The sequence below is a fragment of the Stenella coeruleoalba genome (genome assembly GCF_951394435.1).
Source record: "Stenella coeruleoalba genome assembly, chromosome: 19".
In the NCBI taxonomy this organism is placed as follows: domain Eukaryota; kingdom Metazoa; phylum Chordata; class Mammalia; order Artiodactyla; family Delphinidae; genus Stenella; species Stenella coeruleoalba.
Genome location: NC_137165.1, coordinates 60,791,093 through 61,079,450, shown reverse-complemented (window position 1 = coordinate 61,079,450; position 288,358 = coordinate 60,791,093). Strand labels below are relative to the sequence as shown.

The window sequence follows — 288,358 nt, the reverse complement described above, 5'->3', positions numbered from 1 at the left end:
TGGCCTGTATTCTTCAAAACTGTCAGTGTCATGAAATACAAAGACTCAGGAATATTCCTTTTTTAAGGAGATATGACAACTGAATGTTGTGATTGGTATTGGTTTTGTTGTTGTTTGCTATAAAGGACATTACTGGGTATTTGGTGAATCTCAGGTGTTGATTAGACTATTGTATTGTACCAATGTTAATTTTCTGATTCAGATAATTGTGCTATGGTTATGTAAGAGAATTCCTTGTTTTAAGGAAATACATTCTGAAGTATTTAGGGCATGTCTGCAGTTAACTAATAAATGGTTCAGGAAAAGAAAATAGAGAAAGAAAGAAGAATAAAGCAAATTTACTAAAATGTAAACACTTGAGGCATCTGGGTAGAGTATCGTGGAATTCTTTATATATCCTCACAACTTTTCTATACATCTAAAATTCTATACATCTAAAATTATGGCAAAATAAAACATTAAAACTATAGGGTTATAACAGGCTAACCATAAAAAATGCTTTTGATGGGCCAATGGTAGAGAAATGTTTTCTCCTTATACAGGTACTTTTTCTCATTTTTTAATGTGTTGCAATTTCTGTTTTGTACTGGAGTTAGGTAACAAAGCCAGAGCCTGCTCTGAGGGTCTGCACACAGAGTGTCATAAGCTGTCCTCCATCATTTACAGTTCTAAAAGTCTCAGGTTCATAAACAAGCACATTCCTGACAACTATAAGTTAGTTACTGCAGTTTTTGTGTGTCCTAAAAAAAGGATAGTCTCTGGTTAATTTAAGTAGTTTCATCACCGAGAAACTGAGTTATCTGAATGTGTGAAAGTAATTTTATTAAGAATTTGAAGCTGTGTTATATTAGTATTACGCAGTGCTACATTGTCAAGTTAGTTAAAATGTATCCCCATGCAGAGCTCTGCTCTACCCATATCTGTGAGCTTTTCTCTGGCCCAGGTATTAACATGTAGATCTCCCAGTAAGCACAGGTCTCAAGGAAACTTCCAGCGACCTTAAGTAACATGTTTGTACACATATTACTAAAAACATCTTGGCTGGTGAGGTGGTTTGGGACTCCAAATTTTGAGAGTCAGATGTAATTCTTCTTAGTTGAGGGAGATAACTATGGCTTAACTCCCCGCCCAACCCTGCCCTTCCCCCAGCATACGCGGGCGAGTATTACTGTTTGGGTGGTTATCCTCCCCAGAGAGCACGTTTTCAACCTGTAGGCAGGAAGGATTTCCGGATTGATGAATCATCACAAGACAGTGAGTGGACTCATAACCATAGCCTCACTTGTTTTCTGCTACTTACCTCTAGAATATTACATGTTGGAGTTGGAAGTAGTAAAATGAGGCGACAAATACAAATCATTTAAAAATAAAATCCATGTGCTTTTCTATATTTTAAATCACTAGTATCTCAGTCTGCTAAGCCTTCGGGGTTTTTCCTTCCCCATTATTAGATTTATTTTTATTCTGAATTGAAGAGAGAACTGTGGTTGTCTTGATGACAGAAGCCCATTTCCTACAAGGATCCAAAGATGTGCATTATAATAAGGTGGTTGATGGGACAGAGAGGAACATATCCCCTTCCACTCAGTTTGGGTTGATCCTTAACAACTGTCTGAAAACAATCAGCCCAGTGAGGCCTTTGGCTCTGAAAGTTAGTTGGCCTTGCAGCACTGGTGAATGGTCAAGAACTCGATTATGGTAGCTTGTCCTCTGCTACTTGGTTCCATTCTTAGCTCAAATCGTGCCTTTGTTTACAGGCCGTAGCGTATGAAGGCCAAGACGAGAACCCAGAGATGCGCCGAGTCTTGCCCACACACGAAATCACGTGCAGGTAAGAAATACCTTGTTCTTTCCCTTTAATTAGCAAAGAGAAGATGAATTTGTATCTCAAATCTAGGTGAATCAGGTCTATTTTTGGGTATATGTTTATCTTCTGTTAGACAATCTAAAAACTGTTAGATGTGAGTATTTGGTAGTAAAGTGTCAGGCATCACAGTGGTTCTCAATTATTTATTAGATTTCATCCTAAAAGACGTATGTTTCCATTTTGATATCACATTGTTAATGGGTGCAAAGCAGTGCTGTCCCCTTTTTCCTTTCAACCCTTTCAGTGTTAATATATGTGCTCAACTGCATTGCTAGTAAAATAAGAGTTCTGTTGATGTCCGCAGAAACCTCTGTTTGGGTAAGACGTGCAAGTTATAGTTCCCCTTTTTAATTCTTCCGCTTAAAAATGTGGCCATACATACATAGGCATCACTCCTCCCCACACCAACCCTGCATCTGCTCTCTTAATCTTAGTTACCTTTTATATAACTATGACAGTGTAGCTAACATTTCTTAAATGTATCGAGCTTTTGGAAGGATGGCAAAGATGAGTCACTGAAAGGTATAAACATTCATGTTGTCCACAAATGAGTATCTTTATTTTTGTCTGAAGTTACCTTTGAAACCAGGCAAGCAGACCACATTCACTTCCGTGGCCTCAGCCAACCCTCCACATGGGAGAGAGTAAACCAGAGAACAGCCTTGTAACTTGCAGTTTAGGATTCTAATTCTTCGTAAAATAACACTGGCACTTTGCTTCTGATATATTCTGAGTAATTGGATAAAGCATGACGATGACACTCTGCACCAGGGAAGGGCTACTAATTGCTTTGTTAGCCACGCAGGCTCTCCTGGCACAGAGCGTTCTTGGCTCCTGACTGCTACTGACCAAACCATTTAGGACTTTAAGCTGCCGCTTCAGCATGGGTGGGTTTATTTGCTGCCCACGGACCTGTGGGGAAAGCAATCTGAAAACTCTACAGGTGGAAATAAAATAGAAAAGAGATTAATGTGTTTCCTTAGTGAAGTCCCAAATAGTAACTTCTTCTGTATCTATAATATGTATGTATGTCAAAACTTCTTTTTTCTCCTTTTTAAAAAAACATACTGCTAATATACTATTCTAAAATATACAGGAGTTTCGCAAGTTTCCACTTCAGTGATTTGTAAACCTTGTTAATTGTTCTGAAAACAGGTTGCTTTTCTCTAACTTTAAAGCAGCAACAAAATCCAAAAATATGGTCATGGATTTCTTAGAAGACATTATTAGGCAAAATTAGTGTTATACTTGTATACAACAATTGCACAGCTAAAGCTGAGCTGCACTCTTCAGAATGAGTAAAATCATTCTGCAAAGCATTAAAAAACAATCTCCTTCATATTACTATTTTTCCAACCATATCTCTATTTTATCTTCCCACAATTAGCATGTTGTTAGAATGAATTTTCCATATCCTATTCCATGTGATTCCAGCAAACAGGAGACAGGAAGATGGATCTCAACCAATAGGCCAACTAATATCTATAAATCATAGATTTGCATCTCATATCTGCACTTGTTTGGACTATGCTAGAAATTCTTCTTAAAATACTAAAAGATATATTATGCCTTTCACACACAAGCCTACACTCTATTAATGCAGTTCATATTTTTCTTGTTCTTGAAATTCATTGGTCCAGAGTACTTTGGGTAACCCTATTGCATGAGCTGTCTAAAGGGCTTACTGCCATGGGACTGTTACTATTGTCTCTTTTTGAGACAAAACCCCTTTGACTTGACGGCACAGAACTCTTTCCATGGAATTCTGGGAGAGGTTCTGCATTTTTGGTAAACTGGAATCTATTATACCCATCATCATTATTACATTTTGCTCACACTTGGTGATGAAACTCTTAAAAAGTATGGCCCCATGAAGGATTTTTAAAAGCAGGATGCATTCCACAAAGCATTTGATTATAAATGCATGTCCACATCCTGCGTTTAAAATGTGAATGGAAAATAGGAGCTCTGCTTGGTAGGTGAGTCCAGTTCCCAGCCCCCCAGGCAGGGCGATGCAGCTTTTCTCCCTTTCCAGTGAACAGGACAGTTGCAGGGGATGGGTGCTGTATTTAGGACGGCACGCTTTTCCCACTGTCAGTGCCTAGCACCTTGTGAACCATGAGCTCCCAGGGCTAGCCTGGCCCCTCGATACGGCTTGTCCTTCCTTCCTCTTTGGCTGGTGTATTCTCATTTTTCCCTTCCGATTCCCACTTAAGCATCCTGGTCGCTGGCCTGAGCGAGGTCCCCTTATTATGCATTCCTGTGAGATCCTGCACTTTTCCCTCATAGCATGCAGCACATTGTAGTTGTGTGTCCAAGGCCTGTCTTTCGTTGCTGGACTAAATGCTCCTTGAAGACAAAGAAGTTACCCAGTTTTCCTCTCTGCTTTAGTTGCCCATGTGTGAAATGGGGAGAAACTATTACTTCTCTCACAGGGCGGCTGTTAAGATTAAATGCCGTAATCCCCATAAATGCTTATCACGGTACCTGACACATAGTAAGTGCCGAATGTCTATTGCTATTATTAATAGTAGCAGCAGGAGAATCAGTATTAATAGAAGCAGTGGAAGTAGTGGGGGCAGTAGTAGCAACATCTGCAGTGTCTAGTTAAGTACCTGGCACAGAGTTGCTCAAAGGGAAAGATGGTAAGAGAATATTGAAGGGAAGTGTCTACTAAAATGTTAACATGCTTTGTTCATTCTAGGTGTGCTGTTAAGGATATTTTCATTCATTCTTTTAGCACGTACGTAGGAGAGCTGACAGGTTAGCCTGGGAGAATGAAACCCAGAAAACATAACTAGACAGCACTGCAGAAATGGTGACCTGGGATAAGAGGTGAGGCCAAGGACCACAGCTGCTCAGAGAAAGGAGGACATACTTGCAGGTGGGTTTTAGCTACAGGGATTGGGAGGAAGGTGACACAGGACCCGGATTTTAGAGGGTGCATGAAGGAGCGTTTTGGTCCATTTGTTGGCAGTCCAGGCACGATTTCTATGGGGAGAGGTCTGCAGATGGTGGGCCTTTGGCCTGGAGCTGGGCAGAGAGTCAGGGCGAAGGATAACCAACTTCTGAGGTCTTTTCTCAAAGGTGCAAGGTAAAGCTATGGGCTTACACGGGACTGACAAGGATGGGCAAATAGAAAGAGAAGAGGCCGTGGATACATTCTTGGGCAACAATCTCATTTAGTGTATTCGAGAATTAGGAAAAAGAACCTTGAGGATACAGAGCATGGAAATAAAAGGAGGGTGTTTCAGAGGCAGGGAGCCATCCACGTAATAAGTGTAGGGAGATCCAGATAAACTTGAAGACTGAGAAAAGCACCAGAAAGTCACTGGTGAACTTCAAGAGAGGACATTCAAGCTGGCGCTGAGGTCCAGAAGCCAGCTGTTATGGGGTTCAGGTGGCAAGGAGTGACGGCAGCTCTGGCAAGGGGACAGCTAGACAGTGAAGAAACCAACTCAAGAGAAAAGAAGGAGCGAGTCGTTTTTTCATTTTTTTAAGAATGGAAAAACTTATGTTGGTTAAACAGGGAAAGAATGAACTTATTACTATTAATCGGACTATTCAGATTACTTATATATCTCATTCTCTAGCCACTTTGGCTAAATGGGGTAGATAATCTTGCTTTTTGTTGTAAAGCTTAGAGATGGAGCTGATGCTTTCCTCCTCTTGAGAGAGCCTCAACTTATGGGAAGAAGTTCCATGTCCCTAAGATGAGGATCTGCAGGCCTCATGACCAGGAAACATGTATACGTTTCTTGCCCTGATTTATGAAGCCATGTGTCAGTGCACTAGAGATACGCCACCTGTGTCATGCTGCTAAGGAAGAAACTCACAAGCTTGGTTTTCCCTGGACTAGCTTGTCCGAGGGATGCACAGTCTTGCTGGGGAGAGTCCACAGTGTATGTAGGACACCAGGTGCTGGGTCCCCACCCCTGTGATGGGCCACACTGCTCTCCTGCCACTTGGGTTGCAGGTTGAGAAGGGGTGTGAAGTAGTGGGAATCCTGCTCTGTGACAAAGCGAATGAGGAAGCTGCAAGCCTCCTGACAGATTCCTGCTTTAGGGAGCAAACGCCAGGTCTGCGCCTGGTGCAGTGCCTGACAAACACAGTAGGAGTCTAAAGAACAGCATTTGAAGGGATGAAGATCCGTCAGTCACACAGTGAGGAGGACGTCATTAGCATGTGATTTCTTCTGGTAACCTGGTAACTTTTCCCTTGAAGTGCTTTTGTGTCTGTTGTTCCATGTACTGTATTGTTTCAGCCCAAGACCTCTCCTGCCTTAAACACAAGTGAATCTGTTCTCCCTTCATTCTGTCCTTCTTGCTTAATGCCTGCCTTGTGTATGGTCGTGGTCGGTACCCACCTTTCTCAGTCCTTCTGAGTTCAGTACAGGGACACAGGGAGCAGTTCAGCTTGGAGAAGGGAGGAAAGAGAAGGCAAGAAAGACCGTCACAGGGAAGGAAGACAGGTCCTTGCTCTGCTTGGCTCTGGGTTAGAACTAGGGAGCTTCAGGGGGTTAGATGCCAAGCTCAGCCTAAAGGAAGACCTTCCTTCCCCAATTTGCAGTTGATTTTTAATAGGGAAATATTGCAATACAAAGCAGAAGACTACAGGAGTACAGAAATAAAATATATATCCTCTATACTTCCCCACTTATTCCACTCCCTATAGACTATTTCTTTGAAGTTTCTATTCATTCATTCAAAAAATACTTCCAGAGGGCCTACTGTGTGCTGCACTCTGTTCTAGTTGCTGGGGACTCAGGGATGAACAGAACAGTCTAAGACCCTTGTACTCACAGACAGACAATAAATAAGACAAATATACAATGTGACGAGTACTAGGAAGAAAAGTGAAGCAGGATGAGGGGCTAGAGAGCTCTGGGGGTCATCAGGGAAGGGCTTTCGCAGGCTGTCACTTTGTGCAGAAATTTGAGTGAAGTGAGGGTGTGAACTGGCTTGTGACTCTTTGTCTCTTCCCCTCACTCCCTCTCTCTCAGTCTTTGCTTTTTTTCTCCCAGAAGCAGGACCATACATACTATTCTGCAGCTTGGCTTTCTCAAGTCATACTATGATGTAGACCTATTTCTGTGATGGTGTGTACAAACCCACCTTCGTTCTTTTTAATGCTGCACACAGTTCTGTATTTACATGTGTATATGCACACACACATATATGTATATGTGTGTATGCATATATTTTAAAAGTGGGCTTAAACTGTAGACACTGTTTTGTTGCCAGCCCAGATGCAGAGCAGAGCCCAGGAATCCCATATTGGGGATGACGACTACGTGATGCAGTGACATGACTTGAGAGGCAGGAAACCTGCTGGGCTATTTTTCATACTTCGTATAAAGTTTTATAAATGATAAATGACCTCCAGCCCTTCAGTCTGTTTTCCTTTCTTCATTATCCCTATTTTATTCCTATTCTATTAGTCCTTCTCCACTTCTGTTCTTCGCATCTGCTTTTTTCCCTGAGTCCCTTGGGGCACAGCAGAGAGGGGTGGTTCTCACTTAGGCTGTGCTGCGATTCAGGTGGCTGCACTCCAGGGTGTTTTTATTTTAAGGGGATGAAGACAGTACTTAAGGCACAGGGCAAATCTTGGGCTTAGTGTTGCCCTTGCTTGGGGAGGTTGTCTGGTGTGTGGGGTGGGGTGGGGGTGAACTCAGGCCCTGACTAGTCCTAACTAAGGCCCTGACACTGTCTCTAACTAAGGCCTGGAAGCTGTCCCTAATATAGGCCCTGATGCCGGCAATAACTAAAGTCCTGACACTATCCTGAGCTAATATCCTGACCCATCTCTAAACAAGGTCCTGACACTGTCCCTAAGAAAGCCCTGTTGCTGTCCCTAACAGGCCCTGAAGCTATCCCTGAGGCCCTGATGCTGTGCCTAACTCAGGCCCTGATAATGTCTTTAACTAAGACCCTGATGCTGATCCGAGCTAAGGCCCTGACATTGTCCCTAACTCAGGTCCTGATTCTGTCCCTAAGGCCCTGACATTGTCCCTAACTCAGGTCCTGACTTTGTCCCTAACTAAGACCCTGAAGCTGTCCCTAACACAGGCCCTGAGGCTATCCCTAACTCAGGCTCTGACTCTGTCCCTACCTCAAGCCCTGAGGCTGGTCCTAACTCAGGCCCTGATGCTCTCAATAACTAATCTTGACACTATCCCTAGCTCTTTCCCAGACTCTGTCCCTAGCTAATGTCATGACTCTGATCCTAACAAAAGCCCTGATGCTGTCCCTAACAAAGGCCCTGAAGCTACTCCTAACTCAGACCCTGCCACTGTCCATACCTAAGGCCCTAATGCTAGTCCTAATGCAAACCCTGATGCTAGGCCTAACTCAGGCTCTGATGCTGGTCCTAACTAAGGCCCTGAAGCTGTCCCTAACATAGGCCTTAATGCCGTCAATAACTGAAGTCCTGACACTACCCTTAGGTAATGCCATGAGGCAACTCACCAAAGTCCCAACACTGTCCCTAAGTAAGCCCTGAGGCCATCGCTAACTCAGGCCCTGAGGCTGTCCCTAACTCAAGCACTGACCCTGTCCCTAATGGAGGCCCTGATACTGTGCCTAACTCAGGTCCTGGCAATGTCTTTAACTAAGACCCTGATGCTGATCCTAACTACGGTCCTGATGCTGGTCCTACGTCATGCCCTGACACTCTCCCTAAGGCTCTGACGCTGTGCATAATATCTTGGTCTGTCCCTAATTCCCTGAGACTTTCCATAACTAAAGACCTGACACTGTTTCTAACAGCCTGACTCTGTACCTGATACTGAATAAGCAGCCTCTCTGCACCAGTTTTGAATCGAATCTCAAGAACAGTGTTTTGGAAGAAATAGGAAAGATTAGTTTTATCACTCTGCCAGCCAATAGAGGACATAGCAGGCTCGTACCCTCAACAACTGTGTGTCCCAGTGCGGGGAGGATTGGTGAGGTGTTTTATAGCAATGGTTCAAGGGTGTGGTTGCTGATAAGGATCAGGGTGTATACAGGGCCTGCACTCCTTTAATCTGGCCTCAGACAGTCTCTTGATGAGCTTCTCTGGAATGAAGAATGCTAACATCTTCCATTTGTTGGGGGTTTTAGTTACTTAAGGAGCTCAAAAATATTGTTATGTGTATCCCGCCTCAAGGCTGCACTGTTGTTTCTTGACTGTTCCTCCCTGTCTCTGCATCCCCTCCCTTCCCTGATTAGCAACTGTTCGAATCCACCCTTTGGAACTCAGGGAAGGTCCTGGAGTGTCTAGTCTATTCCCCACAAACAAGTTAGGAGGCACACAGAAAGGCTTCTGTGCCCAGGAGACCCACAGAGTCCCACTCAGTTTAACTCCTCCTCTTCTAGGCACTCCCCAATCTTTAGGACAACAGGTTTTTGACAAAAAAAGGAATAATCATTTCAGATTGAGACATTAATCATAAACTTGGCACAGGAACTCGGTTTTAAGGGGACTCAGTTTTAATCCCCACTTCAGTTTTATATTTCCCCACATCTTTCAGGCAACGGGGCAACGACTGCTCTGGCTGCTTCCTGCTGAAACTGGGGGCGGGGGCGGGCATCATCCTGCCTAAATCTGGGGGAATGGATACCAAATTACAAATATTTGAGTTCCAAGTCCTGGACCTGAGACTCGTATGATTAAGATCTCAATCCCTTGGTCTGCCATTTTGGTGCAACCAACCCAGTTACAATAGGAGGGGTAACAACTGAAACTTTAATAGTAAAAGTACATCCCATTCCCTTAGGAATTCAGGAGAATAAGTCTGAAACCCAGTCTGGAACTGGCACTTCGGAGAGACTTTGTAGCCAGTTGTCTAATTCTACCTAAGTAGGTCTTAACTTCTGATGTAGTATTAACATATCCACAAGAGGAGCTATTGGCCACCACACATATGTCTCAGCTTTCTATTAGTATCTGATCTAACATCATTGTTTAAAATTTAATAGTTAAGAGAGGAGTCCTTGAAAACGTACAGTTGCAGCTACCAGCAGACATTGTTTTGAAAATGGCCAGTGGCATCCCAAGTCTGACATAGCTCAGAAATTCAAGTTCAACAATACAGGAATGTGGGGACTTCCCTGGCAGTCCGGTGGTTAAGACATCATCTTCCAATGCAGGGGGTGCTAGTTTGATCCCTGGGTGGGGAGCTAAGATCCCACATGCCTCGTGGCCTAGAAACCAAAACATGAAACAGAAACAATATTGTAACAAATTCAATAAAGACTTAAAAAATGGTCCACATCAAAAAAAAAATCTTGAAAAAGAAAACAAAAAAACAATACAGGAATGCATCTAAAATCACATCTACAATGGTCACTTAGCTTTACCTTGGATGTCTGAAGCATAGTTACTCCTTTTTGACTGTCAAATGCATTCCCCTCCTCAATGCCAAAGCAGATGTACAATGCATGTCCGAAAGGCTACAAAATGGGCCTCTTTGCTCAGTAAAATTTAAGTTAAACCATGTATAAGCCAAAGTAACTTCCTCACACCTCAATACGTGAAGAGTTTTTTTCCCTTTTGATTACAAGTTTTTCAATAGAGAGCATTCATGATCAAAATATCAATCCCTCAATGCCAGAGTGATTCAGCTGTTTGGTCCAGGTGTAGATCATGTCCCTCAGCGCTAGGCCTCCTTTATATTTGCCTAGTTAATCCACATTGGGGGAATACTGATCAGGTATCATGAACATGCTCAGAGGTATGTTAATGAGAAAATGCTTTATATAGGCCATACATTTTATTATTCATACCCAATTGTCACACAAGCATTGTACATGTGCTTTTAGCAGTAGACCTAAAGCAAACAGTGATACATCATGAGTAATTACATTCTGATAATTTCACTAGGTAGTTTTCCTTTCCTCCTAAACATCAGGGCAAAAGTGAAGCCAACACAGTAACTTTCATAAATACAGACTTCAATACAGAGGTGTCATTTACCCAACTGCTCAAAGTCCTAAGTAGCTCCAGGGGAAGGACTTCCCTGTGTCTGGAAAACACAGATCAAAGCCAGTAACAAAAAAACAAAAACGTTATAACCATATTCACCAGTTCACCCAGTAACCAATCCTTTTGTTAACTTTTTATGAAGCCATCAGATTCTCCATTAAGATTTTTCATTTCTTACCCAGTTTGGCGTTATGATACGAAATTTATCAGAGACCTGTGTTTGCCAAAAGGTCCTCCACATAGATCTTCTTGAAGATGGAGCACTTTTCCAAAGTGTTAGAGCACAACAATAACTATCTATAAATCACATAAAGACTTAAAAGGTCACTGTTAAGCATTTGATCACAATGTAAATGACAAAAGAAACAATTACTGCTGTTACATGAAACATTTAAAAATAACTAGAATTATGACTGATAACATTTTACCAGGACATACTAGAGTTTTAGGAATTCCATGTAATGTAACATACTAATCAAACATTTCTCTCTGAGGTGGCTCAGGGGCCTTCTAAAGCACCTCAAAGTTAGCTGGAGATAAAAAGAACTGTTAGAATCGGCCAAACAACACTTATTCACTGAACCAAAGTAAGGAGATTTCAAACACAAATACAGATCACAGACACAGGCAGAGGAACTCACAAGCTGTTATTAAAAGCAGCGTTCCAAGAAAACTTTGGAGGGAGAAACCAAAGCCAGTCTTGCCCTAACCCACTTCCAACAAAATCCATTTACCCAACTAAATTTAATCCAATAGAAAATCCTGGTCATGCACAACTCTTTCCTCAGTTTTCCCTTTTCACAAATTTTCATCACCTTCTGTATCCATCTTATTTTGCCCCTTATTTTCTTCTGCATTCAGAAACTAACAGCTCTAGTAAAAAGTGACTTTCCTTTCTCTTTGTACCATCAGCCTGGTACCCAGCTGCCCACTTTCTTTATTACGTAGCTTCATAAACGCTTGAACATATGGAACTTCTTTTGTCTTTCTCTTCCTGTGACAAAAGAACTCTAGCTGAAGGATGGTATAGTCATTTAGGCTCCCACTCAAAGACCACCCTTCCTCATTTTCAAGAATGTATCCATACATTGGCCAGACAAAATTACAATAGAATTCCATTATTTTCTTAGTCTTAGGTTTACAACTACAGGTTGAGCAGTCTGCCAGGATTTTGCCCATTGGCTCTCCGATGGAATTGAAGAAGAAGCACTTCCTATGTCTGAACCATAGAACACTCATACGCGGACTAAGAACAAAACAAAATCCTCACCACTAATGGAAGCCTCAAACCAAAGGAACCAGAAACCAAACAGAAACCAAAAACCAAACAGCACAAGACTCAAATCAGCTTCCAAGTCTCAACTTAGCCTGTGACCTCGGTCCAAGGGGTGCACCTTCCAAATGAGATTTCCTGGAATGAAAAGTCACCCAAATGGGAACCAAAGTTCCCCCAAATGTACAGGGCTAAAAGGACCTCAGAGTGCATGCCAGGGGAGTCACCACACGCTGGCTGAGGCATCGCAACATCCTAAATGCTACTTTTCTGGTTCCCCAACATAGTCCCTTGGAGTAGGACATTCAGGGCAGCCCAGGCAGGAGGAAGAGAGGAACATCCTCAAGGCAAAGATGGCCTTGGCAGTTGCTAGGGTGGTCCCTCTTCCACCATCTTCTCCTGCCCCAGAGTTCCAACTGCTGGGATGGCAGATGGGGTATGACTGGGGCTTGGCCTCTCCAGGCAAGGGTCCCAGGCAGTCTGGCCTCTAAAGGAATTCTCCAACCCTACACTCTCTCAAAAGAGGCTGGCATGGAGAAAATCAGAAGTGTCCAATCAAGTCAGGGGACCCACAGGGGCCTTCCCCAAGTCAGCCCCATATTGGGTACTAAACTTGATGCCGAAAACTCGACCTCTGTGCACCAGTGCACCAAATCGAATCTCAGAGACAGAGGTTTGGAAGAAGTAGAAAAGAATAGCTTTACTGCTTTGCCAGCCACAGGGGGACACAGAAAACTCGTGTCCTCAAAAACTGTGTGTCCCAATGCAGGAGGATCTGGTGAGGAGTTTTACAGCAATGGTTTAAGGATGCAGTTCCTCCTAAGGATTAGTGTGTGTACAGGGCCTTAACTCCCTTTAATCTGGCCTCAGATGGTCTCTTGATGAGCTTCTCTGGAATGAAGAATGCTAAAATCTTCTATTTTGTGGGGGTTTTAGTTTGGTAAGGAGCCCAAAGATACTCTTATGTACATCCCTTTAAGGCCCTGAGGCTGTCCTTAACAAAGGCCCTCAACTTATCTTTAACTGAGGCCCTGACACTAACTAAGGACTGAGGCTGTCTCTAACTAAGGCCCTGAGTCTGTCTTTAACTAATGGCCTCACTCTTTCCCTAACTAAGGCCCTGACACAGTCCCTGACACGGCCCCTAATAACATGAGCTGTCCCTCATTAATGCCCTGATGCGGCCCATAACTGATGTACTGAAGATGGCACTAAGGTCCTGACCATGTCACTAATGACCCCAAATGTCTCTTACTAAGGCCCTCAAGTTACCTCTGAGGCCCTAAAGATGTCCATAACTAAGTCCCTGACACTATCTCTAAGACCCTCAAGTTATCTTTAACTGAGGCCATGACAATGTCCCTAACAAAGGACTTGATGCTGTCTCTAACTAAGGCCCTGAGTCTGTCTTTACCTAATGGCCTCACTCTTCCCCTAACTACGCCCTGACGCTGCCCCTAACCAAGGCCCTGACACTCTTCTTAACTAAGGACTTGCCGCTGTCCCTACCTAAAACCCTGACACTGTCTGTAACTAAAGACCTGACTCCTTCCCTAACTAACACCCTAGTTTTGGCCCTAACTAATGCCCTGACACTGATTCTAATTATGGCCATGATGCTGGCTCTAAGGCCCTGAATATATCCCTAAGTAACAGCCTGACTTTTGACTAACTAAGGCTCTCACATTATCTCTAACTTAGGCCCTGACGCTGTCCCTTATAGTTTAAGCTGTCACTAAATAATGCCCTGATCCTGTCCATAACTAAGGCCCTGAATATGTCCCTAAGTACATCTCTGACGATGTTCCTAACAGCCCGAACTGTCTCTTCAAGTTATCACTGAGGCTCTGACACTGGCTCTTACTAAGGCCTCACCCTGGGACTGTCCCAGGCTGCTGAGCAGTTTTCTCTTGTCTGCATCTCTAGACAGCTGCCTGCCATTGGCCACTCTAAGATTCTACGATGCAGTGGTCCCACGTGGGATGTGCCTGTGTAGGCTCACCTGCGGGAGGAGAGTCATGGCCACTCCGCCCTCCAGGGGACTGCGGCTCAGGGTAGGAATCTCTCAGCCAGTGTCTGGACACAGGGTTCTATGTCCTTGTTTGTTGTAAATCCCTTGGAGTTACCTCTAACATTTTTTAAATGGATATCGCCCCCTCAGCATATTTATAATATAAATTATTTACCACATTAAAATTCAGGAATGACATTATTAGAATGAGCAGGAGAACACTGGATGCCCCCCCAATGATCTATTACTTGGAGGATTTAAAATTCTAATGAGAAAACACTCACTCTCCTCACCCTCTTGGGCGTCAGCACAAGGCGGGAATCAGCTGCATCCTTTATTTATCCCTCTGATTTTCCAGAACCTTTCCTTCCAGGAGAAATCTCTGGGCTCTGCGGGAACTGTGAGTGGTGGTCATCAGGTAAATCTGAGACTGAAAAGCAAGAGGAAAAGAGACAGAGGAGGAGATGAGAATCGGTGACGGGGAGAAGCAGTGGCGTCCACGTTCAATCGCAGGCTGAGAGTCTGGGTTAGTCTCCAGCGAATCTAAGGACCACCAGGGTCTGGCCCCACTGGGCTTGTCACCTGGTGTGGGGACTGGGGACAGCCAAACCCCCATGGCCACTCTCAGAGATACCAGGAAGGTGGGAGGGCACCCCTGAGAGCCAGATTGAAAATGGTCACGCTGTGAAATAATAAGATGCCCTTTCAGAAAAGTGAAGACTGTTCTCTTGGTTCTCAAAGACTTGCAAATACTCTGTGTCCTTCTGGAGGCATGCTGAAGCCTTCAGCCTTTGAGGGCAGTAATGGGAGTGCATCTGGGCTCAAAAGCATCCAGCACTCACTCCCTGAGGGTGCTGAGGATGACCCGTGTCCACCCCTCGGGTGCTGTGAGGCCTGAAATCCCCTGATCACCGAGGACGGGAGGGGCCGCACAGACTCCACTGGACCACCGGGGGTCTGGCTGCTGGGCTCCAGTCCTTTATCAGATACATGGTTTGCAAACATCTTGGGCCATTTTGGATGGTGGATTATCTTATTCCTTGCTCCTTTTATACACAACTGTTTTTCATCTTGAGGAAGTCCAATTCATCTATTTTGTCTTTTGTTGCTTGTGCTTTTGGTAGCAAATCTAAGAAATCATGACCAAATTGAAGGTCATGAAGATTTACTATCATGTTTTCTTCTATGAGTTTTATAAATTTGGTTCTTACATCTAGGCCTTTGGTCCATTTTGTGTTGATTTTGTAATCGGGGTGGGGGAGGTAAGGGTCCAACTTTATTCTTCTGCATGTGGGTATCCAGTTGTTCTAGCACCTGTGCTGTTTGGGAGAAAATACCTGCAAATGATGTGACCAAAAAGGGTGTAATTTCTAAAGTATACAAATAGCTGATACAACTCAAAAAAAAATCAAAAAGTGGGCAGAAGGTCTAAATAGACACTTTTCCAAAGAAGACATACAGATGGCCAATAGGCACGTGAAAAGATGCTCCACATCGCTAATTATTAGAGAATGCAAATCAAAACTACAGTGAGTTATCACCTCATAGTGGTCAGAATGGCCATCATTAAAATGCCTACAAATAAATGCTGGAGGGGGTGTGGAGAAAAGGAAACCCTCCTACACTGTTGGTGGGGATGTAAACTGATGCAGCCACTATGGAAACCAGTATGGAGGTTCCTCAAAAAACTAAAAATAGAATTACAATATGAACCAGCAATCCCACTCCTGGGCATATATCCAGACAAAACTATAATTCAAAGAGATACGTGCACCCTAGCGTTCACAGCAGCACTATTCACAATAGCCAAGACATGGAAGCAAGCTCAATGTCCCTCAAAAGATGAATGGCTATAGAAGATGTGGTACATATGTACAATGGAATATTACTCAGCCATAAAACAGAATGAAATAATGCCATTTGCAGCTACATGGATGGACCTAGAGATTATCACACTAAGTGAAGTAAGTCATAGAGAGAACGACAAATACCATATGATATCACTTATATGTGGAATCTAAAGTGAGACCCAAATGAACCTATATACAAAACAAAAACAGACTCACAGATTTAAGAAAACAGACTTGTGGTTGCCAAGGGGAAGACAGGGGGGAGGGATGGATTGGGAATTTGGGATTAGTAGAAGCAAACTATTATATATAGGGTGGATAAACAACAAGGTCTTACTGTACAGCACAGGGAACTATATTCAGTACCCTGTAATAAACCATAATGGAAAAGAATATGAAAAACAGTATGTATATATGTATGTGTGTGTGTGTGTGTGTGTGTGTGTGTATATCTGAATCACTTTGTTGTACAGCAGAAATTAACATGACTTTGTAGGTCAACTATTCTTCAATAAAATACATTTTTTAAAAATTAGGTTGAGATTATACCATCAATTAATTTGAAGGCACTTTTATAAAGCAGGCCTTATTTCCCTTGTCCTTTCATCCTGGGACAAATGTATAACAGATAGAAACTAAGCTGGATTACTCCGGGCTGAACTCATATCACACAGAACTTTAATTGCTGAACAAACCATTAATACCAGTTACACCATGGGATGTCCTGATTCAATATCAAGTTTGTAAACCTTGTATCAAGCCTGCAGAATCCACTAAATTTGGAAATTCAAACTGAAATGAAGCCAACTATCCCATGACTTCTCTAAAACTAGTTATACAACAATCGATTGGAAACCATATGCAATCAAATGAATGTGGACAGAAACAACTCCACCCTTCCTTTGTTTTCGTTTTAGATGAAGACGGTATTTAAGGTGATGTCTTGGGCCATTCCAAGGTGTTACTCAATTCCCTGGGTATCTCCCATGCACACAGGATGTACACGTGTTAGTTAACTTGTTTGTGCAACTACATGAAGGTAGTTAATACCACAAAACTGGATACGTAAAATGAATTAAACGCTAAAGTCATGTTTTGTATTTGTAATGACAATGAAAAAAAAGTGTAGTGCTGATATTTGTTACAAAAACGAACGTTAAAAACATCTTTAGTGAAAAAAGCCATACAGAAAAGGCCACCCAGGGCTTCCCTGGTGGCGCAGCGGTTGAGAGTCCGCCTGCCGATGCAGGGGACACGGGTTCGTGCCCCAGGCCGGGAGGATCCCACATGCCGCGGAGCAGCTGGGCCCGTGAGCCATGGCCGCTGAGCCTGCGCATCCGGGGCCTGTGCTCTGCAACGGGAGAGGCCACAACAGTGAGATGCCCGCGTACCACACACAAAAAAAATGTTTGTTCTACCCAAAGCCATCAACAAAGAGTGCCAGGAAAACTAGACACCAGTCTCCAAAGAATGACACTGGTCACCCACTGCACATAAAACTAACTAAAGTGCACAATATTCCACACTAAACCCTTTCTCTCCTGAGTGCCCTGAAGAGGCACCCCACCCACCCTGCAGTCAGCTGCACAGGAAGATTTTCCACACTTGCTCATTTTTTCCTCTTGTGGAGTCTCCTCACCGGTGGTTCCTGAGAAAACCCAGCTCCTGTTAGTGTGGACAATGCCTCATGGTCCAGAAACCTAAGCCCTGACAGGAGACAAAGCTCCTGTCTGCTCGTCACAGAGCAAAGCCTGTGGGCAGGGTGCACCTGTGCCCCCAAGGTCAGACAGGTGGGTTCGGCGCCCCCTGTGGGACGTCAGAGAAGCGCCGGGAGTGCCGCACTCACAAACCCAGAGGCCTCATCCGGGAGGCAGTTCTGCTGTGTATATACTAAGTTTGGAAATCCAAACTGAAATGGAGCCAAGTATCTCTCTGTATCTTCTCAAAAGAGGGTTAAGGAACAATTAATCAGAAACCATATGTAATGAAATGAATGTAGACACAAACTTCACAACTTAAACCAATTCACTCAAAATTGCCCATAGACAAATTTAAATTACCAAACTATAAAAATCCTAGAAAAAAAAGAAAATCTACATGACTTTGGGTCTGGTGACCTTACTCAGAAAACCAAAAGACAAACCACAAACTGCAAGAAACTATTTCCAAAACACGTATCCGATAAAGGATCTGTACTCAAATTATGCCAACAACACCATTAAAATTTGGTAAAGATTGAAACACACACCTGACCCAAGAAGATAAACAGGCAGTAAATAAGCATACAAGAATAAGCTCAAGATGCTGGTGGATGCACGTGCAACCAGCTTCAGAAGACAGTTTGGCAGTTTTCTCCAAATCTAAACATTCTCACCTTAGGATCCAAGAAGTGTGCCTCTTGTATTTAGACAACTGCTTTGAAAAACTGTGTTCAAACCAAAACTAGCATCAAGTAATGCACAGCAGCTCTATTCATAATGGTTAAAAACTTAAAGATATCAGTGTGTCCTTCTGTAGATGTATTCATAAGCAAATTAGGGCACATACATGTCAAGGGGAGCAGAATACACCACCCCAAAATATGCCCATTTGACAAAAGGATTATTTTGGACTGATTAATTTAAGAAACGGGGGCTTCCCTGGTGGCGCAGTGGTTGAGAGTCCGCCTACCAATGCAGGGGACATGGGTTCGTGCCCCCATCTGGGAAGATCCCACATGCCGCGGAGCGGCTGGGCCCGTGGGCCATGGCCACTGAGCCTGCGCGTCCAGAGCCTGTGCTCTGCGACTGGAGGGGCCACAGCAGTGAGAGGCCCGCGTACCGCATAAAAAAAAAAAAGAAAAGAAAAGAAACAGACCCAGGAGAATCTTTCAAAACCAAGTAGAAAATGCCCTTTTATGAGGTAAATTTACAATTATTAAGGATATCTCCATTTGTAAGGGTATGTCCCTCTCTGGACCAGGAATTGAATGATGACTAAATATCAGGAAAAGCTTGTTGGGACTTCCCTGCTGGTCCAGTGGTTCAGACTCCATGCTCCCAATGCAGGGGACCAGGGTTCAATCCCTGGTCAGGGAACTAGATCCCGCATGCTGCAAATAAGAGCCCGCATGCCGCAACTAAAGATTCCACAGGCCTCAACTAAGACCCAGCGCAGCTAAGTAAATAAATGTTTGGAAAAAAAAAAGCATGTCAATGAAACAGGCCTGGATATAAATCTGTGTAACAACCATACCCTTGTTTACTGTGCTTTGCCTAATAACCTCCCTTAAGTGGCTGCCTCCATTCCCTAACATCTTTTTTTTGTTCTCAGCAGAAGCATTTAAGGTAATGGCTTGGGCCATTTCAGGGAGTGACTCAGTTTTCCTGGGTATCTTTCAAGTATACAGGAGGTATGCATGGTATATATTAAACTTCTGATTGTTTTCTCCAGTTCATCTCCTTTTCATTACAAGGGAGATCTCAATGAAGAACACAGAAGAGTAGAGGGAAAATTATTTTTTCTCTCATATACATGCAATGGAATAGCATTCAGCAATATAATGGAATGGACCATCAACCCGGGCCAAAAAAAAAAAAAATAGATGCATCTAACACTTACATTGCTGAGTGAAAGAGTCCAGTCTGAAGAGCTACACAGTGTATGACCTCCTTCATATGACATTCTAGAAAAGGCAAAACTGACACGGTAAACAGTTTACGGAATATGTGGTTGAAACAGTCCAGATGATACTTCAGTGGTGAATAGCTGTCACTGCCTTTGGCTACACCCACAGATCTTTACAACCCAACAAGTAAATTACAATCTATTCAAATTTAGCTACTTAGGATATGGGAGTGTCAAAGACTGGCATACAGAATGTAACAAAGAATCTAACTGATTGACAAATGTATGAAAAAACTCGCTGTTGGTGGTGGGACAAAATGGGCTGACCTAAGTTAACTTTGGAAATGAGCAGACTCTGTAGGCCAAAGGCAAAATATGCCATACACACACAGCGGACTCTAAGTTCTTTCCCATGAGGGGTAGCAGCTAACAGTACTGAAACTACTATATCAGTAATCGAATGGAACAAGCAGTGAATTTAATAAACGACAAATGGAGGAAGCCAGGTTTCTTAACACTGGAGTTGGATGCTACAGTCAAAGAGAGAAGGTTACAATATCCATGTCATAACAGATCCGGTTGGAGACATCAGTATAAACTCTCTTTAGCCTGCACATAGTTCCACATGGAAATCTTTATGATTATGTGTATATGCACAGGCTGGGATACATGCACATATTTCCATGCACTGTCAGCCGAGCATATTTAGCTCCCACATGTAAGTTTTTAACACCATTCTCTAATAAAAGGAACAAGGGCTCTTTGAAGAAAGGGCTGATGCTAGGACTGAGACAGTAAATAGATGAAGCAGGATAATCTTAAAATATCAGAAAGTAAAGAAGTACCAAAAATTTTAAAAAACCCACAAAAGAAAAATTATGTAAAATGAAAACAAGAGCAAATGGAAAAAGCTCTCAACAGCCAAAGCAAGAATGAACTAAGCAGTCTAATAATGTAGTGCTGGATCATAACCAAAAGTTTACAATAAATATTCACGTGTCCAAACTGGTAAAAATAAATTACACAGTTTTTGGTGAATGGTGTTAAATAGAAATCTCCTATGCAGAAAGCTTCTAAACAATGTATATAGCCACTCAGCTGTCCATCAAGGATGTGAAGCTAACCCCTCTCTCCTCAAGTGTGGCTTCTGCATTATGACTTCCTCCTACATAAGACATACAGGATGGACATGGGAAAAAATTAACCTCACTGTGGGAAAACTTGACAAACATTACCTCAGCTAGGTGACCAAAATTAAGAATATAAGGGAGAAGTTCCCTTAAGAGCCTGTCCTCTTGATATATAGTGAAGAGGAAGCACTTCACCTCTGTGGTCTGCTTTTTCAAAGCCAAGTCTAACCACGACAAAACCACCGAGCAAATCCCAGCACCCGGCAGTCTATACAATACCTGAGCAGCCCTCCATGCTGTCAAGGTCATGGAAGCAAGGAGAGTCTGAGCAACTGTCAGAGCCAAGAGGAGACTAAACAGATGATGACCCCATGTCCTATGCGACCCTGGAACAAGGAAAGGTATAACAAAGGGAACGTGAATAGGGACTTCAGTTAATAATAAAGTATCAGTATTTCTTCATTATTTGTGATGATTCTGTAGAAAATTAGACAGGAAAAAGTAAAAGTCAAATATGAGAAAACTACTGTAACAGGAAATCTAGAGGAAATGGGTGATTTCTTTGTAAAAACACATTACCAAAATGAACCCTAAATTAAGGAAAACACAAAAAGACCAATTAATCACTGAGGAACCTCTTCCCCTACTGGTTATCCTATCACTGTTCCAGGCTTTCCCTCTCCTGGGACAGGGAAGGAGCAGGGACAGAGCTGTTTGGCAGCTCCCCTAGTATATGACCCCACCCAGTGTCTTCACCTCCCCCAGCCACGCCTACCCAGTGAGGACACCTGAGGATGGATCAAGGAGTATTGATTTGGATGTGTCAACTAGGACTTTTTTTTATTCCCAGCAACTGGACACACTTACTGAAGTAAAATAAATTAGTATTTATTGTAAGGGTAGAAATACATTAATACTTGCAAGTGGCAAGTTGAAGAATGGGTTTGGACCTGGCAGGTCCAGGGGCTCACACTGTCTCAGTGTGACCTTGCTTCTCTCCAAATCTTTGTCCCGCTCAGTGCCTTTGGGGGACCCCATTCACAGGCACAGGCTCTCTCACTGCACTTGGGCCAACAGCAGTTCTAGGCTGACAACCACTCACCATCCATTTTCTGAGAAAGAGTTTCTCCTTTTCCTGGATTCCAAGAAAGTCATGGTTTTAAATGCTTTTGGTCTGGCTTGGGTTACAGTCTCATACTTCACCCATCACCAGAAGATGGAAAATGGGACTGGCTAGATGTGGGCTGTAAACCCATCTTCGAGCTGGGTGGAACATGGGGTCATCCTTCTGCAACTGTTTGGACTGGAAGCAGGTGAGATGTAATTCTCAAAGGAAAACTGAGGCACTTGGGCCTGAGAACAGATGCTGGCCGGGAGAAAGCAACAGATTCTATGTCAATGACAGCTCACTGCACAGCACAGAATCTGACACAAAAGGAAGAAAGGGGTTCACTTAGGGTCAGGGGCTACAGCTACTTATCCAGTGCTTTTACTGTCCTCCCAAGACTGCAGGAAGTTCTTTCACTTGCTGAAAAGGTAGGATTATTCTTGATGGTAAACTCAAGTCTCCTGCCTTGGGCACCAGGTCCTCACATCTCAGAGGATGGCCCAGAAGAGCCCATGTGCCCTCAGAAGACACACACACCTCATTCCTGCCCCTGAGAGGTGGGAGCCCTGAGTTATGCCGTCTCCCTGGCCATATTAATTGCCCATCCCTGAAAAACAATACTGCTCCTTTGCCCGTTTCTTCTGTCTCCTTTACTAAGGGAAGAAACCAAATGCTAGGGTGGTAAGGAAAGTCTTGTGCAATGAAGTAACGGGAGGCTCGAGAACTCTTCCATGCCATGGAACCCATAGTTGGCAGGCTTTCCAGAGGCCACATGGATGCATAAGGCTCTCCAAGACAATGGCAGTGGCAGTGTAAACCTCACCTTGGGAGGTCCAGTTGCTCCCATATCTTTGATTCTTAATGAATATGCATGTCAAAAGTTAGTAACGACTGAAAGGACAGAGGATTGCAGGGCCATGGTCTGCTGCATGGGTGTTGTGTCAGGGCCACACTCCAATGTCTAGAGGATTATTACCTCTCTTGGCAGCCTGTGAGGCCGTGAGCGGGAGGCCTTCTTCTCAGCCACATGCATGTTGGTAGTTGAAACTTCTCAAAGGAATGTGTACACTACCCAGGTAGCTCTTGAATTGCCCAGCATCATGGTCAGCTCCGTATCTGTGCATGAGGGCCTGACAATGCCCAGGCTGGACTGAGCTAGAGGACCACAGATGCCTGCCTGGATAGTCAGAGGTCGAGGGCTGTCCTGCCTGAGACTTGATCATCTATTCATGCCCACTCAGATGGGACAAAGGATGCCTCCAGTGCCAGGAGGGCCCCACCAGCCCTCAAGAAGGCAGCATCCGGGGGCTGGCAGGTCACTGCACCCAGTTCTGTATAAATCCACACATGTCCACTGAGTGCCCTCCTGTCTGGGCTGTGCTGGAACCTGGGGCTGCCCAGGCAGAGTAGGGCCAGCATCACCCTTCTCAGGTGGGAGGTCAGAAGGAAACCATGCATGACTTCTGACACCCTCCCCAATCCTTGACAGAGGTTGAGCTGGATAAGAAACAGTCCGAGACAAGAACAGACATTTCATTCTTCTCTCAGAGCCCAGGACTGTGGGTAGGAAGGCCAGAAAACCAGTTATTGACCTCAGCTCCCTGACTCCTGTTTGACCCAGGGCAAGTCCTATCCATTCTGGAGGCTTCAGAGAGAAGAAGAGGGGAGGGCAATGAGGGCCAATTGTGCTTAAACCTAACTCTAACCTTTACCCTAAGAACCCTAACCTCTAACCGTAACCCCCTAACAACCCTAGCCTCAGACTCCTAGACCCTCGCCCCTGACCCCCAAACTCTAATCCCTGACCATGACCTTTAACCACAACCCTCTACAATGACTCTCCAACAATGACCCATAACCCTAAACCGTGACCCCTGAACCCTCACACTGATTCAACCCCAGGCCTAAAGCCTGGCCTAGTGGGTACCGAGAAAGGATCTATGAACTCTCAAATAAACCAAGGAATTAAATCTTCCCGACCACGAATTTAGCAATGGTTTCTTAGATTTGACAGTAAAGCATAAGAAATGAAAGAAAAAAATAGATAAATTGGATGTCCTCAAAATTACAAACCTTTGTGCATTAAAAGAGGCTATCCAGAAAGTAAAAAGGCCACAGAACTGAAAAAAATATTGGCACATGATATATCTGATAAGACTCTTTATCTAGAATATACCCAGGACTCTTACAACTCATCAACAAAAAGACAAACAATACAATTTTTGAAACGGACAAATGACTTGCATGGACTGTCCTCCAGGCAAGACATACAAATGGTCAACAAGGACACGAAAAGATATCAAACATCAGTGGCGCAGTGGTTGAGAGTCCGCCTGCCGATGCAGGGGACACGGGTTCGTGCCCCGGTCTGGGAAGATCCCAAATGCAATGGAGCGGCTGGGCCCGTGAGCCATGGCCGCTGAGCCTGCACGTCCAGAGCCTGTGCTCCGCAACGGGAGAGGCCACAAAAGTGAGAGGCCCGCGTACCGCCAAAATAAAAAGAGTAGTAGCCCCCGCTCGCCGCAAGTAGAGAGCCCGCGCACAGCAATGAAGACCCAACACAGCCAAAAAATTAAAAATAAAATAAATTTTATTTAAAAAATGGTTTAAATGGTAAATGTTATGTGTTTTTAATCCCAATGGAAAAAAGGAATGAAATAATGATCAATGTTACAATGCGGATAAACAATGAAAACATCCCAAGTGAAAGAAGCCATACAGAAAACCACCCAGATCATGGTCATCTTGTACACTTTCAATCCAGCAAGGTTTTTAAAGTGAGGACAAGCCCCAGTGATGGTTCCAAGAAGAGAAAACTGGATTCGAATAGAAAAATACATTTCCACAACGCTGGGGCAGCTGGTGAAAGTTGAAGCAGGTGTGTGGATAGGATTATAATGTGGAAATCATAATTATTCCTCATTTTGGGATTATGTGCTGGTTCTCTGGGAGAGTGGCCCTCACACTCTCACAGGGTAAAACAAACTGGAGTATTCTGTGAATGTGGAAAACTTTATACTGCTATTTAAAGTTTTTTATACACTTAAAATTTACTAGAAAATAAAGTACTTATCAAACCAACCATGTCATACCATGCCAGAAATACAGACATCAAACTCTGTTATAGAGGCCAAGCCCTACCCAGACCCAGTTCGCCCACAGTGGGGATGCTAATCACCCTTGTAGGAGTCCACACACTACAAGAGGCACCATGGGAAGATTATATTCGGAGCCACGATGTCTTGGGTGCTGTGGATGACCTGGATGTAGATGAAACAGTGGGATTTCTGAATTCTAGTTTTCCACATTCAACCACCAAAACACTGTTACGGCTAACAAATGAATTCAGTAAAGCTGCAGGATACAAAAAATAAAAAACAATGCACAAAAATCATTTGTGATTCTATACACTGATAATGAACCATCAGAAAGGGAAATATTTTTTTAATCCCACTTACAATTGCATCCAAAAAGATAACTAGGAGTAAATTTAATCAAGGACGTGAAGGACCTGCACACTGAAAACTGGAAGACACTGATAAAGAAAACTGAACAGACAAAAATAAATGGAAATATACCCCATGTTCATGGGTAAAAAGAATATTGTGAAAATATGCATTCTAAGGTGGGACTTCCCTAGCCATCCAGGGGTTGGGACTCTGCGCTCCCACTGCAGGGGGCGCAGGTTCCATCCCTGGTTGGGGAACTAAGATCCCACATCCTGCATGCCACATGGTGTGGCCCCAAATTTTTTTTAATTAAAAAAATATATGCATTCTAGCCAAATTAATGTACACATTCAACGCAATCCCTACCAAAAGTCCAATGACATTTTCCATAGAAACAGAACCAACACTCTTAAGACGTGTGTGGAGCCACAAAGGACCCAGAAGAGCCAAAGCGACCCTGAGGAAGGAGAACGGGCTGGAGGCATCTCGCTCCCTGACTTCACACTTCATCACGAAGCTACAGTCCCAAAGAAGTGTGGAACTGGCACAAAGACAGGCACGCGGACCAGAGGGACAGAGCAGAGAGCCCAGGAATCAACCTACAGGTATGCGGTCAGTTAATTCACAAGTAAGGAGCCAAGAACATACACCAGGGAAAGGACAGTCCCCTCAATAAACGGTGCTGGGAAAACCAGACGCCACACGCCAAAGGACAACACTGCGCTCTGTCTACACCACACACCAAAGGGGCCAAAAACCCAGTTTCCCACATCAAGCCCTTCCTCTCCTGGGTCCTCTGAAGACAGACACCCGCAGCGGTCAGCCACGCACAGGAACCTTCTGCCCACTTTTCCTCACCTTCTCCCTCAGCGGCATCACCTCCCGGCAGGTCCTGAGGCGACCAGGCTCCTGTCTGCATGAACTGGACCCCACAGTGTCCCAAAGCTGAAGCCCCAGCGGGTCCTGAGGAGACCCGGCTTCTGTTAGTGTGGACTCGACCCTGGCTTGTCCCGAAGCCCGGCCATCAGCGTGGAATCAGCCCCGCGTGTCCCAGAAGCCAAAGCCCCAGAGGGTCCTGCGGTGGCAGGGCTCCCATCATTTGCGCATGGCGCCGAGTCCGCAGGCAGAACGGGCCTTCCCGCGGAGGGCCAGGGAGGCGGGCTCACGTTCCCTGCCAGCCAATGGGAACGTGCAGACCAAGCCACCTCCCAGTTCAGTGGAGGCCCCGCTCCCTGCAGGCACTTCCGCTGCATCCACTAAACTGTGGAAATGCAAACTGAAATACAGTCAAGTATCCCATGACTTCTCCAAAATAGTTAAGAAACAACTGGAAACTGTATGAAATGAAATGACTAGACACAAACTTTAAAACTTACGCCAAACTCACTCAAATTTATTAACAGACATGTAAAATGTGAAACTATCAAAATTACAGAGATAAACACAGAAATACATGACCTTGGGTTTAGTCTCTCGATCATGAGCTTTGAGTTTTAACACACAACACAAAAAGCCAATCCACAAAAGAAAAAAGTAATATTATGGACTTTATCAAATCAAAGATTTCTACTCTCAAAGACGTTATTCAGAAAATCAAAAGACAAGACACAAACTGGGAGAAAAAGATTTGCAAAACTTGTATCTGATAAAGGATCTGGGCTCAGAATAGACAAAGACCTCTAAAACAACCCCATAAAAAAAAATGGGTGAGGATCTGATCTGGACACCCAGCCAAAAAAGATATACAGATAGTAAAAATCATACAAAAACAAGCTCAACATCATATACCATTAGGGAATTACAAATTAAAATCATGAGATATCACAGCACACCTATTAGCACTGCTAAACTCCAAAAATATGACAATACCAATTGCTAGAGGGTGAGGAACTCTCCCTCATTGCTGGTGGGATGCATGTACAGCCACTTTGTAAGACAATTTGGCAGTTTTTTCCAAAGCTAAATAAGTCTTACCTTGGGATCCGACAATTGTGCTTCCAGTATTTAGGCAACTGCTTTGAAAATCTATGTCCAAATGCGAACAAGGATGCAATTAGACACAGCAGCACTATTCATAATGGCTAAAAACTTGAAGAAATCAGGATATCCTTCAAAAGATGAATGCATACATCCATGTCAAGGCAAGCAGAATATGCCACCCCAAAATATCTCCCTCTGGCACGAGGATTATTTCAGTCTGATTTTTTAAAAAAAAGAAAAAAAGGAATCTCAGAAAACTGAGTAGAGATTGCCCTTTTGTGAAGGACATTTACAATACAGAAATCCCCATTTATAAGAGTATGTCCCGCTTTGCACCAGAAATAGAAGGATAATGAAAGCTCAAGTAACACTTATCAATGGAGATGTCCTGACTTAAATGTGCAAACAATCATACCCTTCTTTACTGTGCTTTGCACGATAACCTGCCATAATTGGCCTTCCCCCCGTTCCCCAACATCTTTCTTCTGTTTTTAGCTGAAGATGGTATTTAAGGGGATCATTTCAGGGAGTGACTCAGTTTTCCGTGGTATCCCCCCTGTATTCAGAAGGTATACATGTCATTAAATTTATTTTTCTCCTGGTAATCTTTTATTACAGGGGCAGGGGGGTCTCAACCAAGAACCTAGAAAAATAGAGGGAAAATTGTTTTTCCTCCCATACACGTGCAGTGGAATACTACTCAGCAGAAAGGAATGCACCATCAACCTATGGAAAGACATGGATAAATCCTCAGTATGTGTTGCTAAGTGAAAGAATCCAGTCTGAGGAGGCTGCACACAGTATGACCCCATTTACGACATTCTGGGAAAGGCGAAGCTACATAGATGATAAGCAGATCATGGGGTGGGGGGGTTGAAGTATACCATGTGATACTCTAGGATGGATACCTCCTGTCACTGTGCATTTGTCTAAGCCCATAGATGTGTGTAGCCCAAGGGGTCAATCATAATCTATTCAAATTTAGTTATTTAGAATGTAGGCATGTTGCAGGATGGAATACATAATGTGACAGAGTCTAAATGTATTAGAAATATATGGAAACAACTCACTGTAGGGGATGGGGTAAAAGGTGCTGACCTAAGTCACCTTTGGAAATGAATGGAATCTGTAGACTAAAGGCAAAATGGACCGTATATAAACAGTGGGCTTTATTTTATGAAGTTATTTCCAGGGTGTAGTAGCTAACAATTCTGAAACCTCTGCACATGTAACCTGGAAAGGAGCAATGCACAGATAAATGGCAGATGGTGGGAGCCAGGCTCCTTGCTGTGGGCGTGGGAAGTTACAGGTAAGCAAGGGGAGAGCCTCTGCCCTCGTAATCCTGGATCTGGGCTTCCTGGGAGGATGCTCACTGGCCGGGGGAAACACACAGATCTTCATGCTGGGAAGACCCTGCAGACACAGGAACTTCACACCCCATCTTTCCACCCATATCTGCTGGAAACACCCAGTCTTTTGTAATCAGTCACTTGCAGCTTTTAAGACATTCTCATCCCTAAGCAGATAAAGGAGCATGAGGGTCTTGCTTACCCCTAAGCTGTCCCAGAATCCAGGCCCTGGGGGTGGAGCCAGGTTGGGGGTTCCTGGGCCTCTGACCAGCAGGTGAGAGGAGGGAGGAAGACCGGTCCTGAGGACAGAAGTTCCCTCAAGTCTGTGAGCCCAGGAGCCCCGGTGGGGTTCATTCCCAGTGCGGACATGGGCGGGGCCTGCAGTGGTTCTCTGTTCCCCCTGGGCCCTTTGATGAAGCCGTGGCAGCACTGGGCCCAGACGACTCCTGGCGGTGTCTCAAACTCTGACACAACGGCTTTACAAACGAACAAGAGAATGAAGGTCAGCCCCCGACGGCCACTCCTTTCTGGCTCTGAGTTGCTTCCACCAGGACCGCAGTCACCTGCACAGTCTGCTGTGACCTACCTGTCCCCACTGGCCTTTTCTCTCCCTCCCTGTGATGATTCCAGTGACATTTCCAGCCCGGACTCCTCTCCCAGGCCAGACACCTCTGTCCAGCCGCTGCATCCCCGTCTCCCTTGGGGGCTAACAGGCCCCTCAGAGGACTGGGATCCTGCAGCTCCCCACACCCAGGAGCAGCCCCACCTTCCCAGGTTGCTTAGCCCAGGCACCAGGTGTGACCGAGCAGGACCCTACGGGGCCTTCCTAGGACAGACCCCTCCCCCACATCCTCTGCTGTAGCTCCTCTCTGAAGTACCTGGATAACAGTGTCTGATGCACACTTCCTGAGTTGTTTTACAGATGCTAAAACCACCACCAAGTGGAAGAAATTAACTACTTGATGATCATGAACAGGGAGCCCCAGAGATTCTGTTGCCTAATAATTTATAATGTTAACCGCCTGTTACCTCATCTTCAACTAGAGAACTGTACACCAGCTGATCACATACCCTGCGACCCCCCTCCCTCACCTGGCCTTTAAAATTTCCTTGCTGAAATCACTCAGGGACTTTGGGGTTTTAGAGCACAAGCCACCTGTCCTCCTTGTATTGGCACTTTTACAATTAAAGCTGCACTTTCCTTCACCACACCCGGTGTCAGTAGACTGGCTTTACTGCACTCGGGCAAGCGGACCCAAGTTTGGTTAGGTAACACTGGGGTCTCCCAGGCTCACAGCCTCCTTGTGCCCCACTGACTGTCATCTGCTCCTCCAGAGTCGTGTTGCAGCAAAAATAGAAATGAAGTTTTCCCTGCCCTGGGAACAAGGAAAACAAAGGGAACAGCGAACTGGCTAGAGAAGAAACATAACCTGGCCTGAAAGAGTTCATCACTCGTTGTTTTACTTTGTCACTCATTTGTAGTCACTAGATTTGTACTTTACAAGACTAACCTCACTCCATGACACTATGTAATTTACCTTTGGCACCCATCACCCCTGACTCTGTGTGAGTTACATCCCCTGCCTCTCACTCCCTAACCTTATCATGTCCAGCACTAACATTCTACACGCCCCTCCTAACAAATCACCCCCTATGGTTTTTGCATTTCAGAAACGAGGTCACCGCCGATAAGCCAGAGGCAAACGGACGCACTTACCAGACTGCTGGACCCCAATTACCGGGCGGCCTGATGCCAACTGTGACTGTTTTGAAATAATGCAAAGGAAAGGAAGAATGCAAGACCTTCACTACTTTGATTCTTATCCTATACCCCGGACTGCGAGAGCCCCACATATAAAATCTTCTCTGATTCTCAAGGAGGGGGTGCCCAGTTCTTGAGGCACTAGCCGGCTGTGTCTTCCCTTCTGCCTGACAGAAAAATAAAGCCATCTCTCTCTTCCTCCAAAACCCGTCTCCGTATTTCTGTTCAGCCTTGGTGCACAGGGAAGCCGAGATTTCGACAACAGTCTGTGGCCAGTCCCCACACTAATTCCCCTCTACGCCCACAGCCCTGGCCCAAGCCCGATCTGGTGCCTGGTTCCTCCATCAGGCCTGACAAATCTCCCTGCCCCATGGTGCGTCTCACATCCCACCCCAACCTGGTCTTTCTGAAGCATAAACGAGACTGACTCTCTCCCACCTGTAATCCCCCAAATGTTTCCCCACTTTCGCTAGGGTATCTGCCGGGAGAGATATCTGCCAAGGCCCTGAGAGTCTCCGGCATCCCCACTAGGCTGCTGGCTCCTGAGCTCCCTGACAATGGGCACCTCAGCAGGCCGGGAGACACGGCAGGAAACCCCAGAACTGCTCACCTCAGGACGGGGCAGCAACTGCCATGGCCTCATCAAAGAGAGAAGAGGAGGGGTCCCCAGCTGGGACACAAACTCTGCACGAGTGGCCTCTCCTTGAGCCATTACATCACCTCGTGTGACTTGAGGGAAGGAAGGACTGAAGCACACCTGGTTCCTAAGGAGGATGGTATAGGCTCAGTCACGTCCCTCCAAATTCACATGCTGAATCCCTAACCCCCAGGACCCCAGGATGTGGCTGTATTTGGAGATGGGATTTTTAAAGAGGTGATCAAGGTAAAAATGAGGTCACTGGGGTGGATCTTAATCCAATAGGATTGATGTCCTACAAGAAGAGATTAGGACACAGATAGGCACAGGGGGAGACCATGTGCGGACCTGGGGAGAAGATGGCTGTCTGAGCACCAAGGAGAGAGGCCTCAGGAGAAGCCAGCGTACACACACCTTGATCTCAGCATCCAGGACTGGGAGATAGGTCTGTTACCCAAGCTGCCCTGTCTGTGCTACTTGTTACGGTGGTCCTGAGCAGACTCACACGCAGGGTAACTCAGGGTTCAGACTGGACAGAGCCCACTCTCCATCCCCCTGTACGTGGGTTACAGGAACCCCAGGAACTGAGGAGGGGGTCCCTGAGGGGAGGCACAAGATAGAAGCTTTTCGGCATAACACGACTGCATTCACGTTAAACGTGCCTGAAGTCCAATCCCACGAGACGGTTTTGTCCTGTATGTACATCGGCACCTTCAGTCTCAACTGCAGATCTTTGGCTTCACCAGCTCCACTGAGAGCATTAGCTTCCCTGCTGTGGACCGTCTCCTATAGGATTTCCAGAACCACAAAGCACTGAAGCTTCACAGGACCCAGAGTCTGTGCGCTACCGTCCAGGTGACCCTCACAGGAGAGCCGTGCAGCTGCCCGTGAGAAACCATTTCCCTTTTTCCTGTTCACAGCTACCCTGCACCTCCCAGCCTTCCCAGCTGGGGCGTAGTGCCTCGTGTTACCAAGGGGAAGGGGTGGAGGTGGTGAGGGCCTTGGCCAGCCTGCATCCTAGGACGGAGGGCATGATGCCCACCTGGTCACCCCACCCTGCTTGTTGGAGCCCTCACCTGGAAGCAGGAAGGAGAAACCAGGGGGACAGAGCCTGGGCCCCCACACCCACCTGCCCTGGACTCTCACAAGAAGGGGACAGAGACATCTTGAGCTTCAGCCCAGTTTTGGGAGACACTTTGTTTCAGCAACAAACTTTGCCTTAAAAGCCAAGGTGCTTTACAAACCCCTCCCCAGCTGTCACAGAAAGTCAGGCTTCATCTCATCACACTTTTCTCAAACCCCAGCTCATGCTGACACCACCTCTCGGGTGATGGTGCTTCAGAGCAGCCCCTTTAAAAGATCCCTGGAGTTCAGCTCTCCCAGCCCTGCCTTCAGTTTAAGGGAGAAGTTTCCTTGACAAACCTTCTCAGTTTCCTTGACAACCAAGCTTCGCAATCTCCCAAACTCTTCTCCTTCAAACATTCCTATTCTAGGCTGGATGAGCCTAAAGAGACAGTGCTGTCATCATGTGCCAGAGAGTGACTCCTCCAAGCCCGTAGTTATTGGTTACATGATGCTATTGATGATGAAATCCCAGGAGAGCCAGCTTTGCAATATAACCATTTCTGGACTCGGCACTTTCCACGGACAGAGTGGAGTGGCTGTTTCCACGTGCCCCGTGGTGCAAGAGTTCACCTAATGCAGCCAGGACTCATCCTTTCCAGGTGATTCCAGGGTCCTCACTCTGCCCAGACCCCACCCACATGGCTGCTGTCTGTGCCAGTCTATATGGGACTCTGGTAATCTCCTAAAATGAGGGTTATTTTATACACAGGCAATGGGTTGAATGCTGGCCCCAAAAGATGTGTCCCTCCAGAACACGTGAACAGGACCATATCTGGGAAAAGGGTCTTCGTATATATAGTTAAGGATCTCGAGGTGAGGTCATCTTGGGTTAGGGTGGCCCTCAATCCAATTGAGAGAGTCCTTATGAGAGACAAAACAGGAGAGACTCAGACACAGAGGAGAAGCCACGTGAAGACAGAGGCAGAGACGGGAGGGATGGAGCCGCAAGCCTGGGGACGCCTGGAGACCCCAGAAGCTGGAAAAGGCAGGAAGAACCCTATCCTGGAGCCTTTGGAGAGACTTCCGTCCTGCAACACCTTAATCTTAGATGTCTGGTCTCCAGGACTGGGGGAGGATGAATTCCTGTTGTTTTAAACCACCCACCTTGTGGTCATTTGTTACAGAAGCCACAGAACGGTCACACAGACCCTGCTCTGTAGGATCCCGGAAGTGCGGGTCTCACTAAAAGCAGATTAGGGGCTGGATTACAGAACCCTTAAGAGTCAGCACTGAGCCCCAGAAGTCCTAAAGCAGTGGCTGGACACCAGAATGTTGAGGGGTCAATTCGGAAGCCCATTCCCAAGGGTACTGACTGCACATGGCCTCCCCAGGTTTTTACACCTGTACCTGTTGGGGATAAGTATTTCCACCCTAATTCAGGACTTCTGATGTCACCGTTCACATTGCTAATTAAGAACCCACTAGTTACACAGATGAAAACCCTATCAGGACACCTGCTCCAGTGGTAAAGAATTCTGAAGTTGGTCAGAGGTGGGGAATCGTCTCCCATGCAGCCAGCAGCCCCCCCCGCAAGGAGCGTCCTCATTGCAAGGCTGGGGGACGGTGCTGAGGCGTCTGTGAGTAAACGTGAGCTGAGCCCCAGGCCAGCTGCTGCTGAACTGTTCCCACCCTTCCCAGGTATAACTTGTGCAAGGACTGGAAAGCCTAGAGGACAGCGCTTGGAGTCACACCAGCCACAGCACGCAGGCCAAGTTTGTGCCTGCAGGCCAGCCAGGATGGTCCTGGCCCTGGGTGCTCTTCTGGAAGCTTTCCATTTCCCTGCCTGAGGCACCCCTCCTGTCCCGGCCCCCACTGCTTTTTTCCTTCCTCACATCTGCCCGGGGAGAAATTCCAGTGGCCGGTATGGGTGACACATCCTCTTCTTTAGCAGGTGGCAGCCTGGCAACTCCTGCAGAAAGTCCAGCAGAGCCCCACTCACACTGGGCCACCCACAAAGCCATGGCCTCTCACTCCCCCCCACCAGCCCAGCCCCGAGACTGCTGACGGGGCAGAGAATATGGCGTCAGGAACAGCTGCAGGGGCTCTTGCTGCCTGGAGCGGTGTTTATATTGACCTCAACCCAGGCACACCTGGGGAGGGCTGGCCGGCCCGGTCAGGCTGCCCAGGTCAGCCAATCCTCGCCCCTCAGGGGCTCATAGCTACAGAAAATGGGCCTTGCTGCACCGGCCAGGTCCAAGGAACAGGTGTGGGGTCCTGAGGGTCAGGATAGACAAGGGGCTGCAGCTCTGGCTTGTTTTCTAATCATTTTATCTGGCCCGTGAGTGGGAGACAACTTCAAGAAGTGCAAACCCAGCTTTGCACGCCAAGCCCTTCCGGCTCCCTACCCAGGAGGGAGGCTGTAGGGAAACCCTGTATGACCTCTGAGGCCCTAAGAACACTGGACTGATGTTGAGTTCAATTTGAAACAGTGAGGGACCAGAGCAGACACTTCATTCATCTTCTATCAGGGCTCAGGGCTGGAGGAGCAGAAAACAACGGCCGAGCTCAGCCTTGACGCTAACCCCGACACGGATCCTCACCCTAAACTCTGATCCTGACCCTAAGCCCTGAGCTAACCTTAGCCCTAACCCGTACCCTAAACCTGTACCTTACCCTAACCCATACTCTACCCGTATCCTACCTGTACCCTAATTCTAGCCCATGTCCTAACACCCACTCTAACGCAGGACCCTAACACCCTGAGACCAAAACCATAAACCTTAAGGAATAAACAAAACCACAACCATAACCAAAACCATAAACCATAAAATGTATTCATTAACCATACGCATAAATAAGTCATAACTGTGAACATAACCATAAGACGTAAACCATAACGGCAACCATAAACGATACAGAGCCCCAGCCCTAACGCTAACCCTCCACACCACTTACACCAAGCCAAATCTAACCAAATTATACAAATACATCATAAAAAAGAATACCCCAGTATACCTTATAAAGATGAATATAAAAATCCATCACAAAATAATAGCAACAGGAAACGAAAAGAACATTAAATGGATAATGCCATAAGCAAGTATCTCTACACCAGAAATTTCAGGTTGTTCAACATATTAAAATTAAGCAATGTAATAAACCACAATAAAAGTGTGAAGTAAAACACACGATCATATCAATTAATGCAGAAAAAACTACAATAAAAAACCAGTGTTATTTCATGATACAAACACTCAAGAAAGCAGGAATAAAAGGAAATTTGTTGAATATGGAAAAGAGTAGTACAAAAAGCCACAGCAAACATCATGCTCAATGTTAAAGACAAAGATTTACTCCTGAAATCAGGAACGAGGCCAGGAAGCTGGTCTTCATCATTGTTACTCAATAGGATGCCGGAAGTCCTACCCAGAATCTTGAGGAAAGAAATAGGAGGCATCCATGTGTGAATGGAAAAATTCAAACTGTGTCTCTTCACAGAACACAGATCACATCATTTTATATATAAAACTACCTATAATGAACAAAAAATTATTTGACCTAGTCAACTAACTAATGCAGCAAAGTTATAGAGCAAAATATCAATTCACAAAAATCTATCTTATATGTATACACTAGCAATAAATAACCTGAAAAAGCATTTATGATAACAATTTCACTGTAAATAATGTCAACGTCAATATTTAGGAATATATTTAGTGAAGATACAAGACTTGTTTTATGTGGGTAAATCTGTACGTTTGAAATTACTGGAAAGTAAATTACTTTTCAAAACACCATGTATGTCAATAGCACGCCAGAAAAGCAGAGAAAACATCAAGCTTCCATAGAGCAGCCGAGCCCTACCCAGATCCAGTTCACCCGAAGTCCACGCGTCATTTAGAGGCACTGGGGGAAGGTTATATTAGGGGCCACTGTCCTCCGTGTTGTGGACGACCTGGATACGGTAGAAACAGTGGGATTTTGGAAGTCCAATTTTCCACTTCATTCCACAAAAAAACTATTAGAACTAATAAATGAATTCAGTAAAGTTGCAAAATCAATACACAGAAATCAGTTGCATTTCTAAACACTAATAATGAACCATCAGAAAAAGAAAGAAGGCAACCCTATTTACAACTGCACCATAAAGAACAAAATACCTGGGAATAAAGTTAACCAAGGAAGTGAAAGACCTGCACACTGCAAACTTTAAGACATCGATGGAGAAATTGAAAAAGACACACCAAGAAATGGAAAGATTACCCTGTTCTCATGGAACGAAGAATGAACATTGTTAGAGTATGCCTTCTACCCAGAGCGGTGCACACAGTGAGCGCAGGCCCTCCCGAAAGGCCATGGCATTTTCCACAGAAACAGAGCAAATCCTCCCAAGACGCGCGTGGAGCCACAACGGACCCCGAAGAGCCGAGGCGACCCGGAGGAAGGAGAACGGGCCGCAGGCATCTCCCGCCCTGACTTCACACTACGTGGCGAAGCTACAGTCCCCAAAACAGTGCGGAACTGGCTCAAAACAGGCGCACAGCCCAGAGGGACGGGACGGAGAGCCCAGAACCCACCCCGCACGGTGGGGGGGGGGGGGGGCCGCTAAGTTACGACAAGGGGGCCAAGGACACACCGAGCGGAAGGGCAGCCCCGCGGTAAACGGTGCGGGGAAGACGGCATACCCCGTAACCCACGCGGCTCCACCGCGCACCAGCCTGACCAAAAACCCAGCTTTGCACGCCAAGCCCTTCCGGCCCGCATGAAGACGGACCCCCGCAGCCGTCCGTCGCCCCCAGGAAGCTTCTCCCCACTTTTCCTCACTGTCTCCTCACCTTTTCCGCCGGCGTCGCCTGCGTCCTCAGGAAACCCAGCTCCCGTCAGCGTGGACGCAGCCCCACGTTGTCCTGAAGCCGAAACCCCAGCGAGTCCTGAGGAGACCGAGCTCCTGTCAGCACAGACGCTGAGCCCAGCGTCCCAGCCGCGGCCCCGGCAGTGCCTGAGGACACACAACTCCCCTCAGCCGCGCTCAGAGCCGAGTCCGCGGGGAACGCGCATGCGCTGTGGGGTCAGAGAGGCGGGCTCAGCGCCACCCTGTGGTCGGTGCGGGAAGTGGTCGGTTACTGGAGACAGCGCCCCCTGCTGGCGGAACTTCTGAATCTGTTAAACCGTGGAAATTCAAACTGAAATGGAGACAAATATCCCCAAAGTTTTCGGAAAACAGTTAGGGAACAATTAACTGAGAAAGGAGAAGAGGCTGGAGGCGTCTCCCTACTTGACTTCACACACTGTTGAAAAGCTACAGTCGCTGAAACAGCGTGGAATTGGAACAAAAACAGGCGCAGGGACCAGAGGAACCGGACAGAGAGCCCAGAATTCAACACGCACGGCTGGGGTCGGTTAATTTATGACAAAGGGGCCAAGGACACGCCGAGGGGAAGGACAGTCCCCACCGTAAACAGTGCTGGGAAAACTGGACACCCCATAACTCCAACAAATTGGAAACCATTTGGAACGCAATGAATGTAGATGCAAACTTTACAACTTACACCAAATTCATTCAAAGTTATTCACAGACAAAATTTAAATACAAAACTACTCAAAATTATGGAAGCAAACGTAGAAGACAATTGACAATGAGCTTGAGTTTGGTCATGTAGATCATGAGCTTTGGAGTTTTAACACACAACACAAAAAGGCAATCTACAAAGAAAAACAAGGAATACTGTGGACTTTATAAAATTAAAGATATCTACTCCATGAAAGACCTTATTCAGAAAATCAAAAGACAAGTTACAAACTGGGAGAAAAATATTTGCAAATACACATCTGATGAAGAATTTGTCTCAAAACATACAAAGAATGCTAACACAAACAACCCCATGAAAAATAGGGAAAGATCTGACTGGACACCTGGCCAAAGAAGATACACAGACAGTACACAGAACTATGCCCAGGACTAGCGGGCAGAAAAACAATGGTCCAGCTCAACTTTCTGAGCCATTTGTGACCGTGGACTACCCCTGTCCTTCCTGGAGGCCTCAGAGAGATGGAGAAGGAGGAAGGGGAAGAGGGCCAGTTATGCTTAAACCTAACTCTAACCCTGACCATTCTCACCACTTTCATTCAACGTGGTCTAAGAAGTCCTAGCCATAGTAATCAGATTTTAAAAAGAAATAAAAGGAATCTCATGGCAGAGGAAAAAGTAAAACTGTCACTCTTTGTAGATGACATGATACTCTATACAGAAGATCTTGAAGATGACACCCAAAACCAGATAGAACTCATCAGAAAGTTCAGTAAAGTTGCAGCATACAAAATTAATCTACAGAAATCGGTTGCATTTCTGTGCACTCACAACAAACTGTCAGAATGAGTAATTAAGGAAACAACCCCATGAGCAATGACATTAACAAAGATAAAATACCTAGGAATACACCTAACCCAGGAGGTAAAAGACCTATACTCAGAAAACTGGAAGACATTGATGAAAGAAATGAAGATGACACAAACAAATGGAAATATATACCATGCTCATGGATTAAAAGAATCCATATTGTTAAAATGATTCCACACCCCAAGGCAACCTAGAGATTGGATGCCATTTCTATCAAAATACCAATGGAATTTTTTTGGAGAACTAGAACAAAGAATTCTAAAATGTGTATAGAAACACAAAAGAACATGTATAGTCAATACAATCTTAAGAAAGAAGCACAAACCTGGACATATCACGCTCCCTGATTTCAAACGATTTCAAACTAGAATCATTAAGACAGTATGGTATTGGCACAGAGGAAATATGCATAGAGCCATGGAATAGAATTGAGAGCCCAGAAACAAACCCACACTTATACAGTCAATTTATCTATGACAAAGGAGGTGAGAATATACAATGGGGAAAATATAGCCTCTTCGATAAATAGTGTTGAGAAAACTGGACAGCTACATGCACGAGAATGGAACTGGAATCTTTTCTTATACCATCTACAAAATAACCTCAAAATGAATCAAATACTTCAATGTAAGACCTGAAGCCATAAAACTCCTAGAAGAAAACATAGGCAGTACACTCTTTGACATCAGTCTTAGCAATACTTTTTGGATCTGCCTCCTCAAGCAAAATAAACCAAGGGGACTCCATCCAACTGAAAGGCTTTCCAGCAGCAGAGGAAACCATCCACAAAGAAAAGGCAGCCTTCTGAATGTGAGAAATATTTGCAAACAATATATCTGGTAAGTGGTTCATACACAAAATAGACCAAGAACTCATTCACACAAGTCAACCTCCAAAAAAACAAAAACCCAGTTAAAGTATTGGCAGAGGACAGAACATGTTTCCAAAGAATATATACAGATGGCCAAAAGACACATGAAAAGATGGTCAACATCACTCATCATCAGGGAAATGCACGTTCAAACCACAGTGAGAGTATCACCTCACACTTGAAAGAATGGCTATCATCCAAAAGACAACACATAATAAGTATTGCCAAGGACGTGGAGAAAAGGGAACTCTCACTCACTTTTGTTGGGAATGTTCATTGGTGCAGCCACTATGGAAAGCAGTATGGAGGTTCCTCAAGAAATTAAAAATAGACCTACCATATGATGCAGGAATTATACTTGGGGGTATCTTTCTGAAGGAAACAAAAACACAACTTCAAAAATATATACGCACCCTTATGTTCATGAAGCCTTTATTGACAATAGTCAAGATATGGAGGCCACCAAACTATCCATCAATAGACAAATGGATAAAGAAGGTTTCATATATATATGTGAAAACTGGACACACACACACGCACACTGGAACATGACTCAGCCATAAAAGAAGAATGAAATCTTGGGCTTCCCTGGTGGCACAGTGGTTAAGTATCTGCCTGCCAATGCAGGGGACACGGTTCGATCCCTGGCACAGGGAGATACCACATGCCGCAGAGCAACTAAGCCCGTGCGCCACAAGTACTGAGCCTGCGCTCTAGAGCCTGCAAGCCATAACTACTGAGCCCATGTGCCACAACTACTGAAGCCCATGCGCCTAGAGCCTGTGCTCCATAACGGGAGAAGCCACCACAATGAGAAGCCCGCGCACCGCAACGAAGAGTAGGCCCTGCTCGCCACAACTAGAGAAAGCCCGTGTGCAGAAACAAAGACCCACCACAGCCAAAAATAAAAACAAATTAATTAATTAAAAAAAAAAGATGAAATCTTGCAAGAACATGAATGGACCTAGAGGGCATTATGCTAAATGAGATATAGCAGACAGAGAAAGAGAACTACCTTATGATGTCATTTATATGTAGAATCTATAAAACAAAACAAATGAAGAAACACAACAAAACAGAAATGGACTCATGGATGCCAAGAACATGCTGGTGGTTGCTAGGTGGGTGGGTGGAGGGATGAGTGCAATAGGTGAGAAAGATTGAAAGGTTCCAAATTCCAGTTATAAAACAAACGTCATGGGGTGTGATGTACAGTATAGGGAATAGAGTCCATGATACTGTAATAACACAGTATGGTGACAAATGGTAACTAGACTTATCTTGGTGATTATTTTGTAGTGTATAAAAATATCAAGTCACTATGTTGTATACCAGAAAACTAATATATAATAATTGCCCATCAAGTATACACCGATTTTTAAAAAGAAGAAAAGGTACTATCTTAAAAAAAAAAGAGTGTTGGGGAACTCCCCAGTGGTCCAGTAGTTAGGACTCCGCGCTTTCACTGCCGAGGGAGCGGATTCGATCCCTGGTCAGGGAACTAAGATCCTGCAAGTTGTGCAGCTCGGCCAAAAAAAAAAAAAAGAGTGTAGTGAGATAAAGAGCGGATGTCAGATGAAACTATGAAAGGATGCGGGTTGAAAGGCCATCTGTGAAAGTGTCTGCTGAAGTTTGACTCTCAAGTGGCCCAGACAAACAGAACTTGAAGAGAAGCAGCCATGAGATGCTACTGGAATGTTCATTTGTTTCTTTGTTTAAATGGGGTTTATTATTTTTTTAAAGAAGTTTTGAGTTCACAGCAAAATTGGGCAGAGTACAGAGAGGTGCCACGTGCCCCTGCTCTGCTGTTACTGCTCTCCCCATCCACCCCCTCCGCCCACCCACACAGGTGCTCAGAGTTTCCCTCTCCCCAACTAGCCTATCAACATTCTGGGTGTTGGTCACTATCGATGAATCTGCATGGACACATCATGATCACCAGAGTCCAGAGTTTACACTACGGTTCACTCCTGGTGTTGCACAGTCTATGGGTTTTGACAAATGTATCTCGCCATGAATGTATCACACTGAATAGTTTCACTGCCTTAAAAATCCTCTGTGCTCGACCTATTTATCATACCCCACCCCTTAACCCCGCCACAAACCCCTAGCAACCCACCCTTTCCGTGGTTTGCCTTTTCCCGAATGTCATGTGTAGTTGGTACCCTCAGCTGTGCCACCTTTCCAGACTGGCTTCTTTCAGTGACTGACATGCACTTAAGGTGCCCCTCCCGTCTCCCGTGGCTCCTTCTCTCTCTCTCATTTCTTTTCAGTGCTGAAGAACATTCTGCTGCATGGATGGAGCCCCGTCTATCTGTCCAGTCACCTCCCGAAGGACATGTTGGTTGCTTCCAAGTTCTGGCAGTTATGAATAAAGCTGCCGTAAACGTCCGGGCGCAGGTTTCTGTGCAGATGGAAGCATTCGACTCATTTGGGTCCATTGATACCAAGGAGCTTGAGGACTGGATCGTATGTAAGAACGTGTTTCATTTTGAAAGACACAGCCCATGTTCACAGAGCTTCTGAAGATGGTCGCTGAGAGCATGTCAGCATGCTGAGGACTCAAGCCAAGGAAGGAGGTAGAATTCAAAGATGCCGGCAGGGAAGATGTGGCCGAGACCGAACCTGACCTCCACCCACTTAGAGCTGACGGCTGGTCCTGAGAATTGAATGGACATGAAACAGACTCACAGGAGGGAACCATACACATTTATTTCCCACAAGTTTTACCTGACCAGGGCGCCCTCTAAGGCAATGAAGAAAGACCCAGAGAAGTGGCGAAACCTAAATTCTTTTCTGTTGGGTTGAACAGAGAGGTGATTGTGGAAAAGGAGCCACACTATGTGGGGAGGCTAAGGAGGTTGAGAATTACGCCGCACAAAGTCTGTCTGCACGGAATTCTCTCATTCTCCACTGTCTGCCCTTGACGATCACAGTGTCACTCTCCTTCCAGCAGAGGGAAGGCGTCTTCCTGGGGGGAGTGGGGGCGGGGGGTGCAGTGGTGGGGGTGGGGGTGGGGGGACATGTTATCTGCTGCTTCCAGGAAGAAGGGGAAGGCTCAGCTCACCCTTCTTAGACCTCCTTTATTGGGGGGTGGGGGAGGGGGTGTTTATTTGTTTGTTTTGGTTTTGCTTTGTTTTTTGAAGTGTCCGAAGCTCAAGACAATATTCTGGTTTCCTTTACATCTAAGTCCTTTCCCTGGGGTTAGGCTTCTGACAGGAGGAGGGACACATGTTTCTGACATGATGGGCCAGGCAGGCAGAGGAGGATAAGGTGGGTGCGGGCCCGTGCCTGTTCTCTTCTCATGTGTTGGGAAGACGACTCTGCTCTTGCCAGATGGGATCTAATTTCTCCATGAACGATCTAGGAGGATATTAGCTGAAAAGAGGAAGAGCAGAGGTCAGAAGAACGTGGAGAAGACGGATGATAGATGCTGGGGTCTCCTGAGCAGTGATTTCATCAGAGGCACACGCACATCCCTGGTCTCTGGACCACCATGTTTAAGGCCGATTTGGTGTGTAGGTCATGTTCAATGTACGGTGGTACCACCAGGCCACTTTGGGGTACTGTCTCCGGCTCACCTGAGTGGTGCCGTCGTGCCCACGTAAGACGGGGCTCACCTGGGGTTGGCATGGTGCCGGAGAAAGGGAGACGGCGGCATGTCATTGAGCTTAAGGTATTTCCAAGAGAGCGACTCTGAAGCGGTTGAGGCAGAAGGAGAGCAGCTGGGTATCTGTCTGCTTGTTTGTTGGCTGGTGGGGGGGGGGGGGTGTTGTTTATTTTCTGGACAAGGTGAAAGAACTCTTAAAGTGAAGGCATTTGTACAAGGGGTCTGGCAGGATGGGAGGGTGGGGCTCAGTCCGTGTGCCATGAAATCTAGAGAGTCTAGAGTGGCTCAGACTCAGGCCTTTTCTCGTAAACAGGCGGAGAGGGGAGCTGGCTTTGCTCATGGCAAAGCCAACTAGCACCTCAGTAGTCACGACAGAGGTTCCCAGAATGAACTGATCTGCAGGGGCCAACATGCCTGCAGCCCTTCCCCCTCAGCCCCCAGGTGGTGTACCTTTCACAGGAGAGATTTCTTTCCTACTTGCAGGGAGACAGAGAGGAGATCTTTTGCATGGGTCTTTTCTTAAGTAATATTAATTCAAAATAATCAATATGTCATTAAGGCCTATTTAGAAGTGACCTGCCCTGGACCCTAACAATATACACATACATACATGCAAGAAAGAGAGAGAGAAAGAAGAGACAGAGAGAGAAGGGACAGAGAAATAGAGACAGACAGAAACGTAAAGAGGCAGAGAGAAATAGACAGAGAGACGATGAACACAGGAGACAGGGAGTGAGTAGAAGTCACACGATTTCTACCAATCAGCCTGCACGTTGGAACCCAGGCGCCAGGTCCATGCTGCCTGGAGGGGCGGGGATCGCAGGAGGATGTGTGACCAGGAGGCACGAATGCGAATGTGGGGGCCCTGGGGGGGGCCCACCCCAGCGCCAGGATGAGACACGGGACCTGAATGTAAACACAGCATGAGGACCTGGAAGGTTGTTGCCGGAGGGGGCGATGTCTGAATTTTATTTACTTTCAATCCTCCCACTGCGGGCGGACTGAGAAACAGGCAGGAAGGGGAGTGACCCTCCCTAGATCCCAGCGCAGAGCCGGGCCTGTTCAGCTGTGTTCTGTGCTGCGCCGGCCCTTTCTGGAACCCTTCCTGTGCTAAGCCTGTGCATGGGCTCCATGTGATACCAGCCCACGGGTTCTACAGGCACTGTAGGTGTTTCCGGGTCTGTACACCTGATGGCCTCCCTGGGAAGTAGATACCAGCATGACCCCCACTGCGCAGATGGGGGACTGCGGAGGCCCTGAGAGGCACATGGCTTACCTAGGGTCACATTACTGGCAAGGAGGAGCCGGGTCTGAACCCTGCTGTGTCCTCAGAGCTGGGGCCCTGGTGGCACCCAGGCCTCCCCGGGGCTGTGGAGTGGGCCGTGTTGGTGTCACTGCGCAGGGACGTGGCAGGGGTGGGGGTGGGCGGTCAGCAGCCCAGAGGTGCCCTTGGAGAGCTGTGTGTAAGGAGGAAGCCCAGGTAAGGGGACCCCAGGAAGGGACCTCACTTCCCTAGCCATAGAGCCAAGCAGAATTGGAACCTGGGTGACCAGGTGCCTACTTCTCGAGGAGCCCCCTACCCAGCTCAATTGGTTGGAGATGCTCGAATGGACATGTTGTGCTGTGTCCCAGTACCCCGAGGCCGTGGCCTCAGGAAAGGCCCCAGAAAGAGTATTTTTGGACGCTGCAGGCATTGGTCAGGTCTCACCCCAGACGCCTTTGGCCATCTGCCGAGAGGGACCCAAAGGTAACACTGGGAGGCCCAGGCCAAGCCAGGCCAGGCCAGGCCGCCGCTCTGATCCCATCCAAGTAGCCCTATGTCCCCCTCCCCGGACGTGTGGAGGTCGGGGCTTCTGTGGGCTGGGTCTGCCTGCCGCTAGAGCAGGGTGATGAGGGGTCAGAGGCCGGGGGCGCCGGTCACGTCCACACCTCCGGTCAAAGCTGGCTGGGTGGGATGTGGAAAGCCAGGGCAGCACGCTTCTGCCCGAGGTCTATCCCAAGCCCTCTAGGTGGATCTCTTGCCTCCCAGGTAGGAGGAGAGCAGACACAGGTCTTGCCCGATCTGGGAGCAGAAATTCGAGTGGGCAGCAGCAGCGGCGGAGATAACGGCCGGGCAGGGCTCTGATACCTCCGGGCCGGGCCAGCTGCTGGTCACTGTCACTGCAGAGCCTCACACTGGAGATCGGCGACGAGCTCATCCAAGGGACACCCGACCCACCGTCTCCCCGAGTGAGGGCCCGGGGCACCACACTGCCCGTGAGGGCAGGTGCAGGCCTCGGGTGAGTGTGGCCATGGAGGGTTCCGCGGACCCGGGGCCCAGAGGTAAGCGGGGAAGGCCTCCTGCCCGGACGCCACCCAGGCCGCACCCCAGGCTCCAGCCCCGGGCTTCCACAGAGCTCAGCCCACCCGGCTCTGACCTGGAGCACCATGTCCACCTTCCCCCGAGGCAGCTGGAGCCCACCCAGGCAGAGCACAAGGGTGAGCAGGCCGGGGGTGGGTGCACGTGAGGGCGTGGGGAGGGGTGAGTGCTGGGCCACATGGCGGGGAGTCCCCCGAGGCTGGGGTTGGGCCCGGAGCCAAGGCTGGCCTGAGGCCACCCATCCCATGGACTGCCGGCAGAGAGGACATCCTGCTGTGAGTTCCTGGACTGGGAATTCTCTGGGAAGCTCTGGGTAGAGCTCTGTCCTCGGAAGGGCACATGGAAAGGCAGGCGTGTGGGTCATCTTTTCTGCTGTCACAGCTCCAGCACTTCCCCGGACCTTAAACCTGGCTCCAACTCCCAGACCTTTCTATCTGGAGGCGTTAGCCGCAGGTGCAGGACCAGGGACCAACGAAAGGGAAATCCCAGCCTAAGGAATAGCCTGCCAAAGACGCCGCACCAGGCGAGGATTTACCAGCCCAGCAGGGAGAGCCGGCACGTGCGCCTGCAGGAGACCCAGAGCCTCTCTGGAAACGCCACCCCAGGGGCGGAGCTGGCCCTGCAGCCACCATCGCTGTCTGCTCCCGACCTACACCACCACCATGCTCCCCAGCCCGAACTTTACTTCCCTTGCCCTGTTGTTGTTTCTATTTTTTATTGTTTGTAATTTTGTTGTTTTCTTTCACAGGGTCTATGGTATTCTGCACTTCGTTTTTTAAGTTTAAAATAATAAAATTCATGTTCTTTCCATTTTAAATTGTGCAATTCAGGAGCATTAAGCACATTCACAGCGCTGTGCAGCATCACCACTGTCTAGTTTCAGACCCTTTCATTCCCCCTCCCCCCAGTGAAACCCTGTACTGAAACCGTGCTCGCCCCGTTCCTCTCTTCCCCAGCCCCTGACAACCCCTAATCCTCTTTCTTTCTCTGTTTCTTTACCTATTCTGGGTGTTTCCTATCAATGAAATCATACAAAAGGAGGCTTTCTGTTTCTGCCCACATATCTTAAGAGGGGACTGGTGAATTCTTGTATTTCTTTTTTCATCTGAAATAGCATTTTGGTATTTGAAAGGGAAATCCAGGTGGATTAAAGATGTCACGTACAAAACGAAGCCCGTTTAGTAAATATGTGCGTAGTCTCAGGGTACACACTGCTGTTCTGAGTGTGACACCCCAGCCAGAAGACAGAAAGGAAGTGCTGAGCTCTTCCTGTGGCCCCAAAATAACTAACAAAACGAAACCAAGAAAGACAAACCCCAACACAAACTGGAAAAGCATTCCTCATAACCCAGAGCCAGAGAAAGACCTGACATCCCTGTGGCCCCAAAACCGTCTCGAAAATCAAATGTTCTGAAAAGAAACAGAAAAACACATGCAGTTGCAATGAGAGGCTATGCAGATGGTCAGTGTAGCTTAGAGACTGCTTGACCTCTCAGACGAGGACACACGCAAATGCAAACACTGGGGACACTGCATTGGTCATCATCATCGAGGTAGGCATTTAGTCTGGTGACGACCAGCCCTGGGGACCACGTGAGCGAGCAGAGTCCCCAGCAGATCCCCCAAAGGGAAGAGTGAACGGACACTCCTCCCCGGGGGAACTGTGTGCAGGACCCATCATAGTGCCACAGGTGCATCCCTTTACCCTTTACTAGCAGTGCAGATCCTTAGAGGGGATCCCACCCCAATTCTTGCACAATTTTCCCTGTCAGCTTAGACGCCAACCCTCGGCGTCCCAGAGCTGCAGCCCTGGTGGCACCTGAGGAGACAGAACTCTTTCAGGTGTGCACACGGCCAAGTCCACCATGGAGGGCGGACGTGCCAGTGGGTCAGAGGAGGGGGCGAGGGGGGATCAGCGCTCCCTGTGTTCAATGCGGGAAGTGCAGGCCACACCTCATTTCCAGTTCACTGGACACAGCGCCCCTGCTGGCAAAACTGCTGAATCCATTAAACTGTGGAAATTCAGTCTGAAATGGAATCAAATATCCCATACGGTCTCCAAAACAGTTAAGGAACAATGAATTGGAAACCCTACGGGATGAAATGAATGTAGATGCAGACTTTGCAACTTACACCAGATCACTCAAAATTATTCAGAGACACATTTTAAATGCAAACTTCTCAATATTATAGAAGAAAATATAGCAGAAAATTGACATGAGCTTTGAGTCTTAACACACAACACAAATAGGCAATCCACAAAGAAAAACAAGGAATACTGTGGACTTGATAAAATTAAAGATTTCTAATCTGTGAAAGACCTTATTCAGAAAAGCAAAAGACAAATCAAGAACTAGGAGACAAATATTTGCAAACACATGTAATAAAGAATTTGTCTCCAAATAGACAAAGAACACTAACAGAAACAATCTCTTTAAAAATAGGAAAAGATCTGAAGGGACACCTGGCCAAAGTTACCCAGATAGCATGCAAAATTATGCACACGACTGAGGGGCAGAAAAACAATGGTCCAGCTCAACTCCCTGAATAATGTGTGACCCTGGACTAGTCCTGTTCTTCCTGGAGGCATCAGAGAGATGGAGAGGGAGGAAGGGGAAGAGGGCCAGATATGTTGACATATAACTCTAACCCTGACCACACTCCTCACTTTCATTCAACATAATTAAATAAAAAGAAATAAGAGAAATCTGATGGCAGAGGAAAAAGTAAAATTGTCACTCTTTGTAGATGGCATTGACACTCTATGTAGAAAATGCTGAAGGCAACACCCAAAACCAAATAGAACTCATCAGAAAACACAGTTAAGTTGCAGGATACAAAATTAATCTACAGAAATTGGTTGCATTTCTGTGCACTCACAACAAACTATCAGAATGAGAAATTAAGAAAACAATTCCATGGACAATGACATTAACAAAAATAAAATACCTAGGAGTACACCTAACCCAGGAGGTAAAAGACCTGTACTCAGAAAACTGGAAGCCATTGATGAAAGAAAATGAAGATGACGCAAACAAATGGAATGATATGCTGTGCTCGTGGAACGAAAGAATTCGCATTGTTAAAATGCTTCCACACCACCAAGGCAATCGAGAGATATGATGCCATTCCTCTCAAAATATCAGTGGATTTTCTCAGAAAACTACAACAAAAAATTCCAAAATGTGTTATGGAAACACAAAAGAACCTAAAGAGTCAATAAAATCTTAGGAAGAAGCACAAATTTGGACATATCATATTGCCTGATTTCAAGCTATACTGCAAACCTAGAATCATCAAGACAGCATGGTATTGGCACAAATGAAATAAACATAGATACAAGGAACATAACTGAAAACACAGAAATAAACCCACGCTTATATGATCAATTCATCTATGGTGAAAGAGGTGAGAATATACAATGGGGAAAAGACAGCCTCTTCAATAAATGGTGTTGGGAAAAGTGGACAGCTACACGCACAAAAATCACCATTGGATTCCGTTCTCATACCATCTACAAAGACAACCTCAAAATAAATCCAGCACTGCAAATACTTCAATCCTGAAGCCATAAAACTCCTATTAGAAAACATAGGAAGTACACTCTTTGACATCAATCTTAGCAGTATTTTTTTGGATTGGTCTCCTCAAGCAAGGGAAACAGAAGCAAACTAAACCAAAAGGACTCTATCCAACCAAAAATGTTTTCAACAGCAAAGCCAACCATGCACAAAACCAAAAGAAAGCACACTGAATGTGAAAAAATATTTGCAAATAGTGTATCTGATAAGGGGTTCATAATCAAAACCAGACCAAGAACTCACACAACTCAACTTCCCAAAAAACCCCTAACCCTAACCCTAACCCTAACCTGTATAATTCTTCCTTTTAGGGGGAAACATTGTGGAAGGCAGACCATGCTGCTGTTAGCAAAAGGTTCTTGTCCTTTACCCACAGTATTAAGTTTTGGGGGAGATTCAAACTGATCCTTGACTCTGAGTGTACTCATTTTAATCATTCCCTAGACTCACAATAAAATAAGTACATTGATGCAGGAAATCAGCCCTTTCTAACTATTAATAATGAATTTTAGCCTTGCATATGCTTGAATAAACAGTTGAGAAAATGCTTTTCTACAATTTTATTGTCTAAAATTATCTTGTCTCAATTTGTCTTTCTTGCAGAGGCTTTTCTCTCAAATCTAGTAGCTAGCAAGACCATCTTTGCTAAGGTAGACAGGTTAGCAGAAATCATCAATTGCCAGAGACCCAAGGATTTAAATAATGTTTTAAATGACTGGTCTCAACGAACTTATAGTTACCAGGGGGGAATTGAGGAGGGAAGGGATAGCCAGGAGGTTTGGGATTGACATGTACACACTGCTATATTCAAAGCGGATAACCAACAAGGAGCTACTGTATAGCACAGGGAACCCTGCTCAATGTTATGTGGCAGCCTGGATGGGAGGGGAGTCTGGGGAGAATGGATACGTGTACATGTATGGCTGAGTCGCTTTGCTGTGCACCTGACACTATCACAACATTGTTAATAGGCTATACTCCAATATAAAATAAAAAGTTTAAAAAAATAAAATAGGGCCTTCCCTGGTGGCACAGTGGTTGAGAGTCTGCCTGCCGATGCAGGGGACACGGGTTCGTGCCCCGGTCCGGGAAGATCCCACATGCCACGGAGCAGCTGGGCCCGTGAGCCGTGCCCACTGAGCCTGTGCGTCCAGAGCCTGTGCTCCGCAACGGGAGAGGCCACAGCAGTGAGAGGCCCGCGTACTGCAAGAAAAAAAAAAAAAATAAAATAAAATAAAATGATCAAATAAATAAATAAATAAAAATAAACGAATGGTCCCAGAAACTGAACTCACTGATGTCTCTAGTTAACAAAACTACACACCTCATTGCCAAAGAGGAGATGATGCATAATCTATAGTAAGGGTCTCCATGCCCTTGATGCTTTCAGAAAAGATTTAAAATCAGAAGTCATATATTAAAAAAGACTTATATGATGTATATGTTGGGGTTGTTTTTTTTTTCTATTCTCAGCTCTTTTGTCTAAAATTTAAAAGATAGTCAATATATTTGAGGCCCCTTTCGATCTTTCTATTCCTCGATTTCATTATTAACTTTGTATTTGCAGTTGGTGCAAAAATATATAATACAGTTCTATCGTCTGAGTGCTCAAAAAATTGTCAAAACTTACCTAAATATGTTTTTCTATCATTTGAAAACTTTTTTAGCTATTATTTGTTTTCATTCAGCTAACAACCCAAATTAAAATAACAAAAAAGCAGTATGTGGGCATGAGTGCCTTGAGAAGGGGTCACCACGTTGTCATCCCTACAGTACTCTATTTGTTGTGAGTTGTACGAACTTCTCCTTTCAGAGCAGCCATCTTGTTTTTGCCGGGAATATATTACGGGGCATGGTCTTTCTGATGTCTGCTTATTCAGTGAGTGTGAGATGATTTGTATCACTTTCATTGGTTTATTTTGACTGTAATGTATTTTTTTCTGCATTAAAGTTTGAATTACTTAACAGAAAAAAAAAAAACAGTATATGCATGTTTACTTTCTGTGGTTACCTGTGTTTCTAAACATTTTGTGGGATAGTAATTTAAGTGTTTTTTAGGTAAATAAATTTTGTTGTAAAGCTGTTGATTATTTAGTAGAATTTAAAAAGCAACATAGAATCTTTAAGAACATTTGGGATAAAGTTGTGATTTGTGAAGAATCTGTATTTTAGTGTCGTGTCAGAAAGTCTCTAGATGGTGTACAGAGCTATCAAGTAGGCTATAGACACTTTTTTTTTTTGAGTCAAACTAGTTTTAATCACAGTAGCTTATTTTTACCCCCTTCCCTTGACTTGACCAGTCGTTAAACTAAATCAACTGACATTGTGTTGACACAGTTTAATACACCAAGTCATTTTGATAAGACTCCTTTGTGGCTTTAACTTCTATGTCTAATTACATCATTAACGCTCCAAATTCATTTTCTCCCTATAGGAACTTCAGTTCCATTATAATGTGTGCTAGATAACAACTTAAGATGCATTAAAAATGACCAGAAAAAGAGACTTCAGGACACCCTTTCTGTAAATGGTATAGCGCTGACATTTTTTTTCAAGCAGAATTAAACAAAAGTAGTTTCACTGTCAAAAGAAACATCTGAGATCACTTACTGTGAGCAAATTTTAGAAATTTAAAATTTTGATTTCAGAGAAAATAGAAAAGAAACCAATGTTAGCATATTTTAAATATGTTTAAATAAAGAAAGTGTAAGGTCTACTTTTTAAAAAATACAAATAAGGAGAGGCGGGGAAGACATTCTGGAAACAGCAGTTCTCATAATTCATTTTCCATTTAACGGTCACTAAACTGCTATGTTTCATGATCCCAGGGGCTGGAGACAATTGTGGAACCTCTATTTTTTTTCTGAGTCATTGTGAATAATAACATTGTACTGATCTAATTTTATTCTTTGGAAATGTAATATCTTGGCCACATTAATAACAACATCTACTATCACTGTCTTTAAAAACTAACCAAAAATATGGCAAGTTCAGAAACATCAGAAGTTCACACTAGCAGTAAGAATGATTTTAATTTTCTTTTGAATGAAAAGGATAGAAAATAAAATCCTTTGCATTGTTAACTTGTAAATTGAGTTGGAATTAATTTGAATCTAGCTTCTCCTTTACTTCATCTTTCTAGGGACTCACTCACCTTGTAGTTGCCAAACCTGGACTATTTGGCCAAATGTGTTGCTGTAAAGATCTAAAATGCTCCTTTTCTTTGTTTTTTATTTAACATGCTCACCCTCAGACTAAGCTTTTTGTGTGTTCTGATTTGGTGCCATTTGTAACTGTGTCCCAGTGGCCACATCCCACTTGACTTAATTAAGTGCTTATCCATTTTTTTGTTTTTTCTGTTCAAGCAAACTTAAGACTTATTACCAGTTTCTTAGTGTTACGAAGAAGACTCCATTATCGTAAGGCAGTGATGTATGATATGTTCAGAACCTAAAATCCTGGCTCCCATTTCAGACCTAAGGCTGGCATGCATGAAAAGGATAGAGCCACTTTGTTTTAATATGGAGAAGAGAATACTCGACTTATTGTTTTCATTAGGTTACTAACCAGCAGGAGAGGTGATGGGCCACTGTTTTTGTTTTTGCTTTTTTAACGAAACGCCTTTTACCCTTTATTTCTATATAATTTATGTTTTTAGAGTTCAATTGTTATTTCTGTAATTATCTTCAGTTTCCATATGCTTATTATTGAATCACTGAAAAACTCGTCTTTAAAATTCATATCATTCCATTCTATCTCTTATAAGTGTTAAATGTATGATAATTTTAAATTACCTTCAGCTCCTGGATATAACTGCAAGAAAAGTACTAATTTGTGGGTATTTAAGAAAAGCCGGAGAATAAACTCATGCTTTAAAATATCACGTCTCTTTTCAACTCTTCTACTGTTTATAACAAAAAGCCGTAGATAATTTCCATCTTTCTTTCAAAATCATGTTCTCTCTCTAAACCTGTTTTTAAGCAGTGGGAAAACATTTTGTACGTGGCAACCGGTTGGCTTTTTCCCCTGGATTCTTTCTGATTCGGGCGGGGTTGGTGAAAGGTTGTGCCTTGCTGTGTTCGACCAATGGGTCTCTAACTCAGCACACAAGGGAATCACCTTCGGGGCTTGCTCCACCGTGGATCTCTGGGCCCACCCCCAGAGTTCCTGACCCAGTAGGTGAGGCCCAAGAACTTTAATTCCTAACCAGCTCTCAGGTGATGTGGGCGTTGCTGATCCGTGCACTACACTTGGAGAACCACTCCTGATACCTGCAGTAAATGCTAGAAAAGAACCATGTTGAGTTTTTTAAAGATATTTTTGTGAGAAAAAAATACTGAGTGAACATGGACATCAGTAAAGTTAGGATTGTGCTGCAGGGTGATGCTTATCCAGTGTCAGTTGTTTTTGAATCCAGTTTTATCCTGCCCCCTGAGATGCAGAGAAATGTCACTTTTTGAGTGGACATAAAGCAATGTCCCTAACTTGGAGTTTAGTATTTCCTACGTTGAAAGAATTGAATGACATCTCTTTGAAGATTGCAAAGGCTTTATCATCTTGCTATTTCCTCCATATAAGATTGGGAACGATGTTTTTATCTTTGTATCCATCATTCTGTTACATAGTAGAAACCTAGATAATTGTTGAGTTAAATTGTTTTAACCAATTAATCTTTTTCACCCTTCATTAGCATATTTTACTTTTTAAAGTTTATTTATTTATTTATTTATTGTCTGCTTTGGGTCTTTGTTGCTGCACGCAGGCTTTCTCTAGTTGTGGCGAGCGCGGCTACTCTTCGTTGCGGTACGCGGTCTTCCCATTGTTGTGGCTTCTCTTGTTGCGGAGCATGGGCTCTAGGCACGCGAGCTTCAGTAGTTGCAGCACTGAAGTTGTGGTTCGCGGGCTCTAGAGCACAGGCTCAGCAGTTGTGGCGCAAGGGCTTAGTTGCTCCACGGCATGTGGGATCTTCCAGGACCATGGCTCGAACCCGTGTCCCCTGCATTGGCAGGCGGATTCTTAACCACTGCGCCACCAGGAAAGCCCTGCAATTTTGTTTTGATCCTCAACTTCCAGCTTTTATTTACCCTGTAAGCATGCAGTTCAGTGGTATTAGTTATATGCACAGTATTGTACAACCATCACCACTATTTCCAAAATTTCATCATCCCACACGGAGGCTCTGTAACCATTAGCAGCAGTTCCCCACCCGCCTCCTTCCCCAGCCCCTGGTAACTTCTGATCTCCTTTCTGTTTCTGTGAATTTGCCTACTCTAGATATTTCATATAAGTGGAGTCACACAATATTTGTCCATTTTGTGACTGGGTTATTTCCCTGAGCATGTTTTCAAGGTTCATCCATGTTGTAGCATGCGTCAGAACTTCACTCCTTTTACGGCTGAGTAGCATTTCATGGTATGGATAGGCCACATTTTGTGTCTTCATTCATCTGTTGATAGTCACTTGAATTTTTCCTACCTTTCGACTACTGTGATCAGTGCTGCTGTGAACACGGGTATGCAACTGTCTGTTTGAAGTCCTGTTTTCAGTTCTTTTAGGTATATTGGCTTAAAAACAGCAACAACAAAAAGATTCAGAGGAAGTTGTAAAGATTGTGCAGACATGGGGATCAGCTCGGGGCTTTGTGACCACCTAGAGGGGTGGGATAGGGAGGGTGGGAGGGAGGGAGATGCAAGAGGGAAGAGATATGGGAACATAGGTATATGTATAACTGATTCACTTTGTTATAAAGTAGAAACTAACACACCATTGTAAAGCAATTATTCTCCAATTAAGATGTTAAAAAAAAAAAGATTGTGCAGAGAGGTCCTTTGTACCCTTCACTCAATTTGCACACTGGCTTTTAAAACCAAAAGGAAGTTTAGGCACAAAGGAATAATGTGGTAGACCAGAGAGAGATCAATTCCTGATAAAGCTGTTATTATTTAAATCTTATCTCACTAACCATAAAGACAAATTCCAAAAGAACTGTTATCTTGGACCTACTGTCAGGGGGGCCCAGAGTCAATGGAATAGGAACCACTTGTGATCAGAGTGATAAGACCAAATGTCAACCATGTTGAACGTGTGTCAGGTGCATAAGTCCCAGCGGTGCAATCAGCATTAAGTAAAGCACTCCTGTCTTCAGAATAGCTGGTCTTATATCTGAAACCCACTAAGGATGTTTTAGGGTTTTAGAACCCTAAAACATCTAAAGCACATTTGGCATCACTGGGAGAAATAAAAAGAGTATTATTTAGACCTTGGACCTAGTTGGTTCTAACCAGTCTGTGTCATGTCTTCAATGGCTATGCCGTTGTTTAAAGGCTGTGCCGTGCCTCCTTATCTCCTTTCTCACAAGTATTTTTCAAGGTTGAGCGTTGACTCCCTCAGGATTGGCTGTGGAGGGAGAATCTTAATGCACGGTGAAAGCACGGAAGTTAGGCTACATGTAAGGTGAATCTTGGACAAAAAAGAATCTTGGTCAGCTCTACTGAATGTGGGTGGAGACTACCCAAGGCCACGAATACCAGGAGAATCTGAAGAGATGCCTTTCTGCCTACAACGAAAGCTAGTGCCGTTATTTGGCCAAAAGTGGTGCTTCTGGGCCACGGGCCACGGGCATCTTCATTTCAGAAGAGTAGCTCTGCTCTGCATTTGCATGACTAAAAGTCCCCTCAAGGGGCTTGCCTAGAATGAAAATGGATTAACGTCAGCTTTGAAATGACAAGTTTTCATTTCCTATCCGTGGCAAAGAGAGCTCAGCCCCAGGAAGTCGCTGTCTGTTCATTCAACCAGGCTCCCCCTGACATAGTCAGGCCCAGGGCAAGAGTGCAGATGGACACCCATAGACCATATGTCTAATATTTAAAAATTATAAGCCAATACAGGGAACTATACTCAGTATCTTGTAACAACGTACAATGGAAAAGAATCTGAAAAACAGCATATATATATAATATATATATATATGAATGACTTTGCTGTACACTTGAAACTAACACATTGTAAATTATACTTCAATTTTAAAAAGAGCATTAAAAATAAATAAATAAATATTAAAAATAAATAAAAATTAAAAAGCATTATTTTGTACAAATAATAAAAGTCACTAAATAAACATTATTTATACATCACACGCACAAAATAATCTGGGCCACCTTTTCCGAAACTATCGGATGTAGAAATAACGCTCTCGACGTGAGAAGCTTTAGCTACAAGGAATAAAGCCGGTGTCACAGAGACACCTTAGTTTTTCTGTATTGCCATACATACAGCCTTGTTATTTGATACGTGATGAGTACCAAACCTGCAGTAAAAATCCTCTTTGTCTTTAAGTCTAATATTTCTGAATTTAGTGCCCTGATTAATTTCACATCTTAATTTGAACTTTGGACATTTTCCTTGAACTGTGAAAGAAAACTTTCTGGTTCCATAATGCCTTTTTAAAAAATGCTTAAATGCCACTTGAAAGTACAGAAAGTTAAAAGGTTAAAGCAATACGATGTAAAATAATTTTACTTGATCAAGACTTTAGGATTGTATTCATTTAAAATTTTTGAGGATTTGAAGGATTAGATAAGTTTAAAAGAACTAACTAATCTTCAAGAAAGAGCAAAGATAATGCTGGGAAAGAATAACGTTTCTTAAAATGCATATCATGTCTGCCACTGCTGAACGCACAGCGTAATGCCTCGCTACAGAATACCAAACAGCTGGTTTCCTGGTGTGTCCACATCGATTTCCATGGTGTGTAGAATGCAGGGCAGGTATTTTATTCAAAGTGTTCCCACTTAATGAAAACGCTATATAAGACCACATCCCCTTCACTTTTTGAATGCAAATCTTGAAAGAGAAGCTAATGTCATTTTCTTCTGCTGTCAGTACTTAGGGATTACGGTAAGAGTTTGGAAATAAGTTCTTCCTTTAAGATTTAGATTCAAGTAGCAATATATTCTGGACCAAAGCAGATAAGCAGATACATAATGACTCCCTGGCTGACAAAAATCTGACTCTAAGAAGGTAAGCTTCTAGAAGCCCACTTTTCACAACTAGTTGACAACTAAATTCTCAACATCTGGAAGGCAGCTATGCTCACCACTATACCGCCAACGCTAAATTCTCAACATCTGTAACTAGTTTGCTTAATTTTATGTTATGGAAATCTCACCTGAGGTTTTTTTAAGCTAAGATCACAACTCATGTAAATATAAAATACACGTATCAAGGAATTTATTCAACTTACAATTAATAAAGGAGCCAGTAAGATGTTAAGAGATGTTCCAAGGGATCCTTATGTAAGAATAAAACTGCTAGTCAGATACAAAATTGGTTAATGTCCAACAAGGCCATGCATTGTAACGTCCTGAGGTTACCTATTTTGCCAGACAGGAATTATTTGAATCACTAGTGGACAGAAATCTGTATCCATCTCTGCTCCTACAGAATTTTATTTATTTTTTTTATAAATTTTATTTATTTTATCGATTTTATTTTTGGCTGCGTTGGGTCTTCGTTGCTGTGCGCGGGCTTTTCTCTGGTCGCGGCGAGCGGGGGCTACTCTTCATCGTGGTGCGCGGGCTTCTCATTGCGGTGGCTTCTCTTGTTGCGGAGCACAGGCTCTAGGTGCCTGGGCTTCAGTAGTTGTGGCTCGTGGGCTCAGTAGTTGTGGCTCGCGGGCTCTAGAGCACAGGCTCAGTAGTTGTGGCGCATGGGCTTAGTTGCTCCACGGCATGTGGGATCTTCCCGGACCAGGGCTCGAACCCGTGTCCCCTGCATTGGCAGGCAGATTCTTAACCACTGTGTCACCAGGGAAGCCCCAGAATTTTAAAATAGCCCAGAACGTGTCAAGATCAGCACTGCACTGAAAGAAAACCAGCAATCTCTTTTACCTATTTCCAAGTTTTAAATACTTTTTCTATACTTAAAAGTGGTTTAGAGACTGTCATACAAAGTGAAGTAAGTCAGAAAGAGAAAAACAAATATCGTATATTAACGTATATATGTGGAACCTAGAAAAATGGTACAGATGAACCGGTTTGCAGGGCAGAAATTGAGACTCAGATGTAGAGAACAAACGTATGGGCACCAAGGGGGGAAAGCGGCAGGGGGTGGTGGTGGCGTGATGAATTAGGCGATTGGGATTGACATGTACACACTGATGTGTGTAAAATGGATGACTAATAAGGACCTGCAGTATAAAAAAATAAATAAAACAAATTTTTTAAAGTGGTTTAAATGGTACATTTTATGTTATTACATTTTACTATAGTAAGAAATCAAAAGAGGAATACACATACATACGTACACACACGTTTTTTCTGATATTGTGCATGTCTGCCTCCCAGGAGAAGAAGGGGCACCATGTGGATGACAGTTAAATTCTCATTAGTGACGAACAAATGGTCGTTCTGGTGTTACACACCAGTACTGCGATGGGTAGAGAGTGTATATTCATCCCTGAAAGATGGATCTGCTCTTTGAGCTGGAAACACTGGGTTTCTGTGCCTGCAAGGCCAGAGGTCAGACTTGGTAGAAAATTCACCAAGGTAACAAATGTGAACTGGTGAAGTCTTTCTTGATAGACAGCTCTTTGTACTCTCCCTGGTCAAAGAGAGAAGAGAGTCTTTTTCTTATTTTGAACTTTAACAACTTCATGTTGGCCCTGAAGCATTTTATTTTCAGATCTTGAAATCAAATGTTTAACCATTTATCTACTTCTCTGACTTTTGAGATATACCATACTGTTGAAATAAGTTTACTAAACTCCAATTACTGTGGAATGTTTGCTGAGATATTCAGGCAAATTACTCACTACTTGAAGTCATCCGAAGTACACTCAATCGTGAGGTAAAAGCTGGATGGGAAACAAGCGCCTATAGAACACTTGCGCCTTTGTAAGGAAGCTCTGTTCCTTCCCGTGAGATAACTATCACTCATTTCCTTCCTGGTCTTTCAATTCCCATGCTCTTTGTGAACGTTTATGGCAGGGTTTTATGTTGAGGAGAACATTGGCCGATATTACATTCAAGTGCTCTTTCTGTCAAGAGCATTTTCGAGCTCTTTACTGGTTATAATAGTTACACTACAGCTTGGTAGAGTTGCACTAGATGCTGCTTCTTTTGATATGGTATCCTCATGACGTGTATGTTTATGAACTACCTGCTTCTCCGATATATGGTAAACTGACTGTCAAAACAGTTTCCTTGGAATCCCGGGGTTTGGATCAAAATCATCCCGTTCTGCTACTCAAAGTGAATTAAACTAGGAGAATTGCTGAGAGCTGTTTCCATTTCCTTCTTTCAGATGCACCTGGAAGCACTGAGTCACAAGGTTGTTTTCAAAGTTCATGTCCTATAGTATTTCCCATCACTTTGGGCAAGAAAACTATCGGTGTCCTACTCGGGCTAAGTGAAACGAGAGGAGGTGATTGTGCATAGATCTACCCAGGAGAGAACCTGTACAGAGAGCCAGGACTCTGGGAGTCTCACTGCCAGTTACTGATGCGGAGATAATTCATCGAGACTTTTCTGCTGTGTTCCCACTGCCATGGAAGACTCAACAACAAACAAGCAAGATATTTTCTCTCTTTCATTCCAAGAAGCCTTTGTGTTTCATGGCCCATCTCCCTTTCCCAAAGGGCTACGTCGTATGGGCTGAGAAGAGGAGTTATGGGAATGCTCTCCCCTCTACCTCTGGGTTCATTTGAGGAATAAGCAGTTTATTCAGCGAGCCAGATGTTGTCGGGGGATGGGGAGAAAACTGGCATAACTCCCCTGGGGAGGAGAGAGTTGGTTACACCTGGAATAATTACACCTCGAAACCCACTCCACTTTTGGTTTTATAAATTATGAGATATAAGAAAATTTTATTGTTTAAGCCATTTCGAGTCTTAGTTTTCTGTTACTTTGCAGCCCCAAATATTGTAACATACTTACATATATAAAATCTGTCCAAAAATGTACACAAGTGAGACCATTCGGACACACTGCTCGGTACTTTGCTTTGTTCATTAAATATGTCTTGTGGCTGTTTCCATATCTCCTTGTACAGATCTATCCCTCCTCTTTTTAATGGGTGCATGGATTTTCAATGTATTAAATAACATCATTTATCAACCAGCCTCCAGTGATTGAATGGTTGTTTCCGGGATTTTTAATTTTTAATTTAAAAATTATTTTAATTATCTTTTCCATTTTTCCCCAGCTTTAATGAGGTGTGACTGACAAATAAAAACTATATATATTTGGCACTTTCCCGGTGGCGCAGTGGTTAAGAATCCGCCTGCCAATGCAGGGGGAGCGGGTTCGAGCCCTGGTCCGGGAAGATCCCACATGCCGCAGAGCAACTAAGCCCATGCGCCACAACTACTGAGCCTGTGCTCTAGAGCCCGCAAGTCACAACTACTGAGCCCACGTGCCTAGAACCCGCACACCGCAACGAAGAGTAACCCCCACTCGCGGCAACTAGAGAAAGCCCAGGCACAGCAGTGAAGACCCAACGTAAGCAAAAATAAATAAATAAATAAAACTGTATATATTTAAAGTGTACATGATTTTTTTGAGAGTTTTGAAAATATTTTATTATTCCTGACGGTTATATAATTTTAATGATTTTATACACACTAAACATTTAATACAGAGAAATAATAATGTATATGTCTTTTGTTCCCTTTGAATCCACATTATCACGTAACTGTGTAAATAGCAGTTCTAACTGGGCCATGAACTGGGATTGGAAAAGCCAAATGATTCAACAGAACCTTAACCTGTGCCTAGTTGAGCCTAATCTTCTTGTGGTAGGAGGAATCCAAAAACATTTTCAAAGCCTTTGGAGTTAATTCTTGGCGTTACATGTTGTTCCACAGAAATGCAAGAGTAGAGGGATCTACTGATAAAAGCTTGTCAGGAAGAGAATTTTATTTTTATTTTTTTTAATTGAGGTAACATTGGTTTATAACATTATACAAGTTTCATGTGTACAGCATTCTAATTTGACTTCTGTATACACTACAGTGTGCTTACCACCAAAAGTAGAGCTTCCATCTGTCACCATAGAGTTGACTCCCTCCATCTGTCACCATAGAGTTGACTCCCTCCATCTGTCACCATAGAGTTGACTCCCTTTACCCATTTTGCCCTTCCCCCCGCCCCCTTTCCCCTCTGGTAACCACCAACCTGTTCTCTGTATCTATGTGTTAGTCTTTGTTTTGTTTGTTCACTTACTACTTTTAAAAAAAATTTTATTGAAGTATAAGTTGATTTACAATGTTATGTTAATTTCTGCTGTATAACAAAGTGACTCAGTTTTACATATATATTCTTTTTCATATTCTTTTCCATTATGGTTTATCACAGGATATTAGTTTCCTGTGCTATGCAGTAGGACCTTGTTGTTCATCCATTCTCTATATAATAGTTTGCATCTGCTAATCCCAAACTCCCACTCCATCCCTCCCCTCTGGCAACCACAAGTCTGTTCTCTCTGTCTGTAAGTCTGTTTCTATTTCATAGGTAAGTTCATTTGTGTCATATTTTCGATCCCACATATAAGTGACAGCTTATGGTATTTGTCTTTCTCTGTCTGGCTTACTTCACTTAGTATGATAATCTCTAGGTCCACCCATGTTGCTGCAAATGGCATTATTTCATTCTTCTTAATGGCTGAGTAGTATTCCATTATATATATGTATGTACCACATCTTCTTTATCCATTCATCTGTCAATGGACAGTTAGGTTGTTTCCACGTCCTGGCTATTGTGAACAGTGCTGCTATGAACATAGGGATGCATGTGTCTTTTCGAATTATGGTTTTCTCCAGGTATATGCCCAGGAGTGGGATTGCAGGATCATACAGTAACTCTATTTTTAGTTTTTTAGGGAACCTCTACACTGTTCTCCATAGTGGCTGCACCAATTTACATTCCCACCAACAGTCTAAGAGGGTTCCCTTTTTTCCACACCCTCTCCAGCATTTATTATTTGTAGAATTTTTAATGATTATTAGCCCCCAATTTAGAGATGAGAAAGCTAAGGCTTAGTGAGGTTCAGTGTACTGCCCACACCATATGCTGTTGGATGTGTGTGTACATTGTGAAAATGTGACCACAGTGGCGCTGATTAACATATCCATCACCTCATATGGTTACCTTGTGTGTGTGTGTGTGTGTGTGTGTGTGTGGTGAAAACCTCTATCATCTGCTCTCAGGACATTTCAATTATATGACACATCACTGTGTCTTATTACTGTAGTTACCATGCTGTACATTAGAGCTCCAGAACTTATTCCTCTCGTAACTGGAAGTTTGTACCCTTTGACCAACATCTCTGTATTTCCTCCGTAGCACCCTCAATTTTTATTATTTTTACAGCTTTACTGACACACAGTAAACTTCCCATATTTGAAGTGTGCATGCTGATGCGTTTTCAGATCCGTATACATCCCCGCAACTCTCACCAACAGCAAACAGTGAACATATTTGTCACCCTCAAAACTTTCCTGGTGCCCCTTTCTTCCTGTCTCCTGCCACCAGCCGCAATCATCCTTCTTTTAATGAAGTCATAGACTTTCATTGTATTAGATATCGTCATTTATTAACCAGTCTCCATTTCTGGGGGATGATTTTCTCTAGTTTTTGTTCTTAATTTTAATTTTTTTTTTTTACCTATTACAGACACTGCTCCTGTAAACATCCTTGAACAGCTATCTTGGTTTGGTTGTTCTCTTAAAGACATAAAACCTCACTGACATTTCGCTTCTTATGTTCTTTAAAGTCACAGTTCAAATTATTATTCAGATGACCCACCAGGTACCTTTCATGCACCACTTGAAAACTTCTTGGCCTCATCTGTCACTTTTCCAGTCACCAAGGCAGTGACCATTTCTGTGTAGACGTGACGGATTTCAAGCTGGTGTGGCCACACCAGGTTCTGCCCTGGGTCTGCTTCACCGCTTCCCTCCTCCTGCCCTAGGGCTTCCCTGTTGACATAGCAGGACCCCAGCTTGGCACCCACGTGAGTCTGTGCTACAGAAAGGGAGGGGGGTCAACATCCCAGGAGGCGAACGTTTGACCAGTTGGAGAAGGGAGTCAGGTGCTGTTTCTCCTCCCTGCACCCCCAGCCCGCTCCCCGGGGAGACTGTCCTAAGGTGCCAGTTACGTGACTCCTTGGAGGATGGCCCCCCAGGACTGAGCAGCTAAGGGGCAGCAGGTTTAAGGACGCATCTTCCTCCCGGTAGTGCCTCTCGCTCCTTCCAGGCCTCCTTGCCCTGGTCCCTCACTCCTCTGCTGCCTGAAGTTGCACTCCCTAACACAGCAGGAGCACGTAAGCTTTCGCCTGAAGATGTGCTTTCCGGGGAATCCAGGCAAAGACAATTGGACTTCCCACGTGATTATACTGACTTTAAGCCATCTGTAAATCTTCTTAGTTATCAACGTTGTAATTAAATACTGAGTTTTGGGGATTGTAAAGGATGGTATGCAGCAAATGCAGACCTGCTCCCTCCTCTTCTGGATAAGAGAGGTGTAAGAGGATGAGGGGTCCGGGAAGTAGCAGAGACTTTGACAAAAACGCAGCCTATAACCTTGTTCACTGTCCGCCTTCTCCCCCTCTTCTCTCCTCTGTGCCCTGATGTCTGTCCTTCATCTCAAGCATTCTTCTGAGGAGGCCCTTTGGAGGACACCCACACCAGCCATCACAGGTGCCCTGTTGCTGTCTTACCTGGTGTCTCAGCACCATTTGGCTCAGTTAACTGCTGCCTGATTGAAGGCTTCTCTAGGCTCCTATGCCGGAGTTACCATCACACCCTACCTCAGGGACTGTTTCTGGGCCAGCATTGCCAGACCGCTGGCTGTTAACGGAGGGCCGAGGGTCTCCCCGCAGCCGTCTTCAACTTCTCCATCTGTGCTCTCTCCGCAGATACTCTCATCCAGCCCCATGGTTTTAGATGTATCTCTAGGCTGATGACTTTCAAGTCCCTGTCTTCTACCTTTTCTTTCTCTTGAACCTCAGACTCCAATCATCAACTCATTTCTACTTGAATAGCTACTTGGATATTTCCGTCTGTCAACTCATCTGTCCTTGGATATCTCGAGCATGTTGACTTTTCTTGGGTCAGCATCTTTCACACGCTAATGTCTCTTTTCTGAAATACTCTTCCCTAGATCTTGACATGGTTGTGGCTCTCCTTGGGCTCTTTCTTATCACTTGGGTCTCTGCTCGGATATCATTCCTCCGAGAGGACTTCCCTGACATCTCTGGTTCAGGTGGTCCTGGTCCTGAGATCCTCCGTATCCCGTTACCCAGCTTTATTTTAGCCACGTCATTTATCACTGTCTGAAATTATCTCATTATTTGTTTCTTCCTTCTTTCTTCCTTTGTCTAAGTACAGGCTCTCTCTCTCTCCTAGACTGCTTGACCTTTGCCCTGTTTCCCTACTATATCCCTGGACATTAGAATAGTGCCTGGAATACAATAGGAACTCATTCTTTGGCTACAAAATACATATTTGTGGAATTAATGAAGATGTGTGGTAGCATTCTGGGCTGGCTACTTCCCTGCGGCAGGCTGTTTTAAATGACTTGAAACAAAGGAGATCAGAGGGTGGTTTGCAATCTTTGGAAAGAACTGTCTTTTCTGCCCATTAAGAGGAAAATCTCCCTGGCCTTCCTTTCATTACTTTTACAATTATTATGCTTCTGCCCGAAGAATTAGGGTCACAAAGACCTTATTGGATTGTGAGGAATAGAAATCATCCTGTGCCTGCCCTCTGTGTCTGATGCGTGTGGAGAATGTCGGAGCTTGGAGGAGGGACCCGAGACGAAAAGGAGAGAATGTGTGGTGAACCTAGAGGGCATGAGTGTCCTGAGACACTTTAGCCTCTGTGCTGGCTGGCTCAATAGAGGGGTTAATATGTGGTCCTATCCCTGGAGCCTGGACGCGGATCCCAACTTCAGACTTCCCTATTCAATAGCTCTGCACCCCTGAGTAAGTCAATTCACTTCTCTCTCCTCCAGTTTTCCCATCTGTATGGAGATGATGATGATGATAAAAATAAAATACCTCTGTCTAGGGTTTGTATAAGAATTAAATAAAATTATCTATCCCAGTAAAGTACTTGACGGTTACCAAACTGGATTTCTAGCTAGTTTGCTAAAAGGGGCCAGACTTGAAGTGTCACAGAGCAAGTAAACTAATAGTTCTCCTAGGGGAATATTTAACCTTGCCTCACGTTTATTAAACAGGTTAAAAATCCCCTTGGTCCCTCCTGCGCCCCTCCCATTTTGCTCCTTTCTCTCCTTTCCTGTCTCCTTCTTCTATTCCTCAGACGTATAGAGGAAAAGAAGAAGAAAAGGGGGAAATAAGTATTCCCTCCAATATTTATTTTTTTTTAAGCTTTTATTCATTTGTTTCTTTAAGGAACTCTTAATACGTGACTTCGTGGAAAAGCCGCCGGCCCTCAGAAGCCACTAGAGGGCCAGCTCTGCTTGCTGGTCCCAGCCGGTTCTCCCACCACCTTTGCTGCAAGAGAGATCTGAAATCCCCCCCATTCCTGCTGCCGCTCTCCAAAGGAAAAGCAGCAGGAAACGGCTGGTGTCTCCTTTCCGCGGCGGCCAGTGGCCCAGGTGCCGAGTGGCCGAGTCGCCCAGGGCCTGGGTGCCCATCCCGTGAGCTGCGGCACGCCCTCCCCCGCTCCCCCCGCATGAAGCGTGGCTGCAGGATGGGCAGCGGCCGCCCGTGGGAACTTCCCTTTGCCACGTGGAGGGCCAGGAAGGAAAGGACACAGATGCGTGGTCTTCTCCGCCTCCTTCCCACAAGGTTGGGGCCAGCTATAAGGCGAGATCCAGGACCAGGGCTGAGGTGGCTGCCCGCCCCGCCCGTCCCGAGCAGGTCATCAGAGGACCTGCCTCGCTGTCTGGACCTCTCATGGACAGGAAGGGGTGTTCCTTCCGCAGGCCTTTTAACAGCCCCTCACCTCCGCAGACAACCTCTTGCCCGCCAACTAAGGGGAAGGGGCTGCCTCTGTGTGTGTGTGTGTGTGTGTGTGTGTGTGTGTGTGTGTGTGTTGGGGGGGCAGGTTTGCTCCAAGATGAAGTCCAGAGGCCCCGGGGCTTAGTGAGGACTGTGGGACTGTGTATTAGTTCGTTTGCTCAGGGCGCAATAACGAAATACCAGACCCGGTGGCTTAAAGGACAGAAACTAATTTTCTCACAGATCCGGAGGCTGGAAGTGCAAGAGCAAAGGTGTCTGCAGGGCTGGTGTCCCCTGAGGCTTCGTGCTTCCTCTTCACACGGTCATGCCTCTGCCCCAGGAGCCCCTTCCTCTTCTTTTATGGACACCAGGCCTCACTTTAACTGAATCACCCCTTTAAAGACCTGTCTCCAAACAGGTTACGCTCTGAGGTACTGGAGGTTAGGCCTCCATCGCATGAGTCTGGGGGACACGATTCAGCCCATCGTAGACTGTGACTCAGGGGGCTCAGTTCTCTTCAATGTCAAGAACAGCTTAAGAGTCCACCAGTGTTCACATCCTCCAACTGGGATGACAGAGGCAAGGAGGGGAGGTGGGGGTGGGGAACTCCGGTAAGGACAGGGGGGACCACCTTCTGGTGGCCAGTGGGAAGGCCAGGGAGGATTGTGAAGGTGCTGGTGGTGGACAGAGGGGTGGTGTGAATTGTGCCCCACTTCGTGTGGTCAGTGCCCTGCTGTTGGTGGGCAGAGCTGGGGCTGTCCTCCTGCCCTGCAGAAACCCATGACGTGACACAAGAAGACACTGCCTGCTGTGGCCACCTGGTCCCTCAAGTGGGGAATCCAATGCTCTTCTTGGTCTCACCTTCCTAGGATGAAGCCCTTTGTGTGTCACGGGAAGGATGGAGAACGAGGAGGGTACGCGGGGTCCAGTTCAGGCCAAGAAGCCTCATTAGAAAACCCAGGAAGGTTGTTAAAGGGTCCTAACTTGATAGGAGGGTGGGAAAACCAGGACCCTCCTTGATAAGTAAAACCCTCCTCCCGCCCTCTTTCCTTCATTCCCATCTCTGGAGCTACACCTCAAGAGGTCATAGCAAGAGACAGTCTCCAGCATGATGGTCTCAAGATGCCACCTCTTCCCATCTGCTGTGGTGCTGGGATGTGTGTGTGTGTGTGTGTGTGTGAGATGCTGTGATGTGTGTGATGCTGTGATGTGTGTGTGTGATGCTGTGATGTGTGTGTGTGATGCTGTGATGTGTGTGTGTCTGTGTGTGTGTGTCTGTGTGTGTGTGTGTACAGTCAGGCCACCCAAGACGGCTGTGCTCTTGGTCTCTGTACATCCCCTGCTGGACCAGTCCCCCCTCACCTACACTCTACTCACTTGGCTGACCTTCCCTCTTAATCGTAGAGCCTGATCAGTAAATGCCTACATACCTGCCGTGGCCCAGCTAGTGATTGTGCTAATCTTTAGATCAGAACTATCCCCACCATGATAGCTTATCAAAGGGGCAGTGGGAAGCGGGCTCCGCTGCTGGTCTCTCTGGTGACCGCTGAGCCCCCCTGACATCAATTCCCTCTCTGACTGGTAACCTTCCTGCCCCTCAGAAGCGAAGGCTGCTGCCCTGTCCTGCGTGCCGTCTGCACCCACGGCGGGGTGTTGCTCCGGGCCCTTGTGTACGATCCCTCATCCACTAAACCACCGATGTCTCTGTCGCTGACTCCAGGCTCTTTCCTGCGTCTGGGCAAGTACAGGGCTTGCAGGCCTGTGGGAAGCAGCCCAGCGCGGAGGGCGTGTGAGTTGCAGCTGGGGGAGGTTCGGGGCAGCTGTGGCGGTGCGGGGACGCCCTAGCCTTCCGCACCACTCGCTCCTCCAAGACCGGGGCCAGTTCCTAGCACTCGCTCAGCCTCAGCCTTACGTGCATCTCCTCACGCTAGTCTTATCTATTACACCATCCTCCAAAGCAACTGGAACATTCTCAAGGCCACATTCTAAGGCTTCCCCCAGCCCACCCAGCTGTAAGATGAGAGCTCTGAGGGAGCAACTTGAAACTAAGTTATGAAGAGGCCACGATTCTGCTATTCTGAGGTGGCTGTGAAACAGCTTCACCATAGTGTTTATGGGAAGAAAATTCATTCTTTGGGAAGTTAGGGGCTGCAAAACGATGTCAAATGATAGAAAAAAAAACAAGAAATGGATTTCTTGGAATCCAGAGATGACTGTACTATCCCCAACTCTCTCCTGTTTCTTGGGATGAGCTCAGTTTTTCCTTCCAAGGAACACGCCAAATGCTTTCAAAGGACAGACTGTCTGTGTCATTTTCCACAGTGGTGGCTGGTGTGAGCAACACAGTCCCAACATGGCTGAAAAGGCAAGAAAGGTGGTTTAAGTGGGAGCAGAAAACAACCTGCCCTCCCACCGCCACCGCCCGCTGGGGTCCCACGCAGAAGTGTTAGAAGGTGGAGATGCTGGAAAGTTTTCCTGGGATTCCAGGGGAGCGGGTGTGGGCCGGGGGCTCAGGCGAGGCATGAATTCTGCGCTGGGAGTTTGGGCTACATATTTCTGGGGAAAAAAAGTCTGCAACCGTGTTTCTTGCTAAGTAGGCCTGCAATCAGGGAAACCAGAGTAACTCTGAGAGAAACTATGGGGCAACAAAGCCACGGGTGTATGCTGCCTCTGGCCTCCCAGACGTTTCCCCCTTCCCCTCAGCAGCAACCTCATGACAACTGCCAATATTTCCAAGAGCTCCTAAGCCGCCTTCCACAGCCCGCACTTTCCCCCATGCTGAGGGGCTTCTGCGCGTGGAGTTCAAAACGTGCTTATGGCTAGTGAATAACCCTGCTAGTTGTAGGAAGATTTAAACCACAGAAAAAATGTCAATTACCTGCTATTGGACCACCCAGAGAACATCACTGATAATATTGTAGGCTCCTGGTCTTACTTGTCAATGCATGCTTTAAAAAACTTTAAAAACATACATGATGTATACACACACACACACACACACACACACACACACATATAAAATCCTTTTATCTTCACTTTTCCATTTAACATTGTATCACGAGCATTTCTTCCGCGGGTGGCGCCCCCTTGAGAGAATTCCTCAGACGCCAGGGAAACGTTCCAGGCAGAGCCTGCGGGGAGAGGCTGCCTCTCTTTCCCTCACTGACAAAGCACAGGGGTCAGCAGTCCGGACTGAGCAGAAGCCTGGATCTTACCCCAGCTTTGTGCTCTCCCCCAGGTCAGTCAGAGCTGTTCTCCTGCCCATGCCAAGTTCCCTCCCATGGGGGCTGCGCGAGCTTTCCACGGTTTCAGCATCAACGATACTTTTGTCTGCTCCCCTCGGGAAGAGGGCTGGATCCTCTGCTTTTGTGTCCTTGATGGATCCAGCCCAAGTTCGATGGACCCGTGTACTTGCTCAGTTTCCCTTGATGGCCCGGTTCCAAGAACAGCTCAGAAGCCAAGGAAACCAAAATCCATGCCTCTGCAGCCAAAATGGAGAGGCTGTTTCCTGATACTCCGCGTGTGTGTGTGCGTGTGTGTGTGCGTGCGTGTGTGTGCGTGTGTGCGTGTGTGTGTAGTCCCAACCTGTGATTTTATTTGTCATAGTATAAAACAGCTTAGTGCACAGTTTTTTCCCTGCTTTCATGCAAATAGATGATCTATCCTTCCCCAGCTGACTCAGTTGTGAAGAATAAGTGGCTGTGAATGAAAATTTTTGCAAATGAATCCAACTAACAACAGAACCAGAGCTTTGTTGATGATGAAAATCACCAATGTTTTAGTAGATGTATAGCTGCTTCCTCAGGTGTGAGCTATATATATTGTAGGTAATATGTTTTTTTTTTAAAAAAAAATTTATTTGTTTATTACTGTTTATTTTGGGCTGTGTTGGATCTTCATTGCTGTGCGCGGGCTTTCTCTAGTTGTGGTGAGCGGTGGTTACTCTTTGTTGCAGTGCGCGGGCTTCTCATTGTGGTGGCTTCTCTTGTTGTGGAGCATGGGCTCTAGGCGCGTGGGCTTCAGTAGTTGTGGCACGTGTGCTCAGTAGTTGTGGCACATGCGCTCAGTAGTTGTGGCTCGCGGACTCTAGAGTGCAGGCTCAGTAGCTGTGGCACGTGGGCTTAGTTGCTCCACGGCATGTGGGATCTTCCCAGACCAGGGCTCGAACCCGTGTCCCCTGCATTGGCAGATGGATTCTTAACTGCGCCACCAGGGAAGTCCTGGTACCAATGTTTGCAAATAACTTATTTTTAAAATTGTGATAAAAGATTTACCATTTTAGCCATTTTAAAGTATACAGTTCTGTGTCATGAAGTACGTTCACATTGTTGTACAACCATCACCACCTGTCCATCTCCAGAACTTTTTCATTTTTCCCAACTGAAACTCTATACCCATTAAATAATATCTCCCCGTTATCCCTTCCCCAGCTTCTAGCAACCATTCTTCTACTTTTTGGAAAATAACTCATTTTTCACATCAATTAGAGTGTATTCTAGGTTATGCTTATATCATTGCTCACATTCATTCACTCATTTATTCATTTTACAAATATTTATTGAAGGCCCGTACTGGTGAGTAGAACAAAACACCCCCGCATGTGAAGCTTATGTGCTTAAACAATTAACTGATAAAAATAAAATAAGTGTAGGGTAGTAACAAATGCTATGTAGGGAAACAGTTACCAAGTGGTCCAAGATGGTTTCTCGCAGGATGTGAAATTGTTGATGGAGACTTAAGAGAAGTGAAAGAGAGTCATGCAAGAATCTAAGGGAGGAGAATGGGGGGGAGGTCCCGGGAAGGGGGAAAGCCTGGAAGGAATAGATGCACCAGCCCTGAGGAGGTGTATCCATTACAGGATTTTCGCTCCAGGTAGTAGAATATCCAATCAAGAATGGCTTATGGGGGTTTCCCTGGTGGCGCAGTGGATAAGAATCCGCCCGCCAATGCAGGGGACACAGGTTTGAGCCCTGGTCCAGGAAGATCCCACATGCTGCAGAGCAACTAAGCCCGTGCGCCATAACTACTGGGCCTGTGCTCTAGAGCCCGCGAGACACAACTACTGATCCTGCACGCCACAGGTACTGAAGCCCACGTGCCCAGAGTCTGTGCTCCGCGACAAGAGAAGCCACCACAATAAGCCTGTGCACTGCAATGAAGAGTAGCCCCTGCTCACCGCAACTAGAGAAAGCCCGTGCGCAGCAATGAAGACCCAACACGGTCAAATATAAATAAATAAAATTAAACAAAAAAGAATGGCTTATGGGAATTCCCTGGTGGTCCAGTGGTTAAGACTCCACCTCCACACTTCCGCTGCCAGGGTCCTGGTTTTCGATCCCTGGTCGGGGAACGAAGATCCTATAAGCCCGTGGTGTAGCCAAAAAAAAAAAAAAAAAAAAAAAAAGAATGGCTTAGACCACCCTTTCTCAAAGTGAGATGATCTGGGGGGCTTCCCTGGTGGTGCAGTGGCTGAGAGTCCGCCTGCCAATGCAGGGGACACGGGTTCGTGCCCTGGTCCGGGAAGATCCCACATGCTGCAGAGCGGCTGGGCCCGTGAGCCATGGCCGCTGAGCCTGCACGTCCGGAGCCTGTGCTCCGCAACGGAAGAGGCCACAACAGTGAGAGGCCCGCGTACCACAAAAAAAAAAAAAAAAAGTGAGATCTGGGGATCCCCTGGGGATTCCCAAGACCCTTTTAAGACATCCGTGAGGTTAAAGCATTTTCATAAGAAGACCAAGATCACCTTCATTATTTCACAAGTGTAAAGTGGACGTACTTCAGCGGCTATATGATGTGTGATAGCACAGAGATGAAGTGCAGAAGCAATTGTTATCAGAGACCAGCCATCTCCCATTAACTCAGACTTAAAGAGATTTGCAAAAAGGTAGAACAACCACTCTTCTTACTAATTTTTTCTTTTGGAACATATAATTATTTTTTTCATAAATCCACGTTGTTTATGTGAACAACAAATGGGTTTATTATCTTTATTTATAAATATTTAAGCTTTTTCTCTGTCACAGTTTCTAGCAGGTAAATACGGAGCCGTAGCACACATAGACAGAAGCTCTTCGGGATTCTCAGTAAGTTTTTCTTTTTTAAGATCTATTTATTTATTGGGACTTTAGTTGCAGCACACGGGATCTTCGTTGACGCATGCGGGATCTTTCATTGTGGCACGCAGGCTTCTCTCTAGTTGTGGCATGCAGGCTTTCTCTTCTCTAGTTGTGGCACGCAGGCTCCAGGGCGCGTGGGCTCTGTAGTTTGTGGCACACAGGCTCTCTCATTGAGGCGTACGAGCTCAGTAGTTGTGGCGCATGGGCTTAGTTGCCCTGCGGCACGTGGGATCTTAGTTCTCTGACCAGGGATTGAACCTGCGTCCCCTGCACTGGAAGACAGATTCTTTACCACTGGACCACCAGGGAAGTCCCACCTCAATAATTTTTAAGAGCTGAAAGGGGCCCTGATACCAGAAGTCTGAGAACCACTAGCTTAACCAATAAGGATATTTGTTATCTCACATGATCAGAGGTTCAAAGGCAGCGTGGTGGCCCCTGGGGTAGATGCAGCGGTTCAACCATGACGTTGAGAACAAGGGTGCTTTCCAGCTTTCCACCTTTCCATCTGGCTACTCTCAGCTTGTCAGCAGCATCCCTTCTTCACGGTCAAGAGACAGATGTCTGAGCAGTTATAGACGTTGCAGATACGCACACATCTAGCCAGGAAAGGAATCTCCTCCCGTGAGTCTCTACAGTAGGGGAAAATTTTTGCCTAAAAGCTTTCCTACAGAAACAGTGGGCCAGCATCAGGCCACATGCCCATACTCCAGCCCTAAGTCCTAGAGGTGAGTCTTGGCATTTTCACCTTCTATGGAAGGGGTTTCTGCAGCACGAAAGGTGGGGGGAGGGTACTGTAGGGCTGGGGCATGGGAACAGCTTGGCCTGTTGGAGAAGCCACAGGCCATCCACGGTGGGAGCATGGGAACGCTGTTGGTGACACGTGTGGAAGAAAGTGAGGAGAAGGTTAGGATCTGCTACTTTAGCTTAGAAAATGTTATTATAGCTGGGTCCGAGGTTGACCTGGGTCCTGGGTAATTTTTGATAAGGTTCAGTCAACAGCAAGAATGAGATCCAGCTGTTTTGCTGGATGAAAACTTGATATGAATTTAGAATCCATTATCCTAAATTCCTTAAAACTTAAGCCATAAACTCAGCGAGTTAAGGGTTGGACTTTTTGTGATACACTTTAATTTCTTCACCAGACTTTTAATTAAAAGGTAATCTGATAAACAGTAGCCAAGATATGGAAGCAACGTAGGTGTCCATCAACAGATGAATGGATGCAGACGTGGCGCATATATACTACGGAACACTACTCAGCCGTAAAAAAGAATGAAATAACGCCACTTGCAACAGCATGGATGGACTTGGAGGGCATTGTGCTGAGTGAAATAAGTCAGAGCAAGACTTATTTCTGTATGATCTACTGTATGATCTCACTTGTACGTGGGATCTAAGACATACAACAAACTAGTGAATATAACAAAAAAGCAATGGACTCACAGATACAGAGAACAAACTAGTGGTTACCAGTGGGGAGAAGGAAGCGGGGAGTGGGCAAGGTAGGACCAGGGGACTCAGAGGTACAAACCACTATGTATAAGATAAATAGGCTACCAGGATATATTGTACAGCACAGGGAATACAGCCAATATTTTATAGAATAACTAGAAATGAAATATAACACTTAAAATTGTAAATCACTGTGTTGTACACCTGAAACTTATATAACATTGTACTGTACCTCAATTGAAAAAAAAGAAAGGTAATCTGATTAATGCAGGAAAGGACTATGGGAAGGGTGGGTAAGGCATTTCGTAATTATGGCCGGAGTATCAGGCTCTTTACCTGGAAAGCCTGGGCTGGCCAGCAGTTACGTGCATCTTGGACTTGGGCTGCATCTTCCCTAGGCAAAGGGCAGAAGTGCAGGTGACCCCTAAGGACAGTTCTTCCTCTGTGCTCTTTGCTAATTGGGACTGGACTCCGAAAAACTGCCCAAACAAACCCAAGCCAGATGGATCACAATTTTTCTTGTCCTTTGTATTATCATTTCCCATCAATGATTTTTTTTTTCAAATGTCAATCAAACGTTTATTGATACTCTTCTAAATACTGGACACTGGTTAATTGACCCTTGACACAAAAATAGACTTAAGTGTTATAAGCTCAAGAAATACCCAAGTGGAAAATTTTCATGGCCTTAAGAAGTTGGTTTTTAGATATAGTGTCACACGATTTCCTTCAGTCAAAATGGTCCTGTATCTAATGTCTCTGTTAGAATGTACTTTGTCTGATTTTACAAGAGCCCTCAAAGGGCAATCATGGGCTTCCATGATGGGAATTCTGATTTTGAAAATGATGACCCGGACATGGGAACGTCAGTGTGTTGATGGTGGGTAAAGTCCGTCCGGTAAACTTGGTTGTCTGGCCTCGTGCGGATAACAAACTCAAGGCTGAAAAAATACAGGTTTGTTGTCGTTAGTGATGTTGTTTTGTAATTGGAGTTCTATTTATTAGAGATTTACTATTTAGGTCAGACGTTTGCTGATTCAGTTTTTAAAGAATTTGCAAACATTGCTTCCTCGGGCTCCCCCAGCCTGGGCATGAATAATAATTGTAGTTATAATAAGGCTGGGAGCACTGAACTTTTACCCTGCCCCCATCCCCAAGGCACCAAGCCTGGGGGCAGGGAGAAACGTGCTTGCAGTTTGGGCCTGCCAGCCCTGTCAGCTGAGGTAGGATGCTTTGTCATGTAACGGAGGGCAAGGAAAATGTGCATGTTCACGGAGCACAGGGCTTAACGGATTAGTTTATGGGACCCGTCAAAGCTGTGTTAATAGAAGGAATGCAAATTTCCTATGTATTCCAGACAGGAGAGGGTTTTGGATGAAAATTAATCCTGGTCAAGGCAAGCGATGTTTGATTTTAAATACGCTAAGAGAAACCAGCGGCAGTTCCAAATGGAACATCCCCCCATCTTTGAAATCAGAGCTCACTCCTCCCATCTCCCTGCAGCCCACTGGCTGCTCTGCAGAAGCATCAGTAATCTGGTAGAGATGAAAGGGCATCAACAGCCTTTTGACACCAGCCGCTTGTGAAATTTGCAAGACACAGAGAAGGAGAAAGAGGGGAATTGAGGCTTGATCCTTTCTGTAAAGAAGGGTGATGGATGGGGGAGAGGGTAGGGGAAGAGTCTTGGAAGGGGAGGGGGTTTACGGGCAAGGGCTGCCTGAAGAGAGGGAAGGGAGAGATTTGCAAAAATAAATAGGAAATCTCTTTCTACTACAACACAGAACATTCTAAATGTTTCTAAATTCAAAAGAAAAAAGATTGAACTATATTCAGGATTCTAATAGATTTAGTATACCTTACATGTAGCAAATGACAAGGTGTTTGTGGCTAGGGTTTGCAGATGTGTGGAAGGAGTGACGACGTGAATGTTTCTTGGATGTAATGTATTCTCCAGCAGGTATCAGAAATAGTTGGTTCGATATAAATCCAAGAAGTTCCCTAAGAGAAACAAAGGGAACTTTGCAGGATGAGTAGTTGAACCTGCCCACATGGATGATTCAGGCTTCTCCAACAGGCCTGCTCCTCTTGGGTGCAGGTGCTGGACACTGGTCGCTCTTAATTTCTTCTTCAAAGGTGAAAAAGGGACGTAACACATTGGCGGTAAGACAGCCCATCCTTACCTCTGAGAGAAGAGCAGCGGCAACTCTGAGACAGATGAGGTCAGGGAAGTTGGCTCTGGTTTCTACACAGGCAGAGTGGGAGAATCTGTCCAACCTTCTCTCCCTGGCAAATCTGGCCTTGGATTCCAGCCCAGGCCAGGAGCTCCATCAGGGCTGGGCTTGAGGGAGAGCGTGCTTGGTCAGCAGTTATGAGGCAATGGAACAAAAGTGAAATTGGGTCCCAAGCAAGGGTGGGTCAGACCTGGGTTCTGGGTCATAGTGTAAAGTGGAAACTGGTGTGGAGTCCTGGGAAGGGGCAAACAAGAAAACAAGTTTGGACTTGAAACATCAAGTTTAAAACCAGGATTTGAAGGGGCAGGTTGGCAGCCCTGAATTGGCAAGAAGGTGAGGCTGCGAGGATGAGCTCGGATAGATCCCAGAAGAAAACCTACGCAGGCAAGAACATTTACGGAGCGGGACGGGTCGAACTGTTGAGAGCCAGCGTAAGGACTATGGAAATAGGACCTGCTCTGGCCCGTGGAAAACCAGAGCGGCTGCCCCAAAGAAAGGGCAAATCCTCTGGGCTACTCCCCCGGGGAAAGCGGAGGGCGAAGTCCCACAGCATCCGGGGAGCTCTCCTCCCCGCCACTTCCCACCACGCCCTGGCCCCTTCAGCCCATACGGTGTCTCTAGTTGTCTTTGTGGAGCCCGTAACTGGACAGGCTTCCCTGGTGTGTGCTCGCTCTTGGTAGGTGTTCTTTGTGCTAATGACCCATGAGGAGGGGCTGCTGATGCCTGCAGGGGATCCTGGACGGGGTGGGGGGGTGGGGGCTCTGCCTGCTCTGCAGACCTTGAGGCTTCTCATCATCCACAGCTGTGTGAGCCGGTTCTCTGCCGTCTGTCTGTCTGTCTATCTCTCTTTGTACACACACACACACACACACACACACACACACACAGAGGAAACAGGAGATCTGTGTATTCTGCATATCTGTATCTCACTGGTTCTGTTTCTCTGGAGAACCTGACTAACACCTCCTCTCACCCTCCCTGCATTCTCACCACTTGTCCTCTTTGACCCCTTTGCCCTCCAGTGACCCTCCCCTGCTCCTCCTTCTTCCCTATCATTCTTTCCTACAGAAATAACCATGTTTCAGTCTTTTTCATTCTTCCTTTCCACCGCCTCTGCGTCTTCCATGTGTCGAAGAAAAGGCTCCACATGAGAGTAAAGGCACTTGCACTCTAACCCCGGCTCTTTCATTTATTAGCTGTGTTGACCTGGACATGTGTCATTGCCACTGTAGTTAAGCCGAGTGGAAACCTCACTGCCCCAGGGCCTGTGTCAACCCTGGAAATGTTCTAAGCCAGCTGTTTCCGCAGCTTCCTGAGAACAGAGTGTGTCTTACACTATGACAGTAGCCTCGACCTCCAAGTACGCATGAGGCACACAGTAGGTGTTCAATATATGCGTGCCTTGTGTCAGGAGCACAATGTTATAAGCACCAACTTTGGGACCAGCTGTGCCATGAACCCGCCTCTGAGACGCAGAAATGGTGCTTCACGGAGAATGCCTGGAATTTCTAAAAGCGGGAAAATCACCCGATGCGTCTCTAAATCCAACTACAAATGAACCTAGGCTCCCGGTCACAGTGTCATCCTTGGTTTCTTTCCTGGTTGTCACCCTCCCGGTTTTAATGTCTCCCTTGTATCCTGCCTTCCTAGATCCTGGCCTTTGGCTCCTGATATAGCTCTCATTTCACTCCTGGCTTTGGCTTTGGCCCACCTACCTCTTTGGCCTGAAGTCCCAGCTCCAAATTCTGCCTTGGAGTCCGTAGCTGCTTTCCCCCCCTTCCCAGGCCCTTGCTGGATCCTGAAAAACTGCAGCATCAGGAACAGTGCACGGGACCCCACTGTACATCGTACATGTATATTGGTGACTCAGTCTTTACCAGTCTGTGAATACAGGTAGAGCCTCATTTCAATGAATGCCCAAATCTTAGTTGCTCTGAGGTCTCACCTTTTCAATCTTTTATAGTAGCCTCTCCTACTTTTACAAAATCACTTAGGAAACACCAGGGTACCTAGACATATTCACAAACTAGTGCTGGTCACTGGTCGCCACTGTGGCTACCTGAACTTGGGCCTAATGATCCAGCTCCTAACAGCTTACACATGCTGCTCCATGGGCGATACTTAGATTCCGCTGCTACGAGCACCACTAGATGCTGGTGGAACGGGAGACCCACCATGCACGATGCCAATAAAACCGGATCCTCCCTGGCGCTCTGCAAAACCAGGCATCCTTTCTGCTACCTTGGGCAGCAGAAGGCTGCTCCTCTTCTTGCAAGGAGCAAGCTTACTATCTGAGAGGTCTGCAGGACAGGCCCGCGCAGGAGTAGTTCCATCATAGCTGGAAGTAATCACTCTTCCCTAATTCTCAGACCCTCTCACTGGAGCTAGCTTTCAGAGCCATCGTAAACTTCAGGTGCCAAGACAAGTCAATGGGGGAAATACAGTCTTTTCAACAAACGGTGCTGGGACAACTGAATATCCACATGTCAAAGAATTAAGTTGAATGCACATCATATACCATACACAAAAATCAACTCAAAATGGAAAAGAAACATAAATGTGAGACTAAAGTTACAAAACTCTTAGGGACCTCCCTGGTGGTCCGGGGGTAAAGAGTCTGTCTTACAATGCAGGGGACGTGGGTTCGATCCCTGGTCGGGGAACTAAGGTCTTGTATGCCACGGGGCAACCAAGCCTGCGCACCACAACTACTGAGCTCACCTGCCTCAACTAGAGGCCCCATGCCGCAAACTACAGAGCTCACACGCTCTGGAGCCTGCACGCCACAACTAGAGAAGAGAAAACCCGCCACCACAACTAGAGAGAAGCCCGTGCACCACAACGAAGAGCCCACATGCCTCGATGAAGATCCCGCTTGCCACAGCTAAGACCCGACACAGCCAAAAATAAATAAGTAAATGATAAATAAATCTTAAAAAAATAAAATTATAAAACTCTTAGAAGAAAACCTAGGAATAAATCTTTATAATCTAGGGTTAGGCAATGATTTCTTAGCTATGACACCAAATGCACAATGAAAGGAAGAATTCATAAATTGGACTTTATCGAAACTAAAAACTTTTACACTTCAAATGACATCATCAGGAAAGTGAAAAGATAGCTCACAGAACTGGAAAAGCTAGCATATTTATATAACTGATAAGGGACTTGTATCCAGAATATATAAAGAAAGAACTCTTACTCAAGAAGAAGAAAATAAATACTTCCATTTTAAAAATGGGCGAAGGATCTGAAGAAACATTTCTCAAAAGAGATATACACATGGCCAGTAAGCACATGAAAAGATGTTCGACATCATTAGTCATTAGGGAAATGCACATTAAAACCAAAATGAGATACCACTTTATACTTGCTAGGATGGCCAGAATAGAAAAGCCAATAAAAAGTGTTGGTGAGGATATAGGGAAAGCGCTGCTGGAATGTAAAATGGTGCCGTCGCTGTGGAAAAGTCTGGCAGCTTCTCAAAACGTTCCCACATGACCCAACAATTCTCTTAGAGAAACAAAATAAAAGTCCCACAAAGACTTGCACAAAATGTTCATAGCAGCCTTGCTCACAGTAGCCAAAAAGTGGAAACAACCCCCTTGCCCCTCAACTGGTGAATGGATAAATAAAATGTGTTATATCCACGCAGTATAATACGAATAATAATAAAAAGGAATGAAGTACTGATACATGCTACAACGTGGATGAACCTCGAAACCATTAGGCTGAGTTGAAAGAATCCAGTCATAAAAGACCACGCATTACATGTCTCCATTTACATAAAATGTCCATAAAAGGCACATCTATAGAGACAAAAAGTAGTTTCGTGGTTGCCAGAGATTAGGGGAAGGGTAGGGAGTGACTTTAAGTGGGTACGTGGTTTCCTTTTGCTGGGATGAAACGTTCTAAAATTAGATAGCGGCGTTGGTTGCACAATTCTGTAAAGGTACTGAAGACCATTGAATTGTATACTTCACATGGGTGAATTTTATGGTATGTAAATTACATCTCTATAAATTTTTTTTTAAAGAAGTTTGATTAATTCAGGGATATTTGTCTCCGAGACAGATAAAACTTCTTGCAATTTAAAAAAATACATCAGTTACTTCAGGTGCAGTTCCTGGGGCCTATGACCTTTGTGAGAATCTACAAAAAGATTTTTGAGACCTCAAAAAAAATGTATTGGCTTTAAACTGTAAAGACTTATCTGAAATAAATCAAAAGCTGACAAAATATAATAATACGTCAACGAACCAATGAAAGCTAGCGCATATGAAACTAATATGCATACACACACATTGATGTAATATGGGATGTGAGCGTACTTCACACGTGACATGAAGGGATGAGACCCCCAGGAGCAGGGTGCTAGGACTATGAGAGTCTTGGGACAGGGAAGCTGCTTCACACAGACAATTTCTTCTTTCCTTAAAGTGAGGTCTTTCTTAAGGCTTCTGTAGTCCTCCCCTGTACGCTTGCCCCTTTCTGGCCTCCCAAGTTCCTCAGACATAACAATGATAGACAGGGTTCAAGTTTTTCCCTTCCAGAAAGTTTGTTATCCTACATAAAAATCAGTGTATGCAAAGTAGTTTTATAATAGAGCAAATCAAGCGTTCTCATTCCACTCAACAGAGGAACCCAGCTCCGCCGTGCAAGGCACCTGGTTCCAAACCACCCTGGAATGGCCCTTACCGTGTTGCAGAAAATGTATGTCCATGCTTGTGTCCTCCACGTTAAAAATAGTGTGCTCCCTGAGCATTTGGATGCGTCTCATTTACTACTGGACCCCGGGGCCCAGCGCAGTGCCAGGCACATGCTCTGGGCCCAAAAAGAAATTTCTTAATAGGTAAGTTATTTTTATTTATAGTGTTCAGGGTGACAATCACCACGTGCCTGGGTCCTTGCTTTCACATTCTAAACTTCTACCTTCACATACCAATAAAGTGGCTCAAAAAGTAAATAAATTAAAACCTTTAAAAGTAAATAAATTCCAATCGTCTCTGGGAAAGAATATAAAAGAAAAAGTGTTATCATATCACTACTGGGCAACCATTATAGTAATATTTCATTCGTGCAAGAATTATCAATGGATGCTAAAGTTAGCGGGTGAAAGTTGAAGGATTAACAGGATATTTACACAGATTCGAAGTATCTTTCCACAAGATGGTGATATCATGGTTTACAAGAAATAGGTATTCGGTCATTCAGATGACCAAAATATATATTTCTCATACATTTGGTCTTCACCTACAGTTCCTGGCTCACAGCTCCCCAAACCTTTGGAATTTCCTGAGCTATAAGAGCAATGGGATGATTATTTGGTCTCTTGTCTTCAGTTCCTGAAAATGCTTTGGGGAAGGTGACTTTTGGATCCCACCCAAGAGTGGGGGCTGGTTGCCAGGAAAACCAACCATGAAATCAGAGGGTTGGAACTTTCGGTACCATCCCCCATCTCGGTGGAGGGGAGAGGGGCTGGAGGTTGAATGACTCGCCAGTGGCCAATGATTTAATCAATCACGCCCGTGTAATGAAGCCTCCATAAAAACCCCAAAGGAGAGGGTTTGGAGAGCTTCTGGGCTGGTGAACGTGTTTGATGAGAGTGGAGTGCTTGGAGAGACCCTTTCCCCATACCTCACCCTATGTATCTCTTCATCTAGCCATTGATTCATATCCTTTTATGATAAATCAGTCATCTGGTGAGTAAACGGGTTTTCCTGAGTCCTGTGAGCCATTCTAGAAAATTAATCAAACCCGAGGAGGGGGTTGTGAGAGTCTCTGATTTATAGTCAGTCGGTCAGAAGCACAGGTAATAATAACCTGGGCTTGCGACTGGCATCTGAAGTGGAGGTTGGTCTTGTGGGACTGAGCCCCCTACCTGTGGAATCTGATCCTATCTCAGGTAGATAGTGTCAGAAATGAGTTGGATTCTTGGACACCCCACTGGTGTCACAGAATTGCTCATTGGTATGGGGAAGCCTACACACACACACACACACACACACACACACACACACACACACTGGAATTGGGTCCGGGAACCCTTTATCAAGTTACTTATTAATTTTACAAAGAGAAAATAATAACTTTTCAGAGCAGACACTTCAGAAAGACACAACTTTCAGAGCAGCCAAAGGTAACATCACCAGTAATGGGACAAATTACCACCTCTTGAAATGATGCACTGAGAATAACACAGCATCAGTTCTGGAGGATTCTGGCGCAAAATACACAGACTGAATTGAATCATGAGAAAAGCATCAGATGTACCCAAACTGAGGGACATTTTACAAAATAACTGACTCCTCAAAAATGTCAAGGCTAGGAAAAACAGGCCAAAACAGAAATTTTTCCGGGGCGAAGAGGCCTAGGTAGACACTAGAACAGAATGCAGCCTATAATTTGGGGTTTCCTCTTGTCTTTCTTTTGGGGCATTAAGGACATTATTGGGCCAATTGGCAAAACCTGAGAAGAGTCTATAGGTTAGCTAATAGTACCGTATGAGGGTTAATTTTCTGATTTTGATTATCTTCCTGTGGTTACGTTGCACTTAAGCCCTTGTTCAGGAAATACCCACTTAAAGTGTTTACGGGTAAAGGGGCAATGTGTCTGCAACTTACTGTCAAGTGTTTCAGGAAAAAAATTTGATATACAAAGAACGATAAAGTGATGTGATAAAACGTTAACGTTTGGGGAATGTGGGTAAAGGTCGTATGGAACTCCATGTACTATTCTTGCAATCTGCTGGGAAGTCGGCAATTATGCCAAAAAACCCAAGAAAGGTGAGAAATGTTAAAATATCTTTTGTCTCTGGTCATTAAAGCCATTGTTGGATGTCATTTGTGGCACTGAGGGAGCCTGGTAAACATGTGAAAACTCGTCAAAAGGACTCGGCGTCATTAGCATTTCTTACCTTTCTATTTTCTCTCTTGGCAAGGCCCATCCTTTTGCGTGGGTCCAGATAAATTTGATTTCTGTGCAATATGAATTTATAAATTCCATATGCTAGAATGTGCATTTGGATACATACCTTCCAAAATAACAGTGGCTTAAATGGGATAGAAGTTTAGTTTCTCTCTCGAGGAACAGAACTCAGCAGTCTGTCAGCCCAGGGCTGGTCTGGAGGGAGGCTCCTTTATCAACAGAGATCAAGCCTTACTGCTCTGACGTGCTCGGCGTATGGCCTCGTGATCCAAGTTGGTGACTGGGGCTCCAGACAGCACATCTCTACTCTAATAAGTAGGAAACGGGAAGGAACGAAGAAGGGCGTCCCGCAGTCCCCACTGAAGGGCGTGTTCCGGACATTGCACACAACAGTTTTGGTTACATCTCTGTTCCAAGGCAACTTCTAGCTGCAAGAGAGGCTGTGCATTGCATTCTGGAATGCAATGGAATGTATACGTTCCATCCAAAAATTAAGAAGGAAGAGAATGGTTATTGGGATGTGAAATAAGTCCATGTTCCAAAGCGAGATAAAGGTACTCTATAAGGAAACTCTTGCAACTATGACTCAAGTGACAGTATTGGGGCTGCCTGGTGGCATAAAGGATAGTAGATTTGGGGGTGGCCTAGGACATGTAAGTGGAGACAAGAGCTATTTGGAAAGAGGAGAAGAAAATGGGAACAACCCTGTGGATGCTGTGGGAAGTGAGATGAAATAGACCTAACCCTATGGATGCTGTGGGAATGAGACAAGATAGAGCTAAGACCTCTGCGTAAGTGACTAAGACGCCAGCTGAGTGCAGGGAGAAAGGGAAGATAAGGAAAACAGGAAAAGGGAAGAGACTGGGAAGAAAGGACAAGACGGCCTCAGCAAGGGAGACGTCAGGAGTAACAGGGGGTAAGGTCCAGCTGTTCCAGCTGCTGGAGGCTGGCTCTGGGGTCCCTGGGACTGTGGCCTCTTACTCACCTGCAAGGAGAGTCCTGGGAAGCACAGCTTGGTCTGGTATAAGGAACCACCAGTCATTTGTAGTGTTGGAGACGCTCCTGACTTCGTGAAACGCCTTTATACAACTACGCTGGGTGAGCAGACACAGTACCGGGGCCAGAAAAAAAAGTGAGGCTCCACTGAGAAGAAATCCTAATTGTGTGCTAGTAGGAGCTTTAATGACTCCTGATACATCAACCCATGGCTTTGCTGCCGCCTTCGGGGGTATCACGGGGATGGCTGGAGGGCTCAGTGTGGTGGCTAAATACTGGGAAAGCTGCTCACAAGGTTTCTGAGTCAATAGAATTTTTTTTTAGTCCTCTAAAAAAAACTGCCTTTCATCCAATAAATACTTCCCTGTGAGGAGAATCATCAGGGATATTTACCTTTCAGCCAAGCCTATGGGGCAAAAAGATGTATTGAGGGAAAATGATGCACTTGAAGTTTCCTAGGGAATAGGCAAGCTTGCTCATAAAGCACTTCATTTAGCGCAAAATGGTTACATTATAGCGTCCTAGAGCTGGAAGGGACCCTTCTCTTTGGGTATAAAGATTTCTACAGAAGGCTGCAGAGACTGGAGTTTGCTTTGTTTATGGAAATCTGCTCCACCTCGCTCCTGAGAATTTCACGACGGTGGACCTTCCCTTTGCCAATAACTTCAGAGTCGAAGACTGGCGAATGTTTGCAAGTTTTGCGGAATGTTATGCAAATCTGGACTTGAACCCCTTTGAAGAGCTTCCGCCGCGGTTGAGGGCCGGTGCCTGCTCCCAGGACATCACTTCCCTGAGGCCTCAAACTGTTCTTTGAAAGGACGAGGGACACCAAGATACTAATCAGAGCAGTGACGAAGCAGCGGGAAAGTTCTGGCGCCCCAGCCTAGACCCAAGCATCGCAAACTGCTTGGCCTAAAAACACACTGAAGGCAACACATTTTTGTCTCGTAACATATGAGAGGGCAGGTTGCCAAGTACTTGGCTATGAATGTGGAATCCATTAAAAAAAATCCCTGCACTTTGTCACTGTCCTTATACTGGATTAACCCTATAGCATCAGAAATGACACCAGAGATTTACTTAAGTCATTTTAATGTGAAGCTTTCTCTCTTGGCAGTGACTTTCTGCAAAACTGGCAAAGCAGCTTCCAGGGAGTCCTTTCAGGTATGTACACTGGCCTGTAGGTGGAAAGTGTAAGAAACCTTCCCCAAACCTTTCTACTGCAGAGTTATCTGCTGGGGAGAAAGATTAAAGTTAAACTAAACAGAACAAAAAATGCCTAAGTGTTGTTTGTTTTCCTGAAAGTAAAATTTGACTTATAATTAAAACACACTTTTTTTTTTTTTTTTTAAAGGAGAACCTTAGGGGCCTTTTTTTTTTTCCAGCTCATTCTTAGCCCAAAGCCTCATGACTCCTTTTTATCTTTGGGGGTGATATTGAAGAGTGGAATCCTTCATCATTAAACTGAAGGAACTTTACAGACCATTCAGTCCAACACCCCAGTTTGATGGGTAGGGAAGTGAAGTAATTAGCCCAGGGTCTCCTGGCAAACCAAAGCCTGGGTCACCCATCTCCGAGTCCCAGCATCTCCCAGTATCCTAACACTTCTGAAGAGTAGGCTCGCCACAAGAGAATTCATCACTGAACTATGTACTTCTTGCTGTCTCTGCGAATGAAAAGCTCCGCTCCAAAACTTCAACTACTAGAAATAAGGGAGTTAGACTTGTAGGCCCTAAATGCCATTGCCAGTTACAATAAGGTCTAGGAAGAAAATGTCCTCAAACATATTATCCTATTTGAGCGCCATTTTCCTGTGGAAGAAGTCTTGGTTCAATTGTGAATGCCAATAGGTTACCAGGGTGTTTCTGGTTTGTTTCGTTTGTTTGCTCCTGTGATATCAGTTCTTAACTGGAACATGGGAGGTGAAAGGCAGGAAGAAAAGAAATGGGCATTTTTTTAAACCCTCTACTTTAAAACTGAAAGCTTTGAAAGGAGTAAGAGCTAGCCTTGCTGCAGACTTTCTCTATCCAAGCCATGGCTGGAGATGCCTGTAACCCTCAAACAGTCATTCCCATTTTACAGATGGGGAAATGACAGCAGAGAGAGGCAAAGGACTTGCCCAGGGTCATCTGATCGCAGGAAACAGCATTTCAGGTGACTTGTTCCAGAATTTGTGCTTCTAGTCACAGATGATGGGACTCTTCTCCAGACCTATTGAGAGGTATGGGTTCTGCCTTCAAGTTGGCTGCTTCCCCTTCGACAGTTCTGTGGGCTTTAGTTCCTTCCTGCTCTGCTGATTCAGGACCCCAGGAAGCCTGGCTTCCTGTCAAGATCATTTTGAGGGACTGCCAGCAGAAATGCAGACTCAGCAAAGCAGTGCTCACCACGGGAGAGGCTGCAAAAGGTCAGAGAGCCAGAGGCAAAGGCAGACCCACAGAAGTGCTTGTGCGCGCAAACATGCGCTGAAAATTACCTTCTAGGGGAGACAGGCAAAGGGGGTGGGTACAAGAACTGAAAAGCAAAACCACACGGATGAACCTGGGGGAGACTATGCCGAGAGAAATAAGCCAGACACAGACTGACACTGCATGATCCCACTTACACACGGAACCTAAAAAAGTCAAACTCTTAGAACCAGAGGGTAGAATGGTGCTCGTCAGGGGCTGAGTGGGGAAAATGGGGAGATGTTGGGCAAAGGGCACAAACTTTCAGTATTTAATAAGTTGACTAAGTTCTAAAGATCTACTGTATGGCATGGTGACTATAGTTAATAATATGGTACGATATACTTGAAATTGGCTGAGAGAGTAGATCTTAACTGTTCTCACTCCCCATCCCTCCCCAAAAAGGTTAAAGTGATGAAGTATTAATTAACTTGATTATGGTAATCATTTCACAATGTATATGTATGTTAAGTCATCATGTAGTACACCTTAAGGAACTCGCTTTGTACAACCTAAAAGAAAAAAGCAAGAAACAGCAACTAGATAAGTTTGGGGATGCCAGAAATTCTTTAAAAGTCTATTTATTTCCTTGTAGAAAGAAATATTTCTGCCTTTATTAGGAAGGAGAAAAATATAGTCTTTGTTAAATCTATCCACTGAGTTTTAACTTTTTATTTATTTGTTTTTAAACTGGGATGAAATTCACGTAAGATAAAATTAACCAAAGTGCACAATTCAGCGGCATTTAGTACACATTCGTGATGTGCAACCCCCAACTCTAGCTCCAAACATTTTCATCACTCCAAAAGAAAACTCCATACCCATCAAACAATTGCTGCCTCTTCTTTCCTGCCCCCAACCCCTGGCAACAACAGAAACTCTTACATAGCGGCTTAATGAGTTTGGGGACTTTATCCCTCATGGATGGCAGGGAAGAGTGCATGACAGGACCGTAAAACTAGACTAAGGGCCTGCTTCTTCCATTCTGCCTTTGCTGGGGCTGGAAAGGAAAAATCCAGTGGTGGTTTTGGTGCAAAGATGCTGCTGCTTCTCCAGGGCAGACTGGTACCACGTGCCCACTCATACTGTCTCTTGCTGCAACCTGCACTTCTCGTCCCCCAGATTATTTCCCCCGACACCAAACAGTTTGGCCAGGGAACACTCCACAGAGCATCGAGGCTTAAAAAAAATAAGATAACATGATAAAAAAAAGGCCAAACCTCAAATATATAACATACAGGGTTTGCAAACATTCAGCCCAATATTTTGTAACCTTTTCTGTTTTCTTTCGACCTTTTTAATTGTGAAATAGAACACACACACAAACATATGAAACAGAGATGGACAGCTCATTGTTTTATCACAAAGCAAAGATCCACATTCCGAAACATTACGTAAGGCAACTCAGAATGCTCACGTATGCTCCCTAACCTCCCTTTGGAGGTGACCTCAGGCCAGAATTTTATGGCAATCATCTCCTTGCTAAGCATGTATCTTTCAACACTATAGCTGAATTTTGCTTGCATTTTGAGTTTTGTATAAATGGACCACAGGGTATGGACTCTTCTGTTGTTCTGATGTTTCTGGCTCAGCATCCTTTGTGAGATTCATTCATGTTGTTGAATATAACAGTTGTTCATTCTTTTTCATGGCTGCGTAGTATGCCATTGTATGACTGTAGCAGTTTACTTATTTTTTTTATAGGTACACTTTTATATAGTTTCTTTTTACCAGCTTTATTGAGTTATAATTGACATAAAATTGTATATATTTAAGTTGTACAACATGATGATTTGATTGTTTACTTAATCTCCTGCTATGGCTAGCAGGTGTTACCCAACCTCCGGCTATCACAAATGCTGCTGCTATGAGCATCTTGTGCACGTCTTTCGATGTACAAGTTCACATATTGCTGTTGGGCATATTCCTAAAGTGAGATTGCTGGCTTAGAGCATAGGTTCATTTTAGCAGATGCTACCAAACAGTTTTCAAAGTGGTTAGACCGATCCAAACCTTCACCCAACTCTATCTGAGAGATTCCCTTGGTCCACATTCTTACTGCCAGTCTGCTTTGTCAATCTTTTGGATTTTGGCCATTCTGCTTGGCGTGTCATGCTATCTCATTATGATTTTAATTTGTATATCCCTGATTATCGCTGAGGTTGAACACTTTGAACATGTTAATTGTTCATTTGGATTTTTTTTTTATTGGGGGGGGAATTGCCTGTTGAAGTCTTTTACCTACTTTGGGGTTGTTTGTTTTCCTTTTTATCTGTGGGAGTTGTTTATACATTCTGGATATGAGCCCTTTGTTATGTGTCGCAAATGTCTTCCTACTTGTGACTTGCCTTTGTGCTCCTTTTCTTTCTTTCTTTCATCAAAGTATATCATGACACGTTTACATGCACAGAAATTCTTAATTTTCATGCAGTTAAGTTTATTTATTTTCTTTTTGGTTAGTGGTTTTCATAGGCTGTTGAAGTCTTTTCTATCCTCAGGTCAGGAAGACAGTCTTCAATATTGCCTTCTAGTTCTGAACTATCCAATATGGCAGCCACTTGTGGCCATTTAAATGAAAGTTAATTAAAATGAAATAAAATTTTAAAATATTCAGCCCTTCAGTTGCCTGTATTGAACAGCACAGATGAGAGAATATTTCCATTTTCTCTTGGTCTGTACTGATCTAGAAGCTTTATTGTCTTGTCTTTCATAGTTAGATCTACAATCCACCTGGAGTTAATTTTTGTTTATGGGGTGGGGTGGAGGTAAGGTTTCATGTTTTTCTGTAAGGGCATCCAACTGTCCTAGAACCATATAATGACAAAGACTTCCATCACTGGTCTGCAGTTTCACCTTTGATGTAAATCAAACATTCAGATAGGATCTGCTCATCTCTGTGTTCTCTCTTCTTTGTATGTATTTGTACCCAAACCACATTGTCTTCATTTCTGTAGCTTTATAGTAAGTTTTAACATCTGGTAGAGCAAGTCCACCTACTTCCTGTTTCTTCAAGAGCGTCTTGATAATCCCTAGCCCTTTGCATCTCCTAATAAATTCCAGAATTGGTTTATCATTCTATTGTGTTTGTATCTTTTGGTCTATTTTATACTTTTTTATAACATTTGCTTTTGTCCTGACCATATATATATTGTATAGTATATAAAGTGTTTCTCCTCCAAATCTGTCAGTCCTTGAATATAGTCCCACAGAATATTTGTTTACTTTCTATTTTCAAAAACTTACTATGGGCAACACTCTTTGGAAATAAATGTGTTATATGAGCAAAAATATTGCAAGAAGATCAATATTTGGAGATTTTGATATGGTTGTATATAATCTATAGGGCATTTGCAGGTGAACTGACCTCTTGAAACGTTTTTGAGTCTTTAAACCCAGGAGTATGGTATGCAGGTCAGGGTGTCCAGAAACATGTTTAATGGAGTTTGGAGCACAGGAGTTTATGAGGGAAAAGGAAAGCAGCAGAATTGGGCAGAGGAAGAAATCAGATCCAGACCTGACAAAGCTTTGGCTACCCTGGTGTGTTTTGGAGCATTTATTGTTGTGAGAGTGTCCAGTGTTGGGCTGAAATGTCCATGCTGAGTCATGAAACCCAGGCTGCCCGGGAAGGGCCGGAAGAGAGTGACCCTAGGCAAAGCAGCACTCAGCAGCTGAGGCAGGCCCCCAGGAGCTGCACGTCCAGGCTCCGCATTCCCCACAGCTGGGCAGCGTGTCCTTCCCTGAAGGAGGACTGGGTGTGTCCGGCACTTTCAGGTCTACACAGCTCATTCTTAAGCTTCTTAATTTTCTCCTCCACCTTCTTTCCTGGCAATTCTGGGATTTCAACTTTTCTAATGGTGAGTTTGCACCCGAGACCCTTACCAGGATGTTGAATCCTGTATCCCAGGAGAGCACTGCCAAGTCAATAGACTCCTCTGAACCCACATTTATATTCTGGCCCCCTGGATCAAGCGCCCTTAGAATCCAGTCCCCGGCATACTGGCTAGGGCTTGCAGCACTTTTGTGGGATATAATCCCTCAGCATGTCCCTAGCTGCCACAGACTGTGACTTAAGCTAGCGATAGGCATAGTGACCAAGGAGGGGGAATTCCGAGGAACCCAGGCTCTTCTGCATGGTGTTCCAGCAAGAGGGAGTGCTAGCTCTTACTGGGGATTCGGGGATGATGGGCCACTTCTGCAGGCTCAGAAGGTCCACAGGAGTCCAGGAAGCCAAAACCTTCAGTGTCATTGCCCATATGTCTCTATCCCATCCAGGGCCTGACCGGCCTCTGCTGGGCGTTTAATCTTCATTGTCTTTGTCCCTAGCTTTCTCTGCCTTGTCGCTGCAGGAGACGAGAGCTTCCTTTTATGCAATCAAGGAGGCCTCTGGTTTTCACACCTGGCTTTCAACTGCCCATTACCTTCAACTCTTTATCGCCTCTCTGTAGAGCATCGATGATGCATGTCAATAGCCATCCAAACCGACCATCTCTGTAGCCACTATTTCCTCGTAAGTCTCAAGGGCCTGACACGCGACCTCTGCCAATGCTTTCACTTCGACCAGGACACCTTCCTCATGTGCCAACAGGACCAGCACCTTGTGCCAAGGGCTGTCTGAGTCCCACCCACCTACCATCAGTAAGGGAGACCTGCTGGCTGGCTCTGAACCCCATCTTATCACCTGCTTCCTCAGATCTCTCCTGAGCCAGCCGTCATGGGTGAGAGTCTTCAGAAGCAGAGGCAGAGACCGACTTTGAGGTGCAAGATGTTTATGAGGGCTCGACACTTGGGGAAGGGAGGGGAGGCAGCAAGGTCAGGCACAGCAAAGGGTCAAACAGCAATGCTGGCCCCATGACACTCTGTCAGTGCGGCAGGGAGTGGCCAAGAGCTTTGGAATAGCGTGCATTAGCTGAAAATGGCCCTAAGTACGTCCCTGTCCCGTGTGTGTCACTGGATGTATGCTGCTCTCAGGCAAGGCAGCTCTCTGCAGCTGGAGGCTGCGTGCAGGCCGCATCCGCATGGCTGAGCAGAAAGCTCTTTCTTGAAGGGCATCTAGATGACAGCTCCATGTCTGCCACACATGATGCCTCTCATTTATGTCGATTTCCACAATGGTTAGTTCTGTACAGAGTTCTGGTACACATTCCAACAGATACCTTCCTATGTATTCACTATTTTACCACTGTTGTAAGTTTTTTTTTTTTTTGGTGATTCCCCGTTATTTAAAAAAAAATTTTTTAACTATAGTTGATTTACAATATTGTGTTAGTTTTCAGTGTACAGCAAAGTGATTCAGCCATATATACATATATATATATTCTTTTTCAGACTCTTTTCCATTACAGGTTATTACAAGATATAGAATATAGTTCCCTGTGCTCTACAGTGAATCCTTGCTGTTTATCTATTTTACATATAGTAGTGTGTATCTGTTAATCTCATACCCCTAATTTATCCCTCGCCCCCTTCCCCTTTGGTGACCATAAGTTTGTTTTCTATGCCTGCGAGTCTGTTTCTGTTTTGTAAATAAGTTCATTTGTATTATCTTTTTTTAGATTCCATATATAAGTGAGATCATATAATATTTACCTTTCTCTGACTTACTTCACTTAGTATGATAATCTCTAGGTCCATCCATGTTGCTGCAATGGCATTACTTCATTCTTTAATGGCTGAGTAATATTCCATTCATCTGTCGATGGACATTTAGGTTGCTTCCATGTCTTGGCTATCGTAAATAGTGCTGCTATGAACATTGGTGTGCATGTATATCTTTTTAAACTTTTTATATTCTACCTGATTATTGTTTTATATAGTATATACTAGTATGTAGAAATACATTTTAATATTGATATTAGTAACCTTACCTCATTTGTTAATTCTAATTGTATACTTGTGGATTTTTAAACATATGTATCAGGTCATCTTGTAAACAGTGTTTCTTCTTTTTCAAACATATACCTTTTACTTTTTTCTTGTACTGCTTTCTGCACTGGCTTGGTCCTCCATCATGACGGTAAATAGAAGTGGTCAGAGCAGGCATCATTGTTGCCAGTTCAAAGGGAGAGCTTTCAACATTTCACTACTTGGTATGATGCTTGTAGGTTTCTACACTATTTGGTGTGTTTGTTGAAAATTCTGCACACACTTCATCAAGCTCAGAAAATTCCTTTTTATTCCTACTTTGCTAGTACATACATTAAAAAAAATCACAAATAGTGCTGAATTTTATTCAACATTTTTTTCTGACTGATTTTTGAATGTTAAACTAAACTGACATTCATAGAAAAGCCCACCTTGGTTGTGATGTATATTAACGTCTTTACATATTGCTGGATTCATTCTGCTGATCATTTGTGTAGTTTTACATTAAAGTTTATGAGTGAGATTAGCCTGTTAATTTTCTTTTTGGTAATGTCTTTGTTAGGTTTTGGTATCAAGGTTGTGCGGACCTCATGGAATGGTTAGAGATTATTTCCTTTTTCTATTCTTTGAAGGAAAATTAGATTGGTGCTAGTTTTTCCTTAAATATAACTCAGTGAACTCACTGATGAAGCTGTCTGGGCCTGGAGTTTCCTTTGCAGGAAGATTTTAAATTATAGACCTAATTTAAAATAGTAGATATAAGACTAGTCCGGTTTTATATTTCTAATTGTGCCAGTTTGGAAAATTGTATTTTCAAGGAACTTCTCTATTTCAATCAAATTTTCAGACTTATTGGCATACAGCTGTTCATAACGTTATCTCAGTGTCTTTTTAATGATTGAAAAATCTGTAGAAATGTTCCCTTTTTCATTTTTTGGCATTATCTGTGCTTTAATTAGTCCCAGGAGGAGTTTATTAATTTCATTAGCCTTTTCAAAGAATTAACTTTTGACTGTTTCCATTTATTTGCACTTTCTTTGTGCTTAAAGAAATCTCTCAGAAGAATACTTTGCTTATACTTTTTTTTTTAAGCTTCCTTTATATCTTCAGAAAGGAAACTAACATTTTTTTAATTTAATTTTTTTTTTTTGCGGTACACGGGCCTCTCACTGTTGTGGCCTCTCCCGTTGTGGAGCACAGGCTCCAGACGTGCAGGCTCAGCGCCCATGGCTCATGGGCCCAGCTGCTCCGCGACACGTGGGATCCTCCTGGACCGGGGCATGAACCCGTGTCCCCTGCATCGGCAGGCGGACTCTCAACCATGTGCCACCAGGGAAGCCTTAATTATTCTTTTTTTTTAATGTATTTATTTTATTTTATTTTTGGCTGTGCTGGGTCTTCGTTGCTGAGCGTGGGCTTTCTCTACTTCTGGTGAGCGGGGGCTACTCTTTGTTGCGGTGCACAGGCTTCTCACTGAGGTGGCTTCTCTTGTTGTGGAGCACCGGCTCTAGGCGTGCGGGCTCAGTAGTCGTGGCACACGGGCTTAGTTGCTCCGCAGCATGTGGGATCTTCCTGGGCCAGGGCTCGAACCCGTGTCCCCTGCACTGGCAGGCAGATTCTTAACCACTGCTCCACCAGGGAAGCCCCTACTTTGCGTATTCTTATTTCAGGCTCATTTTTTATTACATGCTTTTAAAAACTTTCCATGTTCACATGGCTCTAGCTACATCTTAATTCTGGGATGTAATATTTTCAAAAACTTCCAGTGTAAAATATTTTCTAGTTCCCACTGTGATTTTCTAAATCCATGAGTTATTTAGGAGTATATAGAATTTTCAAATATGCAGATATTTTTTACTTTTTTTCTTGTTTTCTATCTTAACTGCATCACTGTCTGAGAATGTACTCTGTATGATTTAGAGCATTTGAATTTGTTGAGACTTGCTATATGGCCCAGCATTTTCAGAAACATTCCATGTAGACTTGAGAATTTGTGATCTGCAGTTGTGGGTGCAGTATTCTCTATATATCTATTAGGTAAGGTCTGCTTATCCAGTTGTTCAGATCTATTTCTCACTAGCTCTCCCTCTGCTCGTTTTAACAGTTACTGATATATGCATCTTCCACTATATTTGTAGATTTGTCTCTACCTTCTTGCAATTCTGTCCATGGTTTTGCTTTCTACATTTTGAGGCTATGTGTATTAGGCACACACAAGTTCAGAACTGTTATGTCTCCTTGGTGAATGAAGCATACCATCATTATGAAGCAACCCTCTTTACTCCAGTCATGCTTTTTTGCCATAATGCCTACTTTCTTTTTGCATGGTTTGTCGTTTTAAATTTTTGTTCTTCTTTCAAAAATTGTGGTACAATGCACATACAATTTACTGTCTTAACCATTAAAATTTTTAAAAATTGCGGTAAAAATTCTGTTAACATGAAGTTGACCATTTTCGTCACTTTAAAGTGTACAGTAAAGTACATTTACATTGTTCTGCAACTAACCTCCAGAAGTCTTTCCATCTTACCACACTGAAGACGCTATATGTGTATCCAGTTAACAGTTCGCCATCCTTCCTCCCCGCCCGCTGCTTGGCAATCACCCTTCCTACTCTGTAAGAGTAGATGCCCTCATACAAATACAATCAGACGGTAATTTGTTTCTTGCTGCTGGTTTATTTCACATAGCACAATGTTGTCAAGGTTCATCCATGTTGTAGCATGTGTAGCATTTCCTCCCTTTTTAAGGCTGAGTAATATTCCATTGTGTGTATATACCACATTAAAAAAAATCTATTCATCTGTTGATGGACACTTGGGTTGCTCCCACCTTTTTGCGATTGTGAATAATGCTGCTATGAACATGAGTATATAATATTTGTTTGAGTCCTTGCTTTCAATTCTTTTGGGTATATACCCAGAAGTGGAAGTGCTGGGTCATATGGTCACTCTGTTTAATTTTTTGAGAAACTGCCGTAATGTTTTCCATAGTGGTCGCACCATTTTACATTCCTACCAGCAATGCACAAGTAGTTTAATTTCACTACATCTTTGCCAACACTCGTTATTTTCTGTTTTTTGTTTTTGTTTTGATAACAGTTGTCTTAATGTGTGCGAGGTGATACTCTGGACTTAAGTTGCTGTCAAAAGCAAAGGACCTTAGGGCACAAGGACCCCAAATCTCAGAATCACCTCCCTGTTCTGTCTACCCCTGATAGTTTTCACTTTTGTTAACCTGCCAGATGTTTCCAAGCAGATGTTTTGAGGAATACGTTGTCTATTTTGTTTTAGTAGTACTTAGTGGGAGGGTTAGTCTGAATTATCTGGACCACCATCACTTCTTTTCTGTATTTCAAGAAGAAATGAAGTGGGCCTTAAAGGTAGAAGGAGAGTAGGAGTCCACGGATTTAATATTTCTTTATTTTTTAACCCACGTTATTTCCCACGTCTATATTTTAAGTAACCTGGAGTAGATATCCTGGCTGAGTACTCGCAGTAGCTCAAATTAACAGGCAGTGAATTTTTTTTTTTTTTTTAGATTAAGTGGGAATAAAAAGAGAAGAAAATCCATGGAAGAAAAAGGAGTGGAAGAAGAAGGGGAGAGAGAAGGAGGACCTAGAGGGATAGAGATGGAGAAGGCAGAAAAGTGGGAAGAAGAAAAGAGAAAGATGAAGCGGGGAGAACAGAATTAAAGGAAGCTCCATTTAGCTTTACCAAGACCTGTAGCCAGTACTTCTGTAGAAATCCAGAGTTACTACTCGTTTAACAAGCAAACAAACAAAAAATTCCTTTCACATTGTCCTTTCCTTGCCAACCATTCACTTATTTTCATGACTGGTCATGGAAAAGGAAATTAATTCATTCACTCAACAAATATTTATTAGGTACCCACTATATGCCAAGCTCTGTTCTGGGCACTGAGGATAAACAAATGAACAAAACCTACACAAGCCCTTGCCCTTACCGAGCTTCTGTTCTAGTGGGCCACTGTACCCAAGGTACAGTGATTGAGGTGCTAAATGCTATAGCAAACAGATCACAACTTCTCAGCAGGTTAACATAATAAGGTCTGTTGTCTGCTCAGCTGAGAGTCCTTGCATGTATTTTTGGTCATGCAGATCTGCCCTGCTCATTCAGAGTCACACTTCTGCTTCACGTCTATTGGCAAGAACTAGTCACATGGCCCCAAAGGCAAGGGCATGGCTGGGAAATGTAGTTCCCAGTAACAAACACAAGTCTTTGGTGATAGCAAACGGATTCTTCACATGGAAAGATACAGACAAGAAACTGAATAACAAATTATTTATTACTTTAGGAGGTGATAAATGCTATGAGAAAAATGCAGGAAAGAAATAAGAGTGTCTGGGAGGGGGGAGTATTGAAATTTTAAGTAGACTGGCAAGAGATGGACTCACTGGGCTGAGCAAAGCTTGAAGGAAGCAGAGGAGTGAGCCATGTGAATACAGGGGAGACGGTGGTACTGGAAGAGGAAACACTCAAAAAGGAGCCCATTATGGCTGAAACAGAGCCAGCGAAGAGAGGCAGGAGATGAGGTCAAACAAATCAGAGGCAAATCGTGTGGGACTCTAGTTTCATCCTCTGAATGAGATGAGAAGAAATCAGATGGGCGTGAGCAGAGGAGAGCTAGGATTCAATCTGCACTTTATCGAGACCAGTGTGGTGGCTATGTTGGGAATACACTGAATGGGGGCAAAGGGAAGGAGATAGAAGTGCATGGGACCAGAGTGGCAACAATGGAGGTGATGAGAGATGTCAGTTGCTAGATACATTTTGAAGGCAAAGCAGGATTTGTAGATGGATTGAAGATGGAGTTTGAGAGAAAGACAGGAGTGACTGTGGCCTGAGCAATTAAGAGATGGAGCCAGGGAACACCATGGTGGAGCACGTTTGTGAGGCGGGGGAGTCAAGAACTCACCTCTGGACATGTTGAGCTTGCGACGTCCATATGAGTTTCACATGGAGACGCTAAGAAGCTGCTGGATTAGGGTCTGAAGCTCAGGAGAAAGCGCTGGGCTTGAGCTACAGGTTCAGAGTCCTTTCTCAGGGTAAAGACGCTATTCAAAGCCTTGAGACCGAAAGAGAAGGGCAGGCAGTGTAGTTGAAAAAGAGAGACCCAAGGACTGAGCCTTAGGTCTGGGCAGAATAAGATGTAGCCATTGCTGGGGATGGGGAGAAAAAAAGTGAGGGAAGGAAGAGGGCGTGAGTGGGGAATTATTTGGGGCTGTGGTTCATCAGATCAGAATCAGAATGGAGCACCATTAAATGGTGACCAAGGGGTCTGTTTTCCCCCAACTCTGCTCCTACCTGCCTGCCTCTAGCTGTGTACAATCCCAGTGGTCTGATGATGGGCAGGGCCCTCAGCTGCTCACTCCATGCTTCTGCACTCTTTCACCACCACCCCTTGCTCTCATAAAGGTTTGGTCATTCATTCAACAATTCTTTGCTGAATGCTTATATATGTGCCGGGCCCTGAGTGAACAAGCTAGACAAGGCCTGTGCCCTTACGGAGCTTATACTCCAAGGGGGCCGGGGCAGATAATAAACAATCAACAGATAGACAAACAAGAACATTCCTACTCCAGGGTAAAAGAACAGAGAATGCCCTGCTTTGGTGAAGGGGATCATGAAAATTCTCTTCCAGGAGGGGACATCTGAGCTGAGACCTGAGTGCTAAAAGGATGACGGCCATCAGATCTGGGGGTCAAGGATCTGGCTGGAGGGAGGCTTGCAGTGCTGCAGGGGACTGTTGAAGGCCAGTGTGCTGATCATGGCGAGGGGCCCCCTCACACAGGACCTTGTAGGCTATGGTTAAGAATTTGATTTTATTCTAAGTGTGGCGAGGACACCTCCCGTGGGTTTAAGCAGAGGACTCACGTGACATTTCGCAGACCTCACTGGGTTGGTCAGATGGAGAGCAGACAGTAGGGGGCAGAGTGGAGGCAGCGAAAGGAGTTAGGAGGGTTTTCTAGCTGAGGCCACAGGTGGCATCTTGCACTAGGATGGGCCAGGATGCACGTTGTATTGGACGAAAGGGTGGGTCTGGCAATCACATATATCAAGCTCTTCTCTGGGTCCAGGCCTATGCAAGGCCAAGAAAAGCACCTACTAAAGAAACGTCGGCGAGGTACAGTCCTTGCCGTCAGCTTATTGAGTGCTGAATTACAGGAAACTCAGACCACACATATTAAGGTGCCGGGTAAACACAAAGCAACCAATAAGTCAGTGCATAGGAGTGGCTGACTAGGTGCAGAAGGGGGACTGGAAACAGTAACTGGCTACCGCGTAAACAAGAGACTTTGGAGCCTTCACCAGACGGGCGGGGCGGCTCATTTTCCAGCGGGCAGCGGCAGAGGGTCGCGAGCAGCGCTGCCTCCCCGCCCCCAGCCCACGGCCCCGCATGGCGGCGGGGCCTGGATTGTCCAAGAACTTGGCTCCGGGCTCCAGTTTCCCAACTCACTCGGAGCTCAGAGAATTGGTGACTCAGGCGAGGGCCCTCCCGGCACGCTGCGTTCTCAGCAGGCCTGCAGTGACTCACCACCTCGCTCCCTCCCTCACTGCTGACCCCGGGCCAATCCCTTAATGAGTCTACACCCCACTCTTCTCACTTGGCCGGGACAATTGCCTGGTGGAGTTTTTAGCTCCCCGGGGGCAGGGCTTCTGTCAGCAACCGTCCAGGTTCCTCGAGAGAGGCTTCTCGTAGGGTCTGGAGGAGCATAAAACCCTTGGGTGGACCCGAAGGTCCCAGGCCCTCCCCGTGCACCGAAGGAGGGCTTTAATGCCTGTGCATTCTTCTAATTTCAGAGCCTTTCAACAGCATTTTATACCGAATACAATTTCGCAAGTCTTGGTGTCCTGGAGGAATTTTCCCTTGGACACCTCTTGGTCAAAATTTGCTTGGGGGAAACAAAAAAGCAACCAGAGTAGGCCCCCAAAGTCTGCAAAGCAGAGACCAGTGGCAATGGGAGGTGAGAGTGCGGCGGACTGACCAACGGGCCCCGGGGCAAGGGGACCACCGCGCGAGGGCGCGGGCGGATGCTCTGCTCGCCCGCGCAACCGAAAACGGGCGGCGAGTATCGCGAGAGGGCTCAGCTCCCCTGCAGCGAGCCCTCGGGCAGGAGCAGAGGCCCAGGCGACGGGCGTGGGCTGCGGGGTCGCTCGCTTGGTTCCCCGGCTAGCATCTCGGCGCCCCTACTTCCAGCGCGCCCCGTCGCAGCCAGGCGACCTGAGCGTCCCCCAACCAGCCTTGGGCCGGAGTGCTGCCCGCGGTCCTTCGCTCGCCCGGCCGCCAGCGCTCGCCGCCCGGCTGGGACCCGGCAGGTGGACTGCGGCGGGCGCACCCTCCTTCCGGCCCCGGCCCCTCTCCCGGACCCTCCCTCGAACCCTGGCGCGCCTCTGCTCCCCGGCCAGAGCTCGCAATCTGCGCCCCCGAGTTACCTGCCTCGGGAAGTCCCAGTTCGCAAGCAGCCCGGACTGTAAAAGGGTGGATTCGGCAGAGCCCAAAACCACATTCCTAGGGGAGGGGTGGGGTCCCCATCTAGAGGGTCGCGGATCGCATTACCGGCCGAGGGGAGGAGACAGCGGAAGGGAGAGTCAACAGGGGTAAAAGTTGCTTTTCGTTTAGTACTCCCCTCCCCCTCCCTAACGCGCTGCGATGCCGGTTGGCTCGGGGACCCAGTGTCCGCCCAGGTTCCGGAGCCCGACGGCCCCAGAACGGTTTGGCAGGACAGAGGCATCTTTACATCCGCGGATGCGGCAGTCAGAGCGCCGGTTGGTTTGCAGGGCTGCCGGGCTCCGGGGCCCCGAGGGCGACCCCCGGCTGCCCGGGGGCGGGAAGCAGAAGCCCGCCTCCGGGCACCGAAGATCTAGAGCAATAACAGACGCATAAATAAATCAATGAGCAGCTCTTTGCTGCCAGCAGCAGGGAAACCTCGGGCTGATTAAATGCAGACGTGGGGTGTCTGCCAGGACAGGAGGGCGGCGGGGTACAAGGAACCGGCGTGGAGGCGAAGGGTGGGGGGAAGGGAGGCCGGGGCAGGAGCGACGGGGAAGACCCAAAGCCACGTTTTTAAACATGGAGGGGGGGAATTTTAAAGGCAAACAGTACGGGGGAGGGAGGAGGGCCGGGCTGCGGGCCCCTGGGCCTCCCAGCCACCCGGGGCAACTTTCCGGGCGGGAGGTGCGGCCCGAGGGGCGGCGCCGGCGGCGGGAGGCGGGAGTCCGAGGCCGAGGGAGGGGGGGAGTCACTTTAAAGGCTCTTTCTTACCCATAATGCTTTGTGGGGACGTTGACAAGTGGATCCAAGATGGCGTAGAAAGTAATGACAGGTAAGTCCTGACTTCCCCCTTCTCTGCTGCTGGGACCGCTCCGCGAGCTGCCGGAGCCCTCCGGAGAGGGGACCGGACTCCCCTCCGGTCCTCCGAGTCCCGGGAAGGGCGGCCCCGGGGCGGGCCTGGGGCCCAGACGGCCCGCGGCGGGGCCTGGGAAGCGGGGCTCTTCGAGGCGAGGCCCGGACGCTGGGGCTGTTTACAGCTTCTTCCCCTCCCTGGCCCCCTTCCCCTCCGCTGGGGGCCGCGGAGCCCTCGGCCCAGGCCGTGGAGGGGGCCTCGCAGACCCCGGCCGCGAGCCTGAGGGAGGTTTGTCCAGCCCACGGCACTCCGGGAGGGGGAGTCGAGCCGCCTTGCACGCTCGCCTCCTCCGGGTCGCGGCTGGGGGTGGGGAGCGTGCAGGCCTCCCACGCCCCGCTCGATTGCCCCCTCTGGGCTCGGACTTCCACGCGGGGTGGGGCGGGGGCCGGAGGGTGGGCGCGGGGAAAAGTGGGTCAGGGGTGCACCCCTCCCTCCCCCGCCAAGGGCTGTTGCCTGAGCTTTACTTTCTTTACCCCCTTTCTCCGCCCCCTCCTCGGAAATTCTCATTGGCCCACAAGCACATCAACAAAAATAAAAACAGAGGATTCTTTCCTGGAGATTCCTTCAAGACTTCCCTTTTCTTGAGCTAAGGGACCGCAGTTTTATCTAAGGAACTTTGATTGCTCTCCCCCCAAATTATTTGAGGCTTCTGCACCCTCCCCTTTGCTGAGGATCCTCCAGCCAGGGTTGGAAGTCAGGGTCTTAGGATTCTTCTTGGATTGAGACCCTCAGGTTTTGTTTGAAACTCAAAATTGTTCTTCCTTCACCCTCACCACTTACACTTTTCAGGCAAATCGTTAATAGATGTGGAACTCCAGAGACAGTGGATTCCTGGAGTCGGGCGGGGGGAGGGGGAGGAAGGCGTCGTCCTGGCTAGTTGTTAATTTTGCCCTCTCTTAAACTCTTATGAATGGATTTCTTCTCCTTCATCTCTTCTTTTTTCTCCTTTTTTTTCATTTCATGTTTTGAAAGTAAGGTCAGTCAGATATGACATTTTTATGTTTGGATTTTAAGAGCACTTTATAATTATTCTTTCATCACACAGAGAGGAAATGTTTTTGTTTTAAAGTAAAGCAAACAGACTCATTTACAAAGCTGCATACTGTATACCATTTTGGTAACTTTTTCCATTTGAAATTTATATGCCCTTTCACTTCAGGCTGATAGAATGTTTGCTACTGATCATGTCTCTTACTGGTGTTGTATAGACACATTATACTTTTCTGTTTATCTCAGGAATTGGATGAAGTAATTGATCACTAAAGAACTACAGTGCTGGTGAGATGTGTAAGGTGAGACTGCAGTTAAAAATGATTTACCTTTTTTCCTTCTTTATTTTAATCAAGTCATGAGGGTGAGACTGAAACTAAGTAATTTGATGGGGCCATCTTTATTTCCAAATCACTCACTCAGTCAAATGGGAGTAGAGGCAGGGCTAGATTTGGAAAGGACAACTGTGTCAAGTATACCAAACTTTTCAGCTACTGGAGCTTATCCAGAGCCAAGTGTTATTTGCAGCCATCCTTGATTAGTATCTTCACCAGGGGTAATTATAGTTTGCCTATTTAAATTCCCTTGTGTAACTTTAATTGAATGTCTTAATTTTATCTGTGCTTTGGTGTCCATCACTTAGTCTGCATTGAGTGTTAGTGATTGTGTATGTGGATTTTGTATGTCTGCAGTTTGTGGGACTCGTGTAAAGTACACCCTTTCCATTGGAAAGCGTTATTTCAGGCACATCCTGCTTTTATTTTCTGAAAAATGGAACAGTGCTTGTCTCTCTCATAATTATTTGGAAATAAAAATGATAGTGTTGCATTTTGGTTATAGGTTATTAGGGATGAGACTGGCTTGTCATTATCTTCTGGTCACATGTAGTGTGTGAATTCAGAGTGTTGCTTTATTTAATCTAACTTATAAGGCTTTGGATTTATAGAACATTATTAATATAGTGTCAATGAACAGTCAGTATTCTGTACTGGTGAGAAGGAGAGTGGTTTGCTAATTTTACATTCTTCACAAGCAATTTTCTCAACTTTAAAAATATATCTTTTTATTTATTTTTTATTTTAGTCATCGTAGATGTACTACACTACAGTGTGTGTGAGTGTGTTTGTAAAATATTTTACTATGGTTTATTGAGAAAATGTAAGTTGTTATGGTAGATTGGTTACTGCAGCGTTTTTTTTTTTTTCCTTTAACACATCTGGGTAGCCTTTGAATTTTGAAGTCCACTCACAAAGTTTTCATCTCTATCACACATCTGTTTAAGAAGAGTAAGCTGTGCTTTATTTTATTCCAGATTGAGGCATACAATTGACATTTTTGCCTTAAAAAAAAAACTTGGGAGAGGAAGGTGGACATAAACCAAGATCTTTTTGTAAGTGCACACACCACATTTGCTTGTGTTTGAAACTCAGAAGTGCTTGTGTGTATTACATTTATTTTTATTCTTAGCAGAGCAAATATGAATTTTAAAATTTATTTATTTTCAGCTTACAGATGGAGGCATATTCATGCCTTAGACCTCCCAAACTGTACCTTTTATCTTTTTTTTTTTTAATACATATTACTTTGTGGAAAGAACCAATGATCTACTTTTGGGCCTATGGAGATGTTTGTTTATAATCCAAAAGGGAATATTTAGAAATAGGTAATCTTGTGTGGCTAGTGTTGTTTGGCCTGAGCTGTGTCAAGACATTTTCCACAATTTTCACACATGTAGACCATGTGAAGTGTTAGTATTCACTTCGAAGTGAAGTTGGTGGTTGGCCACCGAACAGGTTGTCACACGAAGCATTCTAAAATGGGAAATGCCATAGTATTGAAGTTTGTGGTGAAGCGGGGGTCTGTGTCTTTGAGCTGAATGAAGACACAGCTTTTTTAGTCTGTCCTTTTGGCTGGGAAGCTGGGACACTATTTTTAGGTAAGGCGGGAGTTTTGGGGAGTCAGTAAGTGCCTCTATCAGCTGGTGTGCTTGATTTTTGCAGTTGTTAGCAAGAAGTTTCATTTCTAATACCGTAAGTATTCAATCTACATTGTTTTAAAGTCTGTATACATTTATGGACAGTCCAGTGTTTTACTGGAGAAGGGAGTGATGCCAAAATAACAGGGGAAATCATTCCTACTTGCAAAGGCCTTGTGTAGTTTAAAAATATAGAGCATATTCATGAAAGGCTAAGAATATTGCAGAGGGACCTACAAATAAGTAGACCAGATCTTACACATGCATTTTTGCTCTCTGTTTAAGAAGTAGGCATGGTATTGATATTAAATGCAAATTAGTCTATAATTATCTATAGTCTATAATATAATTATCAAATTATATTTAAGATTCTAAATGCAGGCCCAGCACAAGAAGTAAGGTCCTTTGCCTGTTGTTTTAAATGCATAGTAGATTTGGGGCCAAGTTTATCAACTTGTCGGTAAACAAGAGATGGGGAGGAGCTACTTAAAAAATTATAAACAAATTGTTATGGCTGTTTATTTCCATAAACTTGGATAAGTATACACGCAAATATAATTTGATTTCTAAGTAATAGTTTGAATTGTTTTCTAGGAGAGAAGTATGATATGTGTGGAGAGTGTGGCCACAGCAGCTTGTAGTTCATTTAAATTGCTGGGTGTAGTCGGGATGGCTTCGGTAGCATTGGCTAGGAGCAGCGTAAAACTTAGTGGTCTGTCCCTTCACCGGTGGCTGAGATTATCCTTTTGAGCTACACTGAATTTAATAGAGTTAATATTCCTCTTTCAAAAATAAATAGTAGATATAACATGAAGATTTTTAATTTATATGTATATATATGTGTACATGTATATTTATATATGTATATATCTTTATTTTAAAAGCTACCAATTGTATAAAGCAAATTGAAAGTTTTTCAGCGTACTACTGAAGAGTCATACCAACTTGTTTCCTGGTGTAAATTGTACTGGGTCAGTTTCTCCAGGGGCAGGAAGTTGTATGGTAAAGCCAGAATTTGTGTGTTCAACTTGTTTTGACTCTCCAAAACTCTGATTCATCATTAGGTTCTTCAAAGAATGCACGGCAAATTTTTTTGAGTAAACCATTGTGACGTGTGAATGTTTGTGATTTTTGTTATTTCTGTGCCGTATTTTAGGTGTTCTCGGAACATCTGAATTTGCCTTTTTGCTTTCTTCTGTCGATATTCTCCTTGTGGTGAAAATATTCCTGTGAGGCGAGCTTCCTTTCAGTAGGCAATATGTGTAACTAATATAGTTAAAAAAATTATTATTTTTATGTAAAACTGATGCATGCTATGGTAAACAGATCGGAGCAGTGCTAAGTGTATGTAGGAAAAAAGATAAAAAGCCTCTGCTCTCCTTCCTCCATCTTTAGCCGTGTCCCCCTAATCTGACCGTAGAAAGCAGTTGGTGTTACGTGGTGTTTGGAAGACCTCTCTTGCCTAGGTGCCCGGGCAGTAGTGAAAGCAGAGGGAGAAGTCAGGGAAGGCATGGCCACTGTACCCGTTTAGATGTCAGGCAGGGATTCCGCCCTTATTTCCTGTAATGTTAATTAATATTGATAATCTTAAACTTCCATTAGTTTAAGATAACTGTCATTGAATTGTTAGTGAAACACTCAAACAGTTAATTGCATTGTCAGGTTGGTAAAGTTTTGATTTGTTGATCTTGTAAGGAAATAAATAATTGGAAATTGAATTCACATAACCTTAGGGCTGGGAGTAATGTTGGTAATTATCATCTGTGGAATTTTATGATGAGATGCACAGTATACTTACTATAGGCTTGTTATAACTCATTATCTTTCCTTTAGTTTTCAGAACAACTCCAAGATAGCTGTTATTTCTGCTTTGCAGAGGAAATTTAGGTTAAATGTGAATTAACGAACGTAACGTCGCAAGACTAGTAAGTAGTGGTGCTGGCGTTGTGCCTTGGAAAGGGCGTTCTCTTTCCATTGCAGTATGCTCTGCTGCTTCTATCTAGTCTGTCTTATTTTCCAGATGAGGAAATTGAGGCCTGGAGAAGTCAAGTGACTTGCCCAAGGTCACACAGCTGATTAGTAGCAACATTAAACCAAACTTTTATCTCTGGACCCTTATCTCAGGACTCTTGGTCCTGGCTGGTTATGCTACATTTTATTGAAGTACTGTGGACCAAAGGACCATATGCTGTGACCACTGGATACAAATGCTTCAGAACTGATACATCAGCAGTGGTGTTTTCTAGTATGTATTAAAAGGTTCCTTCTCTCTCTTTCAGAAATTATAAAGAGCTCTGATGGGCTATTTGGGTGATACCCAGTGCAGTGAACTGCAGGTGAGTAAGGTCTGGGAGAGCCTTATTTACAAAGCAAGAACTTGATAATGCCTGAGGAAAAGACAAAAGAGACTTAATCTAGAGGAGGGTGTCTGGTCAGCAAGATGAGGTGGGACAAGGTGGAGGAAGTAGGGCACTGGTGCAGCAGTGGTGACCTGACTGAATTGGCTACTTCTGGAGCAGACTGGATGATGGTGAACCTACTCCAAACAGACTGCCTGACGCTTTGTCAGTTTGTTTGAGGAGAAGTGCGGGTAGGTTAATCTTCCACTTCTGTTTTGAATGAGTAACTGCACAGGGATTCAACCTATCTGCATATGATTGGATCTTCAGAGGTCCTTCAGTTTTTGTGTCAGCATTCTTGAGTGTTGATCACCCAGTGCTCTGATGAACGGGTTAAGTATTAAATTGTTTGTTTTTCCTGTTATCTACTATGTGTGTATTGTCATGAATGACTGTATATATCTGCATTTTTGAGGATCTAGATGCCAAGAACATATCAAAGGAAACAAAAGGTTAAACTTTTTTCCTAATGGTTGTATTAGTCCTTCAAATTATTTGTTTTTTGCTGAAATGCCCTAAGAATAACATTTTAGTCTTGAGTATTTATTATTTCACAGTTAGTAATCTTCTTGGTCCATTATAGTATCTTGGCCATTCAGTATTAAACTAAGAAAACGGTAATACTACAGAAAAACAGAAGACTGTTTTAATATTGTCCTTGTGGGGCATCAGTGCTAAAATTATTTTTTGATACATTTTTAATACTAGTCCCAGAGACTTTAATGAGACAATGCTATATACTTTTAGGGTTTATAATTAAACTTAGGCTTGGCTACTTATTGATTGCTAAAGTAAAACATTGTTGTTTCTTGAGTTAGGGTAGTTTGCACATTCATCCCCCGCAGGTTCATGGGGGTGATCAGAAGACTAGTTGAGCTGGTTTCTTGGTCCTTGGAAAGCTGGGGTCTGGGTTGTCATAGGCATTGTGATAAGAAGTGCATGAGCGTTCTCAGTTAAGGCCAAAGTGAGCAGTAAAAGAGAGGTGTGGTCCTCTTCCTGAGAGTATATCGAGTTTGCATCCTGGGACCCCTAGTTTCCTCAGTATGGTAGAACTTTCTCTCTTAAATTACAAAATAATTTAAGAATTGTTATTAAGTAAATTGTTAAGTATTTGGGTTACTACCCCTAAAACAGTTGATTTTCTTTTTGGCATTCTGTTAAAAAAATATATATGTATAGATATATACATATACACACACACACACATATATATATTATATATATATACACACACACACACACACACATATATTATTGTACTCATTTTTAATTATGATGCATATAATTTGAATTTTTCTTATTTATTAGATTATGAAACATTTCCATGTTATAGTTGTCACAATTTTAATTGACATGATTACACTTTGAGAGACTGCAAAATATTTCATCAAGTCATGCCGTCAGTAATTTACTTCAATCTTTTTATGTTAGATGTTTATGTTGCTGGCTGGTTTTCAGTTAATACTTGAATCTATGTTATTGTAGATATTGTATTTTTTTCTGGCTCATTATATCTCTAGGATAAATTTCTGAATGCATTATTGTGTTAAATGGTATGAATGTTTTTATGGCTTTTGATATATATCGCCATACTGTTTTTTAAGAATGTTATACCAGTTTGTACCACTAACAGATATACAGACGAACCTGTTTCACCACAACTGGATATAAATACATTTTTTCCTTAAAAGTTTTTGCTTATTTAATAGTGTAAAGTGGCATTTGTACTTCTTTGTTCTATAACGTTGAATTTTTCTCTTTGAGTCTCTTCATGGTGAATTGTTTGTTCATATCCTTTGCTATTTTAATCAGTAAACTATCGATGTGGGCTTTGGATGGTAAGGCACGTATAACCAGCTAATAAACAGGTGCTTATTAAAAAGATGATCAGAACATGTTCAGTGAGAATGTTCAGAGAGAGTCTAGTCTAGATGGTAAATTTTCTTGAGAATAGTGGTTGAAGGGGAACAGGTGAGTTATTCCAAGATTCAGTTCGGCAAATGTTTAGTACGCATCCGTGTGTACCACGTGTTGCGTCCTCTTAGTGCTTCTCAAGTCATCATGGCATATACTTGGTTGAAGGAGGAGGCTGCTTGAGGCTGCTAGAGGCTTGACTTGTTGGGACTTTGGCTCTGAAGTCACTTTGTGGAGGGCTGAGGGGATCACTGACTAGAACGTCTTTAGCTCATTCACGGCATACCGCAGTGCCACGGCACTTTGAGAAGCTCTGTTCTGAAGGATACAAAGATGAATAAAACATCATTTCCTCTGACAAGGAACGAATCATCTAGTAGAGAGAGTAGGGGCACCAAAACAAGAAAGGACTAATAGGAATTTGAAGGGTGCTGTAAGAGGGGTTCAGACAAGGTGCTTAGGGGTTCAGTGGAGGGAGTGATACTGCCCCCTTGGGGATATAAGCTAACACTTCAACTGAGGAGGTGGCATTTAAATTGCACCACTGTGAAATTGAGGCGCCATGGCAAGAAGGGGGCATTCTGGAGGGAAGGGTAGCTTGAGCAAAGGCTGAGGGGTGGTGTCGGAAATGAGGTGGCTGTCCGGAAACTGCGTATCCAAATTACCCGGACCCTAGGTTACATGAAGGAACGTAGCGGACAGTGCGGCTGTTGAGAGGTCATGACTGGGTTTTGGAGAATGAATATGATGGATTGTCAGTGAGGAGAAACTAGAGACAGCGTTTTCAGTTGGGTTCCTGGTATTACTCCAGGTGAGGGATGATGAGTGCCTGAGTTGGTGTACTTGGGGATGAAAGGAGGTGGTGGAGTCAAGAGGTATTTTGGAGGTTGAACAGAGAGATGTGGTGACTGATTAGGTAGGAGGGGAAGCGAACAGTCAGTTCTAGGTCTCAAGTCAGAGATGATGGTGAGGTTTTTATGGTTGGATGGCTGGCAGAATGGGGCAGCAGGAATACAGAAGTCAGGAGGAAGAACAGGCCTTAGGGGTTTAGGATAGAGAAAAGACGAGTTTGGTTTTGTGAGTTTAAGGAACTAGTAGAAAGGTGAAATCAGAATCTTAACCCTGGAAGGAACAGATGAGGAAGTTCAGGGCCCAGAGGAACTAGAGGGACCAGTGAGGTCTCACAGTTAGATAAAGCAGAGTGTAGACTGCAGCTGCCTGATTCCCAGTCCAGCACTCTCTTCACTGCCTCAGACTGAGAATCTTCTCTGCGGTGTTTTCCTCGCACCCAGGTGTGCTCAATAGGAAGCTGGAAGTGGCAGAGCTTATGTTGGGAGTGAAGAGTTTATTTCTTAATTACATTTTTTTTATTATGGAAAATTCCAGATGTATAGAAGTGGAAAGGGTATAATCAGTCCCACTGTACCCGTTGTTCAACTTTAATAGTTACTAATGCTGTTTCATCTGTTTCCTCCCTCTCCATCAGTTATATTGAAGTAAATCGGATAGAGTGTTTTGGTGAACCTGAACTCTGGGTATCTGTAGTTAAGGAGAATTGAACAGTTCAGTAGGGTATGTTCTGAGCTTTCTGGGTGGGGGTCTAGAGTGAACAGAAGTAGTATTAATTGCCAGAATTCCTGGGCAAATCACTTACGTCTTCTGAGCCTTCGTTTGTCTGCGAGACGGAGGTAATAATGGCAGCGTCACAGAATCACCTGAGATAAGGTGTAGAAAACCCTCTGTGAACTGTGAGCCTGAAGTGACGCAGGTTTTAGTTGTTGGTAATAACAGAAAGGTGATGCTGTTCCTTTGGGCTTCTGTGTTGCTGGCATTCAGTACATTTTTATTATTCAGCAAAGAATTATGTGAGGTACCTGAGGCTTCAACAGGGAACAAAACAGACAAAATCTCAGCTCTCCTGGAGCTCATGTTCTAGGTCTGGAGTATAATAGGAAGCTAACACCTTAATAGTGATTAGTGTGGGCCAGACACTGTTCTAAGTGCTTTCATATTTTACCCTATTTAATTCTTGCAGCAATGCCTTGAAGTGTAGCACTGTTATTATTCCCATTTTGCAGATTTGGAAATCAAAGCAAATGTTTAAGCAGATTGCCTCAGGTCACAATGCCAGGATTCATACTGAGGCAGAGCTGGCTTCAAGCCTATACTCTTACCCCTGTGCCATTAGAACGCTTCAGCTCATTCATGGCGTACTAGTGTTTGATACAAATAAAAAAGGTAGGCCCTGATTGAAATTATCCCTAAACAAGTAAGTGTTCTCTTCTTGTGGGAGAAAAAAGACAAAAACAAATGAAAAAAATGGCAGTACACAGTTCTCTGTGGATGGGGGTATATTAATATTCTTACATAGACAAGTATTTTTCTTCCTAACTTTTTATAGGCTTCACCAACTTTCTTGGTTTCTTTAGATACAAATGGCCACCTCAGTGGAAGGAAGTCATTTTCCTGCTGGTACTTGGGAAGAATGGCTTCTTGAATGAAGCCCTTCTTGTTTACAATTCTTCTTTTTCTCCTGCTGCTCTCTCCTTACCTTGGGGCAGTTCCCTTCTCTGATTTCCCCTGTTCTCTGCTCCTCCTTTTGCACACAGCTGTGGTGTCCCTTCCCAGTCTCACCAGCTGCCCATGTTCTCAAGGATTTCCTTCCTTCTGCCTTTGCCTTCTCTTCCCTGGCCTGCCTCTGTCAGTCACCTTGGGCCTTACCCTCTGTTTTGGCTTTTCTGAGTTTATTCATTGGGACGAACATCAGGACCAATTTCCCGCCCCTGGCTCTGGCGCTGCCCTGCCAGCTCTTGTTTCTCCTTCATGGGCAGGGAAGATTGGGAAGTGGGCAGTGAGCATTCCTTAAGTTTGCATCGGGATTAGGACATGGGTCTCACTCCTTTTAAGGAGGGTTAGGAGGGTATTACGGCTTGCATACTTGTGGGTTTTTTTTAATATTGTTAAAATATACGTAACATAAAATTTACCATTTTAATCATTTTAGCATACAATTCGGTGTCATTAAGTGCATTCACGTTGTTGTACAGCCAGCACCACCATCCATCTCCGGAACTTTGTCATCTTCCCAAATTGCAGTTTTGTACTCATTAAACACTAACCCTCCATTCCCCTCTCCCTCAAGCACCTGGCAAACATCATTCTACTTTCTGTTTCTAAGAATTTGAATAGGGTCCATTCATACCATAGGTACCTCATGTAAGTGCACTGATACAATATTTGTCTTTTTGCGACTGGCTTATTTCACTTAGCATGTCTTCAAGGTTCATCCATATTGTAGCATGTGGCAGCATTTTCTTCCTTTTTAAGGCTAAATAATATACCATTGTATGTAAATATATTTTTAAAAATTCATCCATTTTTTTGATAGACACTCGGGTTGCTTCCACCTTTTGGCTGTTGTGAATTATGTTGCTGTGAACTTGGGTGTATACATATCTGTTCAGGTCCCTACTTTCAGTTCTTTTGGGAAATGCCCAAAAGTGGAATTGTTAGATCATATGGTAATTCTGTGTTTAAGTTTTTGAGGAATCCCCGTATTTGTATTCCATAGCAGTAGCACCATTTTATGTCCACCAGAAATGTAAAAGGGTTCCAATTTCTCCACACCCTCACCAACAGTTATTTTCTATTTTTTTGATAGTAGCCATCCTAATGGGTGTGAAATGATAATATATACTTGTTTTTAAAGGTGTTTTATGTAGAATAATAGAATTTCAGGACTAGAAATGGTATGAAAGATTTCTAATTCAGTTAGCTGTGGACAGCAACGAATGTTCTCATATGTCTTAGCATTTTCACTTCTTTCTCAGTTGGAAAAAGGCATTTTGGGCAGATGGGTGTCTACTGGATCTTTGGCTCAAGATGAACTATGTCTGACCCAGGCAGGGTACATGGAATGCAGCTTTGTAAGAGATCTGCTCTTCTCTTCTGCCAGTGACTCTATTTCTTATACCTCTTTACAGTTTCCAACTGTGTCTTCTGGGTTATTTAATCTTCTTTCTGGCTTCTTTAAGGGATAAGGTAATTGTATTCAAATAAACATATTGGACTTCCCTGGTGGCGCAGCAGTTGGGGGTCCGCCTGCCGATGCAGGGGGCTCGGGTTCGTGCCCTGGTCCGGGAAGATCCCACATGCCGCGGAGCGGCTGGGCCCGTGAGCCATGGCCGCTGAGCCTGTGCGTCCGGAGCCTGTGCTCCGCAACGGGAGAGGCCACAACAGTGAGAGGCCCGCGTACCGCAAAAAAAAAAAAAAAACCCACACAAATAAACATATTTATTTAAAAAAACTAGGTAAGTTAGCAATTAATGAGCCCAAGATCAGTATAAACTGCTCAGATGATTAAAAAGACTGTATTCAATATCAATTTGAAGGAAACCTAAATATTACTCCTGGATGTTAGCTATAATTCCTTACTATGTAAAATAAGTCACCCCTTTTCAATCTTTTTTTTTTTAATTTGGAGGAGATGAATTAAGCAGCATAAAATAAAATATATTTACGAGAAGATTATAACTTCTGGATTAGTTTGGGTTTTGAATCTTTTTTAAGTTAAAGAAAACTGTTAGTTTAATTTATATTATGAAAATCTTTACGCCTACAGCAAAGTTGTAAGAATAGTATAATTAATACCCAATTGTTAGCGTTATGTCATAATTTGCCTTGCCTCTCTTTCTCTGTCAAATAGCTAGAATTTTTCTTTTTCCTGAGCCAGGTGAAAGTAAGTGGCAGACATCTTAGATGGCATTTCATTCATACTTCACCATGTGTCTCCTAAGAATGAGGACCTATTTCTTCATAAACATAATACCATTATCACACCTAAGAAGATAATTCAGTAATACTAATAGTTATACTATCAGATAGCAAGTCCATGTATAATTTTTCCTATTTCTCCCCAAAATATATTTTATTTCTTTAGTTTCTTTTTTTTTTTAATTTATTTATTTAATTTATTTATTTTTGGCTGCGTTGGGTCTTCGTTGCTGTGTGCGGGCTTTCTCTAGTTGCGGCAAGCAGGGGCTACTCTTCATTGCGGTGCGTGTACTTCTCACTGTGGTGGCTTCTCTTGTTGCGGAGCACAGGCTCTAGGCGTGCGGGCTTCAGCAGTTGTGGCGCACGGGCTTAGTTGCTCTGCAGCATGCGGGATCTTCCCGGACCAGGGCTCAAACCCGTGTCCCCTGCACTGGCAGGCGGATTCTTAACCATTGCCCCACCAGTTATTCTTTTTTTAAAAAATTATTTCCTCATTTGTTTTTATGTGATGATACCTTTATTTATTTATTTTTTATTATTGTTTATTTTTGGCTGTGTTGGGTCTTTGTTGCTGCACGTGGGCCTTCTCTAGTTGTGGCATGTGGGGGCTACTCTTTGTTGTGGTGTGCGGACTTCTCATTGTGGTGGCTTCTCTTGTTGCGGAGCACGGGCTCTAGGTGCGTGGGCTTCAGTAATTGCAGCACCCAGGCTCAGTAGTTGTGGCACACAGGCCCTAGAGTGCGTGGGCTTCAGTAGTTGCAGTGTGTAGCCTCAGTAGTCGTGGCTCGTGGGCTCTAGAGCGCAGGCTCAGTAGTTGTGGCGTACGGGCTTAGTTGCTCCGCGGCATGTGGGATCTTCCTGGACCGGGGCTCGAACCCGTGTCCCCTGCATTGGCAGGTGGACTCTCAACCACTGCGCCACCAGGGAAGCCCGGTACGCTTTTGTGTTAATTATGCAGTTGGCTCTCTTGCGTTGATTTACATTTTATTTATAAAGCTCAACTGCTTTGGATTATGATGTGTTTACAAGGCTACACAGATAATCTGGAAGGGAAAATGAAGAAATACAAATGACAGAAAATGTTTTATAATAATAAAATTTTCTTGGCAAGCAGCAACCTTTTCTCAAAGTCAGTCTTTTAATATAATTTGCTTGCTTCATAAATATGGGTTTTTTGTTTTTTCATATCTTTATTGATTAGTAAGCATGTTAAATGACTTGGGAGGAATCTCTCTTCAAGAAATAATTTGGAATTATTGATCCAGAATGCTGACCATTCTCAAAAATGGGCCAGGAAAATCAAAGTAATAGATGGAAAAAAAAAATCTCAATTTTAGCTCTGGATATAACTTTTCTTAAATTTAGGGTTTTTTTTTTTAATAATTTAAGTTACTAAAACACATGGTGGAAGGTCCATCAAGATATTTATTTTATGTATTTAAAGCATTTTACTTTGCTGTATTGAATTCCATTCATTCTGGAATTTAGGAGAATTTACCTCTTTATGAAAGAGATTATTCAGAGTAGAAAATGATTGATGACCTTCGCTTCCAGTTTTCTTCTCAATAGACTTAGTCTCTCTTCTAATGCTTCTTGCATACTCAGTAATTTTATAAGTTTTAGAGAAAAATGCAGGTCTGGCTGAATATTAAGCACAGTACAATAAATAAAGCTTTTTTACTTTGCAGAATATTTTACATGTGTGTCCCATAGATTCATCAGAGATTCTAGTTTTGCATAAAGGCAAGTGCATTTAAAGACAATACAACATCCCTGTCTATGACATTGGCGTTCGAATGAGAAGTGAATTTGGTTCAGGACAGTTCTTGGAATGCTTGGCATTTAGGTTATTTTAGGTCAACTCTTTCGGAAATTCAATTAGAGTATTTATTGAATGGTTTTAGTGAGCTGAATGGTTGTCATGGGGATATAGATGATATAAAACATGACTCCTATTTATAAAATAGTTGTGTTCGTCAGATAAGGCATCTTACATGATGTATTTAATCCAAGATAATGGATGGGTAAGAGGCAGATCATTCTATAGGAAGTAATTTTGGTTTTGAGAGAGGCATTCTTAGGGAAATAGGCCTTGAAGTGTTCATTTAGAGCTGGGCAGGATTCAGGTCCGGAGAGAGGAGGGAAAGGATATTTGGGTAGAGGGAAGGGCATTGGCAGAGCCTCAGAGGCCTGACGGTCCCTGGGGCCTGTGTGGGAATGGTGGAAAGTTGGGTTGCAGTGAGCCTGTGGGTGGCCTGGACGTTGGGTAATGAGCATGGCCGTCAGTTTATGGGCGCCCTCTCTAGAGTGGTCTGTAACTTGCTTCCTCCCTGAGGAAGTGTGACATGCTTGTGCTAGCTGCAGTGTCTTCCCCACAGCTGTGCTGTCCATTGAGGAGAAGGGGGCCGGCTCTGCCAGGGTATGGCATGTGAGTTATTTTAATAATGTATCAATCTGCTTTTTCTTTCTTTTGTCACAATGCATTTACTTTCTAAAGTGGTCTTGTTTGCAGGATAATAATTGGGTTTCCACAGGGAAAATAATAATGTATGAGGCAAATTACTGACTTAAAAAAATGAATCTCCAATTTTTTTCTAGTAGTTCTTCTTTTGTTTAAATTTTTGTTTTGTTCGTTATGTAAAGAAACTTATGTAATTTCTGCTCAGGTGGTAGTGGTAATGTTTGGCACAGCTCATTGGTCTTCTGCAACCTTTACAAATGCAGCCTGATTCATTCCAGCCAAGTTAATTATGAGGTAGATAATTTTTTTTCCCTAATGGAGACAAATGTAAAAGACAGAGATACAGAAACCATCTTCAGTTTAGATTGAAGAAATTTTAGTTACTACTGTTTGTTCCTGCTATTTGGTCACAGTTTATTTTTATTTTTTGAAGTCTGTCTCTAATCAAATAAGATTTAATTTTTTAGAAGTAAAAGAGGCCCATGACTAAATTAATAAGAAAAGTTAATTTAGGACAATAATTGATTTTTAAAAATATAAAAGTATATTTCATGACTTGATTTCAAGATGATCTGGCGGTTATCCTTACACTGTTGCAGAAGGAAGTCCACAGTGGGACGAGCATGGTGCTTACAAATCACCTCCCTTACTATCTATTACTGAACATGTCTTAGTCCAGGCCAGTCTGCCTGCCACCTCGGTGGTACACTGTTGACTTCATTTTTCTTCCAGTATTTACTTTTGGTCCTGGACCAGTTATCTAGCTGTGATGGGATTCTTCAAAAGTATCCTACATTTTGTACCTAGTGAACTAGTGATTGTTCTGTTTGCAGACATTCTTTCTGAGGCTCTGCTCTTGCCTTGAAAACCTGCATTTGCAGAAAGGGAAATGTATAGATTTCCCTTTTAAATTTATTTATTTTTATTTATTTTTTATTTATTTTTGGCTGTGTTGGGTCTTCGTTTCTGCGCGAGGGCTTTCTCTCGTTGCGGCGAGCGGGGACCACTCTTCATCGCGGTGCGCGGGCCCCTCACTGCCGCGGCCTCTCTTGTTGCGGAGCACGGGCTCCAGACGCGCAGGCTCAGTAGTTGTGGCTCACGGGCCCAGTTGCCCTGTGGTATGTGGGATCCTCCCAGACCAGGTCTCGAACCCGTGTTCCCCCCATCGGCAGGCAGACTCTCAACCACTGCGCCACCAGGGAAGCCCAGGTTTTCCTTTTATTAACAAACTTATCCTTCTTTATCTCTTTCCAGTTTTTTTTTTTTTTTTTTTTTTGCTGTACGCGGGCCTCTCACTGCTGTGGCCTCTCCCGTTGTGGAGCACAGGCTCCGGATGTGCAGGCCCAGTGGCCATGACTCACGGGCCCAGCCACTCCACGGCATGTGGGATCTTCCCGGACCAGGGCACGAACCCGTGTGCCCTGCATCGGCAGGCGGACTCTCAACCGCTGCGCCACCAGGGAAGCCCCTCTTTCCAGTTTTTAAAAACCGTGTCCGTTGTGATATTGGGATTCATATTTTAAAAATAATTTAAAAATTTTATTCTTAAAATTATCATACACTAAAACTAACTTTTTTCTTTTATTCTGTTAATTTCACACTTGTAGTTTGTGCAACCATCACTACAATCAGAATACAGAATAATATTATCACTCTCCAGAATTCCCTAATGCTATCCTTTTATAGTTAACTGTCCCCATCCTATAACCTCTGCAACCACTGATCTTTTCTCCATTCCTATAGTTTTGTCTTTTTGAGAATTTCATATAAATGGAATCATACATGTAAGCTTTTGAGACTGGGTTCTTTTACTCTGTCTTTGAGATTCATCTAAGTTATTGCATGTATTGAAAGTTTATTCCTTTTTATTACTGAGTAGTTTTCCATTGTCACTCATTGAAGGACATTAGGGTTGTTTCCAATTTTTAACAGTTACGTATAGAGGTGCTGTAAACATTTGTGTACAGACTTTTGTGCAAACATAGTTTTCATTTCTCTGTCTCTAGGGTAGCTGTCTCTGGGGAGAGGGGATTGCTGGGTGATATAGTGAGTATATTTTTAACTTTATAAGAAACTGTCAGCCCTTTTTCCAGAGTGTCTGTACCACTTTATATTCTCCCACTAGCAGCAGTGTATGAGAATTCCCCCTATTCCACATCACTGATACTATCAGTGATTTTAATTTAGCCATTCTAATAGGTATGTGGTAATATCTTATCATGGTTTTAATTTGCATTTCTCTGATGACTAATGCCATTGGACATCTTTTCGTGTGCTTATTTGCCATCATTAGATCCTCTTAGTGGAGTGCCCGTTAAAATGTTTTGCCTAGCTTTTTTTTTTTTTTTTTTTTGCGGTACGCGGGCCTCTCACTGTTGTGGCCTCTCCCGTTGCGGAGCACAGGCTCCGGACACGCAGGCCAAGCGGCCATGGCTCACGGGCCCAGCCGCTCCGCAGCATGTGGGATCTTCCCGGACTGGGGCATGAACCCGTGTCCCCTGCATTGGCAGGCGGACTCTCAACCACTGCGCCACCAGGGAAGCCCTGCCTAGCTTTTAATTGGGTTGTTTTCTTACTGTTGAGTTTTGAGAATTCTTTATATATTTGGATACAAATCCTTTTTCAGGTATGTGATTTGCAGTTGTTTTTTTCTCAGTCTTTAGCTTGGCTTCCTATCCTTCTAACATAATAGTGTCTTTCAAAGAGCAAAAAGGTTTAATTTTGAGAAAGTCCAATGCATAAATTTTTTTCTTTTTTATATTATACTAAGATGGGTAGATTTTAAAATAAGTTTCTGTTCTATAAAAGTGGTGAAAAGTAACTTAGTGATGGGAATGTTCTTATAAAGTTGACTTTGTGGAAGGTGCAAATGTTATTTTCTGGCAAGGTAGTACTATATAATATGCTCCTTAGTCTTGGCAACACCTAGGACTTCTGTTTAACCAAAGAATGCAATTGATTGAGGTTTGTGAGGGTTTTCACACTTTTTAAAAAAATGATGATCACTAATGTGGTTAAATATGTATACTTTCATAATGCAGAACTATGTAGGAATTAGTCCTTAAGACTCTTCCAGGGTTAAAATATTACATTCACATTTGATGCTTTTGGGAGTGCCTGAGTTTGAGTTTCTGCTTCACTGGAACAGCATGAGAACTTTGAGTGTAGGTTCAGATTCAGTGTCATGGCTAAAAGCACGAGTTGCATCAGAATGTCTGCATTTGAATCCTGCCTTTTATTAACAGTGTAACTGTGGGTGAGTAACTTAACTTCTCTGTGCTTCAGTTTCCTTATCTGTTAGTGGGAATGATAATAATAACATCCACCTTGTAAGGTCGTTTATGAGGAATCAAGCAGATTACATAATATAGTCATTTCAACAGCCTCTGGCCCACAGTAGGCATTCAGCAAATGGCTCTTGTTATTATTTTTATTATTATTGCTGAAATAGCTTTATGATAAAATTGTTTAAACAAATGTTTTGGAATATTTTCAAGAGTCGGAATAACCACGTATCACAGTAAGTCATTTCTCTCCCATGCCCACTTTTTTCTCTTTGCACTTATTATTAATCAATACCTGTGACCAGTGTTTTTAATAATCATGTGTATATACACTGTTTTACAAGACAACTGTCAGTTCATTCCATTTTTCACATCCTGTGAGGTACTAATCAGATATACACATATACATCAATTCGCTTCAGCTGCCTGAAATACCAACCTAAATTGGCTTAAGCTGGAAAGAAGTTTGAGTTAGGCTCACCTAACTGCGAAGTCAGGCACAGCTGGCTGGATTCAGGGCTCAAGTAAAGTCATCAGGACTCAGGTTCTCCCCACGAGTCAACTCTGCCTTTCCTTGTATGGACTTCAGTTGCAGGAGCTGTATGTTACAAACATGGCTGTAGCATATTCACCCCCTGTAGCCTGTCAGCGTTTAGATTCAGCCGGAAAGAGTGCCTGTCTCTTTCCCAGAAGCCTCAGCAAAAGTCTCATGATGTCTCATTGGCTCTTATGGGGTCACATGTCTGACCTGGAGCCAATCGCTGTTTGAGGCTGTGAGACTGGGATTGGCCAGTTCTGGTCACATGGCACCCCTGGCTCTTTGGCAGAGTCGACCCCACTGGAGCCGTGCCGACTGAGAGTCGGAGAGAGGTACCTACTCTGAGGGAATTTGTGGGCTTTTATCACCAGAAAAAGGGATGGACGCTGGCTGGTCAAACGACTAATATGCTATTAGGCTCTTTTTGTAGATCGGCAACAGATCACAGGGGTTAATGGATTTGAATTAGAATCTTGGTTACTGATTCCAGCTTTTTTGTCTGTGAAGTTACATCCTCCAGGAATGCCGTTCCCCACAGGGCAGGAGTTTGCAGAAAGTTAGTGTTGTGTATTCTTTTGGTGAAAGTTGGATAATTTTTAACACGAAGAGAAAGAGTCGAGGCAAATAGGGGTGGCCCTCGCAATGGGTGGACGTGGTGCTTCTTCCCACACTGGTGGGTTCAAGCGACTCAGCGCCCTTCTCCAGGCCTTTCTGTCCCCGTGGCAGAGGCTGTACAAGACCCAGCTTGGTCAGTGTCTGTCCACCACGTAGCAGGGTCGCGTGCTGTAGACACGGGTGTATCCGTGTATCCTGGCCAAGAGTGTCGGCTACATGGTGAGGTGTGTCTGGGAGCTGGCCTCGTGTAGAGGTAGTTTCTAGATCTGTGTTTTTTGTAGTCCATTCTAGCGTGGCTTGAGACATTGTCTCTCTTTGACCTCGTCTGGCAGTTTTTATTTTATGTTTTTCAAGAAGGCACTTGAACTTCTTCAGGAGTATGTGTAGCCAGGTCACGCTGTTTTCTGAAGAGCCAGGGAAGACAGTTACCAGAGACCTGCCTTGTATGGAGAGCTACACTACAGAAGTACCTGCAGTGAGGGTCAGGGAGACCGCAGTTAGAAATGAACTGTTGGGACCTGATTAATTAACAAACGTAATTGTGGTAGGCATCTTCATATCCAGTGCTGAGGTGGGCACCTGGGCCTCCATATCAGAGACATTAACTCTTGAAATTAAGTCACTTCCCCCCATAGCTCCCAGAGTTAGTAATTCTGTCCCTAATCTCTACTTCTGTGTTACTTTTATTGAGATATCCCTGGCTAATATGTTTGGTGATTAATGTTGACAGTAGTCTTTGTGATCTCCCCTCAGAGCCAGTTTTAGGGGTTAGCTTGTCTTCGTCAGCGACGTACAAGTGCACTTGTTTCTCCAATGGCTATTGGGGAGCATAATCATTATTATGATTGCATAATCATAACCATTATTATTTTATCGAGATGGAGAAAATGGGTGAAAATAATTCCTCTGTCAAGTAGATAAAGTAGTTACATAGCGTGATATTTTATTTTCTATGAATACAGTGTTGTATGTTGAAATCTGTAAAGTGATTTCCATTTTGTATAAGTTGAAAATACGGAATTTTAGTGAAATAACAATAGCTAACTAACACTTACTGAGCACTCACTGTATGCCAGGCATTCTTTTAAGCACTTTACACGTATTATTTCACTTAATTCTTAAGTGAAAATAAATAACCATAGGAGGTAGGTATTAGTTGTCTTCTTGCCATTTTAGAGGTGAGCAAGTTGAGATACTTGAGGCTAAGTCATTTGCTCCAGGTCACACAGCTGGTGAGTGACACAGTTGGTGAGTGACAGCTGGTGAGTTCTGAATGTAAGTCCTCTGGCTCCAAGTCTGTGCTTTGGATCACTGTGCTGTGTTCTCTCCCTAGCAAAGATTTTAGCTCATGTGTTGTTAGTTTTTCGTTTCATTTTCCTTCTTTTTGTAATACTTTCTAGATGTGGGCTAGGAGTTTTATAGAGGAGATTTGCTAATTCTAGGACCTTTGGAATCCATGGATGTATCCATCTTCTGTTGCTGTTATTGGGCAAGCAAACACTGTATGCTTGTTCATATCAGTAGGTCTCAACCAGGAATGATTTTGCCCCCCAGGGGACGTTTGCTGATGTCTGGAGATAGACATCTTTAGTTGTTGTAAGTCAGGAGACGTGCTCCTGGCACCTAGTGGTCAGAGGCCGGGATGCTGCTGAAACATCTTATGAAGCACAGGACAGCCTTCCGCAACAAAGAATTGTTCAGCCCAAAATGTCAATAGCATCAGCTCTGGCCTATAGAATAAGTTACTGATGATCTTGTAATGCCATTCTGATCTCTAATGGGCAAAGTCACGTTAGTAATGTAGAAATGATTACTTTTGATGTTTGTTTGATAATTGATTTCCCCAAATTAATGCATGTTTGTATAAGGGACATAAACACCAACTATAACTTAAATATTTAAGTTCCCCTAAAGTAAACTGGGAATTATAGCCCACTGAGGGAGAGCTGAGGAAGTTTAAAGGGAGGCCATGTAATGCCTGAGGATACAATACTCTAAATATTTGTTGGATTACCTTGTGAATAACACAATTAGATATCATTTTTTGTGTTAACTTGTCAAATGTATAAACATTTTAAATATCCTGTAATTTTAAAAACCGTGTTTTGGTATTTTTTTTAATAAAAATTTCATACTTAGAAAAGTGGAGAATATTACATTGTACCCCGTGTATGTACCACCCATATTTAACAAACGCTGACAAATACTGAAATCCATTTTGAGCTCTTTCTCATCCCATCCCTTAGGTGTTTCTACATTTTTTGTTATACAAAACATCTCAAAAGTTGAAGGGGCCTGGAACTCTTCCGATGTCTGTCATCAGGCCTCACTCACTGCTGCTGCCTTTTGTCTGCCTGTCAGCTTCTCCCCTCGTCTTTCACTGCAGTATATAGGCGGCAGAGGGCGGAGCCAGGTTGTCTTTTCAGAGCTGGAAAGGCCAGGCCGAGAGTGGATATGCAGGCTGGAGGGAGGCGGGAGGACAGTAAGTATGGGTTTCCCCCAATGACTGAAAGCAGAGCATTCCCAGGAAACCTTCCATAAGCCGACATGGCGTAAAGCGAAGAAGCAGTGACCATAGGACACATCTTGCTAACGGATGCACAAAATAAATTGAGCTAAAGCACAGAAGTCCAGTGACAGTTCAGAGCTATGGTGGCTTGATGCTGAGGTGCTGAGTGTGGTTCCCGGGAAGGAGCTGGGCGGTGCCCCTTGCACCCACTTTTGCAGCTCACAGTGCGGATTGCCTCTGTAAGGGCTGCTGCGAAACACACGCTGAACACTGTTTTCACTTTCCCCCCTTTTTTGTAAAAATAGATATCCTCTTTGGATTTCTTTTGGTTAGGAAAACAGGCACTAACGTGGGTCCTTCTTAAAAGCGAAGTGGCATAAATGGAGCTTTGGAAAGATGGAGGAGACCTGTACCTTGGGGCCATTTGGTAAGGTAGAAAGTGGGGAGAGTGAGCGAGGGTGGGAACAGGCAAGAAGAGCAGTCTCCATCCCGACGGAGATGGTGATAAGAGGTCAGCAAGGGTGATCCTCCGAAGCAGTGTTGTGACTCTCAGGTCCAAGGGTTTTAGGTCTTCTTTGCCCAGGTTTTCTGCTCCCTGCATTATGAGTGATAGCGCTCAGGAGAGGCTGCGCTTGAATTCTCAATCTCTATTACTTGGACTGCTTAGTGGTCTGTTATTAATGGCAATGCCTGCTTCTCACCAGTTGTTCACAGGACTTCTACATGATAGGTTCCTTCTTTTTTTTTTTTTTTTTTGACCGCACCATGCTGCCTGCGGGATCTTAGTTCCCCAACCAGGGATCAAACGCTCCCCCCGCCCATTTCTGCCATGGAAGCGCGGAGTCCCAACCACTGGACTGCCCGATAGGTTCCTTCTTTATTTAAACACCTCCCATCATGCTCCATTGCTATGGAATAAAGCCCTCACTTCCTGTGGCATTGGAGGGCATTCTTAGCTCCTCTCCCTCCTTCTCTGACACACGTGGAGTGTATCGTGTGCTTTCTCTGCCGCGGTGGTTTCTCGTGCGTATTCTCTCTGAAGAGCTCCCCTGTGCTCCCCTGTCATCTCTGCACAGTGACCTTGTGTTCTTCTTCTGAGGCCAGCTCATGCCTTTCGGCAGATGGAAGGTATTTCTCGTTATTTTTCACTTGTGCTTTGCCTGTCTTGCTAGAATCTGAGTTTCTCGAAAGGAGTGATGACGTGCTTCCTCATTGAGTTTAGTGCTGCTAACACAGGGCCTGGCCTCAGGAAATGTTTGCTGAACTGAATTAATAGCCAGTTCAAACTTGCCCTTGAGCCAGTGTTTTGTACTGGTGGGAAAAATCCTACATGGTATGGACTTTGATTCTCTGCAGTCTCAGTTACAGAATTATAAGACCGAAAATAGGAGGCTGGGATAGGAAACATTTTTGTACCTTCTGGTTTTAAAAAAAAAGAGACGCCTTCATGGCTTATTACACTTTGTAATATTCAGCATCATGTTTCATTTATAAATTTGATGTATTGTTGGCATGATCCTGACTTACGGTTGATATTTTGCTTGAATTTTAGTGAAGACTTCATAAAATAGAAAGGAGAAGCATAGAGTTTGTAGCGTCAGTAGTTGCTCCTCAGCTCTGACCTTGATCAAAAGGCTGCTTGAGAGTAACTATTCAGATAGCTAGTTGGGCCAGTTGAGTTAGGAATGGGGCTAGAATTGATAATTAGTAACTTTTTAAAACGTTTTCTGATTTGTTCTTTCTCCCTGTCTTTAGGATTTTTGTCCCTGAGTCATGGAAGACAGAAGAGCTGAGAAGTCATGTGAACAAGCGTGTGAATCACTTAAGAGACAGGACTATGAAATGACCCTCAAGCACTGCACAGAGGCCCTCCTTTCTCTTGGCCAGTACTCCATGGCTGACTTCACAGGGCCGTGTCCACTGGAGATAGAAAGCATCAAAATCGAGAGTCTTCTTTACAGAATCGCCTCCTTTTTGCAGCTGGTGAGTAAACACTGTCAATGAGCCAGTGCTGAACCATGTAAAATGGCTATTTTCTGTGAGTGGGACTCTTGCTGATCACTGCTGCTACAAATCACCACATTCTGGGCTGAGGACATGAGTGAAGTGGCTAGTGATTGCTGAATATCTTTGATGGCAAGTAACTGTGTTTTTAAGCCTTGAAAGTATTACTATCGTATAGCATTTTGGATTATTCACTCCATTCAACAAATATTTCAACCAATATTATTCACTCAAGTCAACGAATGTTTACGCTGTTCTAGGTATCTGCTATACGTTGGTGAAAGAGAAAGAGAAAGATCCCTCCTTCATAGTACTTTTTCTAGGGGGGGGGGCAGACAATAAACCGTAGGCATTATAAATAGGTAAACACTTTAGATTGTTGGAAGGTAACAGTCTGCATGGAAAAGAAAGTAGACTAGAGGGTTACTAGGGTTAGGGTTAGGGTTGCGGTTTTAAATTGGGTTACGATGGGCCTCATGATAAGGTGATAGGAAGGAGGTAAGGAAGTGAGCCATGTTGAAATCTGGAAGAAGATCGTTACAGGCAGAGGGAACAGTCAGTGCGGAATTCCCGAGGCGGAAGCATGCCTTCCACGTCTGAGGAACAGTTGGGAGGCCCTTGTGCTGGAGTAACGTGCCCAAGGGGCAGAGTGCAACAGGGCTAGATCCTGTGGGACCCTTCAGGCCACCGTAAGGGCTGGTGTCCGCTCTACCTGAGATGGGACACTGTGCTGGGATTTCGAGCAGAGGAGTGGCATGGTCTGCTTCAATAGGAGTTATTTGGCCTTTGTGTTGAGAATAGACTGTAAAAGAATAAGAGCAGATGCAGGGAGACTAGTTTGGAAGCTGTTAGAATAATCCAGGCCAGCGGTGAAGTGGCTCAGATCAAAATGCTAGCAGTGGAGATGGTGAGAAGTGGTTTGTTCTGGTTACAATCTGAAGATAGAACGAAGCAGATGTCCTAATGTACTGAAGGCAGGGAGTGAGAGATATGGAGCAGGCATAGTTTACTTACTTTGCCCTTTTTTTGTCTGAGCAATTGGAAGCGTGGAGTTTCCTTACACTGAGATGAGAGGGCTGTAGGTGGGGAAATGGGAGATGGGAAAGAGTTCATTTTGGACATACTGATTGAGATGGGAGATGGGAAAGAGTTCATTTTGGACATACTGATTGAGATGACGTTTAGATATCCAGCTGGAGATGTTGAATAAGCAGTTGGAAATGCAGGTCTGGAGTTTGGGAGAGAGGTCTGGGCTAAAGATGTTGATTGGAGAGTCTGTGGCCTGTAGATGATACATAAAGTCTTAGACCTGGGTCAGATCAGCAGGGGAATGAGTACAGGTAGAGAGAAGGGGCGGGCTGAGGACTTAGTCTTGTGGCACTAGTTTAAGAGGTTGGGAGGAGAAGCAAAGACCTGAAAAGCAGCCCGTGAGGTTAAGGAAAACTAAGAGAGTAAGATGTCCTAGGAACCAATCAAAGAAGGCCTGTGTCCAAAGGAGGGAAGGTTCAGTGTCAGTTGCTGTGGGTGGAGTCGTGAGGATTGAGAATTGACTGAGAAATGACAGTGTGTCTAAATGGGTACATGTAAGTGTATCTAACTGGATCCACTGGCAGTCACTGGTGACCTCCATGAGAGCAGCTTCCATGGAGTGGTGGGTGAAAGCCTAATAAAAGAGAGTTTAAGAGAAAGTCAGCGGGAAGGGAATTGAAACACATGATACAGACAATTCTTGAGGAGTTTGCCCCACTGAAGCACAAAAAAATGGAATGGTAGCTGGTGGGAGAAGTGAAGTGAAGAGAAGGATCTTTTCAGTTGAGGGAAATAAGAGCATGTTTGTTTCTAGGACTGAACCGTTGGAAAACAAAAAATTAATGATGTAGGAGAAATAGAAGAAGCTTGCTGGAGCGCTGTTCTTGAGTAGGCCCTGGAACAGATCTGCACAGGCTTTAGGAAGGAACAGCGATGGCTCACCTGGTAACAGGTGGAAGGCACAGTGTGCCAGGAAGCGGGCAGCCATGGTAGTGGCCATCCGTGGAAAGTCTCTTCTCAGGGCTGCAGTTTACTCAGTGAAGTCATTAGCTGAGAGTGAGGATGGGGAAGAGATTTCTGGTGGCTTGAGGTTGGAGAGGGCGAGGGGAGGAGTGTGAATAAATGGCCTAGGGAAGTGTACTGTAATGTCTGTTTGTAGAATGTTGTGTAAACCTTGGCCAGAGGTAGCTTTACTCTGTGCATATTAAATTTGCAACATTAGTGATTAAACTTTGAAACAAAGCTGAGCTTTTTGATAAAATCTGTTTTAAGCAGCCCTTGAACTACTTAACTTTATCTTGTATCTTTTATTTTGCAGAAAAACTATGGGCAAGCTGATGAAGATTGTAGGCATGGTATGTTTAAAAGCAGGATTCTTTTCTGCTGTGAAGATTTTGAATTATTTAATTGAGCAGTGTTTAAGATTTGTTTTTTTTCATATGCTAATTTCAAAAGTGATTATAATATTTAAAAAACCCACCTCATGGTGGTGCTGAGTGACTAATTTGGATGGCGACTTTCCTGCTATGATGGGTGCACACATGAACATTGTTCCCAATCACGAGTGTTGGCATTGCTGTCACTCCCTTGGGAACATTGATAATGCCCTTTTAAAGTTTGTGTGAGTATTTTCAGTCAATAAAGAGCCATATTTTAAGAACTGTAGCACATAACACACATTGATTAAAACGTTAAGCTTGGATAAATTGAAAAGCTGGGCCTCTGCCTCCTAAAATGTTCTTTTCCCCTTCATTAGAAGATTTCCCTTAGAGAGCAGAGACTGGCTAGAATGCTCTTTAGTGCTTTTTCCTGTTTTCTTTTGGGCAGGAAATTGATTAGTAAGATCCGTGCTCTTTGGGTACTCATAGACTAGGGATCCTTTTCTTGCAGATTGCTGCCAGTTCACTAGAATGAGTCTAGAAGTGAGTGGGAGGAGGGTTCCGGGTACATTCTCTCACACTCTTGGTGGGAGTGTGGCACAGCTCAGTGATTTGGATAATATAATGTTTCAATTATCCAGATTGGGGTTGGGGGGCTGAGGTGTCTAACATAAGTTAAAGTTTTTTTTCCTATTTGCTCCTTTGTGTCAAAACTCTTAAAAGTATTAGCTCTTTTTGTTGTTAACCTTACAAAACCATCTTATCTACTCCTGGGGCATATTGGACATAATTTAACCATTCATTAAAGATTCAGTGACCTCTTTGTAAACCTTGCTTCATAGGATTGTATACTTTGGGAGTTAATTGGCATGAGAGATATCTAGTACCATCTTCCACTAAAAAAATCTTTACTATCTGTGGACATTTAAAAGTTACCAACAAGCCAGATAATAAGTCAGATAATATAGAGGAGTATGAAGAAGGGACCCACTTCCCCTTCTCCCCGATCTGAAGGAACCATGTTATCAGTTTGCTGCATCTTCTTCACCTTTCTCTGTAGTGATAAGCACAAATGCTTATAATACATAGGTAGGGTTTTCCTTTAAAAATTAAAAAAGAATTATGTGATCATCACACAGTTTCTTGCTTTCTTCTGTAACAATAGATTATGGACATCTTACTGTGTTAATAATACATCAGCTCCAATTCCTGCTGAATATTCCATGGCATGGATGTGCCGTAATTTATTCAGCTATTCCCATATTGACGGGCATTCAGGTGGTTCTAGGTTTCTAGTTTGTTATAGTTCATCCTGTAATAAACATATATTCTTTCTTACTGTTGCCTTTGTTTCTTTATGGTAGTCTTAAAAGTTAGATATCTGGGTTAAGGATTTTTAAAAGTTGGATGTCTGGGTTAAAATACACTTGAATGCCTGTTTCCTGTGAGCTCACTAACTGGAACCTCTCAGTCTTGACGTTGTGACAGTCTTGTGTGTGAGAAATGGCCCCTCTTTCTTTAATGTTCCCTTCCATGAGTACTAGTGAGGTTGATGCTTTTCATTTGGAGACACACAAAGTCCCAGAAGAGTAACTGACTTGTGAAGAGTTGTCGAAGGGTAAACGCTGTGGGTGAAGGAACATAAGGAAAAACGCTGCGTTTTTTGTTAATTGTTTTATTAGCGTTTTCAAGTTAGATACTATTTTACAGCTGCTGAATTACCACAATAAAAGCTTAACCAGGAAACCTTGGGGATGAAGGATAAGCCTGTTACCTGGATTGTGATCATCGTAACATGAATGTATACGTATGTCCACACTCACCAGACTGTATACATCAATTACGTGCAGTTTTTGGATACTGATTATGTCTCTGTAATGTGGGGAGAAAAGTTTAACCAATGCCCAAGATAAGGTTGCAGTGAAATGAGTGTATGCTTGTGGTGTGGTAGAGTATGAAGCGGAATATGGCTTGGTAACATGTTCGTTCCTTTGACCCACTAATCTTAGTTCTGGGATACTGTCCCAAGTAAATATTCCAAAAGAAGGAAGAAATTGTATGTGGAATGGTTTTCATTGCAATACTGTGTGGAAAGGCAGAAAATCGGTTAGCTTGCAATAAGGGTTCATTGATTACACTCTGTGCATTCCTTGTTACCATTTATGTGATAAGTAAGAAGATGGAAGTGCTTATTTAATGTATATAAACTTTGTCGTTTGAAATAGACATTTGGGAATATTGGCAAAGTTTACATGTGTATATTGCTAATTGTAGAGTTCTGCTTTTATATTATGTACATGTAATTTTTTTTTCTTTTCACCTTTTGGTAACTTGTGTTTTTTTTAATTGAAATACAGTTGATTTACAGTATTAGTTTCAAGTGTACAGCAAGCTTATTTTTATATAAGGTAATAAAATACCACAGTTAAGCAGTCAGTAATAAAAAGCAACACGAGAATCTCAATCTCTGTTAATTATTATATTGGTTTGTAACGCTAGATAGCCCGAATAGCTCCTGCCTTAATGGCCCCAGAGCTTTGTTTGAATTTTATGTACTAGAGTATCATCCTGGTGTCTGCTCCCTCACTGTCAGGCTATCAGTTTGCATTCCTTACAACTCTCAACATGCCTCATTGCAGCTACCCTCCCCCTCTTCTCCACTTGCTGCTTCTGACCCTGATTTCACTTTCTTAGGCAGGGATAGGAAACCAGACAGGCAGTCTTTGTCATGGAGTTAAAAAACATTGAAACATTTTTTATTATGAAAAATTTAAAACATACAGGAAACTAGGAGAAAGAGTATAATAAACATTCATAGTCTCGAAACTTAGGTTGTAACCTTCTGCCATATTTACTTCATTAATTTTTTTCTGAACTATTTAAAAATAATTATAGACATCATGATATTTACTCCTAAATACTTTAGTATGCATCTCTAATAAAAAATAAGGTCATAACTGTATAACCACAATATTATTATTAATCTAATAAAAATGGCCATAATTCCCTAATATCCAAAACCAGTCCATAATCAGATTTACCTGGTTGTTCCCAAAATGTTTTTTTTTAAGGCTGATTTGTTTAAGCCAGGAACTAATCAGAGTCATAAGATTTAATAGTTGGAATTCTACTTAAATAAGAAATAGGTTCTGAGTGAGGACTCAAGGGCATCCTGAAAATAAGCTACACAGACTTTAAGTTCATGGAGTTTAGTTCTGAGTTTGGTGTTGTGTTCTGGATAGTGAGGGTTGTCAAGCCAGTGACCACCGAGTAAGTGAGGCGGTCAAGTCTGTTTTCATTATCTGAACATACGCTGTATTTGGCGTAACAGGAAAACTTTCATAACATAAGGATTCTTTTTCTTCCTCTGAAATATTCATCATATAGGAAACTCACTTTTTTTTTACACTAACAAAAGGGAATGAGGTAAATGGAGAAGGTGAAATCAAAAGATAGTCTTATCAACTAAGAGTTTTGTGCTACATGTACTGTGTAGATCACACTCAGTCATTATAACATCAATGAATACTTTGCATAAGGCTGCAAGATTTTTATTTTATTCTTTTTAGGCTGCAAGATTTTTAAACCCTAGGTGAGAGTGTCATTAATTTAAGAAATTAATGTAAACAAAGGAGTTTGGGCCATCAGTTGATATTTATTATGTTGATGACTTGCCCTGTGAAGTAAGTGATTCAGTAACCAAAAAGCCCTGTTAAATAGATGCTGACTGTATTACAAAAGGCAAATTGATACATGATTGATGGAACCTTCTATACTTTCCTTCTCTGAAGAGTTTTGATTAAATAGATTTCATATTTTATGGTAATTAAAAATGTTTTGGAAAAATAATTAATAGGGGTAACAATACTTATTCAGAATTATTTCTGAGTAAGACCCTCTGAAGTATTTTGTTTAATCACACTGTAATATCATTCCAGCTTTATGGGTGAGGAAACAGATTTTGTGAGATTAAGTAACTTGCTTAAGAGCGTAGAGACAGTCCAGAGTGGAGCTGTGGTTTTGAAGTGAGGTCTTTGTGATCTGAAAGGCCATGCTCCTTCTCTTTATCCTAAGGTACAACCTATTTATTCTTTAGGGTTTTACAGACATTATTCTATTGAGTGTAGTAAACCTGGGGGGAAAAAGGCAAATGGGTATTTTATATTCTAGAAATGAAAAACACTGAGGCTCCGGATCACGTAGACGATAGTGGAGCGGGACAGGAGTTTGGATCTTTAAGCCTCTAGTCCATCCAGTTTTTCCTGTTGACCAGAATGTTAAATAGGGATGCAGTTCAATAATATTTCTTAATTACTTGTTCTTTAGATCCACTTGCGGTAACTATTTAAAAAATTTCATATATATAAGCTTCATTTCTCCAACAGGAATTAAAAAAAAACTTTTTACTTTGAAATAATTATGGATTCACAGGAAGTTGCGAATATAGTACAGTGATCCCATGTACCTTTCCCCCCACTGGTTACATCGTGCATAACTGTAGTACAGTATCAAAACCAGGAGGTTGACATTGGTTCAATGAATATGTGTAATTCTATTTCATTTTATTATGTGTAGATTCAGGTAACCACCAGCACAGTCCTGATGCAGAAGAGTTCCATCACAGTGAAGATCTCTCTCGTGCTACCCTTCACAGTTACACTCACTGTCTTCCCTCCCTGTGTAACCCCTGGCAGCCACTAATCTGTTCTCCACCTCCATAATTTTGTCATTTTGAAAATACCACATAATGGAACCATATTGTACGTGATCTTTTTAAGGATGACTTTTTTTCTCTCACCATGTGTTTGAGACCCATCCAAGTTTTTGTGTGTATCAGTAGTTCATCCATTTTTATGGCTGAGTAGTATTCCACAGCATGGCTGTACCGCAGTTTGTTCTTCAGCAGGAACCTAAGGCTTTCTGGAATAGGACCTTAACTTCCACTCTTCATTTCCCCATAATGCCTATTAACTGTTTTAAGTAAATTTCTTATATGTAAGTTGTTAGGGATAGAATATAAATCAGGAAAGTGTTTTTTTAAAATTTAAGTTAAGTTGGAGACCATCCTCTGAGTGTGCAGACTCCCTTTTTTTGTGTGTTTTGCTGTACGCGGGCCTCTCACTGTTGTGGCCTCTCCCGTTGTGGAGCACAGGCTCCGGATGCGCAGGCTCAGCGGCCATGACTCACAGGCCCAGCCGCTCTGCGGCATGCGGGATCTTCCCAGACCTGGGCACGAACCCGCATCCCCTGCATCGGCAGGCGGACTCTCAACCACTGCGCCACCAGGGGAGCCCCGGACTCTCTTTTGTATGAGTAGATATTTAAGTAAGCAATAGTCTTTGAACTACACCCTTTGAACTCAGTTGCAAGAGCCTCACCATGGTTGTATGACTGTCTGTTCTAGACCTTTTCTTATTTATGCAGGGTGTCAGGTATAGTCATGAGTGACATTATAAATGTATTTCATGTTGTTTTTCACTCATAGAATAAATACTAGCATTAATTTTATATTAGCTCAAATTATATGTATACCATAAAAAGAGAAGATTTAAAATGAGTGGTACCTTGCCTTGTAAAATCTCAATAAAAACTATACCAAAGCGGGGCGGGGGGGTGGGGGGGGGACGGACGGACACTGACGGGCAGGATGACAACGCTGAAATTAAGATTATTGTGAACACCTGAAAACATAGCCCTCTCACATAGTGCAAAGAAAATAGTCAGAAGAGGAGCAAAATGTCAGTTCTTCTCAGTAAGCAAATTATTTTTTTCAAAAGCAAGCAAATCAACCGTGGAAACAGTGAAGTAAGGGAGTGCCTTAGCAGAGGATTTCCTCTGAGTGCTTACAACGGACATAGAAAGACGTTGACTTCTGACGTTGACATAAAGGCACTGAAAGAGTTTTAAGATAAAAAAAATACAGTTAAGTTGATTTTTTAAAATAGAAACAACTTCCAGTTTTTTATAAATTTTATTTACTTATTTATTTATAGCTGCATTGGGTCTTGGTTGCTGCACTCAGGCTTTCTCCAGTTGCATCGAGCAGGGGCTAACTCTTCGTTGTGTGCACGGGCCTCTCACTGTGGAGGCTTCTCCCGTGGGGGAGCACAGGCTCCAGGCACGCGGGCTTCAGCAGTTGTGGCACATGGGCTCAGTTGCTCCGCGGCACGTGGGATCTTCCTGGACCAGGGCTCAAACCCGTGTCCCCTGTGTTGGCAGGTGGATTCTTAACCACCGCACCACCAGGGAAGCCCCCTTCTTCCAGTTTTTGAACAGTTAACAGAGATTAACTTTCCTGTAATGATACAGCAAATGCATCTTGGAAATTAGGGTTCTTTATAACGAGGAGGCTGAAGGCTCGGCAAGCAGCATGCGCGCGCTCTCTCTCTCTCTCTCTCTCTCTCTCTCTCTCTCTCTCTCTCTCTCTCTCTCTCTCTCTCTTTCTAATGCACACACAGTACAACAGGCTACTCAGGAGTCCAAGAGCCTTTACTCTGAGCTGCAGTTGAAGGAAAGAGTACTTCCAAAAATATACAATAAGGTCTCAGCTTCAAAGTTTATGGCACACACAAGAGGGCTGTAAAAGAGATGCAGAGATTTTTGTGACCAGGTTAAGGACTGAATACTGGAAGGAGCAGAGAGCAAGGTAGCAGGGATTTGGGGAAAAAGAAAAGAGAGAGAATGAGAGAGAGAGTATAGTATTTAAATCTGGAGATGAAATATTCAGAAGAGGTCTGTGTGATACCTGAGATTGAATACTGTTAAGGCTTTTCATTTTCCAAAAGCGTCTTATAAAGGAAAGATTATATCTGCAAAAGACCTTGGTAGGAAGGACATAAAATGCCGCAAAAGCTGTGGTCCGCATGTCTTAAAGTATTATGTATTACAATTGGAAGTAAAGAGAGGGCAAGGGGAAAAAGGGTTGAGACAGAGGAGAAGCATGGTGGAAAAAAAAAACTATTTGGAGAAATGGACCCGGGTGAGAGATTTGCCACAGAGTTCTTATTCTGGTTTACCTTATACTTCTTGTTACTTGTTACAAGTGGACATTTTAACCTGACTTAGGCCTTCTGCTGTTTGGAGTCTGTTTATAAACTCCTCCCCTAACCCCACCCCAATAGATGTTTGGCAATAAGTTTATTGCCCAAAAATTAAATGGCTGATATTTAGGAAAGGAATTTATTTATAAATTATAAATTTGTTTTATATATTTATTAAATGAATCTATTTCATTTTTGATTCAGTTCCTGATGTGTTGGTTCTGAGAATGTGATTATTTCCAAGTGGTGAATAACTTCACTTTATTAATGACTCAAGGATTTAGTTTAATGGTAATGTTAAAATTTCTTTCAAAAAATTTGGAAAAATGCTACCTTGATTAGGCTATGCTCTTCAATAAAAGGCTTTAGAAATAACTAAGGACTTGATAAGAAAAATACCCTTTTATGGTCATGTTACTGAAAAAATACAGACTAATATTCAGCATTTACTGAACTTTAAGCTTGTTTTAAATTATCTTTCTCATTGCAGGTAATTCTTTACAGGCAAGGGGAATTACATTTTAATTGTTGATCCTCTCCTTTTGGTAGCCAGGGGCTGTCAAACACTTACAGAAGCTGTTTTTGTTGAAACAGTTGAATGAGTACTCCTTTAAGATTAGTCATATTCTGGTCCAAAACATTCCAAGTAAGACATATTTCAAGTGTTAGAAAATCTTACAAAAACTTAAGGATGAGAAGGGATAGAGACTTGAATTTAGCAACGCAACTAAGGTGTTCAGATTTTTCCTTTGTAACTCCCAGGGGAAGGAAGGAGTTATGTGCTCACTGTAGAATTTCACAGATAGTTGGGGGAAGAGAATTTATTTGTAAGGAATCATAACTTTTTTACAGTTGCCCAAGATTAGGTTATGTTTTAATGTCATCTCTTTTGGCAAGTTCAATTATTATAGCTGAGGCAAGTTTAAGAATACACTAGGCCATACTTTGTTTTCTTTCAAGCTTTTTCAAGATGTTAAAGGTAATACAGGACCAGATTGGCAGCACTGCAATTTGATTTTATCATATGACACCATAGCAGGATAGCTTTTTATCTATAGTAGTTGACTGTTTCTTTGCCATAGTTCTTCATGTGGGATCCTACAAGACATAAACTGAATTGCATTTAAAGACAGCCCTTAGAAGAAAGTACATCAGTAGTGTTTCTTGTCTAAAATGTTTAGAGAGAAGAAAGGGAAACATAATTTTGACAAATCTGGAGACATTTAGACATCAGTGTAATGGAAGAACTTTTGCAAAATAAAATTCAGCATATACCTTGTGCAAAACCAAAGATCTCTGCAAAGTGCTTGTAAAATATCATGTCATTTAATACTCTTTAAACATGACATAGTCATCTGAGACTGAAATATTCTTACGTTTTTTTCATTTCCCTGAGACATTCTTCAGCTCTGGACAACTAGTTTCTCAATATCCCAATTACTGAAAAGGAACTAGGCTAGTTCCTCAACAGTTCTTAATACTATTTTATAATTTTTAGAGGGGAACGTAACATCTAGGGAACTCTTGAGGAGACTGTGCTAGATACTTCATATAATTAACACAGTTAGTCTTTACCACAACCTTATTAGGTAGCTACTGTCACCTCCATTTTACGGGGGAGGAAACAGGCTTAGCGAATGTGAGTGATCCAGACCTTGGTAGGACTGTCATGTTTCTTCAGAGTGTTTTATTAATGCTCGCATTATATTATTTGATCCTTGCAGCACATTGTTTCATCTTGCAGTTCTACAGATGACCACACTGAGGACCAGAGAGATAAAATGACTTTTGCTGAAGGTCATATTTAAGTAGTTTCAGGAATAGTAAGATCTGGGGGAGATGTGGGCTTACTGTGGAATTTTCTGAGTTGCTCAAGACATTCTTAAGGATGCTCCGTTGTTGTTATTCATGTATTGGAATTGTCAGTTGAGGAGATAAGTGATCTGTAACATGGATACTGTGACAGCAGGTTGGTCTAAACTGAAAGTAATTGAATAAAACCTTCTTGGATACAGAGACTGCAACTTTCAATTTAATAATCTGATTCAATAAAGTATATATGTAGAAAGATGTTTAATACAGTGTTCTTTTTTGTGTTTTTTTTTTTTTTGCGGTACGCGGGCCTCTGGCTGCTGTGGCTTCTCCCGTTGCGGAGCACAGGCTCCGGACATGCAGGCCCAGCGGCTATGGCTCACGGGCCCAGCCGCTCCGCGGCATGTGGGATCTTCCCGGACCGGGGCAGGAACCCGTGTCCCCTGCATCGGCAGGCGGACTCTCAACCACTGCGCCACCAGGGAAGCCCCATACAGTGTTCTTTTTAATAGTTAAAAATTGGAACTGTTCTGGATCAAGGGAATAGTTAAGTAAATTGATGTATCTACTTGATGGAACATTATATAGCTAATAAAATGATAAATATAAACACTGTAATATGGAAAATACTGAATATGTCAAGGGGAAGTAAAGTAGGATATAAACTGTTATATCAGTTACAGTCATGTAAAAATTATGTAAATATTGATCAGAATTTGAAGAGAACATGAATAAGTGAAAACAGTTTTTTGGTTGAGTGGTGAGTTTATGGTGAACTTCTGTGTAGAATTTTATTAGTGTTCTTTTGTTATGTTATTTGGGTAATAAAAAAATTGAACCATATAACAGAAGGATATATTCAGTACAACCAAAATAAATATATTAAGAACAGGAATTCCCTGGTGGCACAGTGGTTAAGAATCCGCCTGCCAATGCAGGAGACATGGGTTCGAGCCCTGGTCCGGGAAGATCCCACATGCTGTGGAGCAGCTAAGCCCGTGCGCCACAACTACTGAGCCTGCGCTCTAGAGCCCGCGAGCCACAACTGCTGAGCCAGCTTGCCACAACTACTGAAGCCCGTGCGCCTAGAGCCCGTGCTCTGCAACAAGAGAAGCCACCGCAGTGAGAAGCCCGCGCACCGCAACGAAGAGTAGCCCCTGCTCACCGCAACTAGAGAAAGCCCACAGGCAGCAATGAAGACCCAACGCAGCCAAAAATAAATAAATAAAATAATTACATTTATTAAAAAAATATATATATATGTATTAAGGACGGACCCAATTGACTTTAAATGCAGTATATTATATTGATACTTAAACAAAACATTTCCTTGAAAATAATTAGAAAAAATGCAATTTCCAAAATATTTTCTTTCAGCAAATTATCTTTTTGCAAAGGAAGCTGAAGTGTGTATAAACTAAAAATAGAATCTTGGACTTAGCAGTAAAGAGAAAGGTACAGATTGTTTTACTGGTTGAACCATTAGCAGTTGTGGGAAATCATCTCAAATGACATGGCATAAAAATGAGTATATTCTGTATTGTTAGAAATATGTTCTCCTTGTGATTGTATTAAATTAAGTCAGTAAACCCTTGCAGACAAATTGGGTAGCATTTTCTCTGGCCATTTGACCATTGGGTTCTTAGTTAATCTTGCTGGTTTTGATAAAAGCTAATTCTTAATTACTTAGGAATTTCAAAATATTGAGGTTTGCAGTTTCTAATGCATTTTAATGGCACTGGATCTCTTTGTCAAAAATGCAAGAACTTTATTCAGCGAATATGTATCTCTGCAGTTTAAAAGCCCTCATTTACCCAGACATCATAGGTTGAACAGTATTTTCACTGGAGAGCTGTAAGATTAATTCTCCTCATGATTTTGTGGTGATCCTACCTGACTATAGGCTGTAGTAGGTTAGGTATGTTGATTTTCCCATTTTTTTTCTTGGCTTTATGCATGTCATGGACAGAACTGAAACATCACTGCCTTCCTCTAGTAGTTATAGTTATTCTTTTAGTATGAAAGAAGTCATGCTTGGGATAGTGTGCTAATAATAAAATTGAGAAAAATGTGTATCGAATGTTACGCGGTTAATGATGGCTGTTCTTTCATGACAGTGCTGGGAGAAGGACTGGCCAAGGGAGATGGTACCTTTCAAGCAGTACTTTGCTGCATGCAGCTTAAAGGAAAGCTCCAACTTGTATCCAGCATTCTTGCCAAGTCACTGACAGGAGAGTCCCTGGTATGTTGATGAGTTCTAAATTTGAATGTCTGAAAACGGATTCATCCATTTGACTCCTTAGGTGTATTACCTACGTTCCTCTAGGTTCTGTCAGAAATCAAAGTTTGTAAGTATCTTGAGATGCTTAATTCTCTTCAACAAACTGATGTTTAATCATTGGATTCTTGTAGTTTGTGATAATATATATAAGAATTGGAGATATTTTTTAAGCTTTGAAAGTATAGAATAAATAAATGATTTTCTTTAAAGGTATAATTTAACAGAACCTGGAAATATTTTTGAGTTTTAAAATGCTCCTGTGGACATATGATCTTATAGGGTTCTTAAATTCAGCAATTTATTTTATAAAATGCTTAAGTTTATCTAAACTAAGTAATAATTACTGTTGTTTCTGAAGATGTCATATGTGTAAGTTAATATTCATGACTGCTCTGATGGAGTTATCTAATTCTTTTCAGACTTTGGGATAAATGTTTGTATGTAGTATATAATTTTTGAGAGTTTTTGTCTGTTTTTGGATGAGATAATTGAAAGACTACTTTTTTTGTACTTTAGAGTTGGCAATCTATAGAAATTGGAAGAAAAGAGATATTATAACTTTTTTTTTACCAGTTGGTAACTGTTACAGCATTGGCTGATATTTTTCAGGAATCATAATGAAAAACAGTGAAAGCAAGAAAATATATGTATACTTTGTTATACAGCATGAATTCTCTATACTTTTATTCTGAATTAACATAAATTGTGGAAAGCAGGAGCAAAGTTGTGTTTTCACTGCAAATAAATATATATTTGGTAAAAAAAAAATGGAAATTAGGAAAGTACTTTGTATATTGTTGAGTGTAATGTAATGACCCGTCTCAGAGGGTAATTTAGTTATTTTCTAAGGAATTATTTTGCTGTGAATTGTTTAGTTGGTTTAACAGTATTTTTGGATGTCACCATTTTAACAAATGAATATAAAAGCTAAGATGTGTTATTAATATAGCAAAATTGTATGGGTATTTAGTTCTAAATAGATGATAAAGAATAGCTCTCTTCTTTATTATTTAGATAACTCTATCCTTAAGGAACTTTTCTATATAAGTTAAGCATATTACACAGTTTTACCTGTTGGATTTTTACTTATTTTATTTTATTATTTTTTAATTTATTGAGGTATAATTGCTTCACAGTGTTGTGCTAGTTTCTGCTGTACAGCGAAGTGAAATAGCCACACATATTCCCCCCTGACCCCAACTTCTGGATTTCCCTCCCATCTAGGTCACCACAGAGCATAGTGTAGTAGTCACCACAGAGCTGTACAGCAGGCTCTCAACTAGTTATCTGTTCCATACACAGCAGTGTATACATGTCAGTCCTAATCTCCCAATTCATCCCAGCCCCCCTTTCCCCCCTTGGTGTCCATACGTTTGTTCTCTACGTCTGTGTCTCTATTTCTGCTTTGCAGATAGGTTCATCTGTACCACTTTTCTCGATTCCACATATATGCATTAATATATGGTATTTGTTTTTCTCTTTCTGACTTACTTCACTCTGTATGACAGTCTCTAGGTCCATCCACATCTCTACAAATGACCCAGTTTCATTCCTTTTAATGTCGGAGTAATATTCCATTGTATATATGTACCACATCTTCTTTATCCATTCATCTGTTGATGGACATTTAGGTTGCTTCCATGACCTGGCTATTGTAAACAGTGCTGCAATTAACATTGTGGTACATGACTCTTTCTGAATTATGGTTTTCTCAGGGTATATGCCCAGAAATGGGATTGGTGGGTCATATGGTAGTTCTATTCTTAGTTTTTTAAGGAACCTCCTATCAACTTACATTCCCACCAACAGTGTAGGAGGGTTCCCTTTTCTCCACACCTTCTCCAGCATTTATTGTTTGTAGATTTTTAAATTTAAAATTAAGAAGAAGCAATTTGCTTTCAAATCTCAAGTGAAATTTGAATTTCAGAAGAGTGAATGTTTTATGTATTTTCCTTCAACAGCTTTGTTAATGAACCATCTTTAAGTAGTGTGATCATTGTATGTGAATCTGAGTCATAAGTAACTGAGTTCACCATTTTGTGAATCTAGCCTATTAGTTTTAGGAAAAAGGAGTTTTAAAAAGTTGAGGTTAAAAAAAAAGTTGAGGTTTATTTTTTTCTTTACTTACTCTATCTTGCTCTTCAGTGATACCCTTTGTGAATATTTTATTGAATTAATCTTAAATTCTTAGGCAAGGTGAATACAGTGTTTTAGGGCACACTGTATCTTTTGTCCTGTTAATCTTTTTAACTTTGCGCATAGGTGGTTAGCTTTATCATCACCTCAATGATGGTAATGGTAATGAGGATGGGAGATGAGTTTTCTTTTTACAGATGAACCTTAGAAACAGCTGAAGAGTTAAGTCCCCATAGTAAAGAACTAATACACTACTTGGTTTTTCCATTTTTCATTTGCCGTTTCAGAATGGGATGGTAACAAAAGATTTGACAAGACTAAAAATACTTCTCACAGAAACGGAGGTAAGACTATTTCAGTGGATCTCTTTGGGAAGAGTTTAACGCAGTCTGGCTAGTACGTGTTCTTTATTAAAATTTGGAAAATCACTGGGCATCAGCAAGGCTTTAAAGATGGGGTACTGCAACCTTTAGACTTTCCGTAACCAGGCTTGGTCCCATCCTAGGAACTTTGCTTCCTGTCAACGTGCCTCTGCATCCCAGGTCTTCTGTTTTGTCCCTAATTTTTGTTAGCTGTCTCTGGCCAATAAATGGAAAGATAATGGGGAAATTTTAGTTTTTAACTACATCTGGCTATTAGAAAATTCTGTTTTTAATAGTGAGATACTCCTCAAGCCTTCTGTGTTTTTAAGTAACTAATGGAAGTCTGTGATTTGAGGAGGTTTTTTAGGGAGTGAGTTTAGCTGGTGGAAATAATGTGTATCAGGGTAAATGGTGAACGAAAATGTGCTCTGGTGAAGCAGTTGAAGGCTGGGGACAGCAGTGGCACGTAAAAGGCCCGTGGCTTTGTACGTCTCACATTTCTATTCCTCACACCGGCATATAGAAGTATTTTTATTCAGATGTCTCATTTTACAAATAGCCATTTTTGTCAGTTTTTATCATAAATGGAAGCCCATGTAAAGTGATCGCTTGGTTGGCTTATTTATTTAAAAAGTGGCACCTACTGTGTGCTAGGTATTATGCTTGGTGCTGAGGATACAGCACTGAACAAGACACTCATGGTCCTTGTCGTCTGGGAGGTTAGAGTCTTGGGGAGGAGATAGACGATAAATACATAAATTAATTAAACAAGTATAGATATAATTCGCATTGAGGTAAGTGGTATGAGGGAAAAGAATAAGCTTTCTGTGGTGGGGAAAGAATAAGCTTTCTGTGATGGAAAAATAACTGGCGTGGTGGTGAGGGGATGAGACACTTAAGCTGAGTTGAGAATGGAGAAGGTGCTGGTCTCGTGGAGAGTGCGATAAGGGTGCTCCCATCAGGCCAAGAGGATGAGAAGAGCCCCCAGGTGTAAACCTTGACCTCCTGTAGATTACTTTCCCACTTCAAATCTAATCATACATCGCAGTTCATACCAACAAATAAGTAAGCAAAGAAGATAGTCATCATGAATTATATAAGTTGCATAAAGATACTGTTTGTTTTGCTACAATTAAATATAGCCTTTTAAAAAATGTTATTTTCTTAGTCTTATGTTATCTTATTATGAATTAACTGAGAATCAATAAGCTCTAATTAACTTCAAAGCCATTTCCCTTCTGGTATATATGTAGTCTTTTAATTTCTAAGAAGTAAAATATGACAGTTATAAGTGTTTTAGACTTTTAAAATGAGAACATAAAATAAGATGATTTGGGGCCTTGTTCTCCTCTTTTATTACCTTACTTGAATTAGCAGCTTTACATCTGATAATCATACACAAATATATATAAAATTTTATTTTTAATATTTATAATCCTGTTATGTATAAGGTCACAAATATCACTTGACTCTCATTTTGTGACTGTACTTTCGGAATAAGTGACTTAAATTTTGTTTATAATTTCTTTTCTGTGTAGCCAGAGTAGTAGTATTTTTGGTTAGTGAACTGGTACTATTAAAAAATCCATCTAGAAAAAGTTAACAAACAATGATACCCTTACTTATTATTGCACCTGACGTATTTAAAAATAGCAACAATTTGTTATTTAAAGATTGGGCTGAGCTGATGTTTAACCTGTAAATGCTGGTGGATTAGAATAAAGACATGGAACTAAAGGCTGACTAATGGAAAGAAAAACAACGCATATTCTTTAGAAAAATTTCAAATATCCAATCAATAGATTTGATTGTAAATTTACAGGAATTCTAGCAGTGTGAACTTCGGCTGCCTTCCCTGAAGGTCTCAGTAAAGACTGAAAATCACAAACTAATTGATGTTGCCCTTCTGTCTTAGGGTCTGAGCATATAAAAAGGGTGTTAAAAAAACAAAACTAAACACAGTACCAGGAAACTAAAAGCCACAGTGGCCAAATATTCAGCCCAGGCTTGAGCTTCTCATTTTTACCAGCTCTTCTGATGAGGATGTGCTGTTCACCAGACCCCACCAGACTGAGAACTACAGTGTCAGCACATGCATACTCTGCCCGTTTGCAGATTGTTGTAGATGCTGACTCACTAAATACACCACGTATGTTTCCCTTCTGACGGTTATAAATGCTTTAAGCTTCATTTCATCACCAAAACATTTTTCCCCATTTTTTCTCACATATTTGGTAAATTTATTTTGATAAATTTTTTTAGAGGAGATATTTTCAATTTATACTTGAAGTGAATTTTTAGCTCTTAAAAATTCTGTGCAGTTAGAATCATATTTTAAGGGCTACTGTGGGACTATGCTGCTTAGATCTTGCTTCTAGAATTTTAAAGGATCTTTTAATGTACCTTTTTGGTGCGCATAGAGTCCTTATAATGTTAATAATTACTCCTGATTTATTTGTTAGCTTATGTATTCTTATATTCAGTCCTCATTTTACAAAAAGAATGGGTTGTCTTTAAAAACTTGTTAGTAAGTAGTTTGAGAATCAGAAGGCATTTTCCTGTTGAAACAGTATTATGGTGATTTAGTTCCAGCCCAGCCTAAAAAGGGTCCATTTTAATCAGTGACATGTAAATTATGGTGATATTATTGTTTCAGTTATACCCAATTAGCATTTATGCCATTCTTTCTATGGTACAAGACATTCCAAATATCATCTTGGGATACCGTTTCCTCCTTCTCATTCAGTTCAACATTTACTGAGTGCGTGTGCTCTTCAAGGTTCTTTGCGTTTTGGAAAGCTGAGAAATCCATGAAAAACAATCTGAAGGGCCAGCCCAAGATGTGCATAGCTAATGTACCCACAGGGCAGCCTGTGGTCAGCAGGTTCTGTAATGGAAGTACAAGCAGGGAAAGGAGAGATAAACACCCTGCAGGGAAACCAGGGAGGCTAGTGTCAGAACTGAAGTTAAAGGATAGAGGCAGCTAAGTAAAGACCCAGGAGTGACTTGGTACAATAAGTTGGCAGTCAGTTGGTTCAGGGGTAGATGAGACAAGTAGTAATGATGCTCTTACCTAGGATAGTGGCAGGGGGCGTTGAGTATGAGACAGACATGAGAGGCATTCTAGACCTGGTTGGGCAAAGATTTGGAGAATACTCGGAGCAGGACAGAGTCTGACTTTCAGGGTTTCAGCCTGGCTCTTTTGGGGGAAGATGAATCCATTCACTTGAGATAAGCAGCACTGAAGGAAGATGAGCTTTGGGGTTAAAGTTGATGAATTTTATTTAAACATACTGTGTTTGAAGTGCATGGGCGGTCATCCATCCATCTACCCATCCCCCCATCCATCCAGATTTACTGAGCATTCATTATGTGCCGGATCCTCTGAGGCGCAGGAATGCAGAAAGGCAGTTGCAGGCTATTGACAGTGGGTCTGTGCATGGCTGACAGTGACCCAGCATGTAAAATGCTATAGGATAGTTAAGCGGCACTTAACTATTCTCTAGCTGGCACTCAGTTGAAATTGGGGGTGTGGAGCTTAGAGTAAAGTTATAGCCAAAGGGGCAGATGGAGGTCTTACCTGCATTCGAGGGGTCGAGAAAGCCAGGAAGTCAGGGTGAGTGGGTCCCCAGCCATGGGCTCCACTGTGGGAGAAGGTCTCATCCTAGAGCAGCGAGGGGGACTCGGCCAGGATATGCTCCCCGGTCCTGAAGTGGTGGTGGTGCTGCACTTGATGCAGGAGAAGTGGCTGGTCATACTGTAGGCGTTAGCAGAGGAGAGTGCAGTACATACACGGATGGAAGGTGCTACTCCACGGGGTTCAGGGCTGGGGACTGAGACTTCTCTTGCACCCAGGTAATTTTTATGTAGGGAAGGAATCTCTATCAGTTTCCTTAATGAGGACCATAGAAGTACTTCTTTTCCATACTTACATATGGAAACTAGAGCAAAGAGCAAAAAACACCGTTTGCATATTAATGTTTATTAAAAATTTCTAAATATTCAATCTAAAGCTTTTTAAAAAATATTTAAAATTTCCAAGTTTAATTCAACATCAACTAGTTATTTCTTATTATAAAAATTTCTTTCATTTGAAAAATTGCAGACAGCAACTGGTAATGTCCTCCCTGGATATCACGTGGAAGACTTAGAAGAGGGTAAGTACGAAACTGCATAACTTCTGGTAGCTGTGATTTTGAGCATTGCTTCTTTATTGATTATTGGGAGGAAATTTCTGAGTTAGATTACATGTTAGTGGAGGTACAGGAGAGAATATAAAGATATAACTTAAGAAGTAGTGCGGATGGAAGCAGTTCATTCACTAGCCCCTGTCATGGAGTTATAGAGTACGGAGATGGGAGGTAACCCCAGAAGTGACCTATTTTACCTTCTTTCCTCCATGTGCGCAGTTCTGAACTTGAATGAACCCTGCTCTTAGCAATCTGTAGAGGGAGGTCTTTTCTCCTTTCTCTCTATCACAGGCTAGTACAGTTACTACTTTTTGGAAGTGCTGACCTGTAAGCTGAGTTGTTCCTGCCACAATGAAAGTCTGTGATTCTCCTCTTCTCCTGCCAGGGGAAGGTGAAGAGAGACTGGCATTCACTGAGCGTTTGCTAAATGATGTCTACCACGTAGTGGCTTTCACAGAAACGAGTACTGACTTCTTAGAGTCTTTCTTCATCTTTTTGATAGGTGATAAAACTGATGTTCATTAAGGTTCGGTAATTCTCCCAGTCACGCAGATAGGAAGGGGTGAAACGCAGCTTTAAGCTCAGCCGGGCAGAGTGTGTTTTGGGGGCGGGGGAGCACAGTGACTTGTGAGGGGGTAGAAAATGGCTGCAAGGTCCTGGGACACTTACTGCTGCCCGCTCAGCCTCTAGAGCTCAACCGTTCTCTCTGACGCTTTGTTTTCCTGGCTTATTTGGGACCTTTTATCCACGTGCATTAAAACGCATTGTATTCAGAAGGAAACTAATGTTATTTTTTAGCTCCTATCTCAGAATTCACCTTTTTGAACTTCATTTCAATTATTAAAAAAAGATTACTTTATTCAGTGCCATGTGTCAGACAGCCCTAAGGAACGTGGATGGTAATGTGGAACTTCTTCTCACTCCATATGCAGTACTGGAATTTGTTTTACAAAATTTCCTTCCAGGATACCATAATTTTCTCATTCCTGAAATAGTTCCTAATAGAGACACGACTCATACTTAAGAAATGACAAGCATGCCAAACACATCTCCCCTTTAGATGCCAGGCAGGAGACTGCACTTGGAAGTATGTCTGCCAGTCGCTGGGGTAGAGTAAGGGCCATTGATTTGTCTTAGCTGCTGTGTAACTGCTTCTTCAGTGGTTTCTAAGTTTCATATGCTAAGTGATTTATAATTCATTTGATTGGTAGAGGGCTCTTTTGGTAGAGGCAAGCATGTCATGTTCTTTTTACATCATCTGAGATGATGTGTATGGAGGGTTTATAGTATTTCTTACACATTAAAATATCAGAATTATCAGCAAGCCTCAAATGATAAGACTATATATCCTGATTACTCTCTAGGATCTTGTAATGGTTGGCATTTCCGCCCACCACCTAGGGGAATCACAAGCAGCGAGGAATATACTTTGTGTAAAAGGTAACGTGAATTTTTTTTTTAAACCAATGACATGTCTTTATTCAAAGGATAGTTAATTTTCCTTCACTTTTTGAAAAGTAGTAATTCCAATTTAAAGAAGATAATATGTGAAGGAAGAAGCATAACAATTGAGTAGAATGGTTTATTTTCAATTTGAAACAGAAGCCAAAATGGTCATTATCATTAAATAATAAAAATCAAAACCATATTGATGATCCTTCTTTTAATTATAAACAACAGTGATCTAAATGGAGATTGTTAAGACTTCTGTAATACCAGTTGGATTAATATGACTCAATTTAATTGCTGATCTCGTTTATGTGAAATTTACCTAAATTATGGTGATTGAAGTTGAAGTTACCTTATTTAAACTGAAATGGAGCATAAAATAGATAAAGAAATCTTAAATTATTTTAATAACTTTTCTAAAAAAGAGAAAATCTGTTATCACGTAATCTTATATAGAATTTATGAGTAATTTATATTTGAAGGGCTAACCTTTCAAAATTTAATAATTATATGTTAAGGTAGAAAGAATTTTTAAAGTTACATTAAGAAAGGTTCTTTTTATAAGAACTAGAAACTATTGGTTTTTTAGATATAAGTTCTAATTACTCTGGGTTGCTTTTGATAATGAAGGAAGTTTGATATGCAGCTTTGATGATTGAATAGTCAAGAGGTCAGGTTTGATTTTATTGCAGAAATAAAGAAACTAGGTAGTAAATTTTTAAAATCCTGGTGGCATCAATGTTGTAGGAGAGGTAGAACGTGATCCTATGCAAAGGAAGTATGAGAAAATTCATAGTCCAGATGAGACTATCAAACCTTCAATTTTTAGGGAAATAATTTAAAGCAAAGCAATAGAAAGACAAAGAAATATTTGGCTTATTACGACATACTGAAGAGAAACAAATGCATGATTTTAAATGTGTCTTAAGCATAAGAGAACTTAATAAATAGCATAATTTAAGTTCGAGTACTTTATGTATCATCAAGAAAAGCTTTAAATACACTCGTCTTTTCAAATAGGGTGAAACACTTGATAATGTACACTGTGCTGTGGTTCATTTTGTATTTCTTATTATTCATATTTTTCCAGTTGAAAAATTATCTATAACATAACATCGCTTTTATCCATTTGCTATTTATAGTTTGATTTTCATTTTTTCTCTCAGAAGATCTTTTATTATTTTTTGAATGTTTAAAAACTGGCTGGATCTATTATTTTATAGAGTATTTAAAACTTAAAAAAGTTACTGATCAAAGTCTTGCATTTTTATCTGTTTTGACCATTGAATTATCAGTTGAATTTTCTGAGTCATAAGCATTGAGAAATATTAACCCTATAGCCTCTAAAATGAACGTTTATGAATTTACCCATTGAAGAATTTAATCTGACTATTGAATTAATTGTGATTCTTACATAAAACTTTTATTCTTTATTTATTTAAAACTTCAAGCAAATTAATATAGTCCAATATTTTCAATGAAATATAGGCAATAGTAATGTAGAGAAGAGTGAAGGCATTACGTTTGAAGGTGAAAAGTAGAAGCCTTGAAATGTTAATTCAGTGACATATTACTTTTTTTTTTTTTTTTCCCAGAACAAAATTTCTAGTATGTGGAAAATTTTCTTTAGGTCGTATCATTTTGGGAAGTAGGGCATACCTGTGCTTGACGAACTAATCCACTTGATGTCAGTGTTGCTTTAGAAAAATTCTGCTCTAAGAGGAATTGTCTAACAGAGTTGTTATGTCATGAAGGAAGCTACCTTTGCAATGCCAGTTTTTGTGGGTGGGGGGCGGTTATGAATATGTTCTGCTTTGTCATCCCCTTATTCCAGAGAAAGAGGTCAGTGAACATGGGGGGGTTGCTGTTTTGATTAACTGTTACAAATGTTTCCTAAACGTCTTCTTCCTCTTCGGTGCAAGACATGTGATAAATATGGCCTTTCAGGAGATGAAGTTTTGTTTTTGTTATTGGAGAGTCGGAGGGCAAATGCTGGAAGTTTATCTTTTAAATGGTCCAACAAAGTATATGATAAAACAGTCTTTCCTATTCTACTTAGATTTTTAGAGCAAGGAATCTGTAGGTATGGTGCCCAGTGTACTTCAGCACATTCCCAGGAAGAACTAGCAGAATGGCAGAAAAGATATGCTTCACGGTTGATAAAATTGAAACAGCAAAATGAGAATAAACAGCTCTCAGGCAGTTACATGGAAACCTTGATAGAAAAGTGGATGAATTCATTATCTCCTGAGAAAGTGGTGAGGAAAATAAACTGCATTTTTTTGTTTGTTTGTTTTAAACAGTGCCCTTGTTTGAGTCTTGACTTTGTTTCGTGCTGTATCTTGGTTTATTTCCCTATCCTCTATATGAAACACTTGATTCTTGATAAAGTGTTTTTAGTAGCAAAAGTAGACCCATTTGCTAAAATAAAGAGCAGAACTAAACCATTTGTTTGGAGACTTGCAGGTATTATATTAATTTGTCTTCATTCAGGGAGTTTTTATTGCCATTTTTTTTTGTTGTTGTTGTTAGTTTTCTTATGTCTCTTATTTTAGCTTTATTATATTTTGTGCTTATAAAAATAACTGAAAATTAATGTATAAAATACCTTGCTTTGTAAACAGTTCCATCAGCATCTTTACCGTTAACATTTATTTACCATGCCAAAAGTGTCTGTTTGTGTTTTTAGGAATAAAACGTAACATTAGTTGCTCTCTGTTTTCAGCTTAGTGAATGTATAGAAGGAGTAAAGGTAGAGCATAATCCTGATCTGTCCGTTACTGTCAACACCAAAAAATCTCACCAGACATGGACCTTTGCTCTCACTTGTAAGGTATGAATTTTGTGATAGTTAAAGAATATAAATGTCTTTCAGTTTTCATAAAGGCTTTTTGGACCTTTAAATCTGTGTGTTGAAAGAGCATTGAAAATGTTTTATTCTAAGTGCATTTTTATGTGGGTTCTATATTGTGGTAAAGCATATTTCTGTATTTTGATCATGAAGGGCACAGATTTTTCTTAGATTTTGAGATAAAAGCTTTGTAGATGTTCAGATACTTGCTTATTTATTTATTTGGTGAAGAGGTCTTCGACATGTTGTCTTCCAAACTTAAAACGTAGGATGGGGTTCACGGCTTGTAGTTAACTATTTAAAAATTGAATTGTTTAATCTGGTGGTTCTAAGATATTCAAACAATGAGTTTGTTTTTAATTTTGATTTAATGAAATCACAAATTCTGTAATAACGGGTTTTTAATATGAGACATTTTTCTGCAGTGCTTCCCATCCTGAATTATAATAGTCAAAGTTTAAGAATGAAGCAAAGTAAAATATTTCTGTGAATATATGCAGTGGAAAAGTTTTGTGTACTTTTTTGTGATGTTTCTTCCACTGTACCATCTGCATCTTGGGATGAAAAATCTGGGAACGTTTAGCTTTGGCCTTGAACCCAATTCAGTGTCTTCAGAGGTCACTGCTCTCCTATGAAGACTTCCTCCTTGAGGCTAGATGAAACTTTTTTAGGCCAAGGGTATGGAAAGTTGGAGGTGATGGTGATACAGGGTGAAAGCTTTTGCCACAGTGAAAGATGAATGTATCACAGAAAGAGCAGGGAGGCTAGTAATGTGGCGTAAATATATCGTTTTTGAAACTGTCAGCCTTATTGAGGTATAACTGACATCATAAATATATCATTTTAACAACTGATTTTTTTTTCTTAAATGGCTTATGAGTACAACTTGTATTTTTAACATAGTGTCTTAGAAGCATGGGAAAGTAAAAGTCCCTTATGGCAATATTTTCATTGAAGAGCCCAATTACAACTGGATTTTTCACCCCCTTGTACTCAACAAATTATTCTAACTTCCTTGTAGCCTGCAAGAATGCTGTACCGTGTAGCATTGCTTTACGATGCTCATCGCCCTCATTTTAGTATCGTTGCAATATCTGCCGGAGATAGTGCTACCCAGGTGTCACAAGAAGTCCCAGAAAACTGTCAAGAATGGATAGGAGGAAAGATGGCCCAAAATGGATTAGATCATTACGTGTATAAAGTCGGGATAGCATTTAACACAGAAATATTTGGAACTTTTCGCCAAACCATAGTTTTCGACTTTGGATTGGAACCAGTACTCATGCAAAGAGTAATGATTGATGCAGCTTCTACAGAAGGTAAAATTTAGCCTTTTTTCCCCTGATAACGATGTATTAAAAGGCACTGTAACAGCACCATTAAAAGACAGGTACTGGCCCCTAAATATACCATGGACAGGGAGGGAATAGTAAGAAAAAGATCCCAAGTTTATTGACTCATTTACTGTGTAATGGGATTAGAATGGTTTGCATTATGCCCTGGTCACTTCATACAGTCATCAGGCAAAGCTTGCTTTGAGGTTCCCCAGACTTGTATAAGTAGATGGTCAGGTCTCCTTTGGTCTGCCAACTTCATTTGATGATTTTAGCGCAGTTAAAACCTTTCAGTGTTAGTTTGGGTAGAATGTAATTTCAGTGGTAATTGTGAATACACCTACAGTGTCTATTTCCATGTTCAACTGATGGTCCAATTAACTTTGCTGATATTAGTATGTTATCTCTGAATGGAAAGTCCTAACAATAAGCTTTCATAACTTGATTTTACTAGTATAAAGGAGACCACAGTGCCTTTAATAGGATTTGCTTTCATGTTCTTGGGAAGAGGTCCCTGGTTTTAACATGCAGGCACCTGCAGAAGATGGTGAATTACTTTGTGAATTGTCATGTTACTGCCTAAACCTCAATTTTACGCCAAGATCCAGCTGGATAAGGGAAGGGCATGCTAGCCTCCATTTCCTTGGCTCTTGGTTGGATTTATAGGTGCTTTATTTCCTGAGCACTAAATATTTATTTAACAAGCACTTCGTATAGCAGAGCTGTCTGAAACTTGCTGTTATATTGGCTATAACTAAGCATATTGTGGAGGATGTTTTTCATTCTGTCCACAGTGTCCCATTTATGAGAACCTAGAAGTTTTTTTCATGAGTAAATGCTAGGACTTTATTTTTTGGACATAACGAACAGGTGGAACTGGTTCTGTCCCCTTACCTTTAGCTGTGAGTAGGGTTGAAGCAACATTTGTGCCAAAATTGAACAAGTAGGTGTTACTTCTTGTATCTGTGCTCATATTATTACCCAGACTTCATTTTACCCATATTTCTCATTTACTTTGATCCCTTTTACCTGTTTTTATTCTGTTGTGTTCTGCTTTTGTCATCTTTCTACTACTCTTTGGAATAAAAATATGTTAATTCCCATAGCCAAACAGATACAGTAGTTGATGAAATAAAAATACTTGATTTATATTTACTAATAGAGCAGTTAGTTGGCAGATTTTTTTCTGTAAAGGGCCAGATAGTAAATATTTTAGGTGTTACAGGGCAGATGATCTCTATTCCAATTACTCAGCTCTGCATTATAGTGAGAAAGCTGCCATAGACAATATGTAAATGGATGGGTGTGACTGTGTTCCAGTAAAACTTTATTTTCAAAAACAACGCAGGCTGGATTTCTCTTGAATGCAGTGGTTTGTTTACTCTTACGCCATTACGTTGCTTTTAGAGACTAGAACTTGAGGACTACTGGATTGCACCTTTCTTAAATCATAAGGAGATTTAAAATCATACAGATACTGACATGCATCTCCTACTCTCAAATATAATTCTAAAAGGATGTTCTTGGCTTACATGTGGGTTGTACTTTAAAAGTTTGCTTTTAGATTGTGGCTTTTAACTCATGACTCATTTCCCATAAAAATAAGTTTGTAAGTGTTGTCAAAAATCTGTACTAGTTAATAAAAGCCTATTTAATTAATAATGTAAAATATTAAATATCTGCAATAAAAAGAGGAAATGAGGAGGATTTCAGGGCACCCTCATGGGCTTGAGAGATTGAGGGTGCTTTGGCGGCTTTTGCCCCAGCTATGTGCTACTTTTCTAGTTGGAGAAACAGAGCAGTGGACAGACTTCAGAGTTAAATAGAACTGGATTCAAATCCTGATTTTCTACTTAATTCCTGTATGACCCTGGGCAGAGAACTTAACATCTCTGAGCTTCGTGTGGAAACTTCTGGTAAATGGGGCTAGTAGTATCTGTCATAGAGGATTATCGTGAGAACTGGAACTAAACCTTGCGCAGCATCTGGCACGTAGCAGGCATTCAGTAGATAGTAGCTGCTGATGTTATCATTAGCCATCATTAGGATAATTTCCGGTTTGCAAACAGAAAGAAAAAAGGAAGAGAGAAGGGTTTTTTGTTTGGTTTTGTTTTTGTGTTTTTGTTCTCTAGTGAGGACCCAGACTAGGGTGCAGCCAGGGGACTGAAGAGCAGAGATGAAGACCCAAGTTACTGAGGCAGCAGCACTTAGGGATCTTGGCAAGAGAAGTTGTCCCAAGATGAATGATGTTTTGAGACTGGTAACTGGAAGAAATAAAGAGTCTCATTTCTGATGTTTCTGATATATCAGTTTGAAAATATAGTAAAATTTATATTTGATTCAGATATGGTAGCGGGAATTAATACAGACAGGGATGTTCTCCCATTTGGGACCAATACTATATACCCTCCCCCCTTTCTATACTACTATATCCTTTTTCTTAGTGACCTTTTTGCAGTTTGATATCTTTGCCTATTTTCCTTTAAACAAGGTCTTACTTCTAATTATGTTATGGAAAATAATTGAATAAAATCAAGCATTTTCTTGAACTAATTTGGAAACATTAAAACAATTTCACATAGTGAAATTTGTTTTTCAAGGACATAGGAAAAACAAATATTACAAGAGAACAATATAAAATCTACAAAATGTATTTTCTGATAAGATATTTTGAACATTATAAAGAGAAAAACTTAAATCTAGGTTTAGGCAAGCTAGATGACATTTGATTGGCTTTTTCTGTCATCAATTTAGCTGACCTGTTGTGCTCATTTTTAGTTCTGTCTTTGATATTTTTACTACTCTTACAATTGATGTAGTTTTTTTCATTGTTTTTTCCTTGTTGGTGAGGTTCAGGTACAGAAAAAGGCATTATATGAACTAAAAAAATTTTTTTTGGATTAAAGATGTGCTTCTCACAAATTTGTGGCAAAGGACATTTACAAAAGAAGGAAGTTAGTGAGTTTCCCCCTTGCTTAGAACACAAACTGCATTATACACTTTATACCTCAATTTGAGTCATAGAAGATTTTTGCTTGACAAAACTGATCTGGAATTCTGCTTTGAATGTCTGGAAACTACATGTTGGAAATTAGTTCTTATATGTAAATTTGAAAATGGTATTTATTACACATTACTTTTAGTCTAGCAATGTATGTTAAAATTAACATTAAAAGTACGTCTTAAAAATTATCTCTGGCTGTCAAAGTTGTTGGTAAATTAAGGACATGTTTATATGTATAAATATATAATGTTTACTATTACGGGGTCAGAAAATTAATAGAAAAATTGATATAAAAAATAGGGGCTTCCCTGGCAGTCCAGTGGTTAAGACTCCACGCTTCCAATGCAGGGGGCACGGGTTCAGTCCCTTGTCGGGGGAACTAAGATCCCATATGCTGCATGGCGTGGCCAAAAAGAAAAAAACAGAACAAACAAAAAATAGTAGATTTGTCAATAAAAGATAAATGTAAATGAGTAGAAGCATGTAAAAAGTGTGAGGCGCTCCTGTGTTGGCGCTCCTGTGTTGGCGCTCCTGTGTTGCTACTCCGCTGCTTTCACCTTTTATTAGCCTCATTAAGAGAGCAGACAGCATGGGTAAGCTACGAGGTGTTCATCTTACGTCTGAGTAGCTCTTTTAGTGAAAGGAACAATGTTGAAATGGATAGCTGAAGTCGTAGTTTGGGTTTCCTTTGGGATTTTGTTTTATTGTTGATTTGGGCTGTCAAGATTTGTAAAGCCACAGACCAAAATGTTTCCTAAGGAAGAGTGTTGTATCCAATTTTGGAATTAGGAGTCATTTCGTCTCATTCTCTTTAAGTCCTAGATAAATATACCTGTTTTTAATAAATCCCACATTTGAAAGGCATTTACTGCATGCTTCTTGCGTGTCAGCCTTTGTGCTGGGTATGTAGGACACTGCATGTTTTTCTCCTAACTTCTTATCCACGGTCTAGGGTTTGTTACGGATAATTTTCAAGTCTGCTGTACTACATGCTTCAAGATAAAACAAACCAACCCTTTGGATGCTTTATTAGAATAGTAACTATGTGGCTGAAACGAGAGCAGTTGCTATTCACAGTAATCAGAAGGGTGAGGGAAGTTGGGAAGCGAATCTTGTGTCAGACTAGTTATTCCAACCTTGGATTCTATTTTTGATAGTAACAGTTCTTCCCTACGTTATCTTCAGGAAATTATGTTCTAATTATCAGGTACGTTCTAATTATCTTTAACTTTTTCTTATGAATTTCTCTTAAAATACATGTGTAGCTTCTGCCTATCAAATCTCAGGGTAACACATTCCGCAGGTTTCTAATTTGTCAGCGTTTCAGGTTTACTATTACAGGAATTGGTTAATAAGTCAGTGTTAAACTCGCCCTAAGTGATTTTATGCATATTGATTCTAACCTGTTCACTTTTCATCTTTCCAGAATGTTTTTTTTTTTTTAAATTTTAGCCTAGTTTAGACTGAGGAAGAGTGCTTTCTTACCATGGATGGACTGGCTCAGGCTGCCCTGAGCAGCGTTCACATCTGGGTTGCATGTTAGCTGGTGCATGTGCTGCATGGGGGGCGAGATGAGCCCCAGGACTAGGGTGTCCAGTGTCCCCCTGGGGGAGCCCCAGCTTCCTCCTTTGTTTAAAGAGGAGCTCTTAAGACCTAATGACCTTTAAGCACTGTAAGTAGGTGGGTAATTAAACAGGTTTAATAAGAAGCTTTTTACAACTGAGAGGATTGGAGGCAGAAGTTTGTCTCAAGTTGAACATGAGCAGGGAAAGAGAAGTGGTTTTTGCAGAAGAAACCCTCAGTAGTCACTGGCCCCAGTCCATCTCGGACGCCTGAGTTAATGGCCAAGGTCAGTGGTTTGTAGACTTTTTGATGCCGGCACACACGGATTTTCCCAAGATTCTTCTCCCTGCTCCCCTAGCTCTCCCCTCTCCTATATTGTATTTATAGTTATTAAAAAGATGGAATAAAATTTAACATTGTTTCGGAATTGTTTTGAAATTGTTGTGCTACCAGCTGAAGACATTCATTTTAAGAACTTCATAAAATCAGGGTGGGAATCATGGTAGTAAATAGGTAAAATGAGAAAAACAAATACTATTTCTCATGCCACTTTTCCCAAAAAGCCTGAATACTTTTAGCCCAGAGTAGAATGATTTTCTGCAAAATTTGCTTTGTATATTAAATAGGTGATACAAAAAGCTTTTTTAAAGGAAAGCTGCACCATTTTAAGTTTGTTATTATCCCAGTTACTTAAATGGCAGTTAGGAATAGCTAGTGACTTTTTAAAGAATGTGAATATAATATTGATGTAGGTATAGTCTGAATCAGTTTCTTATTTAAAATAAAATTATGAAATATAATTTCCCTATGCCCAAAGAATAGACATCCTTTTATTACCTATTAACTAAATTCTTCAATACTGCACAGAGTTTAGTGTTTTTTTTTTTTGAAGAGCTGGTTATTTGGTTTCTGTACCATTAGTGTTTCTCCTTTTGACTTTTAAATTAAGGGAAGAAAATTATGTACATCCTTGCTATTTTGTTAATAGTATCTGATCTTTAGTGATGGTATAATCTGTTTTAGGAATGTTGGCGTTTGTATAGTTTAAATATTTTTTATAGCTATGATCTAATGAAAGGATAGGAAGGGCCCAATTTTAGAGTGATTTAGGAACAAAACGTGGTTAGTTTATGAAACTTCTCGTGAGGCTATTGCAAAAACAGACCATCATTATCTCATCCAGAGGATTTTAAAAATGCAAAATTTTAACAAGAAGACCATCTTTATATATTGCTGGTTATAGTTGTGTTTATATTGCCATTTGATGAATAATAAAACTGGCGTCAAAATGCCTTTTCAAGGGACGAAGATTAGAAATTAGGACTTGTACGTTTTGATCTTTATTATGATACTAGGATAAACTATTTTCTAATATTGAGAAATTTCTCTTGGTGGATGACTATACTTATATGTTTATAGTTTATATATAACATTTAAATATAGCAAAATCTGTCACTAAGCAAGACAAGACAATTATACAATCTGCTCTCATTTCAAAGATAGCACAGGATAACTTGTCTTTGCGCTTTGGAGACTGATCTCTGTTTAAACTTTTTATTATTTCTTCCTAAAATTTTAACTTGAGTTGTAAAAACCATCTTTCCAATTAGGTTATATTAAAACTGGATCTTGGCCTAATGAGTTAGTTAAGCAAATTTTTTTTCCCCTTTTGGTCAAGTTTCATATTTATAGGTGTATGTGTGTTCCACCCAATAGAAAACTAAAATGCACTGTGGATAGAGTGAGGCTCCCCAATGCTCAGGATTTCTGTTACGATGTATTTCACCCGGTGCTGGTATTCTGCTGCACTTTTCCCAGAGCTGTGAAACCTTGATCAGTCGTTCATTTTGACATTGTGCTCTACTTACCATGCAATTTAACTGAGGCTAAACTGGATTTTTCTGAAATGGCAGTTGAATAGTACATTTTATCACTTTTAATGTGGAATTTAATGTGGGAAAAAAACACAAAAGGTTTTTGTTTCTCTAGTAGGAAGAGAAAAGTGATTATCACCTGATGAGATTTTGTCTTATGAGAAATTTACCATACTTTCTTCCTGCAGATCAGATTTCTCTTGACTAAAGGATTAAGTTCTAAATGTTAATCTATATTTTTTAAATGTTAATAACTATTTCTGGTATGTCCTAGCCTGAGGTACAAAAAAATATTTTTTACATGAATTCTTATTTATGTTATTTTGTTAACCTAGACAAAAACATATTTCTCACATGGGGAAAACACTCTGTCAACTGGGGTTTTATATTGTTTCATTTTTAAGAACTTTAGCATACAAAATTTTCTTACCAAATGCACAGTGTATTATTTGAGAATTTTAATGTTGTGTTCCTTTATAAATGTGTTTTTTGTTTCCATTTAGATCTTGAGTACCTGATGCATGCAAAACAGCAGCTAGTAACCACGGCTAAGCGTTGGGATTCTTCTTCTAAAACTATTATAGATTTTGAACCTAATGAAACTACTGATTTGGAGAAGAGCCTTCTTATCAGATACCAAATTCCTCTCTCTGCTGACCAGCTATTTACCCAGTCCGTTTTAGACAAATCATTGACCAAGACCAACTATCAGTCACGGTTGCATGACCTCCTTTATATTGAGGAGATAGCCCAGTATAAGGAAGTCAGCAAGTAAGTTACTTTAGAAACACTTCGCTTTTCTTTCTTTCTTTTTTAAAATCTCCCCTTTGGATAGTATTTTTCATGTTTAAAATACGGAGGGGTGCCTAAGCGCAGCCAGGTGGTGAAACGGTTGTTATTCAGTAGCTGTTATCCAGGATTGGTATATGAGCTTAAGGGAAGAGCTGTGCTCACCTTGGCATCCCTAGTGTACAGTGCCTTGCTGCCGCGTGCTGGGAGTATAAACGCATGGTCCCTGCTCTTCAGGAGGTCTCTGTCAGTGGGAGGGCAAACACTCAATGATTATTTGTCGAATAAATGTTCAAAAACTGAAGGAGACCACATATTTTGAAAAATAATCATGAAAGTAGTATTGAGGGAATTCATACTGGTTTCTTACATTTTAATTATAAGGATTGGACTATACAGGAACACTTCAGAGATAGTGTGGGCTTGGTTCCAGACCACCACGATAAAGCAAATATTGCAGTAAAGCAAGTCACATGAATTTGTTGATTTCCCAGTACATATAAGACTTAGGTTTACCCTATTCTGTAGGCCATTAAGTGAAATATCAGGATGTCTAAAAAAAAAGGTACATACCTTAATTAAAAAATACTTTATTGCTAAAAAATGCCCACCATCGTCTGGCCTTCAGCAAGTCATAATCTTTTTGCCGGCGGAGGGTCTTGCGTCAGTGTTGCTGGCTGCTGACTGATCAGGGTGGTTCGTGGTTGCTGCAGGTTGAGGTGGCTGTGTCTTATTTTAATTTCTTAAAATTGCTGCATCGACTGACTCTTCACGAACAGTTTCTCTGTAGCAGCAACACTGTTTGATGGCATTTTACCCACAGTTAGAACTTCTTCCAAACTGGAGTCAATCCTCTCAAACCCTGCCACTGCTCTATCATCTACGTTTATGTCATATTCTAAATCCTCTGTTGTCATCTCAACAGTCTTCACAGCCTCTTCACCAGGAGTAGATTCCATCTCAAGAAACCACTCTCTTTGCTCATCCATAAGAAGGAACTCCTCATCTGTTAGCTTTTTATCACGAGATTGCAGTAATTCAGTGCCATCTTCGGGCTCCACTTCTAATTCTAGTTCTCTTGCTGTTTCTACCACATCTGCAGTTTCTTCCTCCACTGAAGTCTTGAACCCCTCAAAGTCATCCATGAGGGTTGGAATCAGCTTCTTTTATTAAACTATGGTTAATGTTGATATTCTGACCTCTTCCCATGAATTACAAATGTTTTTAATGGCGTCTAGAATGGCAGATCCTTTCTAGAAGGTGTTCAATTGACTTTGCCCAGATCCATCAGAGGAATCACTGTCTATAGCAGCCATAGCCTTATGAAATATATTTCTTAAATAATAAGACTTGTTAGTCGAAATTACTCCTTGATCCATGGGCTTTAGAATGGATGTTGTGTTATCAGGCATGAAAACAACATTAATCTTGTTGTTCCTCTCCATCAGAGCTCTTGGGTAACCAGGTGCATTGATAGGAGTCGTATTTTGAAAGGAATCTTTTTTCTGAGCAGTGGGTCTCAACAGGGGACTTAAAGTATTCAGTTAACCATGCTGTAGACAGCTGTGCTGTCATCCAGGCTTTGTTGTTCCATTTATAGGGCACAGGTGGAGTAGATTTAACATATTTCTCAAGGGCCCTAGGCTTTTTGGAATCGTAAGTGAACATTGGCTTCAACTTAAAGTCACCAGCTGCATTAGCCCATAATGAGAGTCAGCCTGCCCTTTGAAGCTCTGAAGCCAGGCAGTGACTTCCCCTCTCTAAAGTCCTAGGTAGAGTCTTCTTCCAACAGAAGGCTGTTTCATCTATACTGAGAATCTGCCGTTTGGTGTAGCCACCTTCACTAAGTATCTTAGCTAGATCTTCTGGATAACTTGTTACAGCTTTTTGCATCAGCATTTGCTGCTTCACCTTGCACTTCTACTTACATTATGGAGATGGCTTCTTTTTTCAACCTCGTGAACCACCTCTGCTAGCTTCAAGCTTTTCTTCTGCAGCTTCTTCACCTCTCTCAACCTTCATAGAATTAAAGAGAGTTGGGGCTTGTTCTGGATTAGGGTTTGGTTTAAGGGACTGTTGTGGCTGGTTTGATCTATCCAAACCACTAAAACTTTCTCCATATCAGCAGTACAGCTGTTTTTCTTTCTTACTATTTGTGTGTTCATTGAAATACAATTTCTAATTTCCTTCAAGAACTTTTCCTTCACAGTCACAACTTGGCTATAACTGGTACACGAGGCCTAGCTTTTGGCCTGCCTCAGCTTTTGACATGCCTTCCTCACTAAGCTTGATCATTTCTGGCTTTTGATATAAAGTGAGAGACATGTGACTCTTTCTTTCACTTGAACACTTAGAGGTCATTATAGGGTTATTAACTGGCCTAATTTCATTACTCTTGTGTCTCAGGGAATACGGGGTCTGAGGCGAGGGAGAGAGATGGGGGAGCGGCCAGTTGGTGGAGCAATCAGAACACACACAGTTTTCTGTCCTGCACGGTTGCGTTTTGTGGCATCGCGGAACAGTTAAAATGGTAACATAAAAGATCACCATAACACGTATAATAATAATGGAAAAGTTTGAAATATTGTGAGAACTACCAGAATGTGACACAGAGACATGAAGTGGACAAATGTTGTTGGACAAATGGCACCTATAGCCTTGCTTGACTTAGGGTTGCCATAACCCTTCAATTCGTCAAAGACGCAGTATCTGCAAAGGACAATGAAGTGCAGTAAAACAAGGTAGACCTGTCCTTTTACGTGGCCACCTTAGAATTTCTCTTTTTGAAAATGGATTGAATGAAACCTCTCAAGATTAGAAAAGACGTATTTCGGCTTGAGGCTGAATTTGATAATCAGGTTTATCTTTTTATTTTTTAAAGAAAGATGATTTTCTTCAAAGCAGTCCAGATATTAAGAGTTCTTTTTATGTTAAGTTTTAGTATGAGATGTGTGGAGATGGTAAGAATAATACTGCATTTCATTTAAGTTTTAGAATATGCTTCTGAGTTCTTTCAAGATTTATTTTCAACTTCTCTTGTCCTCAGCTACATGGTGTTGTGCATTCAATAATGATTCCACCTTGCAGTGAAATCGATTTCATTCTAAGATATACATTTTCAAAAGAAATTGGCTCTGGCTGAAGCTCTCATGTGCATGTGCATCAGAGTGTGTCGTGGCCTGCAGGACTGGGGCATGGTGGCTGCCCAGCACTAAAGCTGGCAGGACAAGCCCGATACGCGGACGCTCCTTTCATCATTGCAGTGGCTGAGGCCTCTGTTGATTCAACCTTGGTTCTGTGGCTCTGCCTCAACAGACCCAGCTGTTTTTTGGCTTATTGCCATGGTGGACTTTTGTTGTCATTCATTTAGTCAGAAATTGCATGAAGGGAAACTCACTATATATAGCTTTGAAGTGTTTTGAAAGTTACACTCAAGAGGTATAACTATTTCTAACATAGACGGAGCCATATTTCTTTTAGCTGGAGGTGTGGTTTTAAATCGGCCGGAAACTTCCATGGGCTACTATTCTGCCATTTCCAAAAATGTTGGGAATCCTGTAAGTTTTCAAGTTGATTTTAAAATGTGGCATGGAGCCATGGAAGGATGGTTTTCCTTCTTTCTAAGACGTATCTTTGTTAATTATAGGATATATTTTGTATTTTAGGTATTTCTGAGTTACTAAATCTCAAAAATGCATATTATTTTAATACTTAAGAACGCTTACTAATGTCTTTTTAGTTTCAGCCTGTTAATCTTTTAGAAAAATTAAATATTAGTAGCTGTAACTTTGAGAAGGTCTCTAATGTCTGCATCTTGAACATATGGTGACTCTTCTGTAGGAAAAGCTGTATTTCTTAGTTCTAGTGTCTCTGCCTCAAGAGTTTTGTTGCAAGGCACAACTCAATGTCATAAAAGAATTCTCTTATTGCTTTAAAACTGTGAGATTAATTTTTCATGCCTGCTAAATTGTGATCAAGTGTTTTGGGATGGTAGATTCTAAAATAGATGTAACAGTAAAACTTTAATATATTACCCAAGTTAGTTGAGAAAACATTATAGGATTACAAGAATTTGTTAGGGAATAATATGAAGTAGGTGAAATGGGAATATGGTGCCTGGAAAAAAAATCAGATTATTACAAGCATGTAAAATTAATTCAATGAACAGAATTTATTGAGTATTCGAAGTGTTAGGTTCTAGGCTGGTCATTGCTGATTCTGAGGTAAACAAGTTACGTTTCGTTTCCCCAGAGCTTGAATGACATATCAAAGTCAGCTTTCTGGACCAGGTGGCATTTAAGCTGAATTTTGAAAAACAGGTAGAATTGTCAGGTGAAGAAACAGGACAAAGGTATTTAGTTTGAAGAAACAGGATAGGAGAATAAGAGCCTAGAGTTGTGGGGGAAGCTGCAAGTCGGTCATCGTAATTTTAATGGAAGGGAGGTGTGTGGTGGGGTGGTGAGATAGAAAGCTGTTTACACTTCACCCTCGGAGCCGCCTATCATCAGACTCGCATTTTACAGAGACCCTCTAGTGGTGGCTTGGAGAATAGATCTGAAGCAAGACATGGTAGGAGCTTGTTACAGTAATTCAAGTTAGAAATGTTGAGATGCAGATAATTTAGGAAGAAGAGGAACTAACAGGGCTTGGTGATTGTATGATGGGGAATGAAGGTTGGTGAGAGAGACAAGGTCAGGGATAACTTGGTTTCTGTCTGGGACAACTAGGTGGATAGTGCCATTACCTAAGCTGTCTAATACACGGGAGGATTGGTTTGGGGTGGTACGTGGGGAAGTCACATGGTGATTCTCTTTTGCTTGTACTGAATTTGCAGAGCATGTAATCCAATGTGCGTATTTGGCAGTTAGGTTTACAGCCCAGAGCTGAGAGATCTAGGAGAGGGCGTCCTCGTCTTGTGAGAGCCGGCAGGGTAAGGAGAGAGCAGGGTGGATGCTTAGAAGGGGGGTGGTGCTTGGATGGAAGATGGAGGAACAGCCAGAAAAGTAGGAGGAGAACTAGGAGAGGATGACTGTACAGAAGCCAGTGGAAGAGGGAGTTTAAAGGAAACGGAAAGTGGTCGCAAAGTAATAATAACTTTACAAAAGATCAGAAAGCTGGACATCAAGTTTAGCAACAGAGAGGTCACTTGTGAATTGAGAGTGGACTGCAAGGAATCTCTTTGCTCTGAGAAGGTTGTTAATGACCACACATCAGTTATATGGATGATAAAAACAAAGTAGAAATTTAACTTCATTTGAAAAAACGTGAAAAACCTAAGGGTTCCTGTTCTTCTGTAAAGCATATATTTTATTTTTTTAAAAAAAGGAAGGTGAACATAGACTATATGTAAACTGGGGAGGGTGGTATACTTTTGTTTCATTTTATGACTTATTTTTATATGAATCCTTAGTGCACATTCCAGTCTTGAAAGAATCAAACATAAGTAGATAACATACAATCTGTGTTTCTTTAAATTATATTGTACTTTTCTAGTTTGGATCTAGTGAAATATGGATAGAGAATGAGAGAAATATAACATGATTTTTTAAAATTCCATATATATATATATATGATACACAGAGCAAGTACTCCTGGAATTCATTTGATCCTCATAGAAAGCCACGTTATTATATATTAAATTTATATTTATAATAAAGTATATTTTTACATATCTTTTTGGAGCCTTAAGTATTCTAAGTGTTTTTTAACTATTTATTTATTTTGGGCTGCGTTGGGTCTTTGTTGCTGTGCGTGGGCTTTCTCTAGTTGCGGTGAGCAGAGGCCACTCCTCGTTGCGGTACGTGGGCTTCTCACTGCAGTGGCTTCTCACGTTGCAGAGCACGGGCTCTAGGCGCACGGGCTTCAGTAGTTGTGGCGCACGGGCTTAGTTGCTCCATGGCATGTGGGATCTTCCCGGACTAGGGCTGGAACCCATGTCCCCTGCATTGGCAGGCGGATTCTTAACCACTGTGCCACCAGGGAAGCCCTTAAGTGTACTTTAAAATAACTAATGGAGCTTATAAACGCTATGACTTGTTACGTGCATAAACAGCTGTTCAGATGTATTAGTTTCCTTAAGTGTTTTCTTATTTCTGTTAAAATATTTATCTAGTTTTACAGTTTTCTAACTTTAAAGTATATAAATGGAAACTCAAAATTTGAATATAATGTTTTAATTAGAATTGGTTTCCTAATATTGTAAGCAGTACAAATGTTTGTGTTACAGAAGTGCATAATGTTTTAGAAAAGGTTTTTTTTTCTTTTTCCTTAAGAATTTATAAGACATTCTTGACATCACGTCAAGAAAATTCAGAAAATTTCAGAAAATCACAAGAAAATACAGTAGTACCATTAAAAAGTAGCCTTTTCCACAAATGGGTATATAGATTATAAAAGTTTTTTCATTCAAATTTTTTAAACCTTATTAAGAAAAAGGAGACAGGGCTTCCCTGGTGGCGCAGTGGTTGAGAATCCGCCTGCCGATGCAGGGGACACGGATTCGTGCCTCGGTCCAGGAAGATCCCACGTGCCGCGGAGCGGCTGGGCCCGTGAGCCATGGCCACTGAGCCTGCGCGTCTGGAGCCTGTGCTCCGCAACGGGAGAGGCCACAACAGTGAGAGGCCCGCGTACTGCAAAAAAAAAAAAAAGGAAAAGAAAAAGGAGACAGTCTTCCCATTGTTACCACTGTGTCTTCTCTCTCACAGCGCCATTTCAGAGTGGCAAAGGAGAAGAGCTATTAACTAAGTTAAATCTTTCTTTCACTTCATCTTTCTTGACTGTGTGAATTAATCTTGATTCTCTGTGCTTCTTGCACACACATGTTCTCTTTCATGCTCACGTGTGCTCATGGAAGTGGGAGTGAGTGCACCAGCCATTGTCTAATAAGATAGCCTTTAACTTTTCTTTCCATAATTTGGGCATGAGACCTGCCTTGATGTAGCCATGAATAAGAATGTATTCTGGATGTTATTCGCCAGCGGTATTGGAAGAGAAATTTTATGGTTAGAATCTTGGTAAGATCTACTTGGAAAGCAGCAGTTTAATAAAAGTCTGTTGTAGCTTCAGTACAGTACATTTCCTTCTGGCTTTAGGTGATTTTAAAGTCTTGATTGTCCTAATGGTATATTCAAACAGACTTTCATATTAACTAACACATGATATTTCATTTTATTAAAAAATCGTACCTAGTTTCATTTTAAATGCTCAAACTTAAAAATATGTGTATTCTTCAACACAACTAAGCATGCATTTTTATAAACTTGGAGAGTTTATTCACTTAAAGTTTTGTTGTTTCCAGCTTGGATTAAAGACAGTATATAATTTGTAGCTCAGTGGAGTGGAATTGATAATGAACCTTTAATTTTTCTATGTTTATATTTGATTTGTTTTACTCTGTTATTTAGTTTTAATGTTTTTGATGTAAAATATTCAAACTCATTTTCTACTTCTGACTTAGGTTCAACCTTAAAGTGCAATTGCAGATTCTAGCAAGCTTCATGCTCACTGGAGTTTCTGGAGGTGCAAAGTATGCTCAGAATGGACAGCTTTTTGGCCGTTTCAAGCTTACGGAAACACTTTCTGAAGATACTTTGGCTGGACGGCTGGTGATGACCAAAGTCAATGCTGTTTATTTATTACCAGTCCCTAAAGAGAAGTTAGTACAGACCCAGGGAACCAAAGAGAAGGTTTATGAAGCTACTATTGAAGAAAAAACAAAAGAATATATATTTTTAAGGATATCCAGGGAATGCTGTGAAGAACTTAATCTTCGGCCTGATTATGACACACAGGTATGTTTTGAAGTGTGGCAGTTTCACTGTGGTTGTCTGTAGTTTCCCTGTCAGCAGATCCTCTTCTTCTGGTTTGTTTTCCCTCCCTCTGCCACAGCTAGAAGTGCAGTTGACTTTGAAGTATTGATTCTGGTGGGTGGAGAATTGGACCTTTGATAACTTTTAGAGAAAATCGATTCTCTTTAAGTAAAATCTAAAACATTCCAGTTTTATACGAGGTCAAGCTTTCTGATTTCTGTTTTAAATCAGCAACAGAAGAACAGATTAAAATAAACTAAGCTAGATCCTGTGGCAGTTCTTATCTGAAGTTGTATCTGCTCCTGTTCTTTTTTTTTTTTTTTTTTTTTTTTTGCGGTACGCGGGCCTCTCACTGTTGTGGCCTCTCCCGTTGCGGAGCACAGGCTCCGGACGCACAGGCTCAGCGGCCATGACTCACGGGCCCAGCCGCTCCGCGGCATGTGGGATCTTCCTGGACCAGGGCACGAACCCGTGTCCCCTGCATCGGCAGGCGGACTCCCAACCACTGCGCCACCAGGGAAGCCCTGCTCTTGTTCTTTTTGTCTTTATTGATTTTTAGGTGAACTGTGTTCAGTCTGCCATATTTAACTGGAAAGCTACTCTTTTTTTCTTTTTAAATATAGCATTTGGTGAATATTATCCATTCATAGTAAATCAATACGGTGTCATAGGCCTGGTTTTAACCCTTGAGAGATGATATTTCACAGATGTTCTACTAATTTTATCAAATATATTCTTCTTAGGAATGGTGGAATCAGATAATCTTTATTTAAAGATTAAGTAATTTACAAGTGCCTCAGTTTCTTTAGATGAAAAATGAGGTTAATAATAGTATACACGTCATTGGTGCTATTAAATGGGATAATCTATGTAAAGTGCATGTTACAGTGCCTGGCACTGAATAAACAAAGCAAATATTAGGCATAGTATTATTACACTATCTCCACAGAGCATTCTAGGAAGCTGAAAAGCACTGATGTTTGCTTTAATGCTTTTAAAAAACATTTTTTGGTTTTGTCTTTCAGGTTGAACTTCAGTTTCAATTAAATCGATTACCCCTCTGTGAAATGCATTATGCGCTAGACAGGATCAAGGACAATGGGGTTTTGTTTCCAGACATCACTATGACTCCAACCATACCTTGGAGTCCCAACAGGTACAAAAAAGAGATATCTCATTCCAGAAGTTACATAAATTTTAAATTGAATATCTGTATCAAATAACTCATATGTTTATAAGAAGGTTTCCATATATTCTTCAAGAGAGATGTTATTAGTTGAGAAAAGAGAGTACAAGAACTCTTAGAATGAAGCATTTGAAGTTCATCATCGATTTTCTTCACTTTTCCTCAGAGTCTAAATGAGTTCTATTGCTTTTCTCAACTGCCTTAATTTAATAGAATGCCAAGCAATTTAGGAATATTCCTGAGTAGAAGCTGAATAGGGAAACTAGGGCCTTTCTAAAGTGGTTCAAATAGTTAATTTAAAATAATTTTTGAATAGGGAAGACATTTTTGTAATTTAGGAAAATGGAGGAAGTATCATGGAAGATGCTGTAAAGTTAATTGTTAATGTAAATATTTTTCTGCTTAAGTCTCTTTACACATCTTTACATGTAGTTAAATATGATACCTCTGTTTTGTTTCCAGACTAACTGTAGTGACAGCTCTATGACTGCATCTTTTTTATTCTTTTACTGGATTTTATCCTCTTGGCCCCTGCCCATGCCCAGCTCACTCCACCTTTTTTTTTTTTTTAAATCTCAGTGGCTCCACAAACTAGTTTATTTTTTAATCTCTTGTGTCAATCGAGTCATGGTAGCGTGGCCCTGCTCCATCTCTGACGGAGGCTCTGGTATCTTTACTGAGTGGTTTCCAAGGTCACCCTGGGTGCTGACATGAGCTGGCAGAAGGGGAAGCAGGAGCACGGAGGGCCATGTGGGAAATTTTTATGGGCCAGCCCTAGTAGTGACTTATATCATTTCCCCTCACACTTCATTTCTTCTGGTCCTAAAAACAGAACAAAGAAAAATATGCCTTATAATACAAAATCCAAGTCATTTCTCCCTTGTTTTTACTTTCCTCATTCTTGTTTTTACTGCCGAAGTTCTTGAGCAAGGGTGGCCACCCTACCTGCAGTGTATTCTCTCTCCTCGCCCCTGTGATCTTGCTCTCTGCTGCTCTCACCCTCCCGAAAGTGGTGAGTGGCATCTCATAGTGTTAGCTCTTATGTGATTCAGCTTCTCTGCATCCTTCCCTTTCCATCCCTACAGCCAGTGCGTAATTTAGAGCTGGACTATTTCAGTAACCTTCTAGTCGGTCGTCAGTCCTGCTGTCTGTGTCTCTATTCTGTGGTCCAACCCACATACTTCTTCCAGAGTTACTTTGCTAAAATAATCATTTCATTTCACAGCTTATAAACCTCTGAAGGGCTTCTGCTTGATATGCAGATAAAGTCTGAACGTCCTAATACAGAACTCATATTATGTGGTCTCATTGACAGTGCTTCTCAACAGTATCTTTTCAGGTTTCTTTTTACTTTTTTCTTCTTACTCTCCCTTTCTTCCTTTAAATCGTCATGTTCTAGCCATATAGAATTACCTTGATGTTTGTTTAATTTGCCCTGAACTTATTTGCCTCCTTATCTTTTAAAAAATTCTTTAAAATTAAAAAAAATCGTGGTAAAATCTACATAACGTAAAGTTTACCATGTTAACCATTTTTAAAGTGTGCAGTTCAGGAGTGCTGAGTGTACTCACATTGTTGTGTAGTTCATCTCCGGAACCTTTTCATGTTGCAAAACTGAAACTTTATACTCATTAAATGCTGCATTTCCCCCTCCCCCAGCCCTGTGTTCTATCTGTGTTTTTTTCTCCCTGAAATAATGTTTGCCCAATATTGATCTATTGGAGGATCTACCTGTCCTTTAAAATTTAGTCCCGCTCAAGGGCTCTCTCCTTCTAGTAAATGAATCTGCTCTTCCTTTTCATTATTACAACAAATATTTATTGATGCCTAGTATGTGCTAGGTTCAGTCAGTTTTGTACTTTCAAGCATAATTTCTCTAAAATTGATTTTTCTCAGTTGTGTACATTTCTGCTGTTCTCATTAGACTCTGAGCTTTTTAGAAGAGACCACATCTTATTTGTCTTTGAATCTCCAACACAACCTTGCACATTATTAACATATGACACATTTAAGTTAATAAGAATATCATGTTTAAAGAAGAAAATTAGGGTTTCAAATGTGAGGCTATACCAGTAAACTTATAGGCATTGACTTGATATGTTCACTTCTGAAAAATATATTGTGTATAGCAGTATATTCAAATACCACTGATTGCAAGTGTTAACTGCAAAAGTAAGGAAATGTCAAGTAGCAGAAAACTTTCAAGCAGGAAGAGATTTCATACCACTGTAATTTAAATAGTAATTAAAATGTATCTAGGTCTAGGAACGCTGAGAAGCTATTAGCCATTTAAAATCTTTTCTGGAATAAGGTGGAATATAGAAAGATAAATGAAATTGAGAAATTATTCTTGAGCATGTAGTCTATAAATTAATCACAACAATGCGTCAGACCAGGGAAAAAAAAAGAACTTATGGTTCAGGGAATAAAATAACTCTTATTTTATTCAGAGTAAACTTGAAGAGACTTTACATTGTTTTAATTGTGAAATTCAGAGATGACTTTTACCAGCATGTTTATTGTAAATCTTCTTCCCTTTATTAAGCAGGTAGTATAATAAATAGAGACAATTTGTTTTACTTACTGGCTTTCTGTAAATGTTCATCATTCATGACCAGAAACTATAGCGATGACTCACATTGGTAAAGTTTCTGATCTACTCTGAAGCGTTTATTTGCACTGAAACAATTGACAAGTAGAATGGTCTATATAAATAAAACGAAGAGATATCGACATACTTTAGAATTATACCTGTAAATCTGTCACTAATCTCTTAGATTTATACTTATGTATATAACCTAATATCGATCTCATTCATAAGTTCATTAAAGTCCCCAAATTTGAGAGATTAGAGGGTATTCTAAAAACATTTTTTGATTTTCAAAAGTGTGTGCTGGTCAAGTAATATCTTCTTTTTCTGAGATCCTCAGAAAATATTATAGTAATAGAAGTCAAAGTTAATTTTGCACTTATTGCTCAGTTATTTTTCCTAATAGCTTACATGCATGATCTTATTTGATCCTTTAAAATATCTATCTGATGCAAGTATCATTACCTCCATGTACAGATAAAGGAACCATTGGGGCCAGGTATCGTAGAATCATAGTGGTCAGGTACAGATGCAAGCGACAGTTTGTTGGATCGACTGTGGCTTAAACAAATAGAAGTAGAGGCCCAGAGCCGGGTGGTCGAGGGCTGGTACGGGGGCTCAGCAGTACCTTTGCAGACCTAGTCTCCCTTTTCTCTCTACTTAGAGAGCATATTAGTTTTCTTCGTGATGCCTGTTGTTGCCTCATGATTATAAGATGGCTTCTGCAGTTTTATTTATCATGAGCTTTTTCCAGCAAGGTGAAGGAGGAAGGCAAAGGAGCAGGAAGGCTTTCTTCTAGAGAGGCTTTGTTTTGTTTTATTGGGTATAGAAGCCCTTCTGAGGGACTTCTTTTACGTCTCGTTGACCAGAGTTGGGTCTCCAGCCACAGAGGCTGGAAAGGTAGTATTATAGCTGTCTGGGCTCAGTAGTAGAAGGAGGAAGAGACGGGCACCGCAGGTGGTTTGGGGGTAACCATTCCACAGCGTCTGCCACGTGTAGTAGCTCTGGACTTAGTACTTGCCTAAAGGAGTTTCCTTATTTATCGGAGATGGAGCATTGCTAGGTACTGGCAGAATTATGAGTAAAGAAACTGGTTAATGCTGAGGGATTCTTTGGAGTTTTCGTGAATGGCTTCCAGGAAATCTAGTGCCACTGGTCAGAGTCCTTTTGTGTTTTACTTAAAAAAAGTTAAATTTCAGAAAAATAAATAGTAACATGTTTATATGCTTAAAATTGTTTTTAAAATTTGTTTTCTAAGGTTTTAAATTAGGAGAATTTTGTTTGTTTGAAGCTATCTATCATAATATATAGCATTAGTTATAATTTTTTGAAACTGAAAGAGTTAAGAAGACTTTCCATAAATAACTAGCTTCTGTTTGAGTAGAGTGTAGCCTCACGGAGTGGGCATTTTGCTGTCTAAACTGTGTCCTCCTATTTCAGGATTATTTTGTAGGCATTTTGCAAATTTTCTAAGAGTCTCTTTACACGCCCTTCCTATTTTGGTTTACATCTCTATCATTTTTACCATAGTTGTTGCAATATTTAGTATTATAATTGTAGTTATGAGAAAGAATGCTGTTGATTCTCCACTTAGTTTGATCCCTTTCAGCATCTGCCGTCCATTTAAATCTTCAAAACTTAGCCAAGTCATAGAAGGGACACTAATAAGATAGATTTCATTACAACAGCCATTTGTGTTGCCATGACAGGTGTTCTGTACCCAGAAGAATAGGACGTATGTATGTTATTTGTGTGTGTGAAAATAATCAGAAAACATTTCATACTGTTTGACCTTAAAAAAAACCCTGCTATTTTCTGAATTAAGAACTTTGTAAAAGTTTGATATCTCTTAACCAGTGACACAGGTTTTTCTCTTTTTCTTTTGTTTTAAATTTTACTGAGAGGTCTTTCAATGGATTAGAATTTGAAAATCAGTTAGTTTCCCTTTTCCATTTTATTTGCTACGCAAAGAAACTGCTGTTACATAGCAACTAGACTGGAAGTGTGTTGTGATGTCTCTTGGTTAGTTACCAGAATCTTTTTGCACTTGGAAAGGACAGGATAACTAAAGTGAATTTTGATCAGAGTAGTAAAACACCCTACACCGACTTTGTTGGGAATTTTTTAAAAAGTGGTTTTAGAATAAGCATTTGTTTTTATAGATGCTATGTTATGTCAGTATTTTTAATGGTTCAGTGAAATTCAAGATACTTGTGTGCCATGTTCTGCTTATGAATAAGATGCATGTGTTTAAAATAACTTACATATTAATTTTCTTTAGACAATGGGATGAGCAGTTGGATCCTCGGCTAAACGCAAAACAGAAAGAGGCTGTTCTGGCCGTTACGACCCCACTTTCAATACAGCTGCCTCCTGTTCTCATCATCGGCCCCTATGGCACCGGCAAAACATTCACCCTAGCTCAGGCCGTCAAGCACATTCTCCAGCAGCAGGAGACCAGGTGAGATGGCGTTGTGTGTGCCCTGGTCTCATCAGCAGGGCACAGTTTCTGTCCTTGTTGTGAAGACAAAGCAAGGGCTAGAGAGACGATTTTCATCTTGCTTGTAAAAATTTAAAAAAGATACAAATAAAGAAAAAGAGCCACACTCAAACCCCAAAGCACTAAAATTTGAATTCTCTGAAAACGTACTGTTTTTAAAAATTGGCAACATAGAGAATGGTAGCTTTTAAATAGTCCTCAAAACGCCAAGTCTGCTAAGAGAGTGTGATAAATGTTAGTGCCAAAAGGGTTGGGTTTTTAAAAAATAATTTTATATGATAGATTTAAAAATAATTTGGGGGAACTTATCTCCTTTACAGCTTAAAGAGTAATTAAGCTTTAGTAATAATTTCCTAAAAGCATAACTGAATAATATGTTAGAGGTTACTGAGTAGGTTGAGGGAAATGTATTATATTAAAATGGCCACTGCTTTTTTTTGGTATTATACTGCTTGAATGGTTTTGTGTTTCATCATTCTTTTTATTTGCACCATTTATTTCAGCAGGATTCTCATTTGCACCCATTCTAATAGTGCTGCTGATCTCTACATAAAGGATTATTTACATCCATATGTAGAAGCAGGCAATCCCCAGGCAAGACCTCTCAGGTATTCTTTTAAGGCTTATTATGTCTCTGTATCATACTTTATTATTCTTAAGAAAAGGTGTCTATAAAGATTTTAGTAACTTGGAGAAAACCAAAATCTTTGTGCATTGGCATTTGGAGGTTATGCCTTTTGAAGAAACCATTTAAATTAAGGAAAAATTTAAAAATCTTTGACCATTCATTTCTTAAACATTAAGTAAAGAGAAAGACATCCTTTTTTAAGTTTTGTATGTAAAAAATGTGGTGACAATCTGAGCCGATTTTGATGTGTTCCTCTAAAAGCTACTATATATAAATTTATGATTAGATCAGTTTTAATTAAAATTCTAGCATACTTTGCATGGCAGAGTAGTCATGCAGTGATAGTTGTTTATGGAAATGAACTTTTGCCTGTGATCACGCAGGTAATTTCACAGACGCCGCACATTTAGGGAAGCATGAAGTTGAAGTGATTTCTGCAGCACGGTGTAACCGACTGGTACTTACAGCTCTTTGCTGTCATTTAAGAGAGAAAGAAAGTTCTAGGTTAATACAGGTCTACTAAGTGTCTATGGATATGAAATGTTCTTAGGTATAGGGTTGTGGGGGAATAAAATCCTTTTCTTCAGAAAACAATAAAGAACCATTAAATGGTTATTATACCATTTGCTCTCATTGTTATATGAATTAATGTTTAGTTTTGCCATTTTACAAACTAATATATCATGCCCTATGTTGTTCAAATACAATTATTGTTTAAAAATTAATTTCTAACCACACTTTTGAATCATAATTCACTAACTTTTTCTTTCTAGTTGAGCTTAGGCATGGAAAAATGAGGTTACGCTATTTAATTCTTTAATAACCATAAGCAAAGCCATTCGAATGATTTTGCAATTGCATTAAAAAGAACAAAAGAGAAAGAAGTGGCATGGCCTGCTAACACAGGTTTTTATGCCGTACGCTGTTTCTACTCTGAAGACAAATTAGAGAAGAAATAAGTATTTTAAGTAGAACTCAGTTTTATTTGATAAGAAAATATCACATGTGTACAGTCACTATAAATGAAAATGTGATATTTACCAATGGATAAATTCATCGAAAACTAGTTTGCTTCAGATTCTAATCTTTTTTAGCCCCTAAGTGAAATTGAGTTAGCTGCTAGCATTTTTGCTGTGAGTGTTCTTACTTCAGTGTCGATAAGATGTTTTATTGTTGGTAGAGCTTGTGTGTGTGCTTATGTTTGTGTATGTATGTTACGTAGGAACTGTGACAATCTCATTTATCATTGTACTTGGCTTGGAAACAGTGGAGTGAAGACCCCTCAAAGCTTGGTTGACCTAGCATAGGTCATTTGACATTTGGGGCAGGAGAGCTGTGGTTGATAAACACTGAACTCCATTATTTGGCTAGCATTATGTTTAGCTTTTCCCATGTAAAATTATGTTTTGGGCGTTACAATCCAACATGTAGTGCATCTAAACATGTAGGATAAGAAGTTATGTTCCAGTAGGGCCTATGTATAGTTGTAGTGGCCCAAATACAGAAACTTGCCCTCTAGCAGAAAATATTTGAATTTATTTAAATACAAATTTCATGTTATTTCATTTAATAAGTGGAATAAAATAAGAAAAGACTTGGGCCTCTATGTGGCGCTGTATTTTCGCCATAGTTTTTCTGTTCAGGAAAGATGTTCACTTGTGAATGTATTTCCTAGGAGGGTCACTACATTGAAATGTTAGGGTTTATTAGCACCATCTATTATGTTAACTGAGATTAATTTATAATTTTCCTAATGGACAACAAATATGAGTGGTATGGGAGATGCAGTAGAGAAAATTAGAATGGCCGAGCACTCTGGGGAGATCAGCTTTATGTGAATTGTCCCAGAACGCAGGGGAAAGAACACAAGAGGGCCCTAAGTGTCCGCATGTGACCTTGAAGACTTGTCTCTGTGGAATAAGAGTGATGATGACAAGTTTACCTTCCCACACTGTAGCTTAGTGGGCCCTAGTAAACGTGACAAAGTAGGGAAAGAGCCATAAACATTAAATAGTTAAAACAGTAGATATGTTTAAATATGCACACTTGTCATTAAAATGTATAAAAATTCTATTAGTTGCCAGGAGTTGAGCTTAAATTATTTGGGGATGGAGGTTTTAGAATCCATTTTAATTATATTTAGTTTCAGTTTTTACTTCTTACTTTATTAGAATTAGAAGATTTTAAAATGGAATAGAGAGGAAAACAGTTTCTGTGTCTGCTTCTGAAAATCAGTAGCTGATTCTGGCAGAGTTACCACTTATTAGATAAAGGCTATCTATGGAGAAAGTGGACATTTACTGTTTTCTGGACAAATAGCAGGTATATGTTATTTTATAAAGATCTTTAAATAAATAAATAAGGTCTTTCCGATTCTGTAGTATCTTATGTAATAATATTTTGGGGGTGTTCATTGCATATGAATTCAATACATGAATAAAATTTCAGTGAATTGAAATGGTATAGTACCAGACAGTCTTCTGTTTTAAATTTCAGTATAATTCATGTGGGGTATGTGGACAGTTTATTTCTAGAAATATGTAAATTACTTAGTTGGTGTCACCTTTTATACCATGGACTTGAAAGTGTCAATTCTCCAATTTTGAAAAATGTTGTTGGATGTGTTTTAAGTAATCTTATGGACAGTGTCTACCTTAAATGTTGCACAAAATGAAAGTACTGAGAAAATATTTAAGTCTTTTTTAAGTCAGCACTAGACTATTGTATTTTTAACGAAATGGGCCTAATGATCAAACTTTGTATTCTTACTAACTTCATCTTGAGTTAGCTTTCCAAGGTAACTACAAAAAAGTCAGTAATGAGGCTTAGAACTTCAATTTCTATTTTTTCTTTGAGAAAGAAGCAGTGCCTGGAGTTAGATTTGATAAGTAATTTGGAAAATGAATTTTTCAATTTTATAATGAAATGTTCATTTAAGAAAATATGGGAAAGCATGAAGAATAAAAATTACCTATAACCTTACCAGTCAGAGATAACTACTACTCACATTTTACAGTTTAATTTCTAGTCATTTATATGCTTAAATACACACACGTAAGTTAATATTAATGGAATCATAATTTGTAAATACTGTTTCAGATAATCTGTAAAATGAGATTTTTCATATATTTAAAAGTAAATTCTGCTTTGCTGATTTGATTAAATATTTTTTATTAAAACCTAAAATATGTTTAAGATTTTGACGTCTTTTAGGAGTGGTGTTGGCTACTTTCACAGTCCTTCCTATCATAGTAATGCTTTTAAAATACATTACTTTCCTCTATTACAATTTATTTATAAGTTAGGGACATTTATTAAACGCTTTTTTTTTTTTTTTGCTTTGCTTTGCTTAAAAAAAGACAACCAGTTTTAATTGTTTCATGGAGGGTTAGAACACATTGTAGAAGATCATGAGGTTAGTGTTTGTGCATATGACATTTGAGCTGCCTTTGAAACGCTCTAGAGGAGACAGATGTCAAATAAATAGTTGGATATGCATCTTGGAGCTCAGAGGTGAGGTCTTGGCTGGAGAGAGAAGAATGTGTGAGTCATCAGGGTATTGGTGGTAATTGAAGCCATGGGCCTGGGATGAGATTGTCAGGTGAGAGGACAGAGCTTGATGAGAGCACTAAAGGCTAAGCCTTGAGGAGCCAGCTTAGAGAGGTGGAAGGAAAGCAGGGAGCGGTTGAGTTATGGCAGCCGAGGGAGAGAATATTTCAAGGAGGGAGCAACCACAGAGCTGGATGCTGCTAATAAGTAACGTGATGGGCCCGGAAAATGTCCAGACGATTTAGTGACACGGAAGTTTATGTCCCTTGATTGGACCCTCACAGTCTCCTAAGTTCTTTGCTGCTTCACTGATTGCTGCTTCCCAGTCTCCTTTCCTGTGTCCCTCCATTCCCCAGCCTCTACATGTGGAAGTGGTCCATCAGCCATTCTTCCAACTAGTTTCCTTTTTATCTACACTTACTCTCCAGGTGAGCTCTTCTAGTCTCAGGGTTTAAGTATGATCTCAGTTGTATATTTCTTGTCTTAGGCATTCTTCTGAACTCCAAACTTATAAATACCTCTGCTTACTGGATATCTCTACTTGGATGTCTACTACTAAATATGTCCAAAACTGAATTCTCAATTCCCACCCCAAATTTGTTCCTCCCTATCACCACTACTGCCACTCATCCAGTTTCAAAGCCATGGAACATCCTTTCTCTTAAATTCCACATCTAGTATATCAGTAAATTCTGTCAGCATTACTCTCAAAATATGCAGTGATCTGACCATTTTCACATCTCTGCTGTTACCACCCTGGTTCAAGCTATCATTTTTTCTTGTCTGGATCCTTACAGCAGCCTCCTAATGGGTCTCCTTGATATTGCCCCCTCCCCCTGCCTCTCTCCCAGTCCCTGGTCTGATGGAGCAGCTGGTACTGGTTTGTGAGAGCCAATCATGTGCATATCTTCCCAAGTTCATGTGAAATTGGCCATGATAGTAGGTTTTATACCCCAGAAACCAGCTAACACTGCAGATCAGGTCACCCCCACCCCGAAGGCTGATAGTTCAACATTTGCCACCACATCACTGTCCAGCCCTCTTCCTGCCTCCAAAACTGTGTATTCTGTCCAAAGAAACAGAGGGGTCCTTTAACAACCTAAGGCGTGTCTCATGACATGTGCCCTGTTACAACTCTCTGATGGCTTTCCATTGAAATCAGAATAAATCCAAAGTCTTTATGAAAGTTTGCAAGCCATGTGACTTGCCTCTGTGCTGGACCATAGTAGATACCCAGCAGATCTTTGTGATGTGGGTAGGTTAGGGATGGGGGGAGGTGGGTGGGTGGATGGATGAGTTGTTTCTGTACCATCTTAGTAATCTGTTGTATGAGTCCTATTTCTGTTTTTCTTTTGCAATTAATAGACGAGATGCTCTTTCTTAAGATTTTTCTGATGGTCCAGAATTTAAATTTATTTTTAAATTTCCAGAACTTTAGATAGAGGTCTATTTAAATATAGGTATAAGAATATATTCTAAAGTGAAATGCAAGTAACTTTTAAATTTCTCTTGTAAGTATGCAATTCACTATATTTTATTAGCATAGATAATTAAAATATAAGTATATTTTTGTAAGAATATTCTAGGAAAAAAAAATAATTCCCAAATGGGAATGTTCTGAAGTAAAAAAACGAATGCTTATGAAACTCTGTGTGTCATTCTGTTGTAAGATTATTCTGAACACTTAAAAATAATTAGATATTTATCTTATCATAGTGTATATACTTTCTGCTTGATTCATTTTTTGGTGGGGGGAGTTACAGTTGTATGTTAAATTCTAATCCAGTAGAGTGTTAACAGTTACCAGACTTATTTGTTAATTTCCAGGTATTGTAGTCTTAACATCATAATGTCGCTATTTTGATAATCAGGTACTGGTAAGATGTTAATAAGTATAAATAGGAAATGTTATCTTCTTTTATAGGGTATATTTCAGAAATCGCTGGGTAAAGACTGTCCACCCAGTTGTGCATCAGTACTGTTTGATCTCAAGCGCACATTCCACCTTTCAGATGCCACAGAAAGAAGATATTCTTAAGCACCGAGTGGTTGTTGTTACGTTGAATACTTCCCAGTACCTCTGTCAGTTGGACCTTGAACCTGGTATGCTGACTCAAGACACAGAAGGGGTGCCTGAATGCACAGGGCTCTGCATTCAGTTTAGATCAGGGGTTGTGTTGGCCTGTGGGCCGTATCTGGCCTACTGTCTGTTTTTGTAAATCAAGTTTTATTGGATGGAACACAATCATGCCCATTTATTTACCTATATTTTCTGTGGGTTCTTTTGTGCTACAGCAGCTGAGTTGAGTAGTTGCAACAGAGATTGTATGGCCAAAAAAACCTAAAATGTGTACTCTTTGGCCCTTCACATACACAAAATTTATCAACCCCTAGTTTAGACATTTTAGTGACTGCTACTCTGTTTGTTCTCTAATTGGTCAGATGGTATTTACTTACTATTGATCATGTGAACAATTCAAATTTGGACAGTGTTGGTCTTTTTACAATTTTCCCAAGTTTTTAATTTCAAAATAGTTTTCCATTAATACAGGGTAGAGACAACAATCATGATAGGTTTTTTTATGACATGCTATTAAGATTATTTAGGTACAGGAACTATGTAAAAGCAAACTAATACTATACAGAGTACAGACAGATGGTGACAAGAAGTTCTGATAAATACGGCAGAACTCAACCATCAAAATGTGGTGTCACTTGAAGGTAGTTGCTTTGGAAGAATATTCATTTCTTACCGCTTTATTATAATTGTTGACATTGGTCAACGCTTCTTTGCTCTCTCCTTTTGGAATTGCTTTCAGAGCCAGTGACAGATTCTTTTAAGTCTCTGGAAGGTAGAGACAGTTCTCTTCATCTTGTATTCCTGGCACTTGGCCCAGGGTATAGACACCTGGAGGCCCTTGATAAACCTCTGTTTATCTTAAAGAATGAACAGTGGCCAAACTTTCTTTTTTGAGGGTAGAGTTAATTTTAGAAAAGCTTCAAAATCTTTCTGAGGCATATCTGGTAAATAAGGTAGGTTATCAAACTGAGCAATACCATTAGGGGTTGAAAAAAAAAAAGAGAGAGACGTGCCTCTCATGTAATGAGACTTATTTTTCTTGTGCACGCAGCTCATAGCTGGCTGGTGAGGGCAGTTACAAAAGCAGAGTTTCAAAAATGTTTTGAACAGTGGCTGCATCCATTGGAATGAGTTATATTTCCTCTCAGCTGACTTCTTTGATGGAACAACACTTATTTGCAATGTAAATGTTGGTATGTTTATTTAACAATCAGTCTCATTACTTCATGATTATACTCTGCATATTTGCCACGTAAATTAAATACCCAAGCCTCCTAAACAGTATAGTTTTGAGGAAGAGTAAAGAATGGCTTTGAAGAGCAAGAGTGTAGAACATTTATTGCACGTCAACGATCTGCTTTGTTTTAGGCATTGTTTATACTTTATTTAATTCTCATATCAACTCTGTGGAGGGTTATTTTACAGCTAAGACAACCAAGGCTCAGGCTAAATCAGTTTGACTAATTCAGGTTTCTTTTACTAGCTTAAGCAACAGTATAACAATTTCATGATTTATTCAGTTCCTGATTTAAGCCTAGTTCTATTTAATTAAAATGTTATCTAATGAAAACAGATTTTTTTCACTAGTCTCAGTTTTTTCCAATTTGATCCTATAATTATATAGTCATCTTCCTTAATTAGTCTTGTAGAACAAAAAGCACAAATTCTCCTCAACAGGGAGAAAAATGCACGTGTCCAAATCATGCTTGGGCCACTGTCATTAAATAGACAACAGTTATTGATACTTGTACTGTCAACACAGCCATTTGTTTGAATGGACCGTGATGATGGTGGTGATGGTGGTGGCGGTTATTACTGCCAGTCAGTAAGGTTTAGAAAGTTCCCAACCTAGAAACAAGTTGCATTAGGAAGTTGTATAAACAGATTGTTTGGAACTTGTTGCTATCCATAGAAATAGAGGTTAGGTTCTTGGGCCAACTCACAGGAGGCTAATTAATCTAGAGAGTTACAACTGGTCAGAGAAGCTACTTTGTGTTCTTTCCTGTGCTAGTAAAAACGGGGCCCCCCTCTCTCTGCCTCAGTGAGCTGGCCATAGGGGGCAACATTTACTTCTACACATTGAGACGGCAAGATTTGTCTTCTGTCTCCTCTTTTAGGGGCAAAGAGGCTTTTCCTCCTTTCTGTACACAGATTCCTGTGCCTCAGTGTGAGTGGCAGCAGTAACCCAGACGTGGGTGTTTGCATCTGGGGGATATTTGAAAATGTACATTTTTGATACTTGTGTCACTTTTGTTTTTTTCTTTTTCAGACTGGTGATAGTTTTACAGGCAGGATAGGGTCTTAGGCTAAAACATCGTATATCGTCTGTACGCACACATGCACGCGCGCACACACACGCGCGCACACACACACGCACACACACACACACTAAACCTAAATAATCAAAATAGTGAATTTGCTAACAGATAACCTTTGTTTTTGGTCAAAGTTAGATGATCACTTTCTCCTTTATATTAGATTTTGGGTATGATTTTCTTTAATGTCTAATGTATGTGTTTAAGCTAAAGTTACTTATAAACTACCATTGTTTTATTTTTGGTGTTTTAGCAAATAAATAGTGAAAGGATTTTGGGCCTATCACTGTTTTGTTGCCAGCTTTTCTTTGTGGTGAAAAGCTGCTATCTTGTACTTTTAAAGTCTTTTTTATGTGTCCTGATTTAACTGTTAGTCTTGGGGCCATTAGTACCAGATGTCATTTACATATCTATTGTTGAGTAAAATAGTTATTCCTTTCAACTTCTATTTTTAAATAATGATTTAAAGATATGATCTTCTAAATTGAGGACTGGCATTAAAAGTACTCACAGCTCTTAAATCAGGACACTAAACTCTTTCCTTAAAAGAAAAACACTACTCCTCCCTTTATCACTGCTGTAATATGCGGTCCTGTGTTTATACTGTACTTCGCAGGGTTTTTTACACACGTTCTATTAGATGAGGCTGCCCAGGCCATGGAGTGTGAAACCATTATGCCCCTAGCATTAGCAACTAAGGACACACGGGTTGTCCTGGCTGGTGACCACATGCAGGTGAGTGCCCTCTGAGTCACCGTGTTGAAAGAAACTTCTGTTATATTTTGATGTTTAATGTTTTGTTTTCTAAAACAGCCTATGAAATTGTGCCATGCATGTCAGTTTAAGTACTTTAAATATCTCTATACTAATAGTGGAAAATGTTGGTGTTTCTGAAGGAAAATTGCTACCCCACCCCACTTTTTTTCCTTCTTTGGCTAGCGAGTGGAATGAATGAGTCTATCAGTGTTCTAATTGTCATGTTTATTAATTTGAAGTTCCGTTCTCTGTAGTATGAATATTTGATTCTTACTTTTCTTTATCAAATAAATTTAAATTATCCTTCTTACGATTCCCCAGTTCCTGTCCCCAACATCTGTTTTCCTGAAGGGTTAATTTTTCATTATCATGGGAAACGAAGTGCCTAATTAAAAATAATAGCCAAAATCTCAAAGAACTTGTCTGATCTTAATACCGATGCATGAAAGAAAATTACAGTTTTTCTATTAAAATGTCAGTTTTGCAAAGTTTCAGTTTGAGGTTCTTTCTCTTTTGTCACAGTTGGTTGAGATTGAACCTACACAGTGTTGTAGCTATCCATTTAGGAAAGAGTTGAAGGTAGAGGGACAAGTTCTGTTTTTGTTTCTTTGCCAGAAGTTTAATTTTGTTCTTAGCATCAAAGTTATAATCAAGGATGGCTCCTTCCACTTTACAAGATAAAGATGGCTTTTTTGCTAATTATTAAAAATAAGTGTTTTAGTCATAGGCGGTGTATCCTGCTAGCTCACTGTTTAAAATAGTTGCTTAATTTTAGTGAGACAGTTGATTGACTCCCCCAGTGATGCAGTGGGTTGCATCCCTAAAATTACTAAGGTAGTAGCTATTTATTATTAAGTTGGAAGAGTCTTTTTTTTTTTTGCGGTACGCAGGCCTCTCACTGTTGTGGCCTCTCCCGTTGCGGAGCACGGGCTCCAGACGCCAGACGCGCAGGCTCAGCGGCCATGGCTCATGGGCCCAGCCGCTCCGTGGCATGTGGGATCTTCCCGGACAGGGACACGAACCCGTGTCCCCTGCATCGGCAGGCGGACTCAACCACCGCGCCACCAGGGAAGCCCGGAAGAGTCCTTTATTAACCTATGTGTAGAAACTCTAGGTTAGTGTTGGCATGCTGAAACGAAAAGTTAGAAAATTTAGCCTCATTCTATATAGTAGTAAAATTGTTCCTAGAAAAATATGTTTGACTCTGCTTATTCCAGCATTCAGCATGTTGAGGTTTAGTACATCAGAAGTTTCAGCATGGTGGATTTTTTTTAAAGTATGTTAAAAAAAAATACTATTTGTATATTTAGTTAAATTCTCTCCATGTGTCTCTCTGTTACAGCTCAGCCCTTTCGTTTACAGTGAGTTTGCCAGGGAAAGAAACCTTCACGTTTCACTGCTTGACCGGCTCTATGAGCATTACCCTGCCGAGTTTCCCTGCAGGATCCTCCTGTGTGAGAACTACCGCTCCCACGAAGCTATCATCAAGTAGGTGTGAGCTGCCCCTCTGTCACACTTTGTGTGGTCTGGTGGAAGGGGACTCAAAACAGCACTGTTCCTAGGGACAGATTATTCCCAGCAGAGTTACATGGTGTCCCTAGTGTTGCAAATTATGTTTAATTTTATGTCTGTGAAAGTATACTTCAAAAGTCAGTTGTAATTTATTATAGTAGGGCAGTTCTGGAAACAAAAACTTCAGGTTCTACTAGCTATAAACATATTTTTCTGTGACTAAATATATAATGTATATGTAAAACTACATGATGTAGTAAACAAATATGTTGACAAGCCGCATAATGGTTTGCGCATGTGTGTCTGGCTGTGTTATACAAGGAGTCTATTTGAAAAGAAAGGAAGGATGGGAGGGAGGAAGGAAAGAAAACCATGCAACTTAGTAATAAAGTTTTAAAAGGTCTCTATTAAACATAGTATGCATCTATACAAGTAAAAGTATCATAAATGGTAGCCCAGTGAGTAGTCACAAACCAAACGTACCCCTCAACCAGCATCCAGACCAAAAAACAGAATGTTCCCAGCACCCTGGGAAGCCCCTTTGTGCTGCATTCCTGTCACTGTCACCACCAAAATCTTAGGATTTTTTCAAGTTTAGTATAATTTAATAATATTGATTATGGCGGTCATGTGAAACTAATTTTTAGGTTTCTCTGAAAGCAGTAGGAGAGATACAAAAATAAGTTTAGATTTAAATATGGCTTTTATCAATATCTCGAAACGTGATTCCTCTTTTATTGTTGCCAGTCATTTGCTACAGTCAGTGATGAATCGAGTACTACGTAATATCTTCATTAGTAGAGTATTCATTTTACAGTTGACTGGAATACCCTTCAATTGTGTGTATTGTTTCAGTGTCTATAGATCTTTGTGTTTGCATAAGTATATGATCCACATAAATAAAAATATACATTTAAAAAATTTGAGTACAGAAAACCATAACAGCTAGCAAATTTCCTCATGAAACAAGAGTTCCATCTAGTACTGAACTGTCGTCATTTCTTCCTTTTCTTTCTATGTTCTGGCTTCATGCCTTCCCCAGGTCAATTCATTTATCGGTGGTATACCAGGAGCCCACTGTGTTTTCATTGCTGTGGCTAATTTTGGTGAAAATCTTGGCATCATGGGTATTAGATGTTTGGATTAAAATTAATCATGGGCATAAATCAACGTGAAATTTGACTGGTAATTTTTTCTTACGGCTAAAATTAATTTTGATGATAGGTTACTTTTTATTTATATATTTATTTCGGTCTTTTTCTGCAGTTACACCTCTGAGCTCTTCTATGAGGGCAAACTGATGGCCAGTGGAAAGCAGCCAGCACACAAGGATTTCTACCCACTAACCTTCTTTACAGCACGAGGGGAAGATGTACAAGAGAAAAATAGCACAGCTTTTTATAATAATGCAGAGGTACCTTAGTCCTTTTTGCAAATTGTTGACATTTTTGCAGTCATATATATAGTCTGGTCTTATTAAGCGTTTATTTAAAATTTTGGGTTGATATTTTATTGTGTGTTGACTTCATATACATGAAAATAGTATGGAAGTTTATTCTTTCTTGTGTAACATTGATTTGTTAAGATGAATCTGCCATGGGAAACAAAAACTTTGATTTACATTTTGTCTTAATGCCAAAATACAGAACCTCATTTAAAAGAAGCCATCTAAAATGGACTGAGGTCACAATTTATAGTGCACACTCCAATGAGGCATCGTTTTACATGAGTAAAAAGACTTGACTTGTGGAATCCTGCGCTCCGGGGGGTCACACAGACCCACATGACGATGGTGCTAACCCATTATGTGCTGCAACGTGTGTGGTTCTCTCACAGTTTCTGACTTTTTAAGTTCAGAGAAAATGTGGGGAGTATGAGGAGTCAGATCAGGTAGCAGACTAACACCTGTGATGTCTTTAGGGGCCAGCGGGCCAGAGAGCCTGAGGTTTGGTTCTGGCTGTCACAAGGGAGTGGAGTTCTGGACTTCAGGAAACCCAGGGGAGGATGTGTGCATCGTTGGTCATTAGAAGAATGATTCGTGATATGTGATCTCCATCTCCCTTTCTTCCCTTGAGTCCCGTGATTTACTCATTTTATTTACCAAAAAAAATGCCATTTATTAGGTAATAGTAATTCATCTTTCCATTAAAAAATTGGTCAGAGGCCTGTAGTTAGAAGTCAGTACAAGAAAATTGACAGTACCTACTTGATAAACTCCTAGCCAAAAGTAAAGAAACTTGACATTTTAATTAGTCTGTGCCAATTAATTTTAGCAAAAGGTAAACTTTTCTTTACCTGTTTGAAATATTGACAAATAACTCTAGGGTTTCCTTTATTACTTTTGCACTCAGGTTGGAAACTGCTGGCTGGAAAATCAGTTAAGAAGAGAAAGGAAAATAAATATACTATTATACTGTCTTTTATAATTAACCATGTAATTACCTTTAGTAGTATGCTCTGTTTGTGTGAATTCAAATTACTGTCTGGTGTCACTTGCTTTCAGCCTGATGAATTTCTCTTAGTGTTTCTTTTAGGGCAGGTCTGCTAGTAAAGAATTCTTTCAGTTTTTGTTTTTTTCTGGGAATGTCTCTATTTTGCCTTCATTTTTGAAAAGTAGTTTTGCTGGATATTAGATGATTGAGTTACTTCTTTCAGCACACTGAAATATGCTTTCCTACTGCTTTATTGCCCTCATTGTTTCTGATGAGCAGTCATCTGTTAATCTTATTAGAGTTCTTTGTAAGTGATGAGGTGTTTTTTTGTTGCTGTTATCAAGATTTTGTTTTTGTCTGTGACTTCTACCGTGTTGACTATGGTACGAGCGAAGGAGACAGCCTGCTTCACCCACTGTCCCACGCAGGCCCTCCCTGTGCAGCAGGAGGTGGGGAAGGGGAACAGGTGCCACCCAGGCGCTGCCAGCTGCTCATGGCCTCCTGCTGCACCTCGCTGGGGCAAACGAGATCTCTGATGTTCATCCACTGCTGTAACCGCCTGGAGTAGCTCTTTCCCCCCAGGGAGCTGGAGCAGGTGGGAGCTACGCCTCAGCTGCTGAGACAGTCCTGTAGGACAGGGGGCTGCGGGAGAGCGGGGCAGCCCCAGCCTTCCACTCTTCTTCCTGACTTCCTGTAGACTTTGGTGAAACAACGCTTCTCAGTGTCTTGGCAGCTCTTTGATCGTCTCCAGAGACTTCGAACGATTATCTGTTGGCCTTGACCAGCTTCATAGATGTCTATCTGGGAGAGGGCTTTCCCCAAGCTCCTCATACCATTCCAAGCCTGTGTATTTTGACTACAGTTTTATGCTGCCTATTATATAAGGGGTAACAGAGGGACGAAGTGGAGAACTGGTTATGTGTTGCTTGTTCCTTATGGGTGAGAGCGCCATGTTTTCAATCCAGTTGACTCATCGGAATCCTTGGACGGTCTGGGTAGTTGTTTCACTTGCTGTTATTTCATTATAACAACAGGATGACTAGAGTCTGTTCCTCTGTCATTCATTGAATTTATATGTGGAAGTGGGAACTGCATCCTGGCCATTAATCCTCGAGTTCTTAAAAGGAATAAAACTATCAAATTTTTGTGTATTTACTATTATAAATTTAAGTAGATATTAACTAACAAATAGTAAATAAATAATGTATTTAAAAGACATTAAAATTTTCTCCTTCCTCTCTCTGCCCCTGGACTCTTGCCTGACCCTCTATTGAGCTTGCCTTATAATACGTATTTTAAATTAGGAATCTGTTTTCTAACTATACAGTAATCTCTTCACAGGCAAGGAGCGTGTTTTAGTAATCATTTTGTCCCCTACTGTGCCAAGCATCAACACTATTTGTTTGATGAATTCATCGAATCAAAGTAGATTAAACTACACTAAAAGTTCTACTCTAATTCACTAAGTGGGGTCCAGAAAATCCAGATGGTAAAATACGGGCTTACTTCACTGCAAGGTTAATGACAGGGCGTGGGCAGAGTTGTACCATGAGAAGGCAGTGAACTCTGAGAGTCTGTCCTGAGGTCCAGATTTGCCCCAGTCCCAGCTGCGGTTTGCTGCCAGCTGTTGGCTGTTCTGTTTACTTATATCCACGGGGAGAGGAGGAAGGGTAGCCCTCGCACTGCTGAGACGTTGGCGGCGCTGACTCTGGGGCTCTCCTAATGGGTTTCATCGGCCTGAGCTACAGAGTGGACTGAGAAATACTGGGAACGTGGGGTTGCCGGTCCCACGCGCCTCTCTCTAAACAGGAACCCGAACCTGTCCCCATTTGAGAAGGGGGGCCAGGTAAGGGGTGGGGCCAATGGCCAGTTACATCGTCTCCGATTTTCACGTTTTCACTGGGTGCACTATTGTAGAGATTTACTGCTTGAAATGTAAGCAAAAATGTGTTCACATCAGCAAAGCATTATTCCTGGTTTGAGGTGGTTTTAAAACGACATTTGCTAAAATGGAATCCTTTGTACATCAATTTCAGTTACCATATTCTTTTCTCCAAGCACTTGTATAACTTTAATATGTATACATGTACGTTTGTTTAAAGGTCTTTGAAGTGGTGGAACGTGTGGAAGAGTTAAGAAGGAAGTGGCCAGTAGCGTGGGGGAAGTTAGATGACGGCAGTATTGGTGTGGTGACTCCGTATGCCGACCAGGTGTTCAGGATACGCGCTGAACTTCGAAAAAAGAGATTATCTGATGTTAACGTCGAAAGGGTGCTAAATGTTCAAGGTAGCTATTAATGGAAATGAATTAAGTTATTCAAATGGTTAGATCTTAAAGTGTGTGCACATTTGATTTTTAGTTTTCAAGATCTCTTTTCTGGACAAGCAATTATGTATTCGTTTCATACCAAGTTCTTTAATGCCAAATTTGGCAATTCAAGGTCGAGCTCATTTACATGTTCGTTCAATTTCTATATCCAAATAAAAGAAGTATCAACAAATGGATTTCCTCCATGACTGTAACTGCAAATATCTGTATGCTGTAGTTGCAATCGCAGTAGCATACAACACCTATTGTTGTTATAATGTATCTGAGGACTAATTTGTTTATAAAGATTTTTAAAAGCTTGTACCTGTCAAGCAAATTTTTAAAGGCATAGCTTGTTCTTCATCTAGATTTTCCTAAGTGAATAAAGCAACTCTTTTAAATTTTCATGTAATTAGTTGCTATGAAATTTGTGCATTTAAGTAAGTGAAGCAACACTATAATGTGAGTGCCAGAAAAGCCCAGTACAATCTGAAGTTTCATGGTAATATACAATAATAAGAGTAAGACAATTTCTAGATTATGGGGGAAAAAAATAGCTCCAGTATACCATGCATTCAGATCACGCAGAATTTGGGTGTGCATTTTAGAAAGAATGTTACTAATAAACTAGGAAGCGTCCAGAGACGACCTAGCATAGTTAGTGGTCTAGAAACTGCCCTGTGGAGTCAGAAATGGTTGAAGGAACTAGGATTGTTTGGCCTGGAGAGGAGAGAACGAAGAATTGACACTAGAACTGTATTCGCATCTGTGGAGACTTGTCATAGAATGAGGGAAGAGATGTGTCGATGTAAGAAAGAACATGTACAGACTAGTCTCTCTCTAGGCTTCCTTATGGAATCAGTTCTTTTGGGTGTGTTTCCAGAAGTAGAGTTGCTGCATCATATGTTAGTTCTATGTTTAATTTTTTGAGGAACCGCCGTGGTATTTTCTATAGTGTTTTACATACTGTTTTATATTTCCACCTACAGTGAACAAGAGTTCCAGTTTCTCCACATTCTCATCAGCACCTCTTATTTAGCAATAAGATTTAAAAAATGAAATGCTTTTATTATATGGCTCAGAATAACAGTCCTCTTATTTTTAATTATTTTTTTTTTTACAGGAAAGCAATTCAGAGTTTTGTTTCTTAGCACAGTACGTACAAGACATACTTGTAAACATAAACAGACACCAATTAAAAAGAAAGAGCAACTGCTGGAAGATTCCACGGAGGACTTAGATTATGGTTTTTTATCTAACTATAAGCTTCTCAATACTGCCATCACAAGAGCGCAGTCCCTGGTTGCCGTGGTGGGTGATCCCATTGCTCTGTGCTCTGTTGGAAGATGCAGGTAATGACGTGTTAGTGTTTGCGGCATTAGGGGGGAATGTAGAGTAATTTGCATCCCTGTGCACATATTTATATGACCTCCTGGCTAATGAAAATCAAGTTTAGTCTTAACTAATACCCAGTGGGAACACAAAAATATATTGCTTTGAGCCTATTCATTTTGTACATGAAATTGTGTGTTCATTGAATCAATCATCATTCACAAGGTGTTTCCTGAGTGCCTACTGTGCTCTAAGTACTCTTCTAGCCACTGAGGATACATCAGTGAACAAAACACAAATATCTCTGCCTTTGTGGGGCTTAACATTTTATTGGGGAGGAGAGGAACACCGACAGTAAGCAAAATAAAAACACTGTAGTATTTTATGTGGTAAGTTCAGTGGAAGAAATAGAACATCAAGGGGCATTAGAAGTGATGGGGTAGGGTGGGCGGTTTGTGATCTCACATGGTGTGTGGGGTCAGAGAAGGCCTCACTGAGAAGCTGACTCTGGAGTTGAGGGTATGAGCTACGCAGGCTCCTGGGGTAAGAGTGCTCCAGGACAAGGGACTGACCAGTGCGAGGTCCTGAAGGTGGTTTTGTGTGTGTGCGTTGTCTTTGATGGAGACTGAATTTCATACCCATACTCCCCTCTTTTTTCCTTCATTATTGTTTTAGCTTGTTTTTGATGAGTTTCCTTCTCATTTTCTCTCAAGGCTTCTCAGTGCAAATCTTTGTGTCTGGTTAATCCAGAGGATCTTAAAATTAGGGGGTTAAAAAGGGTTGGTACTTGTATTTGGAAAGAACTGTTAGTATTCCTTAGATTGTAGCCATAAGGAATGTTAAAATATCAACATAAATAAAAAACTTCTCCTTGTACACTTACGATTTATACTAGTTAATAGGACTTTTAACTGTATGAAGCCAGTAATATAAGACTTGGCCTACGCAATGTTGAAAAACTATGTTACAAAAAAACAGTTGAACAGAAATTTAGAATATCCTTTATGAAAAAGAAAGAAATACACGAGGGATTACTTAAAATTTTTTAAGTGTTCTAGTACCTGTCAGAGTGAGTTCAGAAAAGTAGAAAGAGGTGCCGATGGTCTCAAATACGCCTTGGGTAGTTATTTCTTCGTGATATGTTAAAGTAGACAAAGTTGTTAGGAAGTGGCCCGTTTAAACCAAGTTTTCTGTTGCAATATAGATATAGCAGCATTTTATTATCTGTTTTCCTGTCTCAGCAGGAAAAAAGTATTCTATGGCAAAGGAAACAATTTGGGACCTTTAAGAATAAGCTGCATACATTAGAGTTTAAGATTCCAAAAGAAGTTAATATACTTTATAGGGGAAAGCCATTAATCACGTAGAGTTTAATTTATGGTTACATTCTGAAGAATAACCTTTTATTTTTAAGGAAGTAAAACTTGAATGGTCCATGATTTGTTTATATATAGCTAAACAGCTCTATTGTAAAATATCTTTAGTTTCTTGTTTTAAAAATAGATTTCCATTAATTTTTAGCCACTAATGACAAAAAGTTGGGGAAGGAACTATATTAATTCCAAGACACCAATGAATAAAACTAAGGCTATTAATTTGGCTTCCTTCCTGAGAAGTTCACTTTAGTTACTTTACTGTTCATTGCAAATATATTTGGTTAGAATATTGCTGTGGTAGTTTACCATTTTTGTTTATATTTATCATTTGATAAATGTGAGAACACATACAGTTTGATTAGAATTTTATTAGATTAACACATGTAAAGTAGGCCGACATGTATTAAAAGCAACTAGAAACTGTTGTGGGAATAAATAGGTATAACAGTAGTCTTGAGTGACATTACTTTTGGACATTCTTTATAAATAACCCCAAACGTTTACCAACATGCATATTTTTTAAAATCATTACCCCTTTCCACAGAGGTATATTATACTGTGAATTACATGAGATCAGCATTTTTCACCCCTTCTCTGACATAAGTCGTTATTTTCTCAGAGCAAATAGGTGAATGATTCTTCCTGAGGCCATGCTATCAGAATGATCCAGGGCTAATTTTTAACTTGAAGCCAGGCCTACAGGTTGCTTATTTCTTACTACTCAGCTGGAGTGTGTCAAGGCCCTCAAATTAATTTATAAGCTAAGTAAAATACTTTCAGAGAGTCCAGTACATTGTGTAGGGAGAGAAAATCATGTGACCCATAGCTGAACGGGAATGCTGATGATCTGTTATTTGGACAGTTTAATCAGCTCTAACCCAGGAGCTGATAGTTGAGGCTATGGATGTTTATGCTTTACTCTTTCCAGTTTCATTAGAAATTAAATTAATCTCATAATACAGGTAAACCTGGAGGACATAATGTGATTCTTAGGTACTATACTAATGAAGGCGTGAATTCTTTGTATCAATAGTTTGAGTTAATCAGGATGTCTCTCTCCCTTGCTCATTTGATATTTATAAAAAACTAATATGGTATTTCCAAATATTGATCAAGTTTTCAAGGAATGATTACTGTGTTTACTATACCAGTTTAGAAGGCAACCAGTTGTATAATCTTTTTTGTTGTAAAGGATTTTTAAACAATTTTTCTGTTAACCCTAAATGAATGGAGGGAACTTTCCCTTCTCCCACTTGCCAAACAAACAAATATTAATGTAGTAGCTGCTGTTTATTGACAGCTTTCTCTGTGCCAGGTGCTAGGTCAAGTGCTTTGTACACTTCGCCTCGCTCAGTCATCCTAATGACCCGGTAATGTGGGTATTTTATTTGCATTTTAAATGGGCAGCCTGATGTAGAGTTTCAGTTACTGCCCAGGACCACATAGCTACTAAGTGTCTCACTCAGACAGATGTCAGATTGACCTCACCGGGTTACCCTGCCTTTCCGAGGAAGCGAGGCGTGTGCGTGGATAAATCTACGCTGAGTGAGGAGAGGTGATGGGGGAGGGGAGGCGGGGCGTGTTCATGCGTTTTTCCAAACCAGAGAGTTTGGAAGAGATCTCTCTTTGAACCGAATTTCTTCATTAGCGAATTCCACCTGCTCAGTGAGATATAAACCTATTTCACACGTGTAGAGGTGTGTGTATGTGCACAGACACCCTCTCTCTCTATGACCTGAGGACACCAAGTGATTTTTCAATGTTTTATCAGCGATCCTAGAAGCAAGGTTAGCATGAAAATGCAAGCAGACTTTGGGTTCATGCAGTGATTGAACGTAAGGTTTTGTCTTCTGAAAGTAACACTTACGTTCACAACGTAGAGACACACTTGGGTTTTCTAACCAACATTACTAGAAAAAAAATTAACATGTTAACATTTTAGGGAGGCGCTGAGAATTGGTGAAGCCTTTAAATAATCATAGTGGTGAATTCTTCAGTCTGAGTGTTGTTGAAATTCTCAAGTGATCTTCCAGTTATGTGTTCTGAAATGCCTCATAATGCCATGTGTAGTATTTCATTAAAGAATTGAGTTCAAGGACAGTGTGAAATGGTCTTTGAAAGAGCCTTCACAAAGAGAGAAGAAAGGAATATTTTTGCCTTTAAGAATTTTTGAAGGAAAGAATACATTTCTCTGAAAGTTTAAAAGTGAGAAATAAAAGTCTTCTTAGTGATAAAAGTATAATAATAATAATAACACTGTTGGTGCCCTGTTTTACACATGAGGAAACTGAGGTATGAAGAGAGGTTAAATAACTTGCCCAACGCTACAGGGCTGCTGAATGACAGAGCCATGACTGAAGCCCAGGCAGCCTAGTTCTAGGATCCACGTGCTTGACCATTTTGCTATTCCCTTAGGCTATCAAAAGACAAGTGAGATTTAAGATGGAAATTCCAGGTTGCTTTTGGAATTAGTTGAACTTGATTAGCTACTAGCAAGTCTTTAGTGTTGCTTCTGAAACGGTTCCTTTAACTCAAAGGCTGTTTCCTTGAGATCCCTGGGATCTTGTAGATGAAAACTGTCACCAAGCTACCAGCTTCTTGTGACGTGTGAGGTTGTTTAAAGGTTCTGCTTAACTCGATGTTACTTCAGTGCAGTTGAGGTAAGTAAGAGCGTATAGGGACAGGGTATGGAGCTTGAAATAGAGCAAGTTCTAGCATTTTAGTTATGTAAGCTGGAAATGAAAATATGTTATAATAAATAAAAATCAAAAACTGGGCTGTAGTAAAGTCAATCCATTCTCTCCTCATTTTGCTGTGTCTTGAAGTTCACACGAATATAAAATGCCACTCTATGAAATTATTACTTTATCAATTAGACCAAAAAAACTTCCTTTTTAATACAGGATGTAGTAAAATTGTATTGATAAATATTAATACAGTTGAATATTTTGGGGTTCTTTATCAAAAGGGTAGGAAAGTTTTTGGATTTTATATCCTGAGTGCTATGTTGAAGATAGTCTTTCCTTAGCTGTCAGACTATGAGAAAAAAAATTTGATTCCTATGGAAAGGTTCTTAAGAATAAAAATAAAGGGCAGCTTTCAGTGTGCATTTCTTAGCAACACACACTTCCTGTAGCTGAATGAGTGTCTTGTTAGCCTTTACGTCTTATTGTTGGAAATACATATTTAATATTTTATAGCATTTTTACCTTTCCTATTGTTGACATGGAGGCCTGAAATTTTTTCTGGACCCATTTCTTAAACTCATCTTTAAAAAATTAGAAAAGATGGTAGAAAGCATATGTAAGAGAAACATAGTTTGAAATGAAAGTCTGCAGAGTTTTATGAATGTATTAATAACTCCATTCCCATTCATATGCTAACTTTTATAATATAAACCTTTTTATTTATGCTTCTTGAAGCCATCTTGATTACCTGCTGTCCACCTGGACACAAGGATACCAACTGGGGAAGAAACCATATCACATATCTTTTATAGCATAATAAAACATTATTTGAACCTCATACCAAAGATGGGTATGCATATTTATAATAGTCATTCAAAATCCTAAAACTTTTTATATGTTATCTTTTGTAATATATAATATTTCTAATATTTGGAGATCAATTTTCAAAACTTCAGGAGCAACAGTGTACAACTGGATTAATTTTGAATGTATTTTTCTCCTTTAGTATTTATTAATTTGATTAGGAGATAAATAATCATCATTAAAATTAGCATTCCAGGGCTTCCCTGGTGGCGCAGTGGTTAAGAATCCACCTGCCAATGCAGGGGACACGGGTTCGAGCCCTGGTCCAGGAAGATCCCACATGCCGTGGAGCAACTAAGCCCGTGTGCCACAACTACTGAGCCTGCGCTCTAGAGCCCGCGAGCCACAACTACTGAAGCCCGCGTGCCTAGAGCCCGTGCTCCACAACAAGAGAAGCCACCGCAGTGAGAAGCCCGCGCACCGCAACGAGAGAAAGCCCACGAGCAGCAACAAAGACCCCGTGCACCCAAAAATAAATAAATTTATTTAAAAAAAAAAATTAGCATTCCAACTTCCTGTGTTTTTCATAATTTAATTCTTTTAACTTAGTCAATTAATGTTATGAGCTTTGCTGTGACAAGCGTCAGTTAATTAAAAGAAAAATACAGGAATAACTGGTTAATTCTTAAGTTCCTTATGAGAATTACTTACTTTGTTGTTCAGATTTATGTCTGAATTGGCTTTTCTTAGTCACCCACCCAGCACCAGGCTACTTTGGCCCCATAATTCAAGTGTGTGTGTGTGTGTGTGTGTGTGTGTGTGTGTGTGTGTGTGTGTGTGTGTGTGTGTGTGTGTGTGTGTGTGTGTGTGTATAATATATATATGTATACATACAAATGTGTATATGATGAGTATGCCTAGAAGTACAAATCTTTGATAAAATGAGTTATCAATTTTGAAATCCTTGCTTACTGTGTGGATAACAAAATCTGTCATTCCAAATTAGTGTGCATAGTCGAGCACTGACCATGTTACTTTCATTGATCAGCCAGAATTAATGGAGAGCAGAATTTGTATGTTCCACAGTACTAGACATGACTGTAGTTTCAGAACCAAACTTCTGAAGTCTTGTGATCTGGTGGGAAGATTATACCTGAATCATAGATGAATACTGGGCCTAAGGATTTGGGGTTGGGGTGGGGGAATTCGAAATTAATCTTTAGTTGCTTTTAGTCATTTCTGTGATCTCGTCCACTGAAATTATAAACTGATCTTCTAAATCTTTTCTGTAGGAAATTTTGGGAGCGGTTTATTGCCCTGTGTCATGAAAATAATAGCCTACATGGAATCACTTTTGAACAGATCAAAGCTCAGCTAGAGGCTTTAGAACTAAAGAAGACATATGTGTTGAATCCACTGGCACCTGAATTTATCCCCCGGGCTCTGAGAGTGCAGCACACGGGAAATACCAACAGATTGCAGCAGTCACCCCCCAAGGTAAAGCCTGTCAGTGAAATTGAGGAGGTTAAAGAGAGAACAGTGCAGAGACGTCAGAGCTTTCTTGGGCTGCAGGTTACTTTACGTGTTGGAATTGAAGGTTACATTTGATGGCAACCAGTTTCTGCAAGGAACTCGTCCAGTGTGGACATTAATTGAAAATACAGTGTGGTGTTTAGCCATGCTGCTTAATGGCATAAGTCATCCTCAAAAAGTTTTCAAGGGGGCTTCCCTGCGGTCCGTGGGTGAGACTTCACCTTCCAGTGCAGGGGGTGCAGGTTTGATCCCTAGTCGGGGAGCTAAGATCCCACATGCCTCGCAGCCAAAAAAACCAAAACATAAAAAAACAGAAGCAATATATTGTAACAAATTCAATAAAGACTTTAAAAATGGTCCACATCAAAAAAATCTTAAAAAAAAAAAAGTTTTCAGGTACCTGGTTAGGTCTGGTGCCCTTTGTATATTACAACCTCCCGGTCCTCTCTACTGATAGACTTATTTTAGCAAGATGTGAATAAAACAAAGCAGTTTAAAGGACCGCCACACATATTAAAAGCATGCTCTCATAGAATATTATATAGCATGCTTTTACAGCATATTTTTATAAGGAACAATATAATAATAGCACTATTTGTATAAAGAAAATAGCTCTAACCTCTTGTTGGTGACCAATTCAAGTGGTGTTTGACACAGAAAATTTGGCTGACTGCTTGAAGGTTACTTTAATCGACTTTGACCAGTGTTTGTTGCATAAGAAGTAGTCCAGTCATTGGGATGGGATGGGATGGGGGGGAATCAAGGCCCCCATGTCTACTTTTGAACTATAGTTATTTTGGTCAGAAACAGCTGGTTTCTTTGCTAGATTGCCTGAAAAAAAAATGCTTGCACTTACCGTCTAGAAAAGAAAGTTATGAGTGTGGCATGTTTAGTATTTGTTCTGGTTTTGGGGTGTATTTATAGTCATCAGCATGATATTAAACTTATTGACATGAATTAAGAGAGTATGCCAGTTTGGGGCTTCATTTTAAAAATGTAAAGCTTAATGTGCAAGAAATAATTATTGGTTTAATATCTTGAAGAACTTTTAGCTGAGTAAGTATTAAACTGAGACGAGAACTGCTTTCTGTTTTAATGTACTGTTGTCTGAGTTTAATAAAAATGGACCTGATATACAATAATGCTTTAGTTTCTTGGGGTTAAGCAGATTAAGCATTTTGCATAACTGAATCCTCTAGATTTCTAAAGTTTAAACTATTGATAAATTAATAATCAACTTATTTATCAAATAGTTAAGTTTCTTCTGTGTGACAGCTGTTACGGTAGGTAGTAGAGAAGCAAATTAGCCCCAGTGTTCTTGCGGCAGATGGGTAACGGTCAGCGGAAGTACCACTCCACCACAGTGGAGATTTCAGGGTAATTGCACCGAGTGGATGGAGTGAGTGGGAGATTGGGGAGACTGTCAGAAACTAGAACAGAAACTCCTTTAGGGCAGAGATTTTTGCCTGTATTATTTGCTGCTCTAGCCTCTGTGCCTAGAACAACATCTGGCTTATCACAGGTGCTTAGAAGTATTTTTAAGATTAATGAGTGAAGCTTAACAAAGAGCTCATACGAAAAGCAAGAGGTGTGAGAGAGCAGGCTCTCCAGGGAACAGCAAGTAGCTTAAAGTGGGTGAAGAGTGGGAACCCAGTTAGAAACGTTTACATTTTACTGTTTTTTATTTAAATGTTTCAGAGACATTATACCTTTTGCACATTCTTAAATACAATAACTACAATAAACTTTTTACTTAATTGATCAATGTTAGCATCAATTAATGTACCATAGATGCAGCTAGATTCAAGCCATTATATCAAATGTGTACTGACCCTAAGCAAGATCCTGTGATTTGCTTTTTGTTTTTATTTTAAAGGTAAAGAAAATATATGTTGAATCCACTTGCTTTTCCAACACTGTAAACTCCCCGAGACAAAAATCCTATTCTGTATACTTCTTATGGCCTCTAGTGCCTAGCCCCACCCTGCACATAGTGGGTGCTCAGTAAGCACCTGATACGTGAATGATGGCTGTGATGCGTCCAGGAGAGTGCATGGGGCTTCCTTCTTTCAGTAGGAAGGCTGTGTAGTTAAGGACCATAGCAGCCATCTCCCCAGTTTTTCCTTTTTAACTTTTTGGGACGTTTTCTTCACTGATCCAGTAGATATCATCTGTTATTTCATTGTCACTAACACAGAGGTTCACTCAATTGTTTATATACCTGGTTATTTAAAGTTCTTTATATCATATATAATAATAATAATTTTAGGTAACTAAGTTATAGTGAGCCAAAGGTTACTTTTGTCATCATCTCTCCCTTTGCGCCCCAGTACTATATTTTACTTCTATTAAATTGTTCTGAGGATTGAATTTGTACTGGAGTCTTTTTTTATCCAACTTTCTATTGTAGAAAATTTCAAATATATACATAAATAGATGAGTATAATGAATTCCCTATCATCCAGCTTCATTAACTATCAGTTTATCCTTGATCTTATTTCAGCTGTCAGCCCACCACTCTACCACCACATATACGCACTGGAGAATTTTGAAACAAATTCCAGATGTTTTATTTCATATGCTAGAGTCTTTTGATGAAGGGGAATTTACTTGCAAGAAAAGCGTGCTGTTTCTTAAAACAGGATACTAAGCCATATAATTTCCCCCCAAGTTTCCTTAATGTTTAACTTTTAATGCAATTCTGTGCATAAGAAATATTAAAAACTAGTAAGGTTAATGTTAGCCTAAGACTTAAAATCCCAGTAAGATTTAATGTAGATAAAATCATCAGAATGCTGGGTGATGGTTACACGTGCTCCAGGACCTGCTCCCTCAGCACTGTGTCTGGCAGCAAAGCCTACCCCTAGCTCTTCACCAATCAAATGGCTTTATCCTCCTCACTAAGATGTAGGTTCTCTGGTAAGGGTTAGCGAAGGTACAGATATTAGGGGATCCAGGAGCAGGTGGTCCTAGATAAGACTCATTGCCCCACTCTCCAGGCATCGTTTATCTGTAGGAAGGCATCTGTTTCACGGTGCCTACAGAATCAGCACGTAGGAGAACAATTTGCTGGTCTTCAGTCTGCTTTCTCCTGGGCACGTGCTGGGAACAGTGTTCAGAAACTTTGCGAAGATGGGACAGATCCATTTGTACATACTATAAAAACTCTTCAGAGGATAGATAATATTCAGAAATGGGTCCTCTGAGAAGACCACGCATTGTTTTATAGATTTTAGATTGTGAGTTGTTCTTCACTGTCTGTAGCTGCTTATGTTGTGTCTCAGGGTCCAGACATCAGAAGCCGTGTCAGACTTACGTGGCTCAGTAGCCTCAGTGCCCAGCCAGGGGTGGACACATCGTGGGCCCTCATAAACATTTGTTGAATGAATAAATGGAAAATGAAAGAATGAGTGAATGAAACAATAAATACTTGAATGAATAAACGGTTGAGTAAAAAAAATGGTCCTCAAAAAACAGATGATGTGAACTACATTTGCTTATAAGCTTTCTACCAAAGGTATACATACTTCCTGAAGGTTTATTAGCAGAAGTTTGGAATTATCATTATGGAATGACTTTTCTACATAGTTAGCTCTAGCTTACTGCTGCATTGTTATTTAGTTATATGCTGCCAAACACTGTATATTTTGTATAGACCAAGCACACTTATTGCTCTACAGTTGCATGGGAAGTCTAAATATGCTAGAGGAGTTTTCCCATATTGAACTGTAACAGGGTGCTGAATTATGCTTGCAGATACGCCACTATCTTTTTGTGAGAGGCCCCAACTTGCTTTTTTCCCCCCATTCGTTCAACAGTATTCATTGAGCCAGGCGATGTTCTAAGCTCAGGGAATCAATAGTGACCTAAACAGATAACGTCCTAGGTATTTAGGTCCTTCCCAAGTTTCTTTTTCACTTGGTTTATCACACAGCACCCAGAGTGCTGATGTATATTGTCTGGCATGCTTCCAGCTTTACAGTGCAGGATCAATCCAGGCTATGGTTATTCTTTGTATTGATTTCCGATTGCTGTTGTAACAAATTAGCACAAGCCTAGTGACTTGAAATGACACCCATTTATTATCTCACATTCCTTTGAGTCAGATGTCCAGGTTTTTGTTGGTTTCTTGGCTCCAGGTCTCACAAGACCAGGATCAAGGTGTTGGTCGAATGGGCTCTTATCTGGAGGCTCTGGGAAGGATCTGCTTCTAAGGTCATGCAGGTTGTTGGCAGAATCCAGTCCTTGTGGTTGTAAGGACTGAGGTCCCTGTTTCCTTGCTGGCTGTCAGCTGGGAGCCATTCTTAGCTCTGGAGGCTTCTTTCCAGTTCTCGCATGTGGCTCTGCCTCTCAGAGCTGTCAACAGTGCATTGAAGCCTTCTCTCTCTTGGCATCTCTGACTTCCCCTTCTACCACTTGTATCTCTTCCTTGCTTTTCTTCCACATCTCTTTGACTCAGCTGGAGAGGTGTCTCTGCTTTTAGGGCTCATGTGATTAGATTGGATCGCCCCAGATAATCCAGGATAATCCTCCTATTTTAAGTCTTTAGTTACATCTGCAGAGCCCCTTTTGCCACATGACATGACAGCTCATGGGTTCCAGGGAGTAGGGTGTGTATGTCTTTGGGGGGCCTGTTGTGCCTTCCACACTGACCCAGTGACAGCGATTTCTCCACCTGACACACAGCCGCCCCTGGTTGACAAGTCCTCAGAGGCTGAGAAATCTGAATGGTTTATTAGCCTCTTGGACCGGTCTTATCTCTGCTGTGTCACTGCTCTCCTTTCTTCTGTCAGCGTGTCTGCCTCTGGCTGCTCTTGTGGTCACTTCTCATTGCTTACGCCTCTCATCTTCCACCTGTTGCTGCCGTCCCTGCTGTGTGCCATTTTCTCCTTTCCTCTGCCTGCTTTTCTTTTCACTTCTCTATTCCTCAGAAGCTTGTTTTTTGTTTTTTTTTTTTTTAATAGCTAACGACAGTCACTGTGAACATTCTCTTCTGGTTAAAGGAGCAACTCTGATTCTTTCTTGACTATTTTTTTTCTGACATTTTAAGAGTTGGAGCTTAGCTGCCCTTGCCTACCCGTCGCTAACCAGCTGACCATAAGCCTTTGATGTTTAGTGCTAACCTGAATATTTAAAGTTGCTGGCGGATAGGGAGATAAGTGAAGCATCACTGTACCTTTGCTTTGGTCAAGAACAAATTCTTCTTCTTGCTATAGGCATTATCCCCCCACTTAAGCTTTCAGATATAATGTACAAATAAAAAATTTACGTGGTGGAAGGGTAAGTTGTATAATGTGCTACTTGTGTTGTGTAATGGCTTTGTGTGTTACATTTAGCCAATGAAAAGAGAAAAAAAATTTTTTTAGTCTAGAAACTCAGAACCATATGTTTCCTCACATATTTCTGCCCCAAAGTCATCATTTTTAATGGTAGACTAGCATGCCATTGTATGAATCTGCCCTTGCTTATTTAATAAATTTTCTACTGATGGACATTTAGGTTCCTGGAAGTGCAATTATTGGGTTAAAGCATATGTACATTTCTGATGCTTTTGACATCCACATTGCTTTCTAGAAAATTCGTACATTCTCTTAAGCAGATTATGACACTGTGCATTTTCCTGTTCCTTCAGTAAATTTTACAGTTTGATGCCATGAATCATACTCAAAATATCATAAACCCCAAAGCATATTTACATTCATATTATTATTTTAAAGGTTCTCATCCTCAAGAGTTGAAGATTGATATTTTTCCCTTGAAAACGGCATTTACACTTCACCATTTAATTCATAGAAAATTTATAGAGAAGCTGCAAAGGAATAGAATTTAGGTTTCAGTCATATTGATGCATATTTCTTTTTATAAAAACATTAATTTAAAAAGAAAAAAGAATTTTAGATATCCTTAATTTGATGTTGAGGAAACTTGAGGCCTAGCACCATGACTTAATGTTTTTATTTTATTTATTTTTGGCTGTGTTGGGTCTTCGTTGCTGCGCACAGGCTTTCTCTAGTTGAGGCAAGCGGGGACTACTCTTCATTGTGGTGTGCGGGCTTCTCATTGCGGTGGCTTCTCGTTGCGGAGGACAGGCTCTAGGCACACAGGCTTCAGTAGTTGCGGTGCGTGGGCTTAGTACTTGTGGTGCATGGGCTTAGTTGCTCTGCGGCAGGTGGGATCTTCCCAGACCAGGGATCGAACCCATGTCCCTTGCATTGGCAGGCAGATTCTAAGCCACTGCACCACCAGGGGAGTCCCTGACTTAATGTTTAAAAAGAAGGTTGGCTCAAAGGCCTCTAACGGTTATTAATTACAGACTCACAGTCTTTACATTTTAATTGTTGCTATATACATTTATTTTGCATGGAATGAGGAAAATGGTTTTTGTTCTTTAATATTAGGTGTGTTTAAATTATTATACATTTGTGTTTTTCTGTAAAGGGGAAAAGCCTCCATCATATCCAGAATGATCATTTCCAGAATGATGGAATTGGTAAGTGGAAAAATTAGCCCTATGAAAGCTTGCTTTTATGATGTAAGACGTTTATTCCAAATTTTGTCATTTAGAAAGAGGAGGATGGAGAGGGACACACACACACACACACACACACACACACACACACACACACACACTGACACTTTGGAGCTCATGTAACTCTTTTATTCAACACATCTGTTCTTGTGAATGCTTTGATATGTCATTTCTGAAAAGAGGTGATTTTGTAGGTACCAAGGTACATATATATAGAAGTTTTGAGGATGAACATTTAAGCCTCCTATGCAACATAAGTTTTTGGAACATATTTATATCCTACAAATGTTGGGTATACAAATTTTCAAGATAAAGTTTATTTAAGTGATTTAAAATGTTGCAGAATTATGCTCTTAAAACAATAACTGCTTAACTGTTTTGTATGTGGCTGTGCTACAGTTGCAACTCAAAACTTTATTCTGAAGAATTGTTTACGTTTTCTAGTCTCAGAAGAATGTTTACTGTATGGTTTTCTCTCTTGAAGGACACATCTCCAGCTCCTTGCAAGACATTTAAAATTATGCTAGTTTTTACAAGGAATACTTTGTATATCTCAAGCTAATTTTAGGGAATATGGTAAAGTGATTGTTTTTTTAATATGCTCTACTCTTTCACACTGATAACTCTTTGAATATAAGATACCTTATGGCAAAGCTGGGGAATGTGTTTTGCTGTTGGATGATTTTAATTATTTTTGTCTACGTGAATATGTACAGCTATTGAGTGCATCCTTTCTCTATTTGTTTTTCAGTTCAGCCCAATCCTTCTGTGCTTATTGGCAACCCTATTAGAGCATATACCCCTCCACCTCCTCTTGGACCTCACCCAAATTTGGGGAAATCTCCAAGCCCTGTTCAAAGAATAGATCCTCACACTGGGACAAGTATTCTTTATGTACCTGCTGTCTATGGAGGGAATGTAGTTATGTCCGTGCCTTTACCTGTAAGTAGATGTTTAAGATACTCTCTGTTGAATGAATAAGATAAAATAGGCTTCAGTAAATTAGTGACTATCCCAAATAGTGTTCTACTAATCTGTCTCTCTCTTTTCTTTTTTTTTTTTTGGTTTTCAATGTCTGTAAGCTTCTTTCATTCAAAGCAGCTCTTATGACCAAAGAAATGTGAATTGTTGCTTAAAATTTGTTACTATTTTGTCAGTGGCTATGAAGAAATCTGTAAATTGGGTGTTTTGATTGAAAAGCCTTTGTATTGTCTTAAGTATTTTTACTGGGGAAAATTGGGCCAAAAGTTAACAGAGCTAGTAAATTGGACTCTTGTTTTGTAAAGTGATGTTTTATTTTATCTTTTGCTTTTTCATTCTTATATAATTCACTAACCCTAAGAAATACAGTTCTTTGGAGGAGGCAAAAAGGTTTGGATTAGCCTAGCTCCCTTGGATCTAAATTTATCTGAGAAATTCCACACCTTATGAAATCCTACTGGCACTTAAAAACATCATTAAATCATTTCTAAGACTATAGATTTTTAGAGGGCTTCCATCTTATGTTAAAACTCATTTTTCTTTTCTTTAAGATTTTTGAGTATTTTGGTAATTAAAAAAATTTGCTGTTTACTAATATTTCCAAATTCAGGAATTTTAGCCTAGAAAATATTTCTTCATTTAAGATAAGTACTGTAGCTTCAGGTGGAGGTGATCATTGTCAAGGATCTTTGGCACCCCTGCCTACACCCCCAAAATGCAAAAACGCCTAGCTGCCAACATTTTCCAGCCATGTTGGTCATGGTGGTTCACAATCCCGGCAGCCAGTGAGAATAACTGTCAATAAGAAATATGTCATTTATGTCGACTCCCCATAGACTTTCCATTTTAGCTGAGTTATTTCTTCCCAGACAGCCTGGCAACATTATACATCATCTGCTTTAAATAGTAAGTCCCTTGGGATTTATATTTCATTTTACTAGGTCAAAGAGACTTTTAAAGATTTCTAAGAGTCTGAATTTAACAGTTGTATTATAATAAAATAATAGGGGTGGTAGCTCAGATGTCATTGTGTTTATTCATTTTATATTAATATGCAGAGATTATATATTTTGACACACCTAAAGAAATTTTCTGTTTCTGTGGTTTAATTAATCAGAAGCATTAATTAAATTAATGACCTGTTTGAATTTTGCCTACAGTAAATGAACATTAAATGATTTGGTTATTCATATAAAATAGTAATACATATTTTTTGAGTTGAGACTCCTTAGACCGAATTTTTTCTTAAATTTTTTCCCTGTTCTCTTATTCAAGTTTATTAAACTGTATATCTATGCAGTTATGACTTTAAAATACAGTTTTCATGGTAATCAGTGACATACGTGCATTCATACTGAGGGAAATTGATTCAAGACTATAAAACGATTTGATGCCTCAAGGAATAATTACCAATTTTAAGTCCTGGATTTCTTCCTAACCTAGTGTGTAAGGGAAGTGGTCAGTTTTCCCTTACATACTAAAGATTCAAGGAGCTTTTTTTTTTTTTTTTTGCCAGTTGAGATATAGCAGTCATTCTACCAGTTGGTACTATTAGCATTCATTTTGTAGTTATTCATTTTGATAAAATTAACATCTCTGTGTGTGTTTGCTCTTTCCTAATTAATAGCACTATAGCAGTTTGCCTTTCAAAATGTACTGAAAGCAATTATTTTATTTCTTATAATAACCTAGGTACCATGGACAGGATACCAGGGTAGGTTTGCAGTTGATCCTCGAATCATTACACACCAGGCAGCCATGGCCTACAATATGAACCTCTTACAGACACATGGGCGGGGGTCTCCTATACCTTATGGCCTTGGGCATCACCCACCTGTCAGCATAGGGCAGACGCAAAGCCAGCATCAGGAGAAGGACCAACATGAGCAGAGTCGAAACGGTGAGTTGCTGCTGTTCTCGTGCCCCTAAACTGACGACGCGCCAGGTTGTGAGTTGCTGTGCTGTTCTCGTGCTCCTAGACTGACGACATGCCAGGTTGTATCAACGCATAAGTTTCCTTTAACAGTGCGAGTGTTAACTCGTTCATAGATTATAAGCCTTTTCGAGGAGGAATCTGATGTAAAAACTGTGGATCCTCTCTCCAGAAGATACAGATATGTGCACAGATACAAAACTTAGATGTAACCTACCACTTACGATTGATGGTGTCAATTTCCTGGAAAAATGTTAATATTTAGATTTTTTTTAAATGGTAGTCATTTAAGATTGAGACAGAAAACCCTCTCCTGTTAAACATTTTTGTTGACCCAAAATATTTTTGTAGCATACTAAACATTAATGGTACTGTGGCAATAGTTTATTTAAAGAAGTTATTTCTTATGCAAATCGTAGTCTCTTGTCTACTAGAATTATAAATAAGGAAAAATTGCCCTGTGTAATTTTTAAAGTCAGGTTTATCGAGGTATAATTTATATAGAGTAAAATCCACCCTTTTAGAATGTAGTTTGATGTGTTTTGACAAATACACAGAGCTGTTCACCACCACCAGTATCAAGATTCAGGGTGTTTACATTTCAGACAACTCCCTCCTGTCCCTTTGCAGTCACTTTCCTCCTCCAGCCCCAGCCCTGGGCAACCACTGATCTGACTTTTGTGCCTATACCTTGGTCTTTTCTCTAGTTTGTCATATAAATGGAATCATAGTGTCTGGCTTCATTCACTTAGCTTAATGCTTTTGAGATTTATTTGTGTTGTCTGTGTCAGTTGTTTGTTCCTTTTTGCTGTTGATTAGTATTCCCTTATATGGATGAACCACAGTGTTTCTTATCTCTCCATCAGTTGTTTTTATCTATCCTTAATTATTTCTGATTTTTGGCTCTTATGAGTAAAGCTGCTGTGAACATACGTATTGAAGATATTTTCATTTCTCTTGGGTAAATACCCAGGACTGAGCTTGTTGAGCACATTCGTTAACTTTATAAGAAACTGCCGTACTGTTTTCCAAAGCGGCCAAACCATTCTTCGTTTCTGGTACGTGTGAGATTTCCAGTTGCTCCACATTCTCGTTAGTACTTGGTATTGTCAGTCTTGTTAATTTTACCCTTGCTTGTGGGTATCTGATAGTATCTGATTGTTGTATTAATTTGCATGTTCCTAATGACTAATGATGTTGAGTATCTTTTCATTGGGCTTATTTGCCACCTGTATATCTTTGATGAAGTGTCTATTTGTATCTTTTGTCCACTTTTTTATTGGTTTGTCTTACGAAGTTATAAGAGTTCTGTATACATTCTGAATACAAATCTTTAATTAGATATATGTTTTGAAAATATTTTCTCCCAGGATATGGCTTGCCTTTTGATTTTCTCAACAGTATCTTTCAAAGAATAAAAGTTTACCTTTTTGATGAAGTCCAGTTTATCCAATTTTTTCTTCTTTGGGTCATGTTTTTGGTGTTACATCAAATTTTTTTTGCCTAATCCAAGATCACAAAGATCTTCCGTGTTTTTTTCTAGACGTTTCATAGTCTTAGCTCTTATATTAGGTCTCCTTTGAGTTAATTTTTATATGTGGTGTGAGGTAAGAATTGAAGGGTTTTTTTGTTCTCATTTTGTTTTGTTTTTACATATATGTATGCTCAGTTGTTCTAACACCGTTTGTTGAAAATACTCTCCTTCCTCCATTAAGATGACTTGGTATCTTTGTTGAAAATCAGTTTACTGCCTATGTGAAGTCTCTGTCATCTTCTATTGATGCATATGTTTGTTCATGCCAAATATACTGTCTTGATTACTGTAGCTTCATAAAAGCCTTCAAATCAGGTAGTATGAGTCCTCCAACTTTGTTTTTCTTTTCCAAAATTGTGTATTCCAGGTCCTTTGCATTTCCACATACATTTTAGAATCAGCTCGTGAGTTTCTACAAAAAAAAGCCTGCTGGGATTTTGTTTGGGATTGTGTGGAATCTGTAGGTCAATTTGGGGGAGAGCTGACATCTTAATATTTAGTCTTCTGTTATATGCACGCGGTGTCTCTCTCTTCTTTAAGGTCTTTACTTTCAGCCTTTTAAAAAAAAGAGTTTTTAGAATACAACTCTTGCACTTATTTTGTTAAGGCAAAAGCTTAGATTAATAGAGGTATCTTAGTGTTAGAATTTTCCTCCTCAGTAGTGTATCCCACAAAATTCCAGTGTTCTATTTTTATTTCATTCAGTTCAGTACACTTTCTAGTTTCTCTTAAAATTAGATCCATGGATTATTTAGAAAGGTGAGTTTGGGTGAGTTATTGGGGATTTTCTAAGAATTTTTCTGTTAACTGATTCCTAGTTTTAATTCCATTGTGGTAAGGGAACATATTTTGCATGACTTGAATCCTTTTGAATTGATTGAGATTTCTTTTATGGCTCAGGATATGGTGTATCTTTATAAATGTTCCATGTACATTTGAGAAGAATGGAGTGCTCTAGTGCTATAGGTCAAGTTGGTTGATACGATTATTCAAGTCTACTTTATCTTTGCTGATTTTCTGTCTACGTTGAAAAAAAAAGAATATTGAATTCTCCAAATATAATTGGTATTTATCTATTTTTCCTTTAAGTTTTAAAATTTAATTTATTTTTTATACAGCAGGTTCTTATTAGTCATCAATTTTATACGCATCAGTGTATACATGTCAATCCCAATCACCCAATTCATCACACCACCATCCCCCACTGCCACTTTCCCCCCTTGGTGTCCATACATTTGTTCTCTGCATCTGTGTCTCTATTTCTGCCCTGCAAACCGGTTCATCTGTACCATTTTGCTACATTCCACATATATGCGTTAATGTACGATATTTGTTTTTCTCTTTCTGACTTATTTCACTCTTTATGACAGTCTCAAGATCCATCCACGTCTCTACCAATGACGCAATTTCATTCCTTTTTATGGTTGAGTAATTCCATTGCATACATGTACTACATCTTCATCCATTCGTCTGTCGATGGGCATTTAGGTTGCTTCCATGACCTGGCTATTGTTAATAGTGCTGCAGTGAAGATTGTGCTGCATGTGTCTTTTTGTATTATGGTTTTCTCTGCGTATATTATGCTCAGTAGTGGGATTGCTGGGTCATATGGTAATTCTATTTTTAGTTGGTTTTGTTTTTTTTTGGCGATACGCGGGCCTCTCACTGCTGTGGCCACTCCCGTTGCGGAGCACAGGCTCCGGATGCGCAGGCTCAGTGGCCATGGCTCATGGGCCCAGCCGCTCCGTGGCATGTGGGATCTTCCCTGACTGGGGCACGAACCCGTGTCCCCTGCATCGGCAGGTGGACTCTCAACCACTGTGCCACCAGGGAAGCCCTATTTTTAGTTTTTTAAGGAACCTCCATACTGTTCTCCATAGTGGCTGTATCAATTTGCATTCCCACCAACAGTGCAAGAGGGTTCCCTTTTCTCCACACCCTCTCCAGCATTTGTGGTTTGTAGATTTTCTGATGAGGCCCATTCTAACCGGTGTGAGGTGATACCTCATTGTAGTTTTGACTTGCATTTCTCTAATAATTAGTGATGTTGAGCAGCTTTTCATGTGCTTCTTGGCCATCTGTATGTCTTCTTTGGAGAAATGTCTATTTAGGTCTTCTGCCCATTTCTTGATTGGATTGTTTGTTTTTTTAATATTGAGCTGCATGAGCTGTTTATATGTTTTGGAGATTAATCCTTTGTCTGTTGATTCCTTTGCAAGTATTTTCTCCCATTCTGAGGGTTGTCTTTTCGTCTTGTTTGTAGTTTCCTTTGCTGTTCAAAAGCTTTTAAGTTTCATTAGGTCCCATTTTTTAATTTTTGTTTTTATTTCCATTACTCTAGGAGGTAGATCTCAAAAAGATCTTGCTGTGATTTATGTCAAAGAGTGTTCTGCCTATATTTTCCTCTAAGAGTTTTATAGTGTCTGGTCTTACATTTAGGTCTCTAATCCATTTTGAGTTAATTTTTGTGTATGGTGTCAGGGAGTGTTCTAATTTCATTCTTTTACATGTAGCTGTCCAGTTTTCCCAGCACCACTTATTGAAGAGACTGTCTTTTCTCCATTGTATATCCTTGCCTCCTTTGTCATAGATTAGTTGACCACAGGTGCATGGGTTTATCTCTGGGCTTCCTATCCTGTTCCATTGATCTATATTTCTGGTTTTGTGCCAGTACCATACTGTCTTGATTACTGTAGCTTTGTAGTATAGTCTGAAGTCAGGGAGTCTGATTCCTCCAGCTCCGTTTTTTTACCTCAAGACTGCTTTGGCTATTCAGGGTCTTTTGTGTCTCCCTACAAATTTTAAGACTTTTTGTTCTAGTTCTGTAAAAAATGCCACTGGTAATTTGATAGGGATTGCATTGAATCTGTAGATTGCTTTGGGTAGTATAGTCATTTTTACAGTATGGATTCTTCCAACCCAAGAACATGGTATACCTCTCCATCTGTTTGTGTCATCTTTGATTTCTTTCATCAGTGTCTTACAGTTTTCTGAGTACAGGTCTTTTACCTCCTTAGGTAGGTTTATTCCTAGGTATTTTGTTCTTTTTATTTCAGTGGTGAATGGGATTGTTCCCTTAATTTCTCTTTCTGATCTTTCGTTGTTAGTGTATAGGAATGCAAGCAATTTCTGTGCATTAATTTTGTATCCTGCAACTTTACCGAATTCATTGATTAGCTCTAGTAGTTTTCTGGTGGCATCTTTAGGATTCTCTGTATAGTATCACGTCATCTGCAAACAGTGACAGTTTTACTTCTTCTTTTGCAATTTGTATTCCTTTTATTTCTTTTTCTTCTCTGATTGCCGTGGCTAGCACTTCCGAAACGATGTTGAATAATACTGGCGAGGATGGACATCCTTGTCATGTTCATTATCTTAGAGGAAATGCTTTCAGTTTTTCACCATTGAGAATGATGTTTGCTGTGGGTTTGTCGTATATGGCCTTTATTATGTTGAGGTAGGTTTCCTCTCTGCCCACTTTCTGGAGAGTTTTTATCATAAATATGTGTTGAATTTTGTCAAAAGCTTTTTCTGCATCTATTGAGATGATCATATGTTTTTTATTCAGTTTGTTAATATGGTGTATCACATTGGTTGATTTGTGTGTACTGAAGAATCCTTGCATCCTTGGGATAAATCCCACTTGATCATGGTGTATGATCCTTTTAATGTGTTGTTGGATTCTGTTTGCTAATATTTTGTTGAGGATTTTTGCATCTGTATTCATCAGTGATATTGGTCTGTAATTTCCTTCTCCTGTAGTATCTCTGTCTGGTTTTGGTATCAGGATGATGGCGGCCTCGTAGAATGAGTTTGGGAGTGTTCCTTCCTCTGCAGTTTTTTGGAAGAGTCTGAGAAGGATGGGTGTTAGCTCTTCTCTAAATGTTTGATAGAATTCACCTGTGAAGCCGTCTGGTCCTGGACTTTTGTTTGTTGGAAGATTTTTAATCACAGTTTCAATTTCATTACTTGCTTGTGATTGGTCTGTTCATATTTTCCATTTCTTCCTGGTTCAGTCTTGGAAGGTTATACCTTGCTAAGAATTTGTCCGTTTCTTCTGGCATAGAGTTGCTTGTAGTAGTCTCTTGTGATGCTTTATATTTCTCCGGTGTCCATTGTAACTTCTCCTTTTTCATTTCTAATTTTACTGATTTGTGTCCTCTCCCTCGTTTTCTTGTTGAGTCTGGCTAAAGGTTTATCAGTTTTGTTTATCTTCTCAGAGAACCAATTTTTAGTTTTATTGATCTGTGCTATAGTTTTCTTTGTTTCTATTTCATTTATTTCTGCTCTGATCTTTATGATTTCTTTCCTTCTGCTAACTTTGGGTTTTGTTTGTTCTTCTTTTTCTAGTTCCTTTAGGTGTAAGGTTAGATTGTTTATTTGAGATTTTTCTTGGTTCTTGAGGTAGGCTTGTATTGCTATAAACTTCCCTCTTAGAACTACTTTTGCTGCATCCCATAGGTTTTGGATCATTGTGTTTTCATTGTCATTTGTCTTTAGGTATTTTTTTAATTTCCTCTTTGATTTCTTCAGTGCTCTCTTGGTTATTTAGTAACGTATTGTTTAGCCTCCATGTGTTTGTGTTTTTTTCATTTTTTTTCCCTGTAATTGATTTCTAATCTCATGGCGTTGTGGTTGGAAAAGATGCTTGATATGATTTCAGTTTGCTTAAATTTACTGAGGCTTGATTTGTGACCCAAGATGTGATCTATCCTGGAGAATGTTCTATATGCACTTGAGAAGAAAGTGTAATCTGCTGGTTTTGGATGGAATGTCCTATAAATATCAATTAAATTTGTCTGGTCTATTGTGTCATTTAAAGCTTGTGTTTCCTTATTAATTTTCTGTCTGGATGATCTGTCCATTGGTGCAAGTGAAGTGTTAACGTCCCTCACTATTAGTGTTTTACTGTCGATTTCCTCTTTTATACCTGTTAGCAGTTCTTATGTATTGAGGTGCTCCCATGTTGGGTGCATATATAATTGTTATATCTTCTTCTTGGATTGATCCCTTGATCATTATGTAGTGTCCTTCCTTGTCTCTTGTAACATTCTTTATTTAAAGTCTATTTTATCTGGTATGAATATTGCTACTCCAGCTTTCTTTTGATTTCCATTTGCATGGAATATTCTTTTCCATCCCCTCCCTTTCAGTCTGTATGTGTCCCTAGGTCTGAAGTGGGTCTCTTGTAGACAGCATATATATGGGTCTTGTTCCTGTATCTATTCAGTGAGCCTGTGTCTTTTGGTTGGAGCATTTAATCCATTCACGTTTAAGGTAATTATCAATATATATGTTCCTATCACCATTTTCTTAATTGTTATGGGTTTGTTTTTGTAGGTCCTTTTCTTCTCTTGTGTTTCCCACTTAGAGAAGTTCCTTTAGCATTTGTTGTAGAGCTGGTTTGTTGGTGCTGAATTCTCTTAGCTTTTGCTTGTCTATAAAGCTTTTGATTTCTCCATCAAATCTGAATGAGATCCTTGCCCTGTAGAGTAACCTTGGTTGTAGGTTCTTCCCTTTGATCACTTTAAATACATCATGCCACTCCTTTCTGGGTTGTAGAGTTTCTGCTGAGAAATCAGGTGTTAACCTCATGGGAGTTCCCTTGTATGTTATTTGTCGTTTTTCCCTTGTTGCTTTCAATAATTTTTCTTTGTCTTTAATTTTTGTCAATTTTATTACTATGTATCTCGTTGTGTTTCTCCTTGGGTTTATCCTGGCTGGGACTCTTTGCGCTTCCTGGACTTGGGTGGCTGTTTCCTTTACCATGTTAGGGAAGTTTTCAACTGTAATCTCTTCAGATATTTTTTCGGGTCCTTTCTCTCTCTCTTCTCCTTCTGGGACCCCTATAATGGGAATGTTGTTGTGTTTAATGTTGTCCCAGAGGTCTCTGGCTGTCTTCATTTCTTTTCATTCTTTTTTTCTTTATTCTCTTGCATGGCAGTGAATTCCACAATTCTGTCTTCCAGGTCACTTATCCGTTCTTCTGCCTCAGTTATTCTGCTATTGATTCCTTGTAGTTTTCATTTCAGTTATTGTATTGTTCATCTCTGTTTGTTTGTTCTTTAATTCTTCCAGGTCTTTGTTAAACATTTCTTACATCTTCTTGATCTTTGCCTCCATTCTTTTTCCGAGGTCCTGGATCATCTTCACTATCATTATTCTGAATTCTTTTTCTGGAAGGTTGCCTATCTCCACTTCATTTAGTTGTTTTTCTGGGGTTTTATCTTGTTTCTTCATCTGGTACATAGTCCTCTGCCTTTTCATTTTGTCTGTCTTTCTGCGAATATGATTTTCCCTCCACAGGTTACAGAGTTGTAGTTCTTCTTGCTTCTGCTGTCTGCCCTCTGGTGGATGAGGCTATCTAAGAGGCTTGTGCAAGCTTCCTGATGGGAGAGACTGGTGGTGGGTAGAGCTGGGTGTTGCTTTGTTGGGCAGAGCTCAGTAAAACTTTAATCCACTTGTCTGCTGATGGGTGGGGTTGGGTTCCCTCCCTGTTGGTTGTTTAGCCTGAGGCGACCCAGCACTGGAGCCTACTGGCTCTTTGGTAGGGCTAATGGTGGACTCTGGGAGGGCTCATGCCAAGGAGTACTTCCCAGAACTTCTGCTGCCAGTGTCCTTGTCCCCACGGTGAGCCATAGCCACCCCCTGCCTCTGCAGGAGACCCTCCAACACTAACAGGTAGGTCTGGTTCAGTCTCCTATGGGGTCACTGCTCCTTCCCCTGGGTCCCGATGCACATACTGCTTTGTGTGTGCCCTCCAAGTGTGGAGTCTCTCTTTCCCCTAGTCCTGTCGAAGTCTTGCAGTCAAATCCCACTAGGCTTCAAAGCCTGATTCTCTAGGAATTCCTCCTCCCATTGCCGGACCCCCAGTTTGGGAAGCCTGACGTGGGGCTCAGAACCTTCACTCCAGTGGATGGACTTCTGTGGTGTAAATGTTCTCCAGTTTGTGAGTCACCCACCCAGTGGTCATGGGATTTGATTTTATTGTGATTGCACCCCTCCAACTGTCTCATTGCGGCGTCTCCTTTGTCTTTGGATGTGGGGTATCTTTTTTTTTTTAAACATCTTTATCGGAGTATAATTGCTTTACAATGGTGTGTTAGTTTCTGCTGTATGACAAAGTGAATCAGCTATACATATACATATATCCCCGTATCCCCTCCCTCTTGCGTCTCCCTCCCACCCTCCCTATCCCACCCCTCTAGGTGGTTACAAAGCACCGAGCTGATCTCCCTGTGCTATGCGGCTGCTTCCCAGTAGCTATCTGTTTTACATTTGGTAGTGTATATATGTCCATGCCACTCTCTCACTTCATCCCAGCTTACCCTTCCCCCTCCCCGTGTCCTCAAGTCCATTCTCTATGCCTGCATCTTTATTCCTGTCCTACCCCTAGGTTCATCAGAACCTTTTTTTTTTCTTTTTTTTTTTTTAGATTCCATATATTTGTGTTAGCATACGGTATTTGTTTTTCTCTTTCTGACTTACTTCACTCTGTATGACACACTCTAGGTCCATCCACCTCAGTACAAATAACTCAGTTTCGTTTCCTTCTATGGCTGAGTAATACTCCATTGTATATATGTGCCACATCTTCTTTATCCATTCATCTGTCGTTGGACACTTAGGTTGCTTCCATGTCCTGGCTATTGTAATTAGTGCTGCAATGAACATTGTGGTACATGACTCTTTTTGAATTATGGTTTTCTCAGGGTATATGCCCAGTAGTGGATTGCTGGGTCCTATGGTAATTCTATTTTAGTTCTTTAAGGAACCTCCATACTGTTCTCCATAGTGGCTGTATCAATTTACATTCCCATCAACAGTGTATGTTTCTCCACACCCTCTCCAGCATTTATTGTTGTAGATTTTTTGATGATGGCCATTCTGACCAGTGTGAGGTGATACCTCATTGTAGTTTTGATTTGCATTTCTCTAATGATTAGTGATGTTGAGCGTCCTTTCATGTGTTTGTTAGCAATCTGTGTGTCTTTTTTGGAGAAATGTCTGTTTAGGTCTTCTGCCCATTTTTGGATTGAGTTGTTTGTTTTTTTGATACTGAGATGCTTGTATATTTTGGAGATTAATCCTTTGTTGGTTGCTTCCTTTGTAAATAGTTTCTCCCGTTCTGAGAGTTCTTTAACTTAACACTGTTTACTTTCCCGTTTATGTTTTACCACTCAGGTACAGAAAAGGAACCCCAGAGTATTTCAGGTTTTCCTCTTCTGGTCTTTATCTGTTGTTATCATGCATTTATTTTACTTTTCCTATGTTATAAGCCTCAACCATTGTTATTTTCATTTAAAGAGGCAAGTATCTTTTTGAAGAGTTTTAAATAATAAGAAAAATAGTCTTTTATATCTATCCATGTAGTTAGTACTTCTGGTAATCTTGATTTCTTTCTGTATATTCATGTTTCTATTTCAGTAATTTTTCTTCTGCCTGAAGGACTTCTTTTAACATTCCTTGTAGTTCAGGTCTGCTGGCAGTGAATTCTTTCAGCATTTGTATGTCTGAAAATGTTTTTATTTACAGCGTATAGAGTCTTGGTTGATAGTTTTTATCTTTCAGTATTTTAATGATGTTACTCTACTGTTTTCTTGCTTACATTATTTTTAGTGAGAAATCTGATGTCATCCTTATCTTTGCTTTTCTGCATATAACATGTCTTTTTTTTCTCTGACTGCTTTTAAGAACTTATTTTTATACTGGTTTTAGTAATTTGTTTATGATGAAATGATATTCCTTGGTGTAGTTTTCTTCATGATTCTTGTGTTTGCGGTTTGTTGAGCTTCTTGTATCTGTGGGTTTACAGTTTTCATCAATTTGGTAATTTTTGACCTTTATTCAGAAGTTGTTTCTGCCTCACCTCTTTTTCTCTTCAGGAATTCCAACTACCCATTTATTATGCTTCTTAAAGTTACCCCACAGTTCACAGATGCTCTTTTCATCTTTTAAAAAATTCTTTTTTCTTTTTGTGTTTCACCTTGCATTGTTTCTATTGCTATGCCTTCAAGTTCACCAAGTTTTTCTTCTGCAGTGTCTAAACATCTGCTAATTGCATCCAGTGTATTTTTCATCTCAGACATTGTAGTTTTCATTTCTTAAAGTTGAGTAGTAAGGCTATTCTGGCACAAGGTTCCAGTGGCATTCTTAAAAGAATGTTTTCAAGGAAGAACCCAAATTAAGGATTCTTTCAAGGGATTTAAAATATCCAGTCGTTAGTTCTTATAGATTAAAAGCCTTTCACATGCGGGAACTAGCATTGTCTATTATAATTGTGATTTTTTTAACCTTAATATTGCTTCCTTTAATGTTTGTCATCCACTTATATTTAGTTTGATACCTATTACTTTTAAAAGTATAACTGCATTCTTTTCAGAATATCTTTATTTAGTTTAGATTCCTTTACTAAATTACATTGACGCATTATTTGGATTTTTGCATTCGTAAATGGCCAAAGTAGTAAACCTTTATAAATAGGCCTTTTCTACGTCTAGTTTAAGAAAATGAGGCTGTAAATTCCTGGAGAATGGGCAGTTATCTTTGGAGTTAGTTGATATTTTAAGCTTATTCCCTTATTAAGTTTTTGCCTTGTCAGAGAGATTTGCTTCATTTATAAATTTTCTTTCTTGCAGAGAAATTGCAGCTCTGAAGATGTAAGAACAAAACCCAAGCAGTAATAATTAATAATTGTTGGAAAATGTTTAAAATATTCTGCTTCTTTGTCTAATATTGGATAGTCATTGGCATTTTGTAACATTTACTGAAGACAATTTATAAGAATTTTGAAATATTTTCTTAGGTAAAAGTGATACAAATAATCCTGGACCTGAAATTAATAAGATTCGGACACCAGAGAAAAAGCCTACAGAATCAAAGCAGGTATGTGGCTTACCTTTAGGGAATGCATTGTTCTGATGGAGTTAGTTTGATCGATCATCTTGGAATCCTGGTATTTTAAAGAAAATTATCTACCTTTTTATGTATATCTTTTATGTGTGTTGTTTCATGAGGATCTGGTGGGTCATGTTGCACTCTCTCCCTCCACCTTTTCTTTGTCTACACTATTTTATTTATCAGAATACTTTTTTCAAATTGTGTTATTTAGCAATAGACTTGAATTCAGAGACTTCCAATGATAAAGTAATAAATGAAGACACAGCTATAGATGTGTTACTAACAATTATCTCAGATTGGGAAGAGCTGTTATAGTGTGAAAGGAAGACTTCCTCAAGTCCCTCACCTTGTCCTCTCGTCACACCTGCTGTGTGCATCCTTAACTCTTAACCTGTTTGTTCATCTGCTTTTTCTGCTTCTGTGCTCGTGAACCAGTGAGGGAAAATCAAATCATTGGTTGAACTAGTGCCACTGGAAACTCATGCTTTCTGATCTCAGGGAACCTGTGGGGTGCCTCCCCATTTCTTTTGTACGTGCCTGGCTCCCTTTGCCCAGTTTTCTCAGCAGCTCTTCTGATGCCTGCTTACCTTCTACCTGTTATTCTTACGATCAGGGGATGACCTTGCCTTAGAGTGAAATTCATCAGGATTTCACGCTCTTAACTCAGAACTTTAGTCCTCACACTTCTCCTGTGTCCTTGAACATCCTTCTATATCACCGATCTCAGAGGAAGAGTTTCCATTAAGACTTATCTCTCCTCTTCTGGTCACCTCACAGAACTTGTCCCTTCTCTTCATTTATCTTCAGATTCTTTCCAGCTACTCGTTCTTCCTCCTCAGCCTGTAAGTAAATTGATTGATAGACTGTTTTTATAAAAGACACTTTATTTGGCCTTTATTTCCTTTATATAGCTACTGCCTAATTTCTCCCTTTTCCCCTCATCTCTTATTTGTCCCTTAACCAACACAGACTAGCATTAGGCCTTAACATTTCACTGAAACTGTTGAGCTCAAAGTGACCAGGGACTTCCCCGGCGGTCCAGTGGTTAGGACTCCGCACTTTCCCTGCCGTGGGCCTGGGTTCGATCCCTGGTTAGGGAACTAAGATCCTGCAAGTGGTGCAGCCAAAGGAAACAAAACAAAACAAAACAGAACTCAAAGTGACCACATCTTACGAACATGCTGCAGTTGTAGCCTTACTTGACTTCTCTTTGGTATTTGGCACTATTTTCTACCTCTTTCTTCTTGACCATCTTGTTTCTTTTGGTTTCTTTGACACACATTTCTACTTATCACAACTCTTTCTACATGATCTTCTGTCTCTTTTATAATTTCCTGTCCACCCCTTCCCATCTGTCCCTAGGCCTTAAGTTGGGGTTTCCCAGGGTTCTGTCATGGTCCCGTATAGCTCTCTCTGCATTCTGTGCTTTCTTACCATAAACTAGTCCAATTCCACAATTTCCATTACTTGCTCCCTGAGGGTGACTTCCGAATCTGTAAAGCCTCAGGCTGGCTTTAAGCAACTGTTCTCTGTATTCAGGTACTTACGCCTCAGAAGCAGCCCTGACCCACAGTTTATACAACTGGAAGGGCTCAGTACCCACTGGAGGAGCTGCAGTGCCAATTAGGCAGCCAGGGGAGCTTGCTGATAGAGTAAGAGGGAAGCAGCAGTGAGAGTAGGCGTCCTGTGTGTTTGGGAACGGGTGCAGAGAGAAAGCAGAGGGCGTGGGGGGCGGTACAGCAGCAGCACCGGTAGTCAGAGGGCCAGGGTTAGGGGTAGGACAGACCCAAGCGGGAGAGTCTTAGGTGCTGTCAGAGCAGCTGAAGCCAAGACAGCCAAACGTCTCTCACGTCCTTCTTTAAAATTTTCTGTTGTGGTCTTTCCCTGTTAGGGGACTAGGCAACCTGATAGACATGTTTCATTTTCTTTTCCACCCAGATGCTTCGTCCTGGGGCCTAGGGGGAAAATGTCCTAGCTCTCCTTGACTCAGGATTAAGAGGAAAGCAATAGAGGAGAATCTAATTCTGATAATATTAGAGTCAGACTCCTTCAGACTTTACAGTCATCTCCCCTGCTTAGCCTGTTGTAGTATCGTAGAGGAGCACAGTCTTGATCTAAATTTCTGCGACACTGGCCCAGCTTCTTGTCCAGCTCAAAGTCAGAAGTGAAGAAGGCAATTGAAACATCAGCTTATCCACAGACACAACCTTGACATCTAATCATGGTCACCCTCATGCAATCAGCGTGTGCCTGTCAACAGTATCTTCTGGAGAAAGGTGTATCTCAGCTGAAATGTCGCTTCAGTCATTACAAAGATGAAGATTTATAGGGGAAAATGTTTGTTGATAAAGAGCCTTAATCAGGTTCTGAGACAGTTGAAGAGCAGGCATTGCAGCTGCCTGGGAGCTGCAGAGTTACCATCCATCTCATTTCATTTCTGAGATAATTTATACATACCCAGTAGTCTTCAGGGTCTTATTGGCCAGATTTAACCTTGGTCCATTTGAGCTAGACATGAGGATGCTCTTGGGGCATGACTGGCACATCACAGCCATCTGTGGCAATAGCTTGGTTGCTGGGTTACCCCAGCTTCAATGCAGGAACAAACTGCTTGTTCTGTCTTCTTGAGAGTGGTCAGTTTCATGTCACTTAAGATCAGACTTGTGTTTCAGAAGGATGACAGCACTCCCTAGCTTAAAAACCTTTGGTAGCTTGCCACAGTTTACAGGATTAAGAACATGTTTATTCTCAGTATTGACTCATTCAGGGTCTCGTGTAATTGGGCTTCTGCAGTTTCATCTGATTTCAAGAAGGGGAAGATTCGCATGTAAGTCCCGTTGTAGCTCTGTGTGCACAGAACTTCTCGTCTCAAATCTGCTTCGGTGTATAAGCTGTTACCTTTATCTAGTATGTGCTTCCCTCATACTAGATTAAAAAACTCCAGCTTTTTATGCAAGATTATCATTATCTCCATGAAGTCACCTTTAATTTTCTCAGGCTCCAGGATGTCATCTCACGTCCTCTTACAACACCTCTAATGTTATGTTTACACGTTGGTATCCTCTACTGGACTCTAAGCCAGAGCTTAGAGCTTAGCAGACTTGTTCTGTGAAAGGCCCGATACTAAATTTTCAGGCCTTGTGGGCCGTGTGGTTTCTGTTGCAGCCGCTCACCTCTGCCATTGTAGTGAGGAAGCAGCCGTAGACAGTGTGTCAACTTGCACAACTGTGGCTGTGTTCCAGTAACACTTTATGCACAGAAATCCGGTGGACTGGAAATGGCCTGGGGGTCGTAGTTTGCCAACCCCCGCTCTGCACTCCTGGGGGTACAGACTGAGTCTGTTTTTTTATCTCCAGCCCCAGGCACAGTGTCCTTGGTAGGCCCTCAGTAAGTGTTTGTTGAAGGAATAATGGCAAAAATTGACAGCCAAGCTTTTAATGCAGAGGTGATATAGTACTTCTTTTGTTGTTCACTTCAAAGTTATTTAGACTGAGACTTTTTTATATTAATATAGATACGTTTGAGGAAGAGATGTATAAAAACAATAAAATCAGAAGGAAAGAACACATTTTAATGATTTATATCAGAAGGAAGTAAATGGTTATCTTTCCAAGGAAGAAAGTGTGAAAATAATGTTTTTAAAGGCATTGAAGTGGATATGCTAATAAAATAGTAGTATCTTTCCTTGTGACTCACATTTAATATGTGGGTTTTTTTCTGTTTCATCGTTCCTAATTTAAAGAATATTCCCTCGTTTGATTGTCAGAAAGTGATTTATTGGGCCCCCAGCGCTCCTGCTATTACAGATAAGAATGGATCATATCTTTTAGATGTGCTAGGGGTGGGAAAAGGTGGTGAACCACAGGACTTAGATCTTCCTCAGCTAAAAAATCCTTCTTCTTTTTTTTAGATGGATTTGGAATCAAATCCACAGAACAGAAGTCCTGAATCACGTCCTGGTGTTGTTTATCCCAAATTTCATCGCAAAGACAATCTCAACCCAAGACACATAAATCTCCCTGTTCCTGCTCCCCATGCGCAGTATGCAGTCCCCAGTCGCCATTTTCATCCACTTCCCCAGCTGCCAAGACCGCCGTTTGCAATTCCACAGCAGCACGCCTTGTCACATCAGCAGCAGAATAATTTGCCTGAACAACCAAATCAAATGCCGCCCCCCCCGAATCAGGGAGTCCCGCAGCAGAATCCGCTGGGCCAGCCGCCGCCTCAGCTCTCTGCTGCCTGTCAGGCAGGCCCCAACAGTGCTTTTTTTAATACTCCGGTTTCTCATCGACCACAGTCCCCTCCTGCAGAGGCTGCACTTCCTGAGCAGCAGCCCCCTCCCATGCTGCAGGGGGGCCACAGTCCTCTGCGAGCCATTGCGCAGCCCGGCCCCATGCTTCCTTCACATCTGAATAACTTCACTGACGAGAACCCCCCAGGACTGCCTGTAGGAGAGGCTTTCGGTGAGTCCTCTGATCGCTGCTGGATGTGACAAACTCAGAGATGATTTACTCAGATGACATTGCTGTACAATATTTCTTGAGTCAGGATTGGTTCATTTCTTCAAATAACGCCAGCAAAAGAATCAATCAGTTAGTGTGGTAATCAGAATCTAGTTCCAAATGCTATATAATACTAAGCATCCAGCTGATGTCAGGTTATGTCGTAATGTAGGTAAGGAAGAATCATCATCATCACCATAACTTGAGTTACTGGCAAGTTAAGAAAACATATGCTTTCTCCAAAACTCAAATTGTAGCCGTTTCTTTCTGGAGAATATCTGGTTGTAAAAACTCTTGAAAGAATTAACTTGAAACCCTAAATGCTGAAAACATAAACTTCGCACCAATGTTTCTACAGATCGTGTGCATGGGAGTGTGGCTCTGGAAGCATTACGGCAGCAGCAGGTGCGGTTACAGCAGTGGAGTGAGCATCACGCCTATCTCAGCCAGGGCAGTGTTCCTTACCCACACCATCACCATCCTCACCCTCACCCTCACCTCCAGCATCTTCCCCAGCCGCCCATTGGATTACATCAGCCACCAGTGAGAGCAGACTGGAAGCTCCCCAGCAGTGCCGAAGATGAAGCAGAAACAGCTGACTCAAGGTATCCCAGCAGACTGACACGAGCCCCTACTGTTGTCCTTCTTGAGTGGTGTCCTTTTAGCCTCAGACTGGAATATTGTCCCAAAGAAATTGGATGCCGGCCTTCTAGGTACATTGCTCCACAGTTCTGTCGATTGACTCTAAAATATAGAGCATCTTTTGAGAAGTAACTCTTCTGAAAATCTAGGCATGGACCACCCGCTGTGGCTCGTAAGTTAATGTGGCCTCTTGCTTTGCAGTCCTTCTGAAAGAAACGTACCATCACTGTGCGTGGTTTTTTCATACTCAGTCATAATGCAAAGAGGACAGGATTAAATTAGAGGTTAAAAGTTAAAAATTATAAATTTATCATCAATATGTTTTTTTCTAGTAGCACGAAATTCTACCGTCTTTTAAGCATAGATGTTTGAGTGTTCAGTCCTCATTCTAAACTTGTTTTTATGGTGTCATGTGAATGCATTGAAGTGTTTCCTAATCCCTTCTGAATAAGAGCCACCATTATGGTGACCTTTTACAGCCGTTAGCTGCCAAAGGCATGGTAAAGACCAGGACAGCTGTTTTTACCACCAAGGGAAAAGAGAGAAATCAGATACTTGGGCATATTTAGCGTCTTCAGCTCAGCACCTATGAGTGTTAATGCTTCCTGCTCTTGAGATGAATTAACGTTAGTTCTGATTAAGTAGTATGCTGTTGTTTGTAAAAATTACACATGTAGTTGATTAAGCTCTCCTTAATGTGATGAAGCTTTGCTTTTGTTTTCTCCTCCTCATATTTCATCGTCCTTATGTAGGTTTCAGGACTTAATCAGAGAACTGTCTAATCGTGATCAAAGTGAAACACGGGAACTAGCTGAGATGCCGCCACCTCAATCAAGACTTCTGCAGTATAGACAGATTCAGACCAGGAGCCCACCAGCAGTCCCCTCGCCCCCGTCCGGTGCAGACCACAGTACCCACTTTTCCAACTTCAGTGACAGCAGCAGAGACCTCGAAGTAGCCAGCAACCCAGCATTTCCACAGCGCCTGCCGCCGCAGCTGTTCAATTCGCCTTTCTCGTTGCCGTCTGAACACCTCGCCCCTCCTCCCTTGAAATGCCTGGCACCTGATGGAGCATGGACTTTTGCCAACTTACAGCAGAATCGCCTGATGGGGCCGGGTTTTCCCTATGGCCTACCTCCACTGCCGCCCAGGCCACCGCAGACCCCTTTTGTGCACATGCAGAGCCATCAGCCTGCTGTCAGCCAAGAGCCCTTCCACCCGCTGTCGGCTCGCACGGTGTCGTCCTCTTCGCTCCCCAGCTTAGAAGAGGTAAAATGTCTTTCTTCTGCGCTTCTCCTTTCAGGATCGTTGATTGTGAAAAAGATCAATATTTGTTGGTTTGATGGTGACGGTGGACAGATCTTAACTATATTTAATAGTCTTGTAAAGATAATATTTTCTTGCAACTTGTTTATTTTTCGGCTTCATTTTAAAGAGTTGTTTATTTTTTTATTGAAGTCTAGTTGGTTTACAGTATTGTGTTAGTTTCAGGTGTACAGCAAAGTGATTCAGTTATATATATATATATTTTCAGGTTATTTTCCATTGTAGGTTATTATGAGATATTGAATACTATTCCCTGTTATACAGCAAATCTTTGTTGTTATCTGTTTTATTTATAGTATTCTGTATCGGTTAATCCCATACTCCCAACTTATCCCTTCCCCCTCTCCCTTTCCCTTTTGGTAAACCATAAGTTTATTTTCTATGTCTATGTGTCTGTTTCTGTTTTGTGTATAGATTCATCTGTATTATTTTGTAGATTCCACATGTAAGTGGTACCATGGGATATTTGCCTTTCTCTGTCTGACTTACTTCACCTAGTATGATATTCTCTAGGTCCATCCATGTTGCTACAAATGGCAATATTTCATTCTTTTTTATGTCTGAGAAATATTTCATTGTGTGTATAGATGTGTGTGTGTGTGTGTGTGTGTGTGCGCGCATGTATGTATGTGTGTGTGTATATATATATATATATACTGCATCTTCTTTATCCATTCATCTGTTGATTGACAGGTGGTTGTTTCCGTGTCTTGGCTATTGTAAACAGTGCTGCTATGAACACTGGGGGTGCATGTATCTTTTCAAATTAGAGTATTTGTCTTTCCTGGATATATGCCCAGGAGTGAAATTGCTCAATCATACGGTAGCTCTATTTTTAGTTTCTTAAAGAACCTCCATACTGTTTTCCACAGTGGCTGCACCAACTTAAACATTCCCACAAACAGTGTGGGAGGGTAACTGTGTCTCCACACCCTCTCCGGCATATTTATTATTTGTAGACTTTTTGATGATGGCCAATCTGACCAGTGTGAGGTGATACCTCACTGTGGGTTTGATTTGCATTTCTCTAATAATTAGCAATGTTGAGCATCTGCTCGTGTGCTTTTTGGCCATCCGTATGTCTTCTTTAGAGAAGTGTCTGTTTAGGTCTTCTGCCCATTTTTTGATTGGGTTGTTTGTTTTCTTGATACTGAGTTGTATGAGCCATTTGTGTATTTTGGAAATTAACCCCTTGTCGGTCAGGTCGTTTGCAAATATTTTTTTTCCATTCCTTAGGTTGTCTTTCCGTCTTGTTGATGGTTTCCTTTGCTGTGCAAAAGCTTTCAAATTTGATTAGGTCCCACTTGTTTATTTTTGCTTTCATTTCTTTCGCCTTGAGAGATTGGTCTGAGAATATACTGCTGTGGTTTATATCCAAAAATGTTTGGCTGTGTTCTCGTCTAGGAGTTGTTTGGTGCCATGTCTTATATTTAGGTCTTTAAACCATTTTGAGTATATTTTTGTGTATGGTGTGATGAGGGAGTGTTCTAATTTCATTGATTTCCCTGAGGCTGTTCTTGGAGCTTATTTGAATTTTCCCCTTTTATTACGCTAATTCAGGCTTTGTAGAATGGTCACTGTCACAACCTGAAGCCTTTTATTGCTGTTTTAGAACACTTAACATCTGACTGACTTGAGGAGGCTATTCATTCAAGAAGCTTCATCCTGTCTGATCTGGGGAAATGGTTTTTAGTGGCTCATCTTTTTACTTACATTATATTTGTTAATTACAAATTTGTTCATTAAGGTTTTCCATAGATGCTGGTTTTCTCAGCCAGTGGTCAGTTGCAAGGGCTGTGCTCTTTCTCCTGTCGTTCATCCTGGTGTTTTCTTAGACTGGGGCAGTTAATACACAATGACACAGATTCCCAAATATCAGAATTTGCAGTCTTCAACGTAGAATTGACTCTGCTAAACTAAGCAATCCAGGGTAAACTGAATTATACTTCGGTATTGCTAAAGAGCATCTTTATGGACCTTCACTGATATAAAAATCTTAGTAATTCTAGGTTATAAAATTTCAAAAATGGTACATTCGGTGTGGACTATAAAAATGTTGTCTAGCTGTTCTTGTTAAGCTTACAGTGATTAAAGGTAAGAATGTGTAAAGCTCGTGTGGTCATTATCAATCACAGATGTCTTCTTAAAGCAGGGTAAACACTTTGAATTTTGAGATATGAAAAATATTTTTTTGACATTAGCTTCATTTTGTCAGTTCCTTAGTGATTTCTAAAGGCTTTAGAAATAATTTATTCATGTTTTGCAAATTTTCTGCTACAGATGCTGATTAAAAAGTCAAGTTTCATAGGGAAGCTTCTATATCTTATTTGTAAGGTTTTGGAGGTAATTTGTTCAAATTGTTCCAGTATTCATTGATTGGCTCATCATTGATTGGCTCATTCTTATCACATATAATTTGCAATATTTTCTCTCATTTTGTGGACTGTCTTTTCCCCCTCTTGAGAGTATCCTTTGATGCACAAAAGTTTTTAATTTAGATAAGGTCCAATTTATCTGTTTTCTCTTTGGTCGTTCTGCTTCTGGTGTCATGTCTAAGAAACTGTTGTCTAATCCAAGATCACAAAGATTTACATCTACCTTTCCTAGTTTTAGTTCTTACATTTAATTCTTTGATCCATTTTGAGTTAATTTTTGTACATTTTATGAGGTATGTGTCTAATTCATTATTTTGCATGTGGTTGTTCAGTTTTCTTTGCACTATTTATTGAAAAGACCATTCTTTCTCCATTTTATGGTCTTGGCAACCTTGTCAAAAAAATCAACTGACCACAGACCTATGGGTTTATTTCTGGACTCTAAATTCTCTTCCTTGATCTATATATGTCCTCATGCAATACCATGCTGGCTTGTATACTGTAGCTTTGTAGTGAGTTCTGTATTTGGAAGTATGAGTCTTTGGTACTTGGTTTTTCTGTTTCAAGATTGTTTTGGCTATTCTGGGTCCCTTGAATTACCATATGGAATTTAGGGTTAGTTTGTCAGTTTTTGCAAAAAAAATCTAGCTGGGATTTTAAAAGGGATTGCATTAAATTTGTAGATTAACTTGGGAAGTATTGCCATCTTAACAATATAAAGTCTTCTGGTTCCTGAACATGGTACCTTTCCACTTATTTAGGTCTTTTAAAATTTCTTTCAACAGTATTTTGTAGTTTTCCAATTATAAGTCTTACACTTCTTTTGTTAAATTTATTCCAAAGTATCATATTATTTTTTGTGCTATGGTACATGGAATTGTTTTCTTAGTTTCATTTTTTGGATTGTTCACTGCTAGTGTTTAGAAGTGCAATTGACTGTATATCTGCAAACTTGCAGAACTCTTTATTAGCTCTAATAGATTTTTTTTGTGTGAATACCTTAGGATTTTTTATGTAGAAGATAATGTCATCTGCAAATATAGTTTTGTTCTTTCCTTCCAATCTAGATGTCTTTTATTTCTTTTTCTTGCCTAATTGCCTGGCCAGAATTTCTAGTATAATGTTTAGGGTACATTGTTGGCAAAATTAGAGGAAGACAAGCATTTCCGGCGTGAGTTTTCCAAATTTCCTTCTGTTACTGATTTCTAATTTCACTCCATGTGGTTGGAGAACTTACTTTGTATAATTCTAATCTTTTAAAATTTATTGAGACTTGCTGTATGGCCTATCCTGGAGAATGTTTCCGGTACACTGGGGAAGAATGTATATCTTGCTCTTGTTGGGTGGCATGTTCTATAGATATGTTAGGTCTATTTGGTTTATATTGTTCAAATTTTCTCTTTCCTTTGGGTCTGCTGTCTAGGTTTTATATCCGTTATCAAAAGTAGGATGTTGAAGTCTCCAAATATTATTGTTAAATTGTGTAGTTCTCCTTTTAATTCTGTCAGTTTATGCTTCATGTATTTTGGGGTTCTGTCCTTAGGTTTATGTATGTTTATAATTGTTAAATCTCCTTGTCTACCTTTTATCATTATATGATATCCTTTCTCTCTCATAACAATTTTTGTCTTCAAGTATGTTTTTTTCTGATATTTGTATAGCCACCCGAGCTCTCTTTTGGTTACCATTTGCATGGAATGTCTTTTCTCATCCTTTTGCCTTTTGATTTTGTTGTCATTTGTTTGTTTAGTGATTTTTCTGAACTAATTTTTCAAATTTAAAGTTAATTTTTAAATTTTGAACTAATTTTTTAAAGTCAGTATTGTTGTGTGTGGCCTCTGAAGTTTTTCTTCCATGGGCTTAATGATCAACTAGCCATTGCCCAGAGGTTTCCTTAACCACCCCGTTCCAAAAACATTGCCCAGTTTTTGCAGAGGCATCTGTGTGTACGTGTGTTTGCGCACACCTTCCGTACTCGGCCAGGCAGTTTACACCTCTGCCTCAGCTTTAACTTCCTGCTTCTCCAGCCTCCAGATCAGCCAGAGGTGAGAACTTTTCTGGCCTTTCCTGAGCACGTGCACAGCATGTGTGTGGTCTTCTAGATTCCCAGGGAGGAACAGGTCGGAGCTATTCGAAGTCTTTATTCCCTAAAGTATCTTATAACCCAGCCTTTCCTCCAAAGCTTTTTGTTAGTCTGTTGTTTGGTCCAACTGCTATCCATTGCTTCAGGCAGCAGCAAGTAAAACATCGGCCTTGTAAGTATTTTCAGTATGGCCCCTTCAGCACTGGTTGAGTTCTGAGTTAGATAAGAGTCAAGTGTTGTTTTGTACCAGACAGGTGAAAACAAATAATTACAGCTCTTTGACAGTGAGGCCCCTTCTGCTCTGATAGTAGTGCTGGAAACGCAGGGTCTTATATTCAAGGCTACCACTCAGCTGGAGAAGCAGGGGCATGGGCCTGTGGGAAATGAAAATACTGCAAATCTTGCTCTTCTTACTGAAATTTTCTGGTTTCTCTTGATTAAGTGCTCCTCTGGTTGCTGCAAGCTTTAGTTTCCTAAATTCCAAGAAAGTTGATTGTGACGGTTTTTGTCAGTTTTTCCATTGCTTTTATGGAGTTCCTCGTTCCACCATTTTTACTGATAACTCTTGTGATATTTTGATCTAACCAGTAGAATGAGTTCATAATGTTTGGGGGAAATAACATGCCACAGTTTTTATAAGGTTTTATAAAGTTTTGTACTTTGCTAAATAATGTTGGATACTGAATAGTGTACTTTTAATCGTTGCTCTATTTAAATGTTTCTTAGTTTTGGAATTTAAGTTCTCTGTACCTTCGCGCTCTTAACATTTGTTATTACTGTTTAGCTGTGAGTACATGAATAAGTACCTTCAATTGTCAGTGGGTTCTTAGAGTGCAATTACTTTTGCAAAAACATTTGGTCACCTTTGTTTTGATGCATGAGATTCACAAATGATGACTGACTTGCAACACTGAAGAAAATACCTTGACAAGGGAAATATTATTTTTACCACATTTACAGGATTTGACGTTTTCAGTACATTAGGATAACTTCTGTCTGTTATGTTGTACAAAACGATTTTGCATGAATCATCTCACAGAATGAATGGTTTATATGTTTGCTGTTTATTTCCAACCTTTTAAAATAATTTCCTTAACATTAACAATACAGAAAAATGTGTTATTTCCCTACCTACTGTTAATTCTTTCATTGCTAGAAACCTTGGTAGATGAAGCTTATGTTGGATGAAAACATCTAGATGTTCGCTTAACAGTTAACTTGAACAGATATGGTTTTTCATGTTGTGTTTCATTAGTTTTCTCTTTTTTTTATAATAATTTTGATTTTCTTTTGACAAATGATATACCTGGTCAGCATGGAAAATGTGGAAGTTAGAGAAATTATTCCTCATTTCACTATACCAGGATAGCTCCTGTAATGTCGGGGAGGAAGAAATTTCCTCTACCCTTCTAGGTTCTTCTGGCTGGTCTGAGAATTAAATTGACATGAGACAGCTTAATAGGAGAAAATCAAACAAAGTTTAATATCATCTATACATGGGAGAGACCCAGGAAAACTGAGTAACTCACCAAAATGGTCAAAGCCCTCACCTTAAATACCATCTTCAGCTAAGACAGAAGGATGTGGGGTGGTGGTTGGAGTTCAGAGTGCAGGAAGGCAGTTGGCTTGGAGACGGAAAGTCAAGTGTGTGGTTTGCTGCCAGTGCCGCCAGTGGGACCCAGAGAGGAATTTTAACAAACAGGCTTTTCTGGGTTCCTCCCCGTCTAGACACTTAGTTCGCACTATAGTGATCTCTGGCGACAGCTCCCTTCCTGGAACAGGTCCTCTATCTGGATTCTTTTAGGCAGTTAGCGGGAAGGTCAGAGGTTCTTCCTGAGTCTTTTGGGCCTTAAAAACGATCAGCCGAAATTAATCCTCAAGCCAGAGAGACATTTTGGGATAGCCAATTTTGCTCACCTACAGCAGCAGATAGCTCTTCATAGCATTCACAGGTGAGAGCATGTGGCTGTCATGGAGGGGTATTACTTGTTGGAGACGTGAAACAATTTTTTTCCCTAATTGCTGTGCTCAGTTATATCGCCCCATCAAACCTTTCTTTCTACCAGGTCAGGATCCCTAAATGTGATCTTGATCCTATTCAGTGGCACTTCTTGCTACTTAAAATGTTTAGCGTCTTCTCATTTAGATGCTTCAGGCATCAACCATGGGTTTTCCGTGCCTCCCTCAGAAGCCCGGGCCCTCAGCTGCTTGCATGAGGCTAGGGCTCTGTGGTTTGGCTGTAGCGCCTGCACCCTCTCCCACTCTGGTTCTTTACTGATGTGGTGAGAGAAGGAGAACAAAGAGCAGAGGTGCCTTCCTTACCTGGACCCGGTTACAGACCATTCCTGATTGGAAATAGATTGATAATTGCTCCAATTTGATTTCACATTTCAGTGTAAGCTTGAGGTTATGATTTAATTTTCTCCAAATATTTAGCCAGTTGTTTTCATGCTCTTTATTAAATGATTGCATACTCACTAGATAGAATAGTAGTTTTCTTGTCAAATACTAAATTCTTTACAATACCACTGTATCACATTTGTGTTTCAACTCACTGCTGTTGGGGGAGGGGGAGATGAAATGCAAGGAGCAGCAATAGCAGTTATCTCTTGGCTTCTGAACGTCCAAGGATTCAGTTTCTAGTAATTTGGGCATGATTTGGGATTTTTTCAAGGGTAATTTTGATCTGAATAAGGTTTTTCATTTTGCATGATAACTTTACAATCTCATCTCTGAGTAAGATGCAGTTCTTCAGTATATACTGCAATCTGTTTCTGGACTTTCTATTTTTCTCCTCATCTATCCATATGTTTCTGTACCAGAATTACACTGTTCTAATTTTTGAGACTTTCTGGTATTCTAATTTGATAGTGTGACGTCTCCCTTATTACTTTGTTTTTTTCTTCCGGTTTCGGTTTGGGGAGCGCCGGGGAGAAGAGGTTATTCTCTGGTTTTTCTACTAGAAGTTTAGAATACCTATGTGAACTCCTCTCCCCGAAACGGAAACAAAAACCTTTCTTAGGTTTTAATTTCACTTATATCAAATGGATAGCTTAAATTGGGGGAAATTTTGTCTTTACAAATATTTTAAACCTCTCATTTAGGAACTGTACAGTCTTCAATATTTTAAATTTTTTTTCCTTCTTCCCTCCTTCTCTTCCTTCTTTCTTTGTTTTCTGAGTGTTCCTCTGTAAAATTCTTACTAGTGTTTTCATTTCTGGTTAAATTTATTCTTAGGTTGAGTTTTCCTTGCTTTTTGTTTATGAACAGGACCTTTTTTTTCCCCCATTATACTTTCCAGTTATTTTATCTTGAGAGATAAATCCTCATTCTTCTTAAGTGGAGATAGTTTTATCACGTTAAAAAACTTTTGTTTAACATAGAGCCAGCAGTGCAGAACACTGGTGCAGAGCAGAGCTTTTGCCATTTAAGAGGTACTTTGCCATGAAATAATAGTTTGATTAAAAGTCCTCACTAGTAATAAATGGAAAGTTCCTTTTAAAAGTGTCGTATTGTAAACGTCTCCAAATAAGCATTTGGAGCTGCACATTTTTGTGCTGCGCTGGTGGTACTGTTGTAGTGGCCTTCTAACAAAAACGGAATTCTTGTAAGTCGCTCATTCTGATCAGCTTCCTATAAATCAGCATTTACTTATGCCGTCTTAGAGATGACGAGTAGGCCTCTGTGAGGTATCTGCTTTGAAATAGTTCTGTCTTATGTGTTGCCTTTGAACAAAGACACTTTTTAACCCATCTGTTTATTTTCATTTTTTTCTTTCAAACAGCTAGTTTTGAGGTTAGTTTTCAAAACGACTTTCAGGAAGTACTTGTCCTTCAATACTCAGTGATTTCAATACTATTGTCTAATCATCCTCCCTCTTCCCCGCCAAGTCTCCTTCTATGGAGCAAGGTATTATGGTACAGATGTAGCTTGAAGATTATATTCTTGGCTGATCAACGTAGTCTGCCTGTTCTGACTTGAAAGGTGGATGCATGATGATAGGTCATGATTTATGTTGCATGACCAGCTAGTACTGCTGTCCTCTCAGAAGTGTCTTCTCAGATCGTCACTATGTGGTATCTAATACACCATCTAATGCATATGACAGAGACAGTGATCAACAAATTAATAGATCAGACCTGTAATTTAAGCATGAATATGCTTAAATTATCAAAGCTAATCATTTAAATGAGATGCTCTATTTTAATTAAAGGTTCCGGCACCATAGTTAATGAGACTTGGAATTTCCACCAGAGCATTTAGCTCTTCCTTAGTGATTAACTTTGATAGTATAATTATAAATAGAGCCCTAATTCATTAAGTTGCTAACCTTTCCCCCAGTTACTTATTTATACATATACATGTGAATGGCTTGCTAACCTTATACATTAGAGGTGTACCTTATAAAACAGTGGTAAGCAGGTTATGAATTTTTCCTTAAACGGACAACAATCTTTAAAAATAGAAATTCATACATGAGTTTAGTCATTTAGCTTTTTCTTCTTAAATGGCTTTTGAAACTTTAGCATTACACTTTGATTTTTAGAAGGAGATATTAGCAGTGGACTTAGAAAATAATGATCATATGTTTAGCAACATAACAAATTCACAGTTTAAGCATGAAGAATGTTTATAAACACGCAAACATATATGGAGTCCATACTGAACCCAGGACTAAGGATCTCCGGCAGAGGAGAATAAGCCTTTAAGGAATAAATAATGAAATTATTTAAGACCTGAGGACTCTAAAATTAAATTCTGCATGCCAGTCATTGATAGGGTTGCCATCTAGAAGTAAAGGAGCAATCTGCTCGGCAGGAGATGTGGGTAGAAAGAATAGTCTTCTCTTCAGGAAAAAAACTGAGAACTGGGCAAAGGCAACAGGAAACAAAAAGTGGTCAGGAAATAAGAAAAGAAGAAAGAAAATAAAAGGTGAAAAGTATATATATTGAACAGCCTAAGGGCCCACAGGACTGAAGTGTAGGTGGAAATAAAAGGACGTTCTCTGTCAGAAATATGTATGTATTTTTATAGGCAAGGGATCTTTTTCTCAAATTTTTGTTTGCGGGCCCTTCTCTTTCAGTGTACTTCATAGGAGTTTCCCTCTGTGGGGAGAAAATCTGAAATTTTAAACTCATTGCCCATAATGCATTCTATTGTAATCAGTTAGCATGCTCTCTATAGTTTTTTTAATTTAAATAACTTAAATAGGCTTGTATATGTCATAACACTTTAATTATTTTAGCAAATACATCAAATTGTTGATGGCTGTTAAGGTCGGTGATGGATGTTTGGACTTTTTAATAATAAAAAGTTAAAATATATTCTCATTGACAAAGACTTTGATTTTTTGAAGGCTTTAAAGTAAAACTTAGAACTTTGGGATTAGTCAAGGCCTTGAAGATCACTTACCCTGACTCCTCCTTTTAAAAAGAAACTGAGGCAGTGAGATGTTGAAGGACTTAGAGCTCAAGCAGTTACTAATCACAGCAGAGCTGAGACTCCTGACCTCCGGTCTCGCGTTGTTTCTGGAGCATCACACTGTTGTTCATATCCTTATGCCACAAATAAGGTTTACTCCGAGAAAGCAGGAAGTGATTGCAGTTACATGAAGTAGACGTGGCAGGTGGGTGGGTGAGGCCAGGGGTGAGACAAATCATGTTCTTGAGACCAAACAATTAAATCTTCAATTATATGAAGTTCTCCTTTGCGGAGAAGGGGGGGATGGTGGTGGAGAGAGAAGGAGATGGTTCATTTTAGAATTCCGTATTCTTAGAGCTATCCAGTTCTACCTACTAAATGTTTGACAGCTCAGATAATTAACTTGGAGATCTCAAATATCAGAAGATTAACTATAAGGAATTTGTTTCTCAATGTTCTTTAAAAATTATAAACAGAATTCTCTGGCATTACCTTCTTTTTTGAAATTAATTATGATAACTGTGATTCTTCATAGTTGTAATTATTCTTCAGAGTTATCATAGCTACGAGTTGAAGGTAAACTTCTGTGTACTATTTTATTTATGTCAAGCTGACGTATTTTCATCATAAGAGGGATTGTGGTCTATAATTGATAACTTGACTGTTTCACATTCAAGAAGAGTTGACAAGAGCCAGAATGAGTCAAGGTAGCTCAAAATGTCACAGCAGTGAACCTGACATTTCTCTCTTAGATGTAATACTGCATTCCTTCTAGTATCTCCTCTATTACCTTGTGTTTGGATGTAGGAAAAGAACATCGCTTGGTGGGAAAATACTGTTTGCAGAGTGTAAGTGCCCTTGCCTGTGAAATGCTTTCAAATGGTATTTATCTTTATTTAGACCTAAATTGATTTTAATGCACTTTGGTACAAAGTCACGTTCATTTTAGTGTACCTTTCTTTCAAGAAAAACAAAACAAAACCCAGAGATAAATGTACTGTGGTTTTGAAAATTAAGATAAATTTTTGCTTCTATTATGATTGAATCTTATCAACCTAATGTGACATTGACATTTTCAAACTTCTGTTAAGATAATGCATTTTATTTTAAAAATAATTATTTTAAAATAATATAAAAGAAATGGTGGAGAGTGGCATAATTATTTAGGTGAGAGATGATGGTGGTTTGGACTATGATGGAGCAGTAGTAATGGCGAGAAGTAAATTCAAGGTCTGTTTGTAGCTAAGATCTACAGGGATTCCTGATGGATCTGATGTGATGTGAAATGCGGTGAAATAGAACCACCTCTTTCTTGTTTCTGCTAACTACATTTCAGTTGCTCAGCGGCCACGTGTGGCTCAGCGCCGTTTTACTGAACAGTGCAGGTCCCCAGCATCTCCCATGCCACGGAAGGGTCTTTTGGACAGAATTGCTCAACTGAAGGATTCACACCCTTCAGCTCTTTGAAACTGTCTTGTATTATTTCTCTGCTAATTGCCTACCATCTTTTTTCCTCTGTTTCTCACTTCCTGAAGCTTCTGTTGATAAGACGTTAGACTTCCTGGATTCTTCAGATTCTTTCTTCCTCTCACATTTTAATGTTTGTATTTTTCCTGCTGTCTGAGATTTCCTTCATCTTACCTACAGACCCTTCTATCACACTTTACATTTGAGCCCTCAGATTCTTTAATTTCCAAGAGTTCTTCCTTCTCAGGTTTTTCCTTTTTCATAGCATCTTATTTTTGTTTTTATAAATGCAGTGCCTTTTCTGAGGAAACCAATTGAGAGTTTGTTGTTGTTGTTTTGTCTTAGATTTTTAGTAAGAACTAAAAAAGCATTTAAAAAATATTTTTAAAACATAATTGCTACTTCTTTTTCCTGGGCCCTCCTTTTTTCCTGTTTATCTGTGACCATCTTTTACGCTGGAGACTCCCTTTAAATGTCTGGTAACCCTTGATTATCTGTGTCCCTGAAAAGCAGTTTGGGAGTTTTACGTTTCCTTAATGACTCACTGCCTGGCAGGCTTTTCCCTGGGGACTTTTTAATGTTTGAATCTTCTGGTTGTTGCAGAGGAGTGCAGGGTGAGACTACTTGTTCTCTGTACAGACTTTCAGTTAATCCCCCCCGTTTTATCCCTTCGTCCTCCCTTCACTTTCCATTGTAGCTTGTGTTTCTGAGGCCCGAGCCTCTCTGGAATCCTGCAGAGTGGACTGATTCTCCTCTCAACTGGTAGCTCTAACTCCATCCTTCTTCCACAGACAGTCTTCCATGTGTTCCAGAAATGTGTCCTATGTTGATGGCCAGTCATCCAGTCTTGATTGTTATAGATCCTTTATGTTCACTTATTATTATTTTAGTGGAGTCTTGGGCCAGTCTCCACCATTAACTGGGGATCATGCCTTTAAAAACAAAATACAGTTTCAGAAGTTATCAAGTCCTTTTCAATAGATTACATGACATGAACCCATAGACATTACTGTTGCCAACTACAGTTTATCCAACACACATTGCCTGGCTTGCTAATACTGTTTTTAATCTTATAGTGATACTCCTCTCCTAGTTTCTTTCTTCCTAGGTAAGTCGACAAAACTATAGCACATTGCTTTAGACGTAAGATCATAACCTTACTGGGAGCTAAATTGAAGTAAGTTAGTAGAGCCCAAGAGTGTTCTATAGTCAGGAATTTCTTCTTCAAAGCTTGGGGAAATTAAATAGAAAATATGGTATGTGTTCAACATTAAACGTTTAAATCCTTTTGTTGAATACTTATTGAGGACTTTTAGGTTCTAGGCATGGTGTTTAGGTGCCGGGAATACACAAGTGAGTAAGGTCTGATTTCTGCCCCAGAGTCTTTGCGTGTCCCTGACATTTTAATTTAGGTCAAGGTTACATTGCCTCTTCTTGGATCACACAAATCCAGGCCAAAAACATACTTTTAGATTAAAAGAAAAACGTGAGCATCTCCAGAGAATCAATTTTGTTAGTGAACCAATAACCTTCATATTGTATGAAAATTTATAGTTGAACAAGATGTAAAGCGATGGAATTTAGTGGTATTTTAGACAAGTAAATTTGTAAAGTCGTGAAAAATTATTAAATATCCTAGAAATGAGATAAAACTCAGAGAGTACAGACTGATAGTCCGGATTTGTTTTTTTTTAACTTGTTCAGTGGTTTTTTAGAAAATTAAATTTGACTAGTTTGAGTGCCAAGCATGTATTCTTTAGTTTATCACAGCATAACTCCGTATTGTTCAACACCTGGTCTGATTTACATTACACATTTAGGTTATAGACCTGGTCCTACGGGCATTAGAATTTTCCAACTTTAAATGAGTGAAGAAATAAAGTGCAGCTATTAAATATGGTGTAATAAATGAGTTTTCATGACATAAAAAGATATCTGTGATATTTTAGTGAGAAATTACCAGGTTGTGTATATCATTTGAAGTGAAGGTGTGTGTTCATATGCATACAGGGGAGGATGCTCATAATACCTGGTTTTCTACCTTTAGTGATGTTAAGTTGATTAACGTTTATCAGTGATCAGATGACAGCAGTCTGATCCACCAGTTTTAAAAGTTCCCAGCGACCTTCAGATTTAGCAGCTATTGATGACTATTGTTTAGAACTGTTGTTTCATTAGAGATGGCAAAATGGTTTTAAAATTCTTTTCATTTCTTTTGTATCTATTTTTCTTCTGTGAAAGGGAACTTCTCCTCACTAAAGGTTTCATTCCTTCAAATCTGGTCTATATAGAAAAAATGAGTAGTTCTTGCCCTTTGTTTTCTTGCCCTAAATTTTCAGAGTAATGGTGCCTTAGCAGGCCCCAGAGATGACCACTCAGGCTCCCCTCACCGTTTTTTCCTTTGGAATATCATCATGAATCAGGTATCATTATATATTTGAGTTTTCAGTTCATTGTAGCCATTCTGCAGTGTGACACACTGTTATGTCTCTGGCCAGTGGGAGCCCCTTCATATTGGTGGCTGTGTTCTTTGACATATTGACAGTGACCTTTGGTAGCTTCCTTGCTTTCAGGCAGGACAAGATGTCTCTAGCTCATCTCGTACATGTTCCGCCCCTGACCAGGAATCAGGTGTTTCTCAGGGCAGCCCTGATGGAGACTGTAGTCTGGTACTGAAGGTGCTCTCTGGTACTGCTTGTCCCTGCTTTTTCACTGGGCAGAGCCGGGAAGTACTTTGTTTTTTGAGAGAAAAATAAATCATGAGTTCATATTGATACTTCCAAGTCAATGAAGGATTAGAGGGTTTTTAATATTTGTGTTTTTCGCTTTACACTAGAGATCATTGTTCCTAATAAATGACTGACAGCTAGTTATTTGCTTTATATGTATATACATACACATAGATAAGATATAGATAGATAGGGGGTGTGTGTAATAGTTTCATAATAACAGTACTGATGTTAAATTAGCAATAAATGCAGTTGAAGACATCTGTGTGGTTCATTTTGTCCTAAGGCTATATCCCATAGATATATTTAGTTAAAATACTGGATTTTAGGGGCTTCCCTGGTGGCGCAGTGGTTGGGAGTCTGCCTGCCGATGTGGGGGACGCGGGTTCGTGCCCCGGTCTGGGAAGATCCCGCATGCCGCGGAGCGGTTGGGCCCGTGGGCCGTGGCCGCTGGGCCTGTGAGTCCGGAGCCTGTGCTCCGTGGCGGGTGAGGCCGCGGCAGTGGGAGGCCCACGTACCGCAAAAAAACAAAAACAAACAAACAAAACTGGATTTTAAAGGTATCTGAAATAATTCTTCTGTGTGTGGTTATAGCACTCATTCGATAAACATTTGAGTTTATTTCTATTTGGTTTTAGTTTTCAAATCTAATTTTGATTTTAGGAAGCACTTATCAGTGCATGGTCCCAAAGTCCAAATAATAAAACAAGTGATATTCACAGGTTAAACTTCCATTCCTGACTCTACTCCTTCCTTATCCCTTCCCCCTATAGAAAACAATTATTTTTTTAAATTAATCCTCTCATTATTTCTTTTTGAAAATAAAAGCAGATCCTTATGTATGTACATGTACCACCCTTTCGTAGATAAAAGGCAGCATGTTATACACGTTGTTGTGTATCATGATAGATCAGAGCTCATCCATAGCAGTATTTAGAAATCTTCCTCGTTCTTCTTACAGCTGCATAGTACTTTCATTATGTAGCTGTACCATGGTTTATTGAACTGGTCTCCTATTGACAGACATTTGGATTGCTTCCAGTCCTTTGCTATTAAAAAATAGTGTTTCAGGGCTTCCCTGGTGGCACAGTGGTTGAGAATCTGCCTGCCAATGCAGGGGACATGGGTTCAAGCCCTGGTCTGGGAGGATCCCACATGCCGCGGAGCAACTAGGCCTGTGAGCCACAATTACTGAACCTGTGCGTCTGGAGCCTGTGCTCCACAACAGGAGAGGCCGCGATAGTGAGAGGCCCGCGCACCACTATGAAGAGTGGCCCCCGCTTGCCACAACTAGAGAAAGCCCTCACACAGAAACAAAGACCCAACACAGCAAAAATAAACAAATAAATGAAATAAAAATAAATAAATAAAATAATAAAATAAAATTAGAGTTTACCAAGCGATCCACCAATTCCATTAAAAAAAAAATAGTGCTTCAGTGAATAGCCTTATGCACACGTCAGAAGGATCTCAAAAACTTTTATTTATGTGATGTTTAAATATCTATCAACAGTTTTTTTAATATAAGCTATCAGTGTTTAAAACTAATAATTTAAAATAAATATCAATTCATTTAAAAATTATAATAATAAACTCATTCCTTGTTAACAAAAATAACTGTATTTTCCAAAACAAAAATGTTTAGTGAAAAGAGTGCCAGTTTTTCAGTTTTGCGAATCTTCTGCAATATGTCATTTTGGTTGACGTATATGAAGAAAACTCTGTCATGCAGATATGTACCTGGAAAAGGGATTTTAAATTTTAATGACCTTTTCAGAAAATTATAGATATTCCCCCTTGATACTACACCAAAACTTGGCAGTTAGTAGTTTCTTAAAGGTTAGTTGCAATATGGAGTCAAAAATTTCACTGTGATGGCCCTGATCACAGCAAAAGCTTATGGGAGCCAGAACTCTGAGGGAGGGGAGCCATCTCTGCTTGGTGGGCCTGTGGTGCCAGGAGGGTGGGGCCAGACCTTGTTGCCTTTTCCTGTCTGTCCTCCTGCCCCTTGGCCCTAGACTCTGCACGTTGTGGGAGTGGGTGGTTTCCGGTCAGAGGACTATCAAGGGGGCTCCCAAGGACCTAGAAATCACCAGGGAGCTCATGGAGAGGAGGAGCTTAAGAAAGTGACTCTGGAATTGTTTATGAATTCGTGGGCCCAGGTCTGATGTACACATGCATGGATCAGATCCTAATTAGCATACCAAAGACATGGAGAACTGAGCTGATGGATAGACCTCTGCCGAGGTCACGGACTGAATCCAGAGTGGCAGACACTCAGTGCAGATCCAGATAGCACCACAAAGGCTTTAAAAACTAAGCTGACTTTGAAACCATAGCCCACAGAAGACAGGTTGGAACTTAACATTACCAGATCAGTTGCCTGCTAAAACAAAAATATCAGTATCAACATTCTCTGTAGGATTTAAACAAACCCAGGGTCTCATGAGTTAATATTTAAAATGTCCATAATGCAATCCAAGCTTACTCAGTATATAAGAAATTATGGAAATCTCAGCTCACACAGGAAGAGCCCATCAACAGGTGCCCGCAGTAAGATGATACAGACCTTGGAATTATCCGAAAACACTTGAAAGCATCTTATTATTAAAATGCTCCAAAGAGCAATCACAGACCTCTTGAAACAAATGTTAAAAAGTCTTAGCAGAGAAAGAGAAGATATTAAAAAACAAAACAAAACCAAGTAGACGTTTTAAAACTGAAAAATGCAATAACCAAAAATTTAAAACTCACTTGATGGTCTCAGTAGCAGAATGGAAATGACAGAGGAGAGAGTCAGTGAACTTGAAGATCAATAGAATTTACCTAATCTGCACTACAGAAAGAACAAGAATTGGATGGGGTGTGGGGGTGGGGAGGAACACAGAGCCTCAGAGGCCTATGGGACAAAAACAGAGGTTGAATATTCAATCTTTTGAATTTCATCAGAGTCCAAGGAGGAGAGGAGAAAAAAATGTGATGCTGAAAAATATCTGACAAAATAATAGCAGAAAACTTCCCAAGTTTGGTGAAAGACATAAGCCTACATATTTAAGGAGCAGAGTGAATCCTAAATAGGATAAACCCAAAGAAATTTGCACCTGGGCATATTATAATCAAATGGCTAAAAGCAAAAAGCAAAGAAAATAATCTTGAGAGAAGCCAGAGAAAACACATCTCATTAGAGAACAATAATTCAAATGACTAACGATTTCTCATCAGAAACCATGGAAGCCAGAAGGAAGTGGCAAACATTTTTAAAGTGCTGAAAGAAAAGAACTTTTAACCCAGAAATGTATATGCTGCAAGACTGTCCTTCAGGAATGATGGTAAAATAAAGACATTTACTGATAAAGGAAAACTAAGAGAATTTTTAGCCAGCAGACCTCCTCTAAAAGAATTGTTAAAGGAAGTTCTTCAGACAGAGGGAAAATGATACCAGAAGGAAACTAGGCACATCAGCAATGGAAGTTGAGCAACAGATACAGTAAATATCTGGATAAATATGATAAACTGTTCTCCTTGAGTTCTATCAAAATTCCCAGTTGAGAGCAAAATATATAACATTGTCTGATTGTTTTTCAGTGTATATAGATATAATATATAAAACAACTATAACTATAGCATAAAGAGGAAAAGTAAAGAACCGAATATGGTAATAAGTTTTCTACATCTCAACTGAAGTGATAAAATATAGATTCTAAGCAGATGATGAAAAGTTAAGTATGTATTCCATTATCCCTAGAACACCTATTTAAAAATCATATAAGGAGACATAGAATCACAAAATTAAAATGAAATTACAAAAACATGTTCAAATAGCCCAAAAGAAGGCAGGAAAAGGAAAACAAAGGAACATAAAACAGGAAATGAACAGGAAACAAAAGACATAAGACAACTGACTTAAATCTAAACATATCAGTAATTACATTATATACATGATCTAAACATACCAATTAAAAGTCAGAGATTGTCAGGCTGGGTTTTTCAAATAGTTCTAATTATATGCTATCTACAAGAAACGTTAAAAATATAACAGTATAGGTAGTTAAAAGCAAAGGATGGAGAAAGGCATACCATGCAAAGACTAATCAAAAGAAAGCTAGAGTGGCTATATTAGCGTCAGACAAAGTGAACTTCAGAGCATAGGAAGTTATCCAGGAGGGACATTAGTACTGATAAGAGGGTCAGTACATTAAAAGGAAATAACAGTCTTAAGTGTGTATGCATCTAACAACAGAACTTCAAAATACGTGAAGCAAAATCTAAAAGGAGTAACAGACAAATCCACAATTACAGTTTGAGACTTTGACTCTCCCGTCTCAGTATTTAATAGATCTAATAGACAGGAAATCAGCCAGGATATAGAAAAAGCGAGCAGCATCGTTAACCAACTGCATTTAGTTGACATGTATAGGACACTCCAACCAACAACAGCAGAATATATGATCTTTCCAAGTGCAGATGTCACATTCACCAACAAAATATGTTATCTGACCATAATGGAATTAAACTAGAAATGCATAACCAAAGGATAACCAGAAAATCTCCAAGACTTGGGAATTAAACTGCATATATCTAAATAATAAATGAGTGAAAGAGGAAGTCTCAAGGGAAATTAGAAAATGTCTCAGATCAATAATCTAAGCTTCTATCCCAAGAAATTAGAAAAGGAAGAATAAAATAAATTAAAATCAAGCAGAGGGAAGGGAATAATAAAGATGCATAATAAGGATGAGAACTGAATTCAATAAAAAATGAAAACAAAAATAATAGAGAAAAATCAGTGAAACCCAAAGCCAGTTCTTTGGAAAGATCAATAAAACTGATAAAGCTTGGGCTTCCCTGGTGGCGCAGTGGTTGAGAGTCCGCCTGCCGATGCAGGGGACACGGGTTCGTGCCCCGGTCCGGGAAGATCCCACATGCTGCGTAGTGGCTGGGTCCGTGAGCCATGGCCGTTGGGCCTGCGCGTCCGGAGCCTGTGCTCCGCAACGGGAGAGGCCACAGCAGTGAGAGGCCCGCGTACCGCAAAAAAAAAAAAAAAAAAAACTGATAAAGCTTTAGCAAGAGTGACAGAGGAAAGGAGAGAAGCACAAACTACCAATATCAGGCACGAAAGAGGAGATACCACTGAATCCAGTAGACATTAAAAAGGATAACAGTAAAGGAATACTGTGAACAACTCTTTGCATAAAATTCAGCAACTTAGATAAAATGGATCACTTCTCTGAATACCACAAACTACAAAAACTCACTGAAGATTAAATAGATAGCATATGAATAGTCTTATAACTGTTAACAAAATTGAATTTGTAGTTTAAAAACCTGCCAAAGAAGAAATCTGCAGGCCCAGATGGTTCGCTGCTGAATTCCTCCAAACATGTAAAGAAATACCACCAATTTACACAATCTCTTCCAGAGAATGGAGGAGAAGGGCACACTTCTTAACTTACTGTATATGGCTAGCATTACTCTGATACCAAAACTAGACAAAGACAGTACGAGAAAGAGAAAACTGCAGACATATCTGTGAACATCACTGCAATATCCTCAACAAAGCATTAACAAATTGAATTCAGCAATATATAAAAAAGAACAGTACCCTACAATCATGTCGGAGCTTATTTCCAGAATGCAAGGCTGGTCCAGTGTTTGAAAATAAATCAATGTAATCCACCATACTAACAGTCTAGGGAGAAAAATCACATGATTATATCAATAGACATCCCCCCCCCCCCCGCAAAAGAAAGCCTATACACATTTGACAGAACAGAACATCCACTCATAAAAACTCTTGGCAAACTAGAAGTAGAAGGATATTCCTCAACCTGTTAAAGGGCACCTATAAAAGTCCTACAGCTACCATCATGATTAAGGTAGAGACTGAATGCTGAACGCTTCTAAGATAAGGAAGGAGTTAAGATGTCCACTCTCAACATTCCTGTTCAACGTTATCCTGGAAGTCTTAGCCAGTGCAGTACATCAATAAAAAGAAAAGACACAGAGTTTGGAAAGGCAGAAATAAAACTCTCCCTATTCACAGATGACATGATTGTCAGTGTAGAAAAACCCAAGGAATCTACCCAGAAAACAAACCAACAAAAATTAATTTTGACTAATGTGAATTTAGCAAGGTTTTGAAGTAAAAGGTCAACACAAGTCAATCCCATTTCCATATATTAGCAACATTCAATTGGAAACCAAAATGTAAGAGCAAGTACCATTACAATAGCTCAGAGGAAAATTAAATGCTAGGTGCAAATTAACAAAACCTGTACAGGGTCTGTATGCTGAAAACTACAAAACTGCTAAAAGGTAATTTATTTGGTGTATAAACCATTTCATTCAGTTGTCAGCAAGATTTCTCTGCTTATCCTCAAATTACCTTTGAGGACAGATTCCAAAGTAGCAAATCATATTTTCATGCATCTACCTACATCTGTGTTGTATGAAGTAGGTATACCAGGGGACCATCTATATATTATATTTATATATGTACGTATGTATATTATGTGTGAGTGTGTGTGTGTGTGTGTGTGTATACATACACACACACACATATAGATAAACCTTCAACATATCTAATTTTAAGAACATTCAAACAATGGCAAGTTTTGGTTCTTTTTCTAACAGAGGATCAATTGCATTCATAATGTCATTTGAAGTTGTATTTTATACTTAATCTACCCATTCATCTTTGTCAGCAGCTGCTTAGGAGCTGTTATAAACATGTTACACAATACTTCCACAAGTACTGTGCGTGTCAACTGTGTGATTTTTTTGGATTTCAGTTTGGAAGGTATAAATGACACACATTTTTTTTAAAGTTTAATTGAATATTTTCTCCTTTTATATCAGCTTTCCACTGCTTTCTGATTTTTAGTTTTCCTCGTTTAAGCGTTGTGGTTCACATATCTATTCATTGCAAAAAGGGGCTTATAAAGTTAATGCCTGGAATTCGTACGAGTATCACCAGGGAATTTGATTATTATAACCTGTTTTCTGAGGCCATAACAGATTTTAGTTTTGTACTTTAGTATTCACACATAAAGCCTTTTTTTTGGCTGTACGCGGGCCTCTCACTGTTGTGGCCTCTCCCGTTGTGGGGCACAGGCTCCAGATGCACAGGCTCAGCGGCCATGGCTCACGGGCCCAGCCACCCCGCGGCTTGTGGGATCTTCCCGGACCGGGGCAAGAACCCGCATCCCCTGCATCGGCAGGTGGACTCTCAACCACTGCGCCACCAGGGAAGCCCACACATAAAGCCTTTAGAATGTGATCCCCTACAGTTTCTGACTGGGCTGAACACTCAGGTCATGGTAATAAAAAGAAGCACTTCACTTTGAGTCTAAGAGCTAATCATCTTCATAACAAACCTTGATAAAAAAAAGGCACCCTGTACAAGCTGCTGTGACCATTCATTCATTGCCTAGCCATACACAACATAAAGCAGTTTAGGAATGTTGGTTATTCTACTCAACACCATAAGTTAATAACCTTGATGAAGAAATTTCAAATGTGCTGATTAAATTCACAGTTGACACTAGTTAGAATGGTTACTATTCTAGAAAATAGGAATCAAATTTGGAATGATCTTAACCATTGGAAAAAAATACCTTTAAAGCAGAGTAAAACTAAAGATGAATTTAGATACTATACATAAAGACAGAAGAACAATAAAAACATATGAGAAAAGGTATTAATGGGATGGAAGTATTAGCTCTCGCCTTTCTCATCCAGTAGCTAAAACTTTGGAAACGTAGAAATGACCTGGACATCCTCATTTAACAGTGAGAGGTCTCTCCTCCCTCCCCTTCCCGCTTTTCTGCTCAAGGCAGCCAGTCCAGACCCATTCCCTTCCCGTTTGTACCCTTGTGGTTCCGTCCGTGACGACTTTACTCTCACATACTTAGGCCCACAAATTCCCGCATTTCATTGGCCTGACAATATCTGCTTGTGATATCTTATATTCCCCCCAAATCCTGCTATTTCTGTGCCTATCTCTCTCTCTCTTCTTTGTAATCTAATCTCTAGTTCCTGATTTCCAGTTATTTGTAACAACGGTGGTAAAAGAAAGTTTCCTCCCAATCATAATGACCACGAACTGAATAGCAAATCTGTTACTTTGGGGGGAGGGAGAGGGGGCAGTAAAAAGCCAATCCTGTTCTGTCATGTAAGCTCTAACACGGACGCTTATCCATTATGTTACATCAACAGCAAACCTTCCTATGTGCCAAATGCTATGCATGCTGAACTTGCTCAGGTCTCACAGCAGCCCTAAGAGGCAGGCATTGTGGACAGGGAAGCCACATTTACAGATGAAGTTCCCAAGAGGCTAGGTCAATTGCCGAGTGATGCTGCCGGGCTGACTGAACACCTGACTGCTACTCCGTATTGCCTTTGCTTTTGAACTGAGCCTGAGCATGGCCACAGCAATCGGGCCCGAGAGCTTGGAGGGCACTTAAGTAGCAGTAAAAAATCATGAAATGCTGGCAAATACATCCTGTCGGAGAGTCAAAGAAATTTTGGTTGTGCAAGTGTAGGGAGGGGAAAAACGTTAATTGGGTTTCAAACATACGAAGGATTTGTTGAAGAATAATGAATGTTCCGTTTCAGTCGAAGACTTTCCGAAGGAAGACGTGCAGAGAGGGCGATCGGGAGTACCTCTGTTGGGTGGGAGGAACCCTGTCTTACCATCAGGTCTAAGGAATGACAAACCAGGAGGTTGTGAAGGGCCCATGAGATGCGTCTCAAACGGACGAATGTGTTCAAGATGTTGTGATTCAGTTGATCATGACTGTAATTTCCCCATTTAATTTTGAGCAGATATGCTTCTTCATTGTTATTCTTAATCTAATGTTACCTAAAATGTGGATAGAACTTTAGAACTGAAGACAGGTAGTTCAGCCCCATACTTTACAGACAGGAAAACAGAGTCAGAAATTAGACGTGTGTTGTCATAGGAATACCTGCTAAGGGCCAGAACTGAGTTTTGACCCCAGGTCTCCTGACACCATGTCCACAGCTCAGGCTGCTTTTTGGGGGTTTTGATAGTCACAGAAGAAAGTGTTTTTGAGAATTTCTACTTAATAGAGTGAGACTGCTGTGTGCATAAGAGAGTGGGGTGTAAGTTTTCACTGATTTATGAACTGTCCTTTTTCTTTGTGTAGTATGAACCCAGAGGACCTGGTCGGCCCTTGTACCAAAGAAGAATCTCATCTAGCTCAGTCCAGCCTTGTTCTGAAGAAGTAAGCACTCCTCAAGACAGCCTTGCCCAGTGTAAAGAGCTTCAGGACCATAATAACCAATCTTCTTTCAACTTTTCCTCCCCGGAGTCCTGGGTAAACACCACCTCATCTACCCCCTATCAGAACATTCCGTGCAATGGATCCAGCAGGACAGCTCAGCCCAGAGAGTTGATAGGTAAGACAGGGTTGGGGGTTGCCACAGCTGCAGTTTTAACTACTCAGCTCCTGCGTATTTATGGAGTTTTTCTTCTCCCATTCCTTCCATTCGCATTATTATCTTGGAACGGTATTTAATGCTCATAGCTCGCAGGTGTGCCTCAGGATACACATTAATTTAGGACTATATTGGTTCCATGTTTATGGTCTGGAAGGTAAGTAGACCTACCCGTATTTGGGAACTGATCATTTTGATCATTTTAACCTGTGAATGCGTGAAAGAAGTAAGGGAACCTAGAATGCATTTCTAAATCAGATCACCTTTGCTTGGGAAAAGCTTGTTTTCTGGATTTTCGTGTTTTCTTCTGGGTTGGGGGTGGCAGTTGGTTAGGTCAATTTCAGTTTTCAAGGATTTATTGTCAATAAAGTTGTTGACAGTTTGCTACACAATAGAGTTTGGCCATAAGAGAAACCAGTAAAGTCTGACATTTTGAGATTTAGAAATCCAGTATTTATTCCTTATATTCTAATGAACTGAGAAATCCAAGTCCAAAGAAGAAAAGAAAGAAGGCATAGGAAGGCCTTGGAATGGATATGGCTGTAAACCTGTGTGCTGGGAAGTCTGAAGTCTTCTTCAGCCTTGAACGCGAGTGCACGTTTATCTTTCCTTTGTTTCCCTCTTTTTTATGTGGAATGTAAAGAATGATACTGTTTGAGTTCTCCGATCTATATAGCCTTCTCTTTGTAGGCTGCAGTCATTTATCTTTGTGAACAAGTCTGTGATCCTCGGTGAATTTCTGCCTTGATAGCATCAACCTTTGTATTTTAAATTAATTTTGTTCATCTTTAGAATGTGAATCCATTGTGCCTGTGACTGACCCATTTTGGAGGATGTTCTTTTTAGAACAGTAGACGTGGTAGGTCAAAAGGCATTAGAAAGGCATTGGTTTCTTTCCTGTCAAGAGACACGGTCATTTTAATCTTTAAACCTTCATTAGTACCTTCTATGGTTAGAGTGTTGTATTTTGCCTGGGACTGCTTTGTCATTTTAAAGGTCTAACAGAAATGCACTCATCATATTTGAATTTCCTGAGAAACATCTAAATTACAAATAAGTGATGAAAATTTGTTACTTCTTAGTTGTTTTGTGTATTATAATTTATTTTAAAGACAACATCATTTCTCCTTTTTTTCTGCCTAAATTTTAAGATAGCTTTTGGCCGAAATCAGTAAAAAGCTGATAGAGTTGAAATTTGCTGAGCAAGTGCCCAGAGCACATGTCATTTATGGTGTCTTCTCCACAAATATAAAATGCTTATTTTCTTCATTGCTAGGAGACAAATAGTATTCTTTCGTTGAAAGAAACACTTAGCTAAGTGTTTAAAAATTAATTCAAAATCACTACTATCCTGAAGCACAGCTTCTTGTTTAACAGTATGTATCTATGTGTGTATTTCTTATTTTATTTTATATTTTATTCTATTTTATATTTTCATTTCATTTTTAGAGGAATGTAGCAATTGCCGGTGGTGAATCAGAAGGAAAATAATCACCACTTGGGGAACTTCTTTCTGAAGTTTGAGACTTATTTCTTGAGTTGAAGGAAACTGTTCATTATTGTATTGGTTTGGAATTTGAAAGAGGTCATGATATGGCCGTATTTTCTCCACGATTACAAGCCTGAGAGCAAAGCTCATGTCTCTGACCTTTTTGAACTTTGGATTTCCCATTTTGGTACTGATCACCTTGGTAAATGCCTGCCTGCTGAGTGAGGAGATCATGAGAATAGACCCTGTGCGATCGAGGGGGTGATCCAGTCTCACTGCGGGACCTCTGTGTCCTCAGCGAGGGTGGGGATCGTCTCTCCAACACATATGTGTTCGGGTTCTATTCACTTCTCTTGGTGACAAGGCATACTTTATCAAGCATTTTCTTTTTATGCACAGATGAAAATTAAAGATTAGGTAGAGATATGTATTTTGAAAAAAGTCATTGGTTGCCAGATTAGTAAAATTCATAGTTTTAAAGAATAGTTTGTCTTACCAGGAGCATATATGGTAAAGCAAATTGACAGAGATCTTACATTCATGATTAGATAAGCGTGTAGGCATTAGGCTAAACTGCCTCTAAAATGTTATTCTGTAAGTATTTATTATTTACTTGAAAACATTCTAAACTCTTATATTGTCATGAAGATGAGAATATGGGTAAATAAGACTTAGTAAAGTAAATAAAAATAGTAAGTTTTTGAACAGCCAGTAAAATGTTTATTTTGTATATTAGGCAGTACAGGCCACTTTTATATTGAAGTGTTTGTTAAACTAATGCTCTTAAAAACAATTGTTTCATTCACAAAATCAGTGACATTTAGACAGAAAGGTGGTAAACGTTCCAGAAAGCTATTAAATGGCTTAAAATAATTTTGAACAATTTTGTGAATTTTTAAAGTTTTAAAATAATAATATGAAATTAGCATAATGAATCAATGAAATACTAAAACTAAAAAATGAAATATTTTCTCCTTAACTTTACACAAATAGGTAATAAACACAAGGAAAAATGTCCATAAATGTCAGTAATCAAAGACATGTAAAGTAGAACCACAAGATAATTATTTATTTATAAAAGAAGCTGAAGTTAAAAAAAATAGTAACACTAGTGTTGTGATGTAGTAGGGAAATGAGCAAGCATTGTTGGTTGAGTCTAAGTGGGCAGTATTTTCCTGCAGGGAAGCTTGGCCACAGTTAATCAAAAACTTTCACTGTGTATGTACTATACGACCCAGCCATTGTACCTCTAGGGCTTTATCCTAAGGGAGCAGTCGTGAATATTTAGGAATATTTATCTATAATAACATTTATCACAGTGTAGAAAAGTGAAAAATTGACTATTATCCATATTTCTAAAAATGAGAGATTACTTTAAAAAGTTATGAAATATCTGCGTTATATGACATCCTTAGGGAAAAATGCACCAGCAAGTTAAATTAGCTCTGGTGTTTGGAAATATGAATGACTTATTTTCTTCTTTGGCCTTTGTGTAATTTCCAAGTTATCCTCAATGAATATGTATTATGATTTTAATCCAGTCTAATGTTAGTTAAACTTTTAAAAGATTGAAAGCAAAAGCAATGTTTAAAACCAGTTATGATTTGGGGGCCATAAAACTAGTTAGGAAGAGTGGAGTCGAATATTAAAGGACCTTGGAATTCGGCAGATGACAGGAAACGTGAAGTAAAGTCTACAGCAGCTTTCCCCACCTTATTCCTTGTTTCCTTACATATTACAAGAAAAGGTAGTATTTTTAAGAAATTGAATCCAGGTGCTGCTGTTTCTTAGGTTAATAATAGAAGCTGTTTTAACCAGAAGTCTGCATATAGAGCTCATTTTTATTTAAGAAAGAACCTGTTTTTTCCCATTTTCAAACTGTGAGCAGTTAATATAATAAATAGCAAAGTGTGCAATGGCACAAGTTAGTTTTTTGAAGCAAAACCTTCAGACTTGACCTTTAGTTTTATATGTTTAGTTATCACAGTTCACGTAGTTAATTCTTCTTCAAGTGTTTATGAGATGGAGAAGTTCAGTCAGATGTGTTGTGATTGCAGAGTGTTGTGGCAGAAGTTGTCTGTCCTTGTGGCTCTCCTGTCGCTGAGTTCCTGGAGATGAGAACCAGCTGTGACACACTGAACTAGTGAGATGCCTGAGGGTCGCTGGGCTCGCCCTTAAATCGGTGCTACTCTTCTCTGCTTCTAGCTCCGCCCAAGACCGGCAAACCCCCTGAGGATCATCTGAAGCCTGAAAACCTCGAGGGGTCCAGTTCCTTCAATTACAGCGTCCTGCAGCATCTCGGCCAGTTCCCCCCACTCATGCCCAACAAGCAGATCGCGGAGTCGGCCAGCAGCAGCAGCCAGCAGAGCTGTGGAGGCAGCAAGCCCGCCATGTCGTACGCCAGCGCTCTGCGGGCCCCGCCCAAGCCCAGGCCCCCGCCAGAGCAGGCCAAGAAGAGCAGCGACCCTCTGTCTCTGTTCCAGGAACTCAGCCTGGGGAGCTCATCGGGCAGCAATGGCTTTTACTCCTATTTTAAATAATCACTTTTTTTTCCTCCAGGGAGAGTGTTTTCATTCTGTTTGTATCAGTAGAATTAAGATAGCTGGACTTCACCTATAGATGCACAGTTCCCTTTGTTTTAATATTAAGTATGTTCTCAATTGCTTTGCTGCTAGACTTGCAACTAATTTTTTTTTACAGTATATTCCATTATTTTGCATTTTTGACATGAGTCGGAATTTTGACAGCTTTTATGTGGAATAAAAAATATTTTTAAATTTGTGTATTGTTACATATGTTTGCATCAAGCTAGCAGCTAAGAGGTTAATTGTGCAACTATTAAAAAAGGAGAAAAAAAGTTTGTCTAAAATGTATTTAAAAAGAAAAAAAAATTGTAAGTAGCATTTACATTTATTCAGTAATATTACCATACGCTGGGTTTCTGTACCAGAAATGGCCAGTTGATGTACAAATGTATGTTATTTTTGCTTAAATTCATTGAAAATTTTTTTAAAAAAAAAAGGGGTCAGCATCTTCTAAATACTTTAAGTTTTATCAGCTTTTTTTGGTGACAAGATGCTGCATTCTAAAACTTTTATAGTTTTAGACTATGTATGATGTGCTGTTGTAATCTCCATCCACTGTAGGATAGAGTTAAAGGCATTCTTTGCAGGTGTATTTCATATGCCACTGTTTTTTGTAACATGAAAAAAACAGTGGCATACTTAATTATTTTTTGGACAAGCTACACTTTAAGCTTGTTTTTAATGTTAATTTGATAGTGTGTGTTTTTTTTTTAAACAAATCATGAAGCTGAAAAATTTTTAGGATTGTTGGTGCTTAGTAGACTTGATAACTATTTTAAAAATGCGTGAATTTAGTAACATCTTCTTTTCCTCACTATGCATGTGTAAATGTTCGTAATCTGGCTTCCCCCTCTCCAGTGGTATAAAGAGTTGTGCCGCTTTAAGGTTTTTTTCCCTCCAGTAAAAATTTTGGTACCTTTATTTGATGTTTACATTAAAATGTGACATTATACATGGCAATTCAAATATTTTGCTAACTGTTTTGTTTGAGGAACATCATTAAAGAAGAAGTATAATGTTTGTCAAAGATGTATCAAAATTCATCAAAATCTGGGGCAAGAAGCTGCCCTTGTTTTCATGTCTTTTGATTCTTCTAAAAGAACCCCACTGAACTTGTACAAAAATATACAATTTAAACAGCTATCTTAAATATCCTACAGTCTAAACATTGTTTTGAATGAACTTTGGTAAAATCCAAAGAACAACGTTTACCCTCTTAAAACTTGTGGTCTTGTAACGCTTTTGCGACGATGCATGTCCATATTGTTTTCCTGATCTAGTAGTACTACTTTTATACTTCAGAGATATCTTGAAACTACAATATAACCTTTTTAAAAAAAACATAAAATAATAAGGTAAGGTTGGGAAACACTGCAAATCCTGAACGGACCCTCATGATCCGTTCAAAACTAGTTTTCTTCCGGAAGACTGCCTTTGAATAGGCCATCGTCTATTCGCGGTCCATTTTTAAAGCAGAGTTGAAAAGTGGAGGGCAAACAAAAGCGTCTGCGACGGGAGTTTAGTTGGTGTCAGCCAGCAGTAGTCCCCTGTAAGCCTCGGACAGTTTGGGAGAAGAGAGTGCCTTTAGTTAAAGGCTGTCAAGCTCTAGGACAAATGAAGAGAACCTCTTTTTTATTCAGTTCTGTCCTTCTGCCCAGAGTGCAGTTCACTTCTCTGTGGCTTCACGTTACAGGCTGCAGGTCTCTGTGTAAGGCGGCAGATGTAGACGTGTAGACTGCAGACGTGCTAATGGTTAGTATAAATCACAGTTGGAAAACGGAGCCAGCAAGTTACAGCACCTCTGTTTTCTCTGTAAGATGTCAGATCGCCACGTTTAGTGATGGCAGATTTTACTCAACATAGTCACAAGAAAAGAAGAAAAAGTTTTGCCATATAGCTGTGTATTTCTAACTCTGTGACAAAACTCAAGATACAGCCCAAATGAAAATGAGATCCCCCTGATGTGAGGATGTCGGTGAAGAATAATGTTCTTGTCAGTGATGATTCTCCTCCCCCGAAAATATACAGGACTGCGACGCAAGCCAGGTAAATGGTCGAAAGCATGCTGATCTGACAAAGACAGAACTATCCCATCAGGGCTGTCAGTTAACCCCTTGTCATAAAGTAATTGCCTAATCATCTGTTTTCCATACTTGAACCTTTAAAAAATACCAGTTTTAAAATTATTTATATTTAAATGTGCCCACCCTACCGCCCTTATATATTGATGGAAACTTTGCGTAAGGAAGCTGTTACGTTGTTGTGACTTTGCTGTTCTAAGCAGTTATTTCTAAGAAACTAGAAGTAGTAGCTGCTTCTTAGTCCACTGCTCTGCTGAGAACGTCTGAGTGTTCCTCACTTCCTTATTGTTTCTACAGCCAGTCAAGGATTCGAATGTTTCCATCTCAGCTTTACTTAATGCCATCTTTCCAACTGTGCTTTAAATGTAATGTATACATAATAATATCTTGTAACAGTTTTGAGAAAGTCTTACTGCAAGAATCATTGCAAGTTTCCATTGAAATGTGTGGCTTCTGAGTACCGTTCATCCTGTTGGATATTACTTGGGTAGTGTTAGCAAGTGCCCACGAATCAGACTTAAAAAACAACTTACAGTCGGCCTTCCGTATCTGCGGGTTCCGTGCCCACCGATTCAGCAAAGCATGGATCAAAGATATTTAAAAAAAAAAAAAAAAATTCCAGAAAGTTCCAAAAAGGAGAGCTTGAATTTGCCATGCGTTCGCAACTATTTGCCTAACATTTATATTGAATTAGGTATCATAAGTGATCTAGAGATGATTTAAAGTACATGGGAGGATGTGTGGAAGTTATGTGCAAGTGCTACGTCAGTTTATGTAAGGGACTTGAGCATCCTCGGGTTTTGGTAGTCCTGGGGGTCCTGGAGCGGATCCCCTGCAGACACTGAGGGGCGACTGTGTTTTATGGTCTAGGTCCAACCTTAGAGTTCAGATGGAACTTTTTTTTTTTAAAGTTTGATGTAAGCTCTGGGATAATACCAAGTATTACCAACTTCCTTTTCTTCCAAAACAGATTTCTTCTAAGTGCAGTTAGTTGTTCACATGTCTTTCTACTTCTTTGTTCTTTATATCACTCTGAAGTTTCCTTTTTCTTGCCAGAACTATTTTTTATTAATTTTACTTTTTAATTTCAGTGCTACTGAGATTTTCTTTTTTTACCTTAAAGAAATTCTTTTGGGTGATAGAGTCTGTAGAGTTTTCATGCTGAATTTTTTTCCCTACCTAAAAATGAATTTCTGTTCAGCTCTGAATGAGCCTCGTTCAGTGCAACATGGATATTTTCTGGTGGGTTTTTCAGAGGGGTTTTGGTTGCCATTTGGCATGTGCTTGGCCAAGTTGTTATAGCAGAGCTTTGTTTTTGATTAATCAGCAGTTAATTATTGACCATTTAAACAACATGACTTTCATTTTCCTTTCCTCAGACAGATATGCTTTCTCTCCAGGTCATTTTGTATGTGTGAAATAATAAACTGCTTTGTGTGGTTTTTTTCATCAGAGATTCTAGAATAAGTTTGAGTTTGGTGTGAACATCAATTGGTCTTTTCAGTTCAAAGAACTGCAGAATAAGTAAAATAATCAGAATTCCCACTGAATAAGCATTACCTAATTAAACATAGCGATCTCCAAGACCTATTTGTGAAAATAGTTTCCTTTTTTATGGTGGCATTGAAATTGCTGAGAAAGTAACTGAATTCCCTAACTTGAGATAATTAAGATACAGTATTATCTTGCTCTGGTATAGCTGATCTTACATGTTTAATATTTTCCACGTATATACATTTCAAGAGCAAAGCTATAAACATATAGGAATGTATCTCTAGCGACCTGCGCTGGAGAGAGTCACCTTGCCTAAGAGCCAGTGTGTGAAAACCAATTTCAAGTTAAATTTCAGATTTCAGCTGTTGTTATTAAGAAAATTAAATTTACTGAAATCGCCATTTTAAGAAGAGACACCTGTTATCCTTAGAATTGTTTCCTACTGGAGCTGTTTTTAAAAAGAGAACCCAGAAAAAGCCTATAAAAATACAAGATTAAAACTTTAAATGTATTGCAAGATACAAATTGCTACCTTAAATGTTACTTAGGCGCTCTGGTTTTTCTTCTAGCTCCACAAAGGTAGTACTTTGTCTTTTATGATTTACCAGACGTTGTTTCTTGCTAACCATCCCTTTAACTATTGAGAAACCCTCAATTTCTACCACCACCCTCATGTGCGCTCCTAAATCTCAAAGGATATGTCTTAATGGATCTGATTGTTCACTCCGCTTTTTGCCACCTGACCCACACAGTATTGAGCAGTTAGAAATAACGGATAATGTTATAACCGTGATTTCTTGTTCAGAGTATCAGCCAGTGATGTCCGCCACATAGTATAAAGGTAACAGGAAAGAGCAGGTGGCACGTTAGTCTTCAGAGCGCTTGTTATATTAGGTTTCTCGAGTTCTCCATCTACCTGGGGTTGGATATTTATTGGCTGAGGTTTCCCTGTAAAGCTGCTGAAGACCATTGTTATAAGGAGTGAATCAATCTTACTGGCATTTAACATTCTCTTAAAGCACATTCAGGAAGTGGCATTGTTATTACTTTAAATTAGAATATGAGATTAAACAGATTACAAAAAATTTTAATGTAACATTTAAATTTTTTGAAATGTTTGAAAATATCTACTTTGGAATAAACTTTAAGGAAACAGTCACAGGAGCTTCTAAATGTTTTCGAAGGGAGGTACCTAACAGAAAAGAATATAGGCTTAGTAATGTGAACTGTGGTTAAATCCTAAACCCAGTTATACAGTATTAGTCTAAAGCTTCTAAAACTGGAGTGTTCAGAAAATCCAGAGACATTCATATACTTACAGTTTCAGTAATGTATTAGACCAGACTTTATTTGCAATTTGTTCAACAGAGAGATTTTATTTTGATACGAATATTAAGCATAAAGCGTAGTAAGTTTTATATAATTCTATAAGTTCATTAAACAATATTACAGAATTTTCATTATATTCTTTGGGAGTCTTTTTAGCTGTTTCTACATCTCATATATGAGGTGTCTTCTGTGTTTTATTTTGCATACTAGCATGTGACTGCCTGCCTTAGAACTATGTATAGGAGGGGAAACCGATATTACTTAAAATTTTTGTTTTGATGTTCTGAAATGAATTTCATCATTAGTTCTTTTTTCTCTTTTGATGTTTGAGCAGTTGAGGGGAAGGGGCAAATTCCATAGGTTTCAACCCAGAATAGAAGGAGTATCTGTTTACAAATATGTCCTAAGATATGGACATTTTAAGCAGGATAGAGCTAGCGGATCTCCACCTGTAGCCAGCGTCAGCGTTAGCTGGAGGCCTTGTTAAAGTACAGGCTGCTGGACCTGCCCCGCGGTTTCTGATGCCGGCCGGAGCCTGATCATCTGCGTTTCCAGCAAGTTCCCAGGCAGCACTGACGTTGCTGGTCCAGGCACCGCGCTTTGAGAACCGCGGGTCTAGAGGAAGGCTGAGGGTCTCTTCAGCCACGCATGTATTTACTCAGTGTACAAAACTGATCTCTTGAGACATTTTTATAATTCTGATGCGGCGACGGGGACGTTCATGGAGAAAGACCTCCGTGGAGTGCCGGGCCCTCTGGGGGGTGGCCACCCCCGCCCCCCGCCCCTCAGCGCTCACCCCGTCTGAGGTCTGTGCTGCTCTTCCCCGTGACGGGGCAGGAGCTCTCGCACTTGGAGGGTGAGTTTGGTTTTGTGTACACTGCAGCCTGGGCTTTGGTCTGGAAGCTGTGCGTGCGTTTGGAGCGCTTAGAGTCAGTCTTGATGCTCCACACACGCGGAGGTGAGGATTGTGGAAGGGAGCCATCCGACTGTCCCGAGAATGCAGTTCGCGTTTATCGAGGCCCCAGGTACCGGAGGCCCCGTCCTACGATGGCAGTGACCTGAAGCATAGAAAACGATAGATAAACCCCGAATGGTGTAGTCGTAGTTGTTATGTTTTGGGGGATGAGGGAGGCGAGGGCAAAGGATTTGCTTTTCAAATTATGTGTTTCTCAGGTTAACAAAATTAGTTTGGATTCTCTGCCGTGCCGGTAGGTGTTAGGGGAGCCTGAATCGTTGTGCGTGGCAGAAAATTGATAATTGTCTCTGATTCCTTTGCTACCTTAAAAAAAATCTATATATGTTTGCAAAAAAAAGTCTAGAGGAATCTACCACCTACACAGCATGAGTTATTCATAAACCATAGGTGCACATGTATGAGCAAGTTATTTTTGAGAAAGAAGCTGCCTACAGTATAATAAACCTACAGGTCTTTGGGTGTTTAAAACGCGCGTGCTGCTGCTGTTAACACTCCCCCTGGAGTGCGGCTTGAGGGGCATTGGGCTCCGCCTCTGGCTTTTTGTTTGGCTTTGAATTTACCGAGACCCTGGAAAGAGAAGAAATTATTTTTAAGGTAATAGATTATAGAATGACTTAGATGTAGACCGTATGATAAGCATCATAGAACACACAGCTTTGGACTTCTTAAAACACAGTACTTCCTCCTTGAAAGGCAAGATAACCTCTGGTGGGATTGTTTGTATGTTCAGCACAGGTTACTTTATCCAGTTCCAACTCATAGGGAGCTTCAGTTTATTTATTCTTTGCACGATGCCTTGGAAGTGAAGACCTCTGTGTCTTTCAGCTGCTCAGAGGGCTCTTTTGTCCAGGATGAAGTGCTGACGTGTCAGTTACACCTGAATGTTTCTCAGCCCCCCCCCCATACAGAGCAGGAGTCTTGGATTTTTACATGTCCAGACCATGCCTACTTCCTGTAAACCCGTGTGTATGACATTGTACTGTATCCGCTTTCTGTGCCAGTCATCCCACCTGATTCTTTGAAACCCATGAAGGTACTGGTTAAGTGTAGTAGTTGTATCCTAGGTAAATCCAGTGATTAAAATACCTCTCCTCTCAATTATAAAGGTAATGGGTTTTGCATCTTATTAAAGGGTTCTGTCATTAGTGACACAGGTTTTGTTTTTGTTTTTGTTTTTGTTTTTTTAATGCTTCAAGAATACAGTTCTTATCTAAACGTGTTCAGCTAACTTCATACAATCACGTGGCAAATTCATACTGGGTCTTATTTGGGCAAAAGCCTCCTAAAGGAAGGTTACATAAAACTGATCAGTTTCCATCTCTTAAAAGTACCAGTTGTACAGCCATCTAATAATCATAATTTCTGGCAAAATTATAACAAAATTATTATTTTTTTCTTTGCAGTTAATGATACCTCATCTGAGAGTTCTAATACCTAAAGAGTTTATGCTTAAAAGTAAAAATGACTTTGTACCATAAAATAACCCCAAAGCCACTCTCTAGGGTTTTTATTTTCTTCCTTTTTTGTCATTTTCTTTTTTAACTTAGTTTTAGAATTACTTTAGTCGCTTTGGTTCCTTAGAACAAGTTTTCAATTTGGAGGTCTCTAATTCCTACATTGTGACCATTGTCTCAGTGAAGTTCTTTTGTTTTAAAAGATTCATGGTAACACAAAATGTATTTTACTGCTACAACTAAAATGTATTTATAATAAAATGCCTTTTTAATAATTTGGAGATCTGTTTGTTATGTGTGAACCACAATCCTCTGCTTCCTTTTAAGAGCAAAGGTCTGACAGAAGTTAAGCACAGCACTTTGATTTTATTCATGATATTAATCAGTAAAACCAGCTAAAGTAACAGAGCTCAACATTGATTTGCAAAATTGTGACTCTATAGTTTCCAGAAATTTGCAACTTTACTTGTGTCTCTGAACTTCAGCAGAAGCAAAGGCCTAAAGGCTCCAAGTGTTACCTGAAAGTTTAGAGATCATCAGTGATCAGTGAGAAAATGAGCCCTTTTCAAATTGTCATTCAACGTGGTTCTTAGGAATTAAAAACAGTGATCATGAGTTAGTGTTAACAAGTCACTTGTTGATGCTGGGCTTGTGGAGCCCAGAATTCATTTCAGAACTTGTAAACCTACTTGGTATCAATATATTATGAAGGTATAATAACACATTTCACAGGGGTGCGTGGCATGCCCTGCTCCCTCCCCCCCCAGATGCCGGCTGTGCAGGAAATTGCCCTGAGCCAGGGTCTTGTTTTTGTTGGGGAAATAATTCTTTGCATCTGCCATGGTACGATTTTGAGAAGCATTAGCAGGTCAAAGGATGCTTTGTGTGCCGTGGCTCTTTTATTTTTAACACCCCATTAATGTGGCACCGTAAATCTAACTTGAATATTCTGTGCTTAAAGTGTGCAAATGTAAGAAGATAGGGCAGTCAGCCTTTCGTAAGGACAATTTCTAATTCTTACTCATTGCGGTGGATTAGTTTTCAAGCTAGGCATCTTGCTTTCTTTGACTTGATCTGATACAACATAAATCATCTCTGGATTTTGGAAAGAAACACACTTCTTTACAGATAAATCGAATGGCTTTGGAGGACTCCCTGGGCTGCCATCCGCCCGACAGGAAGTAAACAAAGCCCCCCTCATCAGTGGGAAAACGCAAACAAGACTGTTTCAGGTGTTCATTCCTATGCATTATTTGAAGCCTTTGAAGCATTTTTCTGAGAATGATATTAGTGTGAAAGTTATTGGGAAAATGTAATTTCATCAAAACGGCAAGGCGGGAACTGTATGGAGTGCAGGTCAAGCGTGAGAAGGGAAAGTTGGCCTCGTGGAGGGGGTGCTGGAATGGAGACTTACTTGCACTCAGCTCGGTTAAACTGGAACATTCTGATGCCGCTGTGGTATTGGAGCTGAAGAGCCCTGGGTCTGTAATGGGCTCTGCCACTTGGTTCACACCGTGGTACTGTCCTAACGAACCACTTCCCAAATGGATGGAAATCCTCTCTTCGGACGTGAAGACCCCATCTTGATTGCATAGCCGCAGTTCCAGCTCATCCTACCAACTGCAGCCCGAGTTACCTTCCGAAACGGATCCGATGGTGCCACTCTTCCTGAGAAGCCCTCGGTGGTTGCCCATCGCACCCTCAATTTCTTAGCTGCACTTTGGAGACACCCCCGTGTCTTATTCCTGAGCACGTCACACAGTCCCCTAAATCAGACAGCTTGCCGTTCCTCGCCTGGATGAACCCTGACCTTCCTGCTTCTCTACTTTGTTTGGAGCACGCCCTTCGGCGCTCAGACCCCCCAGGTCAGTTGGAATTAGTTCCCTCATCCTCTGTGCCTCCTTAATGGGCTTCTATCTATGTTATCACAGTTTTTATATTAGAGTTAGGAGTTTGTGAGCTTCTGGGTGACAGAGATCTTGTCCTAAGACCCCAAAACCTACAGTACTGGCTCTGTAGTTTTTACAGAGCAGGCCCTCGAATGCCTGTTGAACTGGCTCAGAGGGTTTGATTGACAGAAGAACTTCAGGACACTCTCCCCTTCTCATGGATGCCCTTTGCCACTGTGGTGTGGCCGGATGATAACCGTGGGCAGGAGTGATGGCCTGGGGTGCAGGAGTGAGCTGTCCTGTGCAGTCACATCCCCGCCTGCTCCACTGTGCTCTCTGAGCGATGACAAAGCATCAGCATTCACCAGGTATCGCTGTTAGAAGCCTTGGTTTGACAGCTTCACCATGGTGACGTCAGTTCTGGTGGATGCTGCCTACTTTAGCGTATCCCCGTCAGTAGGCATATTCCTACGTGCAGACTTCTGGGAAAGTGATGAAATTCCCCTTTGTCTGAACCTCTGGTTGATTTTATATCCACAGAAGGAGATAATGAGATTGAAGAGGAGCTGCAGTTGCAAAGTCTGCGGTGTTACCCCATTCTTAGCTCATTAAAACAGATGCTCTGCAAATTGATTTGAACCATCGTTTCGGGAAACTGCACGGCTAATTCCTGAGAAGAAAGGGCGCTAGTTAGACGATGGGGTGAACCATCGGAGAGCTCTGGAAAGTGGGCGTGGCTCCCACTCTGGGCTCCGCTGCAGAGGGAAACAGAGGAGAATGTGGTTCAGTGCCCTTTGCTCACTAATTGAACAGAAATGCAATCGGAGGCCTCAGCTGACAAGCCCTCCTGCTGTGAGTGGCGACCAAAAGGGAAGGGCCTGGAGTCCGGGGAGTGGGTGGCTTGCTCTGGGCCTGCTCGTCAAGCCCACCTGCTGCCAGGTCTTCTGTCTCTTTGGAACCCAGACGTGCACGTGTTTTTACAAAGCTAAAGAGAAGTGGGCGCTCGCGGCTGAGGCTCCTCTTGGAAGAGAAAGTTGTGAGGATTCGGTCCTCTTAACCTGGTGACTGGGCTTAAAGGGAGTGGTGACCTGGGACCAAAGCAACAGGGAACTGTTGGCAGGTGTGTAAGTAAACAGGCTTTACCTGAGGAATCAAATCTCCCTGTGACTCTAGAGGCCTTCTAAGACCCAGATCATTCCTACTGGGTTGGTTCTGTTAACAGGGTGGAAGAGACACTATTTTGAAAAAAAATCTGTGATCTAGTGTCATTAAAGGTAATTTTGAATCATCCAGCAAAGCCCTTGTGGAAAGCCGTCTGTTCCTCTTTTTCTTTTTAACTGCAATACAGTTGATTTACAGTATTGTGTTAGTTCCAGGTGTATGGCAGAAACCCGTCCGTTCTTAAGGGCTGACGTGCTCCAGCTCAGAAGACCGTCTCACCCAGGGATACGCAGCTGCGCGCGCCGCTGCAGGGAATGCAGGGGCTCAGGCCGAGCATGGGGCCCCTAGGCCAGGGGAGCAGATCCCAAATGAGCTCTAGAGGCCTTCTTACTGCACTTCCTGATGCTTCTTTGTAGCCTCTTTGCACGCGCTCCTCCCGGCCCTTTTCTGGTTCTAGTTCACGCACTCGTCCGATGTACCAACACATCCCGAGGGCGCTGTATGCCGTACGCTGTGCAGAGCGTGTGACTGGGCTGGGGAAGGTTCTAGCTGCCGGATGGTTCAGAGGAAAATATAATCCAGCAAGGCAGGCAGGCACAGGGAGCCACACAGACCGGGTCAGAACTGGGGGTATGAGCACAGTGTTAAGGGCACGAGAAGGAAGAAAGCACAGGTTTTGCACGGAGTGGTTGGAGGATGTGTCACCTCGTGATGTCCAAGCTGGGTCCTGGGGAATAAGGTGACTCTGGCAACTTCAGAAAGGGGGCGGGCCACATGCGGCCGAGGAACCCACCTACATCGCGTAGCACTTACGCCTTACTTTCAAGTCACCCACGATTGAACTCTCAGCTCCCGAGGGCCCATCCCCGGTGTTTGTCCAGGACCAGGTCATGTCCTGGTTTAGCGCAGTGCTTCGCACACAGTGTTGTATCTAGTGGGGTAGACAGGGTAACGGCTCCCGAAGATGTCCACAGCCGAACCCCTGGGACCTGGTACTTTATATGGAAAAAGGGACTCGGCAGACGTGATTCAGCCATAAGGATCTTGAGACGGGAGCTTAGCCTGGGTTATTGGATGGGCCCAGTGTTACCACAAGGGTCCTTCCAAGAGGGAAGCTGGACAGTCAAAGGCAGAGACGTGGGAGCTGCGGTGAGGGAGCCACAGACCGAGGACAGCGGGTGGTCTCAGAATAGGAACCGGACACGCTCAGTGAGTGTGCATTTGCTTACGTGATGGACACCCTGTGAGAGACGTCAGCCGGCTCAGCATGTCTGGGAAACCACATCCTCCGGGGAGGCCAGTGCTCGGGGCACGAGCGGCAGGGGGAGGGGAGGAGAGCCGGGCCTCGCGGCAGCGGGGCAACAAGACGTGGATTTGCGGTTCGTCTCGGAAGTGGAATCTGTGAGGCGTGCCCGGGAGCCAAAGAAACCACAGGGCTTCTCGGCGTGGGTGGCTGAGGGGATGCAGGGCCGTCGAAACGAGGGGGCAAGCAGGGGAGGGCAGGTTAGGACGCACGTCCCTGCGGGCAGCACTGCAGCACGCCGGCACTGACGCCGGCACAGAGGCGGCCTGGACACAGGCAGGGACCGCGGCCCCGGGCGGCCGACAGCCCGGAAGGGAGTGAAACTTCTCGGGAGTTGTGTTGTGAGCTGAGAAGTTCAAAGACAAAAACCCTGGAAACATGCAGCTTTAAGGGGCAGGTGGCAGTAAAAGGGAAAATTCAGGGAATCTTAGGGAGGGAGTGGAAGCAGAGGCCCGAAGCACAAGCTCTACAGAAAGGCGTCGTAGGGCGCCACAGGTGACGGAGGGGTCGCTGGTGACCTTCAGGGGGGCTCGTGCCATGGCGTGGGCCATGGGATCAGCGCGTGGCTCGGGAAGTGAACGCAAAGTCAGTCGGCGGTGACACGAGACGTGAAGAAGGATCGTGGTTTCGAGACTCTCGTCGGTTGACGGGAGACGAAAGACCAGGCGGCAGATCTGAAGGAAGGGGCGCTTACTCCCCTACCTGAGGCTTTCTAGCTACTTCCCTGCCTGTGGCCTCTGCCCCTTGGCCGCCTCTCACGCGCATCCCTGTTCGTATGCCTTTACCATAGCACTTCCCCCTCAGAGACCCTCCCTGGCCTTCCGTGAGACAAGCAATGTAAACTTTATTTTAAAGCTATCTTTCTTTCTTGAACTCTGACAAGTCTGGACTGCTTCACTGAAGCAGTGATTAAACGATTGTCAGTGGTTTCCAAAAATTTTAAGCAGCAGCGTTCTTTTTTTCTAACAAAGTCCTATGTTAGAACCTAAATTTCTCAGCCCTAAATATGTAATATACAAAATATATTTTTTTACTTTTATAAATTTATTTAGTAAACACACTCTGTAACAGCTTCTTGTAAAATCAATTTGTAAGGGCAATGATGATATTTTGAGGAACACAAATATTGGAAAATGGAGTTTATGGAAGGCAGATGCAGTCTGACATCTAAATCTAACACTAATTTATTTTCCTTGCTTTCGTTGGGCAAGGTGAGCAAACACTGTGATTTATAAAGATAAACAGTAGTATATTTGCCCGCACCATTGTGTCTGAGCAGACATGCACAGGCCGGAATTTTCCAAAGACCAAAGCAGAACTGGCACTCCTAATCCATGAGACACAGACAAGAAGTTGAAATATGTGCAGAGAAATGGCCAAGGAAACTTGTTTGAAGGCCTCCTCAGGAGAAAATTACAGCACACGTTTCAACCCTTCGAAGGTCTTTAATATACACACCAGGATGACGCACGTAACACAGGTGAGTCCACGTTGGGTTTTGTTCCAGTCAGAACAAACTGGAGTCCAATATCTGCACAGCTCACAGGGAACCGCCGGGATCCCTTGGTCTCTCCAGAAAACGGGGACCTGGCAAGACTGACCCACATTAGCCAGCAAGACAGCTAACAGCTCAGCTTCTGGAAGGAAGCAGACAGGAGCCTGGCTCTCCCTCCTTCCTCTGCTGTGTGCCTCCAGGTTGGCTACTCAGCCTTGCTGAGTCTCAGTTTGTTCATCTGTTGAATGGGAATAAAAGCGAACACACGGCTGTTGCAAGGCTTAGGAGAGAGAACACATGTCAAGCGCTCAGCCAGGTCAAAGGCCGTCTTACCATTTCATGCGTGTTTCATGGCGAATTTTAAAATGTGAGATTTATGTTTCCCGAGGTCTGGGACCACTTTGTGCATCTCCTCGTATTAATAGACGCAGAGAACCGCAGAAGTGGAGGGAGCGTAACAATGAGTTAGTCTAACACGTGCTCTGGTCTCGCAGGAGTTTGTTAATGTCCACAAGAGCAGGTTGACAGCGGCCCTAGTCTGGGTTCGTCCTACCACAGCTCCTACTATGTACAGGCAGCACATAGTAGGGCCTCGAGATGAGGGCAACTGAGGGGACACCTGAGTCCAGGAGACCCTGGCTCAGCGCCCTGGTCGGTTCAGATGGGACGCAGCCCCGTTCGTCTTTCCTCCACCTTAAATGGACAGGATCATACACTGCTACCTCCCTGCCTCCTGGACGTTTCTCGGTAGACTGTGTCTCTATTTTGTTAGCTTCATCCGACTGTCTCAGCCTGGCAGGACCGGGCGGGAAGGGTGTTAGCTGTTTAAATCAGTGACTTGGATATTTGTTTTGAGCTCTTCAAACTCAGGGGTGAGAACGCTCAGACTGTGCTTGCAGACCAATCCCCCGAACTCCATTTATCCCTGGGGCTACCAGGGCCGGTCGTGGGCAGAGCGAGAGGCGGGTTTAAAGCCAAATCAACGAGCGTTTCCAGGAGGTCAGGGCTTTCACATTCAGGCCAGAAACTTGTCAGGAGCAAAGGCAGAAGAAGACAGAGCATCACTCCTTGTAATGGCAATTACCTTAATGAACTTTCTTCGCCAGGCGGGAGGGATGGCCGGGGTGGCCGTTAACTTGCGGCCTCAGTGGCTGCTACTGAGTGAGGCTGTGAAGCGGGGGCTGAAGGAGGCCACAGCAGCTGCAGCCCCGCGGCTTAATCGGTTCCACGTCGTGCATTCATTCATACCTTGTCTCCACTTCAGATCTTTTCTGAAAGCAGGCAGGGTATAAATTAGAAATGAATTGGTAAATAAAATATTTGATCAAAATGGACAAGTCACACCAGCAGGGGAAATACTGCAGTAGGATGTGATTAAAACCCCTCTTTTTTGGGGCGGTCAGGAAAAACAGTGGTAACAGAATTGAAATGTTCAATCCCAAGGAGGGATTAATAAGGACCAAACCACCAGGGCAGACCCCATTATGTGTTAGCCAAGGAGAGGATGCCGTGTGTCTCGGACCCCCTAGATACTTGGGCAGAGGCTAAGTGAGGACCGGACAGGACACTGGTTGCACAGGTGGGAAACCGTCAGCCTTGTTCTCATTCCGGTTCTGGCGCCAGTTAACCAGATCTTGGGAAGCAAGTCCTTCTCAGGTCTTCGGTCTTTTCTTCTGTACAGTGGCCACAGGAGACGGATAAAGAGGAAGAATCAGGAACATGGATCCAGCCTCTATTTAAGATTTTGACGCCGTCTTCATCCCGGATACTTTGCCATAATTTTGATTTTAAAAACTCACACATCACCTACCCAAAAGAACGTAAAGCAAGCTCCCAAAGACGTATTTGTACATCCATGTTCATAGCAGCATTATTCACAGTAGCCAAGAGGTGGAAGCAACCCAAGCGTCCACTGAGGCATGAACGCGTAAACAAACCTGATGTACCCGTACAGTGAAGTGTTGTTCGGGCTTAAAGAGGAATGAAATCCGACGCAGGCTATGACGTGGATGAACCCTGAGGACATTACGCCAGGTGAAATAAGACACACAGAAGAGCAAGTAGTGTATGATTCCACTCCTATGAGGCACCAGGGTAGTCAAATTCAGAGAAACAGAACGTAGATGGTGGTCAGGATGGGCGGGGAGTTGTTGAAGGCGACAGAGTCTCTGTTTGGGAGATGAACAGAGTCCTGGGAACTGGCCGCACATGTAACATGACTGAGCTGGGCACTTAAAAATAATTCCGATGGTAGATTTTATGCTGTGTCTGTTTCACCACATTTCTTAAAACGTCTCACACTTCAATATTATTTATCTGGACTGAGTTGCTCGTCCTGGCTCCCTTACCTCATGGGATCTGATGAATTTAGAAAGCTGAGAACGTGAGAGCGTTATGGAACCTCAGGGTTGGATGATTTTTCCGTTTGTGCCCATCCCGCTTGGCTGCTAACTGCCCGCCTCAGAGCCAGTGGCGCGGTGTCCTGCTGCGGGCCCGTCGGCAGGCCCCTGGCCGCGCTGCGGTGAAGCCCGGGGCCGCCCGGAATCCTGAGCCCCACCCATCACAACGTCCTTCCCGCGAGCATCGGTGAGCGGACTGGAGACAAAAAGACGTCTTCCCTCGTTGGTTTCGTTGATCTCTTTGTTTTTCCGCGCTGGGCTCTGTTCTGCTCTGTCGAGCTGTCTTCTTCCCACAGCAGAAGCTGGAGCAGACGCGGCTGTGTGCCGCCCGGCTGGAGCCGGCCGACCCTGCCTGCAGAGCAGTTCCAGGCCTGCTTACATGTCTCTCGAAAGAGCTAGATGCTGGGAAACCAATGTATTCTGCAATGGAGAGGAATATTCAGTGGATATTCCACTCAGAGTGATTTTGGCTGCTAAAAATACAGCTATGTAGGTGGAAATACAAAACGCACACCAGTCTAATTCCCCTAAAAGTAATAATAACAATAAAAACAATAATACTGGACTCCAAAATGGAGTTTGTGGGACGACAGCACCCTTCTTACTCACAAAACCGTGGCCCCAAATCCCAGGCTGGCGTGGACGCTGATCTCCTAGCCGCTCATCCGGAGCAAGTGGCCCTCAGGCTCTACCTGTGTATCCTCGGGACGCGTGCGCCCTTGGCTGCAGGACCAAGCAGCCTCCTCTGGGCCTCGCCCGCCACCCGCCCTTCTCGGCAGCGCCCACCCTCTGATGTCACCCCTGCTCTCCTTGACCCTTTCGGCTTCACAGCCACGCACGGGGCACGTGCACGTTCCCTGACTCAAAAGCAGGCTGGGCTGGGCTCTGTCGGCCCCTCCAAGCGCAGCCTGGAGCCCTGAGATGTCAGAGGGCGATCTTCACCAGCCCCACCATGGTCGCTACCCAGACGCCCCAGCCTCCGGCTCCTCCCTTCTAAATTGTTCTCAGCGGAGCGATCGAGTTGCTTTCCTCTCAGTTTACAGATGCGAACAGTTAGGGGTTAATAAGCTGGCCGGTGAGAGTAGTTACTTCAGTTACCGGCCTGACGTTGCAGGCCAGTCTTAACCCGGCCTGGAAGCGGGAATTAGCCATCGGAGGGGTGTGGCTGTGTCTTGGTGGACTCGCTCCTGGACCAGATTCCAGCCAGGCCAATCCCAGCCCTCCTCTCCATGCCACCTTGGCCTAGAACGATGCGAACAGACACTAACACAGTTTCTAACAGCTCAAGGCCGCACCCCTAGGATGACCCCAGCCCCCCTTGAAGTGTCTGCCTGAGAAAATTCAAGGTTGCCTGTTTGTTCCAGCCAACACCCGAGGACAGGGCCCTCGTCTCCGAGCCTCTGTTAGCGGGTCAGCGCCTAACTTCGATCATCTCCAGTTCGCCCAGCCCCTTCCAGCCCTTCGCGACCTTTGGCTTCTCTGACTCTGTGCGGCCCTCCTCACCCCTCCCTCACTCACCCTTTAAACCTCCTGGTCACCTCTGTGCACACAGTTGAGTTCGATTCATCCCAGACTCTTCCTGCTGCAGTAGTGCCTTACTGATCCAAATCTGTCCTGACCACTTAACTGTGGCCTCGTTTATCTTTGGCAGTTCTGATAAAACCTTGCTTATGGACACTGAAATTTGCATTTCATGAAATTTTCACATCACAAAATCTTTTTCTTCTTTCGATTTTTCTTGACTATTTAAAACTATAGAAACCATTCTTAGCAGGCAACGGGCCCCAGTTGACCCACGGCCGGTGGTTTGCTGCCCCTTCTCTGCAAGAAAGGTGTTGACGTGGACCCCTGGTGCACGGTGAAGGTAAAGGGCAGAGGGGTCCTCTCTGCACACCGTGTCTGACTTACCATCTCTGAGGGCTGGCCAAGTACGGTGAGGTTTGAAGGCGCAAGGGTGTAAATTATGAAACTCCAGTGGCCCTATGTGTCTAGCTGCTAAGCCCTCCTTCCTGATGTTCATTGCAACAAAAAGCCAGTGTCTGAAATCAGACCCTTGCAGCTGTGCGGCTGGAGTGCCGTGTTAGCACTGGGATGCCTAGGGTGCTGGGAGCTCTGGAAATAACCCTCTGTATTTTTAACGCCCTTGGCTAGTCAGACCGCCTCTGGTTTCTCCCAAAGACAACCCCAGGGCCCAGAGTTACCAACTGTAATTCAGAACCTCTAAGTCTCGCTGCTAAGCAGACCCTCTGTCCCTCTCATCCCCACAAAAGTCCTCAACATCCCCGGGGGCTATGCCTTCACTTCCCCTGCTGGGTCAAGGGGCCCCTGGGCTGTGGTCAGGAACCCAACAATTTCTTCGCAAGGCCAAGGAAAAAGCAAGATTTTGAAGAGGTTTTATTTCAAGCCACAGAGTCTAACCAGTTAAAAACTGCTTGTTGGGTCTCCCAGAAGCCAAGGAGGGGCTGTTCGGGTCACCAGGAAGGAAAGAGGGTCTGGCCATTCGCACAGCTGGACGCCCAGAACAGGTAGACGGCCCACAGAGGACAGTCGGTGGGCTTATCGAGGACAGCCGGGCACTCCAGCGGGAGGTCGGGCCTCTCCAGGCGCCTGTGCACCTGCCTTCCACCTGCACGGGGCAGGTCTGGGCCACCGCCACTTGCGGGCTTCACCACCCAGAGAAGTGCTCAGACAGGGCGAGCAGCTGTGCTGCGGGGGAAGGGGCAGGTGGGAACGGGGAGAAGTAACGCTCCCGCCTCCTTCTCAAACGTTCTGGGCTGGGCTCGGCTTCCTTGGGGACAGGGGCCCAGGAGGGCTAGTGCTCGGGGTCGGCGTCCATGCAGGACTCCCAGGGGTTCTGGGGCATCCGCGGCAGGGAGAAGAGCAGGAGAGCCAGGCCGCCGAGGAAGAGGAGGCCGAAGGCCGCGCAGGCGCAGGCGAAGGACCAGGAGTAATAGTACTTGATCCAGACGGTGTCCTCGCTGTCGACCATGCGCTTCACCGACTGCCGTGTGACCTCCACCGAGACGAAGATGCAGAGACCTGGGGGCAGAGCTGGACTCAGGGCCCCGGGCGCCCCCCGCCCCGCGTCAGCTGGGGCTTCCGCGTGGGCTTCAAGGTGGAGACCCCGCCGGGGGAGAGGCGGGGGCATGAAACGGCCCCGAGACCGAGGTCCCGATCGGGAAGCTGCAGAAGTGCGCCCTTTCGTTCCTTCTTTCCTTAGCACTATTTTAAAGTTAATTTAAATTTTTGTTAGTAATTAGCATCCTCCCGGCCTTGAGGATTGTCTTGGTAAGAAATGGACAGATTGCCGAGATCTGCCCCCTCCTGGCCCACCGGCCCTGGCGGAAGCCCTGGGCAAGCTTGCCCCTGGGTGGAGCCTGGGAATCTGTCCACACCCAGGCCCCAGGTAGGCATGAGAACGGGGTCGAAGCATCCCCCCAGACCCGGCACCCGGACAGGAGCCCCCGTCCTACCCGCAAAGGCGAAGAACATGGACGCTGGCCTCAGCAGGTAGTCGCGCTTCTTCCCGAAGGACAGGAGCACGCAGATGGTTCCCGCGATGGTGAAGCCCAGGCTGAAGATGGCGATGGCCGCGGCCGAGATGCTATACTCTGTGGCACACAAGGGGGCAGGGATGCCGGGACCTCAGAGGGGCCTCATCCCCTGCACCTTTCGTCACCACTGGCTGTGCCTGCAGCCAGGTAAGTGAGTACCACATTCTACTATTCCCTTTTCCCAGGTGAGGAAACTGAGATCCGAGAGATTAAATCACTCCTTCAGAGGCGCACAGTGGCTAAGGGGTGGGACCAGGATGTGCACACGACCTAATTCCTTCTCGCAGGTCAGACACCAAACTGAAGTTCCTCCCTCCAGGGGCAGAGGCCTCGGAAGGGAGCGTGAGATCTGCGGCTGGAGACCTTTCTGGAGCAGAAACCTTCCTCTGAGTGTCAGGGCAGAAGGTGGCACCCAGGCTGGCGTGGTCTGTCCTGGGACTGGCAAGCAGCCTCTGGACGGATGACGGAGTGTGGCTTGTTACAGAGCTCGGTGCCCAAGAGGATCTGCGTGTGTGTGTCAGAGTGTGTGCACCTGTGCATATGTGTGCATGCGTGTGCATGCGTGTGCATGCATGTGCATGCGTGTGTGCATGTGTGCGTGTGTGTGCATACCCATGCCGTGTGCAGTCTTCTGTACACAAGCACATGCGGGTCTCTGCTCAGTCCAGGGGGTGCCTCCGAGCTCGGTGGTTCCCACCAGGGCACGTGTGCCTCAGGGGCTCTCACGCATCTGCCCCAGTCCCCACCCTCTGCTTCTCGGGGAGTGACTTATAGGCGAGGGAGGGACTCAGACAGACTCCCCGCACACTCTGAGCTGCCAGCCCTGCAGACCATCACAGGGATCTGGCATCCTTGTTCCATTGTCAGAGCTCCTGTGACAGTGGCGTCCCTCGGGCTCTGTGGGGAAATGGACTCCTGCCCTCTGGGAGCTACCAGGCAAGTCTCTTTTACAAACTCGCCCGAGCCCTGATGCAGGGATGCTCAGGGCGCCTGGAGGTGGGTGACGCTGTCTCGGGGGCGCAGAGGGTGGCCAGGCTGCCGCTCAGATGCATCGGGAGGGGCTGCTCGCCATCAAGATCCGGAAGTCGGGGCCTTTGCACCCGTGACTTTCCGGTTCAGCAGCGCGACGGGAGCCACGTTTCCTCCCCTCCTTGCTCTCCACACGGGCTCACCTTTCTGAGTGGTAACTTCGAAGATCTCCGAGCTCTCGCCTGGGTTAAAATGCCTGAAGTAGGAACAGTTTTTCTCTGCAAAGGAGGGAGACGGCCTATGAGTTGAGAGAAAGGGCTGCAGCCGGGGCAGGAGCTCAGCCCAGAGAGGGCGGGTGCAGCCCCCAGGGGGATTCTGCCCCCCCAACCCTGACTCTGGGCTGAAACACACATCTTTCACTAACCCTTAGACCAAAACGTTGGTAGGAAAGAGGGTTGCATAAGAGGCTGGGAGATCATCAGGGAGCTGAGGCTAACTGAGTCCGGGGGCAGAGAGCACTGGGGTACTGAGCGCATTAGGCAGACAGGGAAACTGAGGACCAGAGATCAAGTCATCTGTTAGGGGGTACAGGACCCATGGCCAAGCAAGGGCCAAACAGTGGTTCTCAGCCAGGGCTGATTCTGCCCCCAGAGGACACTGGGCAGTGTCTGGAGACATTTTTATGTCACAACTGGGCAGGGCTGCTACCGGCATCCAGTGGGTAGAGGCCCGGGATGTGCTGAGCGTCCTACCATGTACAGGACAGCCCCCTACAGCACAGAATTACAGGCCCCCAAATGTCAGTAGTGGTGAGTCAGCAGTGGTTCACATCCAGTCTAGGGCTGGGTTTCTTATCTGCATCCAGGCCCACCCTGAGGCACTGGGTGTGACCTGGGAAGCAAAGTGTTTTTCAAGAACTTTCCAGGAGATTCTGGTGTTCAGCCAGGTTTAGAAGCCTGGCTCCCGGCCCCTTGAAATGCCCTTCAAAGGGCTTTTCTGAGTGGGCCCTCTATATGGACTTGGGTGAAGGGCAGAGAACCTCTAACCGAGGGCCAAACGTGATCAAAAGCTCATTTCACTGGGCCCTCAATGCCTGTGGCCATAGAAACAGCCCAGATGAGACCTCCCCAGGTGAGCTGCTTCCCCACCCGATTAGTGTCAGAAAAGCCACAGACGATCTGTGCTGGCAGTAGGACCAAAAATATGGATTTGATAGGGGGCAGAGGAAGAACTCAGAACAAAGAAATTCACACCGATTTTCAATATAATTTCTCTTCCATTCTTCTCCTTTAATCTCTCTTACAACTAGATATACTGTAAAATCAAAGGATAGTCTTATTGCTTATTGAATACAAGTTTAATATTCTATACTCTTGATTTAGGAAGTAGATGAATGGATTATTTTATACTATTTTGTTTCTTAAAGAAAAAAACTAAATTAGGTTGCTTTTTATTTCTGTGAGGCCCTTCACTGAATTCTTTTTCCTGCGGATCCTTGAACCTCAATAGAAAAACATCTCTGCTCCTAGTTTATATGGCATCTAGTTTGTGCATCCATTTTTTTACCTACATTCAAATGATCACCAGGTGTTTGATGCCTAGTTTCTTTTGGAAACAAACTTGAGGTTTGCGAAGTCATAGCTTTCATTGGGGTCCAGGCTTCCGTCTGCCTGACCTGTATAACCTTGTTCCACTGAAGCCTGTGGCCTCCATTTCCCCTCCCCCAATGTCAGGGTTACTTCTGCTCCCCTAAGTCCAGGAAGAGAGTGACCCCGGGAGATGGAGCCTGGTTTAGCAGCAGTAAATGTTCCATGAGGTAAACAGCCTTTTCTCTGAGCGTCTATATTTAAATCCCTTTCCTTTTGAGCCGAGTTGCCTGGGGTGTGTGACTGCCGCTGGTGACTCAGGAGATGCTGTGCTTTTCTCTCTCGCAGCTTCTGCTGTTACTTTAGAGCATGATGGAACCCTCTCATATGTGTTAGATTAGTAGCTATAGATTCTCTTGAATCCCTGCTTCAAAATGGCTCATGTCTCCCTCTGGACGGAGGAAAACTTCTGTTTCCTTCTTTAAGAGCCCATCTCGGTCGTCACTGAAAACCCTCTGAAAAGAACTGACTGAATTCAAGTGTGTTTCACGGTCAGTTCCCTCCCTGACGACGCACAAGCCGAGTTAAAAGCGTCCATTCAGCGCGCAAGGCCCGGAGGTAGAGGCCCATCGGAAGCCCGGCCAAGGCCCAGCTGTCCGGCAGGTCCGCGTGGCCGAGGCTTCTCTAGCACAGGTAGTGCTCGGGGTGTCGGCCCCCTGCCAGACAAACGCCGGGCTCCTGGGGAAGCCACCCTGCAGACTCGGGGGTGGGGACGTGGGCCCAGGTTCAGTCTTCCCTCCCTCCCCTCCTCTCTCCAATGCTCTCTGGGGGCGCTGGGGGGCACCCATGCGGGGCACCTGGAAGCCTCAGCTTCTCTTTCATGTGGCTGGTCCTCGGGCTTGAGGATGGGCGAGCCAACCCCGTCTGCTCTCTTGGACTTAGCACACGAGGAAGGCCAGCGGCCTCTGAACCAGGAGAAGCGTCCGCTGCACGGCCCCGTGGCTGCCCGTTGGAGACCACAGCCCCTTTGCGGTCCCGTTCGGGATAAATCAGCTCGGGCACCTGCCAGTGTCACTCAAGAACTGCCCAGGGTCCTGTTGGGATGGGCAGTCCCCGCCCCCGCCCCTTAGCCTGGGTGCTGTCTGGGTGAACCGCATCAAGGGCAACTTGAAAAGGAAGGACGTTTGAGATGGGCCTGCGTGGGTAGCGGGCGGGAGGGAGGGACCGCGTGCAGACTGTGAGCCTTCTCGCCTCTGCCTCTCTGACGTCCCTCTGCCCCCTGCGCCCGGTCTACATCCCACCTGCTCAGCCCCTGCAGCTGTGCCTCGTGGGCTCCAGCCCCTTCACTGGGCAGAAGGAGCAAGTGCTTTGGACCAGGTTGGCGGAGATACCAACACTGGGGTGGTGACCTGGGACCAGAATTGAGCACCGAGGCTCCTCCAGCCTCCTTGCGTCTGCAAATGGCTCACAGTGATTTTAATATTTGTATTTCTTCTTTTCTGTGTTTCAGAAATGTCTACCATGGACAGTCATAAGACTCAGTGATCTAAAATCTTTAAGTGGATTATTCCTTAAAAAAATGTCATAAATCAGTTATTGGGGTTGGACTATTCTGCTCACCAAAGATTCTGATTAAGGGAGGGACTGACTATGCAGAACCGTATCTGCCAATCTCAGAGAACTAGAACAGAAGGCACATTTAGCTCCAAGCCGAACCGGAGTTAATATAGATCTTTCTCTGATAGTTGGCACAGCTTGTATGATTAGGGGATGCCTCTGGGTATCACTGAGAATGTATCAACCCAATGCTGGTTGATGCAGACTTTGATACATTAAAAAAACCACCTCGCTGATTTGCACAAAACCAAGGGAACGAGGGCTCTGGGGGTCGGAAGAAACGTTTCACCCACTTGTTACTTGCATCAGTGCCAGGGTTGTCTTCACCCTTTTTGTAAAAGAAGTTCTTGATGCTCCCGATAGTGGTTTCTCTGTGCTCTGTGTTCCCCCGTCCCTCTGATTGAAAGGGGTCGGAGAAATCCTCAAGACCTGACCCCAGGGCCTCAGAGCATTGCTGTTGTATGGGGGAGAAGTCTAGTTATGGCCAGTCTCCAGCATGGGCTCCTGCGGATGGGAAAGGGAGCCTCCGAGATTCTTGGGGTCACAGGAGTGTCGTGTTCTTTCATTTGGGCTCCAGTCCGGCCCCACGTACTAGGAGAGAAGATGGGCCACTAGAGAAACTGGGCACTGCTGCTGCCTTGTGCTCAAGAGGCAGAGTCGGAAAAGAAAGAACATTCCACCCAGACCAAGGGCGAGGGATGACCCTTCTGAGGACTCACTGGGCTTGCAGACAGGCAGCTCTTCTGACAACTGGGAAGCCCCTGCTCTCACTCTGGAGACGCTGGAACTGACCTCAGATACGGATGCTGTGCGTGGCAGTCCTTCGAAGACTCGCGGTCGGTGGAAAACCCAAATTGGACCGTTTGTGTCCTCAGAGCCTCCAGCTCTCTGCGCTGAGCGCGACCTTGAAAAGCTTCCTCTGCTTCACCAGCGCTCGATGCCGCTTCCGCTAAATCACGTCGTGTCAAAGCTGGTCCTGATGTGTCTGCTCGGGTCAGCAGCTCCTGGGAAGGGTGTTTGTGCCTGCGGTGGAGGGTGTGGGGAGGGCCCGCAGAGCAAAGAAACTCTGGATTGGAGACCTGAGCCTCGGAGAGACGCCTCTGAGCCTCAGTTTTCTCACACGTGGAATGAGGACCGTCTGTAGAATCCAAGTCTCCTCACCGGGTGGTTGTAATAAGTAGTGTCATGTAGCAACTAAGGTGAATGTTAGGCGTGTGGGTCCTGGCTGCTCCGCCATGGTAACTGTGTGGCCTCGGCCAAGTTACTCAGCTTCTTCGTCCCTTGTTTTCTTTATCTGTAAGATTGGCTGATGATAATAGTATGGACCTTGTCAAGGATTTTGTGAGGATCTGATGATTCTGATTACTGTCTAACTGTCTATCTGTCTATCTGTCATCATCTGTCATCCCACTGCCCTCTGGCCTCCATGGTTTCTAGGAAAATTAAGCTGTTTAATCTTACTAAGAATGTCTTGTCCGTGATGAGTTGCTTCCTCTTGTTGCTTACAGAATTCTGTGCCTTTATCTTTCAGTGGTTTGATCATGACGTGCCTAGGTATGAATTTATCCTGCTTGGAGTTCATTAAGCTTCATGAATTTGTAGGTTAATGTTTTTCATCAGATTTGGAAAACTTTCCGCCATTATTTTCCACGTAACCTTCCTGCTCCTCCCCCGCCCCATCTCTCTCCCTCTCTCTCTTTCTGAGATGCCATTATGCATATGTTAATACATTTGACACTGTCCCACAGGTCTCTTCATTTTTCTTTCCTGTCTGTTCCTTAGACTAGCTAATCTCAATGGACCTACCTTAAGGTTCACTGGGTTTTTTCTTCTATCTGCTATATAACCCCTCTAGTGAATTTTTCATTTCAGCTGTTGTACTTCAAAACTCCGGAATTTCTCTTGGGTCTTTTAAAAATCGTTTATATCTCTTTATTGATATTCTCTATTTCATGAGATATCATTCTCATCTTCATTTTAGTTCTTTAAACATGGTTTCTGTCAGTTCTTTGTATCTAAAATAGCTGATTTAAAATCTTTATCTAGTAAGTCCAATATCTGGGCCTCCTTAAGGATCTATTGGCTGCATCCCCCATCCCGACCCCCACCCCATGTGAGTGCCATGCTGTTTTAGTTCTTTGCATGCCTTGTAACTTTTTTAATTTAAAATTTAAAACTCAACATTTTAAACAATATAATGTAGCAACGCTGGAAATTAGATGTCCACCCTTCCCCAGGGTTTGCTCCTGTGGCTGTTGGTTACTGTTGCTTGTTAAATGATATTTCTGAATTAATTTTGTGAAGTCTGTATGCACCTACGGCCACTGAAATCTCTGCTCAATTAGTTTGGTGGTCAGCTCACAGAGATTTCCTAAAATGCTTGTACCCGACACATCTCCCAGTCTTTACTGAGGGGTTTTGTGCTAAGCAGAGGACCAAGCACTCAGCTAAATAGCCTACATTTCTGCCTTAGTCTTTTTTTTCTTTCCCCCCCTCCCTCCCTCCCTTCCCTTCCTTCCTTCCTTCCTTTCCTCCTTCCTCTCTCTCTCTCTCTCTCTCTCTCTCTCTTTCTCTCTTTCTTTCTTTCTTTTCTCACACAGCTGTTGGTTTTCAAGGCTGTGACAGAGTTGGGAGGGGAGAACGGGAAGAGTGCACATTAAGACACCACAAAGCTCATTGTTCCCACTGAGATTCACCAGTTTTTCTTGAATGAGCACTTGCTGGATTGCTGCAAGACTGGTTAATTTCTAGAGTTCTGAAAAAGTTGATTCTGACCATCTTGGCAAATGTTCTCATTGTTTTTATGGAGAAGAGGATTTTTGGAGGTACTTACCCTGTCATTTTTTCTGATGTCATCCAAAGTTAATATATGTAAGGCACTTAAAAAAACAATGTTTGGGGGACTTCCCTGGTGGTCCAGTGGTTGAGAATCTGCCTTCCAATGCAGGCGACACAGGTTGGATCCCTGGTCAAGGAACTAAGATCCCACATGCCGTGGGGCAACTAAGCCCACGTGCTGCAACTACTGAGCCCTCACGCCTCAAGTGGAGAGCCCATGTGCCACAAACTACAGAGCCCACATGCTCTGGAGCCTGCACGCCACTAGAGAGCCTGCTTGCCACAACAAAGATCCCATGTGCTGCAACTAAGACCCAACGCTGACGAAAATAAATAAATAAAATAAGTATTTAGGGAAAAAACCAAACAATGTTTGGTAGATAGTGCTATGTTTGTGTTTGCAGTTGTTGATGTTGTTGTTAATAAATGAGAGAACACAAATGAACTCTGTTTCTCCCTCTGGAAAAGAGTGATCCAACAGAACACAGAAGGATGGGTGGGGAAGGAAAAAGATGTCCACTTGCAGAGAAAGGAGGAAAGAAGGCAGGAATACACTTCGGAAGCTTGTTGGGGGTAAGGCAGTGCTCACAAGTATGGAAGGTATGATTCTGTCCGGACCAGGATAAGACAGCCTGGAGACAGACCCTGCTCAGGCTCAAGGCCAAACCATGCTGGCTCGTCCCGTGTGGCTGGTCCACTCGCCTCCCTCCTGCCTGTCTCTCCTTGTATAGACTCGCCTCACCTCTGTCTTCTTCTGCTCTGTAAACTCACCAGGCTTTAAAAGGCTGGCGCCGAGGACCTTGACAGTGAGTTCCCATGCACGGTCCCTGGGGACTCAGTGCGTTCCCATGCACGGTCCCTGGAGACTCTGCCCTGCCCTGCCCTGCACAGCGGGTCCCATGCACGGTCCCTGGAGACTCTGCCCTGCCCTGCCCTGCACAGCGGGTCCCATGCACGGTCCCTGGGGACTCTGCCCTGCCCTGCCCTGCACAGCGGGCTTGGCTGGATGAGCGGGGCACCTGTTTATGGGTGTGCTCCGCAGCGGCTGAGGGGCGTGGGCATCTGGGCTATGTGATACCCTTCAAGCACATGTCCGTGCCTGCTAAAGCCCTCAGGCCTGGGACTGGGTGCTTCCAAGAGGGCTGGGTGTATGTGAGTCTTCTGGGTAGAAGCAAGCAGGGCAGGGCTTTCCTGGAGCCGGCAGGAGGGGAATGAAGAGCAAGGAGCCAAGTGGCGGAAAGGGGTTTGGGCACCTTCCTCCCCACAGGGACCGCAAGATCTTCGGGGACTTAGCAGTGACTTTCTTGAAGGTAAGGGCTCCAGGAACAGCCCGTCTGATAACAGGGGAATAATTCTGAAAACCAGGTGGGATGCTGCACTCACCCTGGTCCACTGTCACCTTGGAGTGACAGCTGCAAGCATCGGAAGGGACTTTATGTTGCTGAGCCCAAGATTCGTATTTTATGGGAAGAAGCAGAGGTTGTGATGGGCTTTGTCAAGCCCCCAGTCCTTTGGGGTCGTGGCCTCTGATTCCCTGCGCAAGCCTCTTTCCTCAGCACCCGCTCTATTTGCTATGACGGGGAGGGCTCCACGTCTGCAGAACAGACTAGTCGCCCTCACGCCAGGTGTTCTGGCAAAAGAGCTCCCCTTCAACGTGCGCGTCACTCACGTGGTAGGAAACCGAGGACGGCATTTAAATCACAGTGGAAGGAAACACTTTCTAATTCCGAAGGGGTCCTAGGCCAGGGAGGTGCGCAGAAGGACCCGCAGTTCTGGCAAAAAGGCAGGTGGCTGGTCCACAGCCGGGTCCTGCCTCACAAACATGCGAGCTGTGCCGTTGCTCACGGCCCGTGCCCAGGAGGGACTCCCACTTGGTTTCATGCTCTGCTCTTGCCGTCTTGAAATTCTTAATAATCATGACAAGGAGTCATGCACTTTCATTTTGCACAGGGCCCTGTAAGCTCTGTGGCCGATCCTGTCTACACTGCAGCCTGGAGGCTGGAGAATGAACTGCCCTGCCCCCCACCCCACCCCACCCCCCGCGCCGGGGGTCCCTTTCACCTGAGGACAGAGGCCTGTGTTTGCAGGGAGAGGGTGGGGCCGGGCGCAACCGGGGCCCTAGTCTGGCTTCTTTCCTGAGCCTCTGTCCGCCCATCCAGACCTCCGCCCTGGGCGCCGAGCCCCGAGCCCCAGCCGGACGCAACTACCTGCAGCTGGACGCCCTCAATGCCAGGCCGGCGCGGGCCACCGGCTGAACCGCACACCGCCCAGCTCGCGCCCCCGGGCCCACGGGCGGGCGGCCTTCCCCGGAGGGACCGGGACGGGCGGGAGGGGGGCTGGGGAGGGTACGTTACCCCCAGGCAGGGTGATGGGTCCGCAGCTCCTGTCCCTGCCGTCGCCCGGGACGATGCGCTTGGTGCAAATCCGCCAGAGGCCGAAGTGTGCCGCCTGGCAGCTGGCGTTGCGGTGCTCCACGTGGGGGCTCAGCACGGCCCAGTGGTCGGTCACCACGGCCACCAGCGCCAGCACGATCCCCGCCAGGACGCAGAGGAGGGTCAGGCGGACCTTCAGGGCCTTGGTCTGGGACATGGCGGCCACGGAGCGGCGGGCGCTGGGGCAGGCGCGGCGGCCGCGTCCTCCCGGGCAGGTGGCGGTCGCGCCGGGGCGGCGGCAGCTGTTCAGTGTGCCCGGCGGGGCCGGAGGGGGCCGGCCGTGGGCGGAGGGGCGCTGGCCGGGCTGAGCAGCTGGCCAGACGTGTCAGCGGCCTGCGGAAGCTTCTATTAATGCCCATCCCGGCGCCTCGCCGAGGACGGCTGCTCCTCGGGTTTCAGGGCCGTCTTTGCTCCTGGAGCCAGAAGCGCGCTGTGGGGGTGGGGTGGGGGGGTTGGGGGGGGCGAGGACAGCCGGCGCTGATGTGACTGCAGACGCTCTCCTCGGGGGACCTGAGCTGGGAGGGGCGAGGGGCAGGCAGCCGGGGCCGGCTGTGCGAGCATCTTCCTTCTGGGGCCGGAAGGACCCCGGGGGACGCAGACTGTGTAGCCTCTGTCCTTGCACCGGGCGGGCCGGTCACCGGGGGGCGGGGGGTGAATGGGTCCTCGTCCCGGGGTTCTGGGGGGAGCCTGCCGAGGGACACGTCGGGGATGCCCTGCTTGGGGCCTCTGGAGCCCACCGCCCAGCCGAGCGCTCCAGCCCTGAACCCCACCATACCCCAAATGGCAGGAGGATCTCCGGTGGTTCCGGAGCCTCGCATCATCCCACACTATTTCCTTATCAATTCTCTTTCCATCCCCGCAGTGAGGTCTAGAAGAAAAGCTGTCTGGGGTTAGTAAGTCTTTAACCCCTTTCTGATACTTGCAAATCCAAGACCAGCCTCGAGAGGACAAAAAACCCAGCTGGATTTGACTGTGGTGCTGTTACCACGGTACCTTTTACTTTTTACCTTCTATTAATGGCAGGTAATAAAGATTTTCCAGTTACATTGTCCTTTACAAAATAAGTATACTTAAGTAGGAAGAGCAGAAGTAGGTCTATTGACAGGTGACTATTAAGAGGCTAAGGGGCGTGTGGCCCAGAGGACACGTGGGGTTTGGGGACCGCCTACCCATGCCCGCTTCACCTCAGGGCCGGCAATCCAGGCTGGAGCCCCTACGTGCCTCCCGGGCTTCTGCATCTCCTTTCTCAAGTCCCCAGGGGCCTCTTTTGGGATGTGTCCAAGAAGCTGATGCATGGCCAGGAAGAAACCTCTGAGCTGGGCAGGGGTTTGGCCTCTAAAATCTGGCCTCTGGTTGACACAGCTTACAGAAAGGCTGCCTGTGTGAGGAGAAACATCCAGGGGTCCAGCCACGAGGTCGCAGACTGTTGATAACAATGGTGATCATAGTGAGAGCTCAGCCTCGGTGAGTGCTTACTACCTACCAGGCACTCCGCTGAGGCTTTCCACACACCACTGCAGTTCATCTTCACACCAGTCCAGGAGGTAAACGCAACTATCACTCCCATTTTACAGATAAGGACCCAGACGCTCAGTGACGTGAAGTAACTTGTCCAAGGTCACACAGCAGGTAAATGGTGAAGCCAGGTTTCAGAACCCAGAGTCCAAACTCTTAACCAGTGGTTGGAGCTGGGAGGAACTTTCGAGATCTATTCTGACTGCAGGGGAGGAAAAACATCTTTGTCCTCTACCCTAACGAAAGACAAATTGACAAGAGAAAAGCATGCAAATTAATGGGTTTTTAAAAATTAATTAATTTATTTTTGGCTGTGTTGGGTCTTCGTTGCTGTGCACGGGCTTTCTCTAGTTGCGGCGAGCGGGGGCTACTCTTTGTTGCGGTGCGCGGGCTTCTCATTGCGGTGGCTTCTCTTGTTGCGGAGCACGGGCTCTAGGCGCGCGGGCTTCAGTTGTTTTGGCTCGTGGGCTCAGTAGTTGTGGCTCATGGGCTCTAGAGCGCAGGCTCAGTAGTTGTGGCGCATGGGCCCAGCCGCTCTGCGGCGTGTGGGATCTTCCTGGACCAGGGCTCGAACCCCTGCATTGGCAGGCGGGTTCTTAACCCCTGCGCCCCCGGGGACGCCCTAATGTAAGTTTTATGTGGCACAGGAGTCTTCGTAAAATATGACGACCTAAAGAAACTGTTAAACTTGAACCTTTTTTTTTTTTGAGTAGTGTATTTATTGTAATAATTTAATTTTTTTCCCCTGAATGAAAACATGTTCATTATAAAAATGCAACCACATACATGTATATGGAGAAGAAAAGTGATACTTGTTGTTTTTGTATTCCTTGTCTGTAATACCCCTTTCCTCATCCAGAGAGAAACGCTGTTCACAATTTAAACCTGAGCGTTTTAATGTGTGCTGTGTGTGATGAAGAGTGGGTGCAGGGACTTCCCTGGTGGTCCAGCGGTAAAGAATCCGCCTTCCAATGGGGGTTTGATCCCCGGTTGGGGAATTAAGATCCCACGAGCCGCGGGGCAGCTAAGCCCACGCCATAACTAGAGGCCACACGCCCTGGAGCCCGTGCACCACACGAGAGAGAAGCCCGCACACCGCAACTAAGACCCAACACAGCCATAAATAAATAAGTAAATAAATAAATGTTTTTTAAAAAAAGAGTGGGACATACAACAGGACAAAAGGATTGAGCGAAGGGCAGGAAACTCGTGGGGGGGAAAAGCAAGGTCTGTTCGTTCAGATGCTCCTCTGCATTTGTGGGACGTTTGTTCCTTTCTTCTGGGTGTAAGGAGAGAACCTCTCACGTGAGTGGCTCATGACCTGCTTCAGAGGAGGGTCACAGAGGCCTTCCTGTACCTGCCGTTTCTCAACTTCCTTCAGTTTAAATGTGCAGTATGCCCAGGTACCATGTCTTGGGGCGGCGTGTCCTGAACCCCGTGTGACCGATTAAGGAACCTGTGGCCTAGAGACAGGACGTCACAAACCAGGACCCCCGTGAACAAGCACAGGCCGGAGACCTCGGGGCTCCAGCCACAGACTGGCCTGAACCTCCGCATCACACGCCAGCCCCTCATCCAAGTTATAATCTCCCGACAGCGTCTCTCTGAACCTTCCTCACCACTGCCCCCCCTCCCTGTCTGCATCCCCCCACTGCCCCCCCCCCTGCTGTCTACATCCCCCCAGCCCATCACAGCCCGGTGACTTGCCGACATCTGTCATGGCTTGCTTCAGCTCAGAGGGTGCCTGTGTGTCTTCAGGCAGCTGGCCCCCCCAAGAGCACTCCTGGAAGCTGGGATGTGACACGCGGCCTCAGGCCCCTCGCACTGCCCCTGCGGGCCCGGCTTCAGGGCCTAGGCGGCCGGGGTCTCAGGGGGCGCTGGGTGGCCTGATGCGGACCCACGGTGTGTCAGGCACCCCAGCCAAGCAGCAGGTGTAGATGCCGGTGTTTCAGGACTGACCATCTGGGAAGAAGCACATTTCCTGGTGTGGTGGGGGTGGCACCCTAAGCTCACCAGCGCCGGGAGCCCCCCGAGTCTCTGAGAGCGCCCTCAGGGGGCCTGGCCCGCGGGCGCACTCAGCCTTGGCCACAGCAGCACCGCAGGCCCCTCCGAGAAGCCGGGCTGCTCCGGGCCTCGGTGCGGGGCAGGTTTGTGCCACATGCAGGGGTCCTGACCCTCAGCCCAGCAGCACAAGCATGAAAGGTGGATGCCCTCTTCCTTTTGGAGTAGCCTTTGTGTCAGTCTAGCTCAAGGTTGGCAGCCCAAGGGTTGCAGGCACTGCCAGGCTGTCTGCCCTGCTCCCCAGGCCTCGCCGGGCCCGGGTCGGGGGAGAGCTCCGTGGAGGCCCGAGCTGGGCCACGCCAGCATCCTCCACTAAGGCCCTACCCTTTCCTTTCCCGGGGACTGGCCTGTCGGTGCGGGAGCCAGCCAGCTGCACGGTCGGAGCCCTGCTCTGCCAGCCTCCAGCTGCGTGGCTTTCAGCCAGTTAACCTCTAAACGCCTTTTCCTCTAGATCTGAGATAATGCACTTCACCAGCTCAGCCCGCGGTAGATGCTGTGCACTGAATTAGGTCCCCCTTAAATGCATACGTTGAAGCCCAAACCCCAACCTGATGGTATTGGGAGGTGGGACCTTTGGGAGGTATTTAGGTTTTGATGAGGTCACGAGGGTGGGGCGCTCGTGACGGATTATAAGGACAGACGCCAAAGAACTTGCTCTTTCTTCTCCTCTGCCACAGGAGGACTTAGCGAGAAGGCAAAAAATGCCCAGAAGAGGGCGCTTACCAGAGCCCAGCCGAGCTGGCACCATGATCTAGGGCTTCCATCCTCCAGAGCTGTGAGAAAACACATTTTGTTCCTTAAGTCACCCCGTCTGTGGCGTTCTGTCACGGCAGCCTGAGCTGACTGATGTCGTAGCAATTTGTCCAGCTTGGTTATTGCTACGATCGTTGCTTGTAGACTACAGATGGACCAGCTTTGTCTGATGGGCTGTAAGCTTCTGGGGACTCTATTATGTACTCATTCTGCGTTCCCTCAGAGAACCCCCTGGATTTGAGCCCAGGGTTGGACCTTCATAAAGGTTTGTTGAATGACGGATGGATGGATGGACAGATGGGCTGAAGGAAGGGGACAGAAGCTCAGATAACTGACTCCACTAGATGAGCCAAAGGACATTACATGGCCACAGCTCGGGCTAAGCCAGTACAGCTTGGACCAGAGGCTAATGTGCTTCCAGGGGCTGAGGGGCAGCCCAGGAGGGCCCCATTGCCACCTCTGTGGCCAAGCGCATGAGGAAGACCCGATATTTTCTACAGGAATCCTTCAGAGTAGAGATGCCACGCTCAGCTCATCGGGAGTTGTCTGCACTTCACTCGTCCAGATGAACCAGCTTCCGTTCGTCCCAAGAGACTGCTCTTTTCCCAAGAAGGAGCCGACATAATCGAGGGAAGGAAAACACCTCTCAGAAGTGGGCCTCATCTGGAGCCGGGACCGGGGCACGCCCGGGTCGGGGACCCTCTTCAGAAACATGTTGATCTGATTCTGAGCTCAGGCTTCATTAGGCTGAGAAATGGCCTTGGGTGTATGTCTTAAAAGACTATGAAACAAGGCGCCACCCTGTTGTCTCAACCTCTTTTCGCAGCTTCATCTCCCTCCCTGCAAGGTTCAGCGTGGACCTTCTATTGCCTCAGGCCTGCCGTCCCCAGTTCTAACCTGTGAGCCAAGGACGGTCTCTGCCTCTGTCCAGGGGCCCAGACTTCTCCCATCTGCAAACTCAGAGATCCCATCGCTCAGCCTCTGCTTCCATCATCATATCCCCTTCTCTGACTCTCCTGCCTCCCTCTTTCCCTTAAATGGACCCTTGTGATCATGTGGGATCCACCCAGATAATCCAGGACTATCTACCTGTCTCAAGAGCCGTAATTCAGTCACATCTGCAGAGTCCCTTTTGCCACGTAAGGTGACGTCGTCGCGGGTTCCGGGGACGTGGACTCGGACATCTCTGGGGCCACTATTCTGTGCGCCACACGCACTGACGTATGATTTTCTTGATTTTTTCTGGCATCGCCTTGCAGCTCAGGTGCAGAGATGGAGAAGGTGGGAGGTGACACTGAAGGAGGGCTGGGGCTCTTCCAGGGGGGAAAAACTAGAAGGAAGAGGCCGAGGGAACTGAGGGCGAGGGTGGGTTTAAAGGATGATTTGTCAGGTCTGGTTAGGATTGGTTAGGTCATGGCTAGGGTCGCCCTGCGACCTGGAAATGTCACCGTGCTGTGAGAAAATGGAGAGGTCAAGACCCTGAAGGGCTTGATGAGGTTGCAAAGCAGGTATAGTGGGGGGATGGGAAAAGGAACTGGGTGCATTGGAAGCTGTGGTCAGAGGAGGACGGGGGCCCTGATGATCTGGCAGGGGGGACAGTCAGGGGAGATGGTGAGATCCAGGCTGGGGATGAAGGTGAGTGGACACGAGAAGGTCAGGTGGTCCCTGGAGGTGAGCAGGCCAGAGAGCTGAGAGGCCAGGGGTCAGAGTGTTGGCCCCGTGGACGTTGATGTGGCAGGACTTGGGGTGTAGAGGAGGGCTTCGCGGCAGAGGTGAAGGCAGATGACGTGAGGAGGCAGCCAGGAGGGTGTTCAGGATGACAGTGGGGAGAAAGGGTTTGCGGTGGTCTACCCAGGCCCTCCGATAAGGCTTTTCCCCAGGAGGGCGGAGGAGCGATGGTTTGGGGGTGTCAGCATCCCTCCACTCTCCTCTCCTGCAGTTAGAAGTCCAGCGACGTGAGCTCATAACCTCCTCTGCTCCTGAGGTGGCATCGCAGTCCTGTTGGGAGCTGCAAGCTTAAAAGTGTCTGAATCAGGTGTATCTGCCCCCAGCTGCCTCTGGACCCTAAGGTCCCTTAGATCTCCCTTCTCCCTTTCCAGTTCCACACCTCTTGGGACTGAGGATGGGGCTGGGCAGCCTGAGTGTTACACTGGGACCCTGGCAGGGAAGCCCAGCAGGAGGACAGGGGAAAGGAGAGTCCCTGGGGGAGAAGAAGGGCTCATCTGTCCCGGGAGGATAGTTCCAGAGGACACAGTGGAGACGGAGGGTGGAAGGGAGGGTCGGCCGGTGGAGGAGCCGGGAGAGACTAGGGGGCCAGAGTGCAACTTCCCAAATGGCTGCAGCTGCATTCCTGCTCTCGTACGTTCCTCCAGAACCTGCCACTCCCCGTCAACAAGTGGAGTCCACTTCCTCTCCCCTTGGCCTCAAGCAGGCTTCTGACTGGACGCTTCAAGTGCAGTGGGAGTGATGCTCTGTGACCTCTGACACTCCCACCTTTCCCTCTTGCTCTGGGGACACCCGCCCTTGGGCCTGGCCACTGTGCTGTGAGAAGCCTCGTGTGTAGACATTCAGGCTGAAAACTGAAGCCAAGGTCTTTGTCAGCAGCCAGCATCACCCGCCAGGCCTGTGAGCTGAGCGGCCTGAGACGATCCCAGCTCCCACCGTGGGGCACCGGGTCTTCCAGCCGAGGCCCCAGGCACAGGAGCAGAGCTCAGCCAGCCTGACCCTGCCTCTGTCAAGCAGAGACAAGATTCTGTGACGGTATTTAATGGCTGCTTAAGAGCACTGAGTGTTGGTGTCGTTTGTTACGTAGCCGTACTAGCTGATACACTCAGTGACTGGAAGGTTTCGTAATTGAAGGAAGCAGCCCCAGCTTTCCAGGAAGCACTCAGTGTGAAGACAGCCTCCTGGCAGGGAGTGGAGGAGGAAGGCCATGATCGCCACAGCCCAGACCCCCTGTGTGTACGCAGACAAGATCTTGACTGTGTCTGGTGGTGGACAAGGAACCCGGTCTCTTCACCAGCCGCCAGGACACAGCTGGGCCAGAAGTTCATCGTGTGAAGTCACCAGATCATTTTGCTTTGTTCTGTTTTGTTTTGGCTGCGCGACTTGCAGGATCTGAGTTCCCCCGCCAGGGGTTGAACCCTGGCCCTCGGCAGTAAAGCACGGAGTCCTGACCACTGGACTGGCAGGGAATTCCGGAGAAGCCACCCGACCTTAACCAAAGGCAGCCTGAATATGCCCGAACTTTGGTCTCATCCAGACACCGTTTAAGATCTAGAGACCCGGATCCGGCAATAGTTACATAAATGGTGGGATCTCTGTGTCATGCAGTCATTAAAGATTATGTTTTCGGGCTTCCCTGGTGGCTCAGTGGTTGAGAGTCTGCCTGCCGATGTAGGGGACACGGGTTTGTGCCCCGGTCTGGGAAGATCCCACATGCCGCGGAGCGGCTGGGCCCGTGAGCCATGGCCGCTGAGCCTGCGCGTCCGGAGCCTGTGCTCCGCAACGGGAGAGGCCACGACAGTGAGAGGCCCGCGTACCGCAAAAAAAAAAAAAAAAAAAAAGATTATGTTTTCGAGGAATAATCTAAATTAAAGACACAGGAAGATTCTCCTAATGAAAAGCAGTGAACGGGGCAGGGAATTAACCCCACGTACATCTGGGTGCTGTGAAGCCCTAACTGTGCTCACGCCTTAGGTGGTGGGATTTGGGCTGGTACTATTTTTTTCTTCTTTAACTTTTCTGTATGTTGCAGATTTTTTTAAAGGTGGAATGTAATACTCTTAGAATGAGAAAAACATGAGTATTATTTGTTTTAAAAAGCACCTCGTTATTTGCTATTTAATTTGTGGATTCTGGAGATCTCACAGGGGTTAACGTATCTCCAAGAACGCTTATCAAGACACAAAGGTCAGGACGTAGGTCCCTCCAAGCCCCCTTTCCTGAAGCTGTGGGCACGAGGAGGAGGCTTTGTCACCCTCTTTGATCGCAGACTTCTGTTCCTGAGGTTGCACCAGCAGTTTCATTGGAAGCTGCAAGTTTAAAAATATCGGTATCAGGTGTATCTGCCCCGTCTCCCGCTCTGGATCCTAAGGTCCCCTCGGTCCCTCCCCTCGGTTCCTCCCCTCCCCCACCCAGCTCTAGGGCTGGGCGGCCAGGGGTGCTATATTAGGAGCCAGTGCAGGGAGCAGAAATCACGTGGCTGGCCCTGAGCTCCCTGCAGGGAGGCCTGGCCCCCATCTTCTTCTCCTCGCTGCCAGGCCTCTCCTCTTGCCAACTGCATGCTAGGGACCTAAACAGGACCTCTCTCCACACAGCCCGGGGACCCCTGAGGGCAGAAACGAATGGGCACCAGCCAGGGAAGCCACTGGGACAGGAGCCTCACCCGGGGGGGGGGGGGCACACAGTGCCTGGATCGGCTGAATGACGGGTTTCTCCCCAAAGTGCTGCGGGCACAGACTCCCTGCGGGCCCGGCTCTCAGAGCACCTCCTCCCTGGGCTGTTCTAGAATAATTCTTCTGGGGAAATTCCTTGAGTGTTTTTAGTCGACAGACGCTCCTGAAAGTTCACTCTAAGGCCAGTCCCCAAGCTGGCGTATTTATGAATGTTTGCTTAAGTTAAAGTCTAATTCATTCTCCCAGCGGCCCTGGGAGGGAGGCGCTGTCCTCCTCCTTTGACCCGGGAGGGAACTGGGGCTCTGAGGGAGCTTCGCTTAGTGGCCGGTGCTGCGCAAGTGTGGCTGGAGGGTTCGACCTGTGTCTTTCTGGCTCTTGGCGACGTCGCTGCAGCTGCCGGCAGTGGGTGGTGAGGCCCGGTGTCCAGCTGGGCCAGGATTCTGGGCTTGTTCTACCACTACCCTTTGGTTCAATTCCATCAGCATTTTGTCCCCAAACCCTGGGACAAGGCACACCTACCCTCACCCAGGGAAAGGTGGCCGTTTTCCCATTTCCTTCTTCAATCCCCCAACTCCTGTTTTCAAAACTGTTGGCTCAGGAGCGAAGAGGAGAAAGGCAGAAATTGAAGTGTGTTGAAGGGAAAGGAAATACTGGGAATAAATACGTGAGTTTTCCCAATGTGTCCTCAGCCTAGATGCAAGTACTGAAAACTCGCTGTGTGACCGTCACCCTTTCTGTGCCTCGGTTCCCCTCACTGTAAAACCAGCCTGGGAATTATTGACAGTTTGGACCAGATTATCCTTGGGGTTGGGGGAGGGCTGCCTTGTGCACTGCGGGGTGTTGGGCAGCAGCCCTGGCCTCCAGCCACGAGACGCCAGTAGCATCCCCTCCCCTGCTGTGACAACCAGAAATGTCTCCAGACATTGGCAAATGTCCCCTGGGAGTAAAATCACCCACTTGAGAACCGCTGGGCTAGTGGTGTCTCCCTTTTGAGTTTGTTATGAAGATCCTCAAAAAGTTTCCCTTCCTTCCCTTTATTTTCCCTTCCATCCCCCTCACCTCCTTCTTTGGACTTGACTCCTTTTCTATGATGAGCACACTGAATGAGATGATTCCTGAGACACCTGCCACTCCTGCTGGTCTTGATGTCCAGGGATCCTGAGATTCTTGTTCACGTCAAGGCTTGAGCTCAACCCTGCTCCTGCAACCTAGGAAGCAGGTAGCATGGACCCATTTTACAGATGGGGCAGCCAGAGCAGAGGAGAGGCCCGACTTCAACTCTGGAGCTGGAGGAGGGGCTCTGGACACACAGAGGCTGATGCAGTCCCAGGCAAAGGGGTCAGTTTCGAGTAGGCACTCCCAAAAATGATCGGGGAGGGGAGGCAAAAGAGGCAGATGCCCAAAGACCCAGACCAGGAGCTGAGACTGACCAGCTGTGCCCCAAACTGTATTCCCTCCGTCCCTGGCTAGACTGCACAGCCCGTCTCCCGGCTCTCAGGTGGGACCACGTCACTGAGCTCTGGCCAGTGGCATGTGCGCAGAAGGGGATGTCACAACTTCCTGGTCCATTAAAACCTCTCACAACACCCTCTACCCACAAGACCACCTGCCGTCCCCCTTCTCCATCTGCCCGCTGGATGTCAACGCCAAGGACAAGCTTAGACACCCATGTTGTGGATGGCAGAGGCTCCACGGCTGGTCTCTGAACCTCTGAATGACAGCGTGTATTCTGTACACAATGTACCCACCCCATGGAGCGGACTCTCTGAGTGAAAAATAGACTTCCATCGCACTAAGCCATTCTGCACTCGGGGTGGTTGGCGACGTCATTAGGCTACGCGGAGTGATACAGGT

At 42.4% G+C, this 288,358-nt stretch overlaps 2 protein-coding genes and 2 long non-coding RNA genes across 11 annotated transcripts; 1 reads left to right on the top strand and 3 right to left on the bottom strand.

Moving 5' to 3' along the window:
- Nucleotides 1-5,682: 5,682 nt before the first annotated feature.
- Nucleotides 5,683-37,064, bottom strand: LOC307177192. Of its 2 annotated transcripts, none has more exons than XR_013824998.1 (3): nt 36,887-37,064; nt 14,400-14,545; nt 5,683-10,050 (listed from the first exon to the last, which is right to left on the bottom strand). It is a non-coding gene; the product is annotated as an uncharacterized lncRNA (long non-coding RNA). The 2 variants fall into 2 exon arrangements; XR_013824999.1 differs by having other exon boundaries at nt 14,409-14,545.
- A 30,860-nt stretch (nt 37,065-67,924) lies between these two features.
- LOC307177193 lies at nt 67,925-100,204 on the bottom strand. The gene is made up of 3 exons (XR_013825000.1): nt 100,152-100,204; nt 82,553-82,613; nt 67,925-68,191 (listed from the first exon to the last, which is right to left on the bottom strand). It is a non-coding gene; the product is annotated as an uncharacterized lncRNA (long non-coding RNA).
- HELZ (helicase with zinc finger) lies at nt 100,158-259,014 on the top strand. Of its 7 annotated transcripts, XM_079904106.1 has the most exons (34): nt 100,192-100,212; nt 101,530-101,585; nt 105,092-105,183; nt 105,538-105,594; nt 123,507-123,734; nt 126,103-126,139; nt 137,133-137,257; nt 139,720-139,776; nt 143,900-143,951; nt 145,349-145,424; nt 147,493-147,691; nt 148,159-148,266; nt 149,306-149,603; nt 156,563-156,830; nt 164,305-164,638; nt 165,682-165,812; nt 170,714-170,893; nt 171,436-171,540; nt 177,034-177,212; nt 180,121-180,239; nt 181,603-181,748; nt 183,039-183,186; nt 186,307-186,490; nt 187,635-187,863; nt 194,003-194,207; nt 200,682-200,733; nt 201,524-201,714; nt 203,446-203,653; nt 215,026-215,105; nt 219,031-219,583; nt 219,981-220,227; nt 221,017-221,533; nt 244,836-245,088; nt 248,822-259,012. In XM_079904106.1, the coding sequence occupies exons 5-34, from the start codon at nt 123,525-123,527 to the stop codon at nt 249,154-249,156; spliced, it is 5,826 nt and encodes a 1,941-aa protein (XP_079760232.1). In that variant the 5' UTR covers nt 100,192-100,212; nt 101,530-101,585; nt 105,092-105,183; nt 105,538-105,594; nt 123,507-123,524; the 3' UTR covers nt 249,157-259,012. The 7 variants fall into 7 exon arrangements, with proteins under 7 accessions (XP_079760235.1, XP_079760231.1, XP_079760236.1 ...); XM_079904105.1 differs by lacking the exon at nt 105,092-105,183 and having other exon boundaries at nt 100,169-100,212; XM_079904110.1 differs by lacking the exon at nt 105,092-105,183 and having other exon boundaries at nt 100,169-100,212; nt 171,439-171,540; nt 248,822-259,011.
- Nucleotides 259,015-267,594: 8,580 nt separating this feature from the next.
- On the bottom strand, nt 267,595-277,968 carry CACNG1 (calcium voltage-gated channel auxiliary subunit gamma 1; the record flags this gene model as incomplete). The annotated part of the gene is made up of 4 exons (XM_079905299.1): nt 277,701-277,968; nt 269,509-269,583; nt 268,256-268,393; nt 267,595-267,821 (listed from the first exon to the last, which is right to left on the bottom strand). Exons 1-4 carry the CDS (start codon nt 277,933-277,935, stop codon nt 267,595-267,597), a joined length of 675 nt encoding a protein of 224 aa, XP_079761425.1. The 5' UTR covers nt 277,936-277,968.
- Nucleotides 277,969-288,358: the final 10,390 nt, after the last annotated feature.

What these genes read in the sequence shown, in the direction of transcription:
- HELZ (XM_079904109.1), top strand. Translation starts at nt 123,525, where the DNA reads ATGGAAGACAGAAGAGCTGAGAAGTCATGTGAACAAGCGTGTGAATCA. An exon ending in TGATGAAGATTGTAGGCATG is followed by an intron (nt 126,140 to 137,132) that starts GTATGTTTAAAA and finishes CTTTCATGACAG; the next exon opens with TGCTGGGAGAAGGACTGGCC. An exon ending in CGTGGAAGACTTAGAAGAGG is followed by an intron (nt 143,952 to 145,348) that starts GTAAGTACGAAA and finishes ATTACTCTCTAG; the next exon opens with GATCTTGTAATGGTTGGCAT.